Source organism: Carassius carassius, chromosome 20 (genome assembly GCF_963082965.1).
Source record: "Carassius carassius chromosome 20, fCarCar2.1, whole genome shotgun sequence".
Classification (NCBI taxonomy): domain Eukaryota; kingdom Metazoa; phylum Chordata; class Actinopteri; order Cypriniformes; family Cyprinidae; genus Carassius; species Carassius carassius.
In genome coordinates this window covers 26,058,093-26,303,237 of record NC_081774.1, presented here as the reverse complement: position 1 = coordinate 26,303,237, position 245,145 = coordinate 26,058,093, and the positions used below count along the sequence as shown (strand labels likewise).

Sequence of the window (245,145 nt, the reverse complement as noted above, 5' to 3'; positions counted from 1 at the left end):
TCAGTCACACAACTCCCATGATGTTTTCTGCACACTCCAGATAAAGCTCTTTACAAAAATGAATATGTCATAGCAGACAGATTAAAGATTAGCATCTGGGTATTCAAATTATTGTATAATGAACTGTTACCACACAAAACTCTCTTGACATTAACTTCTACCAGAAAGACTCGGGAGATAAAACGTACGAAGCATACATTTATTGACAACTCTGCAAGCATAATTATAAATTTCTTTGGCGGAAGGCCCCGTCCATGGTTCGTAATCCGAGGGTAGCGGACATGCATTTCCTGCCTGAAGACGAAGGCAGGGGCGCAGCCGACCCCCCCTGGAAGGTAAGGACAGGACCATCCTGGTGGTGGTGGGGAGGGTGGAGGTTGTTATCACGTCGGCATCTGTGAACTCAAACATGTGTAAGTACGATCTTTTATACCAAAGTATAAAGACGTGATTGGATAATGAGGAAGGTAATTAGTGACGAAGTGTTTTTGTGTTCACGGAAACATATGGCTCAGCAACAGCATTCCAGACTGCGCTTTTCAGCTCGACCAGCTGAAGTGCTATCGAGCGGACAGAGCTCTCGTCGCGTGAGGAAAAACCCGCAGCGGCTTTGTGTTTTGTGTTTAAATCAATGACGCTTGGTGCCGCGATGCTGTTGTGATCTGCAAACACTGTTCACCCCTGGTGGAGTTTATGATTGTTAAGTGTTAAGTCACCCCATCCTCCTCCTAACCTCTACTTTGATTTGTTCCAGCAGGTGACTGGGGGCCGGGGGTTTCTCCAGGGAGCAGCACGAGGACGATCGCCTCAAGCACTGTTGGGCTCAGGTGAGGGTTGGTGAAGGAAAGGAGCTTCAGCTGGCACCCCACCCAATGCCCCATTTCATCATGAATAATGGCCTGCTTTACTGTGTCGCCCAGAGGAGGGGGGAGGAAAAATCCCTTTTGGTGGTCCCGCGCAACAAGACGGAGGCGGTAATCGAGATCGCCCATGCCCATCCGATGGCAGGCCACCTGGGGGCCCAAAATACAATCCAGCGCCTCCGTGACCGATTCCACTGGCCGGGCCTAGAGGCCGAAGTCCGACGGTTCTGCCAGGCCTGCCCAACGTGCCAATGGTCGGCGGTACACCGAACTACAATTGAGCATGTGCTTGAGATGAGGGAGCGGATTGACCGAGTTATGCCCATCGTCCACCTGGCAAGGTCCCTATACCGTCATGAAAAAGGTCGGCCCCGTTACGTACCATGTGTGGCAACCGGGTGGAAGGAGGGAGGATCTGCTCTACCACGTCAATCTTCTGAAGCTCTGGGTCAGGACCGGGTCCCAGCTCTCCGCCTATGCCGGCTCGACTCCCGTGGTTGTGGATATGGATCCCCAACTCTACGCCGCTCAAAAGTCGGAGCTGCAGCACCTGGTCAGTCAGTTTCTGGATGTGTTCTCCCCCCAGCCTGGGTGGACCCACGTCTTGGAACACGATGTCCGCACACCACTGGGGACCATTGTCCGGCAGCAACCCTACCATGTCCCGGAGGCTCGGCGACATGCCATCGAGGATGAGGTACAGGAGATGCTGAGGTTAAGGGTAATTGAACCATCGCGCAGCCCATGGTCCACCCATTGTCATGGTTCTGAAGCCCGACGGCACCCTCCGCTTCTGTAAATGACTTCCGCCGCCTAAACGAGGTCTCCGAGTTCGACTGTTACCTCATGCCCTGCGTCGACGAGCTATTGGACTGTTTGGGAAGGGCCCGGTTCATCTCCACTCTGGACCTTACCAAGGGCTACTGGCAGGTCCCCTTAATGGATCAGGCAAAGCCGAAAACGGCCTTCTCTACCCCAAGTTGCCACTGGCAGTACCGGGTCCTTCCCTTTGGCCTACACGGGGCCCGGCCACTTTCCAATGGCTAATGGACGTCCTCCTCCGGCCGCACCAGGCCTACACGGCGGCCAACCTCGACAACGTCGTTATCCACTCGGAGACCTGGGAGGACCATCTGTAGCAGCTGCGGAGGGTGCTGACAGAACTGCGCTGGGCTGGCCTGACCGCCAACCCGTGGTAGTGTCATCTGGTCCTCACTGAAGCAAAGTACTTGCGATACCAGGTGGGTCGCGGCCTTAATAAACCTCAAGAGAAGAAGGTGGCAGCTATCCTCTCTGCGCCACGACCCACCTCCAAGACACAGGTACGGGCCTTTTTGGGGTTGGCGGGGTACTACCACTGCTTTATACCTAACTTCTCCTCTTTAGCTTCTCCCCTGACAGACCTGACCAGGAAGGGGCAGCCGGAGAAGGTCCCGTGGACACCTGAGACGGAAGCAGCGTTCCACAAGATCAAAGCGGCCCTCACAACGGAACCGGTCCTCTGAGCCCCCGACTTCAACAGCCCCTTCCTGCTGCAGACGGATGCCTCCGATACCAGGTTGGGAGCCATGGGCCACGACAGTGAGGAACACCCTGTAACAATAAAAACTCCATAATTATTGGGAAGAAGGAGGCGGGAGCCGGCGGAAAATCAAATAAGACTTTAATAACAAAATAAAGACAAAACACAAACAAAAACCAAACACAACTAAAATCCAGGCCTGGTCCTCTCTCATCCTTCACTGTCGTCGCTCCTGTTTTAAATCCTTCCATCTCCTCCGTGGGACTCGAGACCAGTGGGTAAAGCAGGTGTCACTCATTTCCAATCACTCCATCGGCCTCGCCCCGTTCCCACGGCTCTCGGCCTCGCCCCACTCGGCATTAGCGTTGGCCGTCCCCACCCGGTGTTGCATGGTGAAGTTGAAGTCCTGGAGCTTGAGGAACCACCGTGTCACCCTGGCATTTGTCTCCTTGGCTCGGGCCATCCACTGCAGGGGAGCGTGGTCCGTTAGGAGCGTGAAATACCTGAGCTCCAGGACTGCCCACTTGACGGCCAACGCTTCCCTCTCCACCGTGGCGTACCGTTGTTCCGCAGGGGTCAGCTTTTGGCTTCTGAACATCACCGTGTCCCGTGTCCCGTGTCCCGAGCTCTCATCAGCATCGCCCTGGAAACGGAGCAGGCACACCTGCACCTGCTCATCACGGGCTGAGCGGCCACACCTGCACCCCATCAACCGCTGCTCATATAAACCCCGCAAGTGGGCACAGAGGTGAGAGATGTCTCCGCAAGACTCTGCTAATCTTGTCTTTCATTGTGCCCGCAGAGAGCAGTATGTGACCGCCAGCCCCAACGCCCACGGGAGAGCATGGACCCACACTGCACCAGCGCACCCAGAGCAAAGACGCCGAGCACCAAACCGCCTCACAACAGCGCCATCCACAACCCTTTCTTTCAATAAAATCCACCCTTCTGGGAACTTACTTTCATCCTCGAGTAGTGTCCTACTTCACCCCGCCACAACACACACACACACACACACACATATATATATATGTGTATGTATCTGTATACATTTCTGAAAAAACAACATCAACCCTACATATATGTATGAATCACTGTAGTTTCCAGTTGAAATAAACACTAGAGGCAGTACAACTCTGACAACTTTTATTCCTTTTCACTCAAAGTATGATTTACAGGTACAGAGTTTTGATTTATAAAGGCAATTTTTCACACAATTGCTTGCAGAATATTATGTCATGATTTCACTTGAAGAGCTCTGGTATGAACACAACAGCTCAAATCCGGATGAGGAACTTGAAATAGTACGGCTGCATCAACAAATGTGTTTTTTATATAACTTTTGCATTTGTTAAGACTGTTTGGGTTGGTTTAAGGTTGGGTGTGGTGTAGGGGATATTTCAAACACGATAGAACATTTACCTTTAGCGACACTCCACAGATTTTTGAATTCTGAACAGCCGCAATACGGTATCAAGCAGCGTATATGTCTCTGGACATTTAACTTGCAACTGCCGTGAAACAGGCAGTAAGATACGTAATAACAGTGTTGCAGAAATGTATTTAGAGGTACTTTATTTCCAATGAGCCTGGGTTGACAATCTTTGTCATGTAATTTGGAATCAATAATGGATTACAATTTACCAGGTAATCTACCCAGCTCTGGTTGCAAAGTGGATCAGACTTTGTGCCGCTAGCCAAAAGTCTGGCTCTGAGAAAATATGTATAATCCACAGTCCCACTGATAGAACATTATTTTCCCTTAAGCAGTTACTGTAACTGCTTTAGCTGAACTTCAACGTCAATCAATGTTCTGTACTAATTTAGATAAAAATGCTAATGTACTAATGAAAAGTCTACTGTGTTTTCAAAGCTTATTTAATTAAAAAAAGGTCAGATGGTCGTCTAACATGTCTGATGCTAGAATGAAGAGGTGTGTGGAAGACAATTAATTTTAGATCCTCGCTGATATTAATTTCTGTGAGAACCACTATGCCGAATGAGTTTGCCAAAGCACACCATGCACACAGTGTGTGTGTTCACCTCATTACATTTGCTGCCAAAAGCCACATGTGTGGATGTTGCTATGACAGCCACATTAGGAGAGAGGGAGAGAGCGTGAGGAAGAGGCACAGCAACTGATTTGCTATATGTCGTCATGCATATTTCATAATTCTTTTATATTTCAAGTCCATTTGAGAAGTCATAAAACACAGAAAGGTTTAGAGACACATATGCAATGCTGTGAGATATTTGTCCAGAAGATGTGAATGGCAGAAAACACAAACAACCAATATATGCTGTGTATGGTTTTCATGCTAAACCTGCTTATTTCAGATATTGTAATTTTTTCCAAAAGTCTCATGGTCACGGCTAATCTAAAAGCTTAAATTGAAAAGCAGCATTTCTCGCCTCCAGTCAACAGAACAATAGTGATATTGCTTTAAACAAGAAGTTTTGGCATTTTAGGCATTTTAAATACATTTTGGCAGTTAAGACTGGAATACACTACACCACCTTTAAAATACTAACAGATTTTTAATTACTAGGCATCATACAGTTGCAGACTTTGTAAATGGTTACAGAGAAAAACTGGGCATCACACACTAACCGACTGAGGATCACGAACTATAGACATTTAAATAATTCCAAATACAACAAACTCGCACAGAAACATGCACCTTGTAGCTAGTAGATTCATGAAAACGAAAACAATATGCATTCTATAATCAGTTCAAAATATCTAAATAGCTACAGAGAAAAACTGGGTATCATAAACTAAATGAAAGAGGATCACACTACACACTACAAACTCAGAAACATGCATGTAGAAACATTTGCCTCACTGGTAGTAGTTGCAAGACTAATGGAAACAATATTTGTTCTATAATCAGTATATTATATCAAACAACTCTCATATCCTCCTAGATGGAATCAAAGTCTGAGTCTGTGCCTATCATACTGTGCATCACAATGTTGTGTTTCCAGGTGACACACAGTAGTTGTGTTTCATTCTTGATTTGTAGTGTATCAGAGTGAATCAGACAATTTAAGATTCGATCAGAACATTGTTGAAACACGAGGACCTGAATTCCACAATGAGGCCCAAGACAACGTGTATGATTGTAAATCAGATCCTAGCGCCGGCCAGCCTGAAGTAAGCCTACCCAACCAACTCTTGCTTGACTTTGTAAGAGCGGGAGAATTCAGACCATGTGACTAATAAGGTTAATTTATGTATTGGGAGGAGAAACATACTAGCACCCCGAGCTAAGACGATGTCTTATTGGTCAAGACACCATTTGGGATGTGTCCTACAGCCCAGTTTAAAAACACCAACAAATGTAGTTTTTTTTTTTGCTACTGCATTTTTCTGCTGCTTTTTAGCGACCGTTGAGCATGCTCTAGCTTGCATGCCAGCTGCTTCTTTGTACATCATGGGGAAAAAATCCATCTAGTCTTATCACACTCTTCTTCTCATACTTTTACTTAGGTACGTTTCGCATACTGAATTAAGTTTTGCTGCAAAGCCGAGGCTCAGAGTATGACTGTGCTCACCGCAAGCGTTCAACCAACCTACACACTCCACACCATTTGTCAGCCACTGCCCAAAATGTCACTTTGAAGGACTACTGAACTTCCAGTAGTCAACAACCTTAGGAACTCCTTTTCTGCAACGATGACAACAAAAGGGAACCCCATAAACAGGCAACACAAGTACCTCCTGATACTAGCTGAACTAGTGCATTTGATATAAAGTTTAACAGCCTAATTGAGAAACTCAATGCAAGAGTTAATCAATCAATAATTTTATTTCAGCTCTCACAGACAACTGTTCACAAAATAAATAAATAAACATAATTATGGTGTATGCCAAAGCCATGCTTATTATGCCTACCCTTTATGTAAGGGATAATGTACATCCAGCCGGTTGTTTAAGGAATACGGTGCAGGCAAACCACGTATTACACAGCATTTCACCACAGAATAATAATAAAATAATTAAGACGAAAATGTTTTAAAACCTTACCAGTTTGTTAGTTCTTTTTTTTAATCCATTACAGTGTACAAAACAATTGCAGCAAAATGGCAGCAGCTGCGTTTGTATGAAACGAGAGCGAGTCCGCGACACCAGGATGACATAAACAATTGTACACCATAATGAATTAAGTTTTAATACTTCATTAGCAAAACAAATGCAAAGCTTCCACCAAGAAAAAAATGGTTCAAGCAAGAGTACAGCGCCGACTGCTGTTACCCGGATAAGCCTGTGTTATTAGCTTTTACAGGTTGTTATCCAGGGATAAAATACCTCGGAATGTCGTGACTGACCAATCAGAATCAAGTATTCCACAGAGCCATGTAATAAGTAAGGTATAATGTACATCCAGCTGGTTGTTATCTCAGAATAAACCCTGACAGGGTGATCAGGACCCAAACAAAAAGCGACTGGATGTACATTTTCCCGCTTATTACACAGCTAAAAAGATTTGTTTTGACCATATATGTTGAAATTAATGCAGAAGTCTCCCATTGTAATATAGGGTTGGGCACTGGTACCTTTGTAAACGGTATAAACCAAATTGAATCAGAATGCAGATTTCGGTGCCTCATTTTGGTGCCTCTTAAATGCCTGAGTAATCAAATTAAATATTTTGTTCTGGTTCTCCGAAATGTACGCAAGAAACATGGGCGTCGCTAGGCTTTTTTTAGCAGGGCTATAGCATTATTATATTACAATTTAGCATATTTACTTTCATAAAGTGTACACAAATTTGCAATCGCCTCAGAGTCTTTCCCCTTAAATTTCATATGAAAATGGCAGCAGACCTGTCTCCTCCCTGTCTTTCAGTGCACTCTTCAATCTGCAGACCGTGGCGGAGCAGCACGAACGGACACAAACAGAAACAGAGGACACAAGGTGTGTTTATTGATAGATTGTTAGAATATCTGTATCTGTGCAGCTCTTTTTCCTAAATACAGTTTACAAAAGTTTACAAAAGGTCACTTGATTGGTTTCCTATCTACTGTAGAGTTACTTCTGAATCAGCTCTGTAAATATGTTTTGTTATTATTTTAAGTATTTGCTATTAAATGTTCAAATGCAGGGTTTTGTTCATCACACGTGTGTGTGTGTTTGTGGGAGAAAGAGAGACGGTCAAAAAATGGTGCAGTCAGCTGTTTTAACCGTACGTGGCTTGTGTACTGCAAACACAAACGAGCTTCATCACTGGGTCTGTCACACCACTCTGTTCCCCTTTCAGGCATTAACTGATGGTAAAACTAAGGAAATTATTAACTGTCTTCCCAGAACTAATGCTCCTCATGACAGCCCCTCCTTGGCCGATTCCTCTGAGGAAGGATCTACTGACTCAGAGACAGGGCACACAGTGGAATCTGCATCCAGACCTCTGGAAACGTCATGTCTGGTCCCTGGACGGGGCACAGGGGTTCTAGGTGACCTACCCCAAGAGGTAGTTGAAACCATCATTTTGGCCAGAGCACCGTCTACAAGACACACTTACGCCTAGAAGTAGAACATGTTCATAGAGTGGTGCTCTTGTCACCGAGAAGGCCCCAAAAGATGCCCGGTCAGAGTAGTGCTGTCCTTTTTGCAGCAATGGTTGGAGCGAAGGCTGTCTCCCTCCACCTTCAAAGCCTATGTTGCTGTGATTGCTGCTAACTATGACCCTGTAGACGGGGAAGTCACTTCGGAAGCATGACCTGGTCATCAGGTTCCTTAGGGGGCGAGAAGGCTAAATCCTACACGGCCCCCCTCTATACACTCTTGGGACCTGACTCTAGTGCTCAGAGCACTACAGCATTTGAGCATTTTACAGGCCCATTTGAGACTTTGCAGGAAATTGAGCTAAGGTTTCTGGCCATGAAAACTTTGCTCCTGCTTGCATTGGGTTCCATCAAGAGGGTAAGGGACCTGCATCCTTTTTTGGTTGACGTATCGTGCTTAGAGTTTGGGCCAGCTGACTACCAGGTAATCCTGAGGCCCAAGCCCGACTATGTGCCCAAAGTTCTCAATAATCCCTTCAGAGATCAGGTGGTGAGCCTGCAAGTGCTACCCCCAGAGGAGGCAGACTCAGCCTTAGCTTTGCTCTGCCCGTCAAAGCATTAAGATGCTACATAGACCGGACACTAGAGCCCTGTATTTCAGCCCGGGCCCGATGGGCCCCAATTTATTTACACCCCTTGGGCCAGTCATCGGGCCAATTTTCATATCATAGTTCAAACATGGGCCAGGCCTTGGGCCTGTTTTAGGCTTTTCCTTATTTTTAAAACAACACGAGGCTATGCTACATGACTGTCAAGAGTAGCGTGATGGTGTTTATTGGCCCGCCAGTAGCAGTATCGCATATGCCATCAGTGCAGCTGAACAGTTCTGCATTCAAATGTAAGCAATAGGCTAAAGTGTGCTGCAAAGCACCAGTAAAAGTAATTACTATAAATGTGACAGGGGGAAATAGTAAGAAGAGTTATTTGAATTATTTACTAATAAACTAGTGTTTTCTGAGTCTGGGTCACAAGTATGTTGCCAAACTTGACTCAACATCTCCTCAGATGCGTTCTTTGAGTGCATCTTTACAGATTATGATTATATTGAAAGAGTTTTAGTTTTCGATTTTTTTTTTTTTTTGTTAAGTAGTCATTTAAATCTTTCTATAGATATATTTATCATGTCTGTGAAGCATGTTTTCTCTGAGTTTTGGTTCATTTTTGTACTCCTGTTAAAGGCAAAATGGCAGAAAGTGCATCATGTTTGTTTTCTTTATTTCATAAAGCACAATGTTTTTGTTGATATTGTGAATGCACACAAATAAAAGTAGACCATTTGCAGGTACGAATGATTACTCTTACCTTTAGCAAAAATGACGGAGTATCCAATGAAAAATATTATCGTGCTGGCACCTCCATGTCCTGCAAAGCGTCTCCACACAAACTAATGGATATAGTGCACATTTATAGGTTTAACGTTTAAACATTGTTATATGCTTGAACTGTTTTATATCTATAGATTGGTCATGATGATTTTAGAAGGCTAAATTGATCAAACATAGGTTCACTGTCTGCCACTGGCCGCTTGGTTGTTACTTTACATTTTTTAAAATTAATTTAATAAAAAAAAGTTTATAATTTTTTATTATTTAACAATTACATACGGGGGGTGTGGTGTGCATGCTCTGGTCGGGATCGGGCCATTAATTCAGATAAGCTGTTGTACACGGGTTGGGCTAGTTCATACAGTAGACACTGTCGAGCTCCACCATCCCCTCGTTAGCCAGACGTGACAGAACATCTGTCACCAGGCCCTCACTCTATTGCCACGTTTCCACCAAAATTACCAGGAACATTTGTACCAGGAACTTTTTTTCCCAGGAATTTTTTTCCCCCAGACCTGTTGCTTTCTGCATTTCCACCACGGTGTAAAGTACCGGGAAGATTAGGCAAATAGTCTGGTGACGTAGGTCTGCGCGCGTTTCTCAATACGAAGTACGCTTATCCTCGGTAGTTCAGACTTTGTGCATTGGACTCGGGAGTGTGATGTCCGCGACGATGCAAATCTAGTAAATCTGCAAACAGCAGCGTACTTGATAACTTCTCTCAGCTGACCATGGGTACTGCAATTTTCCTCTCTGTATATTTACAATAAAACGAAATATGATATCAAATACCATTGCCTCCTTTCGTTTTCATTTAAACATAATAAAAGCTGTAGAAATGTACTTAGTTCAGGGATATGTGTATATATACAGCCATTACAATGAAACAAAATAAATTTTCCCTTTTTTATTTTCATTTTAACATATAGATAAATTGAATACAGACCAAAGATTACCTGTTAGATTTACCCAAAACGAATAGTATTTTATGTTTAACCACTAAAGAGACATCAAAATCAGCGGCACATATCAGAAGATCTAGCCGAGGTGAGAATGCTTCTCACTGGATAGATGATCATTGAGCTCCCGCTGAACGTGTGGAGCTCACGTCTCCGAGATTGGCGAAACACATTTTTAAATAGGTGCTGTCTTTATAAATAAACCACAGATTTGAGTTTTAAACAACTACATTCTCACCTCAAATACTTTTAAAATTACATTTCATGACACAATAACAGTAATATTTTGAAAATAATCCGAATGGTGGTTGAACCCAACCAATGCTGCGTGAACTCAACCAATCAGCATTGTTTAGTGGCCAAGTCCCACCCCCGAAAGTTCCGGAACTTTGAAAAAGTACTACCTCACCAGCAGGGACTTTCTGAGGGGCATTTTTTTACCCGGAACTTATTTAGTTCCTGATTCCTGCAGTGGAAACACACTGAGTACCAGGCCAAAGTCCCTAGTTCCTGGGTAAAGTTCCTGCGGTGGAAACGCGGCATATAAATCCAGGAGAACCGGTAGAGGGCAGGGTAATGTGTAAATCCCACGGTATAGCTTGTGTCTGTGTCTGAGTTTCCCCAGCAGACCTTTGCCATTTCCTAGAGGGTTACAATCACCTCCAATTTTCCATATGCACCTAAACGGATGTTCATATGTGTATTCGCTTCCAAAACCTCCTTAGGGAAGGGTGGGGCTTCCGCAGAATCCAAGTGGAACGGGTAGGTTTTCCCAGTGTTATCCAGTCCTACTGACTGGGTAGTGCCATAGCAGCTGTAGCTGGTCTTCTTATGGTAAGCCCTGGCCTGCACCAAAAAGTAGGGGTGCAGGACGCTTCCACTGGACACTGGAAGTGGCAGTACCTTTGGCCCTTTGGTAGGGATACCAATTCATCTGTCATCCGACGTGACCTCCTTCAAGGAACGTTTAGGTCAGGGGTGCCCAACCCTTCTCCTGGTGATCGACTGTCCTGCAAAGTTTAGCTCCAATCCTAATCAGCACACTGAAATATTCCTATTTAGAATGATAGAATTAGTCTTTATTCCCCCAATAAAATTAATTTTGTGCCTTACATATATGTAGCTTTTGTACAAGTAATCAGGCAATAGACAGGTGTTTGAGACAGCAACATAGGTTTCTGACAAGTCATCAAGAGGCAGATGGTTTGAGCTAGCACACATCAGTGAAATAATAAAGAGAACCAAATTAAAGATCAAAAAAGAACATAAAAGTAGGAAAGTAATAAAATGCACCTGGGTTGGAGCCGGAGGAGGGTTAGGAGGGCACCAAGGAAATAAAATCTAAATGGAAAATGTGAGGCACAGGCTATTATTTATGTTTCATACAATCTTTTCATTAAAGGAATGGTCATCACTAAGAAGCTTTCCTGGAAAAGGTAATCAAGAAATATGTTACCAAGAAACAGTGTGATGTGAGCCTTGTACAACACAGCATGTGCTCAAATCCCTATGAAGTCCTTAGAGGTGTCAGAATAGAGATTCAAAAAGACTCTGTGTGACAAACAAGCATATCGACATTTATCTGTGAGAGACACGTTAAAAGCTTTAACTTTTTTTCCTGTATAGGTAGTATTACAGATAATAATCCCCTATTATGTCAAATATTCATTGATGGGTCTTTTTATAGCCCATAGCATTCAAAATGCCAGAAAAGAGCTAGCTTGAAAAATCATACAAATAAATTGGTCCAAATCTTTTTGTAGGTACTAAGAGCAGGACAAATGATGTGAAACTGCCAGTGATTTTGTCTCTGTGTGTTCTCACCTGACCATAAAATCGCTGCTAAACTCCAGCATCCTGAAAAGAGCTAATTGGGATCCTTGTGAAACTTGATGATATTCACAGAGATGCAAATGATCCTTTACCAATTCAGATCTAAAAGTACTCATGCTCCTGTAATGGATCTTACATCATGATTCAAAATGAACTTTTACAGAATATTTCTTTTTAAATGACACAAGCTTAGAAACTGGAGCTCAAAAGCAGAAACTTAAGGGGAATGATGAAGATAGACTAAAACAGTCTTAAAAAGAATTAATTAACAAAATGTAAAACTATTTAAAGGTGCTTTATGTTATTAGACTGTACTACTAATACAAAAATTCCAGACTTGATCTCAGATTCTAGGTGACCTAAAAAGCCTTGGTATCCATCTAAAAAGCTCCATGACCCTTTGCCGGGAGTTTTATTGACAGGCGATCTGACCAGACTGATTGCACTGAATCTGCCATTTTCTCTGACAAACAACCCACACAGAAGAGATTTACATTAGTGGACCTGAACTTGAAAATGGTGTGTATTGATGTGTCTTTCCACAATTGAAACAAGATACTTTCTGATGTACATTCATTACATATACATATACAATTTAAATTAAAGATGAAGAATATTATTTTTTAAATGATTTGGACTATGGAAAAGGAGCTAAAGCTCATAAGCAGGAACCTAAGGGGAATGATGAAGACAATCTAAAACAGAGTCCTAATAACAATTTATTAATAAAATGTAAAGGCTATTTCATGTAAATGCATGTAAAAATATCTGTAATGGAAGCTCTGTTGTGTTCTCTAATCAATGTAGGACACAGTATCATCCGTCACCTCAAAGTGCTCTCTTCAGCAGTGCCATATTACAGATACCGGAATGAAAATAGGCCTCCCTCCCATTTGTCACTAGCGTTTGTAATGAACGAGGTGGTTTGCATGTACTTACTAATTATATTTAGGACAAAGAGCCAGCCAAAGCCTCGAGTCAAGGTCTCAGTGCTACTGCGTCAAGAGCTGTGGCTGATGAAGAAAATGCACTCAAGTTTTAAATTTGTCGTGGCATAAAAAAAGAAATACATGAAGATGCTCATTATCATCAGGGATGCAATCATCTAGTGGAGAGTCAAGCTGAAATGACATGTGTAGCCATTCTTTAGCTGTTGTAATGAGCTCATTTGGCAAGTCACTGCTGTATTTCTGCAGATTTATGTGGCACAAAAATGTGCTCTTTTATTGGTAATATTGCTGCTGCACTTATAGGCATTAATGTTGGGATAGTTTTAATGAAGGTTTACTATAAAAATGTACAGAAAGCAGAAATAGAAGTGTGTGTTGAGGTCATTTCTGGTGGTGAAGGATGCAGGTTTTTTGTGTGTGTGTTGGGTGGGTCTGTCTGTTTTGTACTCTTGATGTTTAAGAGTATAACCCTTTCATTGCTAGCAACTGCTTTTTCCTGCATTGTGTCTGAATAATTGATTTTAATTCATAAATTTGTAAACATTTAGTGTTTAAAATTTTCACTCATTCATTGCTGTCTGATTTTGTCTGCACATTATTGTACCCCTAAACATTCTCTATATTAACTTTTTTTGTGTGTTTCCAAATTAATTTCCTATGTGCACAAAGGGTGCAAGTGTGAATATATATATATTTAGCCTTTTCTAGTCATATAATTTTTTTTGTGTGTTCAGATAGCCAGTGCCAAAATGCTACTATTCTGATGAAGTTCAAAACATCACTTTTTTTCCCGATAAAATTATCCAAAGAGCACCAGAGAGTTAATATTCCAAAAACAAACAAACAAACAAACTAAAAAAGTATGAGAAGTATACTAAGGGCCAAAATAACATTATACAAAGGATCCAGACCTATGTGACTGTGTCAAGAATAATAACTTTAAACAAATGTATGAATAAATAAATCATTTTTATTAGTTCGTTTAGGTTGTTTTCCAAAAATGTAATGATATTTATGAATTTATGATTTTTTTTAATATAATTTCTTTAAACAATGATTAAGATGCTTTTTGCTCATTCATATTTTAAGAACATATGTTATGGCTATTTACCTAATAGTTGCACCATTTTTTATCAGTATATTTCATGGTAAATCAACCTATTACATGTAATAATATTACTTATAAGATATCAACCCCCTTTCGTGCTCTTTTATATCATTATCTCAGGAGCCAATAACTCAGTCAGACTTAATTCCATCAGATGTTTACCCTTGCTATCAAAAGGAAGAACAATGTCCACAAAGATATTCTAATTTTCTACACTTGTTCTTCTCTGAGTTTGGTTGAGCTGATGATTGTCCTACGCTCAGAGCAGAGCTTTAATTAAATTGCTCCCTGAGGCACGATGGAGCTGGAATCTAGTTTCAGGGGTGACTACGCTACAGGAGCTCTGAGACTCCCAGCTCTTATGCCTGGCTGATATGCACACAAGCCCTTGTAGACATTTTACCCTAATCCACATGACACAAAAAGAAAAAAGCAACTACACCTTGTTTCCCTTACTATTTTTTCCCCCTTAATAATTAGTCTTGATGACAATCCCTGTTAGAGAATTACTATCAGGCTTACTGGCTAAAGATCTGATCTGGTGGTAAATATGAGACAGAAGTTTTAACAGTCCCTCAAAGCAATTCTTTATAAGTGGTGCTTGCTAACTTGGTTCTTTCTACATCTTTAGTCGTATAGTAGTTGTTAGTAGAGTAGAATGGTATCAAATATCCTCTATATTTCCTGAAACTAAATAAAACATTTACAGTAAGGGAATATAATAAGCAGCTGACATTCACTGGTTTTTATGGTGCATTTTGGGAATTTTTACAGAGCCAATGACAATAGGAAATAGAAAGACAAATCTCTGTGTGGTGCATTTACATATTTAATATACTTTGCAGGTTTACAGAAAAGTCAAAGTACTATGTATTTTTTAATTGATGCTTGATATTTAATCTCTTTATCAGGATATATTTAAGATAATTTCATTTAGTATTCTAAGTATACTTGGCTTTGATATTTGCTCTTTTGATTGAGTATTCTGTTAGGGTTAAGGTTAGGGTTAGTTAATATATAATTATTATTATTTTTATTATTTTACTTTAAGTTTGATAAAATAGTTATCACTTTTGTTAGGGTGTTTGGTCCCACTTTATATTAGGTGGCATTAACTACTATGTGTTTACCTTTAAATTAATAATTTTGTAGAATGCAGTTATTGTGTACATGTTTTTACATTGTATTTATATGTTTAAAATACCTGCAATTACATCTGTATTAATTTCTGTAATTACATTTATAATTACACTGTTGACCCATCCCTTACACCTTAACCCTCCCTTAAAACTACCGATACCACCAAACCTGCTCTTAACCTAACCTTAACCCACCTCAATAGCAGGAGCCTTTTGCAATACAATATAAACACAATAATTACATTGTCCTTATTTTTTTGATGCAAGTTTATATAAGTTAAGGCCGCTAAAACAAAGTGGGACCGGGTGTTTACATGAGTGCACCACAGAGAATACACTGGACAACATATAAGAAGAGAATGTGCAAACATTGTTGGTTCTTGTGTGAAAATGTTTATTAGAAGGAGCTATTAGTATACTTTTTTCAAATTACAAAATAAGAGATTACATTGTCAATCAACTTTTTATGTACTTATTGGAAATATACTTAAAATTATATGGCTTATAGGCTGACAAGTATACAGAAAGGTCTAAATATATTTTGTTGTATACTTGTACTTATTTTTTTGATTGAGTTATACTTAAGACAAAAGTTAATTAAGTATTACAAGCATACTTGACTTGTAGTTGTGTTTACTCTTTTGATGGATTAGCCTATTAAATGCATTTTTAATAAAAATTCTTAAAAAGAAAAAGATTAATGTGTATTATTCGTTTTTTAAATTATTTTTGCCGTTTACTGACAGGATTTACTAAAGACATAGTGTGGACACAGCTTTTTTTTGCAGCTGACTGAGTTTACCTTTTAGAGGCAAAGTTTATGGAAGGTCGACTTACTGGCTTCTATATACCATTATTTAACACCCAAAAACGCTCTGCTCATTTAACAGTCAAAGAACAGCTCTGCTAGTTTGCTATCCTATGCTTATTTGGCTATTTAGTGAATATGACCCATCTGGCACACATCTACATTGATGTTAGTATGCTTAATATAAAACGTATATCTTGAAATAAGTTTACTTAATACATTTAATTTGACTTTTTTTTTCTTTCTTTTTTTGGAAGGGCTAGCAGCATCACAAAACTGCTCATTCTAATTAACTTTTTCTTTAACTTGACAATTTTCAGGTGTTGTCAACAGATCCCAGCGTCTTATTTTGAAATGTCCCCATGACGAAATATGATGTTATTTGAGTGTTTCTTTGAACTGTTGCCCATTCTCCAGCGAGTCTCAGTCTGCCCGCGTTCCTCATTAAAATTTGATTGGAGGAGCTTTGGTCTTTGACTTCAGAGACAGCTTAGCTGATTGTTATTGTGGAAAGGAGGTATTAGTGTGATTAGAACTCCACCACTTAATAGCCTCCATCATTTAAATTAGCACTCATAAAGAAATATGCTTAACTTCTGTCACATTGGGGTTAATGACAATTCATTTAAGCTAAGAAATCTGATTAAAATATCAATTATCAATTACATCATAATATGAAATAAGCACTTTCAATAATCTATATTAAATATGCAGCCATCAATTGTATGTCCCAATGATCACAGTCCTATACTGATGACCTTATAAATCATAAAATCACATATTTTTCTAAGAGTATAGCCAGCATGTTTAGTTTTGCTTATAGCTTAAACTTTATCTGAAGGTTTCTGTGCTGACTCAAAAGCTGAACTGTCCACCCCCTCTTGTTCAAAGCAGGAGTACTAGCAGCACTAGCGCTACTGTGGCTTCCTTCGTCACCTTCAAAATAAATAAGCATTGTACACTAGGCTACATATTGTAGGCTAGAAATGGAAAATCAATTTCTGGTCAATTTTGGCACTAAAAAATACTGCATCTTCATATGTAAAACAGTGTGCTAGTTTGTCATTAAGATGCTCTTTTAAAACATCTACCATTATATATATTTGTAATATATATATATATATATATATATATATATATATATATATATTTATTTATTTATTTTTTTTTTTTTTTTTTTAAATAGATTTTATCTATTGTAAGTCGCTTTGAATGAAAGCGTCCGTCTGCCAAATGATTATGTAAATATTAGGGTGGAACAGTTCAACTTTTTCACAGTTCGGTTTGTTTCACGGTTTTAGAGTCACGGTTTCGGTAACATTGTATGTGCTATGTTTATGGAAAAACTACTTTTAAAATATATATATATATTATTATATTATTAAGAATATTCTAACTACAAGCAACAGCACAAATAAATACAATAGAGTAAAGATGCAAATAAAATAAACTGACTTTCAGGGTTTTTTTTGGGTAGGTCTTGCATTAGTTTGTACCCTGCAAACATGCCCCTGCGGGGCCCATGCTGGCTTTTTGCGGGCACAGTGGGCTAGGGCCAGCCCACACCAAACCTAAACAGGCCCAGTGCGGGCTTGCCCAGGCGAGGCCCACAGCTTTGGGCTCACCGCGGGCTAACTGTGAGCAGCCCACACTAGCGGGCTACCCACATTAAGCCCATGATGGCATTGTGGGCTAGCCCGTTCGGGCCCAGAGTAGATTTTGTACCTTTGGGCCCATGCAGGTTTTGTTTAGGTAGCCCACTTTCATTACGTTTTGCTGCTTTTTAAAATTGAATATGAAATTAAATAAGACCACCATTTATAACTCTGCTCAGAAGGAATAAAAAGAAAAAAATCCATTATTTGCATTGGATTGTGTCTACAAGACAACGCATGATCCCTTTAAAAACTCTAAGAACAAATCTATTAATTTTACTGGATATGTTGATTGTAATGTAATCCAAAATAAATTGGTGCAATTGGTGATAAAAAATATCTGTCTACCTCGTAATTTAAAAAAAAATCGACCAACCTAGTTCATTTTGAATCCTGCATATTAGGAATAAAACAATTTATATTTATTTGAGAAGGTCAAAATGTACAGTTATTGATGGTACAGAGATATGAAGAAGTTATAAGTTATTATGATATCCATCACTCTGGCCGAGTTAGTTGAGTTTAAATTAAATTTTAAACTTCTTTCTTCTTTGTGTCTGTTTTTATACAATTTCCCATAGGCCTAATGCCATTTATATCATTCTAATATAGCTAAACATTTTCAACAATAAAAAATACATTAAATTGAAAGAAAAGACAAGTTCACATGACTAATAACACCTCAGTCAAGTCAAATAAATGTTTATTTATTATAGGTGCTTTTCACACAAAAACTTTTATAACTTTTTACTTTTTTTTCTATCTATCGGAAACCAGACACAGGATTTTTATTCTTGTCATCTTAATTTAAATCTCTTAGGGTATAAAAAGAATATGCACATATTTTATTACAACTCTTATAATCTGCCAAGTAGGCTATAGCACAGCGAGTGTGAGAATTAAACTAATTAAACAAATAATAATAATACATAGGTTATTTAGGCTTTTCAAAACACTTTGCCCTCGTTGTTTAAAGTTTAAATACACTACTAATTTAAAATCACAGAATATTTTGTCTAATGAAATATCTATTTAAGTATCTATTTTCTATCCTTAACTTGGCATTACAGTTTAAATTACATTAAATAAAAGATTAATACATGCGTGTTAAAAGTATCCAATTCCGCGCATGCGTCGAACGTATTTGATTAATCAACGTCATCGCGCTACAGGCTGCAGTCGTCACTTGCCGTCTTGCCGCCTTCTTAACGGTTGTTTCTGTCTTCACGGTGAGATACTCCTGACTCTGAGGTGAGTTTTAACTGTAAATTGAGTATTATCTTTAACAGTCAATATTTGCCATAGTGTGTGTGTTCTGCTATTATTGTATTTCAGTACCTATTTTTTTTTTTGTTAATCCAGGCCATGTTTTTGTCGAACGACAACGGAGTAACGTTAGTTAGCTTATATAGGCTAAATATGGTCCTTTTCACCCCGTTTGCCATATTTAAGTTAAATATATCATATATATATATATATATATCAATCATATATTTTTATTGACAAGTACACATTGATGAATAGCCTATTCATGTTTTAACCAAGAGAGATAAAGCGCTTACACTGAGACATCTATTGTTTGAATTTTGTTATAAAATAGACATGAATTAGAAAGTTAAGACCTTTTTTCATATTAAAACTAAGCACAAAGATTATTGCGGTCACGTGCAAAATAAACAAGCATGCAATGTCGTTACGTTTTAAATTAGAAAAAAAAAACGTGTTGTCCAGATTCAGTATATGCGGACAGATGAGATGTCAGGCTATATGTCAGTTTTATTATGTCACTCTTTAATTGCATGTGCAAATGCGCCGGTGCGCGCTGTATCACTTCACTAAAGCGCAAAAGAAATATGAGCATGCAACGTCGTAAATTAGTAAGTAACGAAATAAAAGTAAAATACCAATAAATCATGTTATTTGTACGTCATGTGTTTTGCATGCAGGTATGATGTTCATTCTATTTATCAGGTGCAGCTTCCATGTTTCTTTAACAGTTCTTGTAAGAATTGTGTACCATGGTAACTGTTGTTTCCATAACCCCAAAATGCCACTTATTGGTTATTTGGTATATTTTTATGACTGTGGTGGTTTGATTGTATTAACAAAAACTAGTTTGGGACTGCTATTTAATAGCTTAACCTCGTAGGCCTACTGTTTATTTATCAGTACATATTCTTACAATTTATTTGTATGCTAAGGAAAGGGGGACAGTACTTGTGTGTCAACAATTTTTGTGTAAACAAATGTATTATAATAGGCCTATATATTCCTAAAAAGGTGGGTCGCAACTTGATTACCATGGGGAAATGTGGGTCCCATGGCCAAACTATTCAAAACATCATTCAATGTAAATTGTGATAATCGTAATTAATAATCGCAATTACAATTTCAAGGGAATAATCGACAATTATGATTTTTGTCATAATCGTGCAGCCCAAATATTAAACATAAATTATAGTACTGGTGCATTCTTAGTTATAAATGTTGTGAACAAGATCCTGAAAGCAAACTTACTATTTCTAAAATAGTATGAGCCAGTTATTAGTATAAGCCAGTTATTTAGTATGAGCCAGCTGTTCATTTGTGTTAAAATGCATTCTTGGATTGTTTCTCCTCATTTTGTGCAGACCTACCAAACGCTACATTGATTTTGAGCCTGAATCTGCTCCACTGAAACGGCAGAGACAGTCACAAACAGTCACCGATGCAGTCGTACACCAGCCACCAGTTCCACCACCACCCATGGGTTTGCCACCACCTGGTTATAACTCTCTAGTTACTCTGTCTCCAAGCCACCTTCCACCAGCGAGTCCCCTTCCACCAGCGAGTCCCCTTCCACCAGCGAGCCACCTTCCACCAGCGAGTCGCCTTCCACCAGCGAGTCGCCTTCCACCAGCGAGTCGCCTTCCACCAGCGAGTCGCCTTCCACCAGCGAGTCGCCTTCCACCAGCGAGTCCCCTTCCACCAGAGAGTCACTTTCCACCAGCGAGTCCCCTTCCACCAGAGAGTCACTTTCCACCAGCGAGTCGCTTTCCACCAGAGAGTCACTTTCCACCAGCGAGTCACCTTTCACCTGAGAGCAACCTTCCACCTGCAAGCCGTCCTTCACCTGCAGCATTCCCCCTTCCTGTGAGGCACTCTCTATCAGCAGGTATGTTTAGTAGTCTGTAAAAAGGCTTACACCTCTCTAGCCTTGGAAGCAAAAGTATTTTTTACTCTTTGTGGCTACATCTTGTAATGATGGTTATTCATTGAGAATTGGTTAGTATCCATTTCTTTCTTATTAGGCTAGGCCTTACATTACCTAATAATTAGTTGTCGACCGATATTGTTTTTTTGATGGCCGATGACGATATCTTAGAGAGCAGGGTGGCCGTTGGCCGATATAAAGCCGATATTTTTATTATATACTTTATATTTATTTTAATCAATATTTTATACATTTTAAATAAATTAGAAAAAAAAATCTTTAAAATTAAACATGTTTATACTTTAGATGGCAACCTCTTGAATCTGCAACAGTATTTTTCACAAATAAAGTAATTGTTAAAAAATATATGAATATATGAATAAAAAGGAAGTAAGCACTGTAACAGGGCACTCAGTAGTCTGGTAATTTCGTGCGCACTGGTAATCATTTTTTTTTTTTAAATAAAGACAAGGTAATGCTAATTTTACATACATCCCTGGCGCTAAGTGATCAAACCGTTCTCTTCTCAGGCTGGTGTTCTCAGCGCTGCCCATCAAAATAAAAGTCCGGAGCGCCGTCAAAATAAAAGTCCCGCTTCCAACACATTGGCCAATCAGAAAAACTTATCGGCCGATGCCGATATTTTAATAGTGCCAAATAAAGTGATATATCGGTCGACCACTACTAATAATTTTTGGATTTTGTCTGTAATGTATTGTCTGTGGATTTGATTGTTTCATTAGTAGAGATGCACCGATTACAATTTTCTATGCCGAATCAGATTTCCATTTTTTCATTGAGTTTGACCTGCCGATACCGATTTTAGCCGATTCTGATTTAATTTTTTCTTATCACTTTACAGCACACACAAATATTTATTTTCTATCTTTTCTTTAATAGAATATTTTGCATAGAACATGGAACATTTTTAACAGATAATCGCTATAATGCATACTTTTACCGAAACTAAATGATTAAAAATAAGCTTAAATGCATAAATCTTCTATAAATATTTTTCATTATTCATTTTATTTTCTGACATGCTCCAATTTTTTGTTAAAACACTACACATGGTTTATTCTGTGCATTTTGAGCAGTTTTTGTGTGAAATAATTTCTATTTTGTCCATCAAAAGGGTACTTTCACTTTAATTGAGCATGAGCAGCGCAGCAAAAACTAGACTCAGTGCCGGTCATGGCCGATCACGGGAAAATCAGCCAATTCCGGTCAATCTGTGCATCTCTATTCATTAGCCTATTTCATTATTATTTTCACCTATTACAGGTACAGAAGTATTTTAACAACATTCGATATCATGTATATGTGTATATTTAGCATTATAGTACAGAGAAAGTGACACAGAAAGCCACAAAGGCTACATTCAGACTGCAGGCCTTAAAGCTCAATTCTGAATTATTGCCAGATCCGATTTTTTTTTTTTTTTTTTTGGACTGATTGTTCACATTATTTTTAAAATGTGGCCTGCATGCGCAAAAGAGTAATATGACGTAAATTGTGCGGAAGTAAACATGGAGGCCACAGAGGTTAGTGCTAGCATCTACGGTTTTGTTTTTAGGTTGATTTCAGGTGGAAGAAAGAATGTGTGAGCAAATAATAACGAGGGGGAGGAGAAAGAGAGTTAAATTTGCTCTTACCCGCTGTTCTCGTTCCCGCTAGCGCAGAATTGTGAAGATGATCAATCTAGGGTGACGTCAAAGTCGCGTTAATTCCAATTCGACTGTCCAGACTGAGGTCGCTTTTTTTTTCTTTTTTTTTTTAAATCCGACCTGTAACGGAATTGGACCTCATATTCAAGTTGCCCAAATCCGACCTGGAAAAGAGCATATTCCATGTGACTAGTGCTGTTCGGATTTGGATCACTTTGGCCTGCAATCTGAACCTAGCCAAAATGCTGTACAATACTGGACTCTTAAGCGCACACTGTTTTTTAGACCCCATTGTGAATTTATAGTTGGCCTATTATTCTGCTAAAACGGTCTCTGTGCTCAGTTTTAATTGTTTTCTTCCTTTTCAGGTATTGATAGATATTTAGTCAGTACACTAGAGGAGATTAAGGACAGGCTGACTATGCTGGAGAGAACAGTAGCAAATATCTCTCGATCGAGTACCAAAGAGATCACGTTGCCTGATGACGTCATATTACCCCTCCAAAGCTACCAGGACATGGATAACTTGGAGCAAAAAATGGAAGATCATCAATGTCGGAAAGATTTGGTATGTCAACAGTAGCTCTTCTCAAGACAGAAATTACATACACTATATGGACAAAAGTATGCTGTTACACCCTCAAGAACTTCAATGGCATGCCATTAAAATCCACATGCATTAACATGGACTTGGTCCCCACTTTGCAGTTGCAACAACTTTCACTCTTCTGGGAAGGATTTTCACAAGATTGTGGGGTGTCAGTGGAATTTTATGCGCAAACATCCACAAGAGTATTTGTGAAAGTTGTTGCAACTGCAAAGGGAGAACCAAGTCAATTGGTCCACATACTTTGTCCTGATCAACTAGTGGCGCTGTTCTAACAACTGTAGCTTCTCAACAAAGTGTCGCAGAGAAATTTCAAAGAAATTGCTTTTGAGAAATAGTCACCAGGGGGGTCTTGAAGTAAGAGAACCTACTGTCCCCAAACTGGCAACAGTGCAACTTCACCTGACTTTCTGCCATAACTAGAACTGTACTTTTCACTGACTGAAAGCTTTTAAAAATGTTTTGTCCTAAACCTATTTTTTTACCAATGCAAATCACTTTTTAATTTGTGTATTTTCCTTCCTGTTAGACTGCCTATCTTGGAACCATTGGTGGGTGTAATGTCCAAGTTGCAACTAGGAGAATAATGACAACATTGATTGGCCATTCTTTAGCCACTCAAATGAACTGGAATGGCTCAAACCAAAAGAGACCATTTCAGAACCTGAGGCTAAGGAGGGTTGTAACAGGTAAGCTAGCATGTAATATTAGAAATGGCATGTATATTAATTACTTCCCACACATGGTGTTGTTTCATGCCTATTTGCTTTTCAGAGGCTGTAAGAAAATGTTCATTTGTGCCAAGTCCTCCTGATTCTGAAATTGAGAGTGAAATAAAGGTGTGGCTGCGGAATTCAAGAGACAGAGCGGGTGGACGAAAGGAGCGTTACCACCGTCTGCTGACTGGTCAAGAGACCTCGGGGGAAGAGTGACCTTTGCTGGAAATGTTTAATGTGCTAATTATTCATTGGCAAAGCTCAAAGTAATAATTTTTTTTTTTTTATGTTTATTTGAATTCATTTTATATTTGTGTAGAGTGTAGTCCCTTTCAGAGTTTTAAAATAGCTTTATTAAAAGATTAGTTCACTTCAAAATGAACATTTTCGCCAGATAAGACCCCATTCCTCAGCTGGGATTGTGCAGAGCCCTTTGAAACGGCATTGATTTGAACTTCAACATTCTGGTTGCCGTTGAAGCCAATTGTGTGGAGAAAAATCCTGAAATGTTTTCCTCAAAAAACTTCATTTCTTTTCCATTGAAGAAAGAAAGACATGAGCATCTTGGATGGCATTGGGGTGAGTGAATTATCAGGAAATGTTCATTTTGAGGTGAACTAATCCTTTAACCTGTATTAACCTGAATTGAATGTTTTAAATTTTGTAATTAATAAATAAATTCATTTGAAATCCCTTTGTCTACTGTACAATTTTGACAAAGACATTAGTTAAGTGGTAACCGCATCCATTTCAGATGTATAGAATAATTGTTTTTCCCAAAGACAGTTATAGTAGCTAAAAAGTATTTAGTGGAACAGATTTATTGTTGTAGAATAATAGTGCGGGCCCTGTGTGGGCTAAGTGAGGGCTTCCTGGGGGCTAAGTGAGGGCTGCCCGTGCAGGGCCTGCGCTAAGGGGCCAACGTTTTGCCAATGAGCAAATTCTTATGGGCCCTGCGCTGGCAGCCCGCTGGGGGCCCTTAGGCTAGCCCTAAGGGGGCCCGTAAAGGGCCAGTGCAGGCTTGTTTGCAGGGTAGTTACAGAAATTAAAGTAATCAAATGTAAAACAGCATTGCATTTTGGACTATAAAGTAAAGATTATACTTTATTAAAGTAAAAAAAAAAACTTCGTATTAGTACAAGAGTGAATGATTTGTAGAGGTATTTTTCATCGCTGTTGTTGTAATATCTGGGAATCCAGAATGCGCATGCATCAACAGAAACATATATTATTTGAACCCTGTTTGTTTTACTTGTTATTTATAGTAAACCATATTACAGATGCTTTGTCAGATTTAAGTTGAACAGCGGTCTCAGTGCGTGACGAACCGTGTGTGGTGAACTGAACGGTTCGGTTTTTTCAGAGAACCGTCCCATCCCTAGTAAATTTAAATGTAATTCTGCCCAACCTGCTCCCTTACTGGCAAACATGGCTGGGATTTTGCAGCAACTAGCTGCGTCTGTGGCCAGGGCATTTCTCCTTTTTATACGTTCCCTCTCTGCTCCTCCTTTGCGTATCTACGCTCCAGTTTTTTGCGTGATTTTCTAAGATAAAGCCTGCCTCTGGATATAGCCAGATATAGACAATTAGGCAGTGCTTCGCTGATGTTTGGTCATGTGGTGGTGTCATTTTTACTGCGCGATCGCCTGATTTGTACATTCATAAGACCGTCAATTAATTCGCAGTTGCATACCAGCCTATTGCACTTCTGATCGACTGCACAGTGGCAGCCTGCGGCCAGAATGACCGTCAGGCCACCGGGAAATGTCCCAGTGCTCCCGATGGCCAGTACGCCCCTGCTACCAACCAATGCCAATCAAACAAAGAAGCAAACATCTATCATTTTTAACATTTAACTCTCTAGTAAAACGTTCCACAGAGATAATTTTTGATACAAGCAAATAAAAAAGATTTATTTAATCTCACAAATGCCTCATCTTAAAGGGGTCATATAATGTTGCTAAAAAGTTTTTTTGTGTGTGTATTTGGTGTAATGAAATGTATTTATGTGGTTTAAGGTTAAAAAACACATAATTTTCCTCATACTGTACATTATTGTTTCTCCTCTATGCCCCGCCTTCTGAAGGTTGTTTTTTAGAAAGCTCATTTGTCTGAAAAACAATGTCTGCTCTGATTGTCCAGCTATCCAGTAGTGGCTGACATTTGAATCCCGTGTGATTGGGAACAAAATCACTATTAATCAAGGGAAAGGGACGGAACAGGAAAAAATGTCTGTGGGAGTGGGCGGGACCGGGAATACACTTTGATCCCCAACTTTATACACAAATATAGCCTTCCTTTTATATAAATAAACTATAAACTAGGGGTGTGCGATATGGTAAATGGACTGCATTTATATAGCGCTTTCAACAGACCACTTGGCCATCCAAAGCGCTTTACAATTTGCCTCACATTCACCCATTCATTCACACACCGACTGCGGTGTCAGCCATTCAAGGCACCATCCAGCTCGTCTGGAGCAGCTGGGGTTAGGTGTCTTGCTCAAGGACACCTCGACACTTGGTCAGGTGGAGCCGGGGATTGAACCACCAACCTTACGGTTTGTAGACAACCTACATGAACCACTGAGCCACTGCCGCCCCGAATATGACGATATGACGATCAATCTTTCGGATCCATATGCAGAACTTTAATTATGAGAATGGTCAGACAGGCAATGATCAGTAACGGCGTCAGGTATGTTAGAGGACCACCACAGCCGAGAAGACGGGACAGAAGCCCACCAGGGCAGAGCAGAGGACCACCTCAGCCGAGCAGACGAGACTGAAGCCCACCAAGGTGGAGCAGAGGACCACCACAGCCGAGAAAACGGGACAGAAGCCCACCAGGGCAGAGCAGAGGACCACCTCAGCTGAGCAGACGAGACTGAAGCCCACCAGGGCGGAGCAGAGGAACACCACAGTGGAGTCGATGGAGCAGGAGAGCAAGTCTGGTCAGGTTAGACTGAAACAGAGAACATAAACAGGTTAATGGCAGCCTCCGTGGCCGTGATGAGGTGGTTGGGGAGTTCCCAAACGACCTCCATAGCCATGCACGGGCAGACGGTGAGTTAGTGGATGGCCTCCATGGCCATGACAGGGTAGGACGAGAGCTCTGGAAATTCGTCTGAGACGTGACGAGGCTCTGGGAGCTCAGTTGAGACATGACGAGGCTCTGGAAGACCCATGGTGATTTGACTGGGTTCAGGAAGATCAACTGTGACTTGATTTTGCTCATGAAGATCATTGGTGACTTGACTTGGCTCATGAAGATCATTGGTGATTTGACTGGGTTCAGGAAGATCAACTGTGACTTGATTCTGCTCATGAAGATCATTGGTGACTTGACTTGGTTCATGAAGATCATTGGTGACTTGACTTGGCTCATGAAGATCAACTGTGACCTGACTTGGTTCATGAAGATCAACTGTGACTTGACTTGGCTCATGAAGATCAACTGTGACCTGACTTAACTCTGGGAGGTTAATGGTGACTTGACTTGGCTCATGGAGATCAACTGTGACCTGACTTAACTCTGGGAGGTTAATGGTGACTTGACCTTGTTCATGAAGATCAACTGTGACTTTACTTGACTCATGGGTGTTAATGGTGACTTGACCTGACTCTGGACAGTCAACAGTGAACTGACTAGACTCTGGGAAATCAACAGGGACCGGATCAACAGTGACCTGACTAGACTCTGGGAAATCAACAGAGACCTGACTTGACTCATGAAGTTTAATTGTTGTTTTACTTGACTTCCGGTGTTAGTGACTTGACCTGACTCTGGATGGTCAGCGGCGACTTGAGCTTACTCTGGACGGTCAACGGTGAACTGACTAGACTCTGGGAAATCAACAGGGACCTGGCTTGACTCTGGGAAATCAACAGGGACCTGACTTGACTCTGGAAAGTCGACGGGGCTGGCAGCCATCTTGTTCAGTGGCGCTGGGCTGGCGGCCATAACAGGACAAGGTTCAGGAGTGGTGGATACTGCAAAAGTGCTGTGTTCCTCCTCCACAACACCCACAGTGTATGCAGAGCTGCTCAGTTGGAGTGCCAGATCAATATAATACTGCAAAGTCCAGTGAGGATCATGCAAAGGCATGAGTGAGCCGAGCGGCTCAGATAGGCCTCCACGAAAAAATATCATCAGGCATATCTCATCCATGATAGATAAATGGGCCAACTCGACAAAGTTCTTCACATAGTCCTCGATGGACCTAATTCCTTGTCGTAGACACATAAGTTGGTTTACTGGATACATGACTGACCTGCAGTGGCGGATCTAGAAAATTTTGCATGGGGGGGCAAAGGGGTGGCAAGAGGTCTTGGCAGGGTGGCAGGGGTACATGGAATCCCTATATATGAATTGCTTTAAAAAAAAAACACAAAAACACTTTTAAACTACAGTAGTTATTGTTTAATCATGCCCTTACACACTACAACGTTTTTTAATTCACAACACACACACCAGTTATGTTTAGACTACTTAATTCTATTGTATTTGTTATTTCCCCAGTTGTAACCTGGTTTCATTGCTGTGATATCTGAGAGGAATTGGATTTAATAGGACTGCTTAGGCTTAGCTAATCAAATGATCGATCTCCTAACTGGCACTGTATTGTGTGTTGTAACGTAACAGCCCAAACTAAAATTGGGTATTTTTATTTAAAGTAATTAATTAATTATTAAAGCGATTTAAGGGAATAAAGAAAAAGAAAGGCTTGTTGTATTAGTGAAATAATTGTAACTATTTGCAACTAATATTTTATTTTTAATTTACATAAATGAATCAAGGAAATTATAGCATATTTTCAATTCAAAAAGGCAAAATGTAATAAATAAATAAAAAAAGTTGAACTTTTCTATTGTAAAACAGTCAAATATTAAGTTATCGACTTACATTTTACCAGGCATTTGTTAACTTATTTAATAATTTTGACATTGATGAGTTAGACCTCTGAACTTTTAGTCTTCATAACAACAAACAGAGCGTTGCGTAATGTAGTGCATCAGAGCAGCATCAATAATAATATCAAGTGAATCTCTTATCTGCATCTTAAGTTTATTGCCAATAATAATGACAGGTTTGCGAACGTGAACTCGGTGAGCTCGCGCAAAACACATCTTCAGCACAGCGACTCATTTAAACGCCTTTGATTGGCCGATGTGATCAACAGACATGTCTGTGATTGGCTACAATGCTCAACGTTGCAAAAGCACGTCAAAAGTACCTTTAATGCAAAGGGAAAAATATAAATAAAAATGTAATATGCACTGTTCATGATTAGTTAATCGCGGCTGCTGTAATCTTATTCACATTTGTTTTTCTGATGAATTGTTTTGCTCTGTGAGTAAGACAATTTAACAAAATATTCGGGTCTTTACTAAAAACTTTCGGGGCTTAAGCCCCATTAGCCCAGCCCTAGCGCTGCCCCTCAATATTTTATATTTTTTATTAAGCTGTTCTTGTCTTAACTAAAATCAAAATCAGGCTAATCAAAGAGAAGAGTGCTCTTACAAATCACGAGGGAGCGATTTGACCGCTGATTTTGCCTAACGTAATAGACTCGCTGTTTGTGCTGATGCTGAATCGTCTTTAGCATACAATACATTCATTACAAATGTAACTTTAAGTTAAACGTGTGTTTAAACTACACCTGGGGAAACTCACTTCACCTTCAGAGGATCTGTCCGGGGCAGTTCAGTCTCTGGTTGCAGGGCCACCGCACCGAAGCAGACTCGCTGTGTGTATGAGCCAGACTGAGCGAACGCCGCTCTGCACGTTTGAATCAGGGACGTAACTAAGTATTTGAGGGGCAGGGGGGAAGGGCGAATAATACATTTAAAATTAAAAATTAAATTGTTCACATTTGGTAAATGTATTGGACATAGTGGTGGGTTGTTTTTGTAAGTACAGTTTTTGGACCATTAAAGTTAGGGGGGCAGCTGGGGGGGCAAGGCTCTAGACTTGCCCCCCTGTAGATCCGCCCATGCTGACCTGGATTTACTCCTTAAGGCTGCTGGATCCTGGTTTGGCAAAGTCTTCTGTAATGATGAGGCAGAGACGTTGAAACAAGAACAAGCAGAGATCAGGGCAGGTAGCAGAGAAATCTGAGTCGAATACACAGTCCAAAGGTCAAACACGGGAATACCAACAAACACAGGTGAAAAAAACGCTTGGAAATGTCAGACAGGCTAAACAAGACTTCGCAAAGTGACTGTGTGTGAGTGCTGCTTATATGAGTGTGTAAAGGAGGTGCAGGTGTGGCAAGGAGATTAGTTGATGAATGAGGTGTAGGTGTGGCAAGGTGATAGTGATGCAGTGACTCATGGGAGATGTATATTGGGTGTGGTGCAGATTACAGATGAGAGGTGCTAGTGTCCAAGTGATGATATGGTGACATCTGGTGGTTGATGGGTGGAATGGTCCTGAGTGGAGTGCCCTCAACTGAAGCTCATCGGCACTCCAGCTAATGATCGTGACAGTAATCTGGCTCGGCTCGGTGTTCATCTTCAGTTCTCTCTTCACAGCAGTTCAGTCAGTGTACATGAATTACTCCAGGATATTGGTTTGTTTTAACTCAGAGGGAGTGTCAGCCACATTAAAAGTCATTTGTGGATTAATGTGTATTGGAGAAGCAAACCGTTTCAAATGATTCAGTTCGATTTGGTGAACTGGTTCAAGAAGATCCGGTTACATTAAATGATTAGTTCCCGAACCGGATATCACTAAACTGCAGTGTTTTTAATTGTCTCACAACAGACCCTGAAGAGAAGACAATGCTGAAGAAAGTCGTAGTTTTTGTTATTTTTGGACCAAAATGTATTTTCGATGCTTCAACAAATTCTAACTGACCCTCTATGTCACATGGACTACTTTGATGATGTTTTTCTTACCTTTCTGGACATGGACAGTAGACCGTACACACAGTTTCAATGGAGGAACTGAGAGCTGAAGATGAACAGATTTCTTACGGGTTTGAAATGACATGAGGGTGAGTCATTAATGACATAATCCCTTTAAAGGCTAGTTTGTCTGTTAATTTTACTGAATATTTTCGGGTTAAAGCATGATTTAAGCAGATTCAACACATTCATACACAGTCACTTTCGCAATAATGCATAAAAAAGTAATCTTACAATGATCTTGAATGAGCAGAAATCTGTAAGAATTGCATCGATAAGTAGATAAAATAACTGATGAAAATGTACTTTTATTTTAATCACAAACAAAATTTGCACAGGATTGTCACGGTTGGTAAACTGTGATCTCTGGGTTTTGCACTTTGTGGTGAAGTCTGTGTGTTTCGTATCTGCACTGATTAGTTTGTGGGCGTCTCCATTAATTGTCATCAGCAGCAGCTGTCACTCATTACACACTCCCTATATATTGCCTTGTCTCACGTCTTGTGTTTGTGAGAACGTTGTTCTTTTGCTTCTGTGTCGTTTGTGTTTGGATGTCCGTGTCTTTCCCCGGAACCTCATCCACTCTCCGCACGCTACTGTCGGGCAAGGCCGCCCTATGGGGGATGGCGGTGTGGGAGAATCAATATCCGTGTTGCGCCTCGTTCCACACCCTCTCGGAGGAGATGAGGAGGGTATTCGATCGAGCCGCGGCCGGCAGGAAGGCCGCTCACCAGCTCTCAGACCTTCGCCAAGGAACATCTTCAGTCACGGATTACTCCATTCAATTCCGTACCCTGGCGGCCGCGTGCTCGAATGAGGCAGCGCAGTGGGATCGATTCCTGCATGGGTTATCCGACCGTGTTCAAAAGGAGATCTACCTCCTCGAGCTGCCCCCCACACTTAATGGTCTTATCGACTTGGCCTTACGAGTTGATGCACGGATTAATCACCTGGGTCGCCAGACCAGTCCTAAACGCCATACCATCTCTCCGGTTAGGGGGTGCTCGAGTCGAGAGAACACGGTTGGTCCCATCGATGACCACGAGCCCATGCAGGTGGGTAGAGCTCGGCTGTCCCGGAGGGAGAGGGAACGGCGGAGGTCCCAAGGACTATGTTTATACTGTGGAGGCTCAGAACATACCATCTTCTCCTGCCTGGTATAAAAATGCCAGCCCAGTAGTAAACTTGAGGCTACAATCAGGTGGGATCTCCGCTGGGAAGTCCTCAACTACATCATCGACCCTCCTTCCGGTGAAACTGCGGTGGAACAATCTCTCTCACGACTGCCACGCCCTTCTGGACTCCGGAGCCGAAGGTAATTTCATCGATTATCTCCTGCTGAACGTAATTATGACATTGGTAACAGAGAGTTGTTGGCCGTCAAATTAGCTTTAGAGGAGTGGCGTCACTGGCTGGAAGGTTCAGGGGTACCTTTCATTGTTTGGACCGATCATAAGAATTTAGAGTACATTAGAACTGCAAAAAGACTCAATTCCAGGCAGGCTCGGTGGGCACTTTTTCCGGTCGCTTTGATTTTACTTTATCGTACCGCACGGGTTCCAAAAATGTCAAACCCGATTCTTTATCACGTCTTTTTGATCCCTCCGCCCGCCCGGTGACTCCCGAGTGTATTTAACCTGAGAAATTAGTGGTCTCAGCACTCGTATGGGAGGTCGAGTCGAAGGTCAAAACGGCCTTACAAGGGGTAACGCCTCCGCCCGGTTGTCCACCGAACTGTTTATTTGTGCCGGAGGAGTTAAGGTCCGAAGTCGTCCAGTGGGGTCATTGTTCTAACGTGGCTTGTCACCCAGGGATAAGTCGAACTAATGGGTTGGTTAAACAACGATTCTGGTGGCCACGTACGGCTCGTGATGTCTGCGATTTTGTTTTGGCTTGCTCAGTTTGCGCCAGTGGTAAGTCATCTAACCGGCCTCCTGATGGGCATCTTCAACCGCTGTCTGTCCCTTCGAGACCCTGGTCCCACATCGCGCTAGATTTTGTTACCGTCGTTTTGACCGTAGTGGACCGGTTCTCGAAGGCGGCACATTTCATTCTCTTGCCCAAATTACCAACAGCCAGGGAGACAGCGGTCACTGTCTTAGATCACGTCTTTCGGCTTCATGGCCTTCCAGTAGACATGGTTTCTGACAGGGGATCTCAATTTATATCCAAATTTTGGGAAGAGTTTTGTAAATTGCTAGGAGCGTCAGTTAGCTTGTCTTCGGGTTATCATCCCCAAAGTAATGGACAATCTGAGCGAGCCAGCCAAGATTTAGAGAGGACGTTGCGATGTTTGGTCTCCAAGAATCCTTCTTCCTGGAGTCAACAACTCTCTATGGTGGAGTATGCTCACAATTCGTTACCAGTGTCAGCTACGGGCCTTTCTCCGTTTCAGTGTAGTTTAGGTTACCAGCCACCAGTCTTTCCCAGTCTGGAATCTGAAGTCGCGGTTACCCACCGCTCATGCATTTGTCCATAGGTGCCACCGCACCTGGACCAGAGCCCGCGAGACTCTGCTCCGGGTTAGGGAGCGCACTAAGGCTAAGGCCGATCGCCACCGGTCAAAGCCTCCTGTTTACGTCGTGGGTCAAAAAGTGTGGCTTTCTACCAGTAACATTCCTCTGGGTTATGTATCTTATAAATTAGCTCCCAAATTTATTGGCCCGTTTACTGTCACCAAGATCATTAGTCCGGTGACAGTCCGCCTCAAACTACCTCCAGCGTACAGGAGGATACACCCCGCCTTTCATGTGTCCAAAATTAAACCCGTGTTTTATGCACTTATTAATCCGCTTACTCCGGTTCCCCCGCCGCCGCGTCTCGTAGATGGGGAACAGACTTATTCGGTTAATCGTATTTTGGACTCGAGACGGAGGGGACGAGGATTCCAGTACCTGGTGGACTGGGAAGGTTACGGTCCGGAGGAGAGGAGTTGGGTACCTGCTAGGGACATAATGGATCACTCCCTTATTGATGACTACAATCAGCAGGTAGGCCCTTCTGGGAACTCCAAGAGGAGGGGGGGGGGGGGGTACTGTCTCTGATCTCTGGGTTTTGCACTTTGTGGTGAAGTCTGTGTGTTTCACGTCTGCACTGATTAGTTTGTGGGCGTCTCCATTAATTGTCATCAGCAGCAGCTGTCACTCATTACACACTCCCTATATATTGGCTTGTCTCACGTCTTGTGTTTGTGAGAACGTTGTTTAATGTCGGTAACCCTGTCTTTTGCTTCTGTGTCGTTTGCATTTGGATGTCCGTGTCTTTCCCCGGAACCTCATCCACTCTCTGCACTTTCACTCAGCATCAGACTTACCTTCGGCTCTATTCCCCGCAGTTCCTGTGCCATCCTCTCCTGCTGTCTTCTCACCATCATCATCTGGATTACTCATCATCTCCCCACCATCTTGGATTGTCGTCTTCCCAGCATTGTCTTTGTACTCTTGTTTGTTTGTCTAATTCTCATTAAATTGTTAACTCGCACTTGTTTCCAGCTCCTCCTTCACCCAGTCGTCACAAGGATAAAGCAGGAATTATACCTTTTAATGCTGCCAATGTTATTAGTTTGGCATGTGGTAGGAAAAAAAGTTTGCACACAATAGCCTAAGCCATTTCAAAACTCTCCTGTTATTTTATTTATTTATTTTTTTATTTTAATATAGACTATGTTATGAACATAACATTGAAATACAAACTTACTGAAGTACTTTATCCATGGAGTGAAGGCGGAGCGGTGTTTCTAGTTTCAGTGAGCGCGGAGTGAAGTGATTATTAAATCACTCTGTTAAAATACTACGTCATTTATGGTCATACAAATAAAAGTATTCAATCTTTTGAATCCGTTTACGTTTATTAGTGTGCACTCAGAATAACAACAAAAGCTGTGCTTATTTTGTAAAATAATTAAAGCAAATAAGATGCAGTTTCTGCCATCTCGGTCATGTGAACTTGAGCGAGAAACTTCGAAACTCCTGTATAAAAAATTAATCTAGAGAGTGAAATGTCTACATTAAAATGAAAAAAAAAAGAAATTTAATGTGTGTGCAATGCACATTGTGCATTGTTTAAGATGGCTTTCAGTTCATTAAAATGACAAACAAACAAAAAATTATACATTTTTTTACTGTAACTGACAGATTCCGGGATAAAAAATAAAAAATATTTAAATAATATATTTAAATAATATTAAATAATAAATATTTTAAATAAATAATAAAATATTTGTATTTGTAAAAAAATACAACCCGGGAGTGGGCGGGAACAGGAGTCATTCTTCCGGGATTAAAACGGGACAGGATTTTCCTTCAGTTTTTCCGTGGGATTGGGATGGGACAGGATTTTTTTTTTTGCGGGAGTGGGGTGGGACAGATTTGAAAATCCACTCCCATGTCACCCTCTACTATCCAGTGCGTTGTAATTGGCAGAATGCCTCATGCGTGACGGAAATGTTATGCCCCTCACCATGTCCTGTAGTGATGGGAAGTTCGGATCATTTTACTGACTCTGTCCTTTCAGTATCGTTCAGCAAAATGAATATTTTTTGAGTCATTTATTAATTAAATGAGTAATTTCGTTTATTTTAGAAAAATGTAATTAAAATGTAATGTGTTACTTCCCTAACACATCTAGTACTTTAACAAATGTTGATCACACAAAAAACTATACAAAACTATAATGCTATAAGAAACAGAAAATATTAATTTGTTATTTACCTGGGTCTTTAGCCTATGATTAGCTCACCTCACCTCTTATCTCACAAGTCTTCAGGTTTTAGTCGTTCCTTCATCAAGTGACAGCCCCATAAACTTAACCAATGCAGTCTGAGCCGGAAAGAGAATCGATTAGTATTATTATTATTATCATTATTATAATTATTATTTACTCTTACAGTTACGTGATGCATTTTTGGTCTCAAATTTTAGCTTTTAATTTCGGTCATGATGTGGGCCAGGGCCAGAAATGTAAGTAAGGACATTGTTAAAATAGTCCATGTGACTTCAGTGGTTCAACCATAATTTTATGAAGCTATGAGGATACTTTTTGTTTCCAAATAACGACTTTATTCAATGATTTCTTCTCTTGCAGGACAGTCCACTGCCATTATCGAGAGTTCCACAATGCATGTGTTTGCATTCCTCTGCTCATAATTCCCATGTGGCTCATAGCGTCATAAAATTTAGGTTTAACCACAGATGTCACATGGACATTTTAACAATGTCCTTACTACGTTTCTGGGCCTTGACTGTGGTAGTATCCTTGCTGTCTACGGAGAGCCAGAGAGCTCTCAGATTTCATCAAAAATATCTTTATTTGTGTTTCAAAGATGAACAAAGGTCTTACAAGTTTGAAATGACATGAGGGTGAGTAATTAATGACAGAATTTAAATTTTTGGGTGAATTATCCCTTTATGTTTCATAAGACAAAGAGACAAACCCCATTAAGCATCCTGAGCTATGAAAAAGTGACCTTAGAGCAAAAACAGTTTTCTCTGGGAAGACTCTCTCTAGCAGAAGTTTAATATGGCATATTTACAATACACATTTTCTCATAAATCCATGTGGTCATCATTGCCAGCAGTTGATGGACTCACTATCCCACCTGCAGGTAAAAATCAGGCCGTTTATCAACTTTGAACAGACCACCACAGCAGCACTGAACCTGAAGGCTTTGGCTCTGGGAGTCTACATTTCAGCCTGCTTATCGTGTATCCATTTGGTTCATGTGGTTCTATTTTTAAATGGGAAAACAAAAATGCTTTTTATCTGGTGCTGGAGTCAATGAAAATATATAAAAACTTTAATTGGGAGTAACCCATTCATTGTAAACATTGTGCAAAGAATGTGATTGTACAGCGTCTGCTTCAGAATATCTTTGAAGCAATCTGTTGCAGCAGGCAGGGAGCAGTAGTTAATTGGGTTGTGGTAGGGAAAAGGACAGCTGATGAGATTCAAGTCCCCTGTCAGGGAAACAGCAAAAGTCACCAGCTAAAAGTCAACAGAATGTGACTAAGCAACAGTCCTCAAATACGCCCCATTTGACTGTTTTCTTGGTCTGTTCAACACCACTGATGTCTCTTCCGTAGAAATATTTGTTTATAGTTTAAAGGTTCATTGCTAATTATATTATGGTCAATAACAAATACTGTCAGTGTCTTCAATAAATACTGAATAACAAATCTGTTTAAAATCTAATTAAAAAGATGTCAAATTCTAGAAATGTGCTATTTGCATTTATGTTTCATTTAGTTTCAAGAAACCTTTACATCATTCATGACAAACATTTCAATTTAATGATTCTAAAAATGTCAAGTGGTATAACCATCAAATAAATTGTATAAATAGCATATATTCCTTCCAACTTGTAAGCATACACATCTTAATCATTTTAAATATATTTTCCAAGGTAAAACCTTTTTCACCAGCAGACTGTATCATCACATTCTCCTGTAGAATATCATAAATTATTCATAAATATATATTTTTTGTGGAGTTGCACTACAATTACATTTAACAACCTAAACTAACCTTTCCTTGTCACAAAAAGGTCAATATATCAGTTTTTCCCCCTGCAGTATGAACTGTAGCAAATCTCAGCAGCTGTATTGTTATAATATACAACACACATAAATATAGCAAATCCCAGCTGCGTGATTATTTACATTGTTGAAAGAAATTATTATATATTACATAGCATAACTGCTTGATTGCTTACTGTTGCAAAATGCATTATTATTCCCCAGCTCTTATCTACTAAAAGCTACTATAAGGCATGAAGATATAAGTATTGTGTAAAGCGATATAAATGAATTTGTTGCACTTATCAATAAGCAGTGAAGAAGCATATTTTTTTAATGAGGCTTTTTCTTCTTCATTACGACTTCAGGGCAGATGCATCACCCTGACATTTTGAATTAAGTGCTCACACAAACATCAAAATGAATTTTAATTATAAGTCTTTTTATTGAATTTATTTTTTTATTTATTTTTAAAATATGTTAATAGACCCAGACAAAAAATGTCATTGACCCATTAATTAAAGATTTTCATAATTCATTTTGTTATGTGATTCATGCAACTACCAAGCACAAATGTCACATACAGTATTAAATATTTTCATTTATTACAAACAGCCAGACAGCAAGTACAAAAATGAGTGTGACACAATCACATTTTGTTAATGTATAACTTTTTTTTCTTCTTAAAAAACCAAACACTGCAGACAATGATGAGAGGAAAGGGAAAAAGCAGCATACACAATTACAGATGTTAAAGACAAAGTGATAATACTAAACAGCACAGAACAATCAGCTTCCACGACAGCAAAAATGAATAAACTCCATAACAAGGGATTTCCCCACTGTGATTGGTAGGCAAAATAAACATATCATTTTCAATAATATAAATATATTATCATAATAATATATGCTGCTGAAAAGGGGGCTTAAGGAATAGTTCACCCTTAAATGAAAATTTGCTGAAAATGTGTTCACCCTCAGGCCATGCAAAATGTAGAAATTGATTCTTCATCAGAACAGATTTGGAGAACTTTAGCATTACATCACTTGCTCTTCAATGGATCCTCTGCAGTGAATGTGTGCCATCAGAATGAGTCCAAACCGGGGATAAAAACATCACAATAATCCTCAACATGACTCCAGTCCATCCATTTACTTCCTTCATTTTTTTGTAAGAAACAAATCCATCATTGAGGTGTTTAACCTTAAACTGTCACCTCTGTTCATAATCCATAACGCTTCATACAGTAGAAAAGTTAATCCACTGTTTTCCTTCCACATCATAATCCACCAACACATTTGGTTAGAACTGTTTTGCTTGTAAACGTTGCTTGACAATTTTAATATTTCATTTCAGTTTTTTTTTTTTTTCAATTTCATGTTTTTTCATTGTGCATTGCCAATTAATCTAAATCAAATTGCAGTCGGGTTATTTTGATTAGGTTATATTAAAAAAAAAATACAGCTAACTAACACAATTAAACAAACATAATAAAAAAACATATAAAAAAATCATCTGTTTTTGCAAATAAACTCTTCATTTCATTAAAGATGAGATAGCAATATAATGAATAGAGGACTCTAGGTATTTTATCCGGAAGCAATGGTTTGAGGTTAGAATATCTAAATTATGAATTAATTACAAACACACAGATTTTCTTAACTTAAATTGTATGAATTACTTGTAGATTATCATGATGTTTTTATCAGCTGTTTGGACATTCATTCTGACGGCACCCATCCACTGCAGAGGATCCATGTAAAGCTGCATTTCTCCAAATCTGTTCTGATGAAGAAACAAACTCATCTACTCATCCTGAGATAGAACTCATTTTCAGCAAATTCTGGGTGAACTATTATTAAAAAACAAACCTAAAATTGTTTTACTTGTCTTAACCTGCTTTAAGCTGGTCTGCTAACTTGGTCAAGCCATTTGTTCTCCCAGTTTGACCATACCAATGCCCCTCTAAAACCAGCAATGCAGACCAGCTTTCTCTCTTTCTCTCTCTCTCTCTCTCTCTCTCTCTCAGCATGGTTATCAACAACATAATTTTTAAAACTTACAAAAGATTTTTTTTCATACCGTAACAATGTGAAGCAGAACTGCTGATGTAGACAGATACTCCATTGGTGTTTTCTCACATAGTTTTTCTTACAGCCATTGTAATTCCACAGAACAGCAGTGAAGTAGTTGTTGCGAGCTGTGAGCAGAGACTTAGGTGGGAGCACAGTACATATGGCAATGCCATCTGTTCAATGAAGGGCATCAGCATATTCTGGGACAAATTGCTTTGCAGGAAAATCTATGCATTTTATTAAAATAAAATAAAAAATCCTGAAGTGATGAGTTGTCTGAACTTCTTCAGCAAATTCTGAGATGCACTACAGAATGTCAAGTGAACATCATTGACATAGCGATACCCACTGGCATTTAGCCGTAGGGGTCTTACAGGACTTCCAGAATTACAGAAGATATTAGAAAATGGGAAAAGAACAAAGATATGTTGAAATGAGGAGATATATGCTGGACTTAGTGTAGTTGATGTGGTCTTAAAGCTCATTTCCCCTCACTAGTCCCAAGGTTCATTTAGATTTGAATGAGGAACACTCGTGCTTCACCATTGTTCATAATTACTTCCACTTCTCAAAAGCAGCCACATGTGGAAATAAAAGAGCAATGAACTAACCAATAAGACAAAGGCATCATTAATACGTCACCAATTACTAATCTGTACTGTTATGTAATTTTCCAACCTGGACTGTCAGAATTCTTAGTTTAATATATAAATATATATATATATATATACACAGTACCCTCTATTATTGGCACTATTATTGGGTAAATATGAGCAAAGGCAGTTATGAAAATAAATCTGCATTGTTTATCCTTTTGATCTGTTATTCAAAAAATTCCCAAAATTATAACCTTTCATTGAAGCAAATTAATGAAAGTGGGGGGGAAATCTCATTGTGAAACAAATGTTTTTCTCCAATGCATGTTGATGACGAATTCTTGATGAAATTCTTATGAGTAAAATATTTCTGAAGTACATTCCCATTCATATTTTTTTTTTTTAGCACACCAGGGTCACTAGGAACATGAAATTGTCCAGCCATGACTTCCTGTTCCACAGGACTATAAATATGAGGAACACAAAGGCCAAATACCCCTTAATCATCATCACAAGGAGTAAAACCAAAGAAAATAGTTATGATGTGCAGAACAAGATCGTTGAGCTTCACAAAATAGAAAGTGGCTGTAAGAAAATGGCTAAAGCATTGAAATCCCCATTTACACCATCAGAGCAATAATTAAGAAGTTCCAATCAACTAAAGATGTTACAAATCTTCCTGGAAGAGGACGTGTGTCTATATCATCCTAATGCACAGTGAGGAGGAGAGTTTGAGTGCCCTGCATTCTCTTTAATTGCAGAGATTAGGTGAACCTTGGGGTCAGAAAGCATAAAATAATAATAATAATAAATAAAAGAAAATCAAACAGCCCCTACATCACCACATGTTGTTGAGGAGGTTGTCCAGAAACAAACTCGAGCATATTCAGTTGTCAGACAGGACTGGAATTTCAAATGGCACTGGTTTCTATGGTCAGATGAAACTAAAAAAAAAAAAAAAAGCTTTTTGGCAACAAACCCACCAGATGGGTTTAGTACAAACAAGAACAAAAGGTACAGTGTAAAATATACTGCTGGATCTTTACTGCCTGTTTTACTGCTGGAGGTCCAGGACATCTTGTTCAGATACATGGCATAATGAATTCTGACTGTTAGAAATCTTATAATGGATGATGTTTGGATCTTTCATCAGGAGAGTATTCCAAAACAAACATCAAAATTAACATTAAAATGGGTCACTGAGCACAAAATGAAGCTTCTTCCATGGTTGTTGCAGTCCTCTGATCTGAAAAAAAAAAAACAATGGCGTGAACTGAAGAGAAGAAGCATCAATATGGAGCAGTGAATCTGAAGGAATTGGAGAGATTCTGGATGAAGGAATAATCTCTAATCTCTTATCAAGTGTTCTCTAAACTCTTCAGGCATTATAGGAGAACATTTATAGCTGTTAATGTACCCAGACCAGATGGTGGATCAGCACCTAGAAAGGACCTCTACAGCCCTGAAAGACAGCGGAGACCAGGACAACTAGAGCCCCAGATACAGATCCCCTGTAAAGACCTTGTCTCAGACGACCACCAGGATAAGACCAAAGAAACAGATGATTCTTCTGCACAATCTGACTTTGCTGCAGCCTGGAATTGAACTACTGGTTTTGTCTGGTCTGAGGAGAACTGGTCCCCCAATGAGCCTGGTTTCTCCCAAGGTTTTTTCTCCATTCTGTCACCGATGGAGTTTTGGTTCCTTGCCGCTGTCGCCTCTGGCTTGCTTAGTTGGGGTCACTTCATTTACAGCAATATCGTTGATTTGATTGCAAATGATTGCACAGAAACTATTTAAACTGAACAGAGATGACATCACTGAATTCAATGATGAACTGCCTTTAACTGCCATTTTGCATTATTGACACACTGTTTTCCTAATTAATGTTGTTCAGTTCCTTTGACACAATCTTTTTTTTTTTTTTAAGCGCTATATAAATAAAGGTGACTTGACTTGACTTGTTATCTTGAGAAAAGGATGTTGCAATAATTGGTGCCAATAATTGTGGCCAACATAAACCATAGAAAGCATTTATTTCACATTGAGATTCCCCACCCAATTTCAATTGTTTTACTTCAATGAAAGGTTAGAATTGTGAGAAATTTTTTTTAATGAAAGCTCAAAAGGAAAAACAATGCAGATTTATTTTCACAGCCGCCTTTGCTCATATTTACCAAGGGTGCCTATAATAGAAGATGGAACTGTGTGTGTGTGTATATATATATATATATATATATATATATTAGTGCTGTCAAACGATTAATCGCATCCAAAATAAAAAGTTTTTGTTTACATAATATATATGTGTGTGTGCTGTGTATATTTATTCTATATAATACACACTCATAAAATGTGTATTTTGAAAATATTGACATAAACACATGAATATACACAGTACACACACACGCATATTATGTAAACAATTTTTTTTACTTTGGATGTGATTAATTGTGATTAATCATTTGACAGCATTAATATATATATATATATATATATATATATATATATATATATATATATATATATATATATATATATATATATATATATATTTCTTATATGCTCACCAAAGCTGCATTTGTTTAACGCAGTGAAAACAGTAATATTGTGCAGTATTATTGCAATTTGAAATAACTTTTTTTTGTTTAGTATATTTTAAAAGCATCCATTTCTTTGTTTTCAGCGTCCTTACTCTAGTCTTCAGTGTCACATGATCCTTTAGAAATCATTCTGATATGCTGATTTGGTGCTCAAAAATATTTATTATTATTATTATTATTATTATTATTATTATCAATTTTAAAAACAGTTTTTGTTGCTTTTTTTGTGGTAACCATAGAAGAAAGAATAATGGTTATCACAAAATATTATTAAGCAAAAGTTGTTTTCAAAATATAATAATGTAATGAGAACCATTATAATTGAGCACCAATAACAATTGACAATGATTGGGCACCAAATCAATGATTTCTGAAGGATCATGTGACATGTGGATTTTATTTTGAACAAATATAATAAATAGAAAACAGTTCTTTTAAATCATAATAATATATGCCAATATTACTGCTTTGCTGTATTATTAATAAAAAATAGAGCCATGGTGAGCATAAGTGCCTTAAAAAAAAAAAAAAAAAAACATTACAAATCTTAAGAATTCCAAACGTTTGACCAGTAGTGTACAACACAAAAAAATTGCTCACCACTAAAATGAAAAATCTGTCATTATTTCATTGCAATTACCTTTGCTATTTTTTTCAGTGGAACACAAAAGGATACATTTTTAGCATTCTTTAACATTTTTCATTCTTTTAAATCTTTTCAAATCAAAACAAACAAACAAACAAAAAAATTATCTTATTCAGTCCTCTCTAATGTTATGATGATATTTACACATTCTCTGACACCAAAGAAGAGAAGGGACAGGAAATGACAAGACGGAGCAATTACTGTACACCTGTTAAATTCCTAACAAAATTGTTTGATCAATAAATGAAGCAAAAAGTCAAACTAGCTGCTCCCTATTTGATTGTGCACTGCTGCTAATTACACATTAAAATACAGCAGACTGACTTGAAAATAAACTAAATAAATATAATGTAATTATTATATTAAGCAGTTTGAATTCATCACTTTTGCAATGAAGACCAGACATATTTTGTACACACCACAAAATCGTTTACACAACAGGACTGATTTTTACAGATCAAAATTGTGAAATACTTTCCAGGCAAGTTTCCTAACATGCTCAAACACAGGATAATACAGTGCTTTGCAAAGGTTTCAGATCCTTAAATAGTTCTCTTGAAATACTGAGGTACAAATTCAATTGGAAAGAATATGTTTTACATTTTTAATAAAAATGGTGTATTCAGTTTATACTGTACATTTGAGTATATTATAAAGCTAGCATTGAAAAGCTGCAAAGCTGGCTCTATAAGTGTCTTTTGTGGTACCAGATTTCACTGCTGTAACAGGGTATAATTTTGTCTCATTTTCCCCAGGCAGATTGATATTTCAGGTTAGTCAGTGACTCTTGCGCACTGATGATTTTCAAATTGCACCAGAGTTTCACAATTGGACTGAGATAACGACTTTAACGGTGCCATTGTAGAAAATTCACCTCTTAGGCCACTCCATTGTTAAACCGGCCTTGTGCGTGAGATCATTTTCTAGCTAAAAGATATTATCCACTCTTCTCTCTATTTAACAAGATGCCAAGTCTTTGCTTTTTTTTTAAAAAAAATCTCCATAGCAGGATGCTATCATGACTTTACTGTAAGTGTGAGGGGTTTATTTTAGATACAGATGTTAGATTTGGTTTTAAAATCTTTTCCCATATTTTTGTTAGGTTATGGTTATTTTTTTTTTTTACTCAATTTATTTCTTCCATGTATATCATTTTTGTAACTTATCGTACAACTGTTGATAATCAATTAAAAGTGTAATTTGTCTGCAAGTTCTAACTTTGGGACCACTTAGATTTAACTTAAAAATCCAAGGCAATTAAACCTTACACTTTGAAAATTTTAAAGATTTGAAGATTTTACAATGTAAGTATTAAGTAATTCTACGATTTTTTTACCCATCAGATTCTACAAAAATGCAAAAATTCAAGTTATATTAAAACTGCAAGATCTGAACGGCATTAAAATTTGTTGGTGATTTTTTTTCTAAAGGTCAGTATGCAACCATGAATCACAATACCTAGGCAAGATAGCTTAGAAAGACCTAGCATCATAGCGAGTTTACACCACTATAAAAATCAAATGCTAAAAATGCTTACATGCTATTGTGATATGTATAACTGTCAGGATCATGGCATGTCTGTGTCATGTATTGCCACTGTTTCTGTTAACTTATTTGGTCATGTCCCTGTCCTCGTTTTGTTTTTTAGTTTGATTATCATCCCATGCACCTACAGTATGTTTACCCAATCATCCCCTGTATATAAGTCCTAGTCTGTGCCGTCTGTCTCTGTCGTGTCTACAATTGATGTACCTGTACGTGTGTCAACCTCCTGTTCCCTGGGTTGGTTGGTTGGTTGATTATGCATGCCTCCGTGTTCTGTCTGTTAGCATAACATGACAATAACCTTCACCTTATCTAAGCATTTGTTCTTGCTTAATTGTAATGGTTTACTATATTTTTTTATGTCAATCAGAATAACAATTTGAAAGATGATCACTTCAAAATCCCCCCACAATCCCCCACCCCAACAAGAAAATCTGGAAGGAATGAGTCACAGTTAGAGGCCAATTGTATGGCAATTGTTTCCTTGTTAGTGGGATCGTTACTTTTGGAAAGCACTGTATATTGGGAAACACTCATCACCTGGAGGGAGAAAAAAGCAGACACTTCTGATTGCAGTGAATGGCCAAAACCTTAATTATGTGAGGACATAAGCAAAAAAAGAAGAAAAAAAAAATGCAGAAAAATACAATAACTGGAATGAAGGATAAAAGCAAGTAAAAAAAAAAGGACACTTCAGGCTGCAAGGAAAAAATGATAAAGTGTACACCTCAAGCTTGCACCCTTTAAAAAGGCTCAAGAAAAGCACTTACTATACAACATTTAATAAAGAAACAAACTATTAGGACATGCTCAATGCAAAAGTGATGCAAAAACACAAAATGTGCTAAATTTTGACTCAGTCGGCATCTGGCTGACAAGCCAACATTCACATGCTTGTGCTGAAGCGCTAAAGCTGCTGCAGATCTGTGGAAAGGCATTGACTGCATCAAGCACATCATGACACTGAGATAAGAGAACTCTCCTTTCGTAGTTCTGATATACAAAACACAACATGACCATAAGCATGTGGACATCCACTTCCAGTTAACAAGTGTAGCTATTTCAGCTGCACTCGTTATTATGAAGTTAATAAAAACAAGAACACAACCATGCAATTTCCTCAGATGAAAATTTTCTGTTTTTCTGTTCTTGTCACTGTGTGCAAAGAAACGATGATGTAAAAACTTGAGTGGCTTTCACAAAGCATGACACGAATCCCACTGAACACCACTGGAATTAATTTTGGAAGTCTGAGTGAGCCAGACCTCATCACCCAACATCAGCACCTGACCGCACAGATGCTCCTGCGTCTGAATAGAAGCAAATCCCTGCATCTATATTCCAACATATGTTGGAAAGCCTTCCTAGAGTGGAAGCTGTTATAGCAGCAAAGGAAGAACCACCTCCAGATTAATGCCAATGGCTTTAAAACAAGCACATATGGGTATTTTTCTTTCTTACACCTTTCTTATACCTAATTTTTATCTTGCTTCAGATAAAATGGTGCCTTCATGTGCTATTGGAATGATCATAAACACAAGTTTCCTAGTCGAAAATTTGACATATAAGGCCTCTCTAAAGCTGTTTATGTCCAATTTTCAACTAGAAAGCTCATATTTATCTACGATAGCACGTGAAGGCAGCATAAATATAAACTTAGTGAGGTTTATGCTTAAAGCTGCAGTCCGTAAGTTTTGCCTATTTGTCACCATCTCTGTTTGAAAACCTGCAATTGCAGATATTTGGCGAATTATCTTCCTTGCATGGGTAGTGCGTTGGCATGGCTCCAGCGTGGATGAATCTAATGTTTTGAGGAGTATGCGTGGCTGTCAGTCAGTCACCACACCGTTGTGGTTACTGTTCTTTGGAATCACATTCTAGCCTATGTCCTGGAACTATGACCCAAATAAAAATTTTCACTAGATATTTAATATATGAATGAGTAAGTAGCAAGTCTGCCACGTTTGTTCAGACCAACTGAGGAAAAAAGTGTTACAATAAATCGTGCTACTAATGGTAATTAAATCTAATGATAGCTTAGCTCATATCATATCAAATCATTCAAATTATTATTATTGTTTCCTATTTTTCTCAAATTCAGCATTGTGTGTACGAAGAGTGAATTACAGTTACATGTAGATTTTAATTTCTGTACAGTATAATTTCTAATTGTCATACTATTACATTTTCATAAATGAAATACTTTTAATCAAAAAAGCAAATAATTTAGAACTGGTTCTTATGTAAATCTGTAATCAGATCCATAATCAGATCATAAATAATCCTTGCTGCATTACAATACGCCATCAAAAAATTATTCCAGCTGCTGTGAGAAAAGGCTATTAACCCTCTGGAGTTGATTAATGCGTATACGCGTTATGAGTCATTTTCTCCTGATAACCCCGAAAAAAACTTAAATTACACTTTCAGTTTTGATCGTACAGATAAGAACAATACATCAATCGAATCTGTAAAGGGTCTACTTTTTTTGAATACAGATATAATAACAACAGAACTTTGTGCACTTATAAAATAAAGATAACAAACAAGGTGTGCTGTCTGCAGCCTTTGCCTGCACTGATCTTCATTTACAAACACGTCATTAAAATGAACTGTAACTCTGTGAATACTCAACGAAGAGACATGAGAGAGATATCTATAGAAAGCTTGACATGTCTACTTCTAAACTAAACAAGTGCTGCCAAAAACAAATATTCTGTGATAAAGTAATCCATATGAAAACAACGCGATGTCCGTTTTTCACATCTCCGATCCACCACCTGCAACATTCGCATAAGCGTTATAGCATAATAAATGGGACAACTTATTTATGTTTACAGACGTGACGTAATGACGCAGCAGCATGCTCAAATTTCCAGCAAATTTCTATCAGTACCACTCAAATTTTAAAACGTTATTATAAGCTAACCATTGTGAATGAGGCTAAATGAAGCTGATAGTTTTAAACACTAGCTGGTTATGTACTTGCTCAAATGTTGATTTTGGATAACTTTCAGCATTTTTAAAAGAAGGGGGTGGGGTGGGGGGAGGTAATAGACTGAGACAAATATGAAAATAATAAGTAAAATATGAAAAAAATTATCTTACACTATTTAGTTTTTCCAGTAAACGTATTTTGTTTTTGTTTTTTTAAGGGAAAAGAAGACCAGATTACTGCTAAAAATTATTTTTGCATTGTCCACATACTTTAGGTCATGAAGCGTATATCGTGAGAACATCAGGTATGACTGAGGCATGAACAACAGAAGCTAAAATAAAAAATACATCGAAATTGAAAGCGCCATTACTTGACCAGCTCTTGTTTATGTCACATGATGAATATAATCAATTCAGAGGCTAGAAAATGACGATACTGGGTCAGTACTTTGAGAGATTAAGCTGACATCAATTGTTTTAATGAACAGGTTGGCCAGAGGTGTGAGCAGTATCTCATCAAATTGCTCCAGCACTGGCACCTGCCTTCTGTTCTGTGTCTCAGTCTCATATTCTCATGCCATATATAATTCTCTCTTCACACAGCCAGTGCATCCATCATTTTCTCCAGGGAAAAAACTGTGATGGTGCTAACACGATGCCGCAGTGCTGGTCAAACATGCACGCAGTGGTGCATTAGAAGAAAAAGGCTGTCCGGGCTGAGCTGCCAGATGATGTCTGAATCACAAGCTGATAAGAAAACTTGTTACGTACAGTATCGGCTATGATGAATGTTCTTGATATACATGCAAAAAGAGTGCATGCTTAGTTTGATGGGGAAAAAAACAAGGTGAAGAGCAGTGTATGTCTCGAAGCAGTAGGGGAGCCCCAAGGGTGCTGCATTGTCTGCTGGTTTATATGATGGTACGACATAGTACGACATTAGCTACAGTAGCTGATCAAATTAACCTGCTGATCTGACAACAGAGATGATGTAGGTTCATCTTATGGGAATTCAGGATACTGACAGGAGGTGGACAGGTGTGTCATTTTAAAAACAAGCAAATAAGGCATAAATTAAGGATTGATTGCTTTGAACAGTCAACATATGCTACACTGCATACAGGCACAGTCTTGACATCTGAATTCACTCATTCTGAACTGTTCCTCATGTGTTTTGTCAACAGCAGACCTAGTTATCGTAAGTAATGCCGTGTTCTTGTCATGGCACATAACAACAGAATATCACTTTGTATTCTACAGTCTCAGATCAACAAATGCATACGTATTCTTTTGTTCAGAGAATAAATAAATAATGGGAATAATAAGTTCCTGAATTACCCATTAAGCTGCTCAAAGGATGCTTCAATGTTACATTTCCAAAGTGATGTCAGCGGTGTAGTGAAAAATGTTTACAATTTTGGGCTAATGATTTTTGTAGGTTTTTTTTATAAAAAAAAGTAAAACGTTAGACAGAGAATGTTTTCCTAAGATCTGTTTCAGTTCAGTGCTTGTCTATGTGACAAGAATAACCATAATATTGTAATAAAAATAAGCATAAAATAATAATATATGAAACTAGGGCTGGAAGATATATCAAATTTGCACGATTATGTTGCAGGAAATATAAAAATAAGCAGCAGTTAGATAATGTGATTTTGATTTGGCTATTAATTTTTTATTTTTCTAAAGACTGTCAAACTCGTGTATGAGAATGTTTCAACAGAAATGTTTTATCTGATTTAGTAGCATTACTAAAGTCTAAATTTCATTAGATCCTTTTAAATCTAAGGGGCTACAAAAAGCAGTCTAAAAAAGTGTAACTTTAAAACAATTATCTAAACTTTGCACTTTTTTCATTCAACTTTCTTTGTGTCTTTAAATGCAAAAATGCCAACCCATTTAAGAGCAAATATATAAATACAAATGTATGGAAAATATAATCAAAAAGCTGAAAAATACTAAAATATAACTTTATAAATAATTTGGTATATCGGCCAGCCCTAAAGTGAGCCCCTTCAAGGTAATGAAAGCTAAAGCAAGGATGTGACGTTCTTTGAAGATCTCTTCTGCGATACGTGTACCTCTGGAAAACATACACTACTTGATTATCCAGATGAGAATAAAATAGACCATGCAAAATCCACTATTTGATCACACCAGGATCAACACGAGTCTTATTAGAAACCTCTCCTCATGGTCACGACATGATTCTAACTTCACTGTTTGAAATCTAGACAACTTCCATTTGAAATCGCATTTGGAATGATTTGTTTAGCCATTGTGAGTATTACTTTACAATGCAGGAGGGACAAGCCAATAGAGCTGTAGTATCATGGGATATTCTGAATGAATGGGAGTCCTGGTCATGACAGCTGCCACTCTGGGTTTAAAAACTTGATAGGGTGTGTCTTAGCCCACTTTGCAAAAACAGCCTTCTCTGTGATGAACCGGTGGCCACCATAAGGGGCGCTCTCATGCAAGAGGTATTCGGCGCATTCGTCACGACTTCCTGCTTCATAGTAGTGGTACGGCACCTTCCTGTAGCCTTCTGATCTAAAATTTAAAAATAAATAAATGTTACTTTTTTATTCCATCATAATAAATCATACTATAAGGTGCCAATTTCAGTATATTTTAAAAGGCATTTGCAATTTATTTCATTTTCACATAACATATTTCTGAGTGAAACAAAAGAAGCAAAAAACAACAGAAAAACAAGGATGTTTTTTTCCCTCAGTAATGCACAATAAAGACTGGGAAGCCTGTAGCAGTTTTGAAGGTGTTAGAGCTTTAACCCATTGATACTTTTTATTCAAAGACTGAGTGCTCTGAGTCCCTAAGGAGCATTCCTTTGGAGAAATGGAAGCTAAGAAGGCATTTTTCCCTCTCACAAATAGATTAAATTTTTCTCTCCCAGTAGCACCTGTTGAATTTTAATCCAGCGAATTTTAATCTAGCGATCCAGCGAGGTCAATTTCAACAACATTTCAGCACATTATGCTAAAATAGATACTTCCCAGCTGAACTGCCTTTCATCAAATTGACTTTGTTGTAGCCACTGTTTTCTCATTTGCCAGTCTTTACAGGTGACTGGGAGTTGCTGTGAAATTAAAATTGCTCATTGTTTTGAAAGGGAGAGCAGAATGAATAAATGGCTGGGAAAACAGATTATAATAGCTACTTTACAAACACTCTAATCACATCAGTGCACTGATTGCCTATATCTTTTGCATTGGGGTGGGGGCTGGACATGAGGTTCTTAAGGACACTATCATTAAAATGGAACCATGGTGTGAGATTCATGGTAAAGGGGTTTATATGCTGCCAGTTAACTATTAATACACAGTGTCAGGAGACATGCATAGAAAACCAGAAAACAAACAAGCCAATTATTTTAGAAAACTATTTTTAAAGTAAAACAAGATATTTTACTTTCCTCTTTAAAAAAATACAAGAAAATGAATCAATAATTCTATTGAAAAGAGTGTTTCAGATATAATCAGCTAATTACTAACCACTTGACCAGTTGAATACTGTCACGGTGTCTGGTCTGTGTTTCCCTGGGTGTCCACTAGTGGTCTCACTTCCCCATAGGCACCTCACCGCAGGCACTACATTTCCCACAAAGCCTTGTCCCTTCATGACAGTAATTGCACACCTGTTAATTGCACTCAGCTGTCTTTACTTTGATCGTCATTATCCTGTCTATTTATACTTCTCTGTTTTCTCTCTGTGTCATGGAGTCCTTATTTTCCGTCACCCAGTTTCCTTGCGTTCCCTTGTGGTTCTAGTTTCTTGTTTCCTTGTTTGTTTCATGTTCTGACTGCTTATCTGGATTTTGACCTTTGCTTAATGGATTATGATTTTTGGATTACCCAATAAACACACACTGCTCTTGGATCTCTCGTCTCCTGTGTCCCGATCGTTACAGAAGGACTCCATCAGATCAAATCCAGGGGTGTGGGATTTTGTTTCCGTTCCCCAGCCAGCATGGAGGAGCGGAGGAGAAGATACATTAAATTAACCACCCTCCGTCAAAGGGGGAATGAGGTGGGTGGTGTGGCACAAGAGTTCTGGACCTTGGCGGTGGGGTTGGGATATAATGATGCGGCCTTGAAAGATTTTTTGAACGTCTGTTAAGAAAACCCCGTGCTGGAGAGTGAAATGAATGAGCTGGAGGTCTTTGATTTTTGGTGGTTCATACTGTACCTGCAACATCGGTCTCAGTGGGATACCCCAGCCACACCTGTCTCTCACGGTGGGATGGCCGACTCTAGACCGGGGTCTACAGACAGGAGGACCACCAGCCCAGCACCACTGCACAATATGGCCGCCAGCCCAGCGCCACAGCACAAGGTGGTCGCCAGCCCAGCACCACCGTACAAGATGGCCGCCGGCCCAGAGCCATGGCACAAGATGGCCGCCGGTCCAGCGCCTCTGCACAAGATGACAGCCACAGTTGACCCTCCAGAGTCGAGTCAGGTTCCCGTTGACCCTCCAGAGTCGGGTCAGGTCACCGTTAACACTCATGAGTTAAGCACTACCACAGTTAGACCTCAGGAGTCAAGTCACCAGTGTTCTTCATGGGCAGAGTCAAGTCACCAATGATCTTTATGAGCAAAGTCAAGTCACCAATGATCTTAATGAGCAAAGTCAAGTCACCAATGATCTTCATGAGCAAAGTCAGGTCACCAATGATCTTCATGAGCAAAGTCAGGTCACCAATGATCTTCATGACCAAAGTCAAGTCACCGTTGATCTTCCTGAATCCAGTCAAAACACAGCGGATCTACCCGAGTCTCTCCACGTCTCTGCTGAACTACCAGAGCTTCTCCATGTCTCTGCTGAACAACCAGAGCTTCTCCACGTCTCTGCTGAACTACCAGAGCCTCTCCACATCTCTGCTGAACTACCAGAGCCTCTCCTTGTCTTTGCAGAACATCCAGAGCCTCGTCACCTCTCAGCCGAACTCTCTGAGTGCTCGACTTATCCTGTCGTGGCCACGGAGGCCACCCTTAACCTGTTTATGTTCTCTGGTTCAGACTTGCCTAACCAGACTTGCTCTCCTTCGGCGCCACCCTGGTGGGCTCCTGTCCCGACCGCACGGCTGTGGTGGTCTTCGGCGCCGCCCTGGTGGGCTTCTGTCTCGACCGCACGGCTGTGGTGGTCTTCTGCGCCACCCTGGTGGGCTTCTGTCTCGACTGCACGGCTGTGGTGGTCTTCTGCACCGCCCTGGTGGGCTTCTGTCTCGACCACACGGAGGTGGTGGTCTTCTGCGCCGCCCTGGTGGGCTTCGGTCTCGACCGCACGGCTCCAGTTCCACCTGATCTACCCGGGATACTTGCCCTGTCGGGTCAGCCCTGGGCCCCGAACTTTCTGTTCCCTCCTGGTCTTGTGTTTTGTTTCTTGTTTTTTTCTGTTTCCTTCTGTGGACCTGGCCCTCCATCCCTCCGCCGGTCCTCCTCCCTCCTGGTTTCCTTGTTGTTGTTTTTTGCACTTCCTGTCTCTGTTTCCCTCTATTACCTGGCCCTCCGTCCCTCCCCCTGGTCCTCCGCCAGTCCACCTCCCTCCTGGTCTCCTTGTTTTTGTTTTTTTGCACTTCCTGTCTCTGTTTCCCTCTGTTGCCTGGCCCTCCGTCCCTCCCCCTGGTCCTCCGCCGGTCCACCTCCCTCCTGGTCTCTGTGTTCCTTGGTTTCTTCTTGTGTTCGGGTGGAGCATCTGGTAGCTGTTCCGTAGAGGAGGGGGTAATGTCACAGTGTCTGGTCTGTGTTCCCCTGGGTGTCCACTAGTGGTCTCACTACCCCATAGGCACCTCACCATAGGCACTACATTTCCCACAAAGCCTTGTCCCTTCATCACAGTAATTGCACACCTGTTAATTGCACTCAGCTGTCTTCACTTTGATCTTCATTATCCTGTCTATTTATATCTGTCTATTTTCTCTCTGTGTCATGGAGTCCTTATTTTCCGTCACCCAGTTTCCTCGCATTCCCTTGTGGTTCTAGTTTCTTGTTTGTTTCATGTTCTGACTGCTTATCTGGATTTTGACCTTTGCTTAATGGATTATGATTTTTGGATTACCCAATAAACACACACTGCTCTTGGATCTCTCGTCTCCTGTGTCCCGATCGTAACAAATACTTGTTGCTTTACTTGTTGCTATACTTTCACTTAAATCAATATTTAATCTTCATTAATCTTAATACTGTTAATTTAACTAATCTAGAAAAACCTTACACCATGATCTGTCTAAATACTTTATTCTGATTGTGCGTTAAAATGTACAGGAAATAACTATGGAAATTAACCAAATTAACAGTTATTTTTAAGCATTCAGTATGGTCAGTGGTAGACAGTAATGAAGACTGGTTGTGGGCAACTAAAACTTTTAGGCTGAAAAGACATGTGAAAGTATATGTATATGGCCATACAGTATACTGAAGTGATATGGATATGTAATGTGGTCAAGACCTGCCAGGAACAACTTTAGCCATATGAAAATAATTACACACCTCTGATTGGTTGAACATTCCTTCCATCAGATTCAAGCATTCAATAGCTTTTGAAATTGCCTACACTCTGAGTAGGCACTTTGTTTGAATAAGTAATTACTTTGTTAAAAAAAATAGTCAAGTGAAGTGTGACATAATATACCTCTGTAAATAAATACAATATAAATTCACGTCTCGCGCACTTTAATGCTCTTTGAATTTAATGCGTACGTTCCCTGGGAACTGGAATCATGGCAGAATTTCATGTGAAGTCCACTTTGCAGGGCACATGCGGTTGATTAAGACAATGCTTAAATAAAGTTGCCTGAACCCTTCAGCTTGAGGAGGCCTCTTGAATGCCACCCTCCACGCGTAGCCCCCCGGGATTGTTCACTCGGCACCGGACCACGAATTTAACCACCCGTTACTCCAGAATCCAGGGCATATCGACGCAGGGGTGGTCTCATTCGAAAGAGGGCCTCTAGATATACACTCAATTTGCATTTGAGAGGGTTCCTCAAGCTGAAGAGATCCCCTGACTTTGGTCCGGAATCACTGTGCTGTTACGGGGATATGACCATTCAAAGTTTTAATGGTTTTCTATAAAGCTTTAAATTTAAACTTAAGCTTAAACTTAAGCTTTAAAGCGATTCATTCAGGTCTCCAGTACCCAACAATGAAGCATGCTCTGCTGAACAAACTAATTACACAATTTCAAGCATTTTATCTGCATTATATGCTCTGTAAAAAAACATTTGCATATTGACAGCATATTTGCCAATAGAAATATATATCGACAACAGGCTCATACCGGCCGATAATATTGGCAAAACTATATATCAGTCGGGCTCTAATGGAGATGTGTATTTTTTTCTTATTTTGCCTAAATATCGTATTTTTCATTTAGTACTGCCCTTTGGAGGCTACAGATGATAGTTTCCCATATGTGGTAGATATTTCCCAGAAGACAAAATAAATTAAAGGGGTCATATGATGCAATTTAAATTTTTCCTTTCTCTTTGAAGTGTTACAAGCTCTTGGTGCATAAAGAAGATCTGTAAAAATGCTAAGACTAAAGTCTCAAATCCAAAGAGACATTCTTTATCAAAGTTAAGACTTTGCCATGCTCCCCTAAAACGGCTCATTCAAACATGCCCCTACATATCTATGTCACTATGTAGAAATATTTGTGTAATGCCGCCCAAATGTTCACGCAAAGAAAGAAGGAATGGTTTCAGTAACACAGTTAGTGTTGAAGCAGCCATGTCAGGGAGATGCTGTGTGTATCTAGGTGAAAGTTAAAGCACTTTATTTGGCCTTCCGAAAGTAGATGCATTTAGGAATCTTTAAGATTACTTACAACAGAACAGTAATGCATTTTATGGATGACTGTTTCATGAAACTAGGAGAGGAGGTAATTCTGACTTTGCTACGACAATCTGGCGTTTCTGAATCTGCTACTGGAATTATTTTTTGTTATTAGTTTAAGTATTTGCTACTGAATGTTCCAATGCAGAGTTTTGCATTGCATTGCGTGTGTGTGTGTGTGTGTGTGTGAGAGAGAGAGACAGAGTCACATCACACTGGAGTCAGCTGTCTTAACCGTCCGTGGCTTGTGTACTGCAAACACATACGAGCTTCATCACTGTGTCTGTCACTCCACTCTGTTCCCCTTTCAGGCTTGAACTGATGGTAAAACTAAGGACATTATTACATAATTAATTGTTACATTTATTTTGAAAGAAGAAGCTCACGATTATGGAAAGGGGAATTACATTTCAGACGAGTGCTTGCAGTACTCAACCAATCACAATGCACTGGGTCAGTTGGCCAATCAGAGCAGACTGCGCTTGTCGGAAGGAGGAACTTTGTAGAAAATGACGTGTTTGAGAGAGGCAGGACATAGAGGACCTACTATAATGTACAGTGTGTTTTTTTTTACATTAAAGCATGGCAACATATTCTGTTCCACCAAATACACCATATAATGATCTTTAAAAAAAACATAATATGACCCCTTTAAATTTAACCTGATCTTAAAATTCTAAAAGTTGTCACTTTTGTAATGTTTTTGTAATGTTTCATTCGTAGCCTGTGCCCTCAGAAGGTCACATTTGTTGGCTGCGTACTTCATCCAATATGTGTCCTTTCAGAAAAGTAGTTATTGTAAAACAAACTGTAATTTTGAGGAATACATTGCTGTAATTTCTTTCTTTGGAATGTAATGGTTACATTTCTAAAACGAGACAGCTTCAATGATGTATGCGACTGACACATGCAACCTCCGGAGGACACAGCCTTCAAAACGAGACACTACTGAGTGTATTTTCAAATTAATGAACCAAATATAAAAGAAACACCTAATCACTAAATGGAACTGATTATAGTGCTACTCCTATCATGCAGCAAATCATACTGCTATTGTTTTCAGACATTTTTTTGTGTTTAATGTATGCTAAACATATTGTAACAATACATGGTCTAAAATGATAACTAGTGAAGAATTCTGAAGCAAAGATATTTGCGTGTATGTCTGTATTATGGCAGGGTGGACAATGTTTAAAAGAAGCCCACAGCACTGCTCTGGAAACAGGTGAAGCTTCTTTAAAGCCCATTGTCAAGTAATAGATTGCATGTCAGTCTTACTTGCAGTACGTGTCATTGATCATGCCGTAGACTCGGATCTCCTTGCACATGTCCATGGCCAGAATGAGTGTGAACCAACCAGTGCTGAGATATGACCCCGACTGAATCCTGCCAACATAAAATCATCATGTTATTTGAACACGCATTTGAGTGATCTATATTCAAATAATTTACAATATAGTTCTCAAAATACTGTAATATCTCTTTCAAAAGAAAAAAAAAAGCACCTGTGTGTAGAACATAAACCAAGTGAAGCTTATAGTGAGGACTAACAACATAGAAGCTGCTGTATACAGAACAAAAGCATCTCTCTTCACAGGTAAGAAATAATTATTTTGTGTGAAATTCTCGAAGTCAGAAATAGGTTGAAGTACCATCTCACTTTAAGTGCACATGTACTCCCTTGACTTGTATAAATGCACCTCTACAGACTCAGCACCTCAATCACACTTGATGCTTATATTCCCTGCAACTCTCCCTCACAGTGTTCAGGAAAATGGTCAATCATCAAGACATTTTAGAGCACGTGCCCATTTAGAGAAGCTATTGGCACCTGTGGAAAAATCAATTTCCCAGGTGCTTTGTAAAGAACACTGATTTCATCAGAAAGAGCAGACCTGCTTTCAAAGTACAGGCATTAATTCCCAGCCATCAACCCTCCTCTGCTCTGTGCAGCTTTAAATTGCCATTCAAACAGTCTCTGAGACAATGTTCAACAGAACACAAAACCCCTTAATGACGGCTTCTCTAGTAACTGGAAAAACCTAAAGGGATAAAATTCAGTCATTATTTGCTTCAAACCCATATGATGTTATTTTTTGTGTGGTGTGCAAAATGATACATTTTAAATGATGTTTTTATTTCCGCCTTTTCCGTATCTCCTCACTGCCGCAGGAGTGTCTGCTCCTGCAGGAGCCTTTTTCGTATCTCCTCACTGCCGCAGCAGTGTCTGCTCCCGCAGGAGCCTTTTCCGTATCTCCTCACTGCCGCAGCAGTGTCTGCTCCTGCAGGAGCCTTTTCCGTATCTCCTCACTGCCTCACATCACCTACGCTTGAAAGGTATGCCATGCATCCTAGGTTGCGGTGATAGTATCATGTATCGACGATAGCCAAGACGATATTAGGCTCATTCTCCTACATTTTTTATTATCATTATTAGGCAGCCTACCATAATTCAGCTATCGAACTGCTCCGTTATCCCATCTCAGCACTGTATGTCATGCTTGCCCGTGCTCTCAAAGGATGATTCGAAACCGTAGGTGGCGAAGAAGTCTCCATCCACAAATAGACATACATCGTTGCAGATATAAGGTATTCCATTGTACGTTAACAGGTAATCCGATACGTGCCATATTTTAAACGAGCTCTCACTAATGGAGTTTAATGCCACAGTTACGTTAGAATGCATCATTCTTGTTTCTGGGGCGGCGCGTAGGTCCCATCATGAGGCACGTGGTCCAGAGCGTGCATGACCAAGGCATCAGTCCAACCGAACTCACTCCAAATATATGAACTAACCTGTTTTTGAATACCTTATATTTAAGGCGTTCGTTTACGTTCATATTAGGGTTAAATTGTTGGACTTTAAATGAAATCTACTATTGTTTTTGCACCGTTGACTGATTTTGCAGAACATTTAGACTGATAACTTCCGTGCGCACATGCGGAAAATTTGTCACAGGACAAGTGAGATGACAGTAGTGCCAACTACATGAACTAGCTGTTTTAAAAATAGTATTTTATATTTAATGCCAGTTTATCAGTACGTCTGAAAGTATATTTTTCGATTATTGGTGATTCCATAGGCTTTTTCTCTTCGATGCCAGGAGCTCGAGCTCCCATCGGATGCTGATGAGAGCCTCCCGGCCAGACAACCTCAACTTTTCCATTCTGCGGCCAGCAAGGCTTACCCGTTCGTTGCCCGGAGCCACACTCCCTTCGGATGTAGGTGAAAGCCCCCGGCTACCTTTCTTGCCTTTCTGTCTTACGTACGGAGAGGTTTACCCATCCAACGAAGGTAAGAGCCTCCTGGCTAGACAACCTTTACCGTACTTCAGCCAGAGAGGTTTACCCGTTCGATTCCTGGAGCTAAGCTCCTATCGGACATCAGTCAGAGCCTCCCGGCTAGACAACCTTACCTTTTCCATTTCTATGGTCAGCGAGGCTTACCCGTTCGATGCGTGTGCTCCCTTCGGACGCCGGCGAGGGCCTCCTGGACAGACAACCTTTACCTTTCCACTCTACGGTCGGCGAGACTTAACCCGTTCGATGCGTGTGCTCCCTTCAGATGTCGGTAAGAGTCTCTCGCCCACGCAACTTACCTTTTCATTTGACGGTAGATGAGGCTTAACCGTCCGACGATACGAGTCTCGACCTCTCGTCAAATCCTGCAACAAAAAAAAATATATATAAAAAACTCTCAGCTATCCTCACATCTTTTAACCCCGCCTGGCGAGGCTTACCCATTCGATGTTCTGAGTTTAATGCCCCATGGGATGCCGCGAGAGTCCTACCAGTCGGGTTTTCCTTTCCACTCTCCCCGTCCGGCGAGGCTTACCCATCTGATGCGTGCGCTCCCTTCAGACGTCTGGCGAGAGTTCTCCCGGTTGGGTCTATACTTGCCGGCCGCAAGCGAGTCTTATCCATCCCATGCCGTGAGTCGGGATCTCCCTACGGATGTCGCCAAAGTCCTCCTTGTCGGCCAGCCCAAAGCTTTTTATCTGCCAAACCGAGAGGACCCAGACGTCCGTCATCCTGAGTCTCAATCTCTTGTCGGAGGCTTCATGGGCCCTCTCGGTCAGCATTAGGTCCTTCGCCCACTGAATAGCAGGGGCTATCAGCCAGTAGGGCCCGTACGCCGACACTGTGACCTATTCCGGTCGAGGCAACTCGGGTCCTCCCGGTCGGGCACCACAACCATGCTGCTCCTCCTCATCGGCCGTAAGGGCTCACCGTTCCAACGCCACAAGCTCCTGTTGAGCATCGGCTCGAGCCCTACCGACCGGGCGCCCACAACCACGTAGTTCACTACCTGCAGCCGGTAGGGCCTACTCTTCCAACGCCTAAGTCGCTCCCATCGGAGTACGAGGCGACTTCTCAGAAAATCTAAATTAGCCCCTGCCAGTACTCTATGCTATTTATCTGGGGGGTGTTCTTTAAACTGGCGGCTGTCCTCTTGTACATTTGCTTTTTGGGGGGGTACTCTAGGTTCGGGCCATTCCCGAGCTCGGAGCCCTTCCCCGGACAGCACGCCAAATACACATACCATACCTCAGCTAATTATATGCAAGCGTAAACTAGTGAAATGATGTTTTTATTAACAAGATTCGGGAGGAGCGCGTCAGATACTTAGCCTAATCGACACAGGTGTACCATAATCAAGTAATCAATCCCATAGTATAAATATCGCTGACTTACCTCTATCCATTGACGGTTTATCAGCATCCCTCCTCCACCCCATCTCCCCACTTTGAGTTCACTTTATGAATAGACGGGGAAGGGGGGGTACTCTAGGTTCGGGCCATTCCCGAGCTCGGAGCCCTTCCCCGGACATAATTATATGTAAGCATGAACTAGTGAAAGAATGTTCATGGATCTTTTGAAAACTTCAATAAAATTCAATAAAGGAAAATGTCACAAAATAGTGCATATAGCCTCTGTGCTATATTACACATATTTAGAAGCAATGAAATAGCTTAGTGTGATGAACCAGCCCAAAGTTTAAAGGAATACGTCACCCAATATTGAAAATTTGCTGTTAATTTACCTATTTTAATTTACCAGTAAAGAAGACTATTAGTTGGAACCATGGTCCATGATGATTTATAACTGCAAGTCAGCAGTTACCAGCACTTGAGAGTCAAGAAAATGTATATGCAGTAAAAGGAAAATGAAGCACCCGTGGCTTAGGTCTTATGAAGAGAAACGTATATGAATTTTTGTTTATTTGATTTATTTGAGTTAAGTTTGCATCAAATACATTTAGATTTTTTTGTTAATTGTGATCTGGCAGCAACAGCAGTATTCAGCTTGAAAAAGCAATTTGCAGACTTTTCATAGATATTCCCAACATTTAATTATGTAAGCTTTACGCTACACATCAAATGACAAGGGAATTTATAGCAGGGTTTATATTAATTATCCAGTTCCTGCAAACAGTCTCTCAAATGTCTTGGGTATAGAGCATTCACCGCTGCATGCCATTGATGAGTATTTTGTCTTCGTATTTTTGTCTCATACTTCAAACAAGTCTGCCTACACAGTAAGATAAACTACACTTGCATTAAAGAGATGCTTCTTGAGTAAAAATATCCTGTTTCAAAAATGAGGGATTCAAGATTCAAGATTCAAGATTCAAGATTTTTATTCGTCACATATAAAATTATATATAGCATATATAACCAGCAGTGAAATGTGAGTCAGGTCTGCTCCATGGACAGTGCAATTATTAAAGAAAACAACAAAGATGAAAATATACATAAATATAGCTATGTAAGAATGAAATAAAAGTAAACAATAAAAATATAAGAATAAAATATAAAAAAGATGTATACTGTAGAATTAAATATAGAACGCAAAATAATGTGCATGAAAGTAAACTGTAGTCTTAAATATTAAGATATACAGGGATGTACAATGTGCATATGTGCATTATACTGTAGTCTTAAATTTTAAGATATACAGGAATGTACAAGAAGCAAATGTGCAAACAGGGTGACACTGTCAGTGTGTCAATGTGAGGTAGTGAATGATAAATATCTTACTGATAGAGTGTACATTAAGTGGAGGATGATAGTTCACCCAAAAATGTAAATTTTGTCATCGTTTACCTCCCAAACTATATGACATTCTTTCTTCTGTAAAACACAACTAAGATAATTTCGAGAATGTTTTGTCCATGATGAAAATTAATGAGATGAGAAACAACAGTGGATCCCATTGACTCATTGTATTAACACTATAGCATCTTCTTGTGTGTTCCAAGTAAATGTATATATATTTTTTACTGTCCCTTTATTAATTTTTTTCTGTTGAAATATAAAATACCTTTTGTTTTTTAAATGCAACCAAAAATCATGTTTATCTGTAATTTATTTTAAAATGGGGCAAGACACCAGAATAAACTTTCAAATAAACACTATTTGGAATATGTAGCCACAAGCCAACATTATACAATGCCACTAGTGTGATAGAATTGCTTACCAACCTTGCGGAAATGGAGAAGGATTGCCATTCTTTACCTAATTGATTTATCTAAACAGCTCATTTTTAATGGTGCGGTTCTGCTGACTAATACAGCTGAACAGTGCTTCCCTAAGATGTTTTAAACTATTTCTTCCCTTGGGATGAGTTTTTCATTTAGCCAGAGGAGAATGGTAGAGTTGCCTAGCGCTCTTTGGCTGCGCCAATTTATCTTTGTGAGGGAACTAAGTACGGCCATTATTACCTGACACATTAAAGAAGACAGACAGTTCCTCCAAGGCAAGGTTGTGTTTACTTTCATTTCGGCAAGAACTATTAATAACCCTGAGGCTGTCAGCAGGTTGCTAGTAAATGATAGGCTTGTAGTAAGTGCACTAGCTCCTGTTCTAAGTGGTTTTACCTGGTCAGCACAACTTAAATTTTTCCAGCATCAGCTAATGCTGCTGTACATGTTTTTAGTAGGGCTGTCAAAAAAATTTTTTTTTACGCTAATAAATTACATGATGTGCCGATTAATTAATTAAATGAATCACAAATGAAATGCACATTAATTTTGGCTGAGAAATTACCCTGCAAAACATAAAGTCAATATTGTGGTAAATGAGAAAAGATTTTCAAAAAAGCAGCTTTTAAAACAAATATTTTGATTGTGTAACTAATGATAAAGATTTTTTCTTAATATATAAATATTGAAAAATGAAATTAATTTTGAAAAATCAGATCATAATCTCAAAATATGAAACTAAAAAAGAGTTATAGTAAAGAGTTATTCTGTCAGATTACTTAATCTAAATAGCTGATTCATTCAAGAATAAAGGTTTCTAGGTAATAAAGAATAACAATGACTATGTTTATATGGACATCAGTGATCTAATTATTTGCCTGATTCTGAATAAGACAATAATACGATTAAAGTGTTAACATGAGCTGCTTTTAGGATATTCCTTTCATGTTCCCGTTTGACATGCTTTAGTTTGTGGATCCATTAATGGCACACGTCATTACATCACCACGTGACGCTATCCAACGTCCCCTCCAGAATTTCACATATAAACATATAGCTCGTCTTCATTATGATGCTATATACAGTTTTGGGTGTTTCATTTTAGTGCAGTTAATTATTTATCATGCTACACATGCAAAGTAAAAATGCATTGTTGAAGCCATTCTTTTGTTTGCCGTCAAACTGTTGATCACTGCCGTTTGTGTATACGTTCACAAAATGTAGCGAAAAGTCCTAGACGATGGTAATAGTGTGATTAAAGCATAAGTTCACCCAAAAATGAAAATTATGTCATTAATAACTCACCCTCATGTCGTTCCAAACCAGTAAGACCTCCATTTATCTTCGGAACAAAGTTTCAGATATTTTAGATTTAGTCCAAGAGCTCTCAGTCCCTCCATTGAAACTGTGTGTACGGTCTACTGTCCATGTCCAGAAAGGTAAGAAAAACATCATCAAAGTAGTCCATGTGACATCAGAGGGTCAGTGAGAATATTCTGAAGCATCGAAAATACATTTTAGTCTAAAAATAGCAAAAACTACGACTTTATTCAGCAATGACTTCTCTTCCGTGTTTGTTGTGAGATTTTAAAACAAAGCAGTTTGTCATATCCGGTTCATATCTGGTTCACGAATGAATCATTGGATGTAACCGGATCTTTTTGAACCAGTTCACGAAATCGAACTGAATTGTTTTAAATGGTTCGCGTATCTAATACGCAATAATCCACAAATGACTTAAGCTGTTAACTTTTTTAATGTGGCTGACACTCCCTCTGAGTTCAAACAAACCAATATCCCGGAGTAATTCATGTTCTCAAAGAGTACACTGACTGAACTGAAGATGAACCCCGAGCCGAGCCAGATAATGACTCGTTCATGAGTCAAGAACCGGTTGCATCGTTTTTCGGATCACCAGTAGCTTTCGGACAGTTCGATTCAATAAACCGGTTGAAGAAAACAGTTCACCGGTTCTTTTGCGCTCAACATAATGGCTTCATTGGCGATGATTCATTTAAGCCTTCGGTTCACCCACGCTCATAACATTAGCACAGAATCAGTTCAGAATCAATAACCAAAAGAATCAGTTCGGTTCAGACACTCTGTGTGTCAGTCTGTTTCACGCTGAATCACACATGCACAGTATCATCAGTTCATCAGTTCTCGAATCGGACACGTCTGACAGAAATGGTTCTTGACTCGTGAACGAGTCATTATCTGGCTCGGCTCGGTGTTCATCTTCAGTTCTCTCTTCACAGCATTTCAGTCAGTGTACTCTTTGAGTACATTAATTACTCCGGGATATTGATTTGTTTGAACTCAGAGGGAGTGTAATCCACATTAAAAAAGTTAACAGGTTAAGTCATTTGTGGATTAATGCGTATTGGAGACGCGAACCATTTAAAATGATTTTTTTCAGACACACTCTCTCTGTTTAAATCTAGATAAAAAACGCATCTCTTTCGCCAAGCATTCGAATAATGTATCTCTTAAATTGTGAGTGTAGTTGCATCTGCATTTTTATTCTTTAGCTTGGGTTAAACTAATTTTACTTTGTTGGATCAGCAGCTATGCTAATGATGTCTCTATTTTGTTTCTATGTTTTGCCACGGGATTTACATCCCGTGGTAACTAGGATTTACACAAGCTCCAGTCTGGATCCAGAACACCTGAGAAGAGATGATGCTGACCCTCAGAGGACCCCAGATGATCCTAACCTTGAATCAACAAACAGAACTAACAATTATTGCTACATGTGTGACTGCATCATATAATGACTATTAATTAATAATATTGATAGTTCATCATCTAGCTGACTACGTCTTGTATTATTATTATTATTTTTCTAAAATCCTGTCAAACGTGCACAAACTACTAGCTACTACTAAATATTGTAGAAACATAATTTTCTGTAAAGTTGCTTTGTAACGATTTGTATTGTAAAAAGCGCTATACACATAAACTTGAATTGAATTGAATTGAATTTGGTGAACTGGTTCAAAAAGATCCGGTTACATCGAATGATTCGTTCGCGAACTGGATATGACAAACTGCTTTGTTTTGAACTCTCTCACAACAGACACGAAAGAGAAGACAATGCTGAATAAAGTCATAGTTTTTGCTATTTTTAGACCAAAATGTATTTTCAATGCTTCAAAAAATTCTAACTGACCGTCTGATGTCACATGGACTACTTTGATGATGTTTTTCTTACCTTTCTGGACATGGACAGTATATCGTACACACAGTTTCAATGGAGGGACTGAGAGCTCTTGGACTAAATCTAAAATATCTTAAACTGTGTCCCGAAGATAAATGGAGGTCTCACTGGTTTGGAACGACATGAGGGTAAGTTATTAATGACATAATTTTCATTTTTGGGTGAACCAACCCTTTAAGGTGTGTATTGTACTTCAATAATGCAACAAAGATAGAAATACTCCAGATGTCTTAATTTGATTAGTGTTTACTTTGATTATGATTTGAGCCGGATTAAGGTAATCTAAAATCCCTGTTTACATAGTAGATTCCTAATCAGAGTATTGTCTTAATTGTAATAAATTTGAAGTATTGTTCAGTATTATATGTACTGACTGAATGTTGTTCCTCACACAATTTTATTGTATGACTTTATAAAGCAGAAAGTCCAAATACGCTGTGGTTTACACTGAATTCAGAACAGGTAACGTCTCGGTTACGTATGGTAACCCTCGTTCCCTGAAGGAGGGAACGGAGTTGCCACGTCGGTGACCGACGAATATGGGATATCGCTTCGATAAACCAATCTACTTCGAATGTAAACTAAAGGAGCCAATGCACATTGGCATGCAATTATTGCATTCAGCTGCCGCTGATCACTGCTTGAGTATAAGAAGGCAGCAGGTGCAATGCATACCAGGTTTTCGCTGAGGAGCCGAGCCAGAGACCTGGCAGCTCAGCGGCTGTACAGCAACCATGGCGACGGGACGGTGACCGACGAATATGGGATCCCTATCAAAGCGCGATGGGAGCTGCCCCTTCAAGTGCCCTGTGCGAGCCGCCTGCGCCCCTATTAGGTGTAGGCCGGGGCTCAGAACAAGTAGTTCCACTCACCATTGTCAAAGCACTACCTCACTGGGTGAGATTGGATAACACTGGGAAAACTTACCCATTCCCCTTGGAACCGGGACGCTGCGGAAGCCCCATCCTTCACAAAGGAGGTCTCGGGGGCAAATACACATATAGCATTGTTTTAGGAGCATACAGAGAAATTTGAGGTGATTAAAACCCTATTGGGAAGGCACGAATCTGCCGGGGAAACACAGGCTCTAAGGCTATAACGTGGACCATACACATACGAGTACCGCTTAGGTCTCAATATGGAACCCAGCCTTCCATGGTTCTAACGGATTCATCGGATAACGGATGAGAACACAGTAGGATACCGGCTCTACACAAAGGCTATAGAACCTAGTGAACGTGTTAGGGGTCGCCCAGCCCGCAGCTCTACAAATATCTGTCAGCGAGGCACCACGAGCCAGCGCCCAGGAGGACGCAACACTTCTTGTTGAGTGAACTCGCAACCTGAATGGGCAGGGCACTTCCTGAGCCTGATAAGCCAGGGTTATGGCATCCACAATCCAGTGGGCCATCCTCTGCTTAGAGACGGCACTCCCCTTCTGCCGGCCTCCGTAACAGACAAACAGCTGGTCTGAGGTCCTGAAGCTTTGTGTCCGGTCTACGTAGCACCTTAATGCTGGGATGGGACAAAGCAAAGCCAGGGCTGGGTCTGCCTCCTCCAGGGGCAGAGCTTGCAGGTTCACCACTTGATCTTTGAAGGGTGTAGTTGAACCTTGGGCACGTAGCCAGGCCGGGGCCTCAAGATTACCTGGAAGTCAGCCGGCCCGAACTCTAGGCACGAATCGTCGACAGAAAATGCATGCAGGTCCCCTACCCTCTTGATGGAGGCCAGTGCAAGCAAGAGCAGAGCTCTGGAATGTGAACAGCACGAAGTGACCTCAGATCCTTCTGACTCCAAAGGAGGAGGTGGCGGGCGAGTTGTGACATGCGATGGGAGCGCAGACAGCCTTGTCGGTTGATGTATGCAACGGTCGCATTGTTGTCCGTGCGGACCAGCACATGCTTGCCTCGTAAGACACCTTTGAGATGGTTCAAGGTAAGGTGCGCTGCTAACAACTCCAGGCAATTGATTTGCCACTGCAGCTGCGGGCCCGTCCAAACCCCTGAGACTGCATGCCTGTTGTACGTGGCCCCCCAGGTGGTGGTGGAGGCATCCGTGTAGACCACAGCATGCCTGGAGATCTGCTCTAGGGGCACCCCTGCCCGGAGAAATGCAAGATCTGACCACGGAGTGAGGGTTTGGCGACAGGCCGGTGTAACTTGGACCCGGTGAGTGCCGCGCTTCCACGCCCACTTTGGGACTCGGCCATAAAGCCAGTGCTGGAGTGGTCTCATATGTAATAGGCCGAGCGGTGTAAGTGCCGCTGCGGCCGCCATATGCCCCAGGAGCCTCTGAAAGAGTTTCAGTGGGACGGCTGTCCTGCTCTTGAACATATTCAAGCAGGCTAGCACTGACCGCGCACATTCCTCTGTGAGGCGTGCTGTCTGTTCGACCGAATCCAACTCCATATCGAGAAAAGAGATCCTCTGCCTCTGCGAGAGTTTGCTCTTTTCCCAGCTGACCCGAAGGCCCAACAGGCTCAGGTGCCGGAGCACCACATCCCTGTGCTCACACAACTGATCTCGAGACTGTGCTAGTATCAGGCAATTGTCTAAGTAGTTGAGAATGTGAACACCCTGCTCTCTGAGAGCAACGAGAGCTGCCTCCGTGACTTTCGTGAAGACACGGGGAGACAGGGACAGCCTGAAGGGCAGGACCTTGTACTGAAATGCTCGTCCTTCGAACGCAAACCGCAGAAGGGGCAGCGAGGTGGAACACAGGGACCCAACTCGGGCGGCTTGTGAGCCGGCCGGAGTGTGGTGCGAGTGTGGGGTGCAGGGCTCACCAGGTTCCATGGGTTGGCAGAGGGTGCGTGAGTAGGGCCTTTGTTGACGTTCTCAAACTGCCCGCTGCTGCCATCTGGTGGAGGAGGAGGATGAGTGAGGTCCGGTGCTTGGCCGTCCGCAACTCTCCGTGCCCTCGTGGGACCCAGAGAGGGAAAAACTGCTCTCCCGTCGAGATTTCCAGATTCTCCGCCTGGCCCTCCTCCAGGGGAGGGAGAGGTGCCTTCACCATCGAGCAGGCTGGGGCACTGCGGCCAGTGGGCGAGTGGAGGCAGCAGCTGCCCGCCAGAGCAGGATGTGTCAGATCGCCTCAGACTGCCTCTGGGCAGCCGAGAACTCCTGGGCAAAGCTCTCGACTGCGTCGCCGAATAGGCCGGTCTGGGACACAGGGGCATTGAGAACCTGGACCTTGTCGTTTTTCCTTATGTCTGCCAGACCCAGCCAAAGATGGCGCTCCTGGACCACTAATGTGGACATCGCACGACCCAGTGAACTCTCGGTGACCTTCGTCGCTCGAAGCGCAAGGTCAGTGGCGGTTCAGAGTTCTTCCAGAAGCGCTGGATCGTGACCACCCTCGTGCAGGTCCTTCAGTGCCTTAGCCTGGTGCACCTGCAGTAACGCCATGGCATGTAAGGCGGAAGCAGCTTCACCGCAAGCCGCATAGGCACTGCCGGTCAGACCAGACAAGTGCCTACAGGCCTGGGAAGGAAGCACCGGGTCTCCACGCCAGGAGGAGGCGGACTTAGGACACAATTTTGTCGCTACCGCCTGCGCCACCGACGGGATTCCTGAATACCCCTTCGCTGCACCGCCACTGAGGGTGGTGAGGGAGGAGGAGCCCACCGGCCGGCTTCTGGCAGTAAAAGCAGCAAAACAGCATATTAGAATCATTTCTGAAGAACCATGTGACACTGAAGACTGATGTAATGATGATGAAAATTCAGCTTTAATCACAGAAATAAATTACATTTTAAAATATCTGTAACAGAAAAACTATTTTTAACTGCAATATTTCATATTATTTTTACTGTATTTTTGATCACAATAAATAAATAAATAATTGTAATTATTTCAAACATTTGACCGCCAGTGTATGTAAAAATAATGCATGTGAAATAGCAAATAATATTTTTATTGTAGCCTAATATAAGTTTCCTAATCACGGCACTTGAAAGTGAAAGACTTCTGATTTACAATGTTCAAGAGTAAGTTTGAGAATGATACTTTAGGCCAACATATTATCGATATATTAATTATATATTTGGCCTACAAATATTGCAGAATTTTCGCATCTTATTTAGCTACTTATCTTAACTCAGCTCGAATTTAAGTGCCGCACAGCTCACCTCACCTCACCTGCCGCACTAAATCCCCCCTTCTTCCCTTTGATTGGATATTTCAAACATTTTGACATTAAAGAGTGCTTTTGAGCCACTGCACTGAGCCAAAGCGCGCTAAATTAATTACAGTTTTTGACTCAAGTGGCCCACGCAGGCTATTTGCCTGGGCTAAGTACATTTACTATAGTTCATTTATATATATTTATGCAATGGGCCGGCCCACATTGTACAGCAGCCCAACAAGACAATTTGTGAATTTTGCCAGAATTGCCAGATGCCCAATCCGCCCATGGATCTGTGGTAAAATAATATTGTGTACTGCTGTAAACCTTTTTAAATAACACTGTATCTGTACAGAAAATGAAGTGAATGAAAAGATGAATTTTAATTAAGATATGAGCAACATTCCTTTAAAATAAAATGCAGTAGGGGCCCAATCACATCAAGAACAATATCTAAAACAATAACTTGTGTTGTATGTTCTCTTGCATTTCAGTTCTCTTTCATTTAAGAATCATGTAAAATATACATGAAAAACAATGCTTTTTTTTCAGACTTAATATTTAGTGTAACAAAGATTTAGTGTAGTTAAATTAAACTCACTATATTACATCATCTGGCCTAATCCAACTCAAGACCAATTAATCCGACCCAATGTAACTGACTTTGAATGAAATAGACCATGTGGAACAACTTTTTTTAAACTAAGTAACAGTAATGAATTCATTGTTTTAGTGTAGATACAGCAGAAATAGGCATCAGGACAAGATAAAAACAAGAATCAAACATACTATCAAAATAACCACTATACAGCCATAGTTGTCATTAACAATCATGACAGGAGTCTTTTGCCATGGCTGACTGTATACATCAAAGGAAGCATCTCCAATTGCTTAACAGGAGTTTCATTTTGTCAGTGTGTTTTGTGAGGCAATCTGGCAATGGAATTTATAGAGTTTATATTTTGCTGAGTGGTTGTTGCAGTTGTCATCCGTGACAGAAAGCAGCAGTGTTGTCTGCCGTGCACAGCTCTCAGACATGCTTCCTGCTTCTCTATTGCTTGTTTGTGTGCTTTAAAGTGAAATCAAGAATACATGTTGTGATGTAGAGCTACAATTCTGATTTATTAAAACAAAAACTAATATTAAGGTAGTTTAAAACCCTGAACCCCATATACTGTGTAACGCTTGTCCAACCAGTCGTGCTCTATAACCCATGCATCTATATGCTGCAGCTTGCCTACAAAATGGATCAAATAAGACGTCAAGCTGGTTACTTGAATTGGTCAACAAAAATAATTCCTCCATCAAATTACTGTATAATTTTTGAATGGCTGAAAATTGTCATAATTTACTCTCAAGTTGTTCCAAACCTGTATGAATGTATTTCTTCTGATAAACACAAAAGAAGATATTTTGAAGAATGTTGCTGTTAGCCATTGATTTCAATAGTATTTTTTTCTATTGGTTGTCACCATTCTTCAAAATATCTTCTTTTGCATTTAGCAGAAGAAAGAAACTAGAAGAACTATCCTTTTAATAATTGTAACAGTATTCATTTATTACATTGCCGTTTCACTTGGATATAAGCAAACATTACTACAGACCTGATATCTAAACAATACATCTAAATATTAAGATTAACTTGATTAATATTCATAGGTCAGGCCTCTGTCATTTTGAGGCGATGGCACATACTGTATGTAGCCAATTGAGGATGTCTTGGCCCACTTTGCAAAAACAGTTAAGTTAGCCATAAGGGATGCTTTCATGTAAGAGATACATTCATCAAAACACCATGCTTCATGCAATGGCATATTCCTGGATGTTTTGAACCCTCACTGAATTCTCAAAGGAAACCCAGGCAGACATAAGTTTTGTTTGTGCATTCTGTAAATAGTACTCCATAAAGTTTCAATAGCTAAAGCTCTTTATGAGTCATAATAGTTCAGTCTCAGCAGTGAATGAACAGCCTCAAAAGAAATATATGCACAAATAAGGTGACCTCAAATATTAGTACATTCACAGTCTTGACTGAGTTTCTGTACAAGGAGAATTTCAAAATGTTTAATATGACGAGCAAAAGCATGAACTAATTTATCACGCTACTCACTCTTTCCATTTTGGATTGCTTACTGAACAGATTTCATCAGTAGAAATATTCATTAATCTATGACAAGATGAAGCCTTATGCTCTGATCTCTATCAGCTCAGAGAAACAGCATTGCGTGATTTTGCCATCTTTCATGGTTGGAAATGGATCTAATGTCTTTAATGTCAGTTTCAGCTGATCTGAGGATATCTTGTGCATTCAAAGCAGAGAAAAAATATTTCTGGATTTGATTTATTGCAAAGCTAAGTAGATTAATGTAATTTATGTTTAGATTTTTGCATTAAGGCATGCTAAGATAATAGAATAGTATTCCACTTTTCTTCATTTACAGTTTAATATGGTAAAAAGATTAAAAATCGATTAATGATTGGAATTATAATATCACATGATATGTGTTTTTATGAATTTATTGAGTTATTTGTGTATTTTATAGGGTGTGTGACTTATTGTTAAGGCAACATCTGACAAAAGAAAAAATCGCATTGCTATTCTGGTTCATCTCATTCTAATTAATTTATCTGCATTTGAATAAACAAGAAAAAATACACTTAAATTCATTCATTTTTGCTTGTGAGTAGCTGATCCATAACAGTTAAAATTGCATGTGTTAAATTTGGTTACATATTTATGAATGCATAATTCAGGTCATATAACAGGTGACCCTTTCTTTCCAAGTTTTCCAATGTGTAAAAGAAGTAAAATTCAGTTTAAAACAGCTTTAGATGGAATCTGTCACACTGCAGGCTTCTGTTCTGTATGTGTACAAAGTGAGCTAAATGTATTGCTCCTATCATTTACACATCAAAACAAAAAAATAACTTTATGGAGACAGCAAGAATTTACGTTTTTAGATCTAAAATCAATCTTCAAGGGCTAAATTGACTTTGCTGAACTACAAATCTAATCTGGGCGTAGCTGCATTTGCTGCAGGGAGGAATATGAGCGAGCAAAATAATGAACAATTTCAATATTTGAATTCTGCTCACATCCCATCTGGGTAATGTCTCTTTCAAAGGCTCCAGGATCTGTGATAATAGGCGATGAATGATGAGGCCTTTTGCATGCATTAGGACTTTTATTCCCTCACCCTATTCATACAGTTTTCCGGCAGCGCTTGAATTCATGGACTATAAAGCTATCCATCCCGACACACGGTTGATTCAACAGAACTTTCTCAAGAATACACAAATGGCGGTGCCTCAGGAAGCACTCTCCGAATAATGGGAGGTCATTTATGCTATTTTGTTGACATTCAGCCAAGTTCTACAAAGAGCTGAAATCACAGTGGCTGCTAAAAAAGAGGAAATGGATTTCCTAATACCATAAGCATGTAGTAATTAGTCAGATAGGTGCTAGAGGAGTCAATACAGAATTTATTTACTAAAATTATGCAGAGTGACTTTGTGCAGTCGAGCGAAATAACAAATAAATGAAAAGATAAGCACATCTCAGAAATCCTCAGCGAGTATTCAGAATGAAAACAGTAAGTTGGAGAACTAATCAAAACAAATATCTTTTAGCCTCCAATAAGAAATAAGGGATTAGGGTTGAAATAGGGGTCAATAATGTTGACATGCTACATTAGAGGTGTTTATTATAGGACCTAAAAACTCCGCTTGTAATAACCTAAAACACTGTCTAAGACTTGATGGTTGCTCTGTCAATTCTCCGTCATCAGTTAGGAACCTAGGTGTGCTATTTGATCGCAATCTTACCTTAGAAAGCGACGTTTCTAGCATTTGTAAAACTGCATTTTTCCATCTCAAAAATATATCTAAATTACTGCCAATGCTCTCAATGTCAAATGCAGAAATGTTAATCCATGCATTTATGACCTCAAGGTTAGATTATTGTAATGCTTTATTGGGTGGTTGTTCTGCACGCTTAGTAAACAAACTACAGCTAGTCCAAAATGCAGCAGCAAGAGTTCTTACTAGAACCAGGAAGTATGACCATATTAGCCCAGTCCTGTCAACACTGCACTGGCTCCCTATCAAACATCGTACAGATTTTAAAATATTGTTTATTACTTATAAAGCCCTGAATGGTTTAGCACCTCAGTATTTGAATGAGATCCTTTTACATTATAATCCTCTACGTCCGCTACGTTCTCAAAACTCAGGCAATTTGATAATACCTAGAATATCAAAATCAACTGCGGGCGACAGATCCTTTTCCTATTTGGCGCCTAAACTCTGGAATAACCTACCTAACATTGTTCGGGAGGCAGACACACTCTTGCAGTTTAAATCTAGATTAAAGACCCATCTCTTTAACCTGGCTTACACAACATACTGATATGCTTTTAATATCCAAATCCGTTAAAGGATTTTTAGGCTGCATTAATTAGGTAAACCGGAACCGGAAACACTTCCCATAATACCCTATGTACTTGCTACATCATTAGAATAATGGCATCTACGCTAATATTTGTCTGTTTCTCTCTTATTCCGAGGTCACCGTAGCCACCAGATCCAGTCTGTATCCAGATCAGAGGGTCACTGCAGTCACCCGGATCCAATACGTATCCATACCAGATGGTGGATCAGCACCTAGAAAGGACCTCTGTTGCCCTGAAAGACAACCGAGACCAGGACAACTAGAGCCCCAGATACAGATCCCCTGTAAAGACCTTGTCTCAGAGGACCACCAGGACAAGACCACAGGAATCAGATGATTCTTCTGCACAATCTGACTTTGCTGCAGCCTGGAATTGAACTACTGGTTTCGTCTGGTCAGAGGAGAACTGGACCCCCAATTGAGCCTGGTTTCTCCCAAGGTTTTTTTTCTCCATTCTGTCACCGATGGAGTTTCAGTTCCTTGCCGCTGTCGCCTCTGGCTTGCTTAGTTGGGGGTCACTTCATCTACAGCGATATCGTTGACTTGATTGCAAATAAATGCACAGACACTATTTAACTGAACAGAGATGACATCACTGAATTCAATGATGAACTGCCTTTAACTATAATTTTGCATTATTGACACACTGTTTTCCTAATGAATGTTGTTCAGTTGCTTTGACGCAATGTATTTTGTTTAAAGCAATATATAAATAAAGGTGACTTGACATGCTAGATTTCAGACTTTTAAAGGTATTTTTAAACCAAGGTGCAGTGCGACACATTCACACAAAGCCTTTCCTATACATTTCAACATATAAATAAATTACAGTAAATTAACCAGATACTAGGGATGTAACGATTAACTGCAAGCCGGTTGAAAAATTGCTTCAAATATGTGACGATTCAAATTGCAAAACTGATGCAAATTGGAAAACTAATCGCTAATCATAGGCTAGTCATATAATTAGAATATCATCAAAAAGTTGATTTATTTCACCAATTCCATTCAAAAACTTTAACTTGTATATTATATTAATTCATTACATACCGACTGATATATTTCAAATGTTTTAATTTAATTTTGATGTTTATAACTGACAACTAAGAAAATCCCAAATTCAATATCTCAAAAAATTAGAATATTGTGAAATGGATTATTGAAGAATATTTAAGACACCTGGTGCCACACTCTAATCAGCCAATTAACTCAAAACACCTGCAAAGCCTTTAAATGGTCTCTCAGTCTAATTCTGTTGGCTACACAATAATGGGGAAGACTGCTGACTTGACAGTTGTCCAAAAGACGACCATTGACACTTTGCACAATGAGGGCAAGACACAAAAGGTCATTGCAAAAGAGGCTGGCTGTTCACAGAGCTCTGTGTCCAAGCACATTTAATAGAGAGGAGAAGGGAAGGAAAGTATGTGGTAGAAAAAAGTGTACAAGCAATAGGGATAACTGCACCCTGGAGAGGATTATAAAACAAAACCCATTCAAAAATGTGGGGGAGATTCACAAAGAGTGGACTGCTGCTGGAGTCAGTGCTTCAAGAACACCTACACATGGACGTATGCAAGACATGGGTTTCAGCTGTTGCATTCTTTGTGTCAAGCCACTCTTGAACAACAGACAGCATCAGAAGCATCTCGCTTCAAAAAGGACTGGACTGCTGCTTAGTGGTTAATGCACTGCACCTTCAGCAGTTCAGATGTCAAGAGTAAATGATGACTGCTATGTTTATTAAACATAGCAAAACACCTCAATTGAATACTGTCAATCAAACAATCATTTGTCATTCAGCAGCTGGTGAAAAACCACTTACACCAGTAACCACCAGTATCAATACATGTGTGCTTTCCACTGAACATAAGATTGTCATGTCAAAAAAAAAAAAAAAAACAATACAGATGTACTAATCAAATATCAAATCCACACAAGCTTTTTGAATCAAATTAACTCGCATTCCAGCGATTATACCTTTCTGTGCCACTGTTGGCATGCGTGCTGTAGGTTGCCGACTCCTGCTGTATACCATCATTCTGATTGTGATAATTCCTCTCTGGTTAAAGTGTGTGAATTAACTTGCGCTAGTCTAAAGATGCGCGTGACCGATGCACATACTAGGCACTCCAGTACAAAGCCTCACTGGTCTAACAGCACCGTAAATGTCGTTAACATTAAAGAGAGTGAGATAAGCTTGCAAATCATTTCAAATTAGTCAACTTGTAACGATACATTTTATGATTAAAATGTTTAATGACAGACAGTTATATCCAGTGATGCAAAAAAAAAAAAACACTTCTCAAATGTGGCCATTTTGAGAGAGAGAGAGATGTAAATTGTCTGCATCTGTCAGTTTACTTGCTTGAAAAACATTGATTTTACGCCCCTCGTTGCTGAGAAATATAATGTAGTGATTCAGTATTGATTAATAAAAGTTGCATGGCAGTGATGACAAGTTTATGAGCTTCTGAATGTTACTTTTTGCACTGTGTGATCTCAGATCTCTGTGTTCAAGTGGTGTGTGTGTGCACACGTGTGCGCACATGCTTATCAATTAAAGCATCACATTAATATAGAAAGGTGATTAAACTAGATGGTTTTAATGCATTGGCCTTGTCACACACACACATACAGTGGTGTTCAGTTCTGTCATTCATTTTTTTTTTTGAAAAGTTTAGAAAATAATTTATTTTGCATGAAAATAGGCTTATTGTTTTTTATCATATAATTAAAAAATGTGTATGTACTAGATAAATACATAATGACCTGGGGGGTATGGGGCTGTTGTCACAGTGGCTAACCAGAAAAATTTTAAATGGCACGTCATGCCGAAAAAATTGACGACCACTGGTATACGGCTTGTTATCTCAGATGTATTAAACGACATACAAGGAATGAAGCCGGCAGCACAATTCCGACTGCTACCAAGCCCAGCTGCATTTTATTCCCATCCTCCATAAGTAAATAACTCAAGCAAATCCTGAAAGGATTGGGGTAATATTAGCTAAATTTTTTCAAATGCCTTTAAGCTTTCAGTTCCAATTAAACTACTACAAAGTAAACTCTGAGCCATTAGAATCTGAAACTGTTAGTTAAATAAAAGAGCAGAATGGACTGTGACAACACAGCATCTGTTTCAGATATGCTTTTGTTTTCTAGAGCTGCATCTTGGCACCTGGTTCATCCGGTGTACATTTAAAGTCCACTCAGTGTGTTTGAACACACTTTAGTCTGATTATTTCCAACCAAACAGTCAGCAGATCTAATTATCTCTAATGACATTATACTGTCACATTATATTGCATGATGTGCAGGTGCACTCATTAATATAGCGGGTGAAAGGGTCTGATTCAATTAGGCATTGAGAGGACTCCGACCAACGCTTTCCCGAGGCAGAATTGTGACTACTTGACAACTGTTGATGAGAACCATAAGAGACTGTCAAGGCAATTAAATGCTACATTTAAACCCGCCTGTTAAATGATGGTATAAAATGGACAGTTCAGACTTTAACATTTAAAATGGGAGGAGCAAAATATGAAGGCTTCTTTTACTGTAAAATAAATTCTGTATTAATATGGCCAGTGTCTACATTGCTTATTGTTTAGCTATTGTTTGGACACAGTTTCTCAATGCTCTGTGCTTTGCTCTCTTGCTTTTTTATTTCATCTCCTGTTCTTTTAATTACAGAAAATCAGAACAGTGCACAAACAACAAAGCTTGGCACCAACACTAAAACTAGAAACTTTTGGGACTGAGATTTTATTACAAAAGGGGATTTTTTTCCAGTCTACTTCCCACTGCCAGCAGCTCCCATACACAAATGTAATATATATGTACATATATTAATTTTAAATAAATGAAATATATCATGACATGAAGTAAATACATATTAGAAAATGGAACAATTTCTAGACCCATATAAATATGTATGTGTATATAAATATTTAATGTTTATGTAAGTGTAAAACCTTTTCGGATATATATATATATATATATATATATATATATATATATATATATATATATATATATATATATATATATATATATAAAGTGTCATGTAAAGGTATATCCATTCTAAAACCTGTCAGCTGGTGAAGTCATTATTTTAGTTTTCTTTGTGTACAAAAAGTATTCTCTTTGCTTCATAAAATTCAGATTGAACTACTGATGGCAGATGGACTATTCTGACAATGTCTTTCATACTTTTCTGGACCTTGACAGTGTAATTTACATGGCAGTCAATAGGATAGACACAAGCCTCCCAGTTTTCACCCAAAATATCTTAAATTGTTTACCGAAGACAAACAAAGCTTTTACTGGTTAGGAACGACATGGGGGTAAGTGATTAATGACAAAAAATTTATTTTGTGGTGGAGTATCACTTTAAGTAGATTGGACCATAGAAATAGCCGCTAATAGGGCATCTATCTATACATATCTATCGTTAGAGCTAAAGGGTCCTAGCGAAGGTTCAATTGTGGAATGAGTTAAATTCATCTATATAGATCAATTAAGTTCTCATCCAATAGTATCTGTGCAGACCTGCCAAATATTAGGTGCCCCCAACTAAGCAAGCCAAAAGGCAACAGTGGCAAGGAACCCAACACCAACTGTGATAGAAATCGAGAAAAATCCTTGAGAGAAACAAGCTTCAGTCAGGAGTCCATTTCTCCTCTGGCCAGGCAAACCAGCATGGGTTAATTTCATGTATCACTAGTCAGAGTTGTGGTCTGATATCTTTCTGAATATTTCATCCAGTTCCTTAAGATTTAACAATAAATGTCACATATTACACTTCTGTATTGTCCTCATTCTTGAGGCAAGACAACACAGCTGTATATATTCAGACAAAATACCTCCATTTGGTTCAGAAACTACTCTCTGCACAAGCTAACCACTCCCAACAAGAGGGAGTAAAACTTAAGCAGTCATAACATGCAACATGAGAGGAATGAACGTAATTGACGATTTCTGAACCCAAAGACAACATTTTAAATCAGATGGCCTCCACCCAAACAAACTTGGTGCAAGAGTGCTAAAAGGACAAAATATCTACTTCTCCTGCCACCATCCTTTAGCAGTATAGTCCACTGCACTTAACCAAAATGGCACAAACACAGCTGGTGAGTGTCTGAATGACCACAGGACTTCACATCAGCACCTGAATGGACATGTAATTGACATATGTAACAAAGACGCCGGCAAGCAGCCACAGCAACCACTGCTTATGGACACAATCCCAGCTGAGCCCTGCCCACATAGAAACTGTTATGAACTAGAACTGCTCCAAGATTCTGCACCCAACGACCTTTTGGGAAGGAAGCCAGTGTAACATCTTTCAGCCTTAGATGACACCAGAGCCACAGTCACTCACAGCAGACATGTTATCCCTCTCCCCAGCATCTCCACTTCTCAGTTCCTAAGAGAAAATAGAGAAACTGGTGTATGTTGGAACCAAACTCTCCCACTCTTTTGCTGCAAGCCCCCAGTTATTAAACTAAAAGCAATGAACTCTGCAATCACTAAAGTCTATGGGTTGCCCCTGTGAGATCTCTCTGGCCTCTACCACAACACCAGGTCCCACATCATTCTCCATCCGCTGTAGGTGAACAACAAACAACTGATAACAGCTGTCAGTGATATGTATGATGTCACCGCTATGATAAAAGTGACTACCTCAATATCTGTTTTGTTAAGTGATAAAATGTCTAAGGCAGGGATCTCCAACCCTGCTCCTGGATGGCTACCATCCTGCAGACTTCAGTTCTAACCCTGCTCCAACACACCTGTCTGTAATTATCAAGTAACCCTGAACACCTTGATAAGCTGGTTCAGGTGTGTTTGATTGGGGTTGGAGCTGAAATATGCAGAATAGAAGCTCTCTGGGAGTGAGTAGGGTTGGAGAGCACTGGTCTAAGGCCTTCTCAAATCTTATAGCAACCCCATCTAATCTACTGCTTAAAACAGACACTGTTAAGCTAGCAGTATTAAACATCCACTCACTTAAAAATAAATCACTTCTATTCAGTGACGTCATCAACACAAAAAATATGGATTCTATGTTTCTAAAGTAAACTTGGCAAGATGACACCTGCAATGCAAGAGTCCGCCATGAAACAGCCCCTCCTAACATTAATTTTATAAGAGTCTGAAGAGCTATTTGAAGAGGTGGAGGCATAGCTGCTCTGTTTAAAGATGACTATTAATGCAAGCAAGCGTCATTTGTTGAATACATGTCCTTTGATAATGTGAGTACAGCATTAAATGGTGCTCCATGATCTTTGTCAAAAAATACTAATGACATCAAGCACATCTGCAGACTCTGTTGCTTTTCTCCTTGAGTCCTTCGATTCAAAAGTTAAAAATGTTATTGAAAAGCTGAGCGTATGTGGTGGAAAACAAAACTTGTACTCCATTAAGCTTTATATAGACAACCTACATGCTTTCAATTTGTAACTAGGCACTGTTAGACAGGCCTTTTTAAATATAAACAACGCCTGCACTATTTTTGCTACTGTAACATTTCCAGTGAACTGCTCTCTGAAACCAAATGCAATGAGTTTGCTTACTTTTTTTCTGGGAAGATCAATATTACCTGACAGGCGATCAGTATGTCCTCACGTTGTGCTGATGTCAGACAGAACTGGCCACAACAACTTCAGAAATTAGTCACTGTGTCTGATTTCAAGGCAACTAATCGTAAAGTCTTTAGCATCTTTAAACATCAACCTACTTCCCTGAAACACTCCAAACAGCTTTCTTTTAAAAGTATGTTTAACTGTTTGGAAGAAGGTCTCCTAGAAGTGATACATCACTAGTCACGTTTACATGGATGGTTTTTGTTTCAAAAACAAATGAATAATTATCTGACTGATCAATCCAAACATATTTCATGTTTACATGTTTACATGAATGCTAAATAAAGTGATCAGGTTGATATGTGTGTTTATATGTCACAAGCCTCAAATCAGATTTGATCTGCTGGCAAGAGCACACTGCACGGATATACAGAGTTTTTGCTGTTTTTGCATATTAACCATCTTCCTTTTCTTTATTTTAAAAAGCATTATTTTGGGTACCAATTAGGAGATGAGAAGCACATGAATATTTGTGCAGTGATGCTTACTGTATATTAATCAAGCATTAAAAACTTCCATTCCCTCACATAAAACAAGACGTCTGCAAATGAGAGTTCAAAGCAAGCACTAGTGGCACAACATTATCCTGCACCTCTTTACAGAAGGTGAGTGGAAAGGGAATTTTAGATTGACACAACAGTCATTTAATATATTCAACAGCAACAAAAGTGTCTCGTTCCAATTTGTCATGCATCATTACATTATTTCAATCTGATCAAGTGTTTACATGTCCCATTGAAAGGAGTATAAAAGTTTTATTCCACCCCTCTCAACCTGATTGAAATTTTTAATTGGTTTGGGCATTTCTATTTTGATCAACACATTTACTTTGAGTCATTTTCCGACTCGTTTGAATTGCACCACACAGAGCCTCTATCTGTTCAGATCAAAGGTCAAACTGCCATACGGCGAGACTACTTTTTCTGAGGCTTTTGTGTTGCACATCATAGGAGACAATGTCAGCATCCGATAATTTTTACTGTTGGAGAAAACAGTATTTTTGCACTATTTTCAACTTCTGGGTTTAAAATCTACATCATGTTGACGTCACAAACTGGGACGTGGCAAAGGATTATAGTACATCGATGACATGTCGGTATCTTATTATTCATGACACTGCGTGCTTAATTAATTATTTACGACAGCATGTGTTGATTTGCTATGACAGAGTAAATAAATCGCACACATTAACTGAGAGAAATGTTCATGGATCGAAAAGGTGTGTTTGTTTTTGCTTTATAATAAGGTTATCAGAGGTGCAACAGTGCATTTATATAAATGTATTTTATGCAGAGTGCAAGTGGTTGTGCATTTATTTGTGTTTTTAACTCGATGGGAGTGAAATTAAACTGTCTGAACAGGACAAACACTGTGTGCAAAGAGATCTACAAATCGCCATCATTTACCATGGATTAACTGTAGTAACACTCACTGCACCACGGTATTGTGGTTTTAACTGTTTTTATGATAACTTAAATGTATGCTACAATGGGAGATTTAAAAATAAATAAATAAATAAATAGAAGAATAAATAAATAAATGAAATCTTGGTCAGAATAAATGTTACCAGGTTAAACTGAGGTTACTACAATTTTTTCAGGTGTTACTGATTTTGATAATGAACAAAAATGTACCTCTGCATCCTAATTCAAGCTACTATCAAATGTACATTTCTAAGAGAAAAGTGATATTATTGTTATTATTATTATTATTATTAATATTATCATGTAACCCAAACTTGTTTCTTGATTTGAAACAATATCACTCATTAGAACATGCAGAAACTAAGAAATAGATATTTTCTATTTAGATATTTATTTTGTTAAGGAAAATGGTCTAACTTTCACCTTGGAGTACAAATCGGGCCTTAAACTTGAGAGAAATAAAGATCTGACATTTATCTTGATAATTAATGATATTAACTGATATGGCCATATCGCCCAGCCCTAAATTCATGTTAACTGAAGCCTTACTGAAAGTGTTACCCTTTTCTTTTTTAGATTTAATTTTGAAATGTTTGCCTTTATTCAGGCAATTATAAATGAAAACAACACCCAAAAAATAACTCAATATTACAGTATTATAATGTTGTAATAAAGCAATTATAAAGATTTTACAGCTAAAATGGTGGACAAGCAAAGTGAACAACCCACAAAATGGAGTCTCAGATTATCGGTAATTTCTGCAGTGACTTAACACCCTGTGTGTGTCAACACAGAGGTCAACAGGACTATCATGGCAACAAGCTAATGTGACAGTGTGATTCAGGAGGGCTGTCTGCTGTTATCTGCACATAGTTTACCTGGCCAACCCCACACACAGCTTGACAGCAAACCGGTAAATGTGCCACATTTAAGATTAAAGAACTCAGTCTGGAAGATTCTGTGTGGCCAAGTGCACTGCAGGTGCTACTCAAGTACAGAGATTGCACAAAACGTAACACACAGCCTGTGAGGGAACACGGAAAGTTTGAGGTGGCAAGAATTTGGGGAGAAATAAAGGATAATGAAAGCAGATGAAAAAAGGTCAGAAGAGCATAAAAAGGAATAAAAGAGAAAGAAAGCTAGGAAGCATGGTAAAAATCTTTTGCGCTCTAGAAAAGATTTTATGCTAAAAATCTGAAGTAAGGTTTCATTTGTTCATATTGTTTGACTAAATTCTTTGACATGAACTAACAATAAAAAATACTTCTACAGCCTTCACTAATCTTAGTTAATGTCACATTTATTTAAAGAGTTTTAAGTCAAAATTCATATCTGTTAGTTAATTCACTGTAAATTAACTTCAACAAGCAATGAACAATAGTATTTTTATTAACTAACATTAACAAAGCATGCATTAACTAATTTTCACAAAGGAGACATTAAAGTGCTATATTTTGCCTTTACAGATATGACAGTGTGAAAAGAAGTTAATTACAAGTAAATATTACCTATGCTTGTTTGTATGGAGTGAGTGAGCTGTTTGAAATGTGCCTTAGATGAGTAAACAAATGTTCATTATTGTACATTTATTAGTTATTTCAGCATCATTACATCGGACAAAAGTCAAAGTGTATCGATAAATTCAAATGTTTTAAATATAATAACTTTATTATAGATATATTCATTCACTTAAGCAGATTTTTACTTAATTTTAATCCACTGAAATTTGCTCAAATATATGCTTGCAAAACTAAATTAAATCTTAATTGTCATTTTTTTAAGCAGAAGAAAAATTAGCAGTTTCCACTCAAAGCTGATTAAGAATCTGAATATCTTAATCAATCACACCATTACTGAAAAAAAAAGAATATTTAATTGTTTGGATTACTGAGTCAAAAGACTGTATAGTTCCTGCGGAACAGATATAATTTCACTCTGTGCAATGATGCTAATTAAACTCGTCTTGACATTCTCTGTGACAAAAAAACAACAATGTCCTGCTTACCAAAACACATGCCTAGTATAATTATGTAGCTCTAACTCATAAATGCTCAATCTTTGTTTACTGCACATTATTTTCTTTATAAAGTAATTGTACTCCCTGACTCCCTGAAACCCTGACTTCAAAAGACATTTTAAACAAAGATAAATTTGCATTTCCCAAAGGAAATATCAGCTATCGCAAGGCTGCAAAAGCATAATGTTTTCACCTTAAAGTTTTGGTTCTATGAAAATGAAATGCATTATAGTCACTTTGCTGTTGTCATGACACTCATCACCCATCTGGCTTTCAGTCGACTAAACACAAAAATCACTGTGCACACAATAATAAGGATAAATGGCTATATATGAGTGGAATATAAGACCAATGATAATATGCAAATATATGTAAGAAAGAATGTTAATCACAAGTGAAAATGCAAATATTACGATAACATCGTCACTTAACGTCACATTTTGAACATTCAATAAATGTCATTTATACAGACATTTTCAGTTCAATTTAAATAGAAAACTAAAACTATATATATATATATATATATATATGTATATAATTGAACAGAGTTAAGTGGTTTGGGCTAAATTTAAGGTTTATGAGTTTAGATCCTTATTGTTAGACATAACATTAAGTGGTCGATCCATACTGATTTTGATATTGATGTCTTCGAGAGCAGGGTGGCTGATGGTCAATCTATATGACTTCACACAATGAAATTTAAAGATACTAAAAATAATATATTTTAAACATTAATATTTTAGATGGCAACTTCTTGATTTTGTTATCTTATAGTATTTTTCACAAAGAAATTGTGAAGAAATATGAATATGAGCACATACATTATACAGTCTGATTATTGGAATATATTAGATGTTTAAAGACAGTTTAAGGGATTAAGTGATAAAAATGCAAGTTTGTTAAATGCTTACAGTAGATGAGAAAGTATAATGAGAAGACAGATGAGAAAATGTTTGCCTTTCTATTACCTCTAGAAAAGCAAACGCTATAATAATTTTTCATAGACTACTTACAGTACTTACTTAACAGTTGTCTAATAATTTATGAGACAGAACTGTTAAACAGAAACAGTAAACTAATGAGCCAGTGCCAAAAGTTTACCTTTACAAATAATTCAATGCATTTTCTAGCTAACATGAACACTAGCGGCAGTAAATCACCTTAATTTTTATTCTGAGTGGATTGGTCCAAGTCCTGTAAAGCATTATTTATGATTAAAAAAACTGATTTGTAGAAGCAAGCAAAAATTACATAGTTGCTTCAGTTAGTGCTTTATCTCATGCTTGCGTTAGGTAGGGTTTGGTATAAGTGGTACGTTATTTCCAAATGTGATATAGAGCTTGTTGTTTACTTCCTGTGTTAAGCCTGATTAAACAGGGATTTCTGTAATGTCTACTGTTAGAACTGGCAATCAGCCTTTGATTGCTTTCGCTTAGACAGAACAGTAAAGCATGAGGAGAGCACACAATTGCTCAAACTGAGCACAATCATTCTCCTGGACTCCTTAAGATTTCATTCATCATGTGCTACATTAGAGCTGTCATCACACATATCTGAAATGTCATTGCTGCTCACAATCAAATGGGTGGATGTCTGACACTCAGAATAATGGAGTGTCTTTCATTTGCTTCCCCTGCTGGTTCGCACTGTTGGCCTCTGATTGATGGATCATATTGGACTAATGAGACTGAAATGGATGTTCTGATGTACTCTTGGAATTTCATTCAGTGTTTGACAGGTATTCAAAACTGGATTAAGGCATGAACAATGTGAAAATGGATACTCAAATAATACACAGAGATAAATAATACTGCACACATGCATTTGAAAGTCTAAACCATATAGTGCAAGATATAATAATCAGTGTTCTGTCACTGCTAGGTGTCAATTTTTAAGTCTTTCCAACAATATCATCAAAAAAAAACAAAAATAAAAACGGAAGAGCATAATTGGTCTATGCCTGAAGGTCACTTAAAAAATAAGAGTGTCCATAAGAAAGAAAAGGTTAAAAAATCAGTTTAAACCCTGTGCAAGGCTTCTATTTTACACACACACAAAAAAACTTGAATTTGCCACAGAGTCATGGTAATCATATCGTTTTCAGATTTATTTTACTTTTTTCCATGCATGTTGGTTGGAACTCATGATTTCTATTTAGTGGACAAAGGTGTTTCAAATGCTAATAAGGAGAAAAGAAGTTTCTTTTCAAAAGGGAACTCCACGCTGCATCCTCTAGAGGGCGCTATGGGAACGCCTTCAACGCGTCCAGTGTCTGAAACATGATTGAAAAAATGACAATACACCTGACATTGGCAGACTGTAGCCTATGACGTAAACAATAACATGCATGCGGGAACAAAAGAGCACTTGTAGAAAACATCATCCTCTTTTTCATCTTCAGGGTCGCTTTGTTTCTGATGTGTGATTCACAATGTCAGAACAATGTCTATTGTCAATCATTTTAGGAAGTGTGTGGATCCGTGTCAGCGCTTTCTGACACCATATGATGCACATGGCCTATGCGTTTTGTGTTTGGGCGTGGAGCATGTGCGCTCTGTTCTTGAGGGAACAGAGTGACGTGACATTCAGCCAAGTATGGTGACTCATACTCAGAATACGTGCTCTGCATTTAATCCATCCAAAGTGCACACACAGAGCAGTGAACACACACACACACACACACCCGGAGCAGTGGGCAGCCATTTATGCTGCAGCACCCAGGAAGCAGTTGGGGGTTCGATACCTTGCTCAAGGGCACCTAAGTCATAGTATTGCCAGCCCGAGATTCGAACCCACAACCCTAGGGTTAGGAGTCAAACTCTCTAACCACTAGGCCAATTGGGGCAATCATCTGGCCTCCGCAGCTCGGATCCTGCCGGTGCCAAGGCAGCGAGGAGACTGTGATCTTGGGAATCATAGATGTAGCTTGCTGACGAGTATGATAGAGGTGTTAATCTCTCACGCTCATCGGCGACTGATGAGGATGAACTGCTGGAAGAGGATGTGTTGTCTCTTACATTCTCTGATCGAGCAGGAAGTGCTCTGTTGGCTTACAGCCAAAGTAAGCAGGATTTGGCTGATGAGGGTGAAGATGATATTCCTGAGCCTTCTCAGCCTGCCTGCCCCGCATATGATGAACTGTTGGAGGTTATGGATTGCATTTCTGTTAGATTAGACCTGCAGTGTATGCAAGAAAAAGGGGAAATTGCTCGCAGTATACTTGATGAGCAATTTCTTTCTGGACATAACTGCCCAGGTCCTGTGAGCCTCCCAATTCTTTCAGATGTTCATAGTGAGATCCAGAAGGCAAATCATATTCAGCCTGGATTCATTGATACCAACATGCTAATTATGCTAATGTCATGGTGATGCATGTGTATGTTTTGATGCCCCCTATTGAATAGACATTTGCGAGCTATCTCTTAGCTGGGGTGACATCCACTTTGAAAGCTCCAACCCTGCCATCCAAGCCACTAGGGAGATGTCTTGCTTGAATGGTAGGGCATACGCGGCAGCAGTTCAGGCTGGTGCAGCCTTGCACACAATGTCAGTGTTGCAGGCATACCAGACTGAACTGCTGAAGGACTTAGACCAGGGGCTTCCCCTGAGGGGTAGCTGAGTCGTACCGCACCACAGATCTGGCTCTCAGGGCAACCAAGCAAACAACTGCCACGAATGATAGGTCAATGGCAGCTATGGTGGCCGGTTTTGCCGGATTTGTTTGGCACATGCGTTGAGAAGGTGGTCAAATTCAAGGAAGTGAAGGCATGCTCAGCAGTTTATAAGTCCTCTATTATGCGCCAGTCTATGTCTGCACCCAAACACAGGAGAGAAGGGGCCAGGCGGTTAGTGTCACTACTCGTGGCCCTCCTCCTCAAAGAAGTAGGTCACAAAGGAGGTGCGAGTCAAGGAATAAAAGGAAAAGGGACCTGAGAGAAACCATCCAGTGCAGACTGGATATCCACTTTTAAGAGCTCCTCAACTAGGGCTGAGTGTCGTTCGACTTCCTTTCATTTAGAGAGCGAAGGCTTCAGCAGAATGATTCTCTTAGAGCTCCACTTTAGGCAGTTTGATGTGTAGGCTCTTTCTTTAAAGCCTTACTGTCTGAGTGTAATTATGGCTCCTCTCATTTAGAGAGTCGTTATGCTGAGACCTCCACTCTTAAGAGTTCCCCTACCAGGATTGAGTGTTATGTTTTTGGTGTAATGCAATGTGTTTATGCGGTTAAGGGTTAAAAAAACATTATTTTCCATATACTGTGCATTATTGTTTCTCCTTTATGCCCCACCTTCCTGAAACGTGTTGATATTTACAAAGCTCAATGTTCTGAAAAGTGATGTGTGCTCTGATTGGCCAGCTATCCAGTGCCCTGTGCTCGGCTTTATACCTCAAGTATGTGACGGAAATGTTACACCCCTTAGCATACTGTGATGCAGATGTTCTAACAAATAATTCTACCTATGAGATTATGCTTTCAAGACTGTATTTATCCTACTGTAAGGGTAGGTTTAGGGTTGGGGTTGTTTCTGATCACTCACATCCCAGTTGCCTCGCATATGAAGAGCTGTTGGATGTTATATCTCATGTTACAGAAAGATGAAATCTGCCGTGAAGGCCCGAGAAGAGTGAGCACCCTCGTCGGTCGCCTTGATGAATGCTTTTTGTCAGGAGAATACCACCCAGCTTGTATGAGTTACTGAGGTGCGGAGAACCTGGGGAAAGCCATATTCTGCTTGCTTTCACTTTTCACAAGCAAACTATGCTAATGTGAAGGGAATGCAGGAATGTGGATATGCGTCAATGTCTCCGCATTGAATACATTGAATTGAAGACGCTGTCTCTGCCAACTAAGCCGCTGCAGGTTACATCACAGCTGAATGTAAGGGCTATGTTGCAAGCCTGCCAGGCTGATCTGCTGAAGGACCTGGCCCAGGGCTGGGGACTCCCCCTGGAGGTGGTGAAGGAGCTGCTCCGTACCACGAATTTGCCTCTCCATGTCACTAAACAAACTGTTGCCGCTATTGGTTGTTCGATGGCAGCAATAGTGGCTATGGAGAGACATCTGTGGCTAAATCTGGCAGATATCGGGGAGAAGGAGAAAAACAATCAACTCAATACACCAGTTTTAGCTTCTGAACTTTTTGGTACATCTGTTGTGACATTAGTTGGGAAGTTTCAGGAGGCATTTAAGACCTTTATGCCACGCTGATCCAGGTCGAAGCCATAAGCCATGAAGGGGGCTGGCTTGCCTCAGTCTGAGGACCGGAAATAAGACCAGAAAACTAGCACAGCTTCTCATGCTCCCCCTCCTTCGAGCGGTAGAGCAAGGGGGAGGTGCAAAGCTAGAGGGAGAAGAAAATCTCAGGGAAGTGAAAATCTCAGGGAAATCTCAGGGAAGTGATCCAGAGTAATCGCTCTGAGCGCTCTAGGATCCCAGAGCGCCCCCCCCCCCCCCCCCCACAAATTAGGTGGAGGCTATGACACACTTTCACATCTGGCCCTGGAGCTTTTATTTGTTTTGTTTTTTTACAGCATGCTTCTTTCTATCATCTGCCTTACTGATGGTCCGGCATTAAAGGTTCATTCTAAATTGAATCATATACTTGTGGCTGCTCCTAGAGCCCGAATAGCAGCCTGCTAAGTTGTTAGGCTTTGTTTAGGCCTCATTGGCTATGTTAGAGTGCTACCATTTCCTTTGAGCATTGTCAGGCCTCCTTTCACTACAGAATGTTATTTATTTGAGGCCTCCGTTCACCTAGGGATCCTTTAATATAATATTACAGTTGCTTGCCAGGGATCTGCGAAGACAGCTTGTGTCAGCTGTGGGCTCATGGGGGAAAAAAGCATTTACTGCGAGCGTCGTTAGGCCTCCTCTCGCTATAGAAAATTAGTTTAGTTGATGCCTCCGCTTGCTAAGAGTTCCAATTAGGAAGGCGTCTTTCTGTAAGAGATATCCTGGAACGGAGCCTGGAACTTTTGCGATCATCATCTGGCCTTCTCTCATTATAAAGAATTATTTAATTAAGGCCTCCATTCGTCAGAGCTCTTCTAGGGCAGCCTCTGTGAGTTGTAGGCTCTCTGTGAGCCTCCTTTCAAGATGTCCTCTGCATGGGGTACAGCTAGGCCTCCTCTCATTCAGAGAGTCATTATGCTGAGGTCTAAGCTTCTAGCAGTAGGCATCCATTGTGGGTGTCGTCAAGCCTCCTCTCACTATGGGAGTTTTTATTGAGGCTTTCACTTGACAGACGTCCTCCTGAGTGTGGGGTGTAGTTAGGCCCCCTCTCGTTTCGAGAGTTGTCATGTTGAGGCCATCTGCTCCGGAGATCAGCATCTACTGTGAACATCGCTATAGAGAGTTGTCTTATTTTATTATGGCAATATCTCTGAGTTGTAGGCTCTCTGTGAGCCTCCTTACAAGACGTCCTGACTGTGGGGTGTCTTTGGCCTTCTTTCATTTCAGGAAGTCGTTATGCTGAGTCTTTCGCTCCTAGAGCTCAGCCTGGTATTTGCTAGGTTGGTAGGCTAGATTGTTGCTAGGCTGCCTCTATTAAGAGGTATTTCTTTTAAGCCTCTACTCTCTGGAGCTTCGTGGGCCGTTTTGGACTCTCTGTGAACTTTCTTCAATGTGATATCAATAAGAATGTAGTCAGGCTTCCTTTGGAGGCATCCGTTCTTGAGATGCTCTGGTCTATGACATTGTTGAAGCAGGGGTAGGACTCTTCTGAGTCTTGGTTCAGCCATTTAGGCACTCATTCCTTCAGCATGGTGGCGTGGGTATTCCATTCCCCAAAGCACCCTCTAGGGGATGCAGCTTAGAGTTCCCATTCGAAAGAGAATGTCTCAGGTTACACATGTAACCATGGTTCCCTGAGAGGAGGAACGAGACGCTGCATCTCTTTGCCATGCCTAGGAAATTCCTGCAAGTCTTCTTTCAGACAAGAAGTGGATGACATTTTTTACAGGTGCCCTTTTACACTCTCTGGTGCACCTGTCCTGAAATTATAGGCTGCTGCCTGCCAATGTCAAGTTCACTGTCATGTTTGGACTCATCCTTCAGACACAAAGTCATGCCAAATATATTCCCCAAAGCCACCTCTAGGGGACACAGCTTCTCGTTCCCCTTTCTCAGGGAACCATGGTTACATGCGTAACATGAGACATTTTCTTTTCAAAACAATAATTGTATACTTACTTCACGGCTAGTACCATGTCATTGTCATGGGAAAGAAGCTCTCATTAGGATCTTATTTTTATTTTAAAGGATGCAAGATGCACCTCAATATTTATAGAATATTCCATGGCCTAAAAGTAAAAAAAAAAATCATGCTTTAGTTTAAAGTCTTTTATTTTTATGTTATTGTATTATTTTTATTTTATTGTATTATTATTATTATTAATTTTATTATTATTATTTTGTAGATTAGATATGGAACTATAATTGATTGACTGAATAAATATGTGTTATGAGGAATTGTACAGTATATAAAGATTAAATGTTTCAAAATAATGTGAACACTGAGTAAAGGTTTTTTTGTGGATTTTAATACACTGAGCATAATAATAATAATTTGAACATGAAAAGTGAGCATTAGTTTAGAGGGAAGGGATTAACTAATACAGATTGACTAAGACAGATTTGTGACATCAACTAATATAGAAAGCAATTTCTGAGGAAGAGAAAGTTTTAAATGTTCTTATAAATCTTTATTGTTCAGATTTCATATTTACTATGTATTATTTATATTGTAACTGCATTCACTGACATTTAATTATTTAGAATTATGCCGCAGCTTTCTGTGATTTTGGCTGTATTAGCGATAATTTGGTGCATTTCAACCACACAGTCCAATCGCAGGTCTTGCCTGTAAGTGAGGCTGCTTCGGGAATGTGATTCAAAACAAAGGCTTTGCTGCCAACTGTTTCCTGACATGCCGATCTGCTCTATTAAAGCTGATTTATTACTGACATTAGACACACATCTGCTCATGGAAAAGCATTCACTCACACCATAAGTGTCTTTTCTCTATGCGGTAAATGGCCACATCTCACCTACTGGATGCAAACTGCACCACACTGTTAGAGACATCAATATTTGCTTGCTTTTCCTCTAAAGGAATTGATGTAGGATAAAGGATAATCCTCTCCAGTCTTCCTTAGGAATATCTCTTATCTGTGCTATAACACAACAGCATTAGGGCTATCATGTGGGGATTACTCTTGAAAGGCATAACTATCGCAGCATTTCAGTCAGACTGATCAGATGTAATCTAAGCCTTTCCATGAAATAGAGATTTTTTGGAGACTTTTTAGAGAGTTACAGTTAACCTGCTGACTTTGCGAGCATTCAACTTCAAATGAAACATTCAAGAGGGTGTTATGTTATGGTCTGATGACTGTAATGAGTAATATCAACAGCTGATTAATTCCTGCACTGTGAGCGCACAGTGTGCCATACTCATTAGCACACAGCAAGTCCACTACAGAACTCAAATAACCTTAAGAGTCCATTGATTTCTTCTGACGACATCTCACCTTTGGTACCACTGGGATGTTGACAACAATGTGAGGAAGATTTTAGCTATTTCGCCTTCCTGAGAACACTAAGTTACTGAAATACCATTATACATAAGGCTACAGCTATTTGTATTATGCATCCAAAGAGGACAAAGAACACTCTGACTTCAGATGAAATGCACAGCTACCATTCTACACTGTAAGATTCAGTAAAAATACAGTACAATATACCGTGATAATTTGAAGGAATTTTCCGTATTTGGTTTTTACAGGTGTTTTTTCTGTATTTTTGAACTATGCTTTGCATTGTAGGAACAAGAAGCTCATTCAGTTATCAGCATGAAAACAGTGCTGGAGCAGGTGCCATTACCCACGGAAATAGTCTTGGTCAAAATTTCATTTATAAGTCGGATTTCGAGTTACACTTCCGTGATACATTATTTTTTGTTAAATGTAACATAAACTGTAACATTAACTTATTAATGATGTTGATGTTGTCTGGCTTGTTTGGCAAAGAAATATCAGAGCCGTCGTATTCAACATTTTCAGCATACTGTCACATACTCAACATGGATGTACGTGTTACAGTGTGCTCACTTTTAATTGTTTATTAGTAGGCATGGGCTGATTACCAGTTTCAAGGTATACCGCGATTTGAAAATGTCATGGTTTCAAAACCACTAATATTTTCCATTATATCGCTCCCGCTGTATGTGCTGTTTTCCATGTCTCCTCAATGATTGAAAGAGTAGGAATCCCTCAGGCTGAGTGCAGTTTAGAGTAACACTGAACCCTCTTATTATAAAAACTAAATGATATGAAATTATATAAATTATATGTATATGCATTATATACGCCCTCATGTTGTTTCAAACCTATAAGACCTTTGTTCATTTTCAGAACTCAAATTAAGATGTTTTTGATGAAATCCAATAATTTTCTGACCCTCCATAGACAGCAAGGGTCCTACCATCAGGGCACAGAAACGTAGTATAAGGACAATGTTAAAATGGTCCATGTGACATCAGTGGTTCAACTGTAATTTTACGAAGCTACTTTTTGTGCACAAAGAAAACAAAAATAACAACTTTATTCAATGATTTCTTTTCACCTGGGAGAGTCTGCTGCCATTAATGAGAGTAGGCTACCACAATGCATGCTTATGCGTTCATGTACCAGCAAACAAGGTGCAGCGCATGCAGGGTCTACATCAGCAGCAGCACATGCATTCACCATGGGTCAGAAAGATCTCAGATTTCAGAGGTCTTACGGGTTTGGAACGACATGAGGGTGAGTAATAAATGACAGAGTTTTCCTTTTGGGGTGAGCTATTTACATTTATGCATTTAGCACAGGCTTTTTTTATCCAAAGTGACTTACAATGCATTCAGGCTATACTTGTTTATTTTTATTTATTTAATTTTTTTTACTAGTTTGTGTGTTCCCTGTGAATCAAACCCACAAACTTTTGTGCTGTTAACTATAAATATAAATTGCATGTAAAATGCATTTTATAAACAATGTTTGAACTGGAAAGTATTTGGGATAGCAGTTGATAATTCAATCTCAACCTGTCTTGCATGTTACTCTGTATTTTAGCTTCATTCAATTTCTTGTCATTTATAGTCTTCCTGTGATCGAGCTCAATTGGAATTTATTAAGGTGTTTACATGAGGGCTTTTAGGACTGACTGAGCCGTTTACAAATGAATTATTTGGTTGCATGTAAACATAGCCAGTGAAGTTTATCTCATGAATGACTATTTATTTAACTACTGTGACGCGTGTCCCGAGGCCTCATCAGCGTCGCCCTGGAAACGCACGAGAAGCACCTGGAAACCTCATCACCGGCCGATCGGTCACGGCTGCCGACAATCAAGCCGCCGCCACTGATGCACAAGTGAGTGATCACTCCAGAAGACTGGATGCTAACGCTGTTCTCGGTGTTCCCTTGCAGAAAGCTCGTGACCGGTCAGCACCCGCTACGCACGGACACGCCGCACCTGGGACACCACCACGATCAGCGCAATAGCACTTCCCACTCCTGAACACTGAACTCTCTCAAATAAATCCACCCTCCGGGGCCTTACCTTGCACTCCTTGCTGTCGTGTGATTCTTCACCCCGTGACACTGGTGGAGAATGCGGGCAAAAGCGTGAAGAGTCACCGACAGCCCCCTCACTTAAAAAAAAAAAAAAAAAAAATTATTATTATTTTGTTACCTCACCGCTGCTTCTTTTCTCCCTTTCCCCATGCAGGCGGGCGCTCCTCCCCTCATCATGGAAGAACTTATTAAACACCTCACCGAGGTCAGCATCCGCCAGCAACAAATTGCTGAACACCTCGCCAGCCGTCAAGGGGAGACGGAACGCGAGCTCGCCGCTCTCCAGGCAGGCCGACACGCCTCGCCGCCTGATCCCCGTGTCCAGGCCGCGCAGCTGATACCCAAAATGACCGCCCATGATGACGTAGAGATGTTCCTACAGATGTTTGAGAAAGTCGCCATCCGAGAGCGTTGGGAACGAACGGGCTGGGCACGGCTGCTCGCACCCCTCCTGACCGGCAAAGCACAGCGTGCCTACTTCTCCCTCCCACCCGAGGCCAGCGAGAACTACGAGGAACTGAAGTGGGAAATCCTGGCTCGGGTGGGATTGTCAACGATTGCAACTGTTCTTTTGACTGGGAATACAATGCACGATGCCCAAGCAGCAGAACTCTCCCGGCTCACGCGGCACTGGCTGCTCGCCGGGGATCCCACCGCTAGCCAGGTGGCGGAGCGCCTGGTCGTCGACCGGTTCTTGCGTGCACTATCCCGGCCCCATCGTCAAGCGGCAGGAATGCGGAAACCCACTACTCTTGGCGAGCTGGTGGAAGCCGTCGAACTGGCGGATGCGGCCCAATGACGGGAGGCTGGGGAGCGAGCGCCGCCATTTCCCCGGAGTGTGGTTCAGGAGCGACGCACGCCGGAGGGCGCCTCGCGACCAGTGAGCAGGCCGGCAGCTCCCACTCCCCAGGACGAGCCCATGCCCACCGAACCACCCCGCCCCTCTATGCGGACGTGGCTGGCAGGCTGTATCGTCCACCACGCCCCGCCCAGGGGGGCCCCACGAGCCAAGGTGAAGATAAATGGCCACCCATTGGAAGCTGTCCTGGACTCCGGGAGCGCAGTCAGCCTCGTCCACCCCACTGTCTTGGCCCCTGTCCGGAGTCTAAAGACCGACTGGCCATCACGTGTGTCCACGGGGACACCCAAGAAGTGGCGGCACGGCGGGTCACCATTTCGGCCGCCCCAGGATCTTGGCCGCTTGAGGTGGGGATCGTCACGGACCTCCTGGTGCCGATGCTCCTAGGAAGGGATTGGCCCGGATTTGACCGCCTCCTCCTCGCCGCCACCCAGCCTGCCAGCCCCGGTGGGAGCCGCCGAAGACCCCTCCGGAAGAAGGGGCCCGACGTCGCCCCGTGCTGCTGGCCTCCGACAGTGCTAGAGAGAGTCCCCAAGTGTCCCTAACCTATATCTTGATGTCTTCCAGCAGGTGTCAGGAGAGGGCGACTTCAGCAAGGCCCAGCACGAGGACGACCAGTTGAAGCACTGTTGGGCCCAGGTCCGGGTCGTCGAGGGGAAGGAGGTCCGGCCAGGGCCCCACCCGGTCCCACACTTCATCGTCAGAAAAGGCCTGCTCTATTGTGTTGCACCGCGAAGGGGGGAGGAAAAAAACCCTGCTGGTAGTGCCTCGGGCGAAGACGGAGACGGTGATGGAGCTGGCCCACTCACATCCCATGGACGGCCACCTCGGGGTCCAGAATACCATCCAACGGATTCGGGATCGCTTCCACTGGCCCGGCCTGGATGCCGAGGTAAAGAGGTTCTGCCAGGCATGCCCGACCTGCCAGCGGACGTCGCCAAGGACCCCTCGCCGCAGCCCGCTGATTCCACTACCCATCATTGAGATGCCCTTCGAGCGAATCGGGATGGATCTCGTGGGGCCGCTGCCGAAGTCCACCCGGGGACACGGGCACATCCTCGTGATAGTCGACTACGCCACCCGGTACCCCGAGGCTATTGCCCTACGGAAGGCCACCGCCAAGGCCATTGCCCAGGAGCTGTTCCTCCTCTGTAGCCGAGTCGGCATCCCCGCTGAGATTCTGACCGACCAGGGGACCCCCTTCATGTCCCGGCTGATGGCGGACATCTGGCTCCTCAAGGTAAAGCAGCTCCGGACCACGGTCTACCACCCTCAGACGGACGGCTTAGTCGAATGGTTTAATCAGACCCTCAAACAAATGCTGAGACGTGTGGCCGCTGAAGATAGACGCGATTGGAACCAAATGCTGCCCTACGTCCTCTTCGGCATCCGAGAGGTCCCGCAGGCGTTTACCGGTTTCACCCCCTTCGAGCTCCTGTTTGGGCAGCAGCCCCGGGGCCTCTTGGATGTCGCAAGAGAGGTATGGGAGCAGCAGCCAGCCGGCCACCGGTCGTCGATCGAGCACGTCCGTCTGATGCAGGAGAGGACCGACAGAGTGATGCCCTTGGTTCGGGAACACCTCAGTCAAGCGCAGCGGGCCCAACAACGCCACTACGATCGGGCGGCGCAGCCACAGGAGTTCCGGCCAGGAGACCACGTCCTGGTCTTGGTCCCCAATGCGGCTTGCAAGTTCTTGGCCACCTGGCAAGGGCCGTATACCGTGACCGAGAAGGTGGGCCCAGTCACCTACAGGGTGCGACAGCCCGGGCGAAGACGGGAAAGTCAGTTGTACCATATCAACCTGTTAAAAAAGTGGATTGGAAACCGGACCCAGCTCTCCGCCCTTGCCACCTCCTCTCCTGTGGTTGTGGACATGGAGCCCCAACTGTCCGCCGCCCAGAAGACGGAGCTGCAGCACCTGGTCGGTCAGTTCCCCGATGTGTTCTCCCCCCTCCCTGGGCGGACCAACGTGGTACAGCACGACATCCGGACACCGCCAGGACTCATCGTGAGGCAGCAGCCCTATCGTGTCCCAGAATTCACAAAAAAACTAAAAACTAATCCACTCATTATTAAGGATGTAACAATATCAAAATCACACGATACAGTATTTTTGCGATATGTAGTCTATGATACGATATTTATTTCGATATTTGAAAATAAAAAAGACAAATAAAGAATTAGGAAAATATGAAAATTGTGTACATTTTAAAGTTGTAAACACAGAAATTATTATATCTAATGCACTTTTAAATTAGAGTTCAAAATCAATAGCTCCATTCCATTTTTCTCAACTAAGAAAACTGAAATTTGAAAAAAGTATTTTAGAATTTAAGAATTTACTTGTACCTGAAAGAGGACTCAACCCTCTTTTTTATTTGTGATATACTTCCTCAGTCTAAATCACATTCACACTGGTGTTTTAGGAAGCCAAACAAATTAGAATAAATTAATAATAATAATAACAATGACAGCCGTAGCCATATATTGTAAAATAAATGAAAATGAATACATCATAGGCATATTATTTTTGCTTTAAACTACAGTAGGGAAATTAAAATACTTTTTTCCCAATTTCTACACTTGAAAGAGATATTTAGAATTTGCACTGCATTTAAACCGCTAGCTGTCAGCATGTGCACTTCGCTTTCACACTTTGCATGAAGGAAAAACCGAGTTGATGAAGGGATTAAGCCATATTGTGCTTTCAGTTTTAGTTTGTTTGATAGATACTGTACCAAACCATAATGGCACAAAACAAATATGTTTTAAAAACGACACTTTTTGCCAGGAAGACCACGATAAAACACAAGACAAAAACAATATAACCCATTATAAATGGGCATATAAGGCATTCGTTGCATCCAGTGGGGACATAATCAGTGTTGGGTGTAACACGCTACTAAGTAATGCATTACTGTAATTAACTTACTTATCCAGTGAAAAAGTAAAGTAAGGGATTACTCATAATTTTTAGGTAATTTAATTCCAGTTACTTATAAAATACTTGCGTTACATACAGTAAATAATTTAAACCGTTCTAAAATCAATATTGAATTTGAAATCTAAATTTACCGTCTAAAGATAAAATTGAATGCAGCGACTTTAACCCTCTGTGCGCCAGCACATTAACTTTCAGTTTTTCCTGATTCACAGAGAAACCTTCAATACTCGGTTACAGATAAGCCTAAAATCAATCAAATCTAAAAAGGGCTAAAAGTACTTTTATTTTCACAGCGAAACACACAGCATCTCCACAACATGGCAGAGGTGGCAACAGGGGCGGACTGGGACCAAAAAGTGGCCCTGGACTTTCTGGCCCACAGCAGCCCACCACATCATAATGCATCTGCCCCTTTTTTGATGTCATTTATGATGTCATTTATTAATTTAATATTTAAGTAAACAGATTTTAACCAATAGGGCAACTGATTCTCTGTTGAAACAAAAAAAACTGCGTGCTGCAGCTGATTTAGCGACTCCTAGTGAGCGATACATGCTCATCACGACACAAACATTCTCCTAGAACACACTTTGCATTCAGTTAACAGATCCATATGAATCATGCATGAAATGTAAGTTTATAAACTCAAATGATAGCTTTATATGTGGTTTTATTAACAAAGTTCGGGAGGAGCACGATCAGATAATCATCCAATTTGGCACAGGTGCATCTCATTTAGCTAATCATCTTAACTAGCACACAAACGTATATATATATCCAGTCTTCCTACCTCCTGTCCCACAAGTTTTTCGACTTCCTGGGGCTATTGTGTTTTCCAATCTGGCTCCAAAAAATATCACTGCCCTGCCTGACGGTCTATCTTGAATAGTGATGTCAAATTCCTAACTTGATTCACGTTGTTCACTCGCTTGAAGGGTTGAAACCGTAGAAACATTATGGTACATTATGGATAGTAGTTGATCGTTTGCACTTTCGTTTCTAAATCTTGCCGATTCAAGCCTTTTAAACAATTTGCGCGTTCGCGTTCGGAGCTGGCGTGCACTCGTTCAAAGCACGCACTGAGAGCAGCATTTCGGACAATGCGCATACACAGAATTAGTTCCTCTTTCACGTATCGTAACTTCTGAATGAACACATACACACAAAATTATCTCAAAATAATTGTCTCTGCAAGTATTCTCGTAAACACAGTCGGTTATTTTTTAAGTGAACGTATACAATGGCCTGTGCTCAGAGAAATCCGCTGTACCAGATAAATCTGTCTCTCTCTCTCTCTCTCTCTGTAAATTAGACGACGTGAAAGGAGGCATGTTTCAAGATACGCAATGGAGTAGACCAAACTAAACAGGGAGGGAGGGTAAAACACTCACATGCAAACAGAACACACTCCTCGTCAGCCGCGACTCACTCATTCATTTGTGTAGAAAAGAAATGTAATATTATGATTTCCATCATTTAAAATTTCCATCATTTAAAATATTACGATTTCCATCTTTATGCACCAAGTAACACCAAGAAATTCTCCAAAGAGAAAGGAAAAATGCAAATTGCATCATATGAGCCCTTTAATTTTCTGAACGTGCTCCTCCCAAACTTTGTTGATAAAACATCATATGCCAAAATAGATGTGCATGAAGGCTAAATCACCCTCACGAAGTAACCTCAGTGATTTTACAATTTTCTTCTTCATTACATTATAATAATGTTTCATCCTGACATTTTTTACTGACATTTAAATCTAAACGGTGACGGTGACTACAGCACTCTCACCTGTCTTTGCCCGTTTCCTTCTTGAAAACAGTGTCGCAGTAATTCATGCGGTCCTCTGTGGTGACGTAGATGCGTGCATGTGGGTAGTTTTCCACCGCTTGCCGCAACATGTTGTACACAATGCCCTTTCCATCCTGCCTCATGTTGCGTAAGGGTCCCCACACCACATAGACTGTCTCATTCCCCTGACCAAAGAAGTGCTGGGGTTTTTGAATTAGCAGAGGAACACTAGTGTGAGACACCACTCTCAGGTCTGTCCTGCGGCCCACGTCCCTCTCAAAGCCACGGGTAGGTGCGTTGTTCATTCTCCAGATGCAGGAGGACTGGTCAATCTCGGCTCCTGCCTCACGTCCCAGCATCTGACCAGAGCTGGACACTATACTGCAAACCTCACAATGCAGCTTCAATGGCTAAAAGAAAGAAGAGTAAATTGGCAATTTAGCGTGAGAGGTTCATTTAAATCATGTACTGCAAACTTTCATAGACTGTATTTACCAAACAGCTTTTCACTGTAGTGACAATATCTATTGATCCTGATTAGGCATGTGTAGTCAGGTTAGCTTTAGTTAGTTAGTTGTGCTTTTCACAATACACATATTCCACATATTAAAAGAAATGTAAAAATATTAATGTATACTGGATGTCATGTGAAGAATAGGGTGGCACCGAGAGCCGTGGGAATGGAGCGAGGCCAGTGAAGTAAGTGGGCGCTCGAGGAGGTGGACTTTTGGGCTGTGACGGTGGCTGATTTTTACCACCGCGGTGGTCATGGAACAACAACCGCCGGTGGCATATATATACATAATTTGACACTACTAATATATTTATAGATCAACTTTATATATATATATATATATATATATACATACATACATACATACACATATACAGTACAGACCAAAAGTTTGGACACACCTTCTCATTCAAAGAGTTTTCTTTATTTTCATGACTAAAATTGTGAAAATTGTGGAGTCACACTGAAGGCATCAAGGGCTATTTGACCCAGAAGGAGAGTGATGGGGTGCTGGGCCAGATGACCTGGCCTTCACAGTCACCGGACCTGAACCCAATCGAGATGGTTTAGGGGTGAGCTGGACCACAGACGGAAGGCAAAAAGGGCCAACAAGTGCTAAGCATCTCTCGGGGAACTCCTTCAAGACTGTTGGAAGACCATTTCAGGTGACTACCTCTTGAAGCTCATCAAGAGAATGCCAAGAGTGTGCAAAGCAGTAATCAAAGCAAAAGGTGGCTACTTTTTATACTTTTAATACTATTTATACTTGACTAACTGGGGCCCAGGTCAGGAACCAGACAGACTGGCTAAACCGACCGTCTGCTAGCTGCCTCACGTCACAGAGGTCAGCTAATTCTCAGCACATAGAGACTCTTTCACCTAGATATCACACTATAGAGACTGTGTCTGTTCCCCGAACTAGAAAATACAAAAAACGTCCAAACCAAGTTAAGATTAACAATTTAATTGAGGTTCAACAAATAAAAATTGGCTTATTGGCTTATTGAATATCAGATCCCTTTCTACGAAAACACTTTTTATAAATAGCATGATTACTGATCATAATATGGATGTGCTCTGTTTGACAGAAACCTGGCTAAAACCTGATGATTACATTATTTTAAATGAATCCACCCCCCAAGATTACTGTTATAAACATGAGCCGCGTCTAAAAGGCAAAGGGGGAGGTGTTGCTTCAATTTATAACAACGTTTTCAGGATTTCTCAGAGGGCAGGCTTCAAGTATAACTCGTTTGAAGTAATGGTGCTTCATATAACATTATCCAGAGAAACAAATGTTAATGATAAATCCCCTGTTATGTTTGTACTGGCTACTGTATACAGGCCACCAGAGCACCATACAGACTTTATTAAAAAGTTTGGTGATTTTACTGAGTTAGTTCTGGCTGCAGATAAAGTTTTAATAGTTGGTGATTTTAATATCCATGTTGATAATGAAAAAGATGCATTGGGATCAGCATTTATAGACATTCTGAACTCTATTGGGGTTAGACAACACGTTTCAGGACCTACTCATTGTCGAAATCATACTCTAGATTTAATACTGTCACATGGAATTGATGTTGATAGTGTTGAAATTATGCAGCCAAGTGATGATATCTCAGATCATTATTTAGTTTTGTGCAAACTTCATATAGCCAAAATTGTAAATTCTTCTTCTTGTTACAAATATGGAAGAACCATCACTTCTACCACAAAAGACTGCTTTTTAAGTTATCTTCCTGATGTATCCAAATTCCTTAGCATATCCAAAACACTTACAACAACTTGATGATGTAACAGAAACTATGGACTCTCTCTTTTCTAGCACTTTAAATACAGTTGCTCCTCTACACTTAAGGAAGGTTAAGGAAAACAGTTTGACACCATGGTATAATGAGCATACTCGCACCCTAAAGAGAGCAGCCCGAAAAATGGAGCGCAGCTGGAGGAAAACAAAACTAGAGGTATTTCGTATTGCTTGGCGGGAAAGTAACCTATCCTACAGAAAAGCATTAAAAACTGCTAGATCCGATTACTTTTCTTCTCTTTTAGAAGAAAACAAACATAACCCCAGGTATTTAATCAAAACAGGGGCTAAATTAACGAAAAATAAAGCCTCAACAAGTGTTGACATTTCCCAACACCACAGCAGTAATGACTTTATGAACTACTTTACTTCTAAAATCGATACTATTAGAGATAAAATTGCAACCATTCAGCCGTCAGCTACAGTATTGCATCAGACAGTGCACTTAAGACCCCCTGAGGAACAGTTTCACTCATTCTCTACTATAGGAGAGGAAGAATTGTATAAACTTGTTAAATCATCTAAACCAACAACATGTATGTTAGACCCTATCAAGTCAAGTCAAGTCACTTTTATTTATATAGCGCTTTAAACAAAATACATTGCGTCAAAGCAACTGAACAACATTCATTAGGAAAACAGTGTATCAATAATGCAAAATGATAGTTAAAGGCAGTTCATCATTGAATTCAGTGATGTCATCTCTGTTCAGTTAAATAGTGTCTGTGCATTTATTTGCAATCAAGTCAACGATATCGCTGTAGATGAAGTGACCCCAACTAAGCAAGCCAGAGGACCCTCTGATCTGGATACAGACTGGATCTGGTGGCTAAGGTGACCTCGGAATAAGAGAGAAACAGACAAATATTAGCGTAGATGCCATTCTTCTAATGATGTAGCAAGTACATTATGTTATGGGAATTGTTTCCAGTTCCAGTTTACCTAATTAATGCAGCCTAAAAATCCTTTAACGGATTTGGATATTAAAAGCATATCAGTATGTTATGTGTAAGCCAGGTTAAAGAGATGGGTCTTTAATCTAGATTTAAACTCCAAGAGTGTGTCTGCCTCCCGAACAATGTTAGGTAGGTTATTCCAGAGTTTAGGCGCCAAATAGGAAAAGGATCTGCCGCCCGCAGTTGATTTTGATATTCTAGGTATTATCAAATTGCCTGAGTTTTGAGAACGTAGCGGACGTAGAGGATTATAATGTAAAAGGAGCTCATTCAAATACTGAGGTGCTAAACCATTCAGGGCTTTATAAGTAATAAGCAATATTTTAAAATCTATACGATGTTTGATAGGGAGCCAGTGCAGTGTTGACAGGACCGGGCTAATATGGTCATACTTCCTGGTTCTAGTAAAAACTCTTGCTGCTGCATTTTGGACTAGCTGTAGTTTGTTTACTAAGCGTGCAGAACAACCACCCAATAAAGCATTACAATAATCTAACCTTGAGTTCATAAATGCATGGATTAACATTTCTGCATTTGACATTGAGAGTATAGGCGGTAATTGAGATATATTTTTGAGATGGAAAAATGCAGTTTTACAAATGCTAGAAACGTGGCTTTCTAAGGAAAGATTGTGATCAAATAGCACACCTAGGTTCCTAACTGATGACGAAGAATTGACAGAGCAACCATCAAGTCTTAGACAGTGTTCTAGGTTATTACAAGTGGAGTTTTTAGGTCCTATAATTAACACCTCTGTTTTTTCAGAATTTAGCAGTAAGAAATTACTCGTCATCCAGTTTTTTATATCGACAATGCATTACATTAGTTTTTCAAATTGGTGTGTTTCACCGGGCCACGAAGAAATATAGAGCTTAGTATCATCAGCATAACAGTGAATGCTAACACCATGTTTCCTAATGATATCTCCCAAGGGTAACATATAAAGCGTGAAGAGTAGCGGCCCTAGTACTGAGCCTTGAGGTACTCCATACTGCACTTGTGATCGATATGATACATCTTCATTCACTGCTACGAACTGATGGCGGTCATATTAGTACGATTTAAACCATGCTAATGCACTTCCACTGATGCCAACAAAGTGTTCAAGTCTATGCAAAAGAATGTTGTGGTCAATTGTGTCAAACGCAGCACTAAGATCCAATAAAATTAATAGAGAGATACACCCACGATCAGATGATAAGAGCAGATCATTTGTAACTCTAAGGAGAGCAGTGTCAGTACTATGATACGGTCTAAATCCTGACCTATACCATCTAAGCTCCTAAAAGTCATAGATCCTCTTCTGACTATTATTAATTCCTCATTGTCATTAGGATATGTCCCCAAAACCTTCAAACTGGCTGTTATTAAGCCTCTCATCAAAAAACCACAAGTTGACCCCAAAGAACTAGTTAATTATAGACCAATCTCGAATCTCCCTTTTCTGTCCAAGATACTAGAAAAGGTGGTATCCTCACAATTATATTCCTTATAATTGGAATATAGGATTTCCTAGGATTTCCAGTCAGGATTTAGACCGTATCATAGTACTGAGACTGCTCTCCTTAGAGTTACAAATGATCTACTCTTATCATCTGATCGTGGGTGTATTTCTCTATTAGTTTTATTGGATCTTATTTCTGTGCCTCAGCAAGCGATCTGTGTCAAACCTGTCTGTCATATTTACTGTTGTCTTGTTCAAAGTTTATATATCATGGCGAAGCAACTATTCAAACCGTGTGCTTCTCCGTGCCCGCGTTATTTAACGGGTGGGGATACACACGAGCTTTGTGTAGTTTGTTTGGGAGTGGAGCATGCGTTATCAGCCTTCGAGGAGACTGATTGCCAGCATTGTGAGAAGCTTTCGCTTCGCATGCTCCGCTCCCGCTTGTCACTCTTTGATGAGAAGAGTGGCGAGCCTCGCGCTCCTCAGGGTGCAGGACCCGCTTCTGCCGAGGCAGAACGGAGAATGCATTCCTGGGGTTCGCAAATGGATCTCTCAGCAGGGTTGGAGATGGGTCCAAGGGCTCTTTTTCCTCCTTTACCTGGGAGATCCATAGCTCAAACTCCGGTGTCGGAAGCCCGCCCCGCGGCTTCTTCCGCCCGGGGGGAGAGCTCATTGCTTCGTTGCTCTAGCTCCGAGGAGTTAGATGTAACGGGCAGTGAAGGTGACACAATCAGGGGGGAAGAGGATTCGCCATCTCTTTCCCCAGCATATGAGGAGTTGGTTGATGTATTAACACGAGCTGTAGATAAGTTACATATATCTTGGCCATCTGATAAACAGAGCGCTCGTCCTAAAAGCAAATTAGACGAGCGTTTTCTGTCTTCTAAAACATCTCCTACATCACGGGGTCTCCCTTTTTTCCTTGATCTTCACAGTGAGCTGTCTAGATCGTGGAATAAGCCATATTCATCACGTCTTTTCAGCCCTCAAGTGCACATTTATTCTGATATAAGAGGGCTGAAAGAAAATGGTTATGAAGCGATGCCCCGGGCGCAACAGACGCTCGCGAGCTATCTTTCCCCTGGTTCAGCGTCATCTATTAAGAACCCGACTTTGCCCACGAAGCCTTTAAAGATCACATCTAATTTAGTGGGTAAAGCTTACACCGCAGCAGATTAGGCTGGAGCTTGCCTTCACTCGATGGCTTTGCTTCAGGCTTATCAGGCTGAGCTGCTGGGGGAGTTAGATAACAGTGAGGGAGTCAGCCGTGACGAAATTCGCGAACTTCGTCGGGCTACGGATTTATCTCTCAGGACGACTAAAGAAACAGCATGTGCTATTGGTAGATCTATGACTGCTTTGGTTTATACAGAAAGACAACTTTGGCTTAATCTTTCAGATATTAAAGATAAAGATAGATCTTTTCTTTTAGACGCTCCCATTTCTCATGAAGGTCTGTTTGGTGATGCTGTGAATGAAGTGGTTGAAAGATTTCAAGAAAATAAAAAGCAATCTGAAGCTTTTAAAAGTTTTCTCCCTTGCCGATCTAATCCTGATGCTGCTGGGCGTGCAAGGCAGCCCCAAGCCTTCTTGCTCCTCATATCGTGTTTTTCAAAAAGAGAGTGTTGCGTCTCGCGCTCCTCCACAAAAATCACGGGGACCGAGCCAGCACTCACAGCCAAAGCAATCTAAGCAGAAGCCGGATCTGAGGACCGTTCTTCTCGCTAAGAAAGCTTTGGCTCAGAAGAAAAGGTCCTGACGCCAAATGGGTCAGACTTGTGAGGGCAGCCCCAATCGAGACGGTGCGGTGTACACCTCAGTATACGGTGCCCGTCCGGTCTCGGTGCTCTCACGGGGCCGTCCTGCCAACCCCGCCACCCTTGGTGCCTCGGGGCGCAGCGGTCTCCAGCGGGTCTCTGGCGCTGTGTCTCTCAGACGCTGCGTCGGGCTCGCTCCTTTTGAGGGGGGTTCAAGAGCAGTTAGCTCGGGTGGTTCCTGCGTTTCGGCTTCAGGTCCCCACACTAGCTGTTCAAATTACACCAGAGGCCAGCCTCGAGAGGCTGGTTCCCTTAGTAGAATGTCTGACAGAATGGAAAAGTCTGCCGAATATATCTCAATGGGTCCTGCAGATAGTAGAGAAGGGTTACAGAATCCAGTTCGGTTCTCGTCCCCCTCGCTACAACGGGGTGTTGCTCACAGTAGTGCATCCTGAGCAGGCTCTGGTCATGGAGCAAGAAGTGAAATCTCTTTTAGCGAAAAATGCTATAGAGCAGGTGTATCCTCCCGACAGGGCATCGGGTTTTTACAGCCGTTATTTCATTGTTCCAAAAAAGGATGGAGGGCTGCGTCCCATTTTAGATCTTCGTCTGTTGAATCGTACAGTTCAGAAATTAAAATTCAAGATGCTGACACTCAAACAGATCGTGACTCAAATCAGATCCAAGGACTGGTTCGTCACGATAGACCTAAAAGATGCGTACTTCCATATCTCCATCCTCCCTCAGCACAGGAAGTTCCTAAGGTTTTCTTTCGGGGGCAAAGAATACCAGTATCGGGTACTTCCCTTCGGTCTAGCTCTCTCACCCCGCACATTCACGAAATGCGTAGATGCCTCTCTGGCCCCGCTCAGGCTGCAGGGCATACGTATTCTGAATTACTTGGACGACTGGTTGATTTTAGCGGAATCAGAACAGTTGGCGGTTCGGCATCGAGATGTCGTCCTCGCTCATATGCAGAAGTTGGGATTGAGGCTCAATACCAAGAAGAGTGTGCTATCTCCATTACAGAGGACCACTTTTCTTGGGGTGGTATGGGATTCAGTCACGATGCGAGCCGCTCTTTCGCCCGCTCGTGTAGCCAACGTCCTCACAGCCACATCAGAGCTAAAGCTAGGCCAGTCACGCACTGTAAAACGGTTCGAGAGATTGTTGGGTCTCATGGCAGCAGCGTCCAATGTGATCCCCTTTGGCCTGCTGGGCATGAGACCTTTACAGTGGTGGCTCAGGACCAGAGGGTTCTCCCCGAGGGGAAACCCACTTTGTACGATCAAGATTACGCGGCGGTGTCTCCGCGCCTTGGTCATATGGAGAGAACACTGGTTCCTGTCCTGCCAGACCTGAGGGACCATCATGTGCTGGTCCGCACAGACAATACATCGGTGGTCTCTTACATCAACCGTCAGGGGAGTCTGCGCTCGCGCCCACTCTGCAAATTAGCGCACCAGATCCTCCTGTGGTCCCTGGGGAAATTACGCTCTCTGAGGGCAATGTATATACCAGGGACTCAGAATATTGGAGCAGACACCCTGTCGAGGCAGGTGCTGAGGTCAGGGGAATGGAGGCTTCACCCGAGGTGGTGGAGCTCATATGGGAATCTTATGGCCAAGCAGAAGTGGATCTGTTTGCGTCTCAGTACACGACGCACTGTCCACTATGGTTCTCCCTTACTCATCCAGCCCCACTGGGGTTGGACGCTATGGTACAGACGTGGCCGAAGCTACGTCTGTACGCCTTTCCCCCTGTTGCTCTGCTCCCAGGAAGTCTGGAGAGAGTCCGCCAGGGCGGAGTAAGTCTACTTCTCGTAGCTCCACACTGGCCGAGTCGAATCTGGTTTGCGGACCTGAAACATCTCCTCGACGGTACTCCCTTGGAGATCCCGATCAGGAAAGACCTTCTATCTCAGGCTGGGGGCACTATATTTCACCCCCGGCCAGAGATTTGGAAGCTTTGGGTGTGGCCTCTGAGGGGGCGCAACTCATAGAGAGTGGTCTCTCAACTGAGGTTGTGGAGACCATTCTTAGCTCCTGAGCTCCAGCTACGAGGAATGGAATGTTTTTTCTTCTTGGTGTTACCAACATCAGTGTGACCCCGTCCACTGCTCTGTTGGCTCAGTTCTTGAGTTTTTACAAGACCGCTTCACTTCTGGTCTAAGTCCATCCACCTTAAAATTTTACGTGGCGGCCATTTTGGCTTTCCACGCCCCAGTGGGTGGTGCACCTCTGGGTCGTGACCCTCTTATCTCTCGTTTCCTTCGTGGCACCTTAAGGCTGAGACCTGCAACTCGTACTAGAGTGCCGGCCTGGGACCTGGCTATAGTTTTAGAAGGCCTTTCTAGGGCTCCTTTTGAACCCCTAGATTCTGTCTCTGAGAAGTTTCTTTCGTTTAAGACTACTTTTCTCCTATCTATTTCGTCCCTAAAAATAGTCGGAGACCTTCAGGCTCTCTCGGTTTCTCCCACCTGCCTTGAATTTGCAACTGGGATGGTCAAAGCATTTCTCTACCCTAAGCAGGGATACGTCCCTAAGGTACCGACCATTGTTCCGAGACCTATTGTTCTGCAGGCTTTCTGTCCTCCCCCGTTTGCATCATCGGACCAGGAAAAGTCTAACCTCTTGTGCCCGGTGCGAGCATTGGACACTTATGTTCATCGGACTTCTTCTTTTCGGAAATGCGATCAGCTGTTTGTTTGTTTCGGGTTACCTAAGATAGGTCTTCCTGCCACTAAATAGACACTTAGTAAGTGGATAGTTGGGGCTATACTTCTTGCCTATGAGTCTTCTGACCTACCGTGCCCTTTGGGGGTCAGAGCTCATTCTACTAGGAGTATGGCAGCCTCTAGAGCCTTATTATCTGGGGCCTCTCTTCAGGATGTTTGCGATGCGGCAGGCTGGTCCTCGCCACTCACATTCGTCAGGTTTTATAGCCTAGACCTGGACGCTACTCCCGGGTCTCAGGTTTTTATCAATTCCTGGTCGTGACGTCACTCCTGACGCTCACTCTCGCCATTGGACTAGTTGACATGGATGCTTCAGACGCACTCACGCAGAATGCGTTCCCAAAGCGTTATCAACGCATCGTCTCGTTCCCTTCTCGGGGAACCGAGGTTACAGACGTAACCGAGACGGTTTCTAGCATTTGTAAAACTGCATTTTTCCATCTCAAAAATATATCTAAATTACGGCCTATGCTCTCAATGTCAAATGCAGAAATGTTAATCCATGCATTTATGACCTCAAGGTTAGATTATTGTAATGCTTTATTGGGTGGTTGTTCTGTATGCTTAGTAAACAAACTACAGCTAGTCCAAAATGCAGCAGCAAAAGTTCTTACTAGAACCAGGAAGTATGACCATATTAGCCCGGTCCTGTCAACACTGCACTGGCTCCCTATCAAACATCGTATAGATTTTAAAATATTGCTTATTACTTATAAAGCCCTGAATGGTTTAGCACCTCAGTATTTGAATGAGCTCCTTTTACATTATAATCCTCTACGTCCGCTACGTTCTCAAAACTCAGGCAATTTGATAATACCTAGAATATCAAAATCAACTGCGGGCGGCAGATCCTTTTCCTATTTGGCCCCTGAACTCTGAAATAACCTACCTAACATTGTTCGGGAGGCAGACACACTCTTGCAGTTTAAATCTAGATTAAAGACCCATCTCTTTAACCTGGCTTACACATAACATAATAATATGCTTTTAATATCCAAATCCGTTAAAGGATTTTTAGGCTGCATTAATTAGGTAAACCGGAACCGGGAACACTTCACATAACACCCTATGTACTTGCTACATCATTAGAAGAATGGCATCTACGCTAATATTTGTCTGTTTCTCTTTAATTCCGAGGTCACCGTAGCCACCAGATCCAGTCTGTATCCAGATCAGAGGGTCACTGCAGTCACCTGGATCCAGTACGTATCCAGACCAGATGGTGGATCAGCACCTAGAAAGACCTCTACTGCCCTGAAAGACAGCGGAGACCAGGACAACTAGAGCCCCAGATACAGATCCCCTGTAAAGACCTTGTCTCAGAGGACCACCAGGACAAGACCACAGGAAACAGATGATTCTTCTGCACAATCTGACTTTGCTGCAGCCTGGAATTGAACTACTGGTTTCGTCTGGTCAGAGGAGAACTGGCCCCCCAACTGAGCCTGGTTTCTCCCAAGGTTTTTTCTCCATTCTGTCACTGATGGAGTTTCAGGTTCCTTGCCGCTGTCGCCTCTGGCTTGCTTAGTTGGGGTTGGCGCTTTTTGTTTAAAGCGCTATATAAATAAAGGTGACTTGACTTGACTTGACTTTGAAGAACCTAGAATATGACATATTTTCATTTTTTTCACACTTTTTTGTTATGTATATAATTCCATATATAATTCCACATGTGTTAATTCATAGTTTTGATGCCTTCAGTGTGAATCTACAATTTTCATAGTCATGAAAATAAAGAAAACTCTTTGAATGAGAAGGTGAGTCCTAACTTTTGGTCTGTACTGTATATACATACATAAATAAATACATACATACATATATATATATATTTATGAAGAGTTCAGATGCAAAAGCCTATAAGTGCCATCTGAAATTTTCATCCAAAATTAGGATTTTTATCAAGCTCCTATGCTTAGGTTGAGTCATTTTACCTTAATGGCAATGTGCAGGTCCTTTTCCAGGCTATTAAAGTGAAATAACTGAACATAAATATAGGAGCCTGATAAAAATCCTAATTTTAGATGAAAATTTCAGATGGCATTTAGAGGCTTTTGCATCTGAACTCTTCATATATATATATATATATATATATATATATATATATATATATATATATAAATTAAATTTAAATAAATTTATGCATTTAGCAGACGCTTTTATCCAAAGCGACTTACAGTGCATTCATGTGTTCCCGGGGACAGTTTATCGCGTGAAAAAATATTTAATGCAGGGGCGGGGCTAGTGGGCACCCCACTCACAACTGCTGATTCACAAGAAGTGAATTTATTCATTTGCAGAATGACTGACTCTGGTTTTATGCTTTTAATGTGAAACTAGCCACAGCTAGACAGAATTTCTTCTCAAACCTTATAAACAGTAACTTAAACAACACTCGTACTCTTTTTTGCCACTGTTGAGAGACTGACAAACCCCCCAAGTCAGATTCCAAGTGAAATGCTCTCAGACATCAAATGCAATGAGTTTGCTTCCTTTTTTTTCTGAGAAGATCATCAATATCAGGAAGGCGACTGGCACATCCTCAAGCAATGCAGAGGTCAGACAGATTTGGCTGCAATATCAAAAAGATACTATGTCTACTTTTGAAGCAATTGATAGCAAAATTTTGGAAGAAATAGTGCAGGACCTAAAATCATCAACCTGCTATCTTGACACACTTCCCACATCTTTTTTAAAAGTGAGCTTAACTGTTTAGAAGCAGATCTCTTAGAAGTGGTGAAGACCTCACTTCTTTCTGGGACATTTCCAAACTCCCTGAAAACTGCAGTTGTTAAGCCCTTCCTGAAAAAGGGCAATCTTCATAACCCCATTTTGAGCAATTATGGACCAATAACTAATCTTACTTTTATAGGCAAAATTATAGAAAAGGTAGTTTTTAATCAGCTGAACAAATACTTAAATTCAAATGGATACCTGGACAATTTTCAATCTGGTTTCCGACTGCATCACAGCACAGAAACAGCACTCATTAAGATAATAAATGATATTCGCTTAAATTCTGACTCTGGCAAAATATCAGTGCTGGTATTGATAGATCTCAGTGCTGCGTTTGACACTGTCGATCATAACATACTATTAGAGAGACTGGAAAACTGGGTCAGGCTTTCTGGGATGGTACTCAAATGGTTCAGGTCATACTTAGAAGGGAGAGGCTATTATGTGAGTCTAGGAGAGCATAACTCTAAGTGGACGTCCATGACATGAGGAGTCCCACAAGGCTCAATTATTGCACCGCTCTTGTTTAGCCTGTATATGCTCCCACTAAATCAAATAATGCCTGAGATAGGCACCTAGTCTGTTTTGACGCATGCCGCGTCCAAACCACACAGCAAATACAAAATAGAAATCAAAAAATCATGTGCATTTCAAAACAAATAAAGTTGAAACCTCATATTATTATGACACCACAGATCCATTTTACAAGGACAATAAAAAAAAGGATGTGGTGTGGAGTTTAGTTGCAGGAGTATAATATGATTAAAATGAAAATATTTGTAATATAATTTACAATGTATTAATTTGATGGCAAAACTGAGTTTTCACCAGACCTTTATAGCAGAAATGACTCGAACCAGACAAATTAAAAAGTCGATCAGGGCTGTGGCTGAAACATGAGCCAAATTCCTCAGTAAGGCAACAGGAAGTCATAAAACATTCTGTGCCACAAGTCCCAACCAACGCTTTCACAGAACAGCTTTCAACATTAACACCACTAGAACAATTATTGACAATTTTAATTCGCAGAAGAGATTGTCAAATTTGTTGTTCGTAAGTGAGATGCAAAGTCGGACATCACATGTAAACCCATGAGAGTTAAACACTTCCCCCACCTAGCAGAACCAGACTGAAATTCCTAAGGGGGGGGGGGGGGGGGGGGGCCTTTGAACCTCTGGTCTCCACAGAATTCTTTGTCAGATAATGACAAAGAAACTGTCTTTTGTACAAATATATGGACCAAAATGAACTCCAAAATGACTTCTAAATGAATATCAGTCCATCGCTTAACTCCATATTCATTTATATGTAACCCACACATTTGACTATCATGTTATAATCACTTATTGTGTATGTCTTTTAATAACTATTGGATAGCTTAAGGATACATATTCATGTCTAGTATCTATGTAATCGAATCTCCTTGCTTGAAATAGTCCTGACCATCAGTTATTTGTCAAATGTATCATATTCTTGTTATAGTAATCATGTCCAAAATTAGACCCTGCAAGAGCGGGAAAATTCGGACCATTTATGATACGCCCGAGCCAAGACAATATCTGATTGGTCAAGACAACATTTGAGGTGTGGCCAACAGGCCAGTATAAATACTCAGGACACCATAAAATCTTGCTTTTTAGTTGTTAGCTTTGCTTCTCCTACTAGTCATGCCTGCTTTTAGCTTCTAGCTTTGCTCTGCTATTAGTCATGTATGCTTTTAGTTTTAGCTCTGCTTTTGCTATCAGTCATGCCAGCTTTTAGTATGCTTTTAGCTTTGCTTCTTAGCTTTAGCTTTTAGCCATGCTGTTTGTCATCACTGTTCTTTGAGCACGGTTCCAGCGTGCTTCGGCCTGCACGCCTGCTGCTACTTAGCCACGATGAGAAGAAACACCACCTAGTCTCGTCAAACTTTATTTCTTTTCTTTTCCGTTTGAGAGGTTCGTGTTCTGAGTTAAGTTTTGTAACGCCGTCTGACCTTGACTGCCCGTTCAACTTCAACCAGCCACACAACTCTGCATCTTCAGCCAACGCCCAACCACGGGCTTCCCAAGACGTCACCTCAACGACTACTGAACTTCCAGCCAATCAGCGACATCGGGGGAACCCCATTTCAACGACAACTTTACACAGGCAATGTACCTTCAGACATTTGTACTGGTTTATCTAATATAATTTTAACCTCATTGAGGAACTCAATTCGATGGTTAATTAAGTGATTGATGGTTGTTCATGTCTATGCAATTTAACGTATTGCTGTGAAATCGGGATTCCTCATTTCCATTCTCTTAAACTCATCTTTCCCTAACTTTCGATCTTCCTGCAACTTGTGTGAATGTGTGCGTGTGTGCGTTTATGTGTTAGATTAGTTTATATGTCTTAGATTTATCTAATAAAGTCTTATTCATATTGAAAAGAGAAGTATCTTGTGTTTTGTGCTTACAAGTTAATGTCTTAAACTGCCGATCTTGTTACTGTGCTAATTGATAGTGTTTTCACTATAGTTTGGATATTAATATCCAGCGCAGATTTGATGTTAAGGCCATCCTTAAAAATATTTTGGTTTGCAGTAACAGTTTTTTTTTTTTTTTTTAAAAAGGGTCGGTAGGTCGGTCTATTTTTTTTTTTTCAAGTTTCAATGTAAAAAAAAAAAAATTTTTGTGATGGTGATGACGTCGGTATGAATTTAAACAAATGAGCATATCGTGACGTCACTGACTGGGTCTTCAACCCGTGCCTTCGGGCTCATCATTGCAAACCTCATTTTGATGCAGGCTATATAGACCACAAACAAAAGTAAATTTTTGTCAAAAACATGTTTATTGCATGAATTTCAGGTGAGAAAAAAAATGAGGTACTGTTTTATGAGCCCCGGTACGTGTTCCATTCCATCTCGCTGCGCGCACAGCTGTGTCTACACAAGTTTCAAAGACGGACGAGCTCGACAAGCAGTATCTGCTTTCTCATCTTTCACCTAGTGTACGCGCACGACAATATATGTGTCATTGCATTATAAGGTTATGTTAGCCAATCCAGTTGAAGCCACTTAAAAAAAAAAAAAATCGATGTGGAGAAGATCTTGTTTACATCAAAACTGAAACCAAGCCGTTCACACAGAACGCATATTCCGCGCATCCCATGTTTTTAAATGAAAAGATTTATCCTGTGTGACGGTTTTCCGCCCTTTTTATTTATTTAACAATGCATGCATACACGATGCTGTTTTGTTTATAGTTCTTTAAGCAACTTAATTAATAATAATTGGTTCATAAACATTATTTTAAATATTATGTTTTTTTCACAGACATGTATTCTAATGCTTTAAATAAACATGCAGTAATATTTTGCTCGATGCGCTATCTTGAGCCTCAGTAGAGAAGCAAAAAGCTTTTCTTCACCCTAACTGAAATTATGCATTTAAAATTCGAATACAATTCGAATTTTGATCATATTTAAGTAAAAAATTCGAATTTAGTTATTCAGCTATTTTGACAGCCCTAGGCGATTCAAGCCCGAAACTGTATGAGACTGAATACCGGCTGAATTCACATTTCTGTTGTAAAAAGAGAAACATTGTGCAGAAGTATTATTTGCTGTTATGCGTGTTTGTCCGAAGCTGCAGTTGCTGTGTGACGCCTGTTCAAAAAAAAAAAAAAAAAAAACCTGGACGCTCTCTGAGAAAAGGTCATTAAAATCATTTTCTTGTTTACGTTTTCGAAACTTGTGTTGGTTGATTCGTGCTTGATTCGTGCAATAGATTTTCAAACATAAAGTGACAGTCGACACGGTCACGGTCACGGTTTTAGACTAGAGAGGAGAAGGGATGGGAAAAGATCTGGGCACAGTTTTTCCAGAACTTTGTGCCAAGTTAAAGCAGTGTCGAGCTGTTTTAATGATTTTTTTTAGATGTATTATGGTGCCCGAACCCGTATGACTTTGAACAGTGACCGCGAACATTTAGTTTACTGCAGCCGCAGCCATCATTACCAAGCGCGAACCGTTGACTCTGACAGTGAATGAGAGTATGAGACGAAGCGAACGCACAGGCCACAGTGTGACATCCGTGTAAACACAGATGACGTCAAGGGTTTTTTTTTAATTAAAGAAGATAGCCTTCATTTGTATGTAGGCCAAGGCAATTTACATATTTACAATACTTACTTAAATATAATTAATAGTATTTTATTGCGTTTGTATTAGTTGTTTGAAGAGTAAAAAAAATAATTGATCGGTCTTAACGCAAATTTACAATCGGCAAGTCAGTCGGACTAAAAGCAAAAAAAAATAAAAAATTGAGTCGGTGCTAAATTGACAGGGTCGGTCGGGTTATGGCAAACAAGAATATTTTTAAGGATGGCCTAAACGGCTCGTTCAGTGAATCGCAGGGCGTCTCAGTGATCAGCCGTGAAACAGTGATTCTGTTCAAATTCCCTTTAAAATCTTAAATGATTCCCTTTGAGCTAAATTGACCTGTTTCCCTTACACATTACTCCAGTCTTCAGTGTCACATAATCCTTAAGAAATCTTCCATGAATAACAAATTAGCATATCAGAATTATTTGTATAATCAAAACTGAAAATAGTTGCTGCTTAATGTTTTGTCCCGAAAAAAAAAATGAATAAAAAAGTTCAAATTTTTTTTTAAAAGAATTTAAATGAAAAAAAATTCTTACTGTAAACTTTGAACAATCTAATGCAAACACATACACACACACACATACAATATTATAAAAAAACATCTATATCACTAATGCTTAAAAATGTTAAGTATACTGTATTTGTGGGATTACTTCCTAATTGCACAATTATGTTCCTTAGTGCCTGTTTCTAGCATAAACAACAATGAAATATATTTTCTCACTGCATCATTCATCTAAAATTGGTCTTACAACTAAATCCGTTGAGTGGCTTTGTGGATACGTTAAAATAAAGGTGGTGAGAATTAATGCTGTGTGTTTTCAGGGGCAGCCAACTGTGCCATTATTGTGAATGTTACTGCCATATTCAGTTCTTGTTAGAGTCATGCATCCCAACGGAAGATAATCCACTTTCACAGTGGAAAGAAATTTGAAGTTTTATCAGAAACTCCTATCATAGCACTTCTAAAACTGAGCTCCATCTCAAATGGTCAGGTGGTCCTGTGTACACCTCTGAATTGTGAACTAAAATCTTACTGGAAAAAACATAATGGGACAGCTTCAAATTAAATTTTAGTTCTGATTTCATTAAAGTTGGAACTTGACCTGAAATGTTAGATGTAATAGTCTGCTTAGCCTGCTTGAAAAATATACTAAAAATGTGGGTATGCAGAGTGTGAATTGCTACTTTGAAAGGACCCTTAAATACTTACGCCTTCTAACCAGCAGTGTAATGACTAATCATCAACACCATGGCATTAAATCTATCACCCTGTTCTTTCTATACATCCGCCTAGATTACCAAAGGGATTCTGAGTGCCCTGAGACTGGCCTAACAAATTAGAGTATGTTTGCCCTGCTTGGCTGATCTGCAAATCTTACCACCAATTACCATTGCTCAAGACAGGATAATGGTGGCAGGGGCCAATCAATAGCTTATGACTGACCAGAAGATCAGTTACATATGCAGATATTCATATAACAAAATATTCTGGGTGCCATGAAATTCTTGTGAAAATTATTTTTTTTTAAAATGCTGGTGGTGGCTCGTATTTTTGAAAAAAAAAAAATGGCAATGAAAGACTTAAATCTTTTTTTTTTCTTTTTCTTTTTTTTTTAGTTTAAATTACAAATTTGCATTCTGAAAAAAACCATCAGTTAAAAGAAAAAAAAAATTCAAATGATGTCAAATCCTGGTTCACACATAAAACCCTTTTGATTTTACCTCTACGAGTTACCAGTAGCAACCTGCATCAAATTTAAGGCTTTGACACTTTCATTCAGTAGCACATCTGGATCCAAACTCTCCTACCAGCATGAAATCATTTGGGGAGAAACTGAGAGACATTTCAGAGTAGCTGTACTATACACTCTAGCTTGTCCTTCTATTAAGTCTGTCACAACTTGATGCTGGACTCACAGCTTACACTGATCTACACATATCGATTGGTTGGCTGGACCAGGAACACACTGTCATTGAGTTGGTAGTCATTAAACTGTTGTGAAGTATCTGGGCTGTGCCTGGGTTTCATATGCCAATTTGGGCAGAAAAACAAAAAGTATATGTGCAGACAGAAAAATGCACAGGAGAAAAAAATAAAATGATTTGATGTATAACGGATGAATTTAAATGCATTGCTACAATATCAATAACATTAAAGCCTCCCCTAAAAATGAAGAAAATAATGCCTGTTAGAGGAGCTTTTTTGACAATTAAATAAAACATGTTGATAAGTGATAGCTTATAGCTTCATATGTCTGTTTAATGACTGGGCTTCATGCATTAACACTTTTGATCTAGTCCCATGAGCACCTCTGTATATGTTAAATCAGACTGAAAACAATGCCATAAAGAGAGAGAGACACCAAATGCAACAGCAGTGACTAAGTGTGTGTTACAAAGCAGAACAGGGCTTTTATTATAAAAATAGTAAGAGTGACATTTTGTGATGCGAAAAGATGCATGCTTTTGATAAATAAATCCATCAAGATTGTTCATAACATGAAATGTCTATGTTACGGATATAACCCTTGTTCCCTGAAGGATGCAGAAAACGTGGAGGGAATAGCGAAATCCAGTCATATAAACGGAATTTACAGTTTAACGCAGAATGGCATGGAATTTTCCAAATTTTGAATGAATTAATAATAAATAGGTCATTGCACTTACATCAAATAACGACATGGACTAATATCTTTAAATATTAAGCCGGAACAGTCTATTTAAATATGAATCCTGCATGTTCTGCATGTCTCTGTTAATGAATGGAGCAGAAGTGCTTCTTCCTTTATTAACACACACTGAAGCGCGCGTGACACTCGCGGTGATTTCAGCGTCTGCTGCCTTACTAAATGAGGATGTGAACACATGAACAACATCTCCAGAGCTGCTCTGACAGTCACTTCATAAGCATTTGACCATTTGATTTGAGTAAAACTAGCGTCACATCACATACACAGAGCTCTAAAGGTACATCAACCCGTCAAAATAAAAGTCCTGTTTTAGACAAGCATTTTACAGAGATGTATTACTATTGTTCAGCAGAATGTACATAGCCTACTACTAAAAAAAATCAAACATTATTTTTTTTAAGGTTTAATCACACAACATTTCTTCCATGTTTTAATTTTAACAGTAAATCCCCTTTGTTTACCAAAAAGTTAAGTTTACTTAATTTTCAATAATTAAAAGATAAATTAAATTAATGTTTTATGTGTTTAATCTTTAATGTGCATCTCAGAAAAATGCTTTATTTAAAACCCCAACCGAATGGCACTTAAATGCACTTAATTCATCTTTCAACTTTATTGCCATTGTTCACAGTACAAGTACAGACAGAGAAACAATGGGTAATAATTAAATGTTTATTTTTGATGTATGCATTGCATTCTATGCATTTAAAAAATAAAAAATAAATTTTCTAAAAAAGGAAACTTAGTTGTTCATTTTAAGAGACCCAGGAGTCTTATTTTCTCTTGCATAATTAATATTGCACTTTAATTGAGCAAAAAACACTTTGTATCCGATTACTCGATTAATCGATGGAATTTTTTGGTAGAATACTCGATTACTAAAATATTCGATAGCTACAGCCCTAGTCGTAACCCACTGCCTTTCTTGTGTACAATGAAGTAAGGGCTGTAAAACCCCATCTTCATATCCGCAGGAGGGACCGGCCTGTAGAACAGCGATCTCTGCACGCAAGAGAGGGGCATCCAGAGCCTTCACTTCAGAACACCCCTGAACTTAGCCAAATCTGATGGTCTGAAAGAGCCAGTGAGATGGACTGAGGAGTGCTAGCCAGGGACTGGTACATGGGGGTGTTTACGAACCGAGTCTTGTCGGTCTCCCTAATGTCGGCCAGACACAGCCAGAGATGGTGCACCTGGACCACCATAGTGGACATTAAATTACCCAGAGTCCACGCAGTGACCTTTGCTGCATGTAGTGGAAGGTCAGTAGCGGTGCGGAGTTCATTGAAAACTTATGCAACACCACCGGTTCATCATACACTGGATTTGGACCCCTCCACCAGAGGGACTTCTGTATATCCCCATGCTACAGGAGCAGTTTCTGGCAGTGAAAGGTGCCATCCACGACCCAGTGAGCTCATCGTGCACTCCAGATCCTGCAAAGGTCTGGCTCACCCTCTAATGCAGCAATCAACATCTGGTCGTCGGGGGGGATCGCCAAAGGATATGAGTGGCACCCCACAGGTGGGTCTAGCACATTCCTTGGACAGCTCCACTGGCTGTGAAGTGCCGGTGGAAGAAGAAGCCTTCAGAGGTTGGTTCCTCTGAGGGGAATTCCTCACCATCACCATAAGGCCAGCCAGGCAACTGCCAGAAGTAGCACCCCCCCCTCATTTTTTACCAGGGGGAATACTAGATCCTGGCAGAGGCACTGGAACCCCGCCCCTTTGCAGGAAACATGGCCTGGTAGTCCATTCTGCAACAGTCATTCTCCCACAATGAGAGCATGACTAGTCCACAAACACAGCCTCTGCATGCTTAACGCCCAGACACATGACACAGTGATCATAACCGTCAACCGGTGCCAGGTAATGGCCGCATGCAGAAACGCATCTTTAAACAGGCATCTTTAAAAAGATCTGCCTTGGTCATCAACTCTGCAACAGCCTTTAAAAAGATGTCCAACAATGAATGCTCTTTTAATGTGCTAAAGTGCACAGTGTAGATGACCGCTTGCAACACAAACAGGAAGTAGTGCAGCCTGATGTGTGCAACCCATTCAACATGAGAAACTAGCACCGCTGAAGAGCTGTACTCCCAACACCAGAGCTCCAAAGAGCGTGCTGAACTCTTTCAGTCTTCCTCAAGCCGAAAGTCAGCAGCATAATGATATGACCGCTTGGCTCCTAAGCAAAAAGCTTAGCAATCATCGCATGCCAATGTGCATTGGTTTACACTCAAAGTAGATTGGTCTCTCTAAGGCAAGTTCCCAATTCATCGGTCACCAACGTGACTTAGAGGGCTCTTACACTGGGCTAGTTTGCTGCAGACTGAGTCCGAGCGCGATTGTTCCCAGCGCCGCCCGCAGCATTGGTCTGCTTTCACACTCAATAGTTGTATCAAACCCAGTTGCGTATTTTTTTGTTATTTTGGTGCTATTATGAACAGTATAATAATTAATTTTAATTATCTTAATTATGTAATTTTAATTAACTTAATTTTGACTTTTAGAAGTGTGTGGAATCAACCTCGACTCTCTTTTGTGTTGAGGAAACAATGATATCGACAGTGTTACGCATGCGTGGCATACTTTACTTCCTGAACAAGTGTGCACCTGAGTCCGTGTTGCTTGCACATTCATGCGAACCGCGCCACAGCTCGGGAGCAACCAAACTCAGACCACCTTCTCCAGGTAGTCTCGGGTTTGGTACCCCAGTGTGCACCAGGGTCCGATGACAGCATTCACATTAGCAATTTTTCATGCGAATCGTGCCCCGTTCCGCACTAAACTGCCAGTGTGAAAGCCCCCTCAGATTGACCGACTGAAAGGGAACCATTGCTTCCAGTCCCCTATTAATAAAACTGCTTTATCTAGTGGAAAAGTGTCTCATCTGAATCAGGATACAGAAAAAGCAAAAACAAGTCCAAAATAGTTCAAAACAAATATTCTAAATACAGATACTGTTTAAACTGAACTGAGCTGGATGATGACATCATTGCATTTAATGATGAACTGATTTTTTGCTTTATTGACACACTATTTTCCTATTTAATGCTGTTCAGTTGCTTTGTTAAAATCTGTATTGTTAAAAGCACTATATAAATAAAGGTGATTTGACTTGACAACAGGGAATGGATATTTTCACTAGAGGAAATGTTATTGTGAATGCAATATAAATTATAAATTATTATGATTTTGGCCTGAAGCAATTGTTTCAAGTTTTACAAACACATACCTTATCTCTCCACAGGACATTAATTGATTGACTGGATTACTGTGATGTTTTATAAGCTGTTTGGACTCATTCTGACGGCACCCATTCACTCCAGAGGATCCATTGGTGAGCAAGTGATTGCTGTTAGTAATGTTTTGATGAACAAAAAAACTCATATATATCTTGGATGGACTAAGATCATTTTCAGCAGATTTCCATTTTTGGGTGAACTACTCCCTAAAGGGACATCTCCTTCCATTTGTATTATTATTATTATTATTATTTTATTTTTATTTTTTTTAAATATTGCAAAAATCTTGTGCATGACATCAAATAAAGGATCAATAAGAGATTAGAAGTAATAATACTAGATCACCTAAAAAGTATCCAAGTACAGTATCTAAGAATTGTAGCTGTGTCATATGTAATGAGTGACTCATTACCTTTCACAAGTAAGCTACCCAGCACCTCTGGAAGACATAAACAAATGGTTTGCACTGTAGGTTTCTAATCAGTTAGGGATGGATACACAAACACATACAATTCACTAAGAGAATGAATAATGGGCTTTTAAAAATATGCACACGTCTTGTGCAAGCCTGAATGCCTATTTGAGTCCAATTTACAACCCGAATTCCGGAAAAGTTGGGACGTTTTTTAAATTTTAATAAAATGAAAACTAAAAGACTTTCAAATCACATGAGCCAATATTTTATTCACAATAGAACATAGATAACATAGCCAATGTTTAAACTGAGAAAGTTTACAATTTTATGCACAAAATGAGCTCATTTCAATTTTGATTTCTGCTACAGGTCTCAAAATAGTTGGGACGGGGCATGTTTACCATGGTGTAGCATCTCCTTTTCTTTTCAAAACAGTTTGAAGACGTCTGGGCATTGAGGCTATGAGTTGCTGGAGTTTTGCTGTTGGAATTTGGTCCTATTCTTGCCTTATATAGATTTCCAGCTGCTGAAGAGTTCGTGGTCGTCTTTGACGTATTTTTCGTTTAATGATGCGCCAAATGTTCTCTATAGGTGAAAGATCTGGACTGCAGGCAGGCCAGGTTAGCACCCGGACTTTTCTACGACGAAGCCATGCTGTTGTTATAGCTGCAGTATGTGGTTTTGCATTGTCCTGCTGAAATAAACAAGGCCTTCCCTGAAATAGACGTTGTTTGGAGGGAAGCATATGTTGCTCTAAAACCTTTATATACCTTTCAGCATTCACAGAGCCTTCCAAAACATGCAAGCTGCCCATACCGTATGCACTTATGCACCCCCATACCATCAGAGATGCTGGCTTTTGAACTGAACACTGATAACATGCTGGAAGGTCTCCCTCCTCTTTAGCCCGGAGGACACGGCGTCCGTGATTTCCAACAAGAATGTCAAATTTGGACTCGTCTGACCATAAAACACTATTCCACTTTGAAATAGTCCATTTTAAATGAGCCTTGGCCCACAGGACACGACGGCGCTTCTGGACCATGTTCACATATGGCTTCCTTTTTGCATGATAGAGCTTTTGTTGGCATCTGCTGATGGCACGGCGGATTGTGTTTACCGACAGTGGTTTCTGAAAGTATTCCTGGGCCCATTTAGTAATGTCATTGACACAATCATGCCGATGAGTGATGCAGTGTCGTCTGAGAGCCCGAAGACCACGGGCATCCAATAAAGGTCTCCGGCCTTGTCCCTTACGCACAGAGATTTCTCCAGTTTCTCTGAATCTTTTGATGATGTTATGCACTGTAGATGATGAGATTTGCAAAGCCTTTGCAATTTGACGTTGAGGAACATTGTTTTTAAAGTTTTCCACAATTTTTTTACGCAGTCTTTCACAGATTGGAGAGCCTCTGCCCATCTTTACTTCTGAGAGACTCTGCTTCTCTAAGACAAAGCTTTTATAGCTAATCATGTTACAGACCTGATATCAATTAACTTAATTAATCACTAGATGTTCTCCCAACTGAATCTGTTCAAAACTGCTTGCTTTTTTAGCCATTTGTTGCCCCCGTGCCAACTTTTTTGAGACCTGTAGCAGGCATTAAATTTTAAATGAGCTAATTAAGTGGATAAAAGTGTAAAATTTCTCAGTTTAAACATTTGCTATGTTATCTATGTTCTATTGTGAATAAAATATTGGCTCATGTGATTTGAAAATCCTTTAGTTTTCATTTTATTAAAATTTAAAAAACGTCCCAACTTTTCCGGAATTCGGGTTGTATAATCATTTAATATTATGAATATTATTATTATTTAAAAAATGGCATGTGGTACTGTAATTACTGTACTATTTAATTATCTCTCAGTGCTTATATAATGGTAATAACAATAGAGTAAGAGAGAGTCAGAAAGAGAGAGAGAATTCATTTTTCATTTGGTATTCAAACCAGAGATGGAATACAATAAGTCAAACTACTGCAACCCTTGATAAATTGAACTCTTTAAGCATTTCTTTTTTCATATTAAATGTGCATAGCATTTTGAGAACAGAATTAATGTTACCTGCCTCGCTCAGCAGCCTAATTTCAGTGAACATATTAAAACCAAAAACTAGTCCTGATTTACCTGCCAAAACAAACACATTCTCTGTGACGTGATGAAGAAGAGATGATGCATAAATTCATACTGGCTTTAGAACTGTTGGATAAAAGGTTTTTATTTTTGTTGTTTTTTTGTATTTGATTTATTTTTACCTATTTGCCAGGAATAAAGAGCATAAACAATACTTGATTAAATTAAAAATCACAAACAAGTAAAAATAAAGATAAACTATGAATAATGGGCCATTGCTAGCTGAGAATGTTACTTGTGCAAATTTAGTTGTGGTCCAAATGGTGATACATTAATTTTGTTTTCACTGCTTGGAAAGACAAATTCAATTTAATTCCACTTTTTTTTGACTGCATAATAACATTTAGAAAGCTTAATACATTATCTATCCAGATTTAATTAGTAAATAAGTCAAAATGTGAAGATTCTTTTTCTGTTATATTTTGACAGAATTGTGTGAAAATATATGCATGTAAATCTTTAATAAAAGTATAAAAATAAAAACAAACAGGAGACAAATGCTAATGTAAGTCTGAAATCAAATGTGTAGAATTTGTAAGAATTTGAATCAGATTATTAATGTAGTTAATTTATATTTATTTTTTACTTTCATTTTTATCCTTCTGTTCTTAAAAAGGTCATATGATCCGATTTGAAATTTTCCCTTTCTCTTTGGAATGTTACAAGCTCTTGGTGCATAAAGAAGATCTGTAAAGTTGCAATGACTAAAGTCTCAAATCTAAAGAGATATTTTTTATGAAATTAAGTGTCAACCACTCCTACCTAAAACAGCTCATTCTAACATGCCCCCATATGTCTATGTTACAATGTGGGAAGATTTTCATAATGCCACCCAAATGTTCATGCAAAGAAAGAAAGTTTTATTGTAGTTTATAATGTTTGGCCTTCCAAAAGAGGACACAACTCAAAATAAATGGTTAAGTTGTATTTACAACACTGTTCCAGAGCAGTTCAAAACAGATATTCAGATGTGTGCAGCACATTTTACGGAGGAAAAAGACTGTTTCCTGTGTAGCCTACAATGCTGGTGTCTGTTTCTATAAATTCAGGCAATTCCAACTTTGCAAGGATAGACTGACGCTTCTGACACACAGTCTGTAAACAAGTTTTCATATGTAAAGGATTTAACACTACTGATTCAAATGCAAGTTTTGAGCAGTGTAGAGTAACTGTTAGAGCTTGTTTGTCATTTCTCCAATCACAAATGCAGACATGGTTTGAGGAATTCAGCCAATTACAACGCACCAGATAGCTGGTCAATCAGCGTACATCTTGCTTTTCAGAACGATGAGCTTTGTAAAAATCGACACGTTTCAGAAAGGCGGGAAATAGAGGAGCAGCAATAATGTACATTATGTGAAAAAAAGTTTTTTTAACCTTAATCCAAATAAACACATTGCATTACACCAAATACACAAAATAATGTTATTTTTAGCAACGTCATATGACCCCTTTAACATTTAATATCTATATGAATAGAGTATTATAACTATGTCCTTGAACAAAATGTCAATAAGAGGCTTTTTCAGAATCAGCATAAAAGACAATATAAACACAGATTCATTAGAATGCTTAATAACTATTCTATAAATTATTCATTAAGAAAATTACATATTTATTTGTGCACTTTGTGCCAAACAGTGGGCCCCCACAGGAGTCTGTTCCACCACTTCATTTAAGGGCAAAAAAAGTCATCTTAATATGCATGTGTGAAGGTAATATTATGCACCAAAGGTTGGATAAAACGTCCTCTGTCGACAGAGCCTAGTTTTTAAATGTATAGCACTATGTCCTTGGCACAGCTATCAGCCTAAAACATCGCTCATTGTTAAAGGGCAAGTCACATATTTCTGTCAAAATGAATGTCAGTGGAGGCACATTTATGGTCTCTGATAAGATTAAGTCATGTAGGAACATAATCCTGTCCTGATAATATACACTAATGACATACTCAATCAAATACCCCTGGGTTTACTGCAAACAAGGACAAAAATAGACTAGAAAGGGTCAACAAAAAGAATATACACAAAGTCAATTAAATCAAAAACAGCCACAACACAGATTAGACTAATGGCGCATTTTAAATGGAATACACACCTGATATGATGCCTGCATAGGGGACTACAAAGGAAGAATAATTATGACTGATCCAAAAAAAAAAGGGAACTTTGAAATGAAAGTTTTTGTAGTTTGTAGTTCAACTGATGGACTCACTGAGAAGAAATAAAGAAGATCTGTAAAGTTGAAATGACTAAAATCTCAAATCTAAAGAGATATTCTTTATGAAAGTTAAGTGTCAATCACTCCTACCTAAAAAAGGTCATTCTAACACACCCCCATGTCTACGTTACGATGTGGGAAAATTTGCATAATGCCACCCAAATGTTCATGCAAAGAAAGAAAGTTTTATTGTAGTTTATAACTTTGATCCTTGCAGTTCCCGCCGGTGCCATGTTGTTTGTTATGAAAGCGATGCTATTCTATTTGGCCTTCCAAAAGAGGACACAACTCGAAATCAGTAGTCAACCACTCCTACCTAAAACTGCTCATTCTAACACGCCCCCACATTTCAATGTCATGATGTGGGAAGATTTGCAAACGCCACCCAAATGTTTACAAAAAGAAAGAAGGTGTAACTTTTATTCTCGCTGTTGCCACCCGCCACCATGTTGTGGAGAAGCTGTGTGCTTCGTTGTGAAAGCGAAACTACTTTGTTTGGCCTTTTCCAAAAGAGGTCAAGACTAGAAATCAATGGTTAAGTGGTATTTAAACCCATTTACAACCAAAATATTCAAATGTGTGAAAGCACATTTTGTGGAGGACGAGGACTATTTCCTGTGAGAGTAGCCTACAATGCTGGTGTCTGTTTCTATAAAGTGGGGCAATTCCAACTTTGCAAGGACAGTCTGGCGCTTCTGACTCACAGTCTGTAAGTACATTTTCATATTGAAAGAATTTGCCACTGATGATTCAAACGTGAGTTTTGAGCAGTGAGGAGTAGCACTTGTTGTTTCTCGTTTCTCCAGACATGGGTTTATGTTTACGAAGCAAAATACGCAACGTGTAAAAACACAGTACAAGTCATTATAATCAGTAATTATGTCCCCACTGGATGCAACAAACGCCTCGTTTTTTCGTCTTTTCGCTCCAGGACACATGTCATCACAGTATGGTGAAGTGCATAACATTTCCATCACAGGCTTGAGAAAATCGGCCAATCACAATACACTGGCCAATCAGCGTACACCTTACTTTTTAAAAACTATGAGCTTTGTAAAAATCTATGCGTTTCAGAAAGGCGGGGCATATAGGAACAGCAATAATGTACATTACGTGGAAAATGTGTTTTTTGAACCTTAAACCGCATAAACACATTGCATTACACCAAATCCACAAAATAATATTATTTTTTTACATCAAATGACCCCTTTAAAGTATGTGATATTTATTGTACTTAAGTATGAAAAAAAATCATTTATCTTAAATGCACTTTAGTATTGAAAGTAAAAGTACAAGTAGATATATATATATATATATATACATACATTTTCATACACAGCTTGAGTAGCAAGATTGTGTTCAGTTTAACACTTTCTTCCATTTAGAATTTTTTTGGTAAGAATAAGAAGCACTTCTTCTGGTACTTATTGTCTTTCATTCCAACATGAAAAAACATTTCTGGAATCTGCATCTGAAATAGCATTTACACGTATTTACAAATTAATGTAGCTCAGAGGGGACATGGATGCATTTAACATGCAGTTGTCACACTCACTCTGGGAAGAAACAAGGAGATAAGGCATAAACAAACAAAATAGTCTTTGAATCCAACATCCAAGGGAATGCACGGGGCAGACAGGAGCACAGGTAACACCAGGGTTGATGTACAATTTCAGACAAAGACAGACACCACAGACTCAAACTTAAATGCAAGGGATAATTGACAAAACAGTTTAACTGAATGACTAATTAAACTAAATGAGGACAGGTAAAAGACCATATAAGGAAACCCAGGAACAAAGACGGGCAAAACGCAACTAAACAGGTCCATAATCCTGACAGCAGTTACAGATGGATAAAAAATGTTTTGTTTTTAACATAAACCGTTGAATACTGATTTTTTAAATTTAGAAAAATGAAAATGATTTAGAAAAAAATTTGAAACTTGAAATTAAATCTGCCAGTAGATGACAGCAAATGACTGTTAATGAGTGAGTCATTGAGATTCAACAGATAAGTTCAAACGGCTAATTCATTCAGGAACAATGCATTTAACTCTGTTAATGAGTGAATCACTCAATCATTTATTCAACAGATTCATTCAAAAAGCTGATCCATTCAATAAGTTAACACCGCCCATTGCTCAGAGATGCAAAACAGTTCTGTGATCTTTGTTTGGAACTATTTTCGTTGGCAAAATTGAGCGAAAACAAGCAATATTATGTATAAAATGTAAGTCACTTATTGCTAACTTGTATAAAAATTTTATTCAATTAGTTATCATGCTGATATCTGCAGTAAAACGGTACTCTTTGTGTGATTAGACTAAGTGAACTATATTAAATTATATAAATATAAAAAGCATACAGAATCATTTTTGCTGTCTACAAATTAGAATGTCTTAAATTTTGAGTTTTAAAAGACTACTAAATTAAATGCATGCACTCTCTGTTTGTGTGATTTGGTGATATACTTGATAATGTCAGATTGCACATCGTTAAAACAACATTTACTATATTATCACAGAATATACGTATATTGTATATCGCAGACTCCAGTCTAGACTTGAGTGGAAAATATGTTTTATAAGAGTCAGATGCTAGACCACTGATTCGTCAAACCTGCTTTCCTGCAGTCCATGTTTTTCTGACTTCTGACTATTTTGTAGTAAGCATTAACGAATATGCTGCAGGGGAAATGTATCGGAGTAAAATTATACATTTTAATTTGGAAATGTAGTGTAGTAAATGTAAAAATTGGCTGAAATATAAAACTCAATTAAAGTACAGATACTCCCAAAAAATACTTAAGTACTATAACGAAATATTATTACTTTGTTACATTAAACCACTGCAACAATGGCGTTGTAAAATAAAATAAAAAGAAACAAACTGTGGCATTTCAATTATTTAATAATTGAACATATAACTTTGTTTGCAATACCAGTGTTTGGAATAACGGCGTTTAAAAGAACGACGTTAGGTAACGACGTTATTTTTTCAGTAACGGGGTAATCTAACTGATTACTTTTCCCATCGTTACAACGCCGTTAACGTTACTGAACGTTAAATGCGGTGTGTTACTATGCATTGATTTAATATGCAATCCGAACGCACCCCTGGCTCACACAGCGAGTGAGCAGGTGGGTTAATAACGAGATAAGCGATTATGATTGGCTAAGGCAGAGTCATGTGTTTCATGGTAGCCGATCAGAGCCAGTATTTTTACACACACGCGCCAGCGGCGCCAAACACACACAGTCACACACACGCAACAGCTACACAGAGATTCACAGCAGCAGGAGAAATGGCGAGTCAGGAGCAATCCGATGAAAAGTTGGCATTTTCAAGGTGGAGATATAAGCACTACTTCAAATTCATTGTAGTCAAAGGCAAGAACGTGCATGTAATGTGTAGGCCACATGTAATGTGTGACACACGCATCTACAAAGCTAGTGGCCAAAAACACTTCTCTTACAAAGAGTGCAGGATAAAACTCTTGCTGTCTGTTGACGTGCAATAAATCTCGAAAGTTATGTACGAACACCTGTCTGTTCTACTTATTTCAACTGACTTGTGAAAACTGCTAAAAAAAAAATACTTTGACATATAGCAACTTTTTTTTTTTTTTACAGTAACGCAAATAGTTACTTTCCCTGGTAACGAGTTACTTTTATTATAGAGTAATTCAGTTACTAACTCATTTACTTTTTGGAACAAGTAGTGAGTAACTATAACTAATTACTTTTTTAAAGTAACTTTCCCAACACTGTGCAATACCCTGCTTAACTACTATATATGCTTAATATAAAAAAAATGAAGTATTCGGTTATTAATTAAAATAATAAACTTTTTTCATAAAGTTTAACAATTTAAAAGCATTTTATTTGTTCACATTTTAAAAAGTTTATCACCTACACCATAATTATGTTAAATATATGAAATAATTTTTACTTAAATATATTGATGTTTCAACAACAGTTTTCAACAAGATGAAATCATGTCAATTATGAATTGTAAATATAAAATCATTTTCATTTTAATTACATTTGCTCCAGACTTTAGCATTTAAATTTGAACTTTAGAAAGTAAAAGACTAATACTGAACATCCAAAAATGTTTTATACATTGTAACATTTCTTTTTTTTTTTTTTAAGTGTCATCCATCTTGCAACTGTCCTCTCTTACAGTAATCCTGGTTTTCCCCTAAAGTAAATTCATCATTCACATGGAAAGCACGCAAGAACGTGTAACAGCGATACTTTAGGAGTTATTGACAGCTTACACAGCATCCTGTCTGAAAGCACACAACCTGACATGTCACCTGACAAAGGGCCACAACCTTAACCTTTCTGATCTCATGGGACACCATGAATAATTCATGACACACAACACGAATTTTGCTGACACTTGGCCTTATGTTACCTGCAGGCAGGAAAGAGACACATTGATGTTGGACATTTTTCTAAGAGCTAAAAGCCTTCGCTAAATCCCTGCGGATTTATGAGACCGATTAAAAAAAAACACACACTCTGAAGTCTGGGTTGCTTTTAGATCTCTGATTGTGTTGTTTGTGTGGCTGACGGGCCATTGTGGACCGGGTCCCGGTTGAGCCAGATCAGTTAATTGTGATTCATGTGTTTCTAAGGGCTAGAAAAGCAAAGTTGCTTGAAATGCAAATTGATATGCTTGGGCTCTGTGCAGCTGTGTAGATGCTTTGGATGTGAGAATACCATAATGTTCACTGTCACTGCTATTGTGGAACTCATGAAAGAAAGTGAATGATACACCACATTAGTCCACAGCCCAGAGAAAATAAGACAGCATTTTTTCATTAAAGCTGAGATGAGGAAAACCAAGAAGAATACTCTGGATCTGTGACTTCACTTTTTCAAGCTACAACAGCACGGCATTAGCATGTAAACAACAATTTCCAGGTCTGTTCTTTATTTCTGTGGATGTAGTGGGATACCAAGAAAGTTTAGAGACTAAAGAAATCAATACTTCTAGTCTCAGGTGGCAAGATGTATTTGCATTTTGATATACCATTAATATTTTGTTCCTGTATAAATGTTAAGATACTGAAACATTGAAAATACTGAAAAATATTCAGCTTATCATATTTGGAGGGCCAAAATCATTGACCTAAAAGGTATAGTTTAGCTAGTGCTTGTCCAATGACACATTTTGATTGTGTAAGAGTTTCATTTGTGCACACAATGTGGATAAGCTATAATAGCAGGGTTTCCCATACATTCATTAATTTGTGGTGGCCCGCCACAATATCAACGCTGACCGCCACGGATTGATTCAGATTTTAAAACTATTTAATATGGGTACAATTGTATTTTATTGTAGAGCTGCGCGCTGCTTGCTCCCTCCCTCTCACAAAAAAACAACGGAGGCACGCACGACTAGCCACGATCTGAATCAAAACATGAGCATGCGTTAGTTAGAGGACGGATCACCGGTGCTTAATGCTTATTCCCCCAGCGTAGATTCCAGAATCAATCCGGGGTTGAATGGTTAGTAATGAACACTGTTGCTCAACATAACTCTGAGAACCCAGCCAACATGTCCATGTGGGCCCCACATGGGATTTATCTGGGCTATGTGGGTGTCAACTGGGCATGGGCTCAGAGTGGGCACTTTGATGGGCTGATATATATATTATATTAGCCAAATTACTGCTGCTTTTATATAATTGGATGTAAATATTTTTTTAAAATATTTGAAAATACAGTAATGGCAGAGTCATTAATGAAACTTGACGAAGCCAGTCGGGATTACTGTCGTAGCTGAAGGGTTAACGTTAACGTTGTATAAAAAAATAAAATGTTGGCAGTTTACTTACCACTTACTTACTTACAAACGTAGGATGTTTTATTTATACATTCATTTGGCAGAGGCTTAAAACAAGTTGCAATGCTTCCGAATGTTTCTGTGTGTAACGCAAACGCCCATAAGCGTTTTCACTTCCAAAAAAACGCTTTTAATGTGAGTGCATACAGGCACGTCTGCTTCATAATAGATTAAAAATGCTATCTTTGTGGGCAAACGTGTCGGATGTGCCAGCTGAAGATAAATGGTGTAAATATAAAAGTTTGAAGAGTTGATGTGCTTAATTAGAGAACACATTATCAGCTGTGTCTCATTTATAAGGATGCGTGCTCCAGAGGTCAAAACATTTCCCGTCTGCCTCACGATGGTCCAGCCGGTCAGTCAGCTCCACTGGGGGAGGGAAATGCTGGTTAGCACGGCTTAATTGATAAAACAAACGAGACGACTCCAGGTGTTTTAACGACAGTTACTTTATTTGGTCACCAAACGGGTGCATCTCCGTCGTGTTGCCAGATCCAGATATTATACATGTCTTTTTGGAGAGCATAAAATGTATAGGTTACAGAATGAAATATGCCAACTCTGGTCACGAAGAATGCTATGCTATTTCATTCGGTTTGGTAGTAAACCTTTTACAAAAATCCTGATAAAAACATTCATGAGAGCAAGTTCTTATCCATATAGCAATGCTTTTTAATAAACGTTATTACAGTAATAAGCATTGTTGCATGAATAATAAATTTATCCACACCTAACATGTAGTAAAGGATCAAATTGGGATAAACTAAAATAATGTCTGATTTATTAATGTCTATCCCCCCAAAACAGACGGCACAGATAGTGTAATGAGTTGCATTTTAGGTGTTAGTAATTTTTAGGACTTCACAAACATCTCCTCGTGCGATGGCATGACACCATGACAGATTTATTGTGAAGATGAAAGCCCACAAGAGTGTGGTAAGTTAACTTTATACCTTTTATTCTGATGATGTTTGCTAGATATAAAGCTACATTATTTTTATAAAATATAGTGTGAGTGAACTCTGTCAAGCTGTGCTAACTGGTCTTTTCCTCCCGCAGTGCAGCTGTCAGACCAGAGGGGAGACTCGTCGAATAGTCCTTTTACTTGTTTAGTTTCCCAGTAAACTAGTATTTTCCTCCCACAGCGGCACCAGCAGACCAATAGGGAGACTTGTGAAGACCTAAAAGTCGTACAAGTACGTTAAATAGGTACAGGTAGGTGAACTTTAAAACACTTTAAGTCGTCTTGTTTGTTTTATCAATTAAGCCGTACTAACTATCATTTCTCTCCTGCAGTGGTGCTGCTGACTGACCAGCTGGACCATCGAGAGGCAGATGGGAAGAGTCGTCTCCATAAAGAAGACCATTTTATATGTTTTGTGATGATATGTGTTCTCTGAATATTGTTGTATAGTCTTACTAATTAAGTACATTAACTCTTCAAACTTTTACTTTTATATTTACACCATTTATTTTCCACTGGCAAAATGTGTTATCTATGATTTTACTTGTAGGCTATATGTATGTTCATTGTTGAAATATGGTTAATATTCTGGTAATTCTGTGTTGTTAAAGTTCAGCTCTGAAAAATAAAAGATGAATAATGAATAAAGCTGTTGGTGTGATGCAATAACTTGTGTTACTGAATATATAATAAAATAATAGTACTTTTAAAATTACATTTCTAAACTGAATAGTGTCACTTTTACTTGTTCACATTACCTTTAGTAGTATAACTTGGGCAAAAATATGAAGTACTGGCACAACTTAATTATAACCATGCATGCTTTTTAATGCTTTTGTAAATGTTTTAGTAGTATTTTAAAATAATTGCCTTTTCTGTTTTTCTTTCTTTACTGTTTTTTTAGGTATGAAGCTGAGAAGTCTGCACAGGCCCAGGAATAATGCCATTTCATCCTGTTCTGTTCAAGTATTTTTGTATTAAAACTTTCTATGAAGCCCATATTATACATAATAAGGGTATTCTTAAAGCATTATAAGGAATGCATTATAATAAAACTTATAATATGTTGGATCATCTCATGAATATTCATAAGAACAGGTTTAATATATTTACTTATTTGTGGTTATAGCTTTTAAGAGTATGATTATTTATAACACAATGAACACGTTGCATCCACTTTTACAATGGATTATATTTCTCATTGTTATAATGTATTATAAATGTCATATCTTGCAATTTTTCTGATGCTACTTTACTTAAAGCGGTCAAAGACCACTTATAAGTAGTAGTAGTAATAATAATAATTATAATACAAAAAAAAATGTTTTCACTCAAACAGCCATAAGATCAGATATCAGATCAGATGAATTTGTAATATGATACATTTGCTTTTGAACAATTTTCATTGTAATATCAGTTTGATTATTTTGATGGTACCCCTTAGACAGCTGTTGGGTAACTCTGCAACTATATCAACTAGCGGTCATTAGAGTATTACTACGTCTGCTACTGTAAATATATGCTAACACTTTTTTTTGATGGTCAACCAACAGATAAACTGACATAGGTGTCTTTGCAAGTACGTCAACTTATTCTACCATACTAGATTCTACCATTCTTGAGCATACTAATACCCTAATTAGAGTTAGTTGGGATGTAGTGGCAAAGCTGCTTAAAATTGACTAAGGTGACCATCAAAATAAAATGTAACCATATAAAAGATTGCTTTTTTTTCAGTTAAGAGTATTAAGCTCACATTAATTAACATTAGCTCCAAAGGAAACACTCAAGTAACACTCAACATCTAACCACTCACAAGCTGTAATAAGATACTGTGCAGATCTTAAATAAACAATGTCAAGATATGATATTTTATCATACAGCCATTATACTGTAAATTAAGTAGATTTAATATGGTGTTCATTGTGTTATGAATAATCATACTCTTAAACTTATAACCATGATGAATTAAATTATGTATTCTATTATGATGTATTATAATTGTTATGATTATTCACGAGTTGATATAACATATACGTTTTTTTATAATGCATTATGCATTCATTATAATGGCTTAAGAGTAGGCCTACCCTTATAATGTATTATAAATATGGGCTTCATAGAAAGTGTTACCGTATTTTTATCCAGTTTTTATCCTGTTTTGTTTTATTTTGTTTTACCCAATAAAAAATGTGATTTAGAGATTCTGAGTTGAAGTCATTTTCTTCACATTTGAAATACTTTAACATGTAATTTAAAATGTATTAAGCACCAATTTTTGAGGTAAATAAAACATTTTAATTTAGAATTTTATTGCATATTAGCACATTAACTTTATCCAGAGGAATTAATAAAGAAATATAAATGGGGCCCAGTTCTGACCCACTGTGGTCCCACTAAAACCCCATTTAAGGGCCATTTGTGGGTCTAGTGTAATCACCCATCTGGGCCCCATAAGGGTTTTGTATGTGGCCCACCTTGGCCCCAGTTATTAGAACCCCTTTGGGACCCATGTGGGCCCCTCTAATGAACACCCACATGGGCCCCACTTGGAGCCCACTATGGAACCATCATGGGCCCCTATGGGTGAACACACACAGGGCCCACGTGGAGCCGATGGACAAAAATGTACGGGTCCCATTTGGGTTGCCCATCCAGGGCCCAACTGAGAGCCCACCAAAAACCCACATGGGGCCCACATGGAAATGTTGGCTGGGAAGTTGGTTAGTCTATGTTAAGAGCTGTCGCGTTTCCATTACAGATTCGGGCAAAACTTTTGTGTTTTTTTCTAAATATCGATAAACAACTATTGCAAAATGACGGCGTTTCCATTAACCGATGTTTTGCGACTAAAACGTCATTCTTTTCCTCTCGCGATCAGTCATTCCAAAAATCATGGCAACGGATGTTGGTAGGTTTATATATATCACAGCCACCAGGCTAGACATTATATTATTATTATCTCCAGGTTCAGGTTGGTGTGTGGTTTTTGTCCACCTCAATCTCCAGGTTTGTGTGTGTGTGTCAGAGTCTGTGTGTGTCCACCTCCAGGTTCAGTTTGGTGTGTGTGTGAGCCTGTGTGTGTCTGAGTCTGTGTGTGAGTGTGAGTGTGTGTGTGAGTCTTTTTGAATGTTTGAGTGTGTGAGCCTGTGTTTGAGTGTGTCAGTAAGTTTGTGAGTTTGAGTGTGTGTGTGTGTGTGTAGCAATAGCAATGTCTTTAAAGGGATAGTTCACCCAAAAATGAAAATTCTATCATCGTTTACTCACCCTCAAGTTGTTCCAAACCTGAATGAGTTTCTTTGTTCTGCTGAACACAAAGGAAGATATTTGGAAGAATGTTTGTAACCAAACAGATCTCGGTCCCCACTGACTACCATAGTATATATTTTTCCTACTATGGAAGTCAATGGGGACCGAGATCTGTTTGATTCTGTCATTCTTCCAAATATCTCCAAATATAACCAAATTATCCCTTTAAGGTATCTGACACTAAGTGTTGGCAATGGAAATGTGTACTTGTCACTAAAAATATATGATATATTTATGATATATATATATATGATATATTTTACTTAACCCCACCCCCCCCCCGGTCACCGGTCCCCAGTCCCCAAACACCACACCACCGCAAATAGAATCTAATTCTGTGGGAAACACTGAATAGGCATAATATTATTTTCTCAATTTTAAATTGATCTTCGGTTGATCCATTTTTAGTCTGTGGTGTTTTCAGCCGATGCATGAACAAAACTTCATTAAACATTATTTGTAGCACGTCTACTCTACATCCAATAACTGTAATAAACTTAGTTTTTTGTTTTGATATGAAAATTATTAGCCTTTAAGTTCTGGCAGTTTTATAAATTCAAACAATAAATAACATTTTGATGGTCTTTAATGTGGCATGATGGACCGCTGTAGCATGTGAACCTTATATCTCTCAGAATAATATCAATAGCATTTTATTTAATAATTCTATCAGTATTTCAACCATAGAAAAACTTGAAAAAAAAATGTAAAAACTGTAACCCAGTGGTAGGGTTTGTCCATATATGACCCAAATTTGGGCTGAAATGTTTTTAAGTTTCACATAAGGTAGCTCCACATTATGTTTGTTGTTATGTCAAATGAAGCTTCTCGCTGAGGTCTGGGTTGATTGATCTGTCCCTAGTTCACAGGTTGGAGATCCGACTTCAAGCAGCATTTTATAGGTGAGTTTTACTTACATCTTGCGCCAGGTGCAAACCATATTTTGTCATTAAAATAGTTCTGTCAGGATTTACTAAAGACGCACAGTGACGAATTGGCGCTGAAAAGGTGTCGACAGAGTTTTATTTTCGCCTGATCTTATTGAATATGCATTTGTAGGAGTTTTCCTTTCAGATGCAAAATTTATAAGACAAGAGTATTCAAATTAATCACGCAACGCGATTTACTAATGAACGTCAAATAACTGGTATTTTCACTATTATTTAACACCTAAAAAATCTAACTATTTCACGCTAGAAATGGCTGCAATTGTTGTTATAGGAGGAGACACCACAGAGAACAGAGAGCATTTAGTAGAAGGAAGAAGTTTTTTTCTACACATATTAATTTATTTTGAATGCCAAAAGAACATTATCTGAACATATAGTTTGCCAAGCCATGTTATTTTTAATTTGCTTCAGGAAATAAAAGACGACTTAGAACCCTCAACTAGGAGTCACGCAATAGGTCTATCATAACTTCTTGCAACCCTTAATTTTTTGGCCTCTGGTTCTTTTTAAAGTACTGTGGCTTTTTTATTTCTTTAGTAGTGATTATGCTAATTTGAGCTGTCATTGGTATATTGCATTGGTCGATATTATTAGATGTTGCGTCTGTGTTCTTTAAGTTGCAAATTTGTTAGTTAATCAACCTGTTACGATAGGACACAGGAGACGAGAGATCCAATTGCAGTGTGTTTATTGGGTAATCCAAAATTCAAAATCCAAAACAAGCAGGGGGTCAAAACCATGAAATCAGCCAGGAACGAAACAAGAAACTAGAAAACACAAGGAACGTGAGGAAACTGGGTGACGGAAATTAAGGACTCCATGAAACAGAATGAAAACAGACCGGTATATATGGACAGGTGTTGTGACAGGCTTGTGGGAAATGTAGTGCCTGCGGTGAGGTGCCTATGGGGAAGTGAGACCACTAGTGGACACCCGGGGAAACACAGACCAGACACCGTGACATTACCCCCTCCTCTACGGAGCAGCTACCAGATGCTCACCTGAACACAACAGCAAACCAAGGAACACAGAGACCAGGAGGGAGGTGGACTGGTGGAGGATAAGGGGGAGGGACGGAGGGCCAGGTCCACAGAGGGAAACAGAGACAGGTAGTGCAAAAAACAATAACAAGGAGACCAGGAGGGAGGTGGACCGGTGGAGGACCAGGGGGAGGGACGGAGGGCCAGGTCCATAGAGGGAAACAGAGAAAAAAAAAAAAAAAACAAGAAACAAAACACAAGACCAGGAGGGAACAGAAAGTTCGGGGCCCAGGGCTGAGCTGACAGGACAAGTATCCAGGGTGGATCAGGTGGAACTGGAGCCGTGCGGTCGAGACAGACGCCAACCAGGGCGGTGCAGAAGACCACCACATCCATGCGGTCGAGACAGAAGCCCACCAGGGCGGCGCAGAAGACCACCACAGCCGTGCGGTCGAGACATAAGCCCACCAGGGCAGCGCAGAAGACCAACACAGCCGTGTGGTCAAGACAGAAGCCCACCAGGGCGGCGCAGAAGACCACCACAGCCGTGCGGTCGGGACAGGAGCCCACCAGGGCGGCACCGAAGACCACCACAGTGGGATCGATGGCACAGGAGAGCAAGTCTGGTTAGGTAAGTCTGAAATAGTGAACATGAACAGGTTAAGGGTAGCCTCCGTGGCCCTGAGGAGATGGTAGATGGTCTCCATAGCCATGACAGGGCAGGCGGTGAGTTCCGGGATGGCCTCCGTGGCCACGACAGGATAAGTTGAGCGCTCAGAGAGTTCGGCTGAGACGTGGAGGGGCTTTGGAAGTTCTGCAGAGACGTGGAGAGGCTGTGGTAGTTCAGCAGAAACGTGGAGAGACTCTGGTAGTTCAGCAGAGATGTGGAGAGACTGGTAGTTCAGCAGAGAGACGTGGAGAGACTCTGGTAGATCCGTGGTGTTTTGACTGGATTCAGGAAGATCAACGGTGACTTGTCTCTGCTCATGATGACCAACGGTGACTTGACTCTGCTCATGAAGACCAACGGTGACTTGACTCTGCTCATGAAGACCAACGGTGACTTGACTTTGACTCTGGATCTGATTGGATGGAGTCCTTCTGTTACAATAGGACACAGGAGACGAGAGATCCAATTGCAGTGTGTTTATTGGGTAATCCAAAATTAAAAATCCAAAACAAGCAGGGGGTCAAAACCATGAAATCAGTCAGGAACAAAACAAACAGGAAACAAGAAACTAGAAAACACAAGGAACGCGAGGAAACTGGGTGACGGAAATTAAGGACTCCATGAAACAGAATGAAAACAGACCGGTATATATGGACAGGTGATGATGATGAAAGTGAAGACATCTGAATGCAATTAACAGGTGTGCAATTAACCGTGATGAAGGGACAAGGCTTGTGGGAAATGTAGTGCCTGCGGTGAGGTGCCTATGGGGAAGTGAGACCACTTGTGGACACCCGGGGAAACACAGACCAGACACCGTGACACAACCACAGAAATTTTTATGCCCATCTGCACTTTTGTGGAATTGCACTCTCCCGCTAAAGGTATACTTCAAACTAATTTCATTTTCGTTCTTCATACTGGGGCAAAAAGAAGTTTGAAAAGGCTGAGCAAAGGTATACTGTTTTCGAACATTCTGACACCCCCATGCTGCTGGTGTAGATGAATGTAAACATGACTCACGACGCTCGCACGTATCCCCTAAACACAACAACGATGAAATGAAGTGTAGGCAATCTAGGGTGTGAGACTGGCAGCAATGGTCAAATTATTATAGACAAAAGAATAATGTTTAGCAGCAGTTAAGAGTCAAGTATCATGTTTGCAATACAAAAGGACCATAATCAGTCCCTTTATGGGAAGTGTGAATGTCAAAGGGTTTTCACATCAAAGTAGGTGGAGTTTCAGAACACAACCACCGATTGCAAAACCGGCGTGGGCCAATAGAAACTCAAAAGTGTTTAGGAGCTGAAACAAACTCCCCCAGAAAGTTTGCTTTGGTCAGCTGTTTCGAACTGCTGAAATGAACTCAAAACGAACTTCATTTTGACCTGATTTTGTTCGAAATGACATAATATCAGTTTGTTCTTCGATTTTGTTTGATGATCCAGGATCATCCAGGTCACCATCGCTGGTTCTGTACAGCTCCTCAGTTCCTCCCCTTCCGCTGGCTCCATCAAGCTTCTTGGCTCCACCTCAAGTTTCCTGTCTTTAGCTTTGTATTGGTGCTCAGATACCTCCACTCTACCTCAGGCCTCCAAGCCACTCTGTTGAAAAAACCAGCATATGCTGGTTAGGTATGTTTTGATGCATGATAGCTGGTCATGTGCTGGTCCTCAGGTGGTTATGAGCTGGTTTAAGCGGTTCATGTGCTGGTCCTAAGCAACTAGCTCCTGCTCAGGACCAGCTTATAACCAGTTTTTTAAGCAGCTCAGGACCAGCTTAAACCAGCTCATGACCAACTATGGATCAGTTTAAACAAACTTAAACCAAGCTGCCATGCTTATTTTTCAACAGGGTAGTGACTCCACCTCAGCCTGTTAAACCATTGGCTTAATCTTAAATACATGCTCTCTCGTCTACTCCCTCAGGGTCCAGTGTGATCCTTCATTTCTCAGGCTCTGCATTGGTTAGGTGTCACCACAGCCCTCCATCCCTAAAGCTCCACCACTATCCTCCTTCGCTCATGTTCCACCACAGTCTTCCGGGTCTCTGGGTTGTGGCATGGTTCCCCAAGCCATTTGGCTCAACCTTGGCCCTAGACCATCTGCATCACCCTGGATCTTCGACTTCTCTTCTCTGCCTGGGGCACCAACTTGGGTCAGTTGTCACTCAGGTTTAGCCCAGATTTAGCTCCTTCCTCCAGTGGGTCCTCTGTGGGCTCTCTCTTTCTCTCAGTTGGCTCCCCTTTGGACTCTCCCTATCAGGCATCCTGACCTTCCTTCCTGCATCCCATAGTCATCATTATCCCCTCCCACTTCGGTGCAGTTTATGTTTAGTAAATGATTACATGTGCTAACGCATAAAATAACATAATATGTTTGCAGGTTTTTAGGAAATATTCTAAGTCCCCATACTTGCCAGTTATTCTACTTTGAAATTTGCCTTCCGTGTCAGAATGACTGTTTCTGTTTTGGTCTTTGTGAATTCACCCACTACAGTTTACCCAATAAGACTTCAACACCCTGGATTGGCTGTTAATGGAAAACACAGTGTACTGCAGCCATGGAAGCAATCAAACAAACATAAGTACCCTTGTAAGACCCCCCTTGCAAGACCCCCCACCCGACTGAAACTGAATTACCTCCTTAAAAACTCTGCTTCCGTATGTTTGAAAACAGACATTTTGCACATTTGTAACATTTCACAGCCATTTTATTAGCTTTGCTATAGTAAAATGGAAAGCTTGACAATTTAAGCTCAGGACTGATTAAATATTGTTGTACTTTGCTAATATTACTGGAGTTTGAAAATGTAACATTAAATTATGAAAGCGGAATTTAAATTGGGTTTCCAGCTATATAATACTTTTAACCTATCAGGCATACTGGACGAATACTACTGCAGATGCCTTGGTTTCATTGAAAAATGACAGAAGAGGTGAACAGACCTACCCACCCAATCCATTTCAGTGTATGGCAGAAGTTCAGAGCAAAGTACTGACAAGAACATCAGGAGAAAGATGAGAGGCATTCATCACACTATGAGTTGACAGACACAGACACTGATCTGGCAGGTGCTCCACTCACTACAACACCCACGCTCCATCATTTCAGACCAGAATAAGTTCTGAGTATAAAACAATAAAAAACGATAAATAGAATAGTGAGAAACATACTAGCAAATGAATGTACCCTATGTTTTTTTTTATATGAGTCATTTGTAATGCCTAATTCAACAGCATAATTCAAAAAGTTATTATATATATAAAACATAAGCCTAAATAGGCTAATAAGCTAGTGGTATAAGCTACAGCTAAGCTACAGTAGTACAAAATGTAAGCTAACTAAAAGAAACATAAATCCTTTAAAGGGGTCATATGACGTTGCTAAAAAGAACACCATGTTGTGTATTTGGTGTAATGCAATGTGTTTATGTGGGAAGGTTCAAAAAACACATTATTTTCCACAATGTACATTATTGTTGCTTCTCTATGCCCCGCCTTTCTGTAACACATCGATTTTTACAAAGCTCATCATCTGAAAAGCGAGGTGTATGCTGAGTGGCCAGCTATCCAGTGCGTTGTGATTGATTGAATGCCTCAAGCGTGTGATGGAAAGTTACGCCCCTTAACATTCTTTTATGCTGTCTCCCAGCAGAATGAGACAAAAACAATAAATCCCATTATAAACGAGGCATTTGTTGCATCCAGTGGAGATGTAATTACTGATTATAATGACTTATACTGTCTTTTTATACGTGTTGTGTTGCGTATCGTGCCACTATAAATATAAAAACATTTCTGCATTTGTAATCAGAGAAACAACAAACAACAAGTGCTACTCTACACTGCTCAAAACTCACATTTGAATCATCAGTGGCAAATTCTTTAAATATAAAAAACTAGATTTGAGACTTTAGTCTGCAACTGTAGATCTTCCCTTTTTTTTCAACAAGAGCTTGTAACCCTTTAATTGCATCATATGACCCCTTTCATGACTGTCAGTGTTGAATAGTTTTTAAGATTTTTATGAGTTTTTTAAGAGTTTTCAGAAGTTTTATGTAGTGCTGTCAAGCAATTGAAAAACCATATTCTATAATAAAGCCCATTTCACTGAGATTTGATTTGCTGAGGTGTTTCAAAATTGCCTTTTGGCAATGGCGTTTACTGTGGAATTACAGAAGTATAGAGTCTGAGAAACTTAAGTTATTATCAGTATTTTCATTTTGATTTTCTATAGTCTAAAACAAACTGTTTTGGGAGAGGAGAGTTTGAAAGAGCTGAATTATTTGGAGATTAGAAAGGCTGCCCAGCAACTAAAACATGTTTTGTTCGGGCATGACTGTTGTAGCAGCACTTTGTAACCTTGACAAAGGTATTCAACATGGCTTTAGATTTAGGACTGTCTCTGCCCCTGCACCTGTGCATAAAGCAGTGTGAAAGCAAAAACAACAAAATAAATACAACCCTCTTGACCGAATTCAACCATACTAAATTGCATTTAAAAAGCTGGATGCTTTTAACAGATCAGACTGAAGCAATAAATCCAATTATTCTTTTTTCTTTTTAATTTCTTTAGTCATTTTCTTTGTTCCATTGTTAGTAGGAGAACAATCGAACCCTTTCTGCACTAATTGTGGACATAAATCACCTGAACAGTTGAATCTACATGAACTTGGCAGTTATGAGTCAAAGCCTCATCTGTGTGTAGGGAAAACTCTCCAATGACCTTGAATATGAAAGAAACATCTTGGCAAAACTTCATCATCAACACTTCCTTGAAAACATCTTGAGGCAAAATAGGCTACAACTATTGTTAACATCCTCATAAATATTTATGCTTGTAGAATTCAGCTTTAACAACAAACTCATTAGCACTCAAAAAAAAAAGGGTTTTTTATATTTTGGAAAACTAATATTAAGTGAAAAACGGGTTTAGAGTAATTTAATTGCTACATATAAAAGTCACAGCCAGCTAATAATTTACAAAGTATATTTAGATATGACTGACCATAATAAATAATATATATATTATTAGTACAAATAAGTTATGTGGTGTACTATAATATTATTTATTGAAAATGTGATAGCAAGTCCTCCTTCCAACTTTGTGAAATGATGTGATGGCCAGTGCAGCAAAAACAAAATGAAATTCATTTTTCACATTTTTAAAACATAGCAGTGTAAAACATTATTAAACACTTTTGGTTGCATGATACTGATATTGATAATGTGACAAATAAAATACTGAAATATTTCTAACTGAAAACCACTGAATGTTTTAATTGTGATCTAGTCTCACCTCCTGGTCGGGGACACTGAGGTAGCTGCGGTGGGGTTTGAAGGCTTTTTGTGGTGGGCGAGAGAACATCCAGTTTTTACTGAAGCTCTGGCCAAATACAGGCTGCAGTAGGAAATAGGGTTTCTCTGAGTAATTAATCACCAACAAAAACAGAGACACCGCCACAATCAGACAGGTCACTATGACTGACTTCTTCTGTGAGAGAGGAAAGAAGAACAGAAAACATGGCATTGTTTAGCTTTTCTGACTTATGGATAAAATATGGCAATGAAACATTCAGGCAAAATAGTCAATGTCACAGTCAAAGTGTACTTCTTTTTCTTTTTGAACAAATGGTTAGTGAAAGAAGATACTGTAACCTTCAAAAACCATCCGGAGGTCAAACAAAATAATATATTAGATGTTTTTATTTCTACCCATTTATAGAAGGTTTGCCATTTTTGCTGCTGTGGTGCAACATTTTCTACACTCATAATAAACCTCAAAACTGTCCTTTCAATCAAAAAATCCTAGAGAAGGTTGTTTATCATCAGCTCTCCCCCTTTTTAAATGGAAATGGCATTTTTGAAAAATTGCAATCTGGGTTTTGAGCACATCCCAGCACAGAGTCAGCTGTACTTAAAGTGTCTAACAACCTGTTGCTGACTGATGATTCAGAAAAGTGTGCAATTCTACTCCATCTTGATATTAGTGCTGCTTTCCACACTCTAGTTTGTGAAATTTTGCTGGAGCATTTAAGATGGTGGGGAGATATTCAAAGGACTGTCACTGAATGGGCTATATCTTCTCTTGAAGGGAAAACACTCCGTAGAATTAGGAAATATTTCCTTTATTACTTAGGGGCTTCCACAACAAGGCTATATATTGGGACCAATTTTATTATTTCATTGTATCATATTAGTCAATATGCACAATGTATCCTGTCATCTTTGACTATATAACTATATAACAAAAACATACTGAAAAAATAAGGGTATGATTTTACTGAATCAATAATATCTTAATTGAAGCTCTTAATTCTCAGTATAAGTCCTAATGGTCCAAGCAGTCCAAAAGCCCAACCCTTGGAAACAGAAGTCAGAAGTACAGCAGAAGTCATTCTGTATTCCTTAAATAGGATTGAACCTGACAGAAACTGAAGCTTGTTTCTCTGTTTTGTACTTGACTGATCACAGAGGACAGTTCAAGCTGATAAATTTATACTGTTTTTCATTAAAACTGAATCTTCTTCTCCAAAATTCTGTTATGATAAATTTATATGAAAAAAGTCAGAAAGATCTTAAAATTTGACTTCTCTGTTCTGTTGACATTCTCTGTTTTCTTTTCACAATAAAATATGGAGAGCTGTCAAAGCTGTCTCTGCATAATGATGTCCCCATGTGCCCACAGATATGATGCATAAGGTTATGTCAGAAGAAATGTTCGAAACTCTGAGAAAAATGACTTGAAACATGACTGACTGCATACAGCTTATGGACAAGTACATACATTCTATATGAGACATGAAACATTATGTAATATAAACAAGAGCTGAGCCATTTTTCTTTTGAAATGACACGGTCTAAACATTTTATTAAATACAATTATTTAACTTAAAATAATAATAATAATAATAATAATAAAAAAACATTAAATCAAAAATCTAAATGTTTTGAGCCATTTAGTCCAGGTCAGTTATCTGACATCAGAGAACATGCAACTGAATAACAACAAGATCTAGCAAATCTTGGTTTCCTTTCAGTCAGTAATATTCAATGTTTGTCGACTGACATTAGGGGTCTCACTCGGGAACCACAATCACCTCTGAGCTTTAGAAGAAAAGGCCAATGAGAATTGGCAAGTAGAATTTGCATGCCAAGTCACTCCCCCGTGCATACGGGTATATAAGATGATTCTGATTTTTGCTGCGGAGCCAATTGCATTGTGAGCACTGCTTTCTAAAAGAAGAATGAAGAAAAGGAATCTTCACCATCTACAAGCTGCAGGAGTTCTTGGCAGCGGAGAACCTTCTTTCTTTTGCATCTCAGCGAAGAGCTTGCCTTGTTGTGCACAGATAAGTGTCTCAGTCCTTCCCTGGGCAAACAACCAATTTTCTACAACATGCAACGTTTGTCAAGAGTTCACCAGGCCAAGGCACTGAAAAAGCTGCATGAGGGTAGTCCTGACTCAGGGTTGATGCAGGAACTGTGTATGGTGACGGACTTTGCTCTGCGAGTGACAAAGGTCACAATGTGGTTCCTCGCACTGGTGATGTCCACTATGGTGGTCCAGGAGCGCCATCTCTGGCTGAACCTTGCACAGATGCTTGATGCTGACAAAGTTTTCTCGACGCCCTTGTCTCCCAGGCCAGCCTCTTTGGCAACACTGTTGAGGACTTTGCCTGAGTCACCCTGAGACAGGTGACCCAGTGATGACAGGAACTGTTCTTCAGGAGACACAGGCATCTGCGCCCCTACCCCCGTGGGAGGACCAGGGGCTTTTTTCCACCGCTGTCACACCTTTTCAATAAAAGAGAAATCTATGGGTCTTCATCTATGGGTCTATCGTGCCAGGTTCTGATTGTGAGCAATGCTCTGCTTCCTTACGGGGCCTCTCAACACTTTAAAGTTGCAGGACGTCTGCTTCCTTGCACTCCACTGACTTCTCTGCGGGACCAGGAGGATCAGGTAAGTGCTGCTTCCAGCAGCTCGCCTCTACTTCGGGACCCTACACATCTCCAGTTGAGGCACCTTTCTTCCCACAGCTGCCCCACCGTGGGAACATCAGTAACCACTTCGTTGATTCTAGGGATGCAACGATACCATTTTTTCAGAACCGGTCCAATCTGATACCAGCACAGTTTTTTTTTATTCAATATAGAATTTCTGTACTTCTCTGTGTTGACCTGATCATCATTCTTTTGTGTTGATCACAATCTACTGCATAAACACAAATTCATTTTAATGAAAAATAACAAATTAAAAAATATATAATCATAAATGATTACAAAAATATCATTATAAACTAGGTTGGTAGATAATTCAGCAGCAACAGGTGCACAACAATTTTATCAAATCTATTGAAATATTTTATTTACAGATAAAGGTGAATAAGTCTAAAATCTGGTTAAATGTTACACATTGCTCTTTGTATTGTTGTAAAATACATTATTGAAAAAACAAGTATATACATATATAGAAATCTAATAGTCATTTCTTTTAAATCTATAGCACAGTAATAAAGGCAGCAACATATCATATATAGGACAGAACAAGAAAGACTATTAATAATCTTTGATTTCGCAGAAAATATTATAATACTGAAGCCGCCAATATAGAGTGCAACAGAGCGCTTATAACACAGAGTCACAGTGCACAGGCTGCGCAGCCCTCCGAGTCCACAGAGAAAGCTGCTCGGCTCCTGTTCATCTTCAGTTATCTCTTCACAACAGCTAAGTCAGTGTACTGTTTGAGTAAATGAATTACTCTGTGATGTTAAACCTCAGTTATTGTGTGCTCTTGAAGAGAGTTTAATCGCTTCGACAGTAGTAAACAAACGCGACACACACGCTGTGTCTGAAATCGCTCACTCATTCACTCATTCACTAATCCCTATATAGTGTATGGCAGTTGAGTTCACTATATCAGGAAGGAGTGAACAAATAAATAAGTGAACTGATTCGGACAGTGACGTATAGCCTACACTGCGCGTGAGACTTGGAGCTGTTGCAAAACATTGCCATTGTAGCGGATCTGACCCGAACCAGACAAATTAAAGAGTCGATCAGGACTGTGGTTGAAACATGAGCCAAATTCCTAAGGAAGGCAACAGGAGGTCATAAATCAGTCCTAGTGCTACAAGTCAGAAACAAGTTAACCAACCAACTCTTTCACAGAGCAGCTTTTGACATTAACACCATTAGAACAATTATTGACAATTTCAATTCGGAGAAGATATTGTCAAATTTGGGGCAAGTAATTGAGATGCAACGCCGGACATCACATGTTAACCCATTAAAGTAATAAGCAAGATTCTTGGATTGACTTCCCCCCCCACCTAACACAACCCAACTGAAATTCCTAAGGGGGGTCTTTGAACCTCTGGTCTCCACAGAAATCTTTGTTAGAGAATGACACAGAAACTGTCTTTTCTAGATATAAATGAATATGGAGTTAAACAATGGACTGATATTCATTTAGAAGTCATTTTGGTCCATTTTTATGTAACCCACACATTTGACTATCATGTTTAATCACTTATTGTGTATGTCTTTTAATAACTATTGGATAGCTTAAGGATACATATTCATGTTTCGTATGTATGTGCTTGAATCTGTTAGCTTGAAACAGTTCTGACCATCAGTTATTTGTCAATGTATCATATTCTAGTTATAGGAATCATGTCCAAAATGATACCCTGCAAGAGCGGGAAAATTCGGACCACGTGCTTGATAAGATAACATATGATTCATGATACCCCCGAGCCAAGACAATATCTGATTGGTCAAGACAACATTTGAGGTGTGGCCAACAGGCCAGTTTAAATACTTAGGACACCATAAAATCTTGCTTTTAGCTTCTAGCTTTGCTTCTTAGCTTTTGCTATTAGTCATGTTTGCTTTTAGCTTTTAGCCTCTAGCTTTGCTTTTAGCTTTAGCTTTTAGCCATGCTTTTAGTCATCACTGTTCTTTGAGCGCGGATCCAGCGTGCTTCAGCCTGCACGCCTGCTGCTACTTAGCCACGATGAGAAGAAACACCACCAGGTCTCGTCAAACTTTACATCTTTTCTTTTCCGTTTGAGAGTTCCGTGTCGTGAGTTTAAGTTTTGTAACACTGTGTCTCCGAGTCTGACCTCGAGTGCCCGTTCAACTTCAACCAGCTCACACAACTCCGCATCGTCAGCCAACGCCCAACCACGGGCTTCCCAAGACGTCACTTCAACGACTACTGAACTTCCAGCCAATCAGCGACATCGGGAAACCCCCTTTCAACGACAACTTTACACAGGAGACGCAAGTAGTACCTCCAGACATTTGTACTGGTGTATCTAATATAATTTTAAACTCATTGAGGAACTCAATGCGAGGGTTAATTAAGTGATTGATGGCTGTTCATGTCTATGCAATTTCACATATTGCTGTAAACTTGGGATTCTACATTTCCATTCTCTTAAACTCATCTTTCGCTAACTTTCGATCTTCCTGCAACTTGTGTGAATGTGTGAGTGAGTGCGTGCGTTTATGTGTTAGATTAGTTTATATGTCTTAGATTTATCTAATAAAGCCTTATTCATATTGAAAAGAGAAGTAAGTATCTTATGTTTTGTGCTTACAAGTTAATGTCTTAAACTGCTGATCTGGTTCCTGTGCTAATTGATAGTGTTTTCACTATACTTTGGATATTAATATCCAGCGCAGATTTGATGTTAAACGGCTCGTTCAGTGAATCACAGGGCATCTCAGTGATTAGCCGTGAAACAGTGATTCTGTTCAAATTCCCTTAAAAATCTTAAATGATTCCCTTTGAGCTAAATTGACCTGTTTTCCTTACACCATAGAGCATCACAGTCCCGCCCACAGCCAGTGCCGGAAGTAAAAATTCAATACAATTTCTGCATTGACAGTTGGGGTATAAGCCATAAAAATGTAACCATACATGGTAGACTTAAAACCAGCTATGGCTGAACTAAGCGATAGTATATGCTCATATAAACGCCAAAGGTTCATGGGGCACAAACCTTGTTTTGAGATAAATGCCTTTTATTCACGATGTCTTGGATAAGTACTTCATTACCCACAATCCTGAACAATCCCACAGTGATGCATCTGATTGGTGGAACTCATGTAACTGTCTGGTTAAACCTCGCGAAGGTCCGTGTATACTGAAGATCATTAATAAAAAAATTATAAATTAAAAACCGGTGTTGCGTTTTTGCACGGTAGACTTATCAGTAGGGCTGTGCAAAAAATTGAATGAGATTTTCATGCACATCTCATCAGTAAAGACGCTCCTGTAATTAGAAGTATATTTCCAGCATGTGTGTTTGGATCAGGGTTGCCATGTTTTCACAACAAATCCTGCCCAGTTGCTTCTCAAAACTAGTCCAAAACTAGTCCAATTGCGCTTCCAGGAGGTTCCCCGATAAAAATTGCTTCCCGGGGTTACAATATAAGTTTTTTAGCAGGGTTGCCTTGGTAAAATTTGCATTTTAGGTGCTAAATATCACGTTATTTGTATTGGGGTCTGTTACGTTCCACGTGCGTTTCGCTGGCGTGGGAATGTTGATGTTTTTGCTCGCTGATGCACTACACGTGTGTTGTGCGGTCATTGAGTTTTCTTTCTGTTGGCCCACCTCTAGATCGCTGTGACTGGCTGACTCATCTGTCGGTTATCATTAGGACGGAGCACCAGAACCAATCAGAGGCAGTCCAGCTGGTTTAAGAGAGACAGCGGGTTCATTCACTTGTCTCTCCCTCTCTTGCGGCAGCAAGGTGTTATGTGGCGTGCTGAGGTTTTGTATACTCCTTGAGAGTTTTTTGCCTGTTTAATCTAATCTACCCGGAGAAGTGTGCTATGTGCTTTAGTGATTATATTTATATTTAGTAATTTATTCGTATTACGTGTGTATCACTATATGAGAATATCACAAGAGTTTTCAGCTACAAAGCTATTTTGGGAAGGAACATCAGGTCAGTATATCGCGATATACATTCAGCCCGTAGCTGCTTTTGCGTATATACACACTAGGTAAGAAGTGAGTGCCAACCCTTGTATTTTTATTATTAGTCAGGTTATTTAGGCGCCGGATGCGCAAAGATTTCGGTTTGTTTTCTGCATTTTTCTTTGGTTAGGCTTAGGGACTAGTTAAGGATTGTTTTGTTATTTTCTTTAGCGCCACTTAAGTTCTTTCCCATTTTTCTTTATTTATTTATTTATCGCATTGTACATAGCCCACAGACATATTTGCATTGACTGGATTCAATAGCTACGGCTTGTTGTAAAATAAAACTCCAGTCAAATTTCTCTCTCAGAAGTTGTCTGTCATGTTTCCTTCCACCACATTCCACACACCAGTAGTGTTTTAATATCCTTAATGTCATGTATATTTCCTAGACACTTTAATATCGTAACAGGGTCGCTCCGACCCACGGACATGAAAAACAACCACAGACTTGACAACAATGGTTGGCATTTACTACACCGAGCCGTAATTCACTGACAATCTACACAAAATCGATGTTAAAATTACAGGCGATTCTTTGTCGATTTTGAAAACGATTTTGTGTTTGTTGTCGGTAGACTACAGCTCTGTGTAGTAACTGCCGCTCCACCTGAACCAGTGTTGCCAAGTCTGCGATTGTTTTTCATGTCCGCGGTTTGAAGCAACCCCAATACAAATAACGTGATATTTAGCCCCTAAAATGGGAATTTTACCAAGGCAACCCTTCCAAAAAATGTATATTTTAACCCCGGGAAGCAAATTTTATCGGGGAACCTCCTGGAAACGCGGTTGGGCTAGTTTTGGACTAGTTTTAAGAAGCAACTGGGGCAGGATTTGTTGTGAAAACCTGGCAACCCTGATCTGAACGCACGTGATGGAGATATACTTCCAGTAATTTTCCAAAAATCAATGGGAGAAATGAATGGGAAATTTACTTCCGGCACCAAAGCTCTCTCGGGCTGTGGGCGGGACTGTGATGCTCTATATGTACTTTTATATTACATGTACCTAATTTTAGAAAATAATACTAATAGCAATAATACTCAAAATTACTTTATATTGCAGTTATACATACCTCCGCGTCAGCTTTGTGGTTTCATCGATGGTATATTATTATTATTTTTTTTTGTAATGCTTTTATGTTCATAATCATTAAATGCTATTAAAATAACGTACTGAGAACAAAAATAAACACACATAAACACGTTCATAATTATGTATTTATTATTTTTAGTATCTTGACACTTGCTCAAGCAGCGTTTTGAGCTCAGATAAGATGGTTGTAGAGCGTCCTCAGGCGACCGTTAATTTTACATCAGAATATACTACCTGTTATTAACGAAAAAATGTCAATTATCCACCAAATTATCATCATTTTTGTAAGTTAACAACGATGCCACCTCAGTAAATTAGTCAAATATTAAACTGAACTATTGCCTACATAACATATTTTAATATAAATAATGTAGGAAAAATGTTAAAATAGAATTAATAAAGATGTAAACTTCATCTCTCATTCAAACTCGCTCGCTCCCGCTCTCGCTTCCAGCTCGCCGCTACTCCGCATTGGATTGTGGGAAATAGTGCTTCAGCGAGTGTACATTGGTTGTACACTCGAAATAAGAATGAAATGTGGGTAAAAAGTAGTGGACAAATGTAGGGAATGAAGTAGTTCACTCAGAATTCGGACAGCACTACAAAATGGCTGACACCCCATATAGTGCACTATATAGTGGATAGTGAGCGGTTTCGGACACAGCAGAAGTTTGATTGCTGAATGGAGGATGACAGACAGCCGCAGCGGAGAGAAGAGTTATTGTGAACTTGAATTTAATGACTGCAATATTAATCTGTACCTCACACTGAACTATGGAACAGCTTCAGGACACTTGAAATATGTCCATGAAAACGTTTTGGAGCTTTGTAATGTTTTTGTTCCTTTCTTGGAGCTCAACAGTAACACAGAATAGTATACACAGGATTGGATTTGGATCAGTCTCATCTGTCCAATACCTGATACCCGATAAAATTCAAGTGTTTTTCTTTATCTCATGCCTCAAGCAACATCTGTGTACAGCAGTGTAACATATAAGAATGTTTCTGCAAGAGAAACATAAAACCGAAACCACTTTCTTTCACTAAGGTGTCAATGTCTTTGTTCTTTGATGTAGTTTGATGGCCCATAATTTTCTATCTAGAAAGGAATTGTGTCTGGAATAATAGGGTGGATGTCAGCATATCTTTCTAAGCCAGTGGGGCTCAAATGTGGCACATCAAACATCTCAGGCAGGGTGTTTGGGTTTGCACTTCACAGGAAGACATCAAACATTAAGAGTTGATTTAAAAAAATGACCATTTAAAGCTCAGACTAAAAGACTGCATTGCATAGATTGCTGGAATGTTACATCATCATATTAGGAATGGTCTCACATTTATGTTGTGTCATTGAGATGAACATTAAAGACTCAAAGGAAAGGAAGCACCTTGCACAGAATTTACTTTTTTGAACATATTTAGTGCTAGATAACTGGAGTATATAATCAGATTCTAAAATGTACTACTTATAATTAGATTATATGTCTTGAAATGCTGATTAATCAGATTACAGTTACTTTTTTATGGATTACTTGATTACAATTTTTTTACATAATGCAAGTAAATTATTCATAATTTATTGTCTCCAATTCTTTTTTCTATTTCTTAAATTTTAAATTATACTGTGTATCATATTGAATACAAAAGTGTCAAATGTCAAAAGTAATCTAATCCAAATTGTTTCAGAATACATTACCTAAATGTAATTTAGATTATATTACTGACTACAATTTTCATCATGTAATTACTAATCAATAACAGACTACAATTTGTAAGTAGTCTGTCCACCACTGTGTGTGTGTGTGTGTGTGTGTGTGTGTGTGTGTATATATATATACACACACACACACACACACACAATGGTTATTTTAAATCAAATTAGGCTGAAAAGGGCCATTAAAACACATTCTTATTTCTCTGTTATATCTTACAACATATTCTTTCACACTGAGGTTGTTAAAAAGATTTAATGTAATTACAGACAAAAAATTTATTTGGTTTGTCAGTCACAGAGTAAAACTGATTTAGCCCTTAAAACACTTGAATACTCAACCAACAGAGAGAAAAAAAAGAGGGAAAAACATCTTGACTATTCATCTCATCAGTTCTCACAGCAAGGGGGAATAAAAAGAAAACCCCTCCACCTTGATTTCAATCTGCAGCCACAAATCTTAGCAAAGTGTTGTGTCAGATTGAGAGCGATAGGTAAAGGCTTAGGGGAGAGGTAAAATGTCGAAAAACTTCCATCAGCAATAGCATATGACTCATCTCATCGTTGTACTATCCATCAGGATAATCACTGCACAGGCCTTGTGTTCTGCACAATTTCACCCATTTCAGTGGAGAGGAATTATTCAAAAGCAAGGACAAACCAAAAGGGATGAAAGAAAGAGAGGACAACAGCGGCATCATAGAATAATAAAGACCAATTTGAGGCAGTTAGGGACAACTAGCTGACCATTAATAAAAGAAAACTATCCTGAACACTAGCATTGGTTAATACAGAAATTATTTATACAAGCTAGTGCTAAATTGGTGAACTGGATTCCTTCTGTTTTCTTTTCGGAAAAAAAAATTGAGTGGTGATAAGGTTTACCATGGTGTGTATAAAAGTAAAAGGTGTATAGCATAGTAAAAGTGTATTAACGAAGGTTTTTTGCCGCTTTGATTACCATTACACCCATTTTAGATTACTTATTTATCTGGGCAGGGCAGGCTAAAACCAGCTACTTCCAGTTTAAAAAAAAAACAGCTACGGGCACTGCTATATAGATTTTAAAGTGTTCTGGACAGACGTTTTTAATATTTTAGTAACGAATGGTATTGTGGTCTGTACTTTTAGCAACACTACTTCCTTCTGATTCCAATGTCAGGAAAGAGAGGATTAGATTTTTGTTAATGACGTTCCAGACCACATCAGTAAGAACTTGGCCCTTTGTTCACTTCATTTTACTGCAGATTTGTATACAAACAAGGCACAGTTCGATGCAGGACTTTCAGAAAAATTTAAACTAAAATACGGGAAATAAATACAATGTAAATTTGACCGGCACAAACCAGCACAAATCGAGCACAAATCGAGCACAAAGGAATGGCACAGTTTTGGAATGATTAAGATTGCATGGGGTGGAGAGTACGTCACACTTTTTTGTGCAAATTTGAACCAGCTAAGAACAGTTCCCTGAATGCCCACAAAATATTCTAGTCGAGATAAAATAATTTTTTATCTCGACTTATAGTTGCCGATCCTTTGGGTACTGGGGATCGCCTGAGCAACCACGTAAGAACTTGAGATATTATCTTTTCAGTATCATATTTGCAAAATTGATCTGGCAAAGTATGGCAATTAGACCACAACAGCGTCGTCACAACATTTTATCATTTGCATGTGTTTTTAAGACTTGTTAATTAAAAAATTAAAGTGATTAAAAAGCCTTTGGGCGCAAAAGACAACTCCTCTCAGTACTCACACACTGTTCTTTGTGAACAGCTCGCTCACAGACAACCACATCTCTTAAACGCGTGGGCCGCTTGAATTGGTAAATACATACAAAAGTATGTCAAAATACCCTTCCTAGCAAGTAACTTTGTAGCTTTAACAATGATTCATTTATATTGAATTTATACACTGGAGTACAGATGTACCGGACATTTTTTGTTTTATATCAGACTATCTTCTGTTCCGTGCGTGCACACAAACTGCACTGCAATAATTGTAAAATATTTTTTCTAATATTTTTAAATATAGGCAGAAAATCCAAAACTTACATGCGTTTCTGAGGGGAATGAAACTGACTGTTTTCTCAGAAATGGCATTTTCTTTTCATTTTGTCTCCGTATCCTTTTAAATTACTGTTAATGTGCAGCTTCTGTTTACAGCAGTAACCAAGGAAATGCTGTATTATAATAAGCACCATCTGCAGTCAGAAAGTGAATCTGTGTCTCATTCACTCCATCTACTGTTTCTGTTTCGTGCAGATGTTTTAAGTAGCATCATTTCACAAAGCAAAGCTAAAGTCAGTTTATTCTGTTTTTGCTTCAGATATTAAAATTATACAGTCTAATATGAATCAAACATTGCACTTTTTTCAATTCATTATTAAAATGCAGTTGTTTACTCTAATTTTAAATGGCTATGAAAAATCAAGGTGCAAAACTGTCACGATCATCGGCTGGAGGGCCCACGCACTCTTATAGAGGGCACTCCACTCAGGACTCTGGCATTTTGTATTTCCATTCCCAACTCCATTTCCCATAATCCCGTGCTTAGGGCTAATAACCACCAGGTGTTCCCCATTACCACTCCCCTATATAAACTGTGTTTGGACTCTCCTATAGTGCCAAGTCTTGTTTAGTTCTGTCTCTGCGTTTTCCTAGTGTTTTTTCCTTATGTGTTTGACTTTGGATTGTTTATACTGACTGTGATTCTCTGCTGCCTGCCCCGACCTCTGCTTGTGTCTGTTTTCGATTTTGGATATGCCTTGACATACCTGATGCTGTCCTTTGATCATTGAATGTTTGACCATTCTAATAATAAACCACAGCATATGGATCCGAACGTCTCTGACTCCATGTTACAAACACAGAGCAAAGAATATGCAAATGTTATTTTATATGTGATTTTTCATTTCTGTACCTAAACATCTACTAACATAAAAACCTAAAGCATAATTTCATTTCTATTTTTGAGCTATATGCTTATATTTAATTATGCTATTACTTGTAATGTGTTTATTTGTTATTTACTGGCAGCGATTTTTGCTTGTGGTATCAAAATTTAAGTAGAGTTGTAAAATTGAATTGGTATCTAAAATATTGGTGTCATATAAGCTTATTTATTAGAATACAAGATAACAGATCAAAAACAATAATAACAGCAACTTTTTATCTTTTATCCTTTTTTTTTTTTTTTTTTTTTGAGGCGAGGCAGTGAAAATGTTGGCAGGGCAAGTAAAAATAAAAAATCCTTAGCATTGATCCCTGAAGAGGAATGTGGCAGCACATAATTACATATTCATTTAAACGCTGCTCATAGTCAAGAAGTTGGCTGAAAACCACTGTTTGCTTATATCAAACATCTTTTTAATTCTAAACACCAAACGAAAGAACTTCATTGTGAGTATATTGGGGCTTTCTCACACTCTAATAGTTTGACTTCGTTTGCACTTATAGTCTGCGTCCCAGTTCACTTTTTTATGTCCTTCACTCGCTAATTTCCCTCCATCCCATTTACTCAGATGTACGTCATTGATTACGTTGCATGAGTGCCCACTACTGGCGGAACCTTTGGAATGGGCTAAATTGGAACATCCTCAGCCTTTGATCACTTAGAAACCACTAAGGAGTTGGTTTATTGTTTACATGTTTCACCTTACGAATTTGTTTGGTGCAGCATACTATATATATATATATATATATATATATACTTGGGCTGTTATAAAAGAAAAAAAATGTTTACAAATTTTAGAGTTGTTTGGGGTGGGGATAAATTAAACGCAATCTGCGATGACATCATAGTCGTGTTGCAGAGCGGCCTGAAGTGTGCATATGAAGCAGACTCGTTCCCTCGGTCAAAATCGAGGGGTCAAGGATAGTTTGTCCATGTAAACTTTTCTCGTCCACTTGACAAAATGGAACACAATTCAAAATGGTGCTGGGGATTCCTCCAGGGGAGCAGGGTTTCATATTTTATTGAAGCATCCCTAGGCGCCGCCATTGATTAGCGGACCCCCACCTGCTGTAAGCATTCGTTGACTGCCATTCATTTTGGCGTCACTTTGACAGCGAATAACTTTACATCTGAGGCGTTTAAAGACTCCATTTGTCCATTAATTATTTCTAAAGAAACGCGAAAATGTGTAAAAGGCTCCATTGCCTTGTATCTTACGGTATGGCCCCGTAGAAGCAGTTTTTGTAAAAATAGGCTAACGATTGCATCATAACCTGCGACTCTCTGTCGCACAGTAGAGAAATTACCGTATGGACAGGAGGAGAAGCTCGCAGGCAATCTTTTACTGTCTATGAGGCAATCGGGGGGACGTGGAGGCATGAAGTCAAGGGAAGAAGCCCATAGAGAGTCCATAAAAGCAATGGGACAAAATTGTTCAACAACGTTTTGAGGAATTCAGTGGGTGATTCAGATTTCTCTTGGCACAGCTATTAGAAGACTTACAATTGTCAGACAGGCTGCTCACGTGACATCTACGTCATCAAGCTCAATTTGAGTCTGCGCAGTACGCTCGACCCCCAGGAAGTGTGTGCTTCTAATTGACTTCACTTGTCTCCGTTGAATCCAATGGGGTCGCTGTGTCCATTTCTTTTCCTGTCTATTGATTCTTTTGAGGGTGACTGCTTAGGGAAGTTTGCAAGTGCATGTCTAAAAGTGAACTGGAAAGAAGCCCGCATAAGCATTTCTTATCCTGTTAGACTGCACTGCGGGAGAAATTAATTACAGTATTGCGCTACAGCGCCACATTGGTCAAACTGCATTATTGCAGGCCCTCATATAAGGTCATATGAGAGCAAATTACTATTCGACAAACAAAAATATCTGTCAGCAATGTTTAATTGTTGATAATATCAACTTTTGTTTCAGCTACTGACAACTATATTATTCTGTGTGAATGCAAAAATTTGTTGTTGACCTACAGAAGTGTAAAATACAACATGCAAGAAACAATTCCCAATTTTGAGGGATATTTACTCACCCAAGTATGAAGAGACACCATAAAATTCAAGGTTCCTCTCCAGGACTGGACACTCAATTGGATATAGTCTTTCTTTTTTTATGAAGCTTCTTTATGACTTCCTCTGACAGGGAGTTTTACAGTGCTGGAGATTGCAGCTGACATTGTGGCTAACAAAGCTTTCTCTGTGGAACATCTCTCTGCTGAGATCTATTTCTAGAGTCACGACCAGACTCATTTCACCAAGTATTGATCTCCGTTCACAGACTGAGCACTAGGCCTCACAGCAATCCCATACACTGACTAGAATCATCCTGTCAGCCTGGTAAGTATGTGTGAGGAGAGCGAGCAAGAGACAGAGAGAGAGAAATTGGTTTTATCGTAGATATAAGGTGGAAAATTAAACACATCTGGAGGAGTGAAAAAACAGAAACCATGCTGAGATGCATGCTAATAATCCATGAGAGGAATTCTGATGGGAGCTTTTATGTATCTGTTATCATGAATGTAATAAATTGTAAAATATTTATGAACGATGTACAAATCTTGTCCATAGTGAACAACAAGCGTTAATGAGAATAACAGGTGAACTTCAAACACAATTGTTAGAGGTATGAGGGAGATTTAACCAAAGCTGAAATGGCTAGTTAGATGCACCAGTGTATTGCTACAATATTCATCAACAGATTACAAAGGCACTTATTTTATTTAAAAATGCAATAAAAACAGTAATATTGTGAAATATCACAATTTTAAAAAGTAACAATTATGGTAACAATATTACACAATACTTTTGAGTAGTTTTTCCAGGCTTGATTTTTAAATGGAATCGACCTAAATAAATCATGTGAAATCTCCTAAATTAATTAATATGACATTTTATAATTAGTAAAATGTGCTCATTTATTTTCATTTGATTCTCAAACGTCTTTGATTTTGAGTCAGGTCGTATTTGATTTTTTTTTTTTCTTTTACATTTATAAAGCCTAACAGCTCAAGTAGGAAAATACTTGAGAAATACTGGAAAATACTGCACTAGCACTAGCACTAGCAAAGCTACTGCATGTTGATCAAGGCTTAATGCCCTAGAGGAAAAAAATTAGGAAAACAATCTTTTGGTTTTATTAGTAAAAAGCGGGGCGTCTCTGGTGGGGTGAAAGGTGGTGACGATTATAGGGGCCCACGGCTGAGGGGGGGCCCCAACGGTCTCAACCGACTGGCTGAGGCCAGCATAAAAAGATGCTCAGGACAGTTGAAGGGCCACTGATGCGCATCGTCACGAAAGCTTATCTTTTTCACGTGTTTTTAAGCCTAACCACTTGTCGATTTATGCATTAAAGCATCCAAACACAAGACGCGGAAAAGATTAACAGAGTAGCTGGTTAATCGCATGCTGTGTTCGGTGCGCAGAGAGAGAACCGCATATCACAGAAAGCAACACTGAAACTGAACCCAGCTCTCTTCTGCGAAGTTCTCATTGAAGTCCCTCCTGCACCTGAACGAACAAATACAAATCACAGTTTGAACAAAGAGAAAAGAATGTGAAAAAGCCCAATTCAGCACCCGCGGTGTTCTGGTGTTCAGGGCTCACGCAGAGATGCGTCTCAAAACACTTGAACACCGAATTTGCTTATTTTTGATCTTGTGCCGACAAATACAACATATGTCAAAATATCCGCCTTGGAAATTATGCTCGAAAAAACTGTCAGTTATTTCTTAAGTGAAAGTAAACCATTGAGGAAAAAAATGGGATGTGTATTATTTTGAATGCGTTCGTCGTCTGTTAAAGTGACCGCGCCTAATTTAGCTACTGGCTGCTGTAATGTTAATCCAAGAAAATGAAAGACAGAAAATTACTCCCTGCTCTTGACTGAATTACTTTGTATTTTTAACAGTCAAACCAAAAATTATTCAGACACCAGATATAATTTTTGATATCTATATATATTTTACTACTAGTATACAGGACACTATAATACATTTATGTAAGTGAGCATAGCAAAATTAAGCGAACTTTGACATATTATACCCAAAGAATCTTCATACAGTGAACTACTAGTGAAATTGATAAAAAAAATTATATCTATCTATCTATCTATCTATCTATCTATCTATCTATCTATCTATCTATCTATCTATCTATCTATCTATTTTTATATCTGTCTATATAAAATTGGGACCAGAAATTATTCAGCACCTTATAAACCACGATGTATTGCTAATGTTTTTTTCTGAATTGCTAATGCAACCTTTTCACATCACAGTCTTAAAAAAAATTAAGCATTGCTTGGTAATTGGTCAACAAAGTATTGATAGTTGTGTAAATATTGTCTTGCTGACAGTTGTCTGAAGTTTTGGTTGATTGTAATCCATTACATACATTTCTATCAAAGTTAGCTGACATTATCAAGATGAATTTGTTCTGACACAGTTTAACTCTGAGTTCTTGTCATATTTTATAACCATTTTACAAGGGATAGAAAATAAACTGTATTAATGTGAGAAATGTTGAAGGTGTCTGAATAAATTTAGGTTTGATTGTATATTTCATTCTTACATTGAAGACTATCCAGTGCTATTTTACATTTAATTATTCAGTTTCTATACCTTGACACCTACAAACTTGAAAAAAACGTAAACATTGTGTAAATAGCACAAATAAATAAAAATGAACGAACGTACAAATTAAACAATTTCAAACAGGGCCCACTGGTACAACCTTCACCGGGGCCCCATTGACCCCAGCTACGGCCCTGGTAAAAAGTCCTCAATATTTTCGTTACAACACTGAATCGGGGCATTGGTGGTTCAGTGGTAGAATTCTCGCTTGCCACATGGGAGACCAGTGTCCGATTCCCGGCCAATGCAGCAGCTTTCCTCTTTAGGGGTGGTGTTGGCGCAGTGGATAAGACACATGCCATTGGTCTGACAGACCTGAGTTCGAATCCACTGTGAGACACCAATGTGTCCCTGAGCAAGACACTTAACCCCTAGTTGCTCCAGAGGCGTGCAACCTCTGACATATACAGCAATTGTAAGTTGCTTTGGATAAAAGTGTCAGCTAAATGAATCACAGTTTCTTAAGACCCATGATTTTTTTTTTTACAGTGATAGGATTATTATTATCATCGTCATCATTTTTTTTTACATTTTAACATTTAAATCATACAATCATATGTTTATGTCTCATCTTTTCATTACTTTATCAGCATTTTAATCCATTGTGTAGATGACCTGGTTCACTTAAAGTGGGAACTAAATGTCTTTTCCAACTTTAAATATACAGTCACGCATTGTTTATTACACAAAATCTGTTCCAATATCATGGACCATAAGCATCACTTGGCCACTGAGTGTAGTTTGGGCTCCTCCTCAATACATCCTGTAAATGTTGTCATACACTCTTAAAGGTGCTTCACGATGCAATAGAAGAACATTTTATTTTATTTTTTGTCTAAATGGTATCATAAAGAACTTTTAACACCCAAAGAACATTTACATTGCACAAATGGTACTTTGTGGCGAAAGAAGGTTCTTCAAATTATAAAAAGTTCAGAAAAAGATGGTTTTTCCTTAAAAAAAGATTAATTCTAAAACAGCCTACCTTTTAATTCATGTTCATTTTCATGTTCATGTACTATAGTACTAAAGAGAAATATTAAATGGGTTACTTGCCACTTGAACTGAGGCACTAAAGCAATCGTGCCTGCCACATTAAAGAGCGCCAAAACAGTATTTATTGTTTGTATTTCATTTTGAATCATTTTAAAGCTGATACTTTTTTATAAAAAAGTAACAAAGCACAAAGCTTTTGTGATTACTGGATGCCAAGTGTGCTTCAAATAATGAAGTTCACACATTAACTGAACACAGCATATACCTAAGATCTTGTTAAGAAGAAACCATATTATTAGTGATTATAAACAAGAATTGTTCAACTATTTTTTTCCACTAAAACTTTGATGCCCATCATCTCAGTTTAATATGTGAATATAGCAAATGATGAGAACACAAAACAATCAGGAAAAAAGGCATTACATGCTAATTTTTAAGATATAACATGTAAATACATAGGCCTAGTCACCAGTGTCGACCTCAGCAAAACTTCTCACAATTTATTATTCTTGGTCACAAATGCGACCATTTTAGTTGCAGTTTGGAGCCCTGATATATATGACTTTTGAATTAAATTAGCTGCTTGAGTAGGTTCATAGTGTTACATGTTATTTCTAAAGCAAAGACAAAGAAAGTGCACAAGCTTTACACCGAATCTATTTTCAGAACCCTTCACCGTAATAGCAAGAAATTCAAATAGCAAGCATGGAAATTACATTAGCAATGCAAAGATGTTTTCCCCAACAAACTGTTTCCGCACCCATGGCAGAGTGAACCATTAAAATCCAATTTCAATTAATAAGAGATTTTAGAAATATTTACTAAGCATTTGTGCTCTATCCTCTCCTTCAGTCCCCAGCTAGTTCTCAAGAATCATTAGGCTACTAACCCTCATGGAACACAACTCACAGACAAAAACTAATTTTCTAATGAAGTGGATTCAGTCATGTGATTGCATTAAAGAGATTAATCAATCACTCACCCTCATGATGTTACAAGATTTCCTTTCTTCTAGACTACAAAATGAGATGTTAGGCAGGATTTAACTAAAGTAACTGAATGTATTTTGTGCCAAAGCAATGGAAAAGATCTATAGTTTTGCTCATATTAACTGCTCTTGTGCAGATTGTGTGAAGAGTTTAAAAATAAATAAGTATTGAGAAATTCAACCAATTATCAAAAACTGTAGTGTGTACGTTGAATTATATGCCCTAGTGCTGTAATGGCAGCTACCAGCAGGGGGAACCCTTCTCTGCCTGTATGTCCTGCTTTGCTTACAAGAGAACACAGCAGTGTTCAGTTCTTACTCTGTCTGAGACAAAAGAGGAGAATCTGGAAGCACAAGAAGGAAGAGGAAGAGCATTTTTTTTCTACACAACTTAAGTTTGACTTCAAGAGTCTCAGTTGGATAAAATAAAATACTAGAAATTATGTTATGTATGTAAAATTGTATGTTAAATCACCTCAGCTATAGCACTCACTTTTTTTTAACTGATACACAATTAAAAACTTTCCACACAGCTCTTGTTCTACCCTGCTAGTAGATTTTATTCAACATCCCAATGCTATTTCTTTTTATGTATTTTGCTGTTTGTGGTTAATTGTATTGCATACATAAAAAGGTTTGAAACACCATAAAGTGAATAGCACGTTTATAATTAAAATATGTGCTTGCTTGAGGTGGATTATTTTTTTGTTATGGAAACACATTTACTAAATAAATGTGCATTAAAAAAAAAATGGGATGAAAAACGTTCATTTGAAAAATACCATTGGACCATTATCATCGTACAAGCATCTCAATCCTCCTCTGGTCCTTCAGAAATGCCAGGGCCAAATGCTGGTAAGAGCAATTCCTGCGCTATTTCTCTGCAACGCTGTTGCAAATGTCACACCACAAATGTGGCTTGTGTGGGGAATCCCTGCACAATGCAGAAGGGCAGTGAGTGCGTCACCTGTATGGGCAGCGTCCATTCAGAGACTGTGTGCTCACTGAGACGGAATGCTCTCACATAAAGCATGAATCTCGCTCTTCTCCGCTCGAGAATCGCCTTCTTAAATGAAGGCAGCCCCGCTCTCCCATTTCTCCTCTCTCACCGAGCTCGGAGAAAGAAATGGTGCAGTCACAGAGCTGAGCAACTGGGTTTGAATGATCTCACGCCGGCAAGAATCTGCATGCTCATTCTCCCCCTGCACTTTGATCTGTCGGTGTGTGTTTTACACGTGAGATTGTGCCCCCTTACATCAAGTGGCTCAATCCCTCTAGGTGGATTGAAGTAGAATGCTGTCACCAATGATTCAAATCGCTAACAGCTTTGCATTTTTGAGTGCGTTGCCAAGGCTAAGCTCACTGTGACAGGCTGCTTTCACAGATGAAATTATTGTCCATTTATCGCCTGCGGATCCCCTTCTTCAGTGAAGATGGCCCTGCCTCCCCTGCTCTCACGCTTCGCCCCTCCCAGTTGCCTCGGAGAAGAAACCGCGAACTCGCAAGTTTGAGCGATCAGGCTTGAGTGATTTTACGCCAGAACAGGTCCTGCATTTTTCACTTTCACTGCTGCATTTTGATCTGCCAGTGTGTTTTACATGTAAGGATCAGCACGCCTCACTTACATCGAGTGGCTCAGTCTTTCTAGGCAGATCGGAGTAAAGGCTGTCACCAGTAATTTCACATCACTGACAACCTCAGATTTGATTGCGTCGCTTGCCTGGGCCACACCCACACTGAGATTGTGCTCACTGAGACAGACCACTCTCGCTATGAGAGCGTGTGTCTCGATTTGCTGTGCTCACGGTTCGCCTTCTTCAATGAAGGCGGCCCCGCCCATCCCGCTCTCACATTCTCCCCTCCCAGCTGTCTCAAAGGATGGAAAAGAAAAGTCATGGGGCTGAGCAACTAGGCTTGAGTGATCACATGCCGGCACAGCTCCCGCTCCACTGTTTACATGTGAGGATTAACCGCTCGTTTGCACGAGTGGTTTTATCCTTTTAGGTGGATTCGCAAAGCACTTTGATCTTCTGGTGTGTTAACACGTTAACACCGAGACTGATGGGAATCCGCTTTTTGGACTACCTTGACTACTGGCCAAATCAGAACGTGAACTTTTCAATAACAAGTCATTGTTGCTCAACCACCTAGAGCACTTGGGCTGAAAATCAATTCAGCCCAGAGTTTCCTGACTCCCAGACAGCGAATGACTTTCTGGGAAGAGTTATAGACCCTGTGAAAATTCGAGCTTGGATTACACCAGAACACTCTGATTATTTAACGAGTGGCGGCGGCGTTCAATCCAGGGTCTGCACAATCCCCCTAGGGCATCCAGCACCTTCAATATTGGCTAAAAGGCTGCTTCCCATCCCACGTCCATGCCTTTCTGTCAGGAGTGCAGTTGGGAAGGAAGGTTGTCACAATGGGCACCTCCAGCCTGAGCTGGAGGGCAATCCGGCGTACAGCTCCTGGTCGACCCACGAGCGATGCCTCAAAATGATGGCTGTTTGCTGTCCCTGAAAACCTTCCTGCCAGTCTTAAAGGGGCATCACGTCCTGGTACACTCGTTATCAGATGAGTCACGGACACAAAGTGATCTCTTCTCCTCATGGCCCCTCTCTGGAAGAACCAAGTCTGGTTTCCAGAGATGATCCAGCTGCTATCTGCAGTACCATGGTCAATACCAATAAGGAGAGACCTTCTCACGCAGGCGCAGGGCAAGATTTGGCATCCCCAGCTGAAACTGTGCAGCCTTCATGTCTGGCCACTCGATGGGAGTCTAGTCAACTCCCAGCGAGAGTCACTAATACCATTTTAGAGGCTTATGCTCCATCTACAAGGCGCCTCTATGCCCTCAGAGGTCAGTCTTCAGTGACTGGTGTTCAGCACGTAGGGGACTTGCAAGCCCTGTCTGTCAGTGCTTACTGTGTTGAATTTGGACCCAACGACTGTAAGGTCGTTCTTAAACCATGCAGCTGTTATGTACCAAAGGTGCTCTCAACTCCATTTAGATACCAGGTCATTTCCCTTTTAGCCCTCTCTGGAACGGATGGCGAACAAGGTCCCAACTTGTTATGCCCTGTCCGAGCACTGCAAGTTTACATTAAAGGGGTCCTATTATGCTTTTTCACTTTTTCAACTTTAGTTTTTCTGTAATGTTGCTGTTCGAGCAAAAAAAGACCTGTAAAGTTAAAATTCTCAACGTCCACTTCAAAAGTAGATATTTTATGTAATAGAAACTGGCATGATATTTCCAAATCAGGTGCCGAGTAGTGCCAATCAGAACACACATTAGCCCAGCTAACCAATTACAGCACATTTCATATTTCAGAAGGCGGCCTTCATTTGATATTTGAGCCATTCATGCCAGACTGGGGAGATTGCTGTTGTAATAATGTAAAATATGTGAAAAATAATGTCTTTTTCGAACAACTTAGTATGAGAGCCTGTTCTAGTACACCCCCAAAACAAAATCAAGACTTTGTACAAGAGCATTATAGGACCCCTTAAGGGCTCTTTCAGACAATCAAATCAGCTTTTTGTGTGCTTTGGAGGTTGCCCTAAAGGGCTGTCTGTCAAAAAGCAAAGACTATCTCATTGGATAGTAGATGCTATAGCTCTGGCTCATGCCTCCGCTGTCTTGCAGTGCTCCTTGGGCTTGTCCAGTAGAATCTCTATTGGGGAGATTTGTCCTGCCACCGGCTTGTTGTCACCATCTACTATTATTAGATTATACAATTTGAATGTCCACAGGTCTTATCCTCCTAATGTTTACTCCGCCCTCCCAGATGGGGAGAGTTGTTTCAAGTAGACCTCAGAACATTTGTGGGTCTCTTGGTGGCTCAAACTTATGGAGCCCTTGCTGAGTGTTCATGGGCTGAGCTCGCAGAAGAAAAAAGATCTGCATCTGCTTATAGCATGGTGCTACTGGATACTTTCCCCAAGCAGTCACCAAACAATGATGCAACAGAAGTTACCTTTCGATGGGGAATGCTCCGGTTATTCACATCACCTCGGTACCATAAAATAAGCAAACAAACGTTGTGTAACTGGCCGTGATATAGCTGCACGCAAATCAATGGCTGTCGCCGCAGTCGTATGATTCTGATGAAATGCTCTGAGCAGACTTATATAGCAGTCGGCTCCGCCCCTTCTGGTAGGATAAAGCGCCTTGGTTTGTGCAGCTACACAAACGTTAACCGATCGGGCTTCATTAATAGAGTAAACAGGAGTTTCCCTGCAATGCTCATTTCCTTATCTTAGGGAAACCAAGTTATGTGAGTAACAGGAGTGTTTCTTTTTCTAGAATGATAGGAGTTATGCTGGCATAGTGTTTTTACAGGATTTTTAAGCTCAAACATAATACTTTTTAAGACCCTTTTTTAAGACTTTTTAAGACCTGAACACATAAAATGAATACCATATGAGCGGGGTAGGGCAATGTCTATAGTACCATATAAAGTACCATAAAATTACTGCAAAAAGAATAATTTAGTTTAGATACAAGTTGTCACTGTAACAAGGAGTCGGAGGCGTTCGGATCCATATGCAGCATTTATTAAACAGAATGGTCATACAGGCAGAGATCAGGAATGGCGTCAGGTGTGTCAGGGATAACCAGAATCGTAACCAGAAACAAGCAGAGATCAGGACAGGCAGCGGAGAATCAGAGTCGGAATAAACAGTCCAAAAGGTCAAAACACAGGAATAACAAACACAGGGAAAACGCTCGGAAATGTCAGACTGGCTAAACAAGACTTCGCAGTGAGTGAGAGTGAGTGTGCTGCTTTTATGTGTGTGTGTAAATGAGGTGCAGGTGTGGCAAGGAAATTGGCTGATGAATGATGTGCAGGTGTGGCAGGGTGATTGTGATGCAGTGACTCATGGGTAATGTAGTTCGGGTGTGGTGCAACAGTTTGAGAGGTGCTAGTGTCCAAGTGACAACTGGTGGTGAATGGGTGGAATGGTCCTGACTGGAGTGCCCTCTACTGAAGCTAATGGGCACTCCATCTAATGATCCCCCCCCAAAGGAGCGGCTTCCAGACGCTCAAAACAATCTAGGAGGGCGGTGGAGCGGAGGCGGAACAGGGGGAGGGATGGAGGGCCAGGTCCATGAAGAAGTGCTGTGGTCGGGGACCGGGGCAGAGCAGGCAGAACTGGAGCCCTTCCTGGGCCTAACTCAGGAAAACAGGAGCCCCTCCTGGGCCTGACATAGGAGACAGGGGCCCGCCATGGGCTTAACTCGGGAACAGGAGCCTGCCATGGCCCTAACTCGGGATCAAGGGTCCACCAAGGCAGAGCAGGTGGCGTGGGAGCCCACCAGAGAGGAGCAGGTGGAGCTTGAGCCCACCAGGGAGGAGTAGAGGACCACCACAGCCGAGAAGATGGGACAGAAGCCCACCAGGGCGGAGCAGAGGACCACCACAGCTGAGAAGACGGGACAGAAGCCCACCAGGGCGGTGCAGAGGACCACCACAGCCGAGCAGACGGGACAGAAGCCCACCAGGGCGGAGCAGAGGACCACCACAGCCGAGCAGATGGGACAAAAGCCCACCAGGGCGGAGCAGAGGACCACCACAGTGGAGTCGATGGCACCGGACAGCAAGTCTGCTCAGGTGGGACTGAAACAGAGAACATTAACAGGTTAATAGCGGCATCCATGGCCATGATGAGATGGTAGCTGGCCTCCGTGGCAATTACAGGGCAGGCGGTTAGTTCATGGAGGACCTCTATGGCCATGACAGGACAGACAGAGAGTTGGTGGATGGTCTCCGTAGCCCAGACCGGAATGAATGAGAGCTCATTGACGGCCTCCCTGGCCGTGACAGGATAGGACGAGAGCTCTGAGATGTCACGAGGCTCTGGGAGTTCGGCTGAGATGTGACGAGGCTCTGGTAGATCTGTTGTGATTTGATTGGGTTCATGAAGATCGTTGGTGACTTGACTGTGCTCATGAAGATCAACTGTGACTTGACTTCGTTCACGGAGGTTAATGGTGACTTGACTTTGCTCATGAAGATCGTTGGTGATCTGACTTGGTTCCTGAGGATCAACTGTGACTTGACTTCGTTCACGGAGGTTAATGGTGACTTGACTTTGCTCATGAAGATCGTTGGTGACTTGACTTTGCTCATGAAGATCGTTGGTGATCTGACTTGGTTCCTGAGGATCAACTGTGACTTGACTTCGTTCACGGAGGTTAATGGTGACTTGACTTTGCTCATGAAGATCGTTGGTGACTTGACTTTGCTCATGAAGATCGTTGGTGATCTGACTTGGTTCCTGAGGATCAACTGTGACTTGACTTAGTTCACGGAGGTTAATGGTGACTTGACTTTGCTCATGAAGATCGTTGGTGACTTGACTTTGCTCATGAAGATCGTTGGTGATCTGACTTGGTTCCTGAGGATCAACTGTGACTTGACTTCGTTCACGGAGGTTAATGGTGACTTGACTTTGCTCATGAAGATCGTTGGTGACTTGACTTTGCTCATGAAGATCGTTGGTGACTTGACTTTGCTCATGAAGATCGTTGGTGATCTGACTTGGTTCCTGAGGATCAACTGTGACTTGACTTAGTTCACGGAGGTTAATGGTGACTTGACTTTGCTCATGAAGATCGTTGGTGACTTGACTTTGCTCATGAAGATCGTTGGTGACTTGACTTGGTTCCTGAGGATCGACTGTGACTTGACTTAGTTCACGGAGGTTAATGGTGACTTGACTTTGCACATGAAGATCGTTGGTGACTTGACTTCGTTCCCTTAGGATCAACTGTGACTTGACTTAGTTCACGGAGGTTAATGGTGACTTGAATTTGCTCATGAAGATCGTTGGTGACTTGACTTTGCTCATGAAGATCGTTGGTGACTTGACTTCGTTCCCTTAGGATCAACTGTGACTTGACTTAGTTCACGGAGGTTAATGGTGACTTGACTTTGCTCATGAAGATCGTTGATGACTTGACTTTGCTCATGAAGATCGTTGGTGACTTGACTTGGTTCCTGAGGATCGTTGGTGACTTGACTTGGTTCCTGAGGATCGACTGTGACTTGACTTGGTTCCTGAAGAACGACTGTGACTTGACTTGGTTCCTGAAGAACGACTGTGACTAGACTCTGTCCTTGAAGATCACCGGTGACTTGACTCTTTCCTTGAAGGCCACCGGTGACTTGACTCTTTCCTTGAAGGCCACCGGTGACTTGACTCTTTCCTTGAAGGCCACCGGTGACTTGACTCTTTCCTTGAAGGCCACCGGTGACTTGACTCTTTCCTTGAAGGCCACCGGTGACTTGACTCTGAAAGGTCAACGGTGACCAGCCTTGGCTCTGGAAAGTCCATGGTGACTAGTCCTGGCTCCGGAAGGTCAACGGTGACTAGCCCTGACTCCGGAAGGTCAACGGTGACTAGCCCTGACTCCGGAAGGTCAACGGTGACTAGCCCTGATTCCGGAAGGTCAACGGTGACTAGCCCTGATTCCGGAAGGTCAACGGTGACTAGCCCTGACTCCGGAGGAACCTGACTAGAACCTGACTAGACTCTGGAGGGTCAACCGGAACCTGACTCGACTCTGAAAATTCAACGGTCACCTGACTCGACTCTGAAAATTCAACGGTCACCTGACTCGACTCTGAAAATTCAACGGTCACCTGACTCGACTCTGAAAATTCAACGGTCACCTGACTCGACTCTGAAAATTCAACGGTCACCTGACTCGACTCTGGAGAGTTCACTGGAACCTGACTCGACTCTGGAGAGTTCACTGGAACCTGACTCGACTCTGGAGAGTTCACTGGAACCTGACTCGACTCTGGAGAGTTCACTGGAACCTGACTCGACTCTGGAGAGTTCACTGGAACCTGACTCGACTCTGGAGAGTTCACTGGAACCTGACTCGACTCTGGAGAGTTCACTGGAACCTGACTCGACTCTGGAGAGTTCACTGGAACCTGACTCGACTCTGGAGAGTTCACTGGAACCTGACTCGACTCTGGAGAGTTCACTGGAACCTGACTCGACTCTGGAGAGTTCACTGGAACCTGACTCGACTCTGGAGAGTTCACTGGAACCTGACTCGACTCTGGAGAGTTCACTGGAACCTGACTCGACTCTGGAGAGTTCACTGGAACCTGACTCGACTCTGGAGAGTTCACTGGAACCTGACTCGACTCTGGAGAGTTCACTGGAACCTGACTCGACTCTGGAGAGTTCACTGGAACCTGACTCGACTCTGGAGAGTTCACTGGAACCTGACTCGACTCTGGAGAGTTCACTGGAACCTGACTCGACTCTGGAGAGTTCACTGGAACCTGACTCGACTCTGGAGAGTTCACTGGAGCCTGATCAACGGGGACCTGACTTGACTCATGAAATTTGTTGTTTTACTTGACTTTTGGGTGTTAGTAGTGACTTGACCTGACTCTGGAAAGTCGACGGGGACCTGACTTGACTCTGGAAAGTCGACGGGGCTGGCGGCCATCTTGTGCAGTGTCGCTGGGCTGGTGGCCATCTTGTGCAGTGTCGCTGGGCTGGTGGCCATCTTGTGCAGAGGCGCTGGGCTGGCGGCCATAACAGGACAAGGCTCAGGAGTGGTGGATACTGCAAAAGTGCTGTGTTCCTCCTCCACAACACCCACAGTATATGCAGAGCTGCTCAGTTGGAGTGCCAGATCAATATAATACTGCAGAGTCCAGTGAGGATCATGCAAAGGCATGAGTGAGCCAAGCGGCTCAGATAGGCTCACCAAGAAAAAATATCATCAGGCATATCTCGTCCATGATAGATAAATGGGCAAACTCAATAAAGTTCTTCACATAGTCCTCGATGGGCCTAATTCCCTGACGTAAATGCATAAGTTGGCTTACTGGATTCATGGCTGACCTGGATTTACTCCTTAAAGCTGCTGGATCCTGGTTTGGCGAAGTCTTCTGTAACAAGGAGTCGGAGGCGTTCGGATCCATATGCAGCATTTATTAAACAGAATGGTCATACAGGCAGAGATCAGGAATGGCGTCAGGTGTGTCAGGGATAACCAGAATCGTAACCAGAAACAAGTAGAGATCAGGACAGGCAGCGGAGAATCAGAGCCGGAATAAACAGTCCAAAGGTCAAAACACAGGAATAACAAACACAGGAATAACAAACACAGGAATAACAAACACAGGAATAACAAACACAGGAATAACAAACACAGGGAAAACAAACACAGGGAAAACAAACACAGGGAAAACAAACACAGGGAAAACAAACACAGGGAAAACGCTCGGAAATGTCAGACTGGCTAAACAAGACTTTGCAGTGAGTGAGAGTGAGTGTGCTGCTTTTATGTGTGTGTGTAAATGAGGTGCAGGTGTGGCAAGGAAATTGGCTGATGAATGAGGTGCAGGTGTGGCAGGGTGATTGTGATGCAGTGACTCATGGGTAATGTAGTTCGGGTGTGGTGCAACAGTTTGAGAGGTGCTAGTGTCCAAGTGACAACTGGTGGTGAATGGGTGGAATGGTCCTGACTGGAGTGCCCTCTACTGAAGCTCATGGGCACTCCATCTAATGATCGTGACAGTCACAAAAACAAAGTTTTATAAAATAATAAACTTTACATTTCAGCCTTTAAAGTCAAAAGTATTAAATAATATTAGGGGTGGGCGATATCTCGATATTTAAAATATATCTATATATTTTTTAAACACGATATGGATTTTGACATATCGTATATATCGATATATTGTTTATATTTAATTCTGATTCCGCCACTTTGCTTGTTTGTCTTCTCTGTAATGTGCTCGCCCCCGTCTCCTTGATTTTGTTCCCCCTCCCCTTGCGTTGAACATGGCGTCGTCCAGCAACCAGACCGGAGGCTCCAGAACTAGTCTAAAAAAAAGGTCAACTGGCTCCATTATTTGGATATACTTCGGTTTTAAGGCGTCGGGCAAACAGCAAAGAGATGTCTACTGTAGGGCCCTATGATTTCCGCGATGCAGAAAACGCGGACAGAATCGCGGAATCCAGTCATAAAAAAACGGAATTTACGTTTAACGTGGAATGTAACAGAATTTGTCAAATTTTAAATTAATTAATCAAAAGTAGGTCATTGCACTCACATCAAATCGCGATATGGACTAATATCTGTAAATATTAAGCCGAAAAGTCTATTTAAATATGAATCCTGCATGTTCTGCGTGTCTGTGTTAATGAATGGCGCAGAACCTCGTCTTCGTTTTATTACACACACGGAAGCGCGCGTGACGCTCGCAGTGATTTCAACGTCTGTGTTCTCACTAAATGAGGATGTGAACACATGTGGAAGATCTCCAGAACTGCACTGAGAGTCACTTCATGAGCATTTGACCATTTGATTTCAGTAAAACTAGCGTCATATCACATCATAGACTGTAGTATCACATACACAGAACTGTAACAGTAAACCCGTCAAAATAAAAGTATTTGCCAGAAATCTATTACTAGCCTATTGTTCAGCAGAATGTACATAGCCTACTACTACTACTACTACTATTATTAAAATGAAACGAACATAATTTAAGGAATAACCACACAACATTTCTTCCATGTATTATTTTTAATACTAAATCCCCTTTGTTTACCAAAATATAAAGTTTGCTTAATTTTCAATAATTAAAAGATAAATTAAATGAACATTTTATACCTTCATTTAATAACCAGAAAAATGTGAATACATAATTTCAGAGGGGGAAAACATTTCACATAAGGCTATTGTAAGAAAAAAATTTAACAAAATAAGTTGTTTTTATGCATTTAAATAATTACACTTGCTTATACACAGAATTAGGTAACAATAAAACATATGGTGAAGAAAAAAATAACACATTTCATAGGGCCCTAAACATGTAATATTTGGCATATTTGTTTTTACAGTAGTTTTGGGGGGGTTATTTTTCCTGTAAAGTTCGAGATATATATTGTATATCGAGATATAGCAAAATATATCGAGATATATTTTCTGCTCCATATCGCCCAGCCCTAATTAATATTTTAATTGAAACAATTATAATCAATAATTATATCAATTAAATAAAATAAATTAGGCATGTGCGATATTGATAAAAAAAAAAAAAAGATATCTCCAAAATATTCTGGGTCGATTATCGATAACGATAATTAGATGATATTTTACTGAGTGTGTTATTGTGCTGATATCTAGACTACCATGGACAGCTGACTCCTGAATTTTTTGGATATTCTTCATATTCTGTGTGGTCACTTCACAGCAGTAATAAAAAATTAATCAAGTTTTATGGGCATTTTTACCTTAAAACAGTTGCCAAAACAGAAGGCACAACTTACAGAAATTAATACACATTTATCTGAACAAATAAGTCTGCCGTTTCTTCCAGGCTTTAAAAACAAAGGAGGAGAATCCCAGTACGCAGCTGAGCAATCAGAGATCTTTAATTTTTAGTTAAATTTGCTCCTACATAAAATGCAGTCTTGAATTGCTCTTTTATTTGAATATAGGTCACTAGCTTTGGTTCTGCCATTATCCCATTCTGCAAGTCTTCTTCAAATATTGTCATTAATTTTATTCTGATTTTGTTAACTGTATATATTAGATTGTTATGAAAGAAATTTTTAAGTTGAGCTTCAGCAAAAACATCCTGAAGCTCTGCCGCCCAGGGTAACTTAGATTTACTCCAATCAAAGACTTTCTTAGTAATTCTGGTGTCGGCCATATTGATGATTTAATTCCATAATTTGACCATTTCACATTTTCTTTGGATTAAACCCGGGGCCCATCCCATGTCCCCCTGCACTACCAAAACTGGAACAAACTTATGAACCCTCAAAAAGCAACGAACAGCTCGGTTTTCTACAGAAACCAGAGCTGGGTTTTGTCTAGCGCCATATACACCGGCTGCATAATTTAGAACAGGAGATAGGCAGGCTTCATACAGCTGAGAGTATGTTCCAAAACTAAGATCCTTACAGATTTTTAACTTGTTTATCACAGAACCGATGGCTCTGCTGGCTGAAACAGCTAAAGTTTTAACTCCACTTTCAAACTTCAAATGCTCATCAAAGGTAAACCCCAAATACTTGTACTGAGAAGCATATTCTAGATTTAACTCACCAAAAGTAATAACCTTTGTACTTTGTGGAATAGATTTTTTCCTGAAATGTAAAATTCTGGTTTTAGCATAATTTAAGGCAAGTCTCCATCTACAGCACCAATTTTGTAACACATTTATCATTGCCTGTAGGTCCTCCTCCGTTTCAGCCAGCAGTACTGAATCATCGGTATAGAGCAACATGGCCACAGTCACACTGTCCAAATGTATGCCCAAGTCAAGATGTTTGATTTCAATAACCAAGTCATTTATAAAAATAGAAAACACACTTGGGGGCAGGACATCTCCTTGTTTTACTCCAAAGGGCATAGGGAACCAGTCTGTCTGCATATCATTAACACATTTGTAGTAATGCTTGCTTTCGGAGAAAAAACGTGATATAACTATATGAAATTATATAAATATAAATTTTCTGCCCCCTATCTTCAATTACAGGTGCATCTCAAAAAATTAGAATGTCGTGGAAAAGTTCATTTATTTCAGTAATTCAATTCAAGGAAGGGTGGAGAAGCCCAAGTTGCTTTAAGTCCAGTGTTAAGTTTCCACAGTCTTTGATGATTTGTGGTGCAATGTCATCTGCTGGTGTTGATCTATTGTGTTTTTTGAAAACCAAAGTCACTGCACCTGTTTACCAAGAAATTTTGACCAGCTTTTTAAAGATGCTGATTTCATTTTCCAGGAGGATTTGGCACCTGCCCACACTGCCAAAAGCACCAAAAGTTGGTTAAATGACCATGGTGTTGGTGTGCTTGACTGGCCAGCAAACTCACCAGACCTGAACCCCATAGAGAATCTATGGAGTATTGTCAAGAGGAAAATGAGAAACAAGAGACCCAAAAATGCAGATGAGCTGAAGGCCACTGTCAAAGAAACCTGGGCTTCCATATCCCCTCAGCAGTGCCACAAACTGATCACCTCCATGCCACGCCAAATTGAGAAAGTAATTAAAGCAAAAGGAGCCCCTACAAAGTATTGAGTACATGTACAGTAAATGAACATACTTTCCAGAAGGCCAACAATTCACTAAAATATTTCTTTTTATTAGTCTTATAAAGTATTCTAATTTGTATGAATTATTGGGGTTTTGTTAAATGTGAGCCCAAATCATCACAATTTGAGTTGAATTACTGAAATAAATGAACTTTTCCATGACATTCTATTTATTGAGATGCACCTGTATGTGATAATTCTAAATGCATTTTAATACACTGAATAATGAATGCAGTGAAAAGATTCTAACCTACTAGAATTCATCACCTAATGTATGCGTGCACTCTGTAGGTGTGTTCTGTGTTTTTATATTTTATATAAAATTTATATTTATATTTTATATTTATATTTTCGCTATATACTCATATCAAATCACATCATTAAAACTAATATTACGATATTATCGCAGACCATACATATTGCACACCCCTATGTTTAGATTTTTACAATGCATTGTCTTATTGCTCCACCAATTCAGATTTAAAGCTCTGCGTATTTGCAGGGTAAAAACATGGGTCGATTTTCAGATTGTTCTGAACTCTGAACAAAACATTTATTCTCTGCCAGCAGGTGGAGCGTTTGGTAGAAATACAACTTACCCCGGTAACCTCAGAACATAAAGCAGTGCAGCACTGGACTTTGAATGTGCAGCGCTTATGTTTATTCAATGAAATCATAACGTTAGCCTTTTGAAGTTTAATCATCACATTCAGCCATATCGCAATTCTGGTCTTTCCGTCCCCAAATTTAACACCTCTTGAAATCATAATTACGACTTAAAAAAAGGCCTTAAATTTGATACAACTAAATTTAAGACTTTAAGACCCCACAGAAACCTTGTGTTTTTCTATTATCAATTTTATTACCCAGATTCCTAACTGACGACGAAGACTAGGTTATTGCTTTCATGTAAAGGTTTTTGTCCAGTAATTAAAACCTCTTTTTTTTACAAATTTAAATTTAATTGTATATTTAATTATTACTTATCCTATTTTTTTTTTTTTTATTATTGAATATGCATTTTTTTAAATTCTGAATATTGTATTATTGTATTAAATATATTATATAAATATATTGGACTTCATATTAGTGTTTAAATAACTTTATAAACCACAAAAAGCCAAATGAAGTCCACTGTGATCTAGGGCTGTAAAAAAATTAATAAATAATAAAAATAAAGATTAAAATGAATACATTCATATTTATTTTTTTATAACCACATTGCCTTTAGTGTTTGCATTAAACGGACCACCCTGGACTAAACTCCTTTAAACATTCCGGGAGACCATACTATAAAGAGTAGCCAGTGTTTATATTAAATGTTTAGAAGGAGTTTTTTATTTATCTGTTTTTTTATTTTTTTTTATTTCCACTCTATTGTGTGAGTTCTTTTTTTTAATGGTAACATTACATGTGCATGTGCAATGTATTGTTCTTCCTTTATTATTATTTTATATCAATTTGCACACTTTTTTCATAGATATTGCCAATTACAGTTGAATGCTCACTGTCTGTACTGTTTCTCTGACAGCCCTGAACTGTTTAGCATTTAAAAGGCTTTCATAAAACCAGGTCAGTGAAGATGTAATCCTGGTGACATGACACATCACTAGAGAGCTCTCAGCCAGTTTGTCACAAATTCTCTACAGTGCATGACCTTGTTCCTCCTCAACCACCCCAATTAAAACTTAATTAGGGGAAAACTGAGTAGAGTAAAATATGTGGCTTTAGGCTTTTAAAATATAAAAACACTATTAACTAGCTCACAGGTTATAATTTCATACTCATGGATCATATATGTGCAAAGCGTCAAACGTCAAAGCATAATATCTAAAATGGAGATGCTTAAAAATATATATTACAAAATTTTAAACTGTATTGTGGCACAACTTTAATGTATTATCTTCTTAGGAGACCGAATGGTTTCTAACTTTCAGAAGACCTGACCTAAGCGATACATATTAGACAGTGGACATATTATATTACTATTGAATATAGTACAGTTATTTTTAGACCAGTGGACATATTATATTACTATCGAATAGAGTTATTTTAAAAATATATTCCACTAGAATATATCTGCCAGTGCACTTACACACTTTTAAGATACTTTTTAAACAAGCCTAAATACTTGATCTTGTCATTGAATCGCATGTCATTAAAAAAGATAAGAAAAGAAAAACATTTACTATAGCACATGGATTGGAAAGCTTTTTAGCTTTAGCAAGTCCTTCTCTGCTTACTATTCTGCAATCTGAAATCAAAGCAACTGTACAATTTCTATGGTAATAAAATGATTAGCTTCTTTTTATATATATTGCTGGCAAAAATTTTAAACAGCTGTCAGTGTTTTTTTTTTTTGCTCTAATGGTGTAGTTAAACCATCCACCACTGAAACGCAACTGATTGTACGGCTGCATGATATTGGGAAAAAAAATATTTTTCTGTGATATATATTGCGATGTGAAATCTAATCTAATTTATTCTTATAAACAAAAATGGGGTGAGCACACTTACATTCTCATTTTAAATTGAATTGAATTGAATTAATCTTTATTTCGAACAATTCATAAAATTATAATAAAATTAAAAAAAAAAAAATGACAACAATTCATAAGAAATATCTATATAAATAAACAAACATGTATAACATAATAATATAATAAGTGAGCGTGCGGCCGGGGCTCGCTCTCTCTCACGCACTCTCTCTCTCGCGCTCTCTCTCTATCTCTCTCTCTCGTGCGAGCTCTCTCTTTCGCGCTCTCTCTTTCTCTGCCCTGTTAAACTGACAGGACATAAAAACACATGCAAATTAGAAACTTTCACCCTATGATGGTTAAGATGTGCAATTAATCCGCAAATCACATTCGTCAAGGGCCGGGGAGCAGCTGGCCTGTACAGTTAATGAATAACGGATCAACTACATCGCACATCCTGCGATGTGACTATCGTGGATTCGTACATCACGATATCGATGCTTAAACGGCATATCGTGCAGCCCTAACTGATTGTACCAATTGTAAGGATATTCGAAGGCCATTTGAAGAGATTTCCTCTGGAACTTAACTTCTGTAATTATGACAATGCTGCTTATTTTGAAATATTGTTTTATTAACATAAACTGGGAGTGTTGATAAATTAAAGTAATTAACCATAATTTCATTTCGTAATTCCAGTTTGGATTCTGTATGTTTTTCAATAAAAAACAATAGATACTGAGGGGGGGGGGGAGAAGCATTGTTTAAGTTTATCTTGTGTTTTCGTCACTGCAGTACAGAAAAGAACACCCATTATGGCCAATTTTCATACACATCAATTTCCTGCAACAATGTTTTAGCTGCCAAAGTAACATTTTCACCTAAATATAATCTCCACTTCCTTTAAACCTCGCCTGCAACAATAATGCCAGCATTTTTTCTATCAACCTCATGGTTGTCCACACAAATCATTTAGTTGCTGTTATTGTTTAATTTATTGGCTTCTGTATCTATTCACATTAGGGCTGGGACAACGCGTCGAGGTCATCAATGACGTCGACACAAAAAATATGTCGACGCAAAATATGCGCATCGATTCGTCGACCTGTTTTTATTTCTCTAAAAAACGTTTGCAAAACGTTTACCTTATGTGCGCTGAATATATCAACATTCTGTCCAACGTTATATAACCAACAGGGCGCGTAAGAGCGAGAGCCCCGGCTGTGCGCACGCACTCACAGTCTTCAAACAACACGAGCACTTCTTGCTCTCTCTCTCCTTCTTGCATATTAATCAAAATCATTAAACACGATAGAAAAAGGGCGAAACACCCAAGTTTCACGCGCGCTCGCGCACTCACAGTCTTCAAACTACACGATCGCTGTCTTGCTCTCTCTCTCTCTCTCTCTCTCTCTCTCTCTCTCTCTCTCTCTCTCTCTCTCTCTCTCTCTCTCTCTCTGGTGCGCATGCGTGGGCGTCTGCTGAGTGGGCGAGCGAGCGAGCGGAGCGTGTGTGTGAGAGTTCTTTGGTGAGAGTGAGTTTCTTTTCCTTTTTTTCTAAACTACTTTTGCTTCTGTCTGCCAGAGTTTAACTTAGGGTTGCGTGAGGTGTTCAGGAAGCGCGGTCTCCCAGCGCGTGCTGGTTGACAATGGCGTCTTCAGAGCGCGTGAGTTATGAACGGCTTTCTCGCCGGCATGGAATCAAGATCGCGCCGGTAATGAATTGCTCAGTGGAAGACTGCAGTTTAGCGGTCGGACAGATTGTTGGACACAACAGTATAATGTCAGCCTCTCGAATGAATAGTGCTGTGGTGATCTTTTTGGATAATGTTGAGAAAGTAAACAGGGTGGTGGAAAATGGAATTTCTATTCAGGATACGTTTACTCCAGTAATTCCTTTAGTCCAACCAGCAAAAAAGATAATTTTGTCCAATGTTCCCCCGTTTATAAAAGATGATTTATTGATAACGGAATTGTCTAGATATGGAAAAATTGTTTCACAAATGAGGAAAGTTCCGCTAGGCTGTAAATCCCCTTTACTTAAACACGTAGTCTCTTTTAGACGACAAATCTTTATGGTTCTTAAAAGTGAAGTCGAGGATCTAAGTGTGGCGTTCAAATTCAAAATTGATGGCTTTGACTATGTTGTGTATGCAAGTTCTGAGACTATGAAATGCTTTAAGTGTGGATCAGATAGCCACATTCGTAGTGCGTGTCGGGTACAGACCGCGGATGATGAAGAGGTTGTAGATGAGGTCGTCACTGGTTCGGCTGAAGCTGATCAGGCTGAAGGTGCGTCTGCTGCGCCAGAGGCAGGAGCGAGTACTGCTGGGGAGGGAGAACCCGAGGTGATAGAGGAGGAAACGCTGATAGATGCTGTCAAAGCAGCTAAACGGGTTACTGAAGAAGACATTAATACAGATTATGTGGGCGATGACGCACTGTTTAAGACACCCCCTGTTAAGAGGAAAAGAAATAAAGCAAAGATGAGGAATGAAAAGTCAAAACAATGGTCTGAAACACAGGTTGATGAATGTGATAATGTTGAAAGTAGTCCTGGTGAAGATTCTGCTAGTGAAACTCTGGACAATAAGAGTAGAAGGAATACATGTAGTGACTATTCTTTTGATAAAGTCAAATCTTTTCTACAAAGATCAAAAAATGTGAAAAATGTGCAGGTTACAGACTCTTTTCCTGATCGTAAAATGTTTGTTGATTCTGTTGTGATGTTGATGAGGAGTGAGGGTGAAGAAAAGTTCACCGTTCAAGAAATATATAGATTAAGGAAAATTATTGCTAAACTAAGATCAGAACTTCAGGCAGAGGATGGGTTTGAAACAATGTAGTTCTCTCTGCCTTTACATGCTGAAAGCTGCCTTGCGTGTAATCCTTCTCTCATTCTTCTTTATGAGCGTGGTGAGAATAGGCTCTCTTAATATGAATGGTGCACGAGATGCTTATAAAAGGGCATTGTTATTTGAATTATTAAGACAAAAGAAAATTGATGTGATGTTTATTCAGGAGACGCACAGTGATGTGTTAAATGAAATTGATTGGAGGAGAGAATGGGAAGGGGTGGTGGTGTGCTCTCACATGACCTCTTCTAGAGGAGGGGTAGCTGTGCTTTTTGCTTCACATTTCACTCCTGTTTCTTTTGAGGTGAAGCAAGAAATTGCTGGTAGACTAATCTTTTAACGTGCACAGTTTGAAAAATTTAATGTGGTGTTTATTAATGTATATGCTCCTAATAATGGTAATGAGAGAGTTTGTTTTCTTAATGATCTTAATGAAATCTTGCAGAGCTGTAATTCAGATGAATATGTGTTTTTAGGTGGGGATTTTAATTGTACTGAGGATTGTGTATTAGATCGAAATCACGCTGAACCCCATGCAGCTTCCAGTCGTACCATACGCACCTTGATTGAAACCCATAAACTGTGTGATATATGGAGACGTTTAAACAGAAATGATAAACAATATACATGGTTGCATACTCGGGAGAATTTTATCTCTTTGGCCAGATTAGATAGACTCTACTGTTTTAAACATCATTTCAATATTGTCAAAAGCTGTGTAATTAGTCCTTCTGGGTTTTCTGATCATGCTATTGTTATTTGAAAGTGTTTATATCAAATATAAGGTCAAAGAGTGCCTATTGGCATTTTAATGTATCTTTGTTGAGTGATGCAAAGTTTAAAGAGGTTTTTCGTTTTTTTTGGAAGGAATTTAAATTAAAGAAAAAGTGTTTTACAAATTTAAAACAATGGTGGGATGTTGGAAAAGTTGAAACCAAGTTATTATGTCAACAGTATACTTTCAATGTCTCTAAAAATATCACACAAAAAATGAAAGAACTTGAAGAGGAAATTGTAGAGGTGCAAACAATATTGGAGTCCACTGGAGAACAAAATAGTGTTGATGTTCTCAAGTCCAAAAGGATGGTTCTTGCCAACCTGCTAGGCGTGAAAGCAAAAGGCGCATTGGTTAGGTCACGCCACCAAAATTTAACACAAATGGATGCCCCATCCAAATTCTTTTTTAATTTGGAAAGAAAGAACGGCCAGAGTAGATACATTCACTCCTTGCGATCAGAGAACGGACAAGAGCTTACAGTGCTGTCTGAAATAAGACAAAGGGCTGTACGGTTCTATAAGGATCTGTATGGGAGTGAATATAAAGATGATGAGGAAATGTCTTCCAGTTTTTATCAAGGTTTACCGAAGCTTCCAAAAAAGTCAAAGGAGGCACTAGAGAAGCCCTTGTGTGCACGAGAGCTATGGAAAGCAGTGCAGATTATGGAGAGTGGAAAAGCTCCAGGAATTGATGGGCTCCCAATTGAGTTTTATAAAGCCTTTTGGGAGGTGTTGGGTGAGGATTTTTTGGATGTTCTCAATGAGAGCATAGCGTAAGGTCTTTTACCAGTAAGCTGTAGGAGAGCCGTGATCACTCTCCTACCCAAGAAAGGTGACCTTCAGGAAATTAAGAACTGGAGACCAGTGAGCTTGTTGTGCTCTGATCTGAAATTTTTTTCTAAAACTCTGGCAAATAGATTAAGAGAAGTGATGGGGGACATTATACATCCGGACCAGACGTATTGTGTGCCTGGTAGGTCTATTTCTGATAACATATTTCTTGTTCGAGATGTAATGGAGGTTGCTGGCCTTCTGGGCATTAATTTAGGACTCATCTCCATTGATCAAGAAAAAGCTTTCGATAGGGTTGAGCACCAATATCTTTGGAACACCCTTGATGTTTTTGGTTTTGGCCCAGGTTTTATTGGAGTAATCAAAGTGTTATATAAAGACATTGAAAGTATGCTAAAAATCAATGGTGGTTTGTCCGCCCCTTTTAGTGTTAACAGGGGCATCAGACAAGGTTGTGCACTCTCTGGAATGCTGTACTCCTTAGCAATCGAACCATTATTAAACAAATTACGGTCTAATATAAAAGGTTTACTGTTACCTAATGCTAATCTGCAACACCAGATATCAGCTTATGCTGATGACGGAATGATAATGGTCAATGGGCAGAATGACATAAATACTCTGGTAAAAATAATTCAACGGTTTGGAAGTGTATCTGCTGCTAAAATAAATTGGAGTAAGAGTGATGCCTTAATTGTTGGAAAATGGGAGAAGGGGCCACCTTTATTACCTGGTGGGTTAACTTGGAAAAAAGGAGGTCTTAAATATCTAGGTGTGTTTATTGGAGATGCTGTCACACAAGAAAAGAACTGGTTTGGGGTGGTTGAAAAAATAGAGGGTAGGTTAAAAAAATGGAAGTGGATTCATCCACAACTTTCTTTTAGAGGACGTGTTTTAATAATTAACAACTTGGCTGCTTCAACATTGTGGCACAGGCTGGTATGTGTAGACCCTCCTTCCGGTCTGCTTTCAAGATTACAAGCAATGCTGGTAGACTTTTTTTGGGATCGGCTTCACTGGGTACCTCAAAGCATACTTTTCTTGCCTATGGAAGAAGGAGGTCAAGGTCTGGTGCATCTGTTCAGTAGACTTGCAACTTTTCGCCTGCAGTTTATCCAGAGACTGCTAACTGGGCCTGAAGATCTAGTCTGGAGGAAAGTGGCTCAGAACATATTACAGAGGATTGATGGACTTGGACTTGACAGTACTCTGTTTTTTACGGATCACAAACAACTGAATTTCAAAGGACTTCCTTCATTTTATCATGGATTATCTAAAATGTGGGGACTTTTCAGTCTTATCAGGGTTTGTAAAACAGAGTCGTTGTTTTGGTTACTTGAGGAGCCTTTGGTTAAAGGATCTCGTTTTGACTTGTCAAATGAGTGTTTGCCAGGTCTTTCATTAAGACTTTGTGGCTCTGGTATGGTAAAGTTAAGGAACTTAATTGATGTGGCTGGGTATCACTTAAGCAATGCTCTTGCACTGGCCGCCATGTTAGGTCAGAGGTCCTCACGCCAAACTGAATTTATTCTAAAACTCTGGAAAAAAAGATTAACAGAGGAAGAATTAATTATGCTACAAAACTTTGCTGATGGAAGTTTAATTCCAGATATAAAAGATCCTTTTCCCAAAGTTACCATTTCTCCTGATATGGGAAGTATGTCTAGCATACTGCTAGATGTAGAAGGTCTAAAAGATCTGGATCTGAGCTTAGCTGAAGGAAAAGAGCTGTATAGGTGTTTTGTAAAAATTTTGAATAAAGGGCCATTAAACCAGAAAAAAGATACTATTTGGCGAGAAAAATTTGGTTTACGAGAGGAAGACACGCCGGTCTGGAGGGTGCTATACAAACCACCATTGAATAAGCAGTCTGGTGACTTGCAGTGGCGGATCTTACATGGGGCTATAGCGGTGAACGCCTTTGTCTCTGTTATTAACTCAGATGTTGTTGATAAATGTGTGTTTTGTGGGATAAGAGAGACTGTTTTTCATTGCTTTACAGAATGTTTTCGATTGGGACCGATCTTTGCCTTGTTAAAGGGTTTTTTTTTAAGATTTCAGGAAAACTTCTCTCCTAATGCCTTTATTTTAGGATTGAGATATTGTCAAAAGCAGAGAATAAAGTGGCAGCTGATCAACTTTATTGTTGGACAAGCAAAATTTGCAATATATGTCACAAGGAGAAACAGAATTGAAAACAGACTAAATCAAGATGCTGTAACTCTTTTTAAAGCTTTTTTAAGAGCTAGAGTGAGTGTTGAATTTAAGTATTATCAACTAATGAATGATTTGGAGTCTTTTGAACTACAGTGATGTTTTAATAACATTATTTGTGTTGTAATTGATGGAGAATTAATTTTTGATAGGTTGTTAATTTGAGCTTGGGGTATATGTTTTGATTTGTTTTGATTTAAGTTGTTTTGTAATGTTTTTTTATGTCTATGTATAATAAAGGTGTATGAAATCTCTCTCTCTCTCTCTCCCTCGTGCATATTAACCAAAATCATTAGACACGATAGAAAAAGGGCGGAACGCCAAAGTTTCACGTGGAGCATTCTGAGATTTTTTTTTTCTCCATGACAGGCTGCTGGCTCCCACTATTAATTTTTATTTTTTATTTTTTGGAAAAGCACTCTCTGTGTAGCTTAAAGCCCTAAAGTTTACATTGGTTACTGTATTCTTTCAATTGCTCTAAACAAGTATTTGGGGTGAACTTTTTTTATTGAATGCTAGACATCAAGTTGTTGTTATTTTCATCTGAAAGAAGAACTTTTTTTCAGTAAGCTAGGCCCTATGTGTTCAGTAAGCTTGTTTCAGTAAGCTATGTGTTTTCAAGGCTTCAAGGTTTTATTGAATGCTATCTCTATACAAGTGCAAAGTAATGCATTCTTAGTCTGTCTTTTATTTTGTAATTTTAAGAGCAATAAACATATATTGCAATGTTAAGGAATTCATGTTTTTTTCATTCAGATATGTAAATCACCATGTATAAATTGTTAGTAGTCAATTAATGGGGAGATAATCGAAATCGAATCGGTCTGGAAAAATTAATCGTTAGATTAGCCTAATCAATGCATCGAAAAAATAATCGCTAGATTAATCGTTTAAAAAATTATCGTTTATCCCAGCCCTAATTCACATATTTGATGCATTTATTAAATATTGTGGCCCAAATCTTTGTGTGTAACCTAATGCAGTCAGGATGATTTAGTCACTTAAAATAATATTTTAAATGTCACCACATGAAGAACATTTCAGGTTGCCTGACAAAACAGTTTGCAGTCTAGGAAGATGTTTTCAAGGTTTCATGTAAAAAAATATGACAAAAAAAAAATGTAGAAAGCTAAATGTGTTTGCATTACAGCTAGCCGTTTCATGTTTTATTGGATAATATTTTTTTGTCAATCACCCAGATACAACAATCTGGCCTTATAACTTGCATCTGACACAGTGATTTCTGTGCTGACCTCTCCAAGGCCAAGACAATGTCTGTCAGCTCTGTGGTTGATTAATGTGAACACTGAGCTGTTCTCTGCACTTCAAACAATTAAGCATTATTATTCTTGAGGAGGGTTACACAAAAAGGTTCTCTCTCGCTGATGCACTTCTGTGGCTTTATATTTTGGAATGACCTGGACCTTTGCCCAGACACGTATATCAGCTCAGTTGCTGCCTGTGGCATTTTTAGATCTAGGACGCTGTGTACTCGAGGCAGGTCCCCGGCAATGACCATCTGCTTCAGGAAATAACTACACCATCAGAGAAATACTAAGCCAGTATGGGAATACTGTATTATATCTGTCAAAGTGGCAACACACTGGCTCTAGCCTATTGCTTTTTAGTGCAAGTTTTGAAATGTATGACTTTCTCCATACAACAAGAGAGATAGACATAGAAAATCTGAGTGACCATGGAGCCATTTTAACTTCTATTGCATGACATTACAACACATTTTCATAAGCTCTAGATGCATATAAGATGCAATGAAATGAAGGTAAACTTAGCAACTTTTGTCCCTTGGCTATGCCAAATAATATGAAATTGATATTTCCCATGAAATCTGATTAATAGCTCCATTCATAAATCATAATTATAGACTAATAGCTGTGAATCAGAGCAAAGCAAGGAGACAGTTTTTATCTTATATCCATGAGCTAAATAAATTGAGTTTTGTCCAATGCTTGTCCAAAATTTCTTCAATAAGACCAAAAATTTTTTATTAATGCAGTAATTTTTTTCTTACTACAGAAAGATTGGAAAGAATCATAATCAATTCTGCTTTCTCAGCAAAACTATTTATTCTCTGAGAGAATAATGCTTCACAACATCTGGATTTGCAATGGAAAATTCACATGCTATCCTTCCTTAAATAGACATTTCAAACCATTCCTTTGAAAAACACAGATCCATGTCACTTAAGAGCTTCAGCTAACACCTAGGTGTGTAATGCTTCCTGCTAAACACAAACACTCAAACTCAATCTGTCTTCATCAAGGTCCAGGTATTAGATGTCAGTCTAGTCTATAAAGATATCAAACCCAGAGAAAATAGAATTACACATAGTTTTCTTCCAAAAGTCTCAAGGCCAGGTTCTATAGACGACTAACGTATAGTACAGGAACTTTGAAGTTTGTAAAAAGAGATGAAAGGCACTGTTGGGGCCAGGAATGACAGGTTAGCTGATCTTTCTCAATAACACAATGCAGATGTAAGCCAGAGTGACTTGAGCTCAAAATTGTGTTCTCAGATTCTATAAAATATTTTGTACCTGAAGTGTTTTAAACAAGTTCATGCATATATTTAACATTAAGGGATTTCTAAAATCTTATCGGAAATCACATCCATGACACACTGTCAGTATACCGAGAATTATAAGAACTAATCCACAATTATAAACCAAGGTCCTTACTATTAAAGGCATTGTGACTCCCAAGGTGTCAAAAATAAAGCACGGCCAAATGCCTCTAGCTATTACTAAGATGCTAATGGTACCCTTGAATCACTATCAAACTTAGAAACTCCATGCTTTCAGTTGCTTGCCTTATGCACTAATTAGAATTCTTTGCATCCATTTGGCAAGTTGGAAATGATTGTGGTTTATTTATATCATATTTGACATATTTATATTTGACACTGATATTTTTGAGGACCTAACCTCACCCCTAAACCTAACTACTTCTCAAGAACACAGAACACAAAAGAGCAAGATGCAGTCACAGCCATTTATTTAAAAAAATTACCAAAAAAGGCATGTGGTGCATTCCATGTCTTTACAATATGATATTTTTATGTGAGGAACAAAGTTAAAGGTTTTAATTAGGGCTGCAACTAACGATTATTTTCATAATCGATTAATCTGTCGATTATTTTTACGATTAATCGATTTATGTACTTATATTTTAGTTTTGCCCATTTTTCCCCCAAGTAAATTATTAATAAAGGGTCTTTATCATTCAGCATAGATTTTTAAGAGATTTTAACCATTTTGCATTGTCATATCCTCATCAAAAATATACCTGGAGTTGTTTTATTATGTGTCAGTAATCCTTTGTCGAACTCTTCTGCAATCAAAACACTGACCCATACTCTAGCAAATTTCACAAGGAGATTTCAAATAATGTTTTCACCATGGCAATCCTTAGAGCTCCTAAAGTAGTTTAACATCCCAAACAAAGCTTAAGGAATCTTTCAGAACATATTTTCAAGAAGAAGAAGGATGAAACAGAATAAGATTGCAGTGCGTTGTATTTTATTATTTACTGGGAAACAGCTTTATAGCTTATGCTGTGAAATTGTAAACAATCCTTCAAATAAAGTGCCAATGGCATGAAACCTGAATGGAACTCACAATTTAAAGTAAAATCCATCAGAAGGTTGTCCAGAAAAAAAAATTGGACACACAAAAAACTGCTGTGTGAAAAAGAGCAGTGCATTTCAAATATATTTAAACATTTACCTCTCTCATTCAGTCATAATTAGGATGCAAGACTGAATTATAAACTGGTAAACGACAAACTGATCACAGAACGTGTTTGTAAAGCTTCAAATGTTAACTGTTAAAATGACGACTCGTTTGTTACGACTAAACATTTGCTAACAACATTGTACTGGAGAATCTGCACAAATAAAAGTCTTAGGTGCCGTTCACATATCGCGCCTAAAAACGCGTGGAAAACGCTAGGCGCTTTCTCCTTCTTTCCAAAGCGCTCGGGCAGAAGCGCGTCTGCCTTTGCTAAGCAACCATGACGTGCTCTCTCCATGAAGAAGCAGAAATTTCAGCAAAGGATAAATGGATTTGCATCTCTAAAAATCGCACCCGCATTGCGCTTGCGGCTCTCTGAAAAGTTGAGATGTTTTTAACTCGATGTAGTGCGGACGCGCCTGGAAAAACGGGCGCGTCGCGACCGCGTCGCTTCCATTATGAGCGCGCATACCGCGCGCCTACATTGGAAATAACGAACTTGAGCATGCAAAAGACGCGATATGTGAACGGCCCCTTAAACAGTTCAGTAGTGCAGAGATTACAGGTTACTCCTCTTTTTTGAAGGCTCAAAGTAAAGTACTTCCTCATCCCGCTGAACTTTTACTGTCTATGGCAGAGACGCTGTTCGGGAAGCACGTGACATAAAACGAGGCCAGCTATTGGCTATTCGCTACTTCTCCTGCTGTACTGGCTGAGTAAAACCTCCGGTGGCTCATTACTGCCACACTTTGGTCACCGCAGATTTGAAATATGCACGAAATGAGCCGCTTACGGCAAATAAAAGTTATTTAGCAACTAATCGATGACTAAATTAGTTGACAACTATTTTAATAATCGATTTTAATCGATTAAATCGATTAGTTGTTTCAGCTCTAGTTTTAATCACTGAAAAAAAATCCACAGTTACATATCATCCAAATGTTCCATGCCCTGTGCATTTGTTAAAAAAATGAAGCATGGGGTACTTTAGCATTGTAACAGTGACCCTAAAGGCACTTGACTGTACTTTGGTTTTTGATGCCTTGCGAGTGAGAACAGGTTGTCTTTTCAGCATTTTACCTCTGCTCTAGCTTTGTGTACTAATCTAGTTTTTACTTTATTCTCTTCATCGTGTACTGCAAATGTTGTTGGCACTTAATGTGGTTTTATTAACAAAGTTCGGGAGGAGCACGATCAATCATCCAGTTTGGAAACAGATGCATCTCGTTTAGCTAATCATCTTAACTAGCACACAAGCGTATATATTTCCAGTCTTCCTACCTCCTGTCCCACGACAGTTTTTCGGCCACAGTTTTTCGACCACAGTTTTCCTCACTTCTAATCTATTTATCCCAAATTAGGGATAGGGGGAGTTATTTGGGTTATTTGGCTATGCTCCGGGCCTGGGCCCCTCCCCCAGGACAGCACGCCAAAATATGCCTACTATTCGCCTTCAGATTAGATGTAAGGGAGAACTCATGAATGACAAATTGCTTGTGAAGTTCCTCATTGTAAGTTGCTTTGGATAAAAGCATTGCTAAATAAATAACTATGCAAAAGTGAAACAAAGAGGTCCATATGACTCACTAATATCTCAAGTCTTCTGAAGGGATACAATAGTGAAGAACAGACAGCAGCATAAGTAAGTATCTTACATTTAATCTGACAAAGCACTCAATTATTTGCATTTATAACCTTTTTGCATTTATAATAAAATTAAAAACTGTGCATCATGTCACTGTAAAGCTGAATGACAGATTTTTTTAAAGTTTAAAGTTTCTTTAACTTTACTTGAAAATGTTCCAAAACTACATAAAATATTATACTAAATTAAATGTTTAGTCTTAAAAGAATGGAACATATTTTCAACACCATTTTTAAATGATCCTTTTAGGGCTGAAACGATTCCTCGAGTAACTCGATTAAAAAAAAATAATCGAGGCAAATTCCTCTGCCTCGAAGCCTCTTTTAATTTATTTTAAATCCCATGTCAGGTTCTTTCGCAATGATTTTTTTTATGTGACACAACGCGTTTACGCTACCCACAAAGCGGAAGGAGACACAAGCGCTGCGTCCGAAATCGCATACTGCAAAGAGTCAGCACTGTTTTTATTTAAGGGCGCGGGCAAACATAAAGGTTGCTGTTGGACAGTGTTTTCTCTACTTCCTTTTGGCCTTCTGTAGCTAATCTTAGCTCCGTGCAGCTGTTTTTATTTTATTTTTCTCTAGAATCTTTATCTTACTATCACTCTCTGTTTTTTAAAGTGATAAAATATAACTTAATTCACACCATATTTCTGATATTATCGATCAATCTTATCAGATTAATTTTGATCGTTCACTTTTATTGCAGTACAACTGCAAAGCGTTAGCAATCGTTAGCTTGTCATTAGCGTTTTCATTTGAACCTATCGCTGTTTTCTTTTCTCCTCTCCTCTCTCTCGCTCCAGTACACATTACTCTTGCAAGTACTCTTGCCACATGTACAGTTTATCTATCTCTGTCACAGATGAGGGATTCACATGTGATAAATGCAGGGAAATAGTTAGGCTGACAGAGAAAATTTCAGAATTAGAGACACGGATCCAAACTTTAATTGAGGACAGTAAGAATGTTAGGGCTCTAGATACGGCTTTGGATGCATCTAGCTCAGGGAATCCTCTACATTGTTCGGTTCCGGCAACAGAGCCCCTGCAGCAGGGCAACTGGGTGACAGTGAGGCAGCGTAGTCGTGGGTCAAAACACCGCTCTTCTGTTCCGATCAAAACATTAAACAGGTTCTCCCCACTCAGTGATGCACCCACTGAGAAACCTGATGAAAGTGCTCTAGTTATTGGTGATTCTATTGTACGGAACGTGAATGTAGAGACACCAGCCACCATAGTCAAATGTTTACCGGGAGCCAGAGCGCTTGACATCTTGGCAAATTTAAAAGTGCTGGCTAATGCTAAACGTAAATACAGTAAGATTGTTATTCATGCCGGCGCTAATGATGTTCGACTTCGCCAGTAGGAGATCACTAAAAATAACATTAAAAAGGTGTGTGAACTTGCAAGCACGATGTCAGACACTGTAATATGCTCTGGGCCCCTCCCTGCTTACCGTGGTGACGAGATGCATAGCAGATTGTCATCACTCAATGACTGGATGTCTAAGTGGTGCCCACAAAATAACATGGGTTTCATAGACAATTGGACGAGCTTTTGGGGCAGACCTGACCTGTTGAAAAGAGATGGTCTTCATCCCTCCTGGGGTGGCGCCACTCTTCTCTCTAGAAATATGGCAAATAGTCTTAGTGTTTATACTTGACTAACTGGGGCCCAGGTCAGGAAGCAGACAGACTGGCTAAACCAACCGTCTGCTAGCTGCCTCACGTCACAGAGGTCAGCTAATTCTCAGCACATAGAGACTCTTTCACCTAGATATCACACTATAGAGACTGTGTCTGTTCCCCGAACTAGAAAATACATAAAAACGTACATACCAAGTTAAGATTAACAATTTAATTGAGGTTCAACAAATAAAAAACAGATGCAATATGGGTAAACAAATGATAAAGCTTGGCTTATTGAATATCAGATCCCTTTCTACGAAAACACTTTTTGTAAATAATATGATCACTGATCATAATATAGATGTGCTCTGTTTGACAGAAACCTGGTTAAAACCTGATGATTACATTATTTTAAATGAGTCCACCCCCAAAAGTACTGTTATAAACATGAGCCACGTCTAAAAGGCAAAGGGGGAGGTGTTGCTTCAATTTATAACAACTTTTTTGGATTTCTCAGAGGGCAGGCTTCAAGTATAACTCATTTGAAGTAATGGTGCTTTATATAACATTATCCAGAGAAACAAATGTTAATGATAAATCCCCTGTAATGTTTGTACTGGCTACTGTATACAGGCCCCCAGGGCACCATACAGACTTTATTAAAGAGTTTGGTGATTTTGCATCTGAGTTAGTTCTGGCTGCAGATAAAGTTTTAATAGTTAATAATGAAAAAGATGCATTGGGATCAGCATTTATAGACATTCTGAACTCTATTGGGGTTAGACAACACGTTTCAGGACCTACTCATTGTCGAAATCATACTCTAGATTTAATACTGTCACATGGAATTGATGTTGATAGTGTTGAAATTATGCAGCCAAAATTGTAAATTCTACTTCTTGTTACAAGTATGGAAGAACCATCACTTCTACCACAAAAGACTGCTTTTTAAGTTATTTTCCTGATGTATCCAAATTCCTTAGCATATCCAAAACCTCAGAACAACTTGATGATGTAACAGAAACTATGGACTCTCTTTTCTAGCACTTTAAATACAGTTGCTCCTTTACGCTTAAAGGAGCATTTCACCCGTGGGAACATTGATCTTCATTGAAAGTGGGTCATATATGTAGTCGAAATCTATTAAAATTTTCGAATTTGGTGCCTTTTTGACCGAGTTATTACAGAAAGTAACTTTAGGGCTCATTTGTATGGAAAACCACAACTCCCACAATGCAACACATTTGCACAGCTCCACAAGCCACTCCCACTTCCAAGACATTGAGGACACAGTTAGCGATGTATGGTATTTACGTGCCAAAGTAGTAAACAATGCCACAGTAAGCTTTTTGTGCATTAAAAAAGGTACTGCACAAACATTTTACAGTTGACGTTACGTAACATATTAACCGGGAATCATTTCGTGAAATCAATTCTGAAATATGTCTCCAGGACGCCTCTGTCCATATGCGGGGCGAAACTAGGATGGTTCACAACGCAAACATCCGTGTCCTTGTCTGCCTCAGACATTTCTTCGAGGAGAAATTGGCATCTTTCAAATTCTTGGCAGCAGACGGACTCTAGCTCTGTGTCCGTAGGCGCACAACGAGAGCACAGGCACCACCAGTCCGCACCAGCTCGAGCACGCCCGGGCTCCTCGGACGCGACAGGCAGGTCTCCGGCCTCGGCTGCAGCCGCCGCCTCCTGTTCCTCCATCAGCATCAGCTGCTCTGCGCTATATTGTGGCTCGTATAGATAGCCAAGAACATCTGTTTCGAGCAACAGACTTTGAAAATCCTCTTCTTCCATATCATGAGTTGTTCCTCCAGCCATTCTCGTAAATCTGACTCCATAAGCGCTTGTTAGCTTAGGTACATAGCTTCCAAACAAGATGGCGGATTTTCATTTTCGTTTCTGTAAGTTTAGTCCCACCCACTGATCTGTAATAGGCCTGTAGGGTGAGTGGGTCCCACCCCCTGGAATAATAATAAGCTAGTGTGTGTAGTCTCTACACTTTTCAATGAATTTTGACTTCCTGCTTATTATGACGCAAAATGACGATTTTTACGTCATAATAAGCAGGAAGTAAAACACTTAAATCCTTATTTCTCCCATCTCAGGGAAAAATAAAGGAAAAATCCATGATCATTATAATATATGACTGGGTTTCTAACAATACAAAGCTAAATGCAAATGGGTGAAGTGATCCTTTAAGGAAGGTTAAGGAAAACAGATTGACACCATGGTATAATGAGCATACTCGCACCCTAAAGAGAGCAGCCCGAAAAATGGAGCGCAGCTTGAGGAAAACAAAACTAGAGGTATTTCGTATTGCTTGGCAGGAAAGTAACCTATCCTACAGAAAAGCATTAAAAACTGCTAGATCCGATTACTTTTCTTCTCTTTTAGAAGAAAACAAACATAACCCCAGGTATTTATTCAATACAGTGGCTAAATTAACGAAAAATGAAGCCTCAACAAGTGTTGACATTTCCCAACACCACAGCAGTAATGACTTTATGAACTACTTTACTTCTAAAATCGATACTATGAGAGATAAAATTGCAACCATTCAGCCGTCAGCTACAGAATCCTATAGACCCTATAGACCCCCTGAGGAACAGTTCCACTCATTCTCTACTATAGGAGAGGAAGAATTGTATAAACTTGTTAAATCATCTAAACCAACAACATGTATGTTAGACCCTATACCATCTAAGCTCCTAAAAGAGGTGCTTTCAGAAGTCATAGATCCTCTTCTGACTATTATTAATTCCCCATTGTCATTAGGATATTTCCCCAAAACCTTCAAACTGGCTGTTATTAAGCCTCCCATCAAACCACAACTTGACCCCAAAGAACTAGTTAATTATAGACCAATCTCGAATCTCCCTTTTCTGTCCAAGACACTAGAAAAGGTGGTATCCTCACAATTATATTCCTTCTTAGAGGAAAATGGTATATGTGAGGATTTCCAGTCAGGATTTAGACCGTATCATAGTACTGAGACTGCTCTCCTTAGAGTTACAAATGATCTGCTCTTATCATCTGGTCGTGGGTGTATCTCTCTATTAGTTTTATTGGATCTTAGTACTGCGTTTGACACAATTGACCACAACATTCTTTTGCATAGACTTGAACACTTTGTTGGCATTAATGGAAGTGCATTAGCATGGTTTAAATTGTACTTATATGACCGCCATCAGTTCGTAGCAGTGAATGAAGATGTATCATATCGATCACAAGTGCAGTATGGAGTACCTCAAGGCTCAGTACTAGGGCCGCTACTCTTCACGCTTTATATGTTACCCTTGGGAGATATCATCAGGAAACATGGTGTTAGCTTTCACTGTTATGCTGATGCTCAGCTCTATATTTCTTTGCGGTCCGGTGAAACGCACCAATTTGAAAAACTAATGGAATGCATAGTCGATATAAACTGGATGACGAGTAATTTCTTACTGCTAAATTCTGAAAAAACAGAGGTGTTAATTATAGGACCTAAAAACTCTGCTTGTAATAACCTAGAACACTGTCTAAGACTTTATGGTTGCTCTGTCAATTCTCCGTCATCAGTTAGGAACCTAGGTGTGCTATTTGATCGCAATCTTTCCTTAGAAAGCCACGTTTCTAGCATTTGTAAAACTGCATTTTTCCATCTCAAAAATATATCTAAATTACGGCCTATGCTCTCAATGTCAAATGCATAAATGTTAATCCATGCATTTATGACCTCAAGGTTAGATTATTGTAATGCTTTATTGGGTGGTTGTTCTGCACGCTTCGTAAACAAACTACAGCTAGTCCAAAATGCAGCAGCAAGAGTTCTTACTAGAACCAGGAAGTATGACCATATTAGCCCGGTCCTGTCAAAACTGCACTGGCTCTCTATCAAACATCGTATAGATTTTAAAATATTGCTTATTACTTATAAAGCCCTGAATGGTTTAGCACCTTAGTATTTGAATGAGCTCCTTTTACATTATAATCCTCTACGGCCGCTACGTTCTCAAAACTCAGGCAATTTGATAATACCTAGAATATCAAAATCAACTGCGGGCGGCAGATCCTTTTCCTATTTGGCGCCTAAACTCTGGAATAACCTACCTAACATTGTTCGGGAGGCAGACACACTCTTGCAGTTTAAATCTAGATTAAAGACCCATCTCTTTAACCTGGCTTACACATAACATAATATGCTTTTAATATCCAAATCCGTTAAAAGATTTTTAGGCTGCATTAATTAGGTAAACCGGAACTGGGAACACTTCCCATAACACCCTATGTACTTGCTACATCATTAGAAGAATGGCATCTACACTAATATTTGTCTGTTTCTCTTTTATTCCGAGGTCACCGTAGCCACCAGATCCAGTCTGTATCCAGATCAGAGGGTCACTGCAGTCACCCAGATCCAGTACGTATCCAGACCAGATGGTGGATCAGCACCTAGAAAGGACCTCTACTGCCATGAAAGACAGCGGAGACCAGGACTTCTAGAGCCCCAGATACAGATCCCTTGTAAAGACCTTGTCTGAGAGTACCACCAGGACAAGACCACAGGAAACAGATGATTCTTCTGCACAATCTGACTTTGCTGCAGCCTGGAATTGAACTACTGGTTTCGTCTGGTCAGGGGAGAACTGGCCCCCCAACTGAGCCTGGTTTCTCCCAAGGTTTTTTTCTCCATTCTGTCACCGATGGAGTTTCGGTTCCTTGCCACTGTCGCCTCTAGCGTGCTTAGTTGGGATCACTTCATCTACTGCGATATCATTGACTTAATAAATCATAAATTAATAAATCGTTGCAAATAAATGCACAGACACTATTTAACTGAACAGAGATGACATCACTGAATTCAATGATGAACCATTTTGATGTATCATTTTGCATTATTGACACACTGTTTTCCTAATGAATGTTGTTCAGTTGCTTTGGCGCAATGTAATTTAAAGCGCTATATAAATAAAGGTGACTTGACGTAAAGAGAACGTTGTGGCGTGTGTCCACTGCAAGATAGAGCTGGCATACCACAACTAGGGCCCTATGATTTCCGCAATGCAGAAAACGTGGAGGGAATCGTGGAATCCAGTCATAAAAACGGAATTTACAGTTTAACGCGGAATGGCACGGAATTTGCCAAATTTTGAATTAATCAAAAATAGATCATTGCACTTACATCAAATCACGACATGGACTAATATCTGTAAATATTAAGCCGGAACAGTCTATTTAAATATGAATCCTGCATGTTCTGCGTATCTGTGTTAATGAATGGCGCAGAAGCGCGTCTCCGTTTATTTACACACACTGAAGCGCGCATGACACTCGCGGTAATTTCAGCGTCTGCTGTCTCACTAAATAAGGACGTGGACACATGAAGATCTCCAGAACTGCTCTGGGAGTCACTTCATGAGCATTTGACTGTTTGATTTGAGTAAAACTAGCGTCACATCACATACACAGAACTGTAAAGGTACGTCAACTCGTCAAAATAAAAGTCTGGTTTAAAGACAATTATTTGCCAGATATGTATTACTATTGTTCAGCAGAATGTACATGGCCTACTACAAAAAAAAAAAAAAAAAAAAAATTTTTTTAAGGTTTAATCACACAACATTTCTTCCATGTTTTATTTTTAATAGTAAATCCCCTTTGTTTACCAAAAAGTTAAGTTTGCTTAATTTTCAATAATTAAAAGTTACATTAAATAAATGTTTTATGTGTTAAAGGTTTAATGTGCATCTCAGAAAATGCCTTATTTAAAGCCCCAACTGAATGGCACTTAAATGGACTTAATTCATCCATCAACTTTGTCATTTTTCATAGTACAAGTACAGACAGAGAAACAATGGGTAATTAAATTATATTTTTGATGAATGCATTGCATTCTATGCATTTAAAAAATAAATAAAAAATATTCTAAAAAAGGAAACTTAGTTGTTCATTTTAAGAGACCCAGGAGTCTTATTTTCTCTTGCATAATTAATATTGCACTTTAATTCAGCATTTTATCCGATTACTCGATTAATCAATGGAATTTTTGGTAGAATACTTGATTACTAAAATATTCGATAGCTACTGTACAGCCCTAGATCCTTTGGTGCTTGCCTTACTATGAATCAGAAGACTTGATTACTTTAATTACACCGCTTATTAGAGCAAATGTTGAGGCAACAATTAACTTCATCAAAATACTGATCTCTAGATTTGATTTTAAAATAACATTGATTTAGTACAAATGAACACATTTTTGGGATCTAAAAGCCCAGCTAGGGGTGGGCGATATCTTGATATTTAAAATATATAGAGATTTTTTAAACACGATATGGATTTTGACATATCGTATATATCGATATATTGTTTATATTTAATTCTTAATAGTTTGCCTTCTCTGTGCTGTGCTCGCCCCCGCTCGCTCACCCCCCCACCTCCTTGATTCCCCCCCCCCCCCCCCCCCCTCACCTCGCATGTACAGAACTAGTCTAAAAAAAGGACAACTGGCTCCATTATATGGAGATACTTCGGTTTTAAGGCGTAGGGTGAACAGCAGGCAGATGTCTACTGTAGGGCCCTATGATTTCTGCGATGCAGAAAACGCGGACGGAATCGCGGAATCCAGTCATAAAAACGGAATTTACAGTTTAATGTGGTATGTCATGGAATTTGTCAAATTTTGAATGAATTAATCAAAAGTAGGTCATTGCGCTTACATCAAATCGCGATATGGACTAGTATCTGTAAATATTAAGCCGAAAAAGTCTTTATAAATATGAATCCTGCATGTTCTGCGTGTCTGTGTTAATGAATGGAGCAGAAGCGCGTCTTCGTCTATTAGGCCGGTGACACACTGGCTGCGTGGCGTCTCTGCTGCGTGCCAGAAGCGTGGCGGCTGCCTCGAGTTTTCTGTGTCTTTACACACCAGAAGCGTGCCTGACGCGGCGCTGGTGCGCTGCTGCTGCTGTAGGTGACATAGAGGGAGACCGCCAACAGACCAGGATCTTGTCTTCATGACAACATCAACTTTTTTTTACACACCTACAACTACGCCTACTGATAAAGGACACCGTCAACAGTTTTGACGGCAAAATATACTATGTTTGACAGGTGCAATATTTGAAAATCGATAATTATTTATTTATTTTTTAAATATCATTTATATCTGAATTTATGTCAACCTATAGACTTTCAAACATCAAAATGTCATGAATTAATATGTATTTGTGTACAAAATGACATATAAACATATTTTCCTATTATATTTTGCCTGGAAACGCTTTAAACACGCTAGCGTGTCGCGTGAAAAATAGGCGTCGGTTCTATTTCTAGCATGCACGCGTTTTCCGCGCGGCTCGAGCCGCGCCTGAGACGCGCGTCTCACGCAGGCAGTCTGCAAGCTCTAACCTGTTAACATGGGAGCCAAATTAAAAACACGCGGCTGAGACGCTTGCGCCACGCATCCAGTGTGTCGCCGGCCTTAAAGAAGCGCGCGTGATTTTAGCATCTTTCCTCTCACTAAATGAAGACGTAAACACATGAAGAACATCTCAAGAACTGCACTTTATGAGCATTTGACCGTTTGATCTGAGTAAAACTAGCGTCATATATCACATCATAGACTGTAGTATCACATACACAGAACTGTAAAGGTAAACCCGTCAAAATAAAAGTATTTGCCAGAAATCTATTACTATTGTTCAGCAGAATGTACATAGCCCACCAAGTTACTACTACTATTAAAATGAAACGAATATAATTGTTTAAGGATTAATCACACAACATTTCTTCCATGTTTTATTTTTAATAGTAAATCCCCTTTGTTTACCAAAAAATTAAGTTTGCTTAATTTTAAATAATTAAAAGATAAATTAAATGAATGTTTTATGCCTTCATTTTATAACCAGAAAAATGTAAATACACAGAATTTCTGAAGGGAAAAAACATTACACATAAGGCTATTTTAAGATTTTTTTTAACTAATTAAGTTGTTTTTATGCATTTAAATAATTACACATGCTAAAACACAGAACTATGTAACAATAAAACATATGGTGAAGAAAAAAAAAAACGTTTCATAGGGCCCTAAACGTAATATTTGACTGTACTGTATATTAGAGGGTAATTGTTGATTAATTCTGTGCTGATTAACTGAATCAAGCAACTGATGAGAAGAAATATCTAAAATGGATAAACAGTTCACTTTATAGTGTAATTTTTTAAATACATTATTATTTTAAAAAAGCATCTTATAAAACAATAAGAATGACCTGCAATACAGTTAACCATAACACCACATCTGCAAAACAAAATCCAAAATCTTCCATTTGAAATTCTACTTCATTAAAGAAAGCCAAACAAAATTCAGGCTTGATTCACATCTGTTTTGTGCAAATGGATCAGAAGTGTAAATCCTCAAACAGCCACACAAGCAATATCTCTGCCCACAATATCTCTCCCTGGCCTCCTCACATTCCTGCTAAGCTACTTACCCACATCAACACTGTTACCATTCAAAGCCAGATTACTAGTCAAATGAGATGTTATTCACTTCCTGACCTAGCTGTCTTTCTCCGCCTCCCAACCAAGGCTGATCCAGACAACAGAGTCTCCTTGTTGGACATCCGAATGGAACAAGGACCAAATTGGATTTAATAAAGGGGAAATCGTCTTGTTGGAAGGTTAATGTGTAAAGTGCTTGCAAATCCGTCTTACCTGTAACCTTTTAAGCTTGGCTTCATTAAAGAGCAAAACGTGCTTTCAAGTGTTGCATGTGCCACGTCTCTAAACCAGGGCTATTATAGAAAGTACTTCAGCCAAAAATTAAAACGGGTCTTTATTTACTCATCCTTTGTATTGTGACACCTGATGTTACAATGGTTTAAAAAAGAAAGACATTTAAATATATATATATATTTATAGAAAATATCCATTTTCCATGTATAACAACCTAGATTTGGGACAGGATAAGCAGTATAGTTATTCAGAGCCAGCATACTTATAGATAGATAGTAGATTGTGTACATTCCATCAGATTGCTTTATGTTGTTGTTGTTTCTTTTTTTTTTGCAGCGTAGAGCATTATAACCAATCACACACATTTCTGTTGAGCTTATGAATGCAATGGCCAATCAGAGGTGCTTAGATTAGTCAGCGAGTTCCTGTTTCTAAAATGTATCATTCATATAAAGTTGGTTATTACTGGTAACAGTTTAAAATATTTTGACTGTAAGTAACTGGTTAAATTAAGTAATTGGTTAAATTAAGTATTTGGTGTTACAGACAATACACATAAAATTAATAAGGTAATTATAAAAATTGCCCTGATGACTGAAAAAGCAATACAAGGGAGCGGGTCAACCTTAATGGAAATGTTCATTTCTGACCCTGGCAAATTATCAAAATTGACAGTGAAGACATTTATCCTGTTAACAAAATTATATTTAAAGGGGTCATATGATGTTGCTAAAAAGAACATTATTTTGTGTATTTGGTATAATGAAATGTGTTTATGCTGTTTAAGGTTAAAAAAAAAACATTTTCCACATACTGTACATTGTTTCTCATCTATGGCCCACCTTCTGAAACACAACGTTTTTTACAAAGCTCATCGGTCTGAAAATCGAAGTGTCTTCTGATTGGCCAGCTATCTAGTGCATTGTGATTAGACAAATGCCTCAAGCATGTGATTGAAATGTTACGACCCTCACCAAACTGTGATGATGACGTGTTTCCCAGCACGGAAAGACAAAAACAATAAAAACCCATTACAAATATGGCATTTGTTGAATCCAGTGTGGAAATAAATACGGATTATAATGACTTAAACTGTCTTATTACACGTTGCACTGCATATCACGCTGCGTAAAAAAAATAAACATAATCCGTCCGCATTTGTGATCTGCTCAAAACTCACGTTTGAATCATCAAGCACCAGATCTGTCCTTGCAAATATGGAACTGCCCTACTTTATAGAAACAGACACCGGTTTCACGAGTTCGCCCAGGAAGAGGACTCTGAGCTTGACATCGGCCCGAAGATTGAGTGCTCCTCCCCGGAATGGGTCGACAGTGAATAGTCACTGGTGGAGGGATGCTGAAAAACTATATACAGTAGAATGAAGGTAAGGCTGCTATGACTATTTATAGTGGTTCTCTCTCGTTGGAGAGTTGGATAGATGATTTGATTACTGATGGTGAATGAGGCCGCGTTGATTATCTGCACATGGTTCTCTCTCGAGGTGGTTGGGTGGATGGTGCGGTTATTGATAGTGAATTGGCTACGTTGATTATCTGCACGTGCTCCTCACGAAATTTGTTAATAAAACATCACGTTGTATCATTGACATCACAGGATATTCGGCCATGCTACCAGTTCGAAGCGAACGTATATGTTCCATTGTATTGTGCAAGTGTGCGAGATGTGAATTTAAATTATATTTATTTACAGAGGTATGTCACACTTGTCCGTGTGTGAAGACGTTGTGCAGCACAAATCTGAAACTTAAACAGATTTCCCCTGCTCGGGGAGTAGGGAGCAATGAACACCGTGTAGAGACCATGTCAATCAGAACACAGTTCATGCATGGAACTCACTTCTAAGGAGCTGTTTGTCTGAATCAGGTGTGTTAACAAAGAGAGACATGAAAAATATGCAGAGCAGGGGGTCGCGAGGACTGGAATTGAGAACCGCTGTTGTAGGCTACTCTCAAAGGAAACAGTCCTCATCCTGCGTAAAAATGCATTGAACACATATTTGAGTTGAACTGTTCCGGAACAGTGTTGTAAATACAACTTAACCACTGATTTCTAGTTGTGTCCTCTAATCGAAGGCCAAACTAAGTAGTTTTGCTTTCACAACGAAAAGGGCAGTTTCTCCTCGACATGGCACCAGCGGCAAAAGCGAAAATAAAAGTTACGCCTTCTCTGCATGAACATTTGGGTAGCGTTATGCAAATCTTCCCACACAGTGACATAGACATGGGGGCATGTTAAAAAAAATTTTACTATATTTTTGATTGAATAAATTCAGCAGTGACAAGCATAAAAGACGTTAAAAAAAGAAGAAATCTTAGCATCTTAGAGGCATTAAGATGTATGATTCTCCAAATGTGAAGTCAGTATGTGTGTGTGAGCGAAGCTGGATTAGTCAGAATGCAATGTGTGCAGAGAAAGCTCATTTAAATTGGCTAATTAGACTAATACCATGCAAGCCTATATTTAAAAATAAATTAAAGTTTGCTATGCTGAATAACTCCGAGTTGCATTTCTCTCTTATTGTGTTTATGTCAATAAAAATACGCAAAATGCTTATGTTTGACTGTTGGACCACTCCAAAGTTAAACCTCTTAAAATTAGCCTAATAGAATTGTGTGTAATCCCATCCAAACTGTCTGTTTCTCATGATCTTACTGATAATCTCTGAATTTAGATTCGTTGGGTCTTTAATACTTTCTCAAATGTTTAGCATATTTGCAATTGTAGCACCCAGATTGTCTTTCTTTTAGTCATAACTATCCATTTGAGACATTCTTCCCATTTAAAACACACATTACAATTTTTTTTTCTACGGTACATAATCTATTAAGATCAATAGGTCATTACAAGCAAATTCATCAGAATAAACACAAAGTAAACTTTTAGAGAGATTGACAATCTAATATTAATTTTCTTATTACACTACCCTACACTAGAGGTCTTCACAGTGCACCCGAGACCCGTCGACCCGGGACCCGACCCGGGACACGTATGGGTCAAGGTCTAAATTTTAAATGGTCAGCCGGGTCCGGGTCGGGTCCGAATCTATTACTTCGGGTCCCGGGTCTGTTTAACATTGTGTGTAATACCCGTGCGATCGGAGTCATCGAACTCGGAGAACACCTGGCCGTGATCAGACACTGCCTGTGTCTTTTGTAACTTGCAACTTGTAAAATTAGGAAAAGAACAGAGTGAGCAAAAAAAAAAAACAGCGATCTCTCTCTCTCTCTCTGCCTTTAGAAGCAGAGCGCGCCGAATGCAAGTGCCCGCACGGTAATAATGCTTGCAGACTTGACACACTCATATTTAATATATTTCAAATCAGCAACCAAATCGGAGGTGTACTGTCACATGAATGTTTTCTATGACGCTCAAATTGCGTTAAATCATATTTTAGGATGATCCAGCTAACACTCATGTTCAGTCTCGAGCACGTATCATGTTTCTATGGCAACCAGTGAGGGACAAACCGCGCTTTACATTTTCTCCCATTTTTATACTAATATAAATAAACCGTTTAATCTTAAAGTTTTAGTGGTCAGATTCAGACTCGACGCAGAGCAGAGAGCACAGAGATGATAGCGTAAGCGGCCATGGCACTGAAGGAGCGTTCGTTATTATAGTTCAAAAACAGTCGAAGTTATTATGCGAGTTAACTCGAGTCAGAATGTACATGTGCACAGTTGCATTTGTCATCCGTCACCGTGACATCAAGTGGAACTTTGAAGCTGAAATAATGAGTGGATTAAGCTTGGACTTGGAATAACGAGTGGAATAACATGGATAACTTTCTTGTCTGAGGATTATAATGCATCACAGGCAGTCAGGTACTCCTTAATGTGATTATAATGCATCACAGACTACGGCTCCTTAAATTAAGATATAGGTTTTTTTTTTCGCAACATGTTTATTGATTTGTAAAAGCAATTTAAATTGGAATATGTGACAATCGGGTCCAGTCGGGTCTGTGTCTTCCCGACGGGTGCGGATCCAGCTTTCAAATAATAGACGGGTCTGGGTCGGGTCCGGGTAGGCATTTCTCGGATCTACACGGGTCCGGGTCCAGCTTTTGAAATATTAGACGGGTCCGGGTCGGTTCGGTGTAGTACATTACGGGTCTCTTTCAGGTTCGGGCACGAATGTTTGGACCCGTGAAGACCTCTACCCTACACTAGAAGATAATTTAGTAGATAACTTCTCAACTAAAACTAAAATTCCAATATGGTTTACTATGCATATCAAATCACAAAAGACTGTGATTTATTATACTTGATTTAATTAATAGTTGAAATTATTGTAATTCAAATAAAATAAAATAATCAAGTATTTGAAATATTTTATTTTAATAGTTATATATTACTGTCTTAGGAATAATTCGTAACAGAAAAATAGTTTTTATATATATATTTTTTTTATAAATTGTGCTTCCTAACATATAAAAAATATTATGTATCAACCTAAATACATTAAGTCACACCATCAAATCTAAATTAAATGTTTTGATCAAACAGAAATACTGTAGCTCTTTAAGGTAACAGTTACAGGTCTTTTTACAACGAGTGAAATATGCATGCAGAAGGCTGAGTGCAGGCCAAAATGACCACTGTGGCCCTGTGAAGTGGACAACGCTGGAACTAATTCTCAGCCATTACAAAGAGGCTCTCAGTGCCACACCGCACTCTGACCAGCTCTTGAAGATTACATTACCATCACAAAACCGTCCAAACTGTCCAGAAGTAAAGCAATGCGCTTAAAGACAATTCAAGGAATTCCAGTAGAACTCCAATACTTCACGTCCACTTAAACAGGAACATGTATTTTATATGAACAACTTTAAATAGTTAATCTGTTGCTCTTCTCTGTTTGCTGATTGCCATCTGATGCAGGCGTATAGATTAAGGGTAATGATAAAGTGCTGACAAAGGCACCTTTTTATCAGACAGTGCAGCCAACTGAGGCTATTTACAGCCACACAGGAATCTCCTGATTATATGTCTTCAGTTTCAATGAATGGCATGCAAGCATTGTAATTTAAATTAAAATTGTTACTTGTTGAACAAAGATGTTGAACAACCCTTTGCATCCCTTCCATACAGCTGTTTTATTTATACAATTGCTGTTTTATTTAAACATTATTGTTAAATACGGTTTGCATTCACTGTGAATATTTACAAAATCAAAACGTTTTAAACACACAATATAGAAGGTTATGCATAGTCTGCACAATAGTGTTCCTGTGGCTCAAGTGGTAGAGCATTGCGTTAGCAGCACAAGGTTGTCGGTTCGATTCCCAGGGAGCACATATTAGATAAAAAATGTTAGCCTGAATGCTTTGAAAGTCACTTTGGATAAAAGCGTCCGCTAAATGAAGAAATGTAGATATTATACACAGCCGTTTCCCTAAAACTGAAATGTGGTTTCTGTAGCCATAGTGTTACCCAACAAAACTATAAAGATAGTTCCACCCCCAAAATCATCAATCAGCACATAATGGAACAGTTAAGCAATGAGCAGTTTGGCCCAACCATTCTAATTTTTTGCTGTCCCATTCCATGCTGATCGCAACCAGTGTGGATTTCCACTTTGTAGTGTATTCGTGGCATGCCAAATCAAGCTCAAGTGACTATTTACACAAGAACGTTTTCAGCCAAAAACAGGAATCGTTTCTTTTACACGACAATTTGGGGTTTCAAAGTGCAAGTTTTTGAAAACGGCACTATTATTGTTTCCATGTAAATGCCACAAAAGGGAATCTTTGAAAACGTTGACATCATTAGCGTCCATAGTATGTGTTAGGGATGTAGACATGCGCAATACATGTTGATTTTAATGGGAAGCATAAACAAACATAAACAACAATGGTCCGCGGTACTGTTGTTGCTGTTTTAGAGTTTGCTAACGCTTCTTCAGCAATGTGTGGATTTACTTCACCAATATTAAAAGCAACAGGAGAGACGCATCATATACAACACATAATCGTCACTTTCCTACAGGTATGGTTTATTAACAAGGTGACAGCGCCAACTACTGGCCTGGCATACATAATACAGTGTTTTTGGCTGTTTTCACGTATATGTGTTTATGCAAATCGGTTTGAAAACGTTGTTGTGTAAACATGAAACTCTTTAAAAACACAAGGGAAAAAGTTTTCAGGTTTTGACTACATTGTTGTCGTGTAAACATAGCATAATGGAAATCATTTGTTACCATTTTTAGAAACATTTGGCTCAATGAATGTTCAGCTATTGTCTTTAAACTAATAGCATGATTTTGGGTGCAGAACAAGGCCTATCTGTGTCTCATGCGGAACAAAGCCTATCTGTGTCTCTGACCAGTTGACGAGAAAGGCTGTGTTCAGGAAATTTGTCTAAAAACAATCATTGTTTTGCAGCTCTGTGGAAAAGCAACTGAAGATGATTTTGTCAGGCCGGTTGGGATAGAAGGAGTGGAATCCTGGAGACATCCTGACCTTCATAATACATATATTTGTTTCTGAATTTTTCTGAATTTATCGGTTTCGACCAACCAGAATCTTGCTTACCTATGTATTGACATAATTAGTGGCCTCTGTTAGAGTATAATTACTGGTGTTTCAAGCATGTAAGAGAGCAGCCTACGAACTCCATCACGAGTATTGAAGCTGGCTTCTGCCGATGAAACCGCAAACTATTTTCTTTAGTAAACTGTTCTTCAATTCATTGCATCTCTGACTCCTAATCTTCATTCAATACACCTGGTCCTTGGGTTTTAACTGTATATTCCCCGACAGGATGCTCAAGCAAAGTTTTGATAGCACAAATCAACCTTCCAATGGCTACAAAAACAATACACACTTAAGCTTTAATATACATTGTTGAACAACACTAGCTGAAAAAAACAAGAGAAAGACATATAAAGTGTTAACATTTTTCAAATACTACAAGAACTAAGATGATATATAAAGGAAATTAGAAGTGTGACAATGTTGTGATTTAAGCATGATATACACTACACAACTTTAATAAGCATCATAGACTGAGGATCACACTACAAGACTACTCAAGCAGTAACATGCTAGTCTCAAGCAGTAACTCTTGCTAGTCAACATTATTTGTGTTCTAAAATCAGCACAAAATATCAAACAATTTTAATATCTTCAGACTGGATGGAATCTGAATCTTAAGTTAAAATTGGAGCCTGTACCTATCACTACAAAGGTTTCCGACTGCTGCAAATCTGCAGACTGCGTTAACGCATCCAAACTACAAATCAGGCAAAAGCTGTGTATCAGCTATTTATTTTATCTTAATTTTTTATATGTTCTTTCTCCTTTTTTATAACTTACTGCCCATGTCAGAAAATTAAAAAAAAAAAAAAATTGCAAAAAAATTATAAAATAAAATTTTCTTCAATTGACACAAGGCCAGAAATTTAAGCAAGTTTGAAAATGCAATCTGTCCTGAAGCTTTTACTTTCCTTTTTTCCCATCACAGTAGACAGAATGATTCATCAAAAAAAAATGTTCTGCATAGAAGGTTGTGAAACCTCAAGGAGGATATAAAAAATATAAATATACATCACTGGTTGTAATAAAGTGCATATTACATTAAAACTAATAACTTTATTACTAATAACTTTATTACAACGAAAGGTCTTTGCAGACTCAGACATCGTCATCGACATGTTTGGATGCAGTCTTATCATTGCATAAACCAGGATACATAAAAATAAATCTGGTTGCAAAGTGTAAGCAAACTGAGTGATCACACGTGTCACACTTGAACAATGTTAAAGACATGAAGCTTCTACCACACCGTTACATTCATTACAAAAGAACCAAGCTATTAGCAGAATGCTCCGTTTCGCTTTGCACACTGATTTGAAAATACTAACATTGCGAATGCAATCTGAGCAGCACGTTAATGCGCATCCTTACATTACTGGATATACAGCGAGACAAATACTCAGCTGCTCGACTTACCTTCCAGATCCAGGCCATCTTAAGACTGAATAATAGCTCGCAGTGCTGAAGTGCTCGTCCCTATCTATAGACGGAAAGGTCAGTATTGGCTGCTTAATGGTTTATTTATATGCGCCATGGATGTCCGAAGCTGGTGTTACGATGAAACATTTCAGTAAATATTGTGGAGTACCGTTATTCACGCTCTATTCCCAGATCTACAGAGCTGGGGTTGACCTGGGGTTGACGTGCGCTGCTATTGGCTCATGGCTACGAGAGCTCCGCCCCCTTCATCATGTGACTGATATTTGTGCTGTTCAACGCCCTGCATTGTAAAGGATGGCCAGTGTGGATGAGAGTAACTTCACTGTTGTTACAATGTTATATATGCGGTATTAACTACTTATCATTGTTTGTTTAAATTTGCTTTAATGTTACAGCATTTGCGCACAAGGACGTACAAGTGATCACTATATAATTATTGCTTATAAAAACACGAAACAAACTGTTTTGTGAGGTGAAAATATTAACATAACTAAATAAATGTGGTTACAAGAAAAACTGACAAAATTAAAGGATAAAAAAAGGAATTTAGTCAGATTGATAGAAAGAAAGATAGACAAACAGACAGACAGACAGACAGCGTGTGTCTGTGTGAAATCAATGAAAATATCTTCATGCACACAGCTGAACAATTCCAAATGCTTATGAATATATATCTGACTGACGCATTATAAAAGATGTTTACTGTTGTTTTCTAATGTTCAGAAGTAAATACTAACAAATGCTAAAAATCTAAAACTCAACGGAACCATTTGGTTAAATTTGAAAAAGCAATTGTGTATGACATTTAATACGAAGTTACCAAAAAAATAAAAGTCTGTAATGATAATAATCGTCAAAGTTTGAATGAAATGTTCAAATGTGTACTCAAGCTAAACTAGGTCACAGTAACTTGAAACAGTGAGAACTGTGGTTGATTCTACATGATTACACAGCATTCAAGGTCATGAAGTATGCAGCACAATGCGACTCTGGCTCTGTGTTAACTCAGGCATTGTGAGGTTCTGTGAGATGGATTCTGAATGATGATCTCTCTTGGGCTCTGTAATTCTCTGCCTGTGCTGACAGACTCAACAGTGCAGCTATGCCAGAGAAAGTTCCCTCTTAAAGGGATAGTTCACCCATAAATTTTAATTCTGTAATTGTTTTTCTCACCTTCAGATTGTTCTTGAGCTGCGCACAAATGAAGATATTTTGAAGGATGTTGGTAACCAAACAGTTAGCCATAAAATTCTGTAGTATAGAAAAACTATTAAATTTTCACTTTTGTGTGAACTATCCCTTTAGATCTTCAAGCATTTCTTTATAAAATAATGCTTGGGAATGCTGATATTTCAAAATATTTCCATTAGCAGTTTGAACAAGGCTGTAGACATTCATTTTATTTTATGTATTTATTTATTTATTTATTTTATTTTTTATTTTTTTTTTGGGGGGGGGGGGGGTTTAAAGTAATTAAGGCTCTGAGACATAATGCTACCTTAACTAGAGAGACAGAGTTTCTGTATTAATTTACATCTGAAGTGATGCAATAAAACACAGCTATGACCTCTTCAAAGACATATCACTGCACAGCCCTATTCTCAACCACTATTTTCAGCATGTGTGTCTTAAAGGGGGGCTACAATGGTGTTTCATGTATTCAGAGATGTTCACAGTGTTAAAGAGATAGATTCTCATGCTAAACATGGGCAAAGTTTTTAACAAATAATTTGGATGAATGATGGAGAATTTCTGTGCCGAAAATCTTACTTCCGGGTTGGTAAAAGTTTTTGATGGTTTTTTTTAGATCGTGCATCTAATGACGTAGACGATGGTGGAACTCCTTATATGAGCATTTCCATCGGAAAAGCGCGCCTGCGCACACGTCGACCAGAGGAGAGCGAGACCGCACCCATCAACATGCTTCATCGGGAAATCGTCGACAGCTCTGCATAGGATTTGTTCGAGAATGTCTGCAAATAAGTGTGTTTTTGGATGAGAGGGAAAGTTTACCATGTTCAGCTTCTCAAAGAACCCAGCATTACATGAACAGTGGATGCAGTTTGTTTTTCCGGGGCAGCAGCTAAGTGTAGCAAGTGCGTTTGTGTGTTCTCGTCATTTCAGTGACGGCACGCCTCCAGGAGCTCGTAAAGCTGTATTTTTGTTTTATAAATATGATAAAACTAAAGACTTTTGTATATATGAAGGATGCAGTGCTACTTTAGGTACTCAGGTTTAACATGAGATTAGGTGAAACTGTGTATGTTATGTACCCTTTAAAGGAATAGTTCACCCAAAAATAAAAAGTTTTCTGATCTTTAGAGGCCATCCAAGATGTAGATCAGTTTGTTTCTTCATCAGAACAGATTTGGAGAACCTTACCATTACATCACTTGTTTACTAAAGGATCCCTGCAGTGAATGGGTGGAGTATAATAGCTATCGACTTCCATTGTCTATTGCTATCGTCAACTGTTTGCTTATACCAACATTCTTCAAAATATATTTTTTTTGTGTTCAGTAGAAAAAAGAAATTCATACAGGTTTGGAACAAATTGCTGAGGACAACATCTTTGGATGAAGAGATAAAAGTTTTTGCGTTTTTGAAACTAGTCTCTTATGCTCACCAATCCTGCATTTGTTAATTAAAAATACAGATAAAAACGTAATCTTGTGAAATTTAAAAAAAAAGTGTTGGGTAAATCTGATATAGACTAATAAAGTAACCCACAATCCCATGATGCATTGCGATTAACATAAGCAACATAAATAACAAACAATAGCGGAATACAAAACTATTCATTTAAAGATTTTGAATATGACTATAGAAACTAATTATTCGGCTACAGATATGCACATTTCAAAAACTAGGCAGGGTAATGAAAGGTTCATATTTTGGTTTTGGGAGTCCCCAACAACAGGTTGAAATGCATCCAAGGTCAAAAAACACTTTCATTGTCTATAATATGCATTTATTTTTACCTTACGATTCACTCAACGATAAAAAACATTTCAAACATGTTGATGTCAAACACGACTTGTTACGATGATTCAGAGTCGACTCTTTCTTTTGAGAGACAATAACTTTATACACAGTGTACTTTCAGATTTAAAACTTTATAGGATGTTTTCATTCACTTAGAGCTGTGTTACATACTGCATGAAAGGTAATTTTCAAAAACCCATAATAGAGGCACTTTAAGGCTGCACTGCTGTAATAGTCGCCATTTCTTTTTGAGATCCCCTCCCTGTCACTAGGGGGAGTTGGGGAAGGTAACTATTCTAGCTCACCCTTTATAAGGAAGTGAGTCAAAGGGTAGCCTTGTGCTTTAGCGGGGCTAGGAGCTCACCTTTGTTTTGAGGAACATCGTTATTTTTTCAGCTCAATAGGGTTTTCTTTTGTGGGTGTGTGGGCTGTGCCAGCCATCAACCATGAGAAAAGAGAAAAGTCTATTTCATCCTGATTATTCGTTTGGACTGATTTTTCTTGGGATATACCTTGATGCTTGTTCTTGAATGGGAAATGGATGCTTAATACAGACATTAACTGCTTTGAGCTTCAACACTGGTCATCAATGATCTCTGTGCATGCTCTTTTCCTTTAAGAAGAGTGTTATATGGTAGTGTGGTTTCATGTTTGTATGTGATCATGTTAATTATATATATATATATATATATATATATATATATATATATATATATATATATATGCAATCTTAGGGAGTACAGAGTGTTGTTCCGCTCTCCAGAAAATATAAAATGGCCACATTTAATGATGAAATAGAAGATAGGTCTGTACCGAGCACAAATCCAGATTTTACGGATGATCCCTTTGAAACTCAACGTGAGCCATTATAAAACTTATTCAGTAACTCGTTAGTCTGTATTTAGAATCAGGCAGAAACTTGTGATGAAGGGGAATTAGAACTTTTGCCATCATAACCTCCTCCTTCTGTAGATAAAGATGAAGAGAGTCTTATTAGTTTGACTATAGCCTCAAAGGTCCATTGGTTAGAGGTTAGGTTATATGATATGTTAGAAGCTTATTCTGCAAAATATGTTAAAGACACAGAATTGATTGTCCAGAGAGCCATTCAACCCATAAGTAGTCAATTAAGTGATTTACAACGTCAAATACAAGATCTAGATGAACAACAAGAAAATCAAAACAAATGCAGAAGCAACAAGCAACTGAACTTGATGAGAAGTTGGCTGGAATTGTTAAAAAAAGAGAGTAACCTGATGAAACAGAAATGTGAGTCCAGTATAAAGGAACTGGGTGAAGCCATAATGAATTGCTTGAAAAGAATAGATGCCAAATTGAAATCTTCAATTCAGTCAACTCCTGTAGCTATATCCACTCCGGTGACACACCTAGCTTCAATAGCATCAGCTGTCCTGACATCTGGTAGCTGCTTTTACTCTTTCCCCAAAACAGTTGCGTTAAACTTGAATTTCCAATGTTTTGGAAGCATGGAAGGGGAATATCCTATTGACTATTTGGAGAAATGTGAGGAATATTTAGCTGTTTGGTCAATGAGTGACAGTGAAATATTAGCATCACTTCCATCCGTTTTAACCCATACTGCTAAAGACTGGTGGGTAGCTGTTAAAACTCATGTAAAATCATGGAATTAGTTTAAAACCTTTTTTTTGCATTCATTCCTCTTGGAAGATCATGAAGTTGAGGTGGACAGGAGAATTCGTGAATGAAAACAAAGAGTAGATGAAAGCATTCAAACCTTTGCCCTTCAGTACAAGGCTTTGTGTTTGAGACTGAAACCCACTATGACAGAAAAGGAGATATTACAAGCCACTTTGCAGATTCCAAGGTTTGCTAGTATCTTAAGGGGTACTGTGACATCGGTGGATGAGCTAGTTAAAATAGGTCCACTGGTGGAACGTGACATGACAGAAGAAAGAGCTTTTTGGAGGCAGCGACAACTGAACAAACTCCAAGGGGTAATGGAATGAACAGACCAAAACATGGACAAACACAAGGCCATCCCATTGCTGTATCAACCTGGATCTTTAACCTTATTTGTATCAATCAAGAGTCAACAGTGTAAGGCTATACTTGACACAGGAAGCAAAGTTAAAGTCAGCAAACAAAACCTGGCAAACCAGCCAAGGACAGACTTTTATTCTCGCCAATGGCCAAGCTCAGTCAGCATTGCGTAAAGTCACATGGAGCTGCTGTTTGCATGGGTATGATTATCCTTTAACATTATTTGTTATTAAAGACCAAGACTTGAAATTTTCAATGGTTTTGAGGCTTGAATTTCTTTTACTTCAAGAATAAGGCTGGATTTTGGTACTAATACATATTCTTAACCTGAGGAAGAAACTGTTTCAATATCTTTTCATTGTCTGGTAAACCTTTATCTTACCTAATTAAAAAGTTGGCAATGAACACTGATACATCCAGAGCCAAAAAGAAACAACTTAAAAGTCTGTTGATAAACTGGCCAATGATGTGTATGGACGAACTAGGGCACACAGGGGTTATTAAGCATCAGATTGTTACCGATCCAAGTCCTGTAAGAAAGAAGGCTTATCCTGTGCCAGTGAGTAAACAGCAATTTATTGATGATGAAGTAGCATCTATGTTAAGCAAGAGGGATTATAAGACCATCCACGTCTCTGTGGGCTGCTCCTGTGGTTTTAGTACCAAAAAAAGGACGGTAGCATGAGGCTCTGTGTGGATTACAGAGCTTTGAATTCTAAAACCCACCTAGATGGATTTCCTATGCCTCAAATCCAGGATATTCTTGAATCCATGTGGAGCAGGCGTCTTCAGCACTTTGGATCTGCAGCTCAGAAGACAGCTTTTATAACCAAGAAAGGTCAATATAAGTTTTTTTAATTTACCGTTTGGCCTAAAAAATGCCGCTGCCACATTTCAAAGGTTGATGTTTACAGTGTTACAAGACTTGATTGGTCAGTGTTGTTTCGTCTATATTGATGATATAGTGATTTACTCCAAAAATGTTCAGGAACATCTCCAAAACCTTAAACAGTGCTTTTGTGCTTACATACAGGTAAATAAACAACTTAAAACAACAACTTCTTCATCTTCTTCGAAATGAATCGCATTTTTGAGGGCCTTAAACATGCTCCAAAACTCACGAAACTTTGCACACGCATCAGGACTGGTGAAAATTTACATCTGATATAGGTTTCAGAAGTGGGTGTGGCAAAATGGTTCAATTGCTGTAACTCAGGCAAGCAATGTCCGATCTTCCCCAAACTTCACACGTGTGATAGGTGTTCTGTCCTGAACAAACACCCATGACCAAATTCAGTAATAATCATAGCGCCACCTGCTGGTAACAGGAAGTGACAAGGTTTACACTGTTATGGACTCCTAGGAACAAATTAAAAAGCGTCAAAAAGTGTTAAATAGGCTGGCAACATGCTAGAAACATAATAAAACTTGCTAGCAATGCTTAGCTAAGTGCTAAAGCATGCAACTATAGCATTGAATAAGGAAGTTGCTGTAACTCAGGCTAGCAAAGTCCGATCTGCCCCAAACTTCACACATTTCACAAGCCTCCTGTACTGAACACATCAACATGCCCGTATTCAGTTATAGTGCCACCTGTTGATAACAGGAAGTGTCAAGTGTAACACTGTTATGGACTCCTAGCAACATATTAAAAAGTGCCAGCAAGTGATAAATACACTGGCAACATGCTAGAAACATACTAAACCATGTTAGCAACACTTAGCTAAATGCTAAAGCATCATATTACTGCAGTTAATCAGGAAGTTACTGTAATTCAGGCATACAGTGTCCAATCTGCCCCAAATGAACACATCAACATGCCCGTATTCAGTGTTGCGTGTTTGTACGATAATTTTTACCTCTGTATGATGTATGATCAATAATGAAAAAAATCCCGTAATGTACGATCATTTCAAAATTTTATGAAATTTTTAATGATAGTAGTTGCAGTCATAGGGCTTCTTTACTCATACAAGAAATCGGCTCATTACAGACACTCTAAATGCTTTCGTGTGCACCTGAGGGTGTGTTAAGAATGCAGGAGAGTGCCCTGCTTTGAAGCCAACGAGCACTAGTTGCGGTCCATGAACATCAACATCTGGCAACACGCAGGATTCCGATGACAGCGGCTCAAATGTGGAGTTAACTGCACCACGCAGCAACAGCTAAATTCCTTCTTCACTGGACACAAAGTACACAAAGCAAGTGTTAAAAATCATTTTAATATGTTTTAATATGCGCCGCGACGCAGACAGTCACTGAAAATAATGGGATTGTATTTTGTCTCACTGCTTCCGTCCAACAATACGCCTTGTTATCTATTGTGGTAATTTGCAGGTCGTGTCAAAATGTTCTTGGTTTAGAATAGATAAATAACTCTTTTGACTCCTGTACGATAATTTTCTTCCAAATACGATAATTTTGAACTTCTGGTATGATACTTGGACATTTCCAATCTGGCAACACTGCCCGTATTCGATTATAGTCATAATGCCACCTAATGGCAACAGGAAGTGGCATGTTTAACACTGTTATGGACTCCTTGTAAAATAATAAAAATCATCAACAAGTGTTAAATAGGCTGACAACATTCTAGAAGCATACTGAATCATGCTAGCAACACTTAGCTAAGTGCTAAAGCATGCTACTAATGCAGTGAAAAGAAAGTTGCAGTAGCTCAGGCAAGCAATGTCCGATCTGCCCCAAACCTCACACGTTTGACAAGGGTCCTGTCCTAAATACATCAACATGCCTGTATTCGTTTATAGTCATAGCGCCACCTGCTGGCAACAGGAAGTGTCATGTTTAACACTTTTAATGCACTATTTGCAACACATTAAAATATGCCATTGTGTGCTAATCATGTTAGAAATATTCTCAAACATGCTAGCAACACTTACTATGTGCTAAAGCACCTATTCTTAACCATAGGGCCGCGAGCGCCACCTGGAGGGCCGCAAAAAACTTTACGTTTTTCACCTGTGGGCCGCGAGGGCCGCGGGACCAAACAAGTTATCAATTGAAGACACCAGAATGACCACTGTTATCCATGAGACAGTTACAATACACCATCCCACCACTAGTGGCACTAATGCCTCAGTTGTTTAACAAATGCTAATAAGCAGAAGAAGACACTCAGTCAACCGTAGCCTGAAGGAAAAGTTACGCCTGTTTCACCCCTGATTTCCACTGCACACGTCTGCGGCGCGTTACGGCTCCGACGCGGCTACCGGAGCTGATCACGGCCACTCTAGTCTATGCTTGTGTTTACACCAGACGCTCTGCGGCACTTTTCAAAAGCGTCCCAGAAGTAGCTCTCCTCACCGCTTCGCTAAAGATAGGCGCCTAGTCAATTTCTGACGCACCCCGCGTCCAAACCGCACAGCAAATACAAAATAGAGGTAAAAAAAAGCATGTGCATTTCAAAATAAACACCCTGTGCAGACTCCCAATGGTATTTCACATTACTAAATTCATGCGGTTAGAAATAGATGACAAGAGGTTCATCCTTAAAGTTGAAAAACCTCACATTATTATATGACACCACAGATCCTTTTTACAAGGACAATTAAAAAAAGGAAGTGGTGCGGAGTTTAACTGCAAGAGTTGCATGACTGGAATAAACATAATTAAACCGGAGAAAACATTAACATTTAGCCAACCATGTTAGATAACACAGAAATCAAGAAAAACAATTTTGGACCATAGGCTGTAGTGTTGGACATTTCATTTGCACTTTATTTACATTTTCATTTACAATTTATTTAATTTGAAAAATAGTATTTTGAATTTATTTTAGCAAAACATTTTATTGTTTTTATTTATTTTATAGAAATGTTATTTTTTTGTAAGTAAAATCTGTCAAATCTTACTGATTTTTTTGTGTTAATATGCCTGACTTGAGCCTTTTAATTTTGTTCTTGATGCAGATTGATTTGTTCCTTGAATTGTTGTGTGTTTGACATCTTGTTGTATGTGCAGGTTTATATACACATGAATAATAAACTGTTAAACTGCAAGTGGATTTCATTTAGTTATTGAATACAAATCAAACCAAGGCTGAGATCAATAAACCAATACAGTTCTAATATTTGATTGGTACTTTGTACTGTAAAATTTGGGCCCGACATCAATAAGGTTAAGAACCCCTGTGCTAAAGGATGCTATTAATACTATGAAAAAGGAAGTTTTTGTAACTCATGCATACCCAGGATTCCCAGTCTGACCCAAACTTCATATGTTTTATAAGAGTCTTGGCCTGAACACAACTAAACGCCATTACAACTATAAGTATAGTGCCACCTGCTGGCAACAGGAAATTACTTATTTTATACTAACTTAAAAATGAGATGTCTGATCTGCCCGAAACTTTGCATGTTTGGTAAGAGTCCTGAAGACATTAACATGCCGATATTCAGTTGTAATCATAGCGCCAACTGTTGGCAGCAGGAAATGTGGCACAAATATTTACTATTTTATAAGCATATGGCCCAACGGGTGGTGGTGAGCCCGGGTGCGAGGGCCATTTCATCGCTGCTTGCAGCTTTAATTTATATTTATTTCAGTGATTTCTCTGCGTATCACATTGAGAATATGTGGCCTAGACTGCTAAATCATAAGACAGACTAGTTTTTGCATACACTTGTTCCAGTTTCCTCTTTGGCTGCACAGTGCTTTTCATAATTTCGGGTTGCAACAAAAGCATATAGCTTTTAAGCATATTAAAATATGAATTGATCAAACTAAAAGTAGTATCATAATATTTTCCATATTCCATTAGCCCTCGGATAACAAAAATTTAATTTAACATTAAACATTGCCAGCACAAAAATTGAAATGTACAGAATAAGACATGCAGAAAGCAATATTATTTTAAGACTGAACCTAGAGACCTAATGATCAGTGGAAACAAACAAAACCAAGAACTAACATAAAGCTCACCTGCATGGCTGTATATGTGCTGTTCTAATGTATCCCAGAGAGAAGCTGTGTTAAACACAATTGAGCTTTTGGCAAGATTTAAGAAAAGCTCACTTAATAACTAGATGAGAAAAAGGCCACAGGAAAAAAAAAAAAAACATCAGGCTGTGCCCTAATTTTAGATTTAGATTTTGTCAGCATATTGTTTCAAAATGATCACTGGGTTTAAAACTATATAAATAAATAAATAAATAAATAAATAAATATATATATATTGTGCATGAATCCCTTGTTTGTTCTGAAAAGATAAACTTAACAGATAAACATATATTATCAAGCAACTGATAAAATGAAAATTGCATACTTGTCAGGATATTCAGACTGAAGGCATTATTAAACTCTCTGTAGCCTGAAGTAGTTGGTTATTTGATGGTGGTAAACTAGATTAACATATAAAGAGGGTAAATCTATCACTTTGAACTTTGCTTTGAAGTGTTTCATGCACTAATTAGGACCGCATCCCTAATCCATCCAAAACAATTAAAGGGATAGTTCACCAAAATTTACATTCTGTCATCATCTACTCATCCTCATGTTGTTCCAAACCCGTTTGACTGACTGTCTTGCGGCATGCAAAAATAGAAGTTTTGAATAATGCGCTAGTCACTCTTCTTCATGTAACTGCAATGAATAGGAACCGAAGCTTCTAAAAAGATGCAATCTTTTTGCAGTCAGTACAAGTCTTATAAACTCATACTATAGCTTTGGGAGAGAAGAAGTAATTTCTGTGAACAGAAAGCATAATGCAGTTGTTCCAGTATTAGCAGGACTGTGATTATTTATTGATTTATTAATTCATTTTCAGTTTTTTCTCCTCCACTGAAAATAGTTCCAAATGTGGCCAAAGTCAAATGATTCACACCTCTGAGCAACACATAGTTGTGTTTCAACCCTGAATAAATCAGTGTTTTAGAATGAATTGCTCGAGTGAATCATTTTTATTTGGCAATCAATTTATAAGCAGTTTACATGACAGTATTCACTTACACATCCATCAAAATACAGTACATTAGTTAAACTGATCTAAAATGATCATCATATATACCATGTAAATAATTTAAAAGCTTTTCAAACCAAGTAGTAATTCAATGTTTCATTTAAATTTTAAATATGAAATATGGATTGATTATAAATGCCACATTTGGTTGCAATCTTTATCTATTTGAACAAATGTCTGTGTGTGAGTGTAATCTTTTCAGTAAGATTTACTTTCATACCTAAAGACTTTCAAAGAAAGTTTCCAAGTCAATAAAAAGCATTCTACTATAAAAGCTGTTCAAAATAAGTGAAAAACAATCTTTTTTTTCATCTTTTTATATTTAATGAGTTAAGAATACCTTTTATAGAGTTAATTATTATTTGAGTAATATTTCAAGATTTATTTTTTTAGTAATATTTCTTAGGATTACTTGATTATCCATCGAAAAATCATGTTCAAATGTATGTATTTATCATATTCGACACAATAGGCTATTCATGTAAATAAGACAAATTATTGGAATAGAATATAGAGTGATAACAAATATAAAAGGATATATTTATAGTGTGCCTCCTTATAATGTACCTCCAGGAACAGAGTTCCTGTGCTATGCTATTATTGCTCAACCAAAGTACTAGTTTTGGTTAAGTAATTTCTAAAATGTAAACTTGTAGAGAGATGCAGTGGGATGAAAGCAATAAATGCTGCCCCCAGGTGGCGGGGAGAGAAAGCACAACCACTGCCACCAACCACTTTAGGAAATAATCATCGAAATTAATCACTAGTACCAAAGTTTAAATAAGCCAAAAATAGAGAGAGAATAAAGACAAGCATAATTTAAACCTGTAATATGATCACAGACTTTTAAAGATTGTTGGAAACATTTTTAAAAGTACACATAAGATGCATAAAATTGATTAAAACAAGCTTTCGGTTGACGTTCCTCCCTGTAGATCATTTCTCTACAGGACATCAGCTGTACTATAGAGGGGCAATGATCATCAGGAACCTCATTCCATTTTTATTTTTTTATTTTTTTTACAGTTCATTTAAATAGTCCTGCATTGTACAAATGTATTAAAAGTACAAATCAATTAATATTAAGTCATATACAAGTAATTTACAAGTATAAGAATCAATGTAGCACCTCACACTGGGAAATTGCTTTATTATATAATTAAACCGTGTAAAAAATCACTTTCAATAGACCACATTTCCTGGAACATTGGCATTGGTAATAATATGAGGAAGGTGGATTTGGCTCTGTCTCTGAAGGGACACATTACAAGGATGGCCTTCGGTTGGCTCTGAAATTTGCAGCAAAGACAGGGGATTTGCAATTCATCAGCCTTCCATGTAGGCTGCAATATTTACATTTACATTTACATTTATTCAACGCTTTTATCCAAAGCGACTTACAATTGCTATATATGTCAGAGGTCGCACGCCTCTGGAGCAACTAGGGGTTAAGTGTCTTGCTCAGGGACACACTGGCGGTTCACAGTGGATTCGAACCCGGGTCTCCCACACCACAGGCATGCGTCTTATCCACTGCGCTAACACCACCCCAATATGTCACGGTTTTCAATTGATAATATTTTAGATCAATGTTAATAACATTACAATAGACTTAATGAATAAACAGCCTTCAATTTGTTCAAGACCGGGTTAAATACTTATTTGAGAAACCACTTCCATCTAACCATCATAAAAAATGGTATTGTATCCATAGCCTGTTCATCCTGAATCATTTCTTCTAGAGGTGACCCTGACAGTAAAGACCCTCAAGCTGTCCTCACATCATTAAGCTGCTGGACTGACAGGACCACCCTGACCATTACATAAAAGTAGATCAAAACTGACTGACTTTGGGTGTGAGGTCCTGCTGAAAAGATCTACTGTTGGCCTTCAAACCTGTAGTTTGGAACTTAAACTCAGCTAATACCATATGGGTTGCTGTAATAACCAACAATTTTAATCTCATGAAGGAAAATAATGAGAAAGATGTTTGTTGACGAATGTTTTAGATTTGCCAGTGATCTACATGCAATATTTTATGAAATATGTTTAAATAATTTGTAAAAGTTTGAATGTTCATATTTTAAGAATGGTGCCCCCCTTTTTGTGCATATACTGCAGTATTTTGTCTGTTGCAGGGTGTCCAGTCCTGCTCCCGGAGAGCCAATATCCTGCTAAATGTATGTCAAATTCTAATTAAATACACCAAAAACACTAACTAACCAATTAAGGTCTCATGAATATTGGAAACTTCCAGGCAAGTGTGTTGGAGCAAAACACAGCAGGACATTGATGCTCCGGGAGCAGGATTCTCCCACTTCTGGTCTGTTGTTTAATGGTATGAGATTTCCAAAACAAATCTGTTAAAAATCCAGTAAATTTAGAGAGGGAATGAGAAAAAGTAGTGGCACAGGAACTGCGGGGAAGCGAGCCGAGAGGTAAGTGATGAATCCAACGGTGAGATGAGATGAGTGGACGGGGTTCTGGGGAGACAAGACAATTCAACGAAAAAACAACACAAGGAGAGCAGAACATGAGACGAGGAACTGAAACAATGCTCTGACAAACACAAGATGCTAGACAGGGCAATATATAGGGAGGAGTAATGAGTGACAGCTGCTGCTGATAACAATTAGCGGAGACGCCCACAAGAAACAATCAGTGCTGACGCGTAACACACAGACTTCACCCACATAGTGAAAAACCCCGAGATCACGGTTTCCCAACCGTGACAGTACCCCCCCCCCCCCCCCCCCTAGGAACGCCTCCTGGAGTTCCCAGATGGGCCTACCTGCTGATTGTAATCATCAATCAGGGAGTGATCCAGTATGTCCCTAGCAGGTACCCAACTCCTCTTCACCAGACCGTAACCTTCCCAGTCCACCAAGTACTGGAATCCTCGCCCCCTCCGTCTCGAGTCCAGAATCCGATTAACCGAATAAGTTGGCTCCCCATCTATGAGACGCGGCGGTGGGGGAACCGGGGTAGGCGGATTAATGCGTGAATAAAACATGGTCTTAATTTTGGACACATGGAAGGCGGGATGAATCCTCCTGTACACCGGAGGTAGTTTGAGGCGGACTGTCACAGGACTAATGATCTTGGTGACAGGAAACGGGCCAATAAATTTGCGAGCTAATTTATTAGAAACGGAGCGGAGCGGAGCGGAGCGGAGCGGAATGTTGTTAGTAGAAAGCCACACTTTTTGACCCACGACGTATACGAGAGGGTTCGACCGGTGGCAATCGGCCTTGGCCTTAGTGCGCTCCCTCATCTGGAGCAGAGTCTCGCGGGCTCTGGTCCAGGTGCGGAGGAGACCGCGACTTCAGATTCCAGACTGGGAAAAACAGGTGGCTGGTAACCTATGCTACACTGAAATGGAGAGAGGCCCGTGGCTGACACTGGTAACGAGTTGTGAGCGTACTCAACCATAGAGAGTTGTTGGCTCCAGGAAGAAGGATTCTTGGAGACTAAACATCGCAACTTTCTCTCTAAATCCTGGTTGGCTCGCTCAGATTGCCCGTTACTCTGAGGGTGATAACCCGAAGACAGACTAACCGTTGCTCCTAGCAATTTGAAAAATTCCTTCCAAAATTTGGATATAAATTGGGATCCCCTGTCAGAAACTACGTCTACCGGGAGGCCATGCAACAGAATGACGTGGTCAATGACAGTGACCGCTGTCTCCTTGGCTGTAGGTAATTTGGGCAAGGGAATGAAATGTACCGCCTTCGAGAACCGGTCCACTACGGTCAAAACGACCGTCATGCCATTAGAGGGCGGGAGGGTGGTAACAAAATCTAGAGCGATATGTGACCAGGGTCTCGAAGGGACAGACAGCAGTTGAAGAAGCCCATCTGGAGGTCGGTTAGATGACTTACCACTGGCGCAAACTGAGCAAGCCAAAACAAAATCGTGAACGTCGCGAGCCATAAGTGGCCACCACAATCGTTGCTTAACTAAACCCTTGGTTCGGCTTATCCCTGGATGACAAGCAACATTAGAGCAGTGACCCCACTGAATAACCTTGGACCGTAACTATTCCGGCACAAATAAACGATTTGGTGGGCATCCGGGCGGAGGCATTACCCCTTCTAAGGCCATCTTGACCTTCGATTCGACCTCCCATACGAGTGCTGATACGACTATATTCTCAGGTAAAATACACTCGGGAGTCACTGGGCATTCGGAAGGATCAAAAAGACGTGACAAAGAATCGGGTTTAAAGTTTTTGGAACCCGGGCGGTACGACAGAGAAAAATCAAACCGGCCGAAAAAAAGTGCCCATTGAGCCTTCCTGGAATTGAGTCTTTTGGCAGTTCTAATGTATTCTAAGTTTTCATGATCGGTCCAAACAATGAAAGGTACCCCTGACCCTTCCAACCAGTGACGCCACTCCTCTAAAGCTAATTTGACAGCCAACAATTCTCTGTTACCAATGTCATAATTGCGTTCAGCAGGAGATAAACAATGGGAGAAAAACGCGCAGGGATGCATCTTATCATCCGAGGCAGCACGTTGAGAAAGAACTGCACCTACTCCCACCTCTGATGCGTCAACCTCCACCACAAACTGCCGTGTGGGATCAGGGGCTACTAATGGGATGGGAGCCGAAACGAAGCGGCTCTTGAGGTTGGTAAATACAGTTTTGGCCATATTAGACCACCTGAACGGAATACTGGGGGAGGTCAAGGCGGTCAGAGGTGAGACTAGTTGGCTGAAATAACGAATAAAACATCGATAAAAATTGGCGAACCCCAGAAACCGCTGTAGGGCCTTACGGGAATCTGGACTAGGCCAATCTATCACAGCCTTAACCTTGTCAGGATCCATATGTATTCCCTCGGACGAGACGATATACCCTAGGAAGGGAACAGACTGTGCATGGAATATGCATTTCTCCGCCTTGACAAAAAGACCATTCTCAAGTAATCTCTGGAGCACTTGTCTGACGTGTTGCACATGTTCCTGGAGAGATGAAGAAAAAATCAGTATGTCAACCAGGTAAACATATATAAACTGATCTACCATGTCTCTCAACACGTCATTAACGAGTGCTTGGAAAACCCCTGGTAAATTGGAGAGCCCGAACAGCATCACCAAATATTCGAAGTGCCCTCTAGGGGTGTTAAAGGTGGTTTTCCACTCATCCCCCTTCCTGATGCGGACCAAATGATAAGCATTACGTAAATCCAGTTTTGTGAATATGGATGCTCCCTGTAACCTCTCGAAAGCTGAAGACATCAACGGCAAAGGATAGGTATTCTTTATCGTGATGTTGTTCATCTCTCGGTAGTCAATACAAGGTTGCAGAGAACCATCCTTCTTACCCACAAAAAAGAATCCCACCCTCCGCTGGAGAAGAGGAAGGGCGGATGAACCTCGATGCCAAGGAATCAGAAATGTATTTCTCCATGGCCTCCCTCTCCAGAATAGAAAGAGAGTAAAGCTTGCCCTTAGGTGGAGAGTTACCTGGAACTAAGTCTATAGCACAGTCATAGGGACGATGCGGAGGAAGAGAAGCAGCGCGGGACTTACTGAACATTTCCTTCAGGTCCAGGTACTTTGCGGGCATGTTTGATAAAACCATGGTCTCCTCCTGAAAGACAGAAACAGACACAGCAGGACAAGCAGAAACCAGACAAGACTCATGACAACTTTCACTCCACAAGGTGACGGTGTTGGAACCCCTATACACTCGTGGATTGTGTTTAATCAACCAGGGATGACCTAAAATAATGGGAGCGACAGGGGAGTCCATGAGGTAAAAGGATATATTTTCGGTGTGGTTTCCTGAGGTGAGCAGAGTTATGGGTTCAGTGGAGTGTGTAACATGAGGCAGTTGAGTGCGGTGACATGGATGTGACGAGACAAGGGAAGGACAGGAAGGTTCAGGTGACGTGCAAGGACAGTGTCAATGAAATTATCTTCGGCGGGGGGCGCTATGGAGTACCGCATGGAGTAGACGTGTTCTGCTGAGCTCCTCTCCTTATTTTGAATTACTTGGTCATTCTTAGAAAATTCTGGGTTTTTTTCTACCGGCATTACTTTATAATTGCTTTTATTGAAGAGCTGTATAATGACTAAGCCAAAAGCTGAAAGGGGAAAGAAGTTGGAAAAAGCATTGAATGAATCTCCTGTTCAGTCGCAGTCGAAGATGGCGGAGCAGGCCGCGGCATCCCCGGGGTCGAGTGGCGAAGCTGACGCGGAATCAACTAGTGTTCTGTTGGCAATACAGAATATGAGCAAAATGATGACTGATCGATTTGATCTTCTGGAAGCATCTTTGGCGTCCACTCAAGCATCTTTAGTGTGCCTCGGGGACAGAATTAAGGAGGTAGAAAATGCTACTGCTGATTATGACCGCCGACTTTCCCTCGTCGAGCAGACGTGCGCTAAAGTTCAGTCAGAGAACAAATCACTCCGAGAGAAATTGATCGATCTGGAGGCTCGCTCAAGACGGCAAAACATCAAAATAGTCGGCTTACCTGAGAAGATAGAGAACGGGCGCCCAACGGAATTCCTGACGAAGTTTATTCCAGACCTGCTGGGCGCTAGCAACTTCTCGGAGCCGTTGAAAGTGGATCGAGCTCATCGTCTCGGGAGGCAACTTTCTGGAGAAGACGCGCGGCCGCGTGTGATGATAGCCCATATTCATTACTTTCAAATGAAGGAAAAAATACTTCAACTGGCTTGTCAACAGTTTACTCTGCGCTACAAGGGCAGGCCGATACACATTTTCCCCGACCTTCCAGCTGATATAATGAAGCAGCGGCAGGCATTCAATGACGTCAGGAAGCATCTCCGAGAAGCTGATGTGAGAAGCGGCTTCATCTAGCAAAACTGCGCGTCACTCATGGGTCCACTGACAGGGTGTTTTCCTCGCCCGAGGAAGCTAAGGCATTCATTGAGACTCTGTCTTGAAAAGCATGTGATACCTACATGCTGGCTTAACATGCTCCGGTACCTGACTTTTATCTAAAAGCTAAGTTACTGTTACTCAGACTGGGACATTTAACATTATGACATTTGACCGTTTCCTTTGTTCATAATTTTTTTTTTCAAGTAATGTGAGAGGGAGTTAGGGCTTTTTAGTTTTAGTTTCACTGTTCCGATGGTCCGGCAACCCCTCAGTGAGTTTTTGGGACGCGTGTTCTCACTTTGTTTGGGAAAGTGGGACGGGGGTGGGGGGGTAGTGTTACTTTTCCGTGAGTTGTGTTTTCTTCTTTTTTTCTCTCTTTTTATTCTCACCAATAATTGTTTTAAAAGGGCGTCAGGCTTGAGCATTTTTTGTTCCCAGCTTTTGTATGAATCCTAGTCTATCTTCAAAGGGCAGCGGCATCACTTTTACCAGCTGGAACGTGCGTGGCCTGGGTCATGTGATCAAGCGTGCTAAAATATTTTCACATTTGAAATCTCTGTCCGCTGATGTTATGTACTTGCAGGAGACCCATATTAGGCCTACGAGGGAGAAAATGCTTAAATGCAGCTGGGTTGGCCATATCTTTCAGTCCACGTTCTCTAGCAAGGCAAGAGGAGTTGCAATTTTAATCCGTAAAACAGTTCCTTTCAGACATGTTTCTACTTTGAGTGATCCAAACGGTAGATATATTTTGGTAACTGGTTACATTTATTCGTTTCATGTTACACTTCTTAATGTTTATGGGCCTAACTTTGATGACCCCACCTTCTTTACTAAAATATTTAATTTATTGTCTGACTCTACTGATTCACATGTTATTGTAGGTGGTGATTTTAACTGTGTGCTTGATAATGTTTTGGACAGGTCAGCCCAAGTAAGCCAATTACCTTCTGCCTCCATAGTTTTGAATAACCTCATTTCCTCTATGAATCTAGTTGATATATTTTGAGACTGATACACCCCACAGGTAGAGATTATTCATTTTTTTCTCAGAGGCACAAGTCTTTTTCTAGAATAGATTATTTTTTACTTGACTCAAAACTTATATCATATGTGATCTCCTCAGACTATCACAACATCTTAATTTCTGACCATTCTCCAACTTCAGTGGTTCTGGATCTTGGCCAAATGATTAAACCGCATTGTTGGCGTTTTCATCCTTCTCTACTTTCTGATGTATCATTTTGCCAATTTATTTCTGAAAAAATCTCAGATTTTCTAGATATTAATGATAATTCTGAAGTTACCGACTCCACTTTATGGGAATCTTTTAAAGCTGTGATTAGAGGACATATTATCTCTTTTGAATCTTCAGCCAGACGAGCCAAACGTAGACGCCTTGCAGAAATAGAAGAGGAATTATCTCAATTGGAACCCTCCTATAGAATCTCCTCTAGCCCCTCCACTTTGCAGAATATTCTTAAATTAAAATATGAATACAATACTATTATATCAGGACAGGTATGGGATCAATTGTTGAGGATAAGACAAAAATATTTTGAGTTGGGGGATAAGCCCCATAAATTGCTGGCGGGACAGCTGAGGGGTTTACAAGCAAATAAAGTCATACACAAAATCAAATCAAAAGCAGGAGGCATGCTTGTGGATCCTAAAAGTATAAATGATCGCTTTAGAGAATATTATGAACATTTATATATGTCAAAAGCAAAAGGGGACATTTCTAATTGGCTAGGACACTTGAATCTTCCTAAATTAAGTGATGTCGCTCGTGAGGCTTTAAACTCTGAAATTACTATTTCAGAGATTGTTGATTCTATAAAATCTTTCCCTAATGGCAAGGTGGCGGGGCCAGACGGTTTCGGCATTGAATTATATAAAAAATATTCTGGAAAGCTGGCTCCCCTCTTACTGAGGATGTTCACTCATTCTCTTGAAACTCAAAAATTCCCTGACACATTATACGATGCTAATATCTCACTAATATTAAAAGAAGGTAGGGATGAGACTGAGCCCTCATCTTATCGCCCTATTGCATTACTAAATTCTGACATGAAAATTTTTACAAAATTATTAGCTAATAGGTTAAATAAATACATTTCCTCCATTATACATATGGATCAAACTGGTTTTGTTCCTAATAGATTTTCATTTTTTAATGTTAGAAGATTAATAAACATAATATACCATAAATATAAAAAAGGCTCTAAAGTGGCTGCTTTGTGCTTAGATGCAGAAAAGGCTTTTGATCAGGTGGAGTGGCCCTATATGGTGAAAGTTATGGAGGAATGTGGGTTTGGTAGTCGTTTTGTGTCATGGATTAAAACATTATATGCTCACCCAACCTCGTCCGTACTCACAAATCAAGAAAAGTCAAAATCCTTTTTATTGCACCGAGGAACACGTCAGGGGTGTCCCCTCAGCCCTTTACTCTTTGCAATTGCGATAGAACCCCTTGCGATCAGTATTAGAAACCATCCATCTATTGAGCCTATAAAACTGGGAAATGTAGATCATCAAATCTCCTTATATGCAGATGATGTTGTTCTCTTTCTGTCAAATCCTGAGCAGTCTGTCCCTTCGCTGTTAGATCTTATAGAATCTTTTGGTAAAGTCTCTGGATATACCATTAATTGGCAGAAGAGTGAATTCATGTCTTTAAATGCTGATCTTGCTACTGAATTCCTACAAAATCTCCCATTCAAAATTACAGACAGACTTAAGTATCTCGGAGTCGTTTTGCCCAAAAACCCCAAATTCATTTTTGAGTTGAATTTTCTTCAGAAATTAGAGGATTTAAAGATAAACATTAGCAAATGGAGAACTCTTCCTCTTTCTATGATAGGCCGTATAAACGCTGTTAAAATGGTCTCTCTGCCTAGATTCTTGTATCTTTTTCAAAACATTCCTATTTTTCTGACAAAGTCTTTTTTTTAAAACATTAGATTCAATAATCTTGCCTTTTATCTGGGGTTTTAAAGCTCACAGAATATCAAAAACACATTTACAGAAACCAAGGATTAAAGGTGGGCTAGGGTTGCCTTGCTTTTTGCATTATTATTGGGCAGCGAATGCAAGGGCGCTTGTTTATTGGCAGGGGGATTATAAAACAGAAATTTCTATTGACACTCCCCCCTGGGTAGCCATTGAAAAAAATGGTGTTAAAAATAGTTCACTTCCAGCACTTCTCTTTTCCAACCCTGTATTACCTACATCTGTTAAGGTGGATAATTTCATTGTTTCAAACTGTTTGAAAATATGGCGCCAAATTAAAAAGGTATGCAGGTTACCTGACACTGCTATTTTTGCCCCAGTATATCGAAATCATGCATTTACCCCCTCTCTATCAGATGCAACATTCAACATATGGAGGCTGAATGGTATTGTTACTTTGGAGGATTTATATATTAACAAACATTTTGCTTCTTTTTCGCAATTAAAAGATAAATTTTCACTACCCACAACACACTTTTTTCGACACTTACAGATTAGGAATTATGTACGCCATGCAGTGCCTAATTTTGAATCTCTGCCTGAGGAAAGGAGGATTTATAGACTGCTGTTGGGCTCCCCTGATTCCAAACATTTGATTTCAGATTTTGTTTCTGTGTTTTCTGAAGAAATGAGTTATTCTACACGCTCTTTAAAAAATGCTTGGGAGGAGGAATTGGGTATACAGATTGGAGCTGAAGAGTGGGAGGAGAGCCTTAGCAGGGTCCGGTCTTGTTCTATTAATTCCAGACATCAGTTAATTCAATTTAAGGTGATGCATAGATTGCACTATTCAAAATCGAAATTACATAGAATTTTTCCCACTGTTTCTCCTACATGTGACCGGTGTAAATCTGCAGAGGGCACTCTTACCCATCTCTTTTGGACATGCCCGAAGCTTTACGAGTTTTGGTGTAGCATTTTTAAGTGGTTCTCTGACATGTAATGTAGGACATTGTATGCTGTCTGTTCTGCCCTCTACTGAATTCTTGCTTGTTCTCTTACTGAAACGATATACGCCCTGATTGCCTTATTATTATTTTATTATTTTTTTATTATTTTTTTTTTTTTTATTTATCATTATATATATTGTCATTATTAATAGTGGATGATATTAATAATTATACATGTTGTTTCTGCTAATATCATCATTCATTGAGTTGTATACATCTTAATGTATTTTGTTTTCTTTTTTGTAAAATGTAAAATCTTAATAAAAATACTTTAAAAAAAAGAAAGAAATTATCTTCGGCCAGAGTCCAGAAGGGCGTGACAGTCGTGAATGTGGTTCTCCCACCACAGTTTCACCGGAAGGAGAGTTGAAGATGTGGTTGAGGACTTCCCGGCAGATATCCCACCCGATAGTAGCCTCAAACTTACTACCGGGCTGGCTCTTTTACCGGGCATGAATGAAGGGTATGACCCGAGCCACCGCAATATAAACAGTCCTCGGGACATCCGCCTCTCTCTCTCCTCCCGGGATAGTCGAGCTCTACCCACCTGCATGGGTTTGTGATCGTAGACGGGACCAACCATGTTCTCTCGACTCGAGTGACCCCGTTCAGGAGAGTTGCGAAGGCGTGACTGACTGGTCTGTTTACTAAGACGATTAATCCGGGCGTCCACACGGAGCGCCAAGTCGATCAGACCGTTGAGAGTTGGGGGTAACTCGAGGAGGTAGATCTCCTTATGAACACGGTCGGCCAGCCCATGCAGGAATCGATCCCACTGCGCCTCCTCGTTCAACTGGCACGCGGCCGCCAAGATGCGGAACTGGATGGAATAGTCCGCCACCGACAGGTCCTTTTGTCGGAAGTCAGATAGCTGATGAGCAGCTTCCTTGCCGGCTGCGGCCTGATTACCCTCTTAATTTCCTCGGAGAGGGCGTGGAACGAGGCCCAACACGGATAATGGTTCTCCCACACCCCTGTCCCCCATAAGGCGGCTCTGCCAGAAAGCAAAGTGAGAGCAAACGTGACCTTGGACTCTTCCATCGTGAAGGTGCGGGGTTGTAAGGCAAAGTGCATGGAACACTTGTTAATGTAAGTTCTGCAAAAGTCAGGCTCACCGGAATAACTCTCTGGTGCCGGAAGTCGCGGTTCAGGCCGGAAGTGGTCATGGGAGACCTCCTGGGGGGCGGGCAGTGCAGGCAGTGCAGGTGGCGCAGCGGGAGAGGTCAGCTGATGGATCTGCTGGGTGAGCTCGGACACCTGTGTCACCAGCGCTTGGACCGCACGTCCGGTGTTTACAATACTCTCCTGCTGCTGGGTTCAGGGTTTGCATCATCTGAGGTCCTCTGAGGGGTTGGCATCATCTCTTCTCAGGTGTTCTGGATCCAGACTGTTACCATACTTAAGTAACTTTTTAGCGTATCTGTACTTTATTTAAGTATCATTGTTTTCTGAGACTTTATACTTTGACTCAACTACATTTCGAAGTGGAAAACCTTACTTTTTACTCCACTACTTTCCTAAAACCTGTCGTTTCTTTCTACATTCCTTTCCACGACATACATGCGTGACAAGTGACAGGTCCAAATAAGTGCAAGTGCAAGCGCAAATGTACCAATCAGCACACTTTGTGTTTCGTGCAGTTTTGGCGCTGCTGCTGGCTCCGCCTGCGCGCTTTACTGTCTATGCCTGCTGGGTGCCAGCCTGCTACTTGTCCCAACTTGCCTTCTCCTCCATCCTTATCTATCTCTGTTTTGCATTCATTTGCCGAATTTTCGCTGTCAATTTTATAGCCAACGCAATAATGGAAGAAGCGCCAGACATTGAAATTGAGCACCCATGGCCATATTTAAGCGAACTATTTGAAGTAGTGGAAAGGAAGAACGAATCGTTCATTTTTAAGTGCCTTCTCTGTCGGCCTCAGAAGCACATAGAGAAAAGAAACACATAGAGGTAAGTAATTTTCAGTTTGACTGAAATTAATTAAAGGCTAATATACCTGTCGTTTTACCCAAACTGGATATAATACGCTCATACGTTGTGTTAATAATAAACGTGGTCGTGGACATCAGTTGCATTGTGCAAGGTTAAGCTAGGAAACTGCAGGCCGACCGTTAGCAAAGCTCATTAACACCAAGGCACTTAATTGGCTAGAAATAGCCTAACTTTACCCCCTAAAAATGCCATTTACTTGTCAAGCTTGTTCATAGAATGTGTAGTGTGTCTAAAGAAATTCAATGTAAAATGATGAAAATGCATTTAGGCTGATGCATTTTTCTGACATTTAGGCTTCTATTTGACTAGGTTTACATGCAAGGTATGATTGATTGGTAGCTACTTGAACAGAAGCCTGCGATTGATGTAGGCTAGCTAGTTAGGGGCCGTTCATATATCGCGCCTAAAAACGCATGGAAAACGCCAGACACACCGCTTTCTCCTCCCGCTCGGGCAGTTGCGCTCCAGATCCGTCTGCTGTTGCTAAGCAACCATGACCTGCTTTCTCCATGAAGACGCGGAAATGTCAGCAAAGGATAAATGGATTTGCAGCATTAAAAATCGCTTGCAGTAGCTCTGCTACTAAATTTATTTCAAAATGGCAATCCATATACAGCTATGATCAGCTGTTCCTTCATCTTGGCTGAGCTTTCAAAGTTGTTACGGGAAAGGATGAAGCTGATTCATTGGTTCTTGTCACAGGACCCGTGGTGCGCTTGCGGCTCTCTGAAAAGTTGAGATGTTTTAACTCAATGCGGTGCGGACGCGCCTGGAAAAAACAAGCGTGTCACACCACGTGCGCGTCGCGACCGCGTCGCTTCCATTATTTCTCGGGGTCACTGCCCACTGGGTGGATCCAGATTCATTAAAGAGGTGCTCTGTGGCACTTGCTTGTCGGCGGATTAAAGGGCCACACACTTTTGATATGTTGGGCAGTGCATTGAATGACATCCATTGCGAATTTGGCATCGAAAAAAAAGTAGTTAGAACCACCACAGACATTGGGTCCAATTTCATAAAGGCATTTAGAGAATATGGAGAACAGCAACAAGATGGGTACAATTACTGTGCCTCCAGTGAGTCTGAAGAGGATGCTTGCAGTGATGATGATGAACAGGAAGAGGAAGCAGGGGTGTTTCTAGAGCATTTTCAGTGGGGGGGGCATGCTGGGGCACTGCCTCCAAATGGGGTGGCCGCCAGTGACCAAAACAAAAAGCTAAATTCTACAGTATATTACGTAAATCCTATTGATTTTATTATTATTTTTTAACTTGAATAAAGTTACTTGTAAACAAATGCAGTAATAAAGCACATTTTTGTTTAATGTAGTTTTTTTTGTCATCCCTGTATATATCCACAAGTTAAATTTGAGAATAAATTATTATTTTTTATTTTTTTCTTTGAAAGAAACTCCATATATCTTTACTTCTTTTCATGCCTTGGAACTGCTCTCCTCCCTGCCTTCAAAAGAAACACTTGTGTGTCTGTTATTCTCAATCTCAAAAAAAAAAAAAAAATTAAAATTGTGAATGAAATGCACAGAATGCATCCATGTCATTTCACGTGTAAATGACTAAGTTAGGCCTGACAATTGAACTGACTATCTAACTGACTTACTCTCATGCATTAACAAGTAACGTGTCACCAGACAATTATTATTATGGAACATTCTGTGCATATTGTCTTTTGGTGCAATCTTGCTATGTGGTCACTGTCACAAAATATGCGAATCACCATGACTGTTTTATTTATTGTTTGATAGCGCCCAGCGTATTTTACTTTTATTGTGTTTTATTAAACGTTGAGTGAACATTCGATTGAAATCAACCATGACCCACGCGAGCAGAGCCTGACGGGGTAAAAACATAGATTTTTTTTTTTTTTTTTTTTACAGTGGATTTTAATCTTCAAAAATTACCTTGTTGTATGATTTATGTCTTTTGAGTTCACCCTTCAGATTAGACTATAGAACTGTAGTGTTACTTATTTAGGATTCAAAATGTTATTTGCATTTAATTTATGTCATTATGTCCTTTTTGAGCTAGCATCGTATACATAAATTAGACCAATTTGTCAAGTCTGCCTAGGAAAAGCAATTATTATACCAGCAAACTCAAAATTGGAATAAAAATTAAATTAGGCTATAAATACTTGAATTATTATATTATTATATAGCCTAGCATTTATTTACTGATAGACAGTCAAAAATACAAATGAATCAATATTTTATTTATAACAAGGTTTTATTTATTTATAAAATATTAACACACCACAGATCCTGAAGAAACAGTAACAAAAACACAGTGACAGAAATGCCAGAAATAGAGTTAATCACAGACTGAAGACCCAGGTAAAGAATTAATTAATCTTTTCTGTATCTTTATTGAGAGTGAGGAGTTGTTGTCATAGCACAGAGCCCCTCCCCTCAATATCACAGTCTCCGCCATGTTGGCAGGACACCGGCGGCAAAACATGATTGTTCACATGTGTTGTTAACTCGGAAGTAGAGGAGGTTTCTGCAATTCCGCACTGTTTTACCATGCCTGGAAGACAATGCTGAATAAAGTCGTAGTTTTTGCTATTTTTGTACCAAAATGTATTTTCGATGCTTCAAAAAATTCTAACTGACCCTCTGATGTCACATGGACTACTTTGATGATGTTTTTCTTACCTTTCTGGACATGGACAGTATACTGTGCACACAGTTTCAATGGAGGGACTGAGAGCTCTCGGACTTAATCTAAAATATCTTAAACAGTGTTCCAAAGATAAACGGAGGTCTCACGGGTTTGGAACGACATGAGGGTGAGTTATTAATAACATAATTATGATTTTTCGATGAACTAACCCTTTAAACCGCATAAACACATTTTATTACATCAAATATACAAAATAATGTTCTTTTTAGCAACATCATATGACCCCCTTTAAATTGTTATACTTCAGTGTTTATGAAATTATTTTGGATTGTGTGACAGGAATTCTTTTACTGTTTTAAATAGGTATTACATGCATTACGTTTATTAATTAAAAAATTTGAAATTGAGTTTCATTAAATATATATATTATTATAGGTCAAATTATTTTTTTCTTCTTCTTCTTTTTTTTTTGCAGAAATCAACGTTATGCCACAAATGCTGATTAACCTCAACTTGTATTAAACTGATATTGCTTTAAAACATGGGCTGCTTATATATAGATTTATTATTTTATTAATTGAATGTATTTATTTATTTACATATTATTACTTTAGTAACCCTGAGACTGCATCTTTGTTTAATTACTGTTACTCTGTTAATGTTAAACTGTGACAATGAAGTCGAAAAAGTAAGTTGCAAGTTAAAAGTTAAATCAGCTTTTCTTATTTTGTATAGTCATTGTTAATAAACCTGAAGGGAAAAGATGAAAATGTTAAATGCACAAAATTAAAATAATTCTGTTTTGGTGGGGAGTGGAGTTGATTTGCTGTCATTCTTATGTGAGATCAGGGTATCTCAGAACAATGGAAGCAAAACAAAACAAAATGAAAAACAATTTGCTGTCAGTTTGAACTTCATCTTTGACTTGGTCTTCATAGTTCATATCGGTCACTCTCTTTAATGAATCAAGCCGTGTTCAGGTCTCAGATGTCTGGACCCCAATTTGCATTCATATCCATTAACATATAATAACTACAAATAAACAGAGATAAATAATGTCCTCGGTAGAAAAGTTGTCACTGACCTGCAAACAAAACATTGTCCTTAGCAAATCCTAAAAGGATATTTTTTTCAGAGCACCTGTATCACGCAGAGCTGCTGTCTCAGCTCTATATCAGGCCACTCACTATTCACCTATGACTGCATTTCCATTTCAGCAACCGCATCAACACATTTACTGATGACACCACCATTGTTTGTATTTTATCGGTGATGAATGAGGCATGCAAGAAGTCTTAGATGTCAGCAAAACAAAGGAAATTATCTTTGGGCAACTCGCAGGCTATTTTTGGTACCAGATTTGACTTACCTGATAAAATAAATTATTATTCTTCAGAAACTTTGATTAAAAAAAAGAAAGAAAGACATATATAATTTTTCTTTATTGGTACACACTGAGTCAGCACTATGCCCATTTTCTGTTCTTTCTACAATTAAGGTCACACTTTGCTTTTTTTTTCTGAATTGCTAAAACACCAAACCCCATTCTCTGAGCCAAATGTTCAAACACAGAAAATCATCGAATAAATCATTCTTTTGGAAAAAGTATTTTAGCTAGTTATACACTTTGCACTTTTTTTTGGTAAAACTCTAAACACATTCTCACTCACTAAAACACAGCTACCATACAGCTGTCATTTACAAACAACTCAAAATTGATCACACTTGTTTCAAATGATGTGATCAAAATATACAGCTAGTAAGTTCTGCGGTGTGCCAGATGTTGATAATAACAATGGATGAAAACAATCTGGGAGGCAGAGGCAGAGGCAAATAATACATGCTGGATGAGGAAATTTCAGCAAAGGTGACAATATTTTTATTCATGGAATAACCATATAACATTATATGTATTGAAGTAATTTTCATTACTATTCTTCTTGTATGCATACATTCATAAGGGCTCTCTTTCTTTTTGTAGAATTGCAAGGCCAACATATGAGGGTGGAAAGCTTGCGATGTTCTCCCAGCAGCTAAATGCTCTCATTGCCGATGATCCTTCAAAATCACTGCCGTTCGACTGTGAGAAATTGAGCCAAGAGTAGTTGAAGACAATGTAAACTTTAAAAGATTGTCAGATTTCAACCTTTGGCTGTTCCCTTTGAGCGCAACTCAGAAAGGGACAAAGATCTGCAATATCAGTATGTGCTAGTAAGTGTAGATGCTTACAAGTCCAGTTCTGTGCTACTAAATTACTTATTTTTGTATTTGTAGTGTTTGAAATGGATTTCATTGAAAGGCCCCATGAATGCATTTTTGTATATAAAGCAGGGTTCACTCTTAAAAAAGAGAAAAGAGGCAGGAATGTAATCAGCCAACATGTCATAGTGGAACCCTGCCATCTTAAAGACACTAGAATAGCCTATGGTGACAGTAGTGGAGTGTTTTAAAGGTGGGAATTTGAGTTAGTTTGCCCATTGCCTGGCAAGGAACAACATTGGCTATGATGTGGTTAAAGTTCTCTGGCTGATATGAGCATTCAATAACACAACACCACCACAGTATGTATGATAAATATGTTTATTTAACCATCATACAGGAATGCTTGTAGAGTTTTCGGACATGTCAAAAAAAGACGGAGCAAACAAAATCTCAAACAGTTGAATTCTTTGTTTAAAGACATTAAAAAGGTGTAAAGAGGAGAAATAGTACTGTGGCGTATTGTAGGAGACATAAATTAAAACTGCGTAGTTCTTTCAGGTACTGGGGGCATACTGCATGGCAAGTCTGTCGAATTCATTCTCCTGTGGGAACATAATTGAGTTTACAATGTCTTAATTAAACTTAGTACTTGACTTTTTCACAGTTACTCAAGTAATGCCATGTCAGAAAAGAAAACAGAACAAGCTGTCCTGTATCACATTAAACAAACTTACCTTAGCAAGATATTCTTTAATAAATGGATGTGACTTATGTGCATCTTTCAGTTGAGACAAATATCGATTTGTCACCTGCACAGAAACAAAGAAACTTTGAACATCTCTGCAATCCTTTACATAACTAATGCTTCCTCGGGGGTATAAAATGCTTTTGCATACACTCTGAAGCATGCAGATTATAGTGTTAATATTAACATCTTAACATCCCACTACTTCTGTAGCTGACTGTGCGGAGAACATTTATATTTATGAAGTTCACCTCAGGAGGTTTGCCCAAATGCTGTGTCAACACAATGAGGTTGATGAGTGTCTCCGGGTGGCTGCTGTCCTATAGAAGATAAAGGACAGATTGTGACATTTCACCGCAGTTAAAAGTGGACCAAAGCCAGCTCACTGAATAATCAATATAAACCACATCTTAATGAGTTCTGCTTTCAATTAAAATAGTAATTCCAGTTTTCAGCCACGAATGCTTATTTTCCTTGCAAGGCAACCAATTGCTGCCTTTTATAGGTCAACAGACAAGCAGAAAAAATTACGCCCTGATTAGACTCAGGATAGCATTTCCAATATATCTGAGTTTGAGTTTTTTGCTTCGCTTGAAGGCCTTGGATTCAACCAAAAAGTCTACACTTGTCAAATAAGACAAAACTTCTTGACATTTTCTGTGCTGAAATCCAGGTTCTTACTTTGTCCAGAGCATCCTGTAGTACTGACTCAGCCTCATCCCACTTATTATGAGCCATGTGACTTGCAGCCTGACCGTTCAGCAGCAGCAGTGTGGGCGAGTACTTTTCTGACATTTCCTGGAAGATATAGAACGCATCCTGCAATTTCTCTCCCCCCTGTTGGCAGAAGAAGAATGAAAAAAAAACAATATAGAATTCAGCAAAAACTGAAGTAGCCATATGCAGAGATTTCATAGAAAAATGCATTTAGAAGAAAAGCAATTTATTATATTTTGACGAAAGTCTAAAACAAAAAAATTTCTTTAGAAAGACATGCAGTAATGAATCAGTCACAATAAAGGCTGTGACACATCAAGCTGAAATCAGAGAAATAGATGCAATGAAAGCCAACCATGTTGGGCCAAAAAGCTGCATTCGAACACACCACAAAGACAACAGTCAAGAGCCAACTAGCACTTAGGGCCTGTCCAGAATATTAAATTCTGTGAAAAATTTACTAACATTTTTACAATGCTATGTTGTCAAAAGATATACAAACATTAACAATGCAGCACTTGCATACTACATCAGATATGAATCATGTTGGACAGTTGGTCTTCGGTTGCTTACATCACCGATGGTTATGTCATTATGTTAATATTTGCATACTGGAATGCTGAGGTAAAACGAGAAGAGGCTTTTGCTTTATTTTCTCTCATGCACTGTTTGGTTAACCTGAACAGCCAATAAGAGTGATCTCTAACATCCAAAGGCCACGATTCCATTTCAATATGCTCAATTGACCAAAAAGCCACCGATGGTGGCCCAACAAGTGTAAACAGTGCAGAACACACACAAAAACTGGGCTGACAGATGTTCAACAATTGCCTGACACTGGCCAACAACCAACTTGGTGTTTCACAGCCTTTAGATGAGGAACATCGACATTTACTTCAACACTCACAAATGCAAGGTTGACCCAAGCAGTAGCAAGCTGGGTCAGAGTGGCATCTTCATCTTGGTCTTGCATCTTCTTTAATTCCTTTCTGTGGAGACAGTGAGCAACATAATAGATCCATGACTATAATATATTTAATAATATATAAAGTCATTAACTCAAAGTAAAAAAAATCATAAGTTAAGCTACATATTTTGTCATTTACATATATTTCTTGAAAAAACATATGCATATATAATTTATACTGTGCATGCATACAAAACTAAATAATAATTCAAATGAATAAATTAAAGAAATACCTTGCCATATCAACTCTATCCAGCTTTAAAAGTGTCTGGACCGTCATGGCCATGCTATAAGAGAAATAGAAAAAGTCAATTTACGGATTTATAATTGTGTGTTAGATTAAGCAGGGCTCCAAACTGCGACTAAAATGGTCGCATTTGCGACCATAAATATTAAAATGCGACTGACGTTTTTGCTGAGGTCGCCACTGGCGACTAGGCCTATGTATTTACATGTTATCTCTTAAAAAATTGCATTTAATGCCTTTTTTCCTGATTGTTTTGCATTCACATCTTTTGTTATGTTCGCGCATTGAGAGAATACGCATCGAAGTTTTAGTGGGAAAAAGAGTTTTAAACAGTCCTCATCTGCCGCGCAGCAGCACTGACACACACCTGATAAACGCGCGCGAGAGAGAGAAATGATGGAGACTTGAAGAGAAAGTGCAGAAAAACAGCGTCTTTTTCGTTCATATCTTGAACAAAATACAACAGATAAAGCTCTCATCTGTGTGGATATTGGCAATATCGTTAACAGTTCTCGTTTATAATCATAAGGCTTCTTCTTAACAAGATCTTAGTCCATGCTGTGTTCTGTTAATGCATGAACTTCATTATTTGAAGTGCACTTGCCGTCCAGTAATCGCAAAAAGCTTTGTGCTTTGTTACTTTTTAATTTACAAAGTATCAGCTTTAAAATTATTCCAAATTCATAACAAAATGCAAACAAATACAGTTTTGGTGCTCTTTAAGGGGCCGTTGACATATCGCGCCTAAAAACGCGTGGAAAACGCTAGGCGCGCCGCTTTCATTATGAGCACGCACGCATACCGCGCGCCTACATTTGAAATAACGAACTTGAGCGCGCAAAAGACGGGACATGTGAACGGCCCCTAATGCGGCAGGCGCGATCACGAGTAGTGCCTCAGTTCAAGCAGCACGTGAACCTATCATACCTTGCTCTTTACTACTAGAGTACATAATGAACATGAATTAACATCAAACGGTAGGCTATTTTATAAGAGATTCTACAGTACAACGCTTTCAAACTGCGGAAAACGTGTAAAGCTTGTAAACATTGCAACGTAAAATTAACTTCAGTAACCTTTCGGTGTCCATAAGCTCATCAGTCAGCTAGAAAATAACTATAAAGAGGAGCAGTTTGCTATATTTATGAGCTATTGAATTTTAATATTTTTACTTAACCTGTTGTCTACATGATTCAACTCCTATAAAATTTAATTTTACTAATTAAGAAAAACAGACTGAAAGTGTGAAAGACATACCCTCTTGAAAATAAAGGAGCTTAAAAGGTTCTTCACAAAACAATTTTGGTTCCACAAAGAACCATTCAGTCAAAGGCTCTTTAAAGAACAATCTCTTTCTGACCTTTTCATAATCTGTTATAGTCTTCAAATGTTAAAGGTTCTTTATGAAACCATTTAGACAGGAAAAAAAGGTTCTTCTATGGTATCATGAAGCACCTTTATTTTTAAGAGAGTATGAGAACATTTACAGGATGCATTGAGGAGGACCCCAAACTATACTCAGGGGCCAAGTGATGCTTATGGTCCATGATATTGGTACAGATTTTGTGTAATAAACAACGCATGACTGTATGTTTCAAGTTGGAAAAGACATTTAGCTCCCACTTTAAGTGAACCTTCATTCCCAGGTCATCTACAAGTTGGATTAAAATGCTGATAAAGTCAAAAAAAGATGAGACATAAACACTTCAGTATGATTAAAAAGTTAAAATGTAAAATAAATAATTTAAATAAAACGCATAAAACATTTTTATTCTGTGGCACCTAAAAAAATCATTTGGCACCTAAGTTTTTTTCTTATAGGAGCCAATGGCTCCTTACTCGATTTGTTTGTTTGGAGCCCTGTTAAGGGTGTATTCACACCTGTCTTGTTTGGTTTGATTGACTCAAACTCAAGTTCGTTTCCCCCTTGGTGCTGAGGCTTAGGGCAGGTGTGAAAACAGCAATCGCACTCTGGTCCGGACCAAACAACCGTACTGGGACCAAGCTGAAGAGGCGGTCTCTGTCTGCTACAAACTCTGGTACGGTTGAATGGATGAACCAATGAATGGATGACTCAAGCACACATGTGGTTTTCTTTACAGTTTCTTGTTTACTTGCAAAAAGGACAGTGTGAAAGCGAATCTCACCAAACAAAACAAAACAAAAAATCAACATTGTATTTGGTCCGGACCAAAGCAAGTGAACTAGCGGAATTTCCTGGTGTGAATACACCCTAAATCAAAATTTTTTGAAACTGCCAACTCCGGAAACTCACCACTCCAGACTGTCTCCCTGGTGCAGGGTACGCAATGCAGCATCTGTGTTCATCTCGTGCAGGTAGATTGAAGCAGCCATCAGCAGGAAGGTGGTGTTGGAAACATCAACACTCTTGGCCATCTTTTTGTCCAGTTCTGCCACTATTGCATCCCTAAAAAAAAAAAGATTTGCCTTAAGATAAACGCGTAATCCAAGGCTTCTGCAGGTTTCACGGAGAAATGTTTTTAAATCACAGAAAAATAGCTAAACTGTCTGTTTCTAAATTTTAAATTATATATAATTACAGTCTGCTGAAATAAAGACAAAAAGACTGCACAAACCTCTTGCCTTCATTGGACATGTACTCTGCAAACATCCTGACAGCCTGAAGCTCCTCAGAGGAGCTGGGCTTTATGTCATCCAGTACCACACCATACTTCCTCTGAGACAGAAATCATCAGTTAACCACTTAAGTAATGACTATCCTTAATTATTTATGATCCTATATAATGAATTTCCAGCACTAACCGAACTTCTCAAACTACTTTTTATATATAAAAAAAGACATTGTTTACTGTGTTTGCTGTTCTAAAGATGAAACAGCCGTGTTATTTTTAATGACAGGTGGGAAAAAAGACATTGTAGCTGACAGTCACATAATACTATAACATGCAAATCAATATAAATTTGTGTTTCTAATAAGTGTTTATTCCGAACAACATCAAAACAACACAACAGCAGCATCACAACAGACTGATGAACTTAACTTACCTGAGCAATGTATGCTCTGTACAGGAAAATGTTCTTCTCAACATCCTTTTCTGGATTTGTCGTCTGAAAGAAATATAAACAGTGTTACACGTGGTTGTTTGTCACTTGTTAATTTCAATCTTTAAACAGGTAACGTTAAGTGGTACATAAAAGCTATAATGAATTAGCCGCTAGCTAACAAACATCCTCAAGAACATAAAACTCTTGAGGAAATGTTTTCGTCTCATGAACAATATTTATTTTGTATAACACTCACCTTTACTTTCTGGGATTCGTTAATGCAGTGTTGATAGCTGCCAATATAAAACGCGTTTTTCACATCGAACAGCTCATCCACTTCATTCTGCTGCGACGCCATGTTGGTGAAACGTCAACTTTGGCGACGTCACTTTGGCCACGTAACCAGAACGGCTTGCGTCGATAAATTAAAACCGGTTTGTGGATGCTGTCCTCTTGTGGCATACACAGCAGGGAATAGACTTGCTGCTTTTTCGTCAGTCAAGCACGTTTGATAAGGTCAATTAAGCCTACGTACAGTAAATTATAAGGGTCCGGACAGCCCATTAGGTGAAACATCGATTTATAAATCAAGTTTTAGTTATGTGTCTAAACTGCTCATTGCATAGTGCTGGTAACAATGAAAACAAATGTTTAGAGAAATATGATTGGATATGGGAACCATTGCCTATAAAAGGTCTCTCAAACAAGGTTTGTACTATTCTGACATTCCCGTTATTGTATTG

General features: G+C 39.4%; 2 protein-coding genes across 2 annotated transcripts; both read right to left on the bottom strand.

The window, feature by feature from the left end:
* Positions 1–49,541: 49,541 nt before the first annotated feature.
* On the bottom strand, positions 49,542–210,222 carry st6galnac3 (ST6 (alpha-N-acetyl-neuraminyl-2,3-beta-galactosyl-1,3)-N-acetylgalactosaminide alpha-2,6-sialyltransferase 3). Its single transcript, XM_059502341.1, has 5 exons — positions 210,035–210,222; positions 145,012–145,206; positions 100,180–100,589; positions 56,877–56,984; positions 49,542–50,292 (listed from the first exon to the last, which is right to left on the bottom strand). The coding sequence occupies exons 1-5, from the start codon at positions 210,050–210,052 to the stop codon at positions 50,103–50,105; spliced, it is 921 nt and encodes a 306-aa protein (XP_059358324.1). The 5' UTR covers positions 210,053–210,222; the 3' UTR covers positions 49,542–50,102.
* Positions 210,223–239,063: 28,841 nt separating this feature from the next.
* LOC132096746 (coatomer subunit epsilon-like) lies at positions 239,064–244,810 on the bottom strand. Its single transcript, XM_059502332.1, has 10 exons — positions 244,659–244,810; positions 244,403–244,465; positions 243,973–244,073; positions 243,651–243,803; positions 241,362–241,415; positions 241,069–241,150; positions 240,126–240,281; positions 239,696–239,764; positions 239,434–239,508; positions 239,064–239,301 (listed from the first exon to the last, which is right to left on the bottom strand). Exons 1-10 carry the CDS (start codon positions 244,758–244,760, stop codon positions 239,254–239,256), a joined length of 903 nt encoding a protein of 300 aa, XP_059358315.1. The 5' UTR covers positions 244,761–244,810; the 3' UTR covers positions 239,064–239,253.
* Positions 244,811–245,145: the final 335 nt, after the last annotated feature.

Coding starts and splice junctions, on each gene's coding strand:
- st6galnac3 (XM_059502341.1), bottom strand. Junction 56,985..100,179: donor AAGGAAACGGGCAAAGACAG/GTGAGAGTGCTG, acceptor TTATGTTGGCAG/GATTCAGTCGGGGTCATATC. Junction 50,293..56,876: donor ATCAATGACACGTACTGCAA/GTAAGACTGACA, acceptor TTTAAATTTTAG/ATCAGAAGGCTACAGGAAGG.
- LOC132096746 (XM_059502332.1), bottom strand. CDS start 244,760: ATGGCGTCGCAGCAGAATGAAGTGGATGAGCTGTTCGATGTGAAAAAC. Junction 244,074..244,402: donor ACAGAGCATACATTGCTCAG/GTAAGTTAAGTT, acceptor TTTCTGTCTCAG/AGGAAGTATGGTGTGGTACT. Junction 241,151..241,361: donor GATAGAGTTGATATGGCAAG/GTATTTCTTTAA, acceptor CTGTCTCCACAG/AAAGGAATTAAAGAAGATGC.